The following is a 288358-nucleotide window of genomic DNA, read 5'->3' on the forward strand; positions in this document are numbered from 1 at the left end:
GGGTTGCCTAGAACAGGCATGTCAAGCTGCCAGCTGGCGGGCTGGATGTATCATACTGAAACTGCACCCACCCCATTGCCGGCAATGCGGAAAAAGTCATGATACGTCACGCGACGTCGTGAGTTTGACATGCCTGGCCTAGAAGTTCTCCCTTCCAACTCTGTTATTCTGTTTAATGCTCTGGTTGCTGTCAGTTTGTGTTTTCTTTTAATGTTTGTATATGCTTTGTTTTAATGGTGTATTTGATATGCACAGCTATAGAAACTGAGCAAATAAAATAAAATAAACACTATTGTTCCAAATCTCTGTTATAATACTATCAGAAATTAACTTTTCCTCAATATCTCTGACTACGACCTTCTCTAAAAGAAAGATACCTATCTGGTCTTTCTGACTGACAGTGCTAGAGGAGTAATTTCTTTGACCTTGAGGGAAGCTGACCTTTTCTCCTAACTCATCCTTTGAGGTATGAAACTGAATCTAATTTTAATGTTGCACAACAATGGAAAAGAGATAGTTGTGAGAAGAGAGGCAAAGTCTTTCTAAAGTTTATTTTAAACATGTATTCTACCCATTCAAACATCACAGAGGTTGCCACTGATGAAGGAGTTAGGAAAACCTTTAGTCTGGGCAGCTGTTAAAACTGTCCATTTCCCTCTCCATTTGGCTGAAGGAGTAAATGTAGCACTAGCAAGATTGTGATTCTACACTACAGCTAGCAAATAAACACTTATCACCCTGGTATGTTTGTTGCCACATCTGCTTAAAGGATGGGATTAACTATCTGCTTAATGTCACACATCATTATCCTGTGTTTAAAAGATCCTTCCAGCCAAATTTGAGAAGGGAAACCAATTGCTAAGCATGAGATTTGTGAGAAGGGTGGCTTTCCTGAAATCTAATCGGAACAGAAATACCCCATGCATGGAAGGGACGGTAATAGCTTTTGTTACTGGCATGTAGGCAATATCAAATTCCCCCAAGCCCCTTCAGATTAGAAAAACAGCTTATTTTCAATGATGGTAGAGATAGAGATCAAAAATGACCAGGATCTGAAGGACTGAAGGATACGGAGGGAGGGGGTGTCATTTCCTGTAACTTTTAATACCGTCCATAGTCTTTGTACAGGGAAGTTCATGGCTCTGGTTTCCATTTAATCCTTCTGCATGTTTGGATCACATCCTCCCATATTAAGATTTATTAGGAGACTGAATTCACTTCAATTTGCTATTTCTAAGTAAAAATTTTGTAGAGAAGGTCTGGAGGGGAGGAAGAGGAGGAAGTTTCTGCTGTGAAAAATCTCAAAGGGTGGTACATTCTACCTCCCATTTTCAGTTCATTTGAGTCAGTAGTTATCAGAACTTTGTATACATAAGAATATTCCCCAAATGTATGTTCAGAGAAGGAAACATGATTCAGTGACATGCTCTGGAAATTGAAGATTTCAAACTCAGCCAGTAACATCTCAGAGGTATTTCTCACGGTATCCAAAAGGATCTGATAGCAGATGACAGGACCTATTAATCAGGGAACTATTGCCACTCTGAACAGGCAAATCAAATTTTGTGCCTTAAACGTGGCAAGCAACAGATCAATTGTGACAAACCACTGCCATTTAAGAAAAACTTAGCTAATACAATATAGCGCGTATAATACTCTAAACCAAACATACATTTGAATAGAAAATTATTTTTTGTGGGATAAATTTGAAAAAAAGGGTTTCTTAAAAATTTTTCATTCTATAGCTGAGATCAAAATAGATTCTAACCATTCTACCCTGTAAAAGACTTGCTTTAAGAGCCCTGTCTAAAAATGATATTGGAAAAAGTAAAGGCATTTTTATTTGACCTTTTTAGAACTGTGCTCTATCTATAAATGTCATTAATGTGGGATAGAACAGGAAGAGAAATGGAATATGCGTAACAATATGCGTAACAATTTGATACCTTAAGATCAAACAAATTGAACCAAAAGAAGCGGTAAGCTTTCAGGTTCTGCAGAACTTGGAGATAAAAAAGATACCAAAAAACTGTGGATTAACATTTTAGATATTTTCCCCATCAACAAACATGGTTATGGTTGCTTTTAGCGATCACATAATATTCACTCATTTAATTATCAAAATGATATGAAGATGTGGGGCTTTTTTTTTCTGAAGCTGCACTATTAGTTCACATTTACCTAGCAGAGGGTTGCTACTACTGTGGTTAAAATACGTTTCCTCAGTCAGGAGAAAAGGAGGGAGAGGGGGAGGGAGGGAGGGAGGAGGGGAGAGCGCACATAGGTCCATCTTCTGGCCTAGTGAAATCTCATCAGCTAAATGACTAAGTGCTCACTGGGCTAAACTTAAAAATTCCAATCCGCAGAATGAACCACTAAACCCTGAGAAGTATTGAACAATGAAGATTACAAATGAATCCATTCATTGCTCTGGATTGTTTTCAGATCAAATTTAAAGTGGTCATTGCCTCCCCATTTGTGGTGACTATGGCTTTTCAAAGGTTACATTAAAGTATTCATGTTCCCTTCTTCCCATTTATACTTAGAAATAAATGTTAACCTATGTTCTGGCTGTGGTAAAGAGATGATCGGTTACTGATTAAATTGTTAGTTGGCACTGTACTGAAGCCTAATATAGGCTACTGGGCATCATAAATCATGTATATTGTTAAGACTTTCATTAAAGTTATACAAAATATATTGAGAACTAGGCTTAATTCTGTACATACCATACCTCCTCAGAATAAAGGTTGAAAACTACACATCAAAACAAATTGATTCAGTAGCTCCAAGGACATCTGGATCCAACTCACAACTGACAGAACACAGCCAAAGATAATTGTAAGACCAGTACTTTTTGAGATTGTAAGCTGTGCCCTGATAACTGAACATTCATGTGCTTGTTTGAAAACTACTTAGGATTAAAATTGGATGTCTCTGTGGGTTTCATATTACACAAATATGAAAGAGCATTGTATGATTGCTGTACTAGATGGCCCATTTAGGAAGATGACCCATTAACAAAAAATAAATTCATTAAGCAATTAAAATGGGGGATTTCTGAATCCTTTGGTCCAGAATATGACTTTGCCTTGCTATTTACATAGAATAGATTGACTGCTGAACTTTCAGTCATTCAGGGACTATTAGCTATGTTTGATGATCATAATGGTTGAGCTTGTTTGAGGAGGGACATTACTAGGTGATGGAACTTATGTTTAAGGATTTATGACAGCAGCAAATGTTAACTTTAAATTTTACTAAATAGTGTGTGATAGACTTTTACCACAATAAAACAAAATCAGGCAACAAGATGAGTGTATGAATTGCAAAAGGGGTATGTGCCTGAAATATGCATACCCAACTTGTCACTTGAACTGAAAGCTTCATAGATTTGCATTTACAAAGGACCAACTATAATTAACTTAGATAAGCAACATTCAATAGCCAGTTTGATGTAATGTTTAAGGCATTAGGCTAGAAACCAGGAAACTGTGAGCTCTATTCCCACCATAGGGCACAAAACCAGCTGGATAACCATGGGTCAGTCAGTCTCTCAGCGCCCTAGGAAGCAGGCAGTAGTAAACCACTTCTGAAATCATGCCAAGAAATCTGCAGGGATTTGTCTGGGCAACTGCTAGGTGTCAACACAGACTCAAAGGAACCAAAATAAAAAATCCCACCAAACAAGTATTTTAGAATTTTTAACTTTACGTTCTTATTGCGTCTCTGTTCCAAATACATATTGTGTACCCTTCCCATTTATCTTTGCAATATTTCTGTAAGACAGGTTAAGCTGGGAAATTACTAGTAACTAGTTTAAAGTTTGTTTTGATCGTTGTACTAGTCCTCACTTAACAACACTAATTGGTACTGGAAACTCCATCATTATGACACAATCGTAAGTTGAAAAACCATGTGACAACAGGTTGGCAAAGGTTGGTATATATTTCATGTAGTCCTGGTTGCTGTTGTTAAGTAAGGACCTCATATAATTTGGAACTTCCCGCTAGCTTCCCCATTGACTCTGTGGGAAGCCACAGGATCAGTTCTGGGTTTCTTCAAATTACCAAGATATGAAGTACAGAAAAGAACAAGGTATAAAAGGACAACATGTAGAAAAGAAAGGTTGGAGAATCTGTAATGTTTTGGTATTTAGACATATTAGTAAGAGAATATACAGCGAAGGAGGATAAAATGTGGACAGGATCATGGGGAGGCTGAGCACCACCACCTGTTTGTTGGATCCATGCCCCTCCTGGCTGGTTTATGCGGCCCGGGAGGAGACACGAGGCTGGTTCCAGGCAGTAATAACTGCTTCTTTGAAGGAGGGTGTCTTCCCTGCCGCCTTGAAGGAGGCGGTGGTGAGACCCCTCCTCAAAAAGCCTGCCCTGGACCCAGCTGTTTTAAATAATTATCGTCCAGTCTCCAACCTTCGCTTTTTGGTGAAGGTTGTTGAGAGTGTGGTGGCGCATCAGCTTCCTCTCTTCCTGGAGGAAACTGATTATCTGGACCCGTACCAATCGGGTTTCAGGCGCGGACACAGCACGGAGACGGCATTGGTCGCGCTGGTGAATGATCTCTGGCGGGCTCAAGACAGGGGTTGCTCCTCTGTCCTAGTCCTATTAGATCTCTCAGCGGCTTTTGATACCATCGACCATGGTATCCTACTGCGGCGTCTCAGGGGGTTGGGAGTGAGAGGCACCGTTTTACGGTGGTTCTCCTCCTATCTCCTGGGCCGCTCGCAGTCGGTGTTGATGGGAGGGCAGAGATCCACCCCGAGGCCTCGTTTGTGGAGTTCCTCAGGGGTCGGTTCTCTCGCCCCTCCTGTTCAACATCTATATAAAGCCGCTGGGTGAGATCATTCGCGGTTTCGGGGTGGGGTATCATCAGTACGCTTTTTCTTTCCACCCCGAACCAACCCAGCGATGCCCTCGCCGTGATGTCCCGTTGCCTGGAGGCGGTCCAGGGCTGGATGGGGAGAAACAGGCTTCGTCTCAACCCTGCCAAGACTGAGAACTGTGCATATCGGCATCTCAGGTTAACCAGACCATTCCATCTTTAACGATGGGGGGTGAGGTGTTACCCCCCGTTGATAGGGCTCGCAACTTGGGCGTCCTCCTTGACTCCTGGCTCAATTTTGAAGACCATATAGGAGCCGTGACCAGGGGGGCTTTTGCCCAGGTTCGCCTTGTGCACCAGTTGCGACCCTACCTGGACTGAGATGCCCTACGCACAGTCACTCATGCACTCATGACCTCCCGTTTAAACTACTGCAACGCTCTCTACATGGGGCTGCCCTTGAGGACCACTCGGAGGCTTCAGCTGGTGCAGAATACAGCCGCACGAGTTGTGATGGGGGTTTCCCGATACTCCTATGTAACACCTCTACTCCGCGAGCTGCATTGGCTTCCGGTTGCCCTCCGGGTGAGATTCAAGGTGCTGGTAATGACCTATAAAGCCCTAAATGGCTTGGGTCTGGGATATCTGAGGGAACACCTGCTGCCAGCATCAAGCTCCCTTCGTCCAGTGCGCTCCCACAGGGAGGGTCTTCTCAGGGTGCCGCCGGTAAAAGATTGCTGGCGGGTAACACCCAGGGGGAGGGCCTTCTCAGTGGGTGTGCCTGCCCTCTGGAACCAGCTGCCCGTGGAGCTGAGGACTGCCCCCGACCTGCGTTCATTCCGCCGGGACCTGAAGACCTGGCTCTTCGAGCTCTCTGACCCAGACTGAGAATTTTAATTTTAATTTTAATTGGGGGCTTTTACTTTTTCAGGGCCTGTTGTAATTTTTTAATCGTTTTTAACTTTTGTATTTCTTGTTTTAATTACCCTGTAAACCGCCCTGAGTCCTTCGGGAAAGGGCGGTATACAAATCTAATTAAATAAATAAAATAAAATAAAAAAATAAAACCATGCATACTACTTAGGGAGAAAGAAATTTGAACTTCCATTGCCATAATATTAAAGCTTAGGGTCACCAAATAAAACTGACTGGTAGGCAATTCAAGGCAATATTTTATTTATATCACCTCATCCTGATTTCTATGTATCTATGAAAAATAAAGATACCATCTATATTTTCCCGATAAAAGCTTAATGCTAAGACAAATATTCTCATATTATGAAAATACCTGCCAAGGAAGATGGTAACAGTGATATAGATGCAAAGTACGCTTAATTTTCATCAGCTATTTATTCTGTTTAGATAACCATTCAGAAAGATTTTCCATGCTTCTTAACCACAGGACCTCTTCACTTTAAAATAACAATATTGCCATCTAATGGTCACTAATGTAAGAGCTTTGCCAAACCCTTTGGTAGAAAAGCACTGTCCTTGAATAGTAACAAGGCCTTTAAACAAGTCAAAGAATATGGGGAATGTAGCATTTTCTCATCTGTCACATATAACGGAAGGGGGAAAAATGAGTTTTCTTCATCATGGTCTTGAGATATACCAATGTATAAAAACTACTCACAGTCTTACCTCCTTTACTGATTTTAGTACCTAAAAATGAGTGCACTTTCACCATTCCAGGTGAATAAATGAAACTGCCATGCCACATGGATGAAATACACATTCATTTTAAATCAATTATCTAGCTGCAAATGAGCCATCTTTTTTAGAACAGAAGTCTAGTTTCCAATTTTAATGAAAGAACCACTTTTTTAGAGAGGCACAGATCTTACTCTCTGCTTTCATGTACAGTATCATGGAAGAATGTAAGTTGACGTTCTAGGTAAAAGATACCTGAATTCCATTCATATTGTACTTACAAAAGCAAATATATACAAGATGTTCTTCCTGTTAAATAAAGAACAATCTAGCCCAGTGGTGACCAACTATGGCAACTTTACACATGCTGGCTCAGAAATTCTGGGAGTTGAAAGTCCACAGCTTGCAATGTTGTCATAGTTGCCCACCCTAATCTAGCCCAGTATTATCAGCACTGATGAGTGATGGCATTCAGACCATTTGTCCAGTTTTGTTCTGGAGATGCTGGAGACTTAATATGGAGTTCTTCTGTACACATAACATGACCTTTATTGCCAAGTTGCAGCCATGTCCATGCATTGTTTAGCTACAATTAGCAATTAGCCAGCAACAGGGCGCTTATATCTACGGTCCTTAATAGATTACCAAAGGTGACAAGCACCTTAATCTCATAATCAGAAGTTTGCTGATAACTTGCAAAAATATTTTGAAACAATTTCCAAGCCAGAGTGAGAGAGATACATGACACTGTACATGGAAATCTGGGGAGTGGAGGAAGAAAAGCAAATGAAGAAATACACACTGCAGTATCGCAATGCAAAGTCTACTCTTTCCTTACTTGCTTCATCACTTGCTTTCAAGTATGCAAGTTATGGAACTTGCTTTATGATGACATTATACAAGTTTCTTCGCTTTGACAAAGCCTTGGTTTTTCTGCAGACACCCGAGGCACCGTAGTATAGTTTGCTGAACTTTTTAACTAAACATTAGGAAACAATGTTTGTATAATTAACCTTACGGGGGGGGAAATGATTTTTTAAAAAATCTTGCCCATGTGCCTAGAGGATATTTCATGGGAAGGACATGTGTATTAGAGATGTTAAAATGTATTTTGAGCTAATCAAATATATTAACATATATTGCATTTATGCTATGTGGCATCATATGGTTGGTATCTATGCTTAGAAGGCTAGTAGTACTTAAATAGAAGCCCGGTAGGGAATTCCAGAACCTTAGACAAGGCAAGGCAGTTAAAAAAAAATCCTAGAAGGCAATATAATGGAAAATCACTTCTACTGTGTAATGCTGACAGGAAAATTACACATCATCCATCTTTTTTTTTTAATAACTGGTACCAAGAAATTTAAGTTCCTCAACTGCTACTATTCCATTTTTTAAAAAATGCATATTATATTCAGATATGCATTTAACTTCATTCACATGGATACTTTTAGGCAATGTAACTTCTAGAAATGCTGAAATTTCCAGAATTCCCAATTAGCTTGCCTATAGAAATACACAAGGAATGAACCCTGGGATGTTTAAGAAATTCTTTGTATCCTGCCTTTTAAGACTGTACAAATGAATATTCTCTCCATAAGCGAAGGACACATAACCCAATTGTATTTGTAGAACATGTCATGAAACATTAAACATGAAGCACCGATTTCCCCCCTTATTTTAATTTATCAAATGTTAACATGCTGCCTGTAAACAATCTGCATAAAAATGACTGTTAGAGACCAAGCATTTTAACTGAATGGTGCAGTGATTAGTCTCTTCTCAATGGAAAGCTTTCTTCTTTAATTCCTTCTTTTGTGATAATGCAGATCTTTAGTGCATCTCCTGTATAAACATCTCTTTCTGCAGCAGAAATGAAGACATCCTTTACCAGCTGCAAAGCCTTTTCCAAGGACAAAGGCAATTGTTTCACATCCTGCATGTTCTTGAGGCCAACCTTTTAAAGAGGAAAAAAATTTTTTTTAAATAAGTTTATAGCTTAGTAGAACAAGTCTATTGTGTTGATTACCACAGCAATGATTCAGCATTACATTATAATAATTTCACCTGTTCAGATGCATTAATACAACTATCATCTGAATGTAGCAAATCAACATTCTGCAAAAGCGAAGGTGTCTTATCATTTAAATAAAAGTAGCATTCAGATCAATGAGTTGTATTAAGAGGAATGAAGTTATTTCGTTCTTTGCTTGTATGTGAGCAGTTTTCCAATGTCTACGGCTGAACACAGTTCATTAGATTGTAGCACGGTTTTGTAGGAACACACACACACATTCTACCAAACGACTCTGCAGAAATGATTGCCCTCTCACTTATTCAAAAAGAACCTGACAGGGAATTGAACAGCTGGGGTCCAAATGGAGTCAGAGACGCTGACAAGAACCAATTTTATATAAATAAATATATTTAGAGTAAACAAGGTAGGGTAAACAGGAGCATCGTCAACTAAATCAACACAGCAGGAACATCACGAGGTAAATTACAGAGAGCACACAAGGCACACACAGGAAAAGAGTGGGAAATAAGAAACTCCCCCTTTACACTCACAGTAACCAATCATAGTTCAGATTCCCTCATGCAAGTGGCCAGCTCTCTTCAACCAATAAGCTATAACTGTGTGTTCTTACTCATTGTCCAATCCTTCACTTCTCCAGCTATTAAATTTTAAGTATCTTAACAGAACCCAAAGCTAGTAGGCGAGAGAGAAAGATCAAGTTGTGTAAAACTATTCAATCTAGGCTTATAAGGCTTATTTTTAAGTCACATAAGCAGAGTAGCAATACAATGTCAGCGGTTATGAATTTACCTTCCTTATTCCTACTATTTTTCACAATATATAATCCGAAATGAACAAACCACATTATGGTTTAAGGTGCTGAATAAACCACATTATGGCTTAGAGTAATGGATTCTTTCATCTTCTGAAAAATTATTTTGATAGCTCCCAAATAATTTCAAATATTTTAGAAAGAATTAAGGCCCCAAATATCACCCAAATATGCACAACACTGGAAGAACACCTACCTGATTGTCCAGCAGAGGTTGCAGCATAGCACTAGCTGATCCACCAGCTTTGAAACTATCTCTCTGGTAAGATCCTACTGGATCAAAACTGTAGACTGCACCTTTCCCTAGAAAAGTAAAATATGTGTATAGGAATGTCACATGCTGGAACAAGGAACTTGACAGTTAAGTACAGTGTAACAAAATCAATTCAAAATGATACCCACTAATAGAGAACACAATAAAAAATAATGAACCAAGTTAAACCACCAGTAGGGATGAGGTGGCTCAGTGGGTTAGGACGCTGAGCCTGTCGATCAGAAGGTCGACAGTTTGGCGGGTCGAATCCCAAGTGCCGCGTAACAGAGTGAGCGCCTGTTACTTGTCCCAGCTTCTGCCAACCTAGCAGTTCGAAAGCACATAAAAATGCAAGTAGAAAAATAGGGACCAGTACGGTGGGAAGGTAACAGCGCTCTGTGCATCTTTGGCATCCAGTCATGCCGGCCACATGACCACAGAGACGTCCTCGGACAAGCGCTGGCTCTTCGGCTTTGAAAAGGAGATGAGCACTGGCCCCTAGAGTCAGAAACAACTAGCACGCATGTGCAGGGGAACCTTTACCTTTACCTAAACCACCTAATGCAAACCAAAGATTTGTATTTCCTAAACAGAACTTTAGTTTAAACAGAACTTTATACCTGTTAAACAGATGTAGCAAAACTGAACAGGTATGATCACTAACTTGGAAAAAGACATACATACATACATACATACATACATACATATAAATAAATAAATAGTTAATAAATAAAAACTTAACACTATGCAAAAATATAAAGTCTGTATCATATCTCCCACATGCTTTTTGTCTCACAGAATTTATACTGTTAAATGGAGAAAATGAAACAATAAGTCTGTTTGCTTCTTTTCTTTAATATATATAAATCGAAATACGGTAAATAAATAAATAAATAAATAAATAAATAAACATAGGCAAAACACTTTAGATCACAATGACTGATCTTCCCTGATTTTTTTTTAAATCAGACTCGTAACAATACCTAAGAGCACACCAGGTGTTACAATTTAATGATAAATATTAATTATTTCTACCTATTATTTTAGATCTTGTGCAAACTCTAATTTTCTTGTTTACAATATAATAAATTGGTTACAATGAAGAATCATCATACCTATAGAAAGAAAATTCTGCATCTATCCTTGTGAATGTATAACAATTCAAATGGAAATCTTTGCACCATGTTCAGTGTTCTCTTTTAGGTCTGTTGCAGGGCATGACACTCCACGGACCTCTTCAAATTTGGAAGTTTTTAATCAGGAGAGAAAAGCCAGCTACACTAGGCTATTGCATGCTCATCTTTTGATCTAACCTCGTGTTTTGTTTGTGTGAATTGTATTTATTTGTAGTAGGATGAAATTCTCTTCAAGAAAACTAAAAACTCCTTCTTTTGTGAACTGAACATAAATATCCAAAGAGATTGATTTTCCCCCCTTTTAAATTCCATAGAGTTTAATTCCACCTATGGAATAAGTACAAATGAACATCACAGGCTGTTTAAGCACCAGAGGATTGTATTTTAACCACCCAACTGTGATTCATACCACAACAGAAAACTATTATGGTGAAACCACATGCTTTACTAAAGATTTACACATTTATAAATACGCAATTACTATCCTGGGATTTACATATTTGGAGAGATGAAGCTGTCATGTTATTTTAATGGCTGTTTTTAATCAGGACCATCTTGTTTTATGCTTTTCATTGTTTTAATTTAATATTATATTTTGTAAGCTACTGAAAGCCCACTAGAGTGGGCAACTACAATCAATTTAAATAACTTTTATATTAGTATGTGTACTAAACATATTGCTATGTTCGTATTAAAAATACAGTCCACATCAGAAAGCTTTTACTATTTAAACAGTAACTTCAGAATCATATTATAAGAATTGCTTTATTTTCCCAGTCAAAGCTATTGTCCAATATCTCTGTGCAAGTGATCGCCTTACACTTTTACAGGAATCCAAATGGATCTTACCTTCCTCATCCAATCCACCAATTATGTTGTAAACATAATAAGGGAAGAAGCGTCGCGAGTACAGGATTGTAGAAAGCATGGCTGCAATTGCTCCTGAACTCATGATCTTATTATTGGAATGCTTGTACATCTGGAACATATTTACAACAGAGGTAAGCAAAATGGTCTTGCTGAAATTGTCCCTAACATGAATTTCCAAGCAAGCAGATATCTACTGAAAAAACATATCAAAATAAAACAGGACTCATTTGCTCTAGCCAAGAAAAATAAATCAGAATTTGTTAATGAAAAAATAAATTAGGCTGATAATTTACTTATCATATTACACCATCCAAGACAGAAGATTAATTTTCCTCTTCTGCTACAAAAATACAGTAGCACTGTACTACTTTTGGTACAAATTCAGCTTTTATATAGTTTGCAATAAGCTTTTTAACCGCCACAATCACTCATTATTACAGGTTTCCTATATCTCATTTATACAACTGAGATTACTGGTAAATAGAAAATGAAGTAAATTCATGTTGTGACTTGCATTATCTTTTAACAACACTATACAAGTGAAATATATCTTAGCAACTTCCTTAAAGAGGCATACCGTATTCTCCGGCGTATAAGACGACTGGGCGTATAAGACGACCCCCTACATTTCCTGTTAAATTATAGGGTTTGGGCTATTTTCAGCACCCGGTGTATAAGACGACCCCTGACTTTTGAGAAGATTTTTATGGGTTAAAAAGTAGTCTTATACGCCAGAAAATACAGTATTCATTTATTGCTATATGTCACTTTGAAAGGATATTCCAACAGTTTACAGAATAATAAAACCAGACAGTTTACGAAAATATAAAAGATGAAACTTGTAAAGAAAAGAAACATTTATTTTGAGTATTTTCTGTTTTTTAGAGCTTCCTGTGATGCAAATTATAAGTAAAATAGCACTTAACAGAAAAAGTTGTAAAAATACTTATGTAACAACCTGAGCAAGCCCAAATTAAACACTGAATTTATTATGTGTATAAAGAAGAAAAGGGGATTTAAGCACCAACACATCAAAAATGTAACAATTGAGTACAATTTCAATACTAAGTCATATACAATAACCTACTTTCAATCTTGCTTCAAGGATTTTAGTAAGGGTAAGACAGTCTCCATGAAATCCACTGCAGCCAATAACTGTTGTATCTGTCCTGTACAAACATAGTATTGATAAAATTGTAAGTAATCTTGACACACTACAACAATGTATTCTCCTAGGGTTATTTTACATATCCTTCTTTCAATACTGCAGTAATCTACGCCAAATATGGAAAATAACACTTTCAACAAGCGTCAAAGGAACTGATTTCAGGGAAGTTACAAAAGCCTCATTGTTTATATGCATGTGAAGCACCACCCTCTCCCCAGTCCCTTCCACATCCAACAATTATGAATTATTCAGCACACAGTACAAGAAAACACAGTGATATTTTTGTAAATTCAAGGGGTTTTAGATCTGTTTTTTCTTCAAAGATTTACACTGTTACTTATAATGACTGTCTCAACCGAAAGAAGCAAAACAGGGCAAATTTTCAAAGGGCACACCCTAATCAAAATTAACAGATGCTCAAAATTCCTTATGTAGTTAATCTTCAAGCACAGCCTAATGGATTTGAACTAGCAGTCACCCAAGCCAAACTGGGAAACGATTTAAACCAATGTTTCTCAACCTCAGTAACTTTAAAATGTGAGGACTTCAACTTCCAGAAATCCCCAGCCCATCAGTCAGTTAACCTTCATCTTAAAAGTTGCTGAGCTTAAGAAACACTGGTCTAAATCTATTGGCCTTTTTCTGCTTTAGACTGAGAGACAGCGAGTGATAGTAAAATTCATGGCTGTATGGGAATATTACCCAAGATGCCCCTGATGCTAGACTTAAACTACTGCATTGCTACTCTACAACAGGGCTTTTCAACCTTTTCACCCATTGTACCACTTTTAGGATATGGCAGCATCGGAGTACCACCAGTTGCCTAGCAAGGGGTCAAAAACTTGATGACAAAAAAAAGGGAAAAAAAACAAACAAAAAACCAAAAACAAACAAAAACAAAAAAGTGATGAAGTACAGGTAGTCCTCGACTTACAACAGTTCGCTTAGTGACTGTTCGAAGTTACAATGGCACTGAAAAAAGTGCCCCCCAAGCCACAGCCGAGCAAGACACCTGCCTGCCCGCCTGGTGGCGCTCTTCCTTCTGTCCGAGGTTTTCATTGTCGTGGGCATTTCTGTTGAGGATTGGCAGCGGGGGTGGGGTGGGAGTTTGGTTTTTATTCCCCCCCATCTGCTGAGTGGTTGCAGCTGGTTTTGGTCACTTCACACGACCCTGGGACACTGTGACCATCATAAATGTGAATCAGTTGCCAAGCATCTGAATACAAATCACAAGACCCTGGAGTTGCTGCAACATTCCAGCTGATCGGCGCTTCTTCTGGGCTCAGAAGCACCAGGATTGGTGCTCAGCTCCAGCTGGATCCTGGCGCTTCCGCTGAGCCCCGACAGCCCTGCAGCTCCAGCCGTCTCTCGCTCAGGCTTGGGAAGTGCTGCCACCGGTTCAGCTCATTCCCCTCCCCTGCTACCACTTCTCTATGATGGTCGCGTACCACCTGCCAGGTGCCAATGTACCACAGGTGGTACCCGTACCACTGGTTGAAAAGCCCTGCTCTACAACACTGGCAAATACTGAAGTTATTAAGATACATTTTCCCTCCCCCAAGCTAAATATTTCATTTACTTATAGTGAAGCATTTTACTTTTCCAAATGAAATTAAATCAGAGGAAAACTTATCCTGAGTGAATGAATTTTTAATCATTGTTACACTTTAAAGTTAGCACACATAGCAATAAAAAGCTACATGTGCTCACTTTTCCCCAGGATGGAGGGGGGGAAAAAATTCACCAGAAAAGAATATTTGTAGCTCCGGGTTGAACTGTGGGGTCCTTGGTGCTGAGCTTGGTTGTTTTATTGCAGATGTTTCATTACCAAACTAGGTAACATCATCAGTGCACATTTCACAATCTTTTTGATATGCAATACTGGACGTGCAGGGTGTTGAAACCTGTAGTTCTCAAGCCCTCTGATAAAAGAATACACTATATGGAGCAACTGAAAAATGTATTATCTTAGTAGAAGTATTAAGAATAGGCTAAGTCTTTTGGTAATGCAACTGTTGTTCTATTTAATAGATGAATTTAAAAAAGAAGTATATAACAGAACAGATTGTATTAACACAGTTTTAGTAATTATAACATAAGACTACTCATTCATTCATTCCCTGGTCATCCCATGATTGGGCTACTGAAATGCACTCTACATGGAGCTACCCTTGAAGAGCATCCAGAAGCTACAGCCAGTGCAGAATGGTGCTCACCTTTAACGCCCTTCATGGCATGCATCCAGGCTACTGAGGGCCTGTCTCACCCAACTGGGATTGGCCCGTCACACTTGTGCTAGCAAAGGAGACATGCTGTGGGTCCCATAGCCGGATTATTCTGCCTAGTGAGATCCAAGAGGAGGGCCTTCTCTGCTGTTGCTCCTCTGGAACATCTTGCCTCCCCCCATGTGAGGTTGGCTCCAACCCTCTTATCCTTTCATAAGCGCTTCAGGATTAGCTCTACCAATTGAGTTGGGGTCCCAACAGGGGAACAACACAGCAGAGGTGTTTGCTCTTCATCCCACCTCTCTCCCCTCCACCCCCGCCCTCCCTACATGTCATCAGATTCTAATATTTGGCTTTATATTTTAATGTACTGTATAAATACATTTTTACATTGCCCAGAGTTACCCTGTGATACGATGAGTGGCCAATAAATTTTATAGATAAATAAAAATAAATGCTTTTTTATGAGTATGTTCCAAATATCACTAAGCCTGGATCAAACTTACAGCTTGTAACATTTAGGGCTATCTCGGCTATGAATTGCATAGTCTTCACTCAGTCGGGTATCTGAAGCGACAACAACAAAGTCTTCACCAGCAATTGCCAATATGGTCCTGAAGGGGTAAAAAAAAAGAGAAAGAATTGATTTTTTTGGTAATTATTTAGCCTTTATTCATTTACATTTACTGTGGAACCTTCCATATCAGTATTTTAGTTTTCCTTGTGCCCTTTAGACTTTTTTTAAAAAAAAGGTAAGAGAATTATACTCAGTTGCTCACAGCCATAAAATATAAAAATATGTGGCATCAGTCGGGGTTCAATAGCTATGGGGAGCCGAAACAGCACTTTCCACTGATGATACGATACATAGGGGCACAATATGGGCTGGGAGAAGAGGGTTGTCTCAAGAAGTTTACTTTTTAGAAACATTATGGAAGTTCTCCAACATTCGTTCTATTTAACCTTGCCTTAAAATGTGCATTTCCCATCTCAAACTGGCAGGAAGCCGTTCTTCCAATTTACCTTAAGTATGCATTGATGGAGGCTTCCACACTGAAGCCTCAAGATACCCTCTTTTTAGTTTAGATGCTATTTACTTGGAAGTTTTCCCTAATCTCTTTTTATCCACATTTAAAAATTATAGAAAGCAATAAGATGGCAAGCTTTTAAGGAAAATTGTTTGTTGCCTTTCTTTTGAATTTTACATTTAATATTTACTATATTTAAAGGCTCCCTAAATAAGCTGGATAAAGGGTTTCCCTAAATAAGCTGGGTAAAGAGTCAAACAAGAAGTAGCATATATAAGGAAACTGAAGGTGACATCTGAAGCAAATAAAATCTGCTGTAAATAACACTTCAGGGCCAGGAGTTAGCACGTCCATTGAGTGTTGCTTAGTCAGTTTCCAAAAGGCAAACAGAAAATACTGTACACTCCTGCTTTGTGCATTAATATTCAGAAATTAAATATTAATTTAATATTAAACGGGTTTAGAAAATCCAATCCTGAACCATAGCCCTGGCACAAGATAATCTCAACCAGTTTTTATTTATTTTATTTTATTTTAATTCCATTTATATCCCGCCCTTCTCCAAAGACTCAGGGCGGCTTACAAGCTTAGCAGTAGCCTTCATTCTATGTATATGCCTGCTTATTAGGGCTTTCACACACACCCCAAGCGGCATTATTACAAAGTCAGCTTAATTGCCCCCAACAATCTGGGTCCTCATTTTACCTACCTCGGAAGGATGGAAGGCTGAGTCAACCTTGAGCCTGGTGGGATGCGAACCTGCAATAATTGCAGGCAGCTGGTGTTACTTAAGGAGGCATTAGCCCACTGCTCCACCAAAGCTCAATTGCCACAGTTGCCACTGGTAATTCAACCTTGCTTAAATTTCTGGGTTGCCTTTGGAAGAATCCCTACATTTAAGGCAGCACTAAATCCACACTGTTATGCTCTGCTGCTGCTTCTAACGTCAAAGTACGGCCTTTGTGGCTGTAATGATTTTACTAGGTTTTACCACCCTTTGTATACATTTAGTTCAGGGGTAGGCAACCTCGGCTCTTTTATGACTCACGGACTTCAACTCCCAGAATTCCTGAGCCAGCCAAGCTGGCTCAGGAATTCTGGGAGTTGAAGTCCGTGAGTCATAAAAGAGCCGAGGTTGCCTACCCCTGATTTAGTTAGAAGCCACATCCAGGCCTTTCAGGGGTTTACAGACGAGTTTTAAGTTACGAAAGAAAGAAGAGCTTGAGGAAAAACAGAACAACTGCCCAGTCTCCCACTGCACAGGGGGACGAAAAAGAAACTAAGCTCACTCGGAGCAGCTTGGCTGAAAGGCAGGGATCAGTCTAAAGGGAGACAAGAAACGAAGCGCTTACCCGCCATTGAAAGTATACGGAGAGAAGCGACGCTGCAGCGCAGAGCTCTCTCTCATCTCTCCGGGCAACCCGAACACAGGCTCAGCGTAGGCAGCGGCCGACAGCATCGTTGCTCCAAATCCACCAGGTTCCCCGCTTGCTGCTGTCTCACGGCAAGATGGTGGCAGCGGAAGCGGCTAATGTTGCCGCCCGGCTCCGATGGCCCTCACCCGTCACAGCGCCCCCTCTGACCAGGCGGGATATGAAAAAGCTCAGCGGCACGGGGTTTGGGGGTGGGAGGGGGGGTGGGGAAAGATCCTCCGAGACGCGGAATTTCTAACGCTAGGCAAGTCCCGCGAGAGCTGGGTTCGCACAACGCGCGCGGCGTGGCTAAAGCGCGGTTGGATGCTAGTGTGAACACTTTGGGCAACTGGTAGTCTCCGGAGATCTCGCTGGCTGAAAAGCTGACAGGATTACGGTTTAGGGCAGGGGTAGGCAACCTTGGAGCGCCAAAGAATTGAAGCCTTTGAACTCTGGTGCTGGAGAAGACTCCTGCGAGTCCCTTGGACTGCAAGGTGATCAAACCGGTCAGTCCTAGAGGAGATCAACCCTGACTGCTCTTTAGAAGGCCAGATCCTGAAGCTAAAACTCAAGTACTTTGGCCACCTAATGAGAAGGAAGGACTCACTGGAGAAGAGCCTAATGCTGGGAAAGATCGAGGGCAATAGAAGAAGGGGACGACAGAGAATGAGGTGGCTGGATGGAGTCACTGAAGCAGTAGGCGTGAGCTTAAATGGACTCCAGAAGATGGTAGAGGACAGGAAGGCCTGGAGGAACGTTGTCCATAGGGTCGCGATGGGTCGGACACGACTTCGCAACTAACAACAACAACAAGGCAACCTTGGCTCTTTTATGACTCGTGGACTTCAACTCCCAGAATTTCTGAGCCAGTATAGCTGGCCCAGGAATTCTGGGAGTTGAAGTCCACGAGTTCATAAGAGAGCTAAGGTTGCCTACCCCTGGTTTAGGGGGACGGCGTCAGCCTGGGTAAACTCTGACCATAATTAGAGAAGAGAGTATTTTTGGAAAAGGAAGAGCATTGCAACTGAGAATCGCTTCCAATGTTTCCAGCAGCTGTTGACTTGTGAATTAAAAACGACGCAATATCCCTTCCAGGATGGAGATCAGGGCAAGCAGGGCTAGACTAGAAAACCTCCAAAGTCCCTTCCAACCTTATTGTACTATGTTCTGTGACAGTGTTTCTCAAACTCGGCAAATTTAAGATATGTGTACTTCCAACTCCCAGAATTCCACAGCCATCATTTACTAGTTGGGGAATTCTCCGGGTTGAAGTATACATATTTTCCAGCTGCCAAAGTTGAGAAACACTGTCTCAAAAGTGTTTTTTTAAAGGCAATTGGACTGTTTTTCCTTGAGAAGAACAAAATGTTTCATTTCTTATCCAAGAAACTATCAGTTGTGATGGTGGTGAAGCATGGAGGATAGATTCTGACCGGATAGTGTGTGTATGTGGCGGCCGTGTGTGTGTGTGTGTGTGTCTGTGTCTGTGTCTGTGTTGTTCTTGACCTTTGTTGTACACTAAAGATAGGTGGTGTCTTATCCCTCCCCCTCTATTGAGGGCTGCTCAGTGTTGACATGAATTGCCTCTTTTATACCTCTTTCAAACCAATGATCCAATCCAATCAATCATAAATCCCAAGAAAACAAATCAATGAGGTGGGCAGAGATGAAAAAAGAAAAGAAAAACTCAAACATTCAGGAGGTGCAGGAAACATACCCACGCACAGGCACAAAAGCCTTAAATGCTTGTATACAAATGCCCAAAGCTTGGGGAACAAACAGGGCAAACTAGAAGCAATAGTACAGGTAAAACTCGAAAAATTAGAATATTGTGCAAAAGTTCATTTCAGTAATGCAACTTAAAAGGGGAAACTAATATATGAGATAGACTCATTACATGCAAAGCAAGATAGTTCAAGCCGTGATTTGTCATAATTGTGATGATTATGGCTTACAGCTCATGAAAACCCCAAATCCACAATCTCAGAAAATTAGAATACTGTGAAAAGGTGCAATATTCTAGGCTCAAAGTGTCCCACTCTAATCAGCTTATTAAGCAAAGGGTTCCTGAGCCTTTAAATGGTCTCTCTGTCTGGTTCAGTAGGAATCACAATCATGGGGAAGACTGCTGATCTGACAGTTGTGCAGAAAACCATCATTGACACCCTCCATAAGGAGGGAAAGCCTCAAAAAGTAATTTCAAAAGAAGTTGGATGTTCCCAAAGTGCTGTATCAAAGCACATTAATGGAAAGTTATGTGGAAGGGAAGTGTGTGGAAGAAAAAGGTGCACAAGCAGCAGGGATGACCGCAGCCTGGAGAGGATTGTCAGGAAAAGGCCATTCAAAAGTGTTGGGAACTTTCACAAGGAGTGGACTGAGGCTGGAGTCAGTGCATCAAGAGCCACCACACACAGATGGATCCTGGACATGGGCTTCAAATGTCGTATTCCACTTGTCAAGCCGCTCCTGAACAACAAATATCAGAAGCGTTTTACCTGGGCTAAATAAAAACAGACCTGGTCTGTTGCTCAGTGGTCCAAAGTCCTCTTTTCTGATGAGAGCAACTTTTGCATCTCATTTGGAAACCAAGGACTCAGAGTCTGGAGGAAGACTGGAGAGGCACACACTGCAAGATGCTTGAAGTCCAGTGTGAAGTTTCCACAGTCTATGTTGATTTGGGGAGCCATGTCATCTGCTGGTGTTGGTCCACTGTGCTTCATTAAGTCCAGGGTCAACACAGCCATCTACCAGGAGATTTTGGAGCACTTCATGCTTCCTTCCGCAGTCGAGCTTTATGGGGATGCTGACTTCATTTTCCAGCAGGACTTGGCACCTGCCCACACTGCCAAAAGCACCAAAACCTGGTTCAATGACCGTGGAATTACTGTGCTTGATTGGCCAGCAAACTCGCCTGACCTGAACCCCATAGAGAATCTATGGGGCATTGCCAAGAGAAAGATGAGAGACATGAGACCGAACAATGCAGAAGAGCTGAAGGCTGCTATTAAAGCATCCTGGTCTTCCATAACACCTCAGCAGTGCCACAGGCTGATAGCTTCCATGCCATTCCACATTGAGGCAGTAATTACTGCAAAAGGGGCCCAAACCAAGTACTGAGTACATATGCATGCTTATACTTTTCAGAGGTCCAATATTGTTCTATGTACACTCCTTGTTTTATTGATTGCATGTAATATTCTAATTTTCTAAGATTGTGGATTTGGGGTTTTCATGAGCTGTATGCCATAATCATCACAATTATGACAAGTCACGGCTTGAACTATCTTGCTTTGCATGTAATGAGTATCTCATATATTAGTTTCCTCTTTTAAGTTGCATTACTGAAATAAATCAACTTTTGCATGATATTCTAATTTTTCGAGTTTCACCTGTACATGAGGGAGGGTATGACATATTTGGTATTATAGAAACCTGGTGGGATAAAACCCATGAATGGAATGGACTGATGGATGGATACAAATTGTTCAAAAGAAACCGGTCTACAAAAAGAGTAGGGGGAGTTGCACTATATGTAAGAGAACACTACATGTCTATAGAAACGCACATGATCAAAGATCAAATTTTTCCAGAATGCATATGGGTCAATATAAAAAAGGAAAAAAATGATATTACCATAGGTGTATATTACAGACCATCCAACCAATCAGAAGAAATAGATGAACTCTTTGCCAACCAGTTAACAAATGTATGTAGGAAGCATACCACAATAGTAATGGGAGACTTCAACTATCCAGGTATCAACTGGGAGACAAACTCTGCAGCAAGTGGGAGATCTAACAGATTCCTAACCAACCTAGTCGACAACTTTTCATCCAAAAGGTGGAGGAGGGAACTAGAGGTAAAGTCATACTGGATTAATTCTAATTAATAGAGAAGAAGTGATAGAGGGAGTTGAAGTTGCCAGAACCTTGGGTGAAAGTGGCCATGTCATACTGGAATTTAATATAACACAAACACTAGCAACAGAAAACAATCTAACCGGTGTCTTGAACTTCAAAAGAGCTGATTTTAAAATCCTAAAGTGGAAAACAACCCAAGAAACGTGGGAAAATCTGAAAAATGCGAACATAAAAGCCCAGACCATCACAATACCACTGAAAAAGAAAAACAAGAAATTCAAGAAGAAACCAGCATGGCTGCACAAAGATCTCTCTGACAAACTGAAAGACAAAAAGGACAGATACAAAAAATGGAAAGAGGGGCACATAACTAAGGCCAATTATCAGCAGACAAACAGAACATGCAAAGATGAAGTCAGGAAAGCAAAGGCTCAGAACGAACAAAACTTGAAACAGAAATCATGGATAATAAGGTTTCCTCCAACATATTAACAAAAAGAAAAATGTCAAGGAAACTGTAGGTCCACTAAAGAAAGAAGATGGCAAGGAAATAATAGGCAACCGGGAGAAAGCAGAGCTGCTTAACTCATACTTTTCATCAGTCTTCACACAAAAAGAAACCATAGCCCAACATACCAAAAAAACCCACTGCAAAAGACAAATTAGAAATAAAAAGTAAAATGAGCAAGAAAATGGTAAAAGAACACCTATCCGGTCTTGATGAATATAAATCACCAGAGCCTGACAAATTACATCCCAGAGTTCTGAAGGAGCTGGCAGATGTTATCTCAAAACCACTGCACCACATTTTTCAAAAATCCTGGAGCACAGGGGAAGTACCTGAGGATTGAAAAAGGGGTGATGTGGTTCCCATCTTCAAGAAAGGGAAAAAAACCAGACCTAGGAAACTACAGACTGATCAATTTAACACAGTGGTGGGATTCAAATATGTGAACAACCAGTTCTCCATGTGGATGCCGCTTCTGGAAGTCCATTCTGGGCTTGGGCAACAAAAAATTAGCTACCGGTTCTGCCAAAGTGGTGCAAACCGGCTGAATCCCACCACTGGTTTAACATCAATACCTGGGAAGATCCTAGAAACGATAATCAAAAAACAGATCTGTGAACAACTAGAAGCAAACGAAGTTATAACTGGGAGCCAGCATGGGTTTATTAAAAACAAATCATGCCAAACCAATCTTATTTCATTCTTTGACAAAGTGACTAAACTAATAGACCAGCGAAATACTGTGGATATAGTATACTTAGACTTCAGTAAGGCATTTGATAAATTAGACCACAATCTACTCCTTGGTAAGCTAGAAAAAGGTGGAATAGACAACACCATCACCACCAGATGGATCTGTAGCTGGCTGACAAACCGAACTCAATGAGTAGTCCTCAACGGCACTACATCCACATGGAGAGAAATAAGCAGTGGGGTACTACAAGGTTCCGTCCCAGGCCCAATACTCTTCAATATCTTTATCAATGATTTAGATAAGGGAATTGAAGGGGAACTCATCAAATTTGTAGATGACACCAAACTGGCAGGAGTAGCCAACACCTCAGAAGACCAACTAAGGATCCAAAAAGATCTTGACAAACTTGAACAATAGGTCCTATCCAACAAAATGAGTTTCAATGTGGAGAAAAGCAAAGTTTTACATTTAAGCAGGAAAAATCAAAGATACAAGTACAGACTGGGCAAGACCTAGCTTAAAAACAGTAATTGTGAGAGGGACCTTGCGGACGATCACTTAACCATGAGCCAGCAATATGCAGCAGCAGCCAAAAAAGCTAATACAATCCTGGGTTGTATAAACAGAGGCATAGAATCAAGATCACGCAAGGTATTAGTACCACTTTATAAAACCCTAAGACCACATCTGGAATACTGCAGCCAATTTTGGTCACCATGTCACAAAAAAGATGTTGAGTTTGTAAAAAATTCAAAGAGCAACTAAGATGATCAAAGGCCTGGAGACTAAACCATACGAAGAACGGCTGCAGGACTTGGGTTTGGCTAGTCTAAAGAAAAGAAGAAATAGGGGAGACACGATAGCAGTATTCCAGTATTTGAAGGGCTGCTACAAAGAAGAGGGGGTCACCAAAGCACCAGAGGGAAACAATGGTTGGAAACTGATCAAAGAGAGAAGCAACCTTGAATTAAGGAGAAGCTTCCTGACAGTGAGTACAATTAACCAGTGGAATAGCTTGCCCCCAGAAATCATGGGTGCTCCATCACTGGAGATTTTTAAAAAGAGGCTAGACAGTCACTTATCTGAGATGGTATAGGTTCTCCTGCTTGAGCATGGGACTGGACTAGAAGATTTCCAAGGTCCCTTCCAGCTCTATTTTATTCTATATCCAAAATGTGGACTTTGCCATCTTCAAAAAAGTGACTTTTGTCTTTCAAATGCAGATAAACAGCTGAATCTTGCCCTGATGAATTTGATCTACTATGTTGTCATGCTCTTGTGAAATGGTTTTATTTCACCAATATACAGATCTGCACATATCTCACTGCATTGTATTGCATATATCACTTTGCTCAGTTTTTGTCTGGGTGTTTTATCCCTGGGGTGGACAAGCTTCTGCCTTAGTGTATTCTTGGGCTTAAAAATGTGCATATATGTTGTGCTGGCTGAAAATTCTCCTGAGCTTTTCAGATATTCCTGCAATATATGGAATGACGTTGCTATGTTTGTTGTTCTCTTGTATGTAATGGAGGAGCTCTTGCTGGATCTTTTTCTGGATCTGATGAAGGCTCAATTTGGATAACCACAAGTTTTGAGGGATTCCTTAACATATGTTAATTCTTTTTCTTTTCCCTTTTTACTGGTAGGCAAACTACCAGTAAAAACTACCATCTGGTCAGAACCTATCCTCCATCCCTCTCCACCCCCCATCACAACTGATAAAATTTTTTGAATGAGAAACGAAATGTTTTGTTCTTCCTCAAGGAAAAAATCATCCAGTTGCCTTAAAAAAAAAAGTACTTTTGAGACAATTATGATCTGGACGACTTAATATCTCCACAGACTGTTCTAAGAGATGGCGGCATTCCTTAATGCCTATGGTAAGCCATTGGAATAAAATGGGAGCATTATGAAAAACCAGAAATTATCCCTGGAAAAAAATTCAACTACTGATATATATGCAGACTTCAACTGATTCATTACTTTTTCTAGAAATTCTTGGGATCCGCATTTTGAAATTAGAAGATGGGAATCGCTGATAGAAAATTCATACAATAGGCAGAACCAAGTCCCACCATAGCTTCTCTGAACACTGAAAGCCAGCCTGCCTGAAATATTTTATTTATTTATTAATTGCTTTGATATACCACCCTATTCCCGAAGGACTCAGGGCGGTTTACAGGGCGAGTTAAAACAATACAAATAAGTACACTTTAAAATAGAATTAAATAAGACTAACCCACAATTAAACAAATTAACATTAACATTAACATTAAATTAAAACCCCCTTAGTCCAGGCCAGCAAGATCAAACAACCAAGTTTTAAGGTCCCGGCGAAACGAGCCAAGGTCTGGGGCAGTCCGAAGTAGTAAGTAGTACTGAGTACATTGAGGAGCAATTCTACCTGCCTGTCCCGGGATCTTTTTGCATGTTCTGTGCTCTCCTTCATCGATCCCTTAAACCAGGGGTCTTCAAACTTGGCCCTTTTATGACTTGTGGACTTCAACTCCCAGAATTCCTCAGCCAGCAAAGCAAAGCTGGCTGAGGAATTCTGGGAGTTGAAGTCCACAAGTCATAAAAGGGCCAAGTTTGAAGACCCCTGCCTTAAACTCTACTGCGTTTTAACACTCCGCCCACCTCGTTGCACCTGGGCGCTTAGAAACTCGAGGGATGGGTCTGATGGTTTTTTTTTGCCCCTCCACTTTTACCTTTTAGCTCTTCGTAATTTTTCTTAAAACGATGCCTCCCCTCCACCCACCTACCCCATTGCTTGAATTACTGTATGATTCCCATTAGACCCACGCGCTGGCTGAGGCGCGGCGCGGCGCGGCGCGGCGCTGCAAAGGATTTTCTTCAAGGCAGAACTTTGGAACGCCGCTTCGCACCGTCGCCCTCGCTGCCGCCCTTAAGAAATGTGGCGCCCGCGGTCGTTAACTGCTGGCGAAGGCTATCAGCGCCCGGCTTGATGACGCGGAAGAGGTGCGCCGCCGGATGAGACGAGCGCGGGGGGCACGGCTCAGGTCGGGAGAACTTCTGGAGCGGGTAGGTCGCCGGGCCCGGCAGTGCTGCTTTTCTTTCTCGCGGGTGCCTCGGTCTGCCGGCCTCGGACCCCGGCAGAGAGTCTCTTTTTTGGGGCGGCTTCTCAAGAGCGGAGGAGGTCTGGCCGAAAGCGCTTGCAAACCCTTAGGCACCCCATGCCCGGTCACTTCGGGACGTGGAGTTAGCGTGTCGGTTGAGTGTTTGCTTGGGCCCGCAGGGTTGAGTTGACTTTTGTCAAATGGAACCGCTGGAAGGGGCGCTTTGCTTTCTCTCTTCTCTCCCCGCCTTTTCCTTCTGCCAGGCTGGTTTCGCCAACCTTGAAGAGTCAATGCGATTGGCGTTCCTGTAAGTCCTGTATGTTAACACAGACCGATCCTTGGGCATGTTTGTCTGGAAACATCTCATCCTCTGTCCAGTAGGACTGATTTGCAAAGAAGCTCGTCCCTGAAAAGAATATATATATATATATATATATATATATATATATATATATATATATATATATATATATATATATATATATATATATATATATATATATATATATATATATATATATATATATATATATATAATGTGTCTCTGAAACTCATTCGGTGTAATTTGAATGAACTGACTTTTGCTAACGCGGATATATGGCACCGACTCTTCGTTCTGCAATTTTAAACTTTGCACTTATGCAAAGTCATCCCATGTGTAGGTGGCAATGTGTGTAATTCGGTTTATTAAAAAATTGGTGAAACAGTCCTGGTACCTTTGGGAAACTTCCTGTTAAGTGGAGTTCTGGAATCTTGTTCCAAAATTCTTCCTTAATGGCCCCAATAGCCATAAATCTGTTTTCAATGGATCTATAGTAGTTCAAGTACTTAATGCAAATGGCTCAACCAAAGAAAGAGATCTGGTAATGTCTTTATATTGTTATTCTAAACGTATTAATAGTAAAGGAATTTGAAGTTCAGTGTATCGGACAAATCTGTCTTTGAGAACCCCCATTTGCAATTTTCCCCTACATCAGGGGTGTCAAACTCAATTTTACTGAGGGCCACATGAGCATTGCGGTTACCCTCGGGGGGGGGCGGGTGGGTTTGGCCAGGGTGGGCGCAGCCTACTGTGTGGGCACAGCTGGAGTGTGTATGGCCTACTGGGTGGGCATGGCCAGCTCTACATCATTGGCATCAAGGGTGCCTATGGGGCCTGGGCAGGAATGGGACAGATCTGGGGGTCTCTGGCAGAAGGAGGGTCTCTGGGCCAGGGCCAAGGCAGCAGAGGCCATTCCCTCACTGTTTCCAGGATGGCTTCGGGGGCTACATGAAACCACTTCGCGGGCCGGATCTGGCCCCCGGGCCTTGTGTTTGACATGTCTGCCCTAAGTATACTTCAAAGATGTAGTGGTATTTATAAGCATCAGTTTCTAGCTCAATGCCTTAACCACACCTTAACACACCAAACTGGCTCTCTCTGTATATCATGTAAAAGGTAAAGGTAAAGGTTCCCCCGCACATGCGTGCTAGTCGTTTCCAACTCTAGGGGCCAGTGCTCATCTCCGTTTCAAAGCCGAAGAGCTAGCGCTTGTCCGAGGACGTCTCCGTGGTCATGTGGCCGGCATGACTAGATGCCAAAGGCGCACAGAATGCTGTTACCTTCCCACCGTAGTGGTCCCTATTTTTCTACTTGCATTTTTACGTGCTTTTGAACTGCTAGCTTGGCAGAAGCTGGGACGAGTGCTCACCCTGTTACGCGACACTCGGGATTCGACCCACCAAACTGCCGACCTTCTGATTGACAAGCTCAGCGTCCTAACCCACTGAGCCACCGCGTCCCTTTATAAGTATCATATTCCCTACTTAAGCTTATATTCAAGTCACGATCTGACTGCTGGCTGCTTAACTGTACTGGGGAGGAAAGAAAAATCCTATACCACTTCTGTTGTGATCCCTTATCCGCTTTGGGGATCTACTATATGTTAGACTCGCAACATCACGTGACGTGTTGCGACGTATCGCAACTTTTTTTTCCATTGCCACCGATGGGTTGGGTTTTGGCATGATGCATCCGGCCCGTGGGCTGGCAGTTTGACACCCCTGTATTAGAGGCATTCCTGTTATCTTCCTACGGTATTTTAGAAACCACTGCAGGTAATTGATCAAAATGTAGAGATTCTGTGGAAAATGAAGGGGTTATCACCAGTAAGCTTAGTCATGCTTGGTTTTCTCATGAAACAGAGTAAGAGAATAAATTTATATATTGTTTTAGATGGAAAACTGTAGAGTTAATTGTGGCAGTTTAATATTTGCTTTGATTTTATTTGCGTTGGATAAAAATTTAGAGAAATAGATATTTCTTAATCCCATTTAAACTACAGACATATTAGTTTAAACATTAATGCCAGTACATACATTCTTCCAAAATATTGATAAAATGTTACCATAGTGTAACACGTCTTTTTATAATTTAGTCCTCTGCATGTATAAATTCTATGGTTAATGTTGCTTATAGACACAAAACCATAAACTACAAAACAAGAAATAATTCCCTTTGAATTTAGAATATTTTCTGATGGATCGCTGGTTTTCTCAGAGCTTGGTTGTTTTCTTGCAGAGGTTTCCTTACCCAGATCAGTGCTTGCCTTATCTGTGTCCGTGGGAGTGGTCCTGGAGGGTCTTTGATTGAGCCCTTTACTGTTATCTTGTTTGGCATTTCCTTGATTGGGGTATTGATTACTTCTTGATTGTTGGCCTGATGTTAATCCTGGTGTTAATAGGCTCTTTGGGGTATTGATTGCTGGTGGGCAGATAGTTTGATTTTTTTGTTCCCTTTTTGCCTTGTGATTGGTTAAGACTTAACTTATTGTCATAGTTTCAACTGGCTAATTGACCATCCTAGACCAAGCCAAGTCCAAAAATTCTAGAGAATTCTTAAAAGCCTAGCACTCTTTAACAAATTGGCCATCAATAGACATAAACAACATCTACATGCTGTGCAAGAGACAGTCAACAAGCCAAAAAAGGGAACAAAAAACGCAAAACATCTCCCAACCTGCAATCATCACTCTGATGAGCATAGATTAATACCAAGATCAACATCAGACCAACACTCAAGAAGTAAACAATACCCCAATCAAGGAACTGCCAAACAAGATAACAGCGAAAAGCCCAACCAAAGAATCTCCAAGACCACTCCCACCAGCCGGGCATGCCATTGGAATATACACTGAGAGCAAACTCCAGTTCTTACTAGCACTGATGATATTTGGTTTGGGTACTGAAACCTCTGCCAGAAAACAACCAAGGTCAGAGGTCACCCAAAACCCCTCATTTCAAGCCTGAACTGGAAATATTCTCCTTTATTGGAATTTGCTGTTTGTCACACTTTCTTGTTCACTTTTTACAGGTAGGATATTTCCATTCTGATTACATTTTTTGCAGATAGAAATATTTATGGAAAGAGATTTTTTAACTACTGATTTATTTATGGTTTTTAGCTAGATTATTATTGAAGTTATCCATCCAATTGAATAAGCATTAAATTTGATTTTTCATTTTCACTACTGCACTGTTAAATCATAATTCTTAAAACAATGACTTCTCCTACCGGTAGTAGTGGGAATGATGATTATTGTAAGTTGGCTGTTCTAGTGGGGATGACTAAACAAACTATAGAATCAGTGATTTATTTAGTAGATGCAAATAGAGAATTCTTATGCTACCTTTGTAACAAATTAGAATTGATAACATAGTTCTTGATTTTTTATAACTTGTTCTGGGTGGGAGAAGGTGACAAAGATCCTCTTTTCCATTTGTGCTAAATATGCAGTGAAAGATTTCTTGGATTCTTTGTCACCTTCTGCTAAAAGGAACACCACAAAGAGACTGACTGAACTATTCATGATAAGCTAGAATTCTTCAGAATACTAGCTAAGAGTGACATACAGATGAGTTATTTACTTGAACTATGTACAGTAACCCAAGGCCTGTTTAATCAATTCTTGTTTATTAAAGTGGTGTTAGAATCTTAGACTAAGATGGAGCCACATAGTCCATTGATTAACTCATGATTTGTGCAGGAATTCAAATTTAATCATCTCCAACCATTGGTTAATTAGGCTCATCTTAAAACACATTTGGTGAAGTGAATCAGCAGTTTCTCAGTTGAACTGTTCTTTCTGTTAGGAAAAGATTCTGTAAGTCAAATTATGTCTTCCTGTAACTTAAATCTGTTATTTTATGTGCAACATTCTGGACTGTAAGTCTTAATTTTCTTCTCTGTGATATACTTTCAGGTTTTGAAGAGTGGTATTGCATTGTTTTGTAGTCCTCTCATGCTCCTTCAATCTTACGTTATTGGTCTTAATTCTAGTCTTGAATCATCCTTATTATGCTTCTGTGAACCAATTTTAATCAGTCTAAATCATAGTCCAAGTCTATGCCCCAACCACCGGTGCTGAAGAGGATGAAATTGTCCGGTTCTATGAAGCCCTACAGCACCTTATAAAACTAACACCAAAAATGATGTCCTTATCATCATGGGGGATTGGAATGCTAAAGTAGGAAGCCAAAAGATAACCGGAATAACAGGCAAGTTTGGCCTTGAAGTACAAAATGAAGCAGGGCACAGGCTGGTAGAATTTTGTCAAGAGAATACGATAGTCATAGCAAACACTCTTTTCCAACAACCCAAGAGAAGGCTCTACACATGGACATCACCAGACGGTCAACACAGAAATCAGATTGACTATGTGCTCTGCAGCCAAAGATGGAGAAGCTGTATACAGTCAGTAAAAACAAGACCAGGAGCTGTGTCTCAGACCAGGAGCTTCTCGTTGCGAAGTTTAGGCTTAAACTGAAGAAAGTAGGGAAAAGCACTAGGCCACTCAGGTATGAACTAAATCTTTCACTGTGTCCCTGCACAACAGATACAGTGCCCTTTCTGACCTTAATAAGGACATTAAGGAGACAGGTAAAGGTATCTGTGATAATAACTCAAATAAGCAGGGGATCGTGGTCTAAGATGAAAAACCTGTTTTCTACAGGGAGAAGTGTGAATCTGGTATTACACACCAGTCATGCAAGAACAGAAAGGCATCCAAAAAGAGAATCCACCTTCTGGTTTGTGATTCAATTATAAGGGATGTAAATTTAGGAAAGGACACAGAGGTTTTGAAAGAGGTCAGGTGTCTTCCAGGTGCTACTGCCAGTAGGGACAAGAAGCGTATTTCTAATATAATCAAGAATGCCAGCAAGGACTGTGATGTGGAGGCTATTGTACATCGTGGCACTAATGATCTGTCCCAAAAAGATGTACTGTCTGTGCAGAATGATTTCCAGAGCTTGGGGCAGGAACTTAGCAGAATAGGCTGTAGGCTTACTTTTTCAGAGGTTTTACCAGTGTATAAGGAGCAAAATGGAAAAGGCCAGCATATAGCAGAATTTAATATGTGGCTAAAGGAGTGGTGTAAAGGAGAAGGCTTTGGTTATATTAGTCATGATGTCTGTAGCTGGTCCAATGAAAAAATGTATAAAAGAGATGGTCTGCATCCATCCAAGAAAGGGACTGAGTTACTTGGCAATAAAATCACAGCTTTTTTGGAGGAACATTTAAACTAAGTAATGGGGATAGTGAGTTAATTGATACAGAACATCACTGTCCCCGGCAATCTAAGAAAATAGGGGAAGCCAGGCACCACACAAGTTATGCAGCAAGTAAACACAGGGTCAGTCATAAAGGACTCAAATGTCTATACACCAATGCACAGAGTATGAACAGTAAGCAGGGTGACCTAGAAATTCAGGTAAATGAGGGCAGATATGATATTGTTGCCATTACGGAAACATGGTGGGACGAAACCTACAAATGGAACACACAGCTAGAGGGATTTAAACTATTTAAAAGAAACAGATTAAACAAAAGAGGAGTAGTAGTTGCTCTATATATAAGAAATAACTTTATCTCTACAGAAATAGAGCACAACAATGACAAAAACTGTAAACTTGAAAGCATTTGGGTCAATATAAAAGGGGGAAAAATGACATTGCCATAGGTGTATACTATAGGCCGCCCAACCAAGCAGAGGAAATAGATGAACTTTTTGCTAGTCAGCTAACTAAGGTATGTAAGAAGCACATCACAATAGTAATGGGGGACTTTAATTACCCTGATATCAACTGGGAGACAAACTCTGCACCAAGTGGAAGATCAAACAGATTCCTGTCAAACCTAGCAGACAACTTTCTCTCCCAAAAAGTAGAGAAGGGAACTAGGGGATTAGCCATATTGGATTTAATTCTCACAAACAGAGATGAAATGATAGAAGGTGTTGAAGCCACAGGAACCTTTGGGGGAAGTGATCATGCAATATTGGAATTCAACATTCTGGAGGCACAAGCAATAGAACACAGCCAAACTAGAGTCTTGGACTTTAAAAGAGCTAATTTCAATAAACTTAGAGAGACCATGGGAAGAATTCCATGGATGAGAATCCTAAAGGGGAAAACAACTCAAGAAGCTTGGGAAATTTTGAAAAGTGAGATAATAAAGGCCCAGTCTAGTACAATACCAAGAAAGAAGAAAAATAACAGCTCTCAAAAGAAACCAGCATGGCTGCATAAAGAACTCTCTGATAAATTGAAAGATAAAAAGGACAAGTATAAGAATTGGAAAGAGGGGCACATAACTAAGTCAGAATATCAGCAAATAGCCTGTGCCTGCAAAGATGAAGTGAGGAAAGCTAAGGCTCAAAATGAACTAAGGCTTGCGACCAAAGTCAAAAATAACAAAAAATGCTTCTTTCAACATATAAAAAACAAGAAAAAAGTTAAGGAAATGATTGGTCCATTAGTGGGTGAAAGTGGCAAGAAGGTGACAAGCAATAGAGAGAAAGCAGAACTATTTAATTCGTTTTTTGCATCTGTCTTTACACAAAGGGAAAAAGTCCAACCTACCCAAACCAGTGCCATAAAAAACAGAATAGAAACAATAGATACTTTTGTAACCCTTTCCAGCTTCATGCAAGTCAACAATTCTTGATTGTAGGTCTTCTGAGAGCTCTTTTCTGCAAGACATGGTTCACATCAGACAGTGCTTCTTGAGACCAGTAAACCCAAAACAGCTGTTTTTAAAGGGCAGGACAGCTGTCAGCAACACATTCAATATCATCACACTGATTGGAGTCAAGGTTGGCTTACTCCTGGCTCCAATTAGCTCTTGGAGAAGTCATTAGGCTAGGGGTTCACATACTTTTTCCACGCTGCACTGTGAATGTTTACATGTTATGTTCAATTAAAACATGACAACAGCTAATGTTTGTGTAGTATTATTTTAAGCAGACTGTGTTTTTCTATTGTTGTGACTTACATGCCATTTAAAGCGCATTTTATGGCCAATTCATGCAAAACTCCACGTAATCCCAAAGGGTTCACATACTTTTTCTTGCAACTGTATTCACAATCTTAAAAGACGATGCAGTAAAACTGCTACGCTCAATTTACCAGCAAATTTGGAAAACTCAACAGTGGCCACAGGATTGGAAAAGATCAGTTTACATTCCAATTCCAAAAAAAGGCAGTGCCAAAGAATGTTCAAACTATCGCACCATTGCACTCATTTCACATGCTAGTAAAGTTATGCTTAAAATCTACAAGCTAGACTCCAGCAGTATGTGGATCGAGAACTACCAGAAGTACAGGCAGGATTTCGAAGAGGCAGAGGAACTAGAGACCAAATTGCCAACTTACGCTGGATCATGGAGAAAGCTAGGGAGTTCCAGAAAAACATCTACTTCTGCTTCATTGACTATGCTAAAGCCTTTGATTGTGTGGATCACAACAAACTGTGGCAAGTTCTTAAAGAGATGGGAGTACCAGACCATCTTATTTGTCTCTTGAGAAACCTATATGCAGGTCAAGAAGCAACAGTGAGAACCGGACACAGAACCACCGATTGGAAAAGGAGTCCGGCAAGGCTGTATACTGTTGCCCTGCCTATTTAACTTATATGCAGAGCACATCATGACAAAGGCAGGGCTACATGAATCAAAAGTTGGAATTAAGATTGCTGGGAGAAATATTAACAACCTAAGATATGCAGATGATACCACTCTAATAGCAGAAAGTGAAGAACTAAAGAGCCTCTTGTTGCGGGTGAAGAAGGACAGTGCAAAAGTTGGGTTGAAACTTAACATTAAGAAAACCAAGATCATGGTATCTGGCCCTCTCAATTCCTGGCAAATAGATGGGGAAGAAATGGAGGTAGTGACAGATTTTATTTTCCTGGGCTCCAAGATCACTGCAGATGGGGACTATAGCCAAGAAATTAAAAGACGCTTGCTCCTGGGGAGGAAAGCCATAGCAAATCTAGACAGCACACTAAAAAGCAGAGACATTACCCTGTCAACAAAAGTGCGTATAGTCAAGGCTATGGTCTTCCCAGTTTCAATGTATGGCAGTGAAAGTTGGACCATAAGAAAGGTTGAGCACCAAAGAATTGAGGCCTTTGAACTATGGTGCTGGAGAAGACTCCTGCGAGTCCATTGGACTGCAAGGCAATCAAACCAGTCAGTCCTAGAGGAGATCAACCCTGACTGCTCTTTAGAAGGCCAGATCCTGAAGTTGAAACTCAAATACTTTGGCCACCTAATGAGAAGGAAGGACTCACTGGAGAAGAGCCTAATGCTGGGAAAGATTGAGGACAATAGAAGAAGGGGACGACAGAGAATGAAGTGGCTGGATGGAGTCACTGAAGCTGTAGGCGTGAGCTTAAATGGACTCCAGAAGATGGTAGAGGACAGGAAGGCCTGGAGGAACATTGTCCATGGGGTCGCGATGTGTCGGACACGACTTTGCAGCTAACAACAACAACAAATCATTCTTGTAAGTGCGCTGTCCAGTATGGGTCACATAAATTCAAAGTGAAGTTTGCCTCATGGAGAATAAAGTATGTAGAACACTTACTTCCCTATGGTTACTACGTTTCTATAAATGCACACTCAATATCAGGCCTGTCCAATCTATGGCCCATGGGCTGCATGTGGTGGCTCCACAAGATAATAAACTTTTAACATTATTATGTGATTTACATACATTAATTATATATTTTATATGTGGCCTGTGACAATTCCTATTCACTTAATGCAACCCAGGCAACCAAAAGGGTAGACACCATGTTCAATATTCATTTGCCCCCTTTGCTGCTATATTTATTCTTTCCAGAGTGAATCACTCCTGGGGTAATTCAGCAGTAGCAAAAAATGCATCTTTCAGATGAGCAGTAGTTCAGTGTGTTCTGGGAATGATCACAGCCCAAAGCAGACCTTTTGAGGCTAGAACACCACGTCTTGAAACAATTAACTGCTAAGAATATTTTGTTATTTTGTTTTACTGAGCCAGTGTTTCTTAATTATTTTGTAATTGAAATTCATCCAGTTAATGCAGCCCTCTTTACATTTTTGTTACACATATTTGGGAAGAAATAATTTTAGTTGCATGTATGCATATTTGCCATATCCTTCATTTTTAACGGCCTTAAAAGCAAATTTGGTATTAAATATTAAACATTAAACATTTATTTAGTATTTCAATTATTTTATGGCAATACAAAAAATTCTTTGTACTTTTTGTCAAATACATTCTTCAGCAAACATGTTGGGGTGCTAAGGGTCGAGGAATGACTAGGTTCCCATTCCAATGAAGCCCTGTTTTTAGGTATTCATCATCCTATTTCCTAGTTGCTCTTTTCTCTTGGAACTGCTTGTGCAAAATCACAGTGCCGCTTAACACAGCACACGTGGACTCATTGTCAGGAACTGTACTTGAGACCTTTTTATTATAATCAGTTCTCCAAATGTTAATAGAGGTGAGTAGTATCTCTAGTATGCTTCACTAAACCAGTTTTTAGCCACTATTTCATTTTTGCAAGCCAGTGACTGGTCCTCAAAATGGGGAAGTGAGAGCTGAGGTGATGAACACACTCTGGTTTGGCAGGCAATAAGTTGAGGCAACAATTTGAAACAATGTGCAGGCTGTGGCTGGTGAATTCAGGAAGGTTGTAGCAGACCACTCCATGAAACACAGTTCAAGAATCGCTGCTATCAAGTAGTTGGCACAAAATAAAAACGGTAACAATGTTTTGTTTTACCTTACTTTGGCAGTGTTTACCTCACCTTTTCTAGCTAAATGTATGCAAAGAAAAATGGGTGCATGCTTTCTGTCACAGAAATTTGCTTCAAGAGAAGGTAGATGACAGTCGTGAAATAAAAAATAGGGCAAAACTAATTTAAGTATTTTTAATTTACTCAGTAAGTTTTTCCCACCCCTTTGGAAACAGTTTGGTAATAGTTAATAGAAATTTATTTCATCTTTTTAATTTTTTTTAGGTTTGTTTGGTGTGTTCTCAGTAATTACAATGGAATATAAAAGTACCAAGCTGTGACAAGCTGATTTTGCTGTTGCTTGTTATGGTTCCTTAATTCAGGGCATTACTGAGTTAAATGTTAAATGTTAATTTTTTTATGTGTACACCCCTTTGTTTTCAAAGTTCAGTCCTGGGTAATGTAATTTTTTTTAATTTTGCCCATTTTCTGGGAAACACCCCCACAAACAGGTACTCTCCTTATGTACTTTTTTGCTATAATTTTAAATGTTATATTGCACTAATACATTTATTTAAATGAAAGCTGCAAAGATTTATCTTTGCAGATTTTTAATTGACATTTTGTGATTAACTATTTATGTAACTACTGAATTCCATTCCTGTGGTGCTGGAAACAGCAAACTTGACAACATTAGTTCGTCTGTGAAAAAATAGTTACTCCAGCACAGCAGTAATGTATGTTATGAATTTTACTTGAACACAGTAATCTGAGACTTTTTATCTTTTTCAGGTCTGGAATCTTTATTTTATATACTTGATGTTTTATCAAATATGTCAATACAGACTGCAAACTAGTTTTTGGGATGCTTCAAGGAAAGCTGCTTCCTTTAAGGCAGATGTTGTGAAGCTTGATTTCTGGATTTAGTTTCTGGAAGTAATCCTCATTTGACTGGACACTTGATTGCTACAATGGATCAAAACAACAGTTTGCCACCCTATGCTCAGGGCTTAGCATCCCCACAGGTAAAAAAATATATATAAACTAATGAACTTATTGAAAATCAAAATTTTCAAAACATTTTTTAGAGACATGTAGTGTTGAATGGGGTTGTGGATTCCACCTTTTTTTTAACCTTTGTTTGCTATTTCTTTTCCCTGAATTTTAAAACAGCCTTGTTTATAATTTTTTTGTAGCTCAGTATTTGATTGGTTGTTACTTGCCATGCCAGCCTCTCTGCAGGTTAGGACAAGTTTTTGTTAATTCTCATCTCTATCTTTTCAATTATTTATTTATTATTTATTAAATTTTTATACCGCCCTTTTCCCGAAGGACTCAGGGCGGTGTACAGGGCAATAAATATCAAAATGTAAATACAAAAGTTAAAAAAGAGTTAAAAAGAATTAAATAATTATGCCCAGTATAATACAATACTAAAAGTGTGTTAAAACTAAATCCAACCCCAAACCCATCAGACCAGGCCAGATTGTTCAAATAAATAAGTTTTTAAATCGCGCCGGAAGGAGCGCAGGTCGGGAGCCATCCGGAGCTCAACCGGCAAGCGGTTCCAAAGGTCTGGCGCGCCCACAGAGAACGCCCTCCCCCTGGGGGCCACCAATCGGCATTCTCTGATCGGAGGCACCCTGAGGAGGCCCTCTCTGTGGGAGCGCACTGGACGGAGGGAAGTTGACGCCGGCCGCAGGTGCTGCCGTAGGTAATCCGGACCCATGCCATGTAGGGCTTTGTAAGTCATTACCAACACCTTGAATCTCACCCGGAGGGCAACTGGCAGCCAATGCAGCTCGCGGAGCAGAGGTGTAACATGGGAATATCGGGAGACCCCCAACACAACTCAATGACATCAGTGATGGATATTAAATCAGTAAGAACTGTTTATTGTTGTACAGTTTTCATTATTGAAACTCTTGGCATGAACAGAACAATAATAGCCTAAGATACACATATGGGATATATTTCTTGATTTTTGTCCCTCTATATTAAGGCTTTACAATCTTCTTATTGGAACCAGAACGAAAAGCACTTTCTCCTCCTTTATTCTTTGTATTTTTTTTCTAATGGTTTTATTAAAGATTATTTTGATCCAATAAAATTAATATAAAAATCTAATACAAACGTATATTAAAAAGAAAAAAGTGAGAGACCTCCCCAAAAAACCTAAACAGTAAGAAAAGGAAACTTCCCCCTTAATCACCAGCGTATTATTCAGCATTAACAGCTTATCACTGTCTATTAAAATATAATCAAATATATCTTCTTTCCATACCCTCAAACCCTTTTTTCTATCAGTTCATCTCTAAATCTTCAACCTTCCTTATTCAATCAGCAAAGGTCCGGTAACAAATGCCCCAAATACCTAATAACATAAGTATATAATCCCCCTTTCCATTTAGTCTGAATCCCCTAAAAATCTATATTTTGCTTCATTCTGTGAGTTGAGTGTTCTCCTCTAATTGTGATCCTTAGTTCCCTCTAGTATCCCAAGTTTTAAAGTTTTATGTTTTTTCTAAAAAAAAATATCAAAACCGAAGAATGTTGCCATATCACAGCAGTTGTTCGCCCTTACCAATGACCGCAGAGGCACTGCAACATTCACCCTGGCTATTCCCTCACGCCCCCCGCCCCGAGTCTACCTAGGCCAGGGGTGTCAAACTACCGGCCCACGGGCCGGACGCATCATCCAGAAGCCATGCTCAACCCATTGCCAGCAATGGTAAAACAGTCCCAATATGTCTTGCAACGTCACGTGACGTCGCAAGTTTGACATGTCTGTCCTAGGCACTAGGCCTTTGCGAAGATTGAGATCCTTCGCTTTCTTGGCTGCTCCGGCTTTCGGTGCATTTCCAGAGAATGGAGGCCTAAAGTAATGCAAGATCACGTGAGATCAGTGGTGCGAGATCTCATGTTATTGATCTCACATGATTCTCATGGTGCTTTAGGCCTCTGTTCTCTTGAACAAATAACAGAACAGAAGCTGGGGGAGGCTTCTGTGTTCCTCCGGAGGCCCGATCCAGGTGTTTAGAGGCCTTTTCCGGGCCACTGTTGCCCAGAAAAGAGTGTGGGGGACACTTCTACAGACCTCTGGAGGCCTGATCCGGGCATCAGAGGCCTTTTCTGGGCTGTTGCTACCCGGAAAGGAGGCTGGGGGATGTTTCCACAGGCCTCCAGAGGTCCGTTCTGGGCCTTGGAGGTCTCCCTCTGCTCTTGCCAGAAGCAGAGAAAGAAACAGATGCTGGAGAGGAGACAGATCTTCACAAGGTAAGTGACCTGGCACAGCAGGATTGGGTGGGGGAGCAATTGTGGGGACCCCAGGGGAGAGACCATGAGGTATCTCGTGGTGATGGGGGCTTGGGTGGTCTGAAGCAGATGGCCTGTTCTATCACTAGGCTCCCCATGGCCTTCCCACCTTGAGATACCCTATGTTCACTTAATGAGCCGTGCATTCTCATTAAATTAGTGAATGTGTGTGCAAAAGCTGGGAGTGAATTGCATTCAAGGTACGAGATTCACTCCTACGTATCCTCAAGTTACAAATGGAATGGGCAGGCTCCATTACATTCGTAACTCGAGGACTAGCTGTACTTCTAAATTATGCTACTTAATTTGGCAGCAAAGCCATCCATTTTCCCTAACCCAATGAATTATTGAACAAGAAATCCTGTGCATAAATTCTAAATGAACGGTGTAATATGTTCATGTCCCTTTTTCATTTAACGGGGAAGTTTCTTGGTAGCTTCAATTTTGGAAATACTAATTTAAAGATATTGCAGGATTAGTTAAAGCCTATCTGGTAAAATCAATTTTTTATTGTTTCAATGTTGAAAATTTGATTGTGATACTTACGAATGTGAGTTAATTATCTAGTAGGATCCAGAATTAAAATACGGTGGCAAAAGCAGCTTGGTGAATATTCATCTATGCTGTATTGTATCTTGAACAAAATCAGCTTGAACAAAATTCAGAAGCAAATTGCTGTGCAATTGAACTTGCTGCTAGGATAAATGTGCCTTGGATTGCAGTTGTGTTCTATACACTGTGGTGGGCGCAGAGATTAGAATGCAGTATTTCGGGCTAATTCTGCCAATTCCAAGCAGTTCACTTCTCATCGGCTCAAAGTTGACTCAGCCTTGCATCCTTCCGAGGTCGGTAAAATGAGGACCCAGATTGTTGGGGGCAATATGGTGGTTCTGTAATCCCTGCTTAAAGAGGGCTGTAAAGTGCTACAAAGTGATACATAAGTGCTATGGCTATTGCAGGATATCCGGAATACAACAGCCATTCTTTAAATAACTGTGCATTCCTAATCTTGTTCGTGATAGTTTGTGTATGTTGTAGACTTGATTTTTTTTAAAAAAAACTGTGTTTATTTTGTAGAGTGCAATGACTCCAGGCATCCCTATGTTTAGTCCCATGATGCCCTATGGCACTGGGCTCACACCCCAACCTGCTCAGAGCACCAACAGTTTATCTATCCTGGAAGAACAACAGAGGCAGCAGCAGCAGCAGCAAGCAGCAGCACAACAGTCCACTTCGCAACCAACACAAGCACCGTCTGGTCAGACCCCCCAGCTCTTCCACTCACAGACTCTTACCACTGCTCCGTTACCGGGAACCACCCCTCTCTATCCCTCTCCGATGACTCCGATGACTCCCATAACGCCTGCCACCCCTGCCTCCGAAAGCTCCGGGATTGTACCGCAGCTGCAGTAAGTGCTGATTCTACTCTGCTCACAGATCCTGTACTTTTAACGACCGGTACTTTTTAAGAGGGAATTTTATATTGCTATTTATGTATTTATTTTATTTTTATTTTTTTAGAGCCAGGTGGGCAATCTGCGTTCTGAGTTCATGGCGCCAAATGGCTACGTTTCAATAGCGCATGTTGCCGTGTTGTGAATGCTTGGCCAAAAAAAAAAAAAGAAAGAAAAAAGAAAGAATAGCTTTGAAAACAAGGCTCCTTGCAGGCATTTATTCAGAATGCCAATGCATTAAGTTGGATTTAAAAATCCTTACTTTCATCAATTGTTTAAAAATTTCCCTTGATGTCTCTGAGGTTTTTGTAGTTTAGGTTTTTACGGGTATTGTGGCTTGTAACTAGTGCTTGCATTGTTACTGTCGTAATGAGTTTTTTTGTAGGGTGGCTTTATTTGAACTTTTAAGATTACCTACTATATCTGTAAATTCTCTCTAGGAATATTGTGTCTACAGTAAATCTTGGTTGCAAACTTGACCTAAAAACCATTGCCCTTCGTGCTCGAAATGCCGAATACAATCCCAAGGTAAGATAGAATGGAGAACAACTGATCTTAGATTAATCAGTGATGATTGTTTGCTGTTTTTGCTTCTGACAGCTTATGTGACTTGCTTCAGTTACTGCAAAGGAGACCTCTTTTTAAATGCAGCTAAGAAAAAGATCTTTTTAAATGCAGCCAAGAAAAAGATCTCTGTGGCTGCAGTAACAGCCTTAAAGAACAATTCCACTATGTACTCATGTTGTGTCAAACCATTTTATACTAAAAACTTTGCAAATCTTGTTGTAAAGTATGAAACAACTTATTTCAATGCTTTGGAAAGTATTTTAGACTTACTCTGTTTTGTTTTCAAAAGAGTTTTTGAGCTCCAAAATGCCCCTGGAATGCTCAGAGCTTCCCATTTTATATTGGAATTTCACGAGGGTTCATGCTTGAAATGGTTCATATTTTAAATTTTGTACACCACAAACGTCCGGTCATTTTAAGGCTTGCTATATAAGCATATAATCATTTGTTGTGATATATGGTAGTTTTGATAAAATAAAAGGTAACATTTGACAGAACTAGTAGATCCCATCTCTAGTTGGCCATAAAGAATGGTTTACAAAGCTGGCTGGGCTCATACCTCATGCCAAGCAACCTACATTGTGACTTTGCCTTCTGGTAGTAATTGTGGTGGGATGAAGATCTTGTTAATCCTTTTGTAAAAGAAGGCATAGGAACAAGGGCAAAGCTTTGCAATTAAAAGTTTTACAAAGAAATGAAGTATTACATGAAAACAAGAAGCAATTGTTTTCACTTAAGCATTCATAAAGCAGTCTCTTCTAGAATTAATTTGATGAAAAAGTACTGCCTGTTCTACTTGAATTCAATTTAGACATGACCCTCAAACCAAATTTATTCCAATGTTTTGGCTATCAAAGAAGTTTGAGAAATGTCTTTTCCATAAACAAACAAAGGTAACTAATATAATTATTATATATTACATTACATTGTATTTGTAATTGTAGATGTCTTAATATTTTTTTGAAGTGAAGAATGGAGATTAATGCAACTTCAACTTACTAATGTACGTTTAGATATTTTTTTGTTATTGTTGTTGCTATAAAAGTATTCTTCTTGTTTCAGCGTTTTGCTGCTGTAATTATGAGAATAAGAGAGCCACGTACCACAGCCCTCATATTCAGCTCTGGAAAAATGGTGTGCACGGGAGCTAAAAGGTATGCAAGCCCAAGCCCCAAGCCATTATCTGCAGCCATTTAACTTATTAGCATTTGGCCCAACAGATATGGTCCTTTGACACAGGTTATCTGATAAAAGCCAGCTAATAGGTATATAATTTACAAACTGTGTTTATATCATTCAGAGTTTCCTTGATGAAATAACAGCGCATCTTATACTTTTTCAGTGAAGAGCAGTCCAGACTGGCTGCGAGAAAGTATGCTAGAGTTGTACAGAAGTTGGGCTTTCCTGCAAAATTCTTGGATTTTAAAATTCAAAATATGGTTGGCAGTTGTGATGTAAAATTCCCTATCAGACTTGAAGGATTGGTTCTTACACATCAACAGTTTAGCAGGTAAGCCATAAAGTTATGTTATCTTAAATGTGTATTAAAATACTTTTTTCTTTTGTGTTTCAGTTTTATTTAAACTGTCTCATAGTTGTTTTGGGGTCATTTATGTACTTTCTCCAAATGCAAAAGAGGGGCAGGCATAGGCAATTCTGATATATCTGTGATGTATAGGTAATTTCAAACAATTTTAAATCTGTATAGTTCTTTTAATATTCTGCGCTTGATTCTTCAATACTGAAACAAAAAATCTTTTTTATTTAAACAAAAAATCGATTATCTGTTGACATGTACTGGTGTAATTTAAATCCTTAAGAATAGTAAGATAAGATACATTGCTAACTGAGCAGCTTTTAAAGGGAAATCTGAATCTCACACTAGCCCAGCATCTTTAAAATGTTCTTGGCCTTACAGTATGGAACTGTTCAGTAATTCCTATGTGTAGTCTTGGTATATTTTACCTGAAACTTTTGTGTATATACCCACTTGAGGAATTAGCACTAATAATGAAAAGTACAGATAGGCCCTGGGGGTACATAAGACATGACTCAGTATCATCTCAGCTTAATCAATGTGTGGCAGAATTAAAAATGCACGTCTATTCCTGAGCAAATACTTTACATTTTACTTACATTGAACTTTTCTTTCAGTTATGAACCAGAATTGTTTCCTGGTTTAATCTACAGAATGATCAAACCAAGAATTGTACTGCTCATATTTGTTTCTGGAAAGGTAGTTTTAACTGGTAAGCCATATTTGAAATTACTGCACTGACTGTAGCAAACTGAAAGATACCCCAAAAATATTTCAAATAGCTAATTAACAAATACGGGTATATAAAATATATTGATGCATTGGTTTGTTCCTTTTTTTGTACTTTATTATAACGTACTGTTTGGGTGCAGTTTATACCCAAATATTTTTGTCCTGTAGTGTTAACATGTTGCAGCAATTAATGTGCTAATGTGCCTTTAAAGACCACTCAGAATATACAGTTGCTATACAATGCAGCCATGTCATGTGCTACTGGATGCAGTGAACATACTACTCCTCTGCTGCAGGCCCAGCCTTGGCTGCCTGTACGTTTCCGGGTGCAATTTAGAATGCAAGTTTTGTCTGATGAGGTCCTATATATGGCTTGGTGCTGCAAGACCTGTAGGACTGCCTCTTTCAACAGAATCCAATTGTTGGTAGCTCCCTATTACTTTGGAATGGAGGAGGAAATACTTTTCTCCTGCGGCTTCTGTTTTGTCAAATAGACTTCCATTATCTGGTGTCCTTTGGGAAGCAGGTTAAACACTCTTCCAGAGGGCTTAACTAGTGCCATAGGAATTGTTCATATATATATATATATATATATATATAGCTCCAGTTTTAAATAAACAAAACTAACCAAAGAGAGAAGCAACCTAGAACTAAGGAGAAACTTCCTTACAAAACAATTAGTGGAACAGCCTGCCTCCAGAAGCCGTGAATGCTCCAACACTGGAAGAGACTGGACAGCCATTTGTCTGAAATGGTATAGGGTTTCCTGCCTGAGCAGGGGGTTGGACTAGATGACCTCTAAGGTCCCTTCCAACTTTATTATTATCATTAAATGTTAAGTATTGTTTTATCACCAGATAGTGATGACGAGGACATGGGTTACTGCCAAAGGTTCCTGTCACAAGGACCTCCTATGGCAGGGGTAGGCAACCTCGGCTCTTTTATGACTCATGGACGTCAACTCCCAGAATTCCTGAGGAATTCTGGGAGTTGAAGTCCATGAGTCATAAAAGAGCCGAGGTTGCCTACCCCTGTCCTATGGAGTCCAGATTAAGACTAGTCTACCAACTGAGCAATAGCTTTATGAATTCAATGCACTGGTTTGAATTACGAACAATTGCCACATACACAATTTGTTAGCGCTTTCTTAAGAAAATTAGGAAACTAATGAGATAACAGAATCTCTGTAGCATGTACACATAGTGGTTATATTATATTCCTTTCTTTTTAGGTGCAAAAGTCAGAGGTGAAATTTATGAAGCATTTGAAAATATTTATCCTATTTTAAAAGGATTCAGAAAAACAACGTAACAGTTCCGTGTGCTTATTCATGAAGCTGGAGTACATTTTTAAAGGTATTGATTATGGCACAGTGATAACACACACATCAGGACTTGGAATATCTTCCCAGATAGTGCCTCTTTCCCTGTTTTTCACGGGAAGGGAACATATCACTGTGTGTTTTGTCTGCACTAAGTTACTGTGCATTGCTTTTCCGTGTTCTCACACCAGAAAAACAGTTTATTTATATTTCTGGCTCTTAAAATGGCTAATTTTTAAAACCTGAGAGTCTTATGCTGGCAAGCTGGCTAAACTGTATTATCCAACATTTAAAACCCTGGGGTTACTTACAGTATTCTTTCAATCATGGACTTTATAATCAGAAATGTTAATTTTATGCTTTTAGACCTACTTCCACATTCCCTACATTTCCAGTGTTCAGGACAGAAACTTTGCTAGTGAAGACAAATGGCTGTATATATTTCTCATTTTGTGAAGCAATTCTAAATGTTTAATTACTTGACTAAATAATTTGAATAGTAAAATTTCTGGTCAATCTTTGCTTTTGCTGTTTTAATGTGCTAACTGCATGCATATAGCTAAAATAACTTGATTTTTATAAGATTTTTTTATTAACAATCCAGTATTAAAGTAATGTTATTTGAAATGCTCAAAGTTATTTTTGTGTTGTTTCTTAGTAGTTTGAGGTCTTTATCTCCAAGAGGACTTACAGCTACAGCATAACAGTTTTCCCCTCCAGTATTAAGAGGAAGAATGTGTTAATGATAGAAATAGCTTTTTGTCTCCAATTGGCTCTTTCCACTATCAGAAAAAAAGAACATGAAGCAGACCAAGTGCTGTACCAGAAGGGAACATGAATTCTGTATATCCAAAGCCCTCATGCCAACTTATCCCACCCACACTACTGTATTCCTACTAGGTTGGAGTGGAGAGGGATTTATACATATTTAAGTGCCAAAGAAAAAAAAACATTTTTTCCTCATCCATCCCCTATAAAACAAGTAGGTGAATTTCAGATATAATTTCTCTTCAAATTCCTTCCTTCCTATTTATGGTCAATTCCTGTAGAAGAGGTTGAGCCATTCAATACCAAAATGACAAGACTTTACCTCCATCTTATTGTTTTCATTGTAAATTGATCTATAATTTCAATAAACCATAATGAGCGATGTCAGACCACAGCCAATAAAAAGGATAGGACATACTGTGTTCAGAAATATACATAGCTTATTTTCCATTTTTATTGAAATACATTGTAAATCATCATTGAAACTTAGAACTCAAAATTAAAGCTTCCTATCTATTTGTACTTCAAGACTCATTCCATTGGTTTATTTCCACTGCAATGACAAATAGCCATTACTTATTTTGTGAACTGTCAACTACAAACCAGCCAATTTCTTAATGAAAACAACCTTTTCTAACAGGATGAATGTGAAAATTCTAGATTCTTGAATGAGTGAACGTCTTCTCAGATATGAACGCCATATTCCACCCAACATAGTGAAGAGTATTTTTTAAAAAATGTGCTTCGTTTGCCTTTTTACTAACCTGTATGTTTCAAACATGCTAATCTTTTATTTCAATTTCTCATCAAAGAAACTAAAGAATCGGTGCCTGGATGGGATGATCCCACTATAGAGTTCCATAGTTATATAATGGAATAAACCATACATTCTGTGTTTCTAATTCCATTCCACGCCTGGTTTTGCCCAAACTCTCCTGGTTTGTTAAATTATATTTCAAAGTAATTAGTCCTTTGAACCAGACTGTATTACCATTACTTACATTCTACTTCAGGATATCAATCATTCTAAGGCAGCAACCAAAATGAGCACAATGAAGAATAAGTGACGAGGATCTCTCCCATAAAGCAACCAATGGTAATACAAAAGCAAATTCACCTAAAGCAGACATGTCAAACACAAGGCCCCGGGGCCGGATGCGGCCCGCGAAGTGGTTTCATGTGGCCCATGAAGCCATCCTGGAAACAGTGAGGGAACGGCCCCCACTGCCTTGGCCCTGGCCCACCCTCCTTCTGCCAGAGACCCTCAGATCTGTCCCACTCCTGCCCAGGCCCCCCATAGGCAACCTTGATGAGAACAATGTAGAGCTGGCCACGCCCACCCAGTAGGCCTTAGGCATTCTAGCCACGCCTACCCAGTAGGCCACGCCCACCCTGGCCATACTCACCCAGCCCCCTGAGGGCAACCGCAATGCTGATGCCCTCAATGAAATTGAGTTTGACACCCCTGACCTAAAGCATATTCGGACAGGCTCTTAAGATCCTTTACCAAGGGTGGCAATGGGAATGGTTTCAGGAATGGGTGGAGAAAAATAAACAATGGAAACAATTTATCACTTGATTCTTTAGTGAATCTATCATGTCTATCATGATTTGATTTTTTTTTCTTCATTTCAAAGTTCAAGTAAAATAATCACCTGTTTAGTCTCAGATTGATTTTATATTCTTATTCTATAACTGATGGTGGAAGTTCAAACAATGGCAATCATTATCATCAGTTGAATATAAAATGTGAGAAAAAATTATGATATGGAAGAAAATTATCTCACTGCTTAAGCCTTGCAGACATTAAACAGAATTGGAAATGTCCTGCTTCCAGATGAACTCTTCAACATAGTACTTTCCTAGATCACAATTCACAGCACATGTGTAGACAGCCAGTGTTCCCCAGTCAATACTTTCTCCAAGACTGTCGACGTTTAAGTGAGCTAGAAGTTGCGGCATCACCTTAAACAGACAAAATACTTTAAGTGAGCTTTTAAAACTAAGTTGTCAAATCACTTTAATCCATAACCAGAAAGCTCAGTGTATTACTGTATTATCAATTTTTAAAACATCCAAGAGAAAAGTAGACAGAGAAACTGTGTTAAAAAGAAGCTTCATGGCCTTTAATGTGCAGTTTCGCAAATATCCATACCTGGAATTCAAATATTCTTTTACTACCACACTGACAGTTGGGAATATCTGTGTCTTGAGGAATATTTAGCCCTGAAATCCAGATGGGCCCTTCTCCATTTCTGCAGTATCTGATAACCTGAAATTCAAGAAGAATCAGAATTGAAAATAAAATTATGTACCGTATATACTTGAGTATAAGCCGACTCGAGTATAAGCCGAGACCCCCAATTTCACCCCCAAAAACTGGAAAAAGTTATTGACTCGAGTATAAGCCGATCCGCCGTTCTGCAAGCCTCTGCCGCCAGCAGAGGCTCGATCCGCCATTTTGCAAGCCTGAATACACAGGAATACCCTGTGTAGCCGCGGCTCGTCGGCAGGTCTCCGTTCCTCCTGCCGACCTTTGGGGAGGTTTGGGCGCCTCCCCAAACCTCCCCAAACCTCGGCAGGTCTCCGTTCCTCCTGCCGACCTTTGGGGAGGTTTGGGCGCCTCCCCAAACCTCCCCAAACCTCGGCAGGTCTCCGTTCCTCCGCGCAGACCTGCCGACCTTTGGGGAGGTTTGGGCGCCTCCCCAAACGTCCCCAAACCTCGGCAGGTCTCCGTTCCTGTTTGGGGAGGTTTGGGCGCCTCCCCAAACGTCCCCAAACCTCGGCAGGTCTCCGTTCCTCCGCGCAGACCTGCCGACCTTTGGGGAGGTTTGGGCGCCTCCCCAAACGTCCCCAAACCTCGGCAGGTCTCCGTTCCTGTTTGGGGAGGTTTGGGCGCCTCCCCAAACGTCCCCAAACCTCGGCAGGTCTCCGTTCCTCCGCGCAGACCTGCCGACCTTTGGGGAGGTTTGGGCGCCTCCCCAAACGTCCCCAAACCTCGGCAGGTCTCCGTTCCTGTTTGGGGAGGTTTGGGCGCCTCCCCAAACCTCGGCAGGTCTCCGTTCCTCCGTGCAGACCTGCCGACCTTTGGGGAGGTTTGGGCGCCTCCCCAAACGTCCCCAAACCTCGGCAGGTCTCCGTTCCTGTTTGGGGAGGTTTGGGCGCCTCCCCAAACCTCCCCAAACCTCGGCAGGTCTCCGTTCCTGTTTGGGGAGGTTTGGGCGCCTCCCCAAACCTCCCCAAACCTCGGCAGGTCTCCGTTCCTGTTTGGGGAGGTTTGGGCGCCTCCCCAAACGTCCCCAAACCTCGGCAGGTCTCCGTTCCTCCGCGCAGACCTGCCGACCTTTGGGGAGGTTTGGGCGCCTCCCCAAACGTCCCCAAACCTCGGCAGGTCTCCGTTCCTGTATGGGGAGGTTTGGGCGCCTCCCCAAACGTCCCCAAACCTCGGCAGGTCTCCGTTCCTCCGCGCAGACCTGCCGACCTTTGGGGAAGTTTGGGCACCTCCCCAAACGTCCCCAAACCTCGGCAGGTCTCCGTTCCTGTTTGGGGAGGTTTGGGCGCCTCCCCAAACCTCCCCAAACCTCGGCAGGTCTCCGTTCCTCCGTGCAGACCTGCCGACCTTTGGGGAGGTTTGGGCGCCTCCCCAAACGTCCCCAAACCTCGGCAGGTCTCCGTTCCTGTTTGGGGAGGTTTGGGCGCCTCCCCAAACCTCCCCAAACCTCGGCAGGTCTCCGTTCCTGTTTGGGGAGGTTTGGGCGCCTCCCCAAACCTCCCCAAACCTCGGCAGGTCTCCGTTCCTCCGCGCAGACCTGCCGACCTTTGGGGAGGTTTGGGCGCCTCCCCAAACGTCCCCAAACCTCGGCAGGTCTCCGTTCCTGTTTGGGGAGGTTTGGGCGCCTCCCCAAACGTCCCCAAACCTCGGCAGGTCTCCGTTCCTCCGCGCAGACCTGCCGACCTTTGGGGAGGTTTGGGCGCCTCCCCAAACGTCCCCAAACCTCGGCAGGTCTCCGTTCCTGTTTGGGGAGGTTTGGGCGCCTCCCCAAACCTCCCCAAACCTCGGCAGGTCTCCGTTCCTCCGCGCAGACCTGCCGAGGTTTGGGGAGGTTTGGGGAGGCGCCCAAACCTCCCCAAAGGTCGGCAGGAAGAACGGAGACCTGCCGAGGTTTGGGGAGGTTTGGGGAGGCGCCCAAACCTCCCCAAAGGTCGGCAGGTCTGCGCGGAGGAACGGAGACCTGCCGAGGTTTGGGGAGGTTTGGGGAGGCGCCCAAACCTCCCCAAACAGGAACGGAGACCTGCCGAGGTTTGGGGAGGTTTGGGGAGGCGCCCAAACCTCCCCAAACGTCGGCAGGTCTGCGCGGAGGAACGGAGACCTGCCGAGGTTTGGGGAGGTTTGGGGAGGCGCCCAAACCTCCCCAAACAGGAACGGAGACCTGCCGAGGTTTGGGGAGGTTTGGGGAGGCGCCCAAACCTCCCCAAACGTCGGCAGGTCTGCGCGGAGGAACGGAGACCTGCCGAGGTTTGGGGAGGTTTGGGGAGGCGCCCAAACCTCCCCAAACAGGAACGGAGACCTGCCGAGGTTTGGGGACGTTTGGGGAGGCGCCCAAACCTCCCCAAAGGTCGGCAGGTCTGCGCGGAGGAACGGAGACCTGCCGAGGTTTGGGGAGGTTTGGGGAGGCGCCCAAACCTCCCCAAACAGGAACGGAGACCTGCCGAGGTTTGGGGACGTTTGGGGAGGCGCCCAAACCTCCCCAAAGGTCGGCAGGTCTGCGCGGAGGAACGGAGACCTGCCGAGGTTTGGGGAGGTTTGGGGAGGCGCCCAAAGCTCCCCAAACAGGAACGGAGACCTGCCGAGGTTTGGGGACGTTTGGGGAGGCGCCCAAACCTCCCCAAAGGTCGGCAGGTCTGCGCGGAGGAACGGAGACCTGCCGAGGTTTGGGGAGGTTTGGGGAGGCGCCCAAACCTCCCCAAAGGTCGGCAGGTCTGCGCGGAGGAACGGAGACCTGCCGAGGTTTGGGGAGGTTTGGGGAGGCGCCCAAAGCTCCCCAAACAGGAACAGAGACCTGCCGAGGTTTGGGGACGTTTGGGGAGGCGCCCAAACCTCCCCAAAGGTCGGCAGGTCTGCGCGGAGGAACGGAGACCTGCCGAGGTTTGGGGACATTTGGGGAGGCGCCCAAACCTCCCCAAACAGGAACGGAGACCTGCCGAGGTTTGGGGACGTTTGGGGAGGCGCCCAAACCTCCCCAAAGGTCGGCAGGTCTGCGCGGAGGAACGGAGACCTGCCGAGGTTTGGGGACGTTTGGGGAGGCGCCCAAACCTCCCCAAACGTCGGCAGGTCTGCGCGGAGGAACGGAGACCTGCCGAGGTTTGGGGAGGTTTGGGGAGGCGCCCAAACCTCCCCAAACAGGAACGGAGACCTGCCGAGGTTTGGGGACGTTTGGGGAGGCGCCCAAACCTCCCCAAAGGTCGGCAGGTCTGCGCGGAGGAACGGAGACCTGCCGAGGTTTGGGGAGGTTTGGGGAGGCGCCCAAACCTCCCCAAACAGGAACGGAGACCTGCCGAGGTTTGGGGAGGTTTGGGGAGGTGCCCAAACCTCCCCAAAGGTCGGCAGGAGGAACGGAGACCTGCCGAGGTTTGGGGAGGTTTGGGGAGGCGCCCAAACCTCCCCAAAGGTCAGCAGGAGGAACGGAGACCTGCCGAGGTTTGGGGAGGTTTGGGGAGGCGCCCAAACCTCCCCAAAGGTCGGCAGGAGGAACGGAGACCTGCCGAGGTTTGGGGAGGTTTGGGGAGGCACCCAAACCTCCCCAAACTTCGGCAGGTCTGCGCGGAGGAACGGAGACCTGCCGAGGTTTGGGGAGACGCCCAAACCTCCCCAAACGTCGGCAAGTCTCCGTTCCTCCGCGCCCTGCCTGCCTGCTTCTTTCCGCTGCGGAAAGAAGCAGGCAGGCAAGGCGCGGAGTTTGGGGAGGTGCGCGCGCACCTCCCCAAACCTCCCCAAACTTCGGCAGGTCTCGGACGGCGGTGGCTTGGGAGAGGTGCGGGCGATCCCGGAAGCACCAAAGCCTCGGCCGCGCACAAGTCCTCGGTAAGTTTTTTTTGTTGACTGGAGTATAAGCCGAAGTGGAATTTTTCAGCCCAAAAAGTGGGCTGAAAAATTCGGCTTATACTCAAGTATATACGGTACATTTTATAGTATATATATATATATGGAGTATATATCATATGAACTAAGAGATTCTTCTCTCTCTCAATTGACAAAAGTATCTTTTATTAAATGCCCATTTCTATGTACCATGTACTTACTTAAGGTGCAAGATTGTATGAGGCATGCTTCCACTAAAGTAATTAACATCTTGGTAGTTTTCCCCCAAACCTGCCCTAGTTTCTAAGTCATTGTAAAAGGTTAATAAGTGCATCGCTCCCTTGCATTCTATCCTTCTATGTGCATGGCTTAACATGAATATGGAACCTTTGCTATTTATCTATCTATAAAAGCCATACTTTGAAACCAACGCTTTTGGGTTTCAGATTCCAATTTCAGTAAATGGAAATACAACCAGCCCAAGATTGCATGATTCACATGACTTACTTTCTTGGTTAAGATATAGTTGAAGGATGAAGCATAGTACGCACCCCTTTGTTGACTTTTTGCACTGATTTAGCATGTTGTGAATATGCCCTTGTCTTACTAGTATTTCCATGCAAAACAGTACTAACGGATCAATTCCTAACATCCAATTCTTTTAGTCAGGTTTCTTTTAACTTGTTGCTAGTTTCCAACTACCGTAATCATTTTGGTAGCATGAAGTAGAAAATGAATTCAAAGTGACAAAATTCTGGGCTGGATTATTAATATCCCATTCCCATAGTAATAAACCAGTATAAAACATTAATGGACATGAAAAATACATTTAAAATACCTGTTCTGGTTCCAAAGATACTCTTTCTTTGAATATTTGAAAAATTCTATCTTCCTGAGTTTCATGTTTTGCCATCATCTCCAAGGACATCTCCTCTAATAATTCAGAAGCTTCATCTGGGGGGGGGGGAAACCCATACAATAATTAAATTGTAAGACTGCAATTTGTAAAAAAGGGTTTTGGCTTAGTCTCTCAGGGATGAATCAGTATTCATGAAATTTGATTTTAAAAATATCTATCAATGAAAAATATTGTATCCATCTTAGAAGCCTGCAAAAAAAGGGGGAGAGAATGAGATCTGCATTGTGGAGGGCAAGACCGCAAATTGATGTTACAAGAATTTCCTTTTTTTTGTCTGAATTGGGATAGGAGAATCCATCTTACAGCTTCTGTTACAGGTATATGTACTTTCAATGTCAAAATGAGAGGAAAACGAACCAGATGTTTTTCGCAATTATACTCCAATACAGTTCTGATGCAACATACTTATATGTCTGAGACTAACTGTTACTTTCATTTCATTTCATTTCATTTCTTATATTTGTATACCGCCCTTCTCCCGAAGGACTCAGGGCGGTGAACAGGGCACATATAAAAATACAGAATACAAAAATTAAAAAAAGAATTAAATAAGCAAAGTCTAAGTTAAAAACTTTGGAAAAAAGCTCTGTCATTTGGAAGCTAGGGGGCGGATCTATACATTCTTTAATGCAAGATATACTTGAATTTAAAATAAACGTTAAATTAAGAAACAGCTTGAAATATGGGCATTCATTCATAATTCTTACCTAGATTACCTGTGGTTGTATCCTCATTTTTGTCTAAATCTTCCTGCTCTGTGTCACTGACAGCAGCAGAATCCAACTCCTCATGTTCTCTTACAATTTCATACTCGGGGAAGAGAAATTTATGATCCGGAATTACATCTTCTATAAAACAAGAAGCCAGTATCTTCATTTACTTTCTCCTAGATTTTATGATTACACATTTATCAGAGGGTGGAGAAAAGGCAGGAACTTTCCAGACAATCCCCATTCTCTATTTGCAATGATACTGACTATATACCGTGGCTTTAACTGCACAGTTACAGCCTTAAACAAAAAATTTCAAATGGATTTTTTTCACGTTATCTATTCCACCCTCTCCCAGCTACTTTTTGTGCTTTCGCTTACGGGCTCATTTGTATCTCTGGGAAGTTAATGAGAACAGGGGAGGGGGGGGAAACGACTTGATTCTAGCATCTTTGTCAAGCTGTCCTTGTTGGCAACTAATCTGTTCTCCATAAATGACAGTCCTTTTCACCAAATAGTTTTTTTTCTCAGTTCTCTCTGAGAGTCCTGCCTACTCCTGCTGGGTCTCCTCCCTGACATGTACAGAATTGTCAGTCCACACCATGTTCAACAATATCCTCCTCTTCTACTGAATACTTCTGCTCTTTTATTTGGTTAGAATTAGGAGACGGATGTTTTAATTAAGCATGATGCTTCTTGGTGCTTGTGGTAGTGGTGGGGAAACCCTTTAACTCTGAGACCACTGCATTATCTCACATCCATCAGGGCAAATCTCTCTGACACAAATATGCCTTTGTGGGGTTGTGAAACAAATCTTAAAATTACTAGGCAGCAAATGTGGATTACATTCAGAACCGTACTAAGCCAAATATGGTTTATTTGCCTCCTATATGGTACGTACGACCCTTATATCCTTTAAATTTCTGGGAGTCTACCTCTGTGAAGATCTGACCTGGAAAGTTAACACAACCCAGGTGGCTAGAAAGGCCCAACAGAGGCTTCACTTTCTTAGGGTCTTGCGGAAGAACAGGGTAGAACAACGGCTAATGACCCTCTCTACTATAGAGAGCGTCCTCTCGTATGGTATTGTGGTTTGGTATGCTGGTCTGACAGCCGCAGACAGGAAAGTATTACAGAGGGTGGTGAGCACAGCACAAGACATTGTGGGCTGTTCCCTGACACCACTGGATGACATCGCCAGGGCTCGTTGCCTTGGAAGAGTGAGGAAGATTCTCAAGGATGACTCACACCCTGGACGGTATCTCTTTACTCTCCTACCATCCGGTAGGAGATATAGGAGTATAGCCAGCCGTACCAACAGGCTGAAAAATAGCTTTTATCCGTGGGCTGTTAGGCTTTTAAATGGGACATAATCTCTGTGAACTTATGCAGAATTGACTTGGGAGGCCGGTGTGTGGTGTAGTTGGTTCACATGGTGTGGTAGGATGGAGGGTTTGTTGTCACTGTGTGTTGGGGGGAGAGAGCAGGGGGGAGGCTCAGCTAATCTCAATGTACACATGTTGTACTTTGACAATAAAGGTTTATTATTACGGTATATCTTAAAAATGATGACTTCTGACCTAGAATGATGTATGAGCCAAATCAAGTAACCTAAAAAAGCCCCACAGTACATATATTTAAGTGAACAATGGATTTATGTTTTAAAGAATGAAGATAGGTCCGAAAAACCTCAAAGCAAACTACCATTTTGGCTAAAGCTCCCAAATGAACAACCAGAAGGCATAATTGGGGCAGCAGAAAACAGGGCCCCATAGCATAGCAGGGCCAACTGGAGTTGACAATGCTAAAACTAGCATTTTTGCTTTTTTAAAAAAATAAACATGTTACTATAAACAAAATATTTATAAAACCACTAGTTGAGCCATTAGCTAGAGATGTAGATAACTCTGTTCATTATTTTTCCTCCATAAATCTTTATTTTAAAGAACTTGGTGCTTATTCTAAGAAAGATACCAACAGACGGTATTAAAAAGACATTGCCATATAAAATTATTAATCCACTTTCAATCCTTTACAATCAACATAGAAAATAAACTCTCTTAGAATCAAGAGTGCTAATGCACACAAATCAAAGGACTGTGTATCTTCCAACATACATTCTTGTATTTATTGTATTCTATATTATTATTTTGGTGAGCTCTTAAAATTCAAGGGTATTTCTAGCTACCTACCAGGCTGCAAGCACGATACGTTATGTCCCGCTTTCCAATCTTTGATCTGATGGTCTTTGCTACAATAATGAGCCTTATGACATTTGGAACATGTGCTGGGTCCCAAGCAACCACAGACTCTGCAAAGCATAGCTCCACATTTTAGCTGCAGATTCACAGAAGGTAATTCTTCCAAAGGTGGTTCTTCAGGCGGTGGATTATAAGAGTAAGTATCATTCTTTCTTGGAAGCTGATTCCTAAAAACTTAAATGAGAAAAAAAATATTATCTAACAGAAATGAGTACAGTACGACATACTACTCTTATGTCATTCTAGTTTAGTCTCTGACCACACTGTGCCAAAACAGAACACTGAGGTGCCGTGGGATTAACATTTGTGCATTCGAAGCCCATTTAATTTTTGAAGGCCCTGTAGAAAAAATGTCAAGAGTGTAGTATAATAGAATAGGCAGCATATAAATGAAATGTTTAGAAGGCGAGATCTGTATCATGGCAGGTTGAAACCTGGGGAGAACCATCTGGATAAGGAAAGCTGTGCATTCTTTGAGGAGCTGGCCAAAATTCTTGGTAAGCAAGGAAGCAAGTTGTGGATGCTCTACTGCTTAAGAAAGTCTGGGCAGCTCACAAGACATGTGATCATGTTCCTTTATAAAGGAGTTGCTAGGTGGCATTTCAAAGAACTCCTTTAAAACTTAAGACGTATCAGCTGCTCTTTTTTTTTTGCTCTTTCAGATGTTTAATATATAACCAAGACATAGTTTCACACAATTATTTAAAGCATTTATATATTGGTCTCTGCGGTGTAGTTATATTCCAAGGCAACAGTTTTATGGGTGCTTAACTTTTAATATCACAACCTGTGTCCCATTCCAGACAATTCACTTCTGGGAAGGCAGGCAAAGTGAAAGGGTCTGGGAGAAAAATCAATGATCCAGAGCGTTCAGAAACCCCCTCTACAATGGGCCCATTTCTATAAACCTGAATTAGTAAACATTTATGAATTAACTCCAAAAGAGGTCATGATAATGTACTGTCGCACCTGAGGAGCTGCAGTAGTCTCCTTTAATGTGCTCATATTGATCTACATCAATAGGCTACGCTGGAGTTCAGGAAAAAAAGTCATGTTTTATTAGAAAAAAGGGCCATAAGTGGTAGAAATGCTTTGCACATAAAAGGTCCGCTGTTAATCTCTGAGCACAGAAGGTGCTTCATCAATGGAGATTTTTTTTTTAAAAAAAGGTTGAATCACCTTCTGTTTGAAATGGTACAGGGTCTCCTAGGAACTGTAAGATTGAAGAAGACAGAAGTTACAAGTTAGACTAGAAGACCTCCAAGGTTCCCTCCAACTCTGTTAATTCTGTACAGTCTTTTTGCATTTTGAAACCTCACTAACTTGATTTTATTGCCACCTATTTACAAGCCACTCCCGGACAGCTGTTTTCCTTCTCAGGAGGCAACCTCGCTGCACACTCCCTCGGATGTTAAGTTACACAATAATAATAATAATAATAATAATAATAATAATAATAATAATAATAATAATAATAATAATAATAAAACCTTTATTGTCAAAGTACATGTGTACATTGAGATTAGCTGAGCCTCCCCCCCCTGCTCTCTCCCCCCAACACACAGTGACAACAAACCCTCCATCCTACCACACCATGTGAACCAACTACACCACACACCGGCCTCCCAAGTCAATTCTGCATAAGATTATGTCTCATTTAAAAGCCTAATAGCCCACGGATAAAAGCTATTTTTCAGCCTGTTGGTACGGCTGGCTATATTCCTATATCTCCTACCGGATGGTAGGAGAGTAAAGAGATACCGTCCAGGGTGTGAGTCATCCCTGAGAATCTTCCTCACTCTTCCAAGGCAACGAGCCCTGGCGAGGTCATCCAGTGGTGTCAGGGGACAGCCCACAATGTCTTGTGCTGTGCTCACTACCCTCTGTAATACTTTCCTGTCCGCGGCTGTCAGACCAGCATACCAAACCACAATACCATACGAGAGGACGCTCTCTATAGTAGAGAGGGTCATTAGCCGTTGTTCTACCCTGTTCTTCCGCAAGACCCTAAGAAAGTGAAGCCTCTGTTGGGCCTTTCTAGCCACCTGGGTTGTGTTAACTTTCCAGGTCAGATCTTCACAGAGGTAGACTCCCAGAAATTTAAAGGAGGAAACTGCTTCGGCTGCCCCCTCCGCCTGCGAGTGGGACGCTCGAGCTGTGCAGTCACAATCGGGCAAACGCGGAGAAGGGTTGCGCCCCCCGGCTCTTTCTCGGGTCGCAGCTGCCGCTTCTTGCAGAAGACCATCCCCACCCACGTGCAGCAGCGTCCCCTCACCTCTCAGGCTGCCCGGGGCTGGGCCGGCGGGGCGGTAGCAAGAAGGCTGGCGGCAGCCGAAGAGGAAGAGGGTCCTGTGGAAGGCCTCGGGCCGCTCTTGCACCGGCGCGTAGAGCTGCAAGAGGAACGCACACGGCTGCCCGCACACGCCGCACCGCAGCTCGGAAGGCCCCGGCAAGCCGGCCTCGCCCAGCCAAGCCGGCCTGCCCCCGGCTTTGCAAGGGAACTGGTCACTGCGCAGCCGCCAAGGCGCCGCTTCTTCCACGAAGCCCAGCTCGACCTGCCGCGAGCCCATTTTCTTTTTTTCAGCAATCGGCGACAGCCGCCTCCAGAAGCGGCGGAAGATGTCAGGAGCCGGCGGGAGGAGCGAGCGCCTCTAGCGGGGCGGCGGAGTCTCTGGCCCGTCCGGGTCCCCGCTGCATGCACTTCGCAGTCGGTTCCCGGTTCAGGATGGAGCAGGTGCGGTGGGCAACTGTGGCCATTTTACGATTTGTGGCCTTCGTTAAGTCCCAGGATTCGTGAGTCGGCACGGCTTGGCTCAGGAATTCTGGGACTTTTTCAGTCCACAGGTCGTAAAGTTGCCCTGGTATAAAGCAGCGTTTCCCAACCTTAGGAACTTGAAGATGCGTGGACTTCAACTCCCAGAATTCCCCAGCCAGCATAGCTGGCTGGGGAATTCTGGGAGTTGAAGTCCACGCATCTTCAAGTTCCTAAGGTTGGGAAACGCTGGTATAAAGGAAGGCTCCGCTCTGTCCTGAGAGCAGTTTCCAAATCAAATCTGAAGGACGGCGGCCCGTCCCATAGATCGGGCTTGTGAATTGAGTAATCGGTTCGATACAGGGACTTTTGCTTTCTGATTCTAACTTCCATCCCGGGTAGGTTTTTTGGAGGGGGAAGGAAGACAGTCTTCTCGCTGCGGCAGCACGTGGTCTTCCGTTCCTGCGGAGTGGATTCTGCGATCACTTGAGATTTGGGGACCGTGAGGTTGCCTAGTCCGGTAATGAAAGGTCTGCAAGAAAACAGCCAAACTCAGAGAGAGCACTCGGGACCCCGCAGTTGTTAAGATCATCCTAACACCAACCGTGCGATTGAATCAGTATGAATTCTTTTGCAGTTCTCCTATTTACATCCCATTTTTTTAAAAAAGCATAGAATTTTACAGGAGAGCCGTGTTAGTCAGAAGTAGGCCTCCCCCCCCCCAAAAAAAAACCCCAGGAAGCAACACTTTTTAGTATAGTAAAAGGCGTATAGTAGGCTTTCATGAGCTACACTTCATCAGACAGCTCGCTTAAGTTATAAAAACTATTATCGGAGTCCTTCCAAAAATACAGTTTTCAAATTCCTGAGTGTAGATCAGGGGTCTTCAAACTTGGCCCTTTTATGACTTGTGGACTTCAACTCCCAGAATTCCTCAGCCTGGCTGAGGAATTCTGGGAGTTGAAGTCCACAAGTCATAAAAGGGCCAAGTTTGAAGACCCCTGGTGTAGATGTTGCCTTTATATCTGTAGCTATGGGAAATAAAGGTAGTACAGTAGCAAAAGGTGGCCATTTATTTTTCTTTTGAATGGAAGTAAAATAATGTTTACTTACCTTTCGAATAAAGTGAGGCTAAAAAAATGTTCCAAGATGACAGCAGCTCAGAGGCAGGAGGCTGGCTGGCCTCTTACATTTTGCCTTGTTACCAGTTGGAGAGCAAAGTGTTGATTCTGCAGACTGCCCTGCTCGCTCTTCAGCATTTCAAGCCTGGTTGTATGAAAGCTTCGCTGTAATTCTGTGTCAATTTTAAATTGTTTATAAGGACTGGAGTGAGAACTGGGGAACTGAAACAGCATGGAACTTTTTGGGCTTGCAGTATTTTTTCCACAAAGCACCTGGAATGTGCTACTCCCCCCATATTTAGAATTCTATTATTTTTTTTAATCCCATTTATATTCCGTCCTTCTCCGAAGACTCAGGGCGGCTTACAATTTTAAGCACAAACCAATGTGCTTAGCAATAGCCTTCATTCTATGTATATGCCTGCTTATTAGGGCTTTCAGCCCCCGCCAAGCGGCATTATTACAAAGTCAGCTTATTGCCCCCAACAATCTGGGTCCTCATTTTACCTACCTCGGAAGGATGGAAGGCTGAGTCAACCTTGAGCCTGGTGGGATGCGAACCTGCACTAATTGCAGGCATCTGGTGTTACTTAAGGAGGCATTAGCCTACTGCAAACTTTACTCAGGCTTCTAGTGTAGGGCCCTGAACTTGGTTGTTGTTTTTTGCAGACATTTCATTACCCAACCACGTAACATCATCAGTACTAGAAGAGAATGAGGTTTATTCTTTCTACATATGTGTGTGGTCTGCCCTGTCAGTGTTGGTGGGATTGTTTTTGGTGGTTCCTTGATTAAGCTGTTGTTTACAGTTCGATTCTTTGTGTTGGTAGTTTCTTTCTTGGGATATTGTTTACTGCTTGATTGTTGGTCTAGTATTGATCTTGGGTGTTCATCTCTGCTAATCTGGGTGTTGATTGCTGCTAAGGAGATGTTGTGATCTTTGAACTTTTTGATTGCTTTGAATGGTATGTTACCTCCCGTATAGATTACTGCAATGCTCTCTACATGGGGCTGCCCTTAAAGACCACCCGGAGGCTTCAGCTGGTGCAGAGTGCGGCTGCACGGGTAGTGATGGGAGCACCCCGATACTCCCATATTACACCCCTCCTGTGTGAGCTGCATTGGTTACAGGTTGCCCTCCAGGTGAGATTTAAGGTGCTGGTACTTACCTTTAAAGCCCTACATGGCTTAGGCCCGGGATACTTGCAGGACCATCTGCTGCCGGGTACGCTCCTCAGGGTACCGTCGGCTAGACAATGCCGGCTGGCGACCCCCAGGGGGAGGGCCTTCTCTGTGGGAGCGCCAGCCCTGTGGAACCAGCTCCCCCATGAGCTTCGGATGGCCCAAGATCTCCAGTCCTTTCGCCGCGGCCTCAAAACACTCCTTTTCTACCTGGCTGACCTGGACTGACAGGGATTTTAATTATGTTTTTAATTTTTTAACTCTAATTTTTAATTTTAATTTTAATTTATTGTACAGAGGCATTTAATTTGAATTTTATCTTAACTTCTGTATTTATTGTATGTTATTGTTGTTAGCCGCCCTGAGTCCTTCGGGAGATAGGGCGGCATATAAGTCCCAATAATAAATAAATAAATAAATTTATCTGGGTGTGTCTGTTGATCTGTTGATGAGTGGCAGGCATCCAGGAATTCTCTAGTGTTTTTGGACCTAATTTAGTCTAGGATGCTCATGGTTTCCCAGTTGAAACTATGGTGAAGTCTTATCAATTTCTTGTGCAATTAAGGAGTTTTCATCATGTCTTCTGCCAGTTGGTGTTCATAGATGTGCTCAGCTAATCTATCTTACATAATTGCTGTAATAGCCCTTATATTGTATGTTATAGATGACTCCTGTTTTTATTTTTGAAGCTGTTGAGTCTTTTGGTTTACTTAGACATTTTAGGGGACTTTAGTTGGTTTGTGTACTATGGTGATACCAAGTGGTTGTAATATTCTGTTGGTTGTTTCTGAGATGTTTTTCATGTATGGCAGTGATAATCTTTCATTGGCTCCTTGTTGGTTGTGCTGTAGTGGGCTAAGTGGTCAGGCATGTTTTGATAAGTTGCGTGGGTATTTATTTTGTTGGAAGGCGTTGTAGAGATTATCTGTTTCCTTTTTCTGACGTCCAGGGTTGCTGCAGTGTGTTTATGCTTGTCTGAATAATGTCCTTACGCAGCTTCTCTTGTGGGAGGTTGGATTATTTTCTAGTGGCACACTTGCTTAGTGTGGGTGGTTTTATGATAGCCTAATCTTTCTAATTTGCAGTCATTGCCTTTGCTGATGGCAATGTCCAGGAAGGGTAGTCCATTGTTTTCTTTTTTGTAATTTTTAGTCCTTTGAAGATGTTGCCGATAGCTTCATGTGTCTGCTCTAATTGTTCCTTTTTTATGACAAAGGTGTCATCTAGTTCTGCCATGGATTCTTTCACTAATTCTGGGTCTATGGATATAAAGAGTGCGGTGATGTTGAATAAAAGCATGATCTCATCTTCAAATATCAGGTCTTTGATTTTTTGGAAACACTGTAATGGGGAGTTGATAGAACATTTGCTCCCCTCTGTGAGATATTCTTTATTATAGGTAAAGCTAAAGGTTGCCCCGCACATGCGTGCTAGTCGCTTCCAACTCTAGGGGCCAGTGCACATCTCCGTTTCAAAGCCGAAGAGCCAGCGCTTGTCCAAGGACGTCTCCGTGGTCATGTGGCCGGCATGACTAGACGCCAAAGGCGCACGGAACGCTGTTACCTTCCCACCGTAGTGGTCCTTATTTTTCTACTTGCATTTTTATGTGCTTTCGAACTGCTAGGTTGGCAGAAGCTGGGACGAGTAACAGGCGCTCACTCTGTTACGCGGCACTCGGGATTCGACCCGCCAAACTGCCGACCTTCTGATCGACAAGCTCAGCATCCTAACCCACTGAGCCACTGCATCCCTTACATTCTTTATTATAGCCACTCTCAATATAAGTATTTTAGATTACCCGTGGAGCTGATTTCCTGATCTGCTCTATATAGTGGTACTAAACATACTATATGTTTAATACGTGACCTGTCCAAATTATGTTCTGTAACACTGGAAATCATATCAAATATATGAAGAGGCTGGTTTTGTCAAAAGCACCCAAGATCATGACATTAACATCTAAGTGCATACACGGAGAGATGCACTGTAGCAGCAAGCAATGCACACTCACATTACAACATAGTCTATGATACAACTCTGCCTCCACCTCTGCATAAAAGGATTTAAGAATTACAGGAGGCATGATGGTTATGAGCAGAAATCGAACAGGAAAGGACAGCTGATAGTGATCTGACCTACTATTGTGATGTGTTCCATTTCTGAAACCTAACAGCAAGGAAAGGAAAAAAAATGCCATGCACATTTAAGACTGTGTGCAACAACCGAGAACAGCAAGTAGCACACATTCCTCCTGTGTTAGTTTTTAATATTCCAAGAGTTGCAAATACCACCTTTTTAAAATCAGTTACATCATTAACATTTTGTGGGAATTAATTTCCATGAAACAGATTAATCTCTTCATAAATACAATGACAATAATATTTTTCTTTAAATATTGCTTTCAACTTTATATAACCTTGGCTTACTCTTTTTTTTCACAGCCACAAAATAACATATAAAAACAATCATTTTGTTATCATGACAAACATTTCAAATATTACCTTACTAATCAAATATTAATATCAGTCTGAAAGAAGGAGTCAGATGATATTTGCTGAAGGGAATTTGAATGTACAAAGACTCCTAAGCATTAACGCTGATAAAGTTCCTTAAGTGGTGGTGTAAACAGTTTGACTTCTGGAATTCTTCCCCACCACTGTGTAGCAAAAACATGTCAAGGTGGAAAAGGTATTTTTGTAGTCTTCAGTAACATTTTCCTCACTTGTGCCTCATTTCCAACCGGGCTCCACCGTTAACAGTGGACGTAAGACAAGCCATTCTAGCCTTCTCCAATTAAAGCCTTGCAGCCATTGCCTTCCTTACAGGTATCCTAGATTCTAAAAAACAAGGAATACAGTCTGCCAATAATTCTGAGCACAGAGAAGGAGAGATCGCAAGAAACATTCCAAAGCTTTTATAGAAACAGTGCGCACTGTTAAGTATGCATCTGAGAGAGACAGAAATATTTATTAAACTGAAATAAATTGTCAGAAGTGGTGACATTTTAGGTATCCATAAAAGTCACCGATTTCTATAGTTGATAAATTATGGGGAGTCACAAATAATTGTGAACAAATACACTTTTGTCTAGGTCACAGGGGTAGGCAACCTTGGCTCTTTTATGACTCGTGGACTTCAACTCCCAGAATTCCTGAGCCAGCATGGCTCAGCTTGGAAACCTCTCCCTTTCCCCTCAGCATGGCTGGCTCAGGAATTCTGGGAGTTGAAGTCCACGAGTCATAAAAGAGCCAAGGTTGCCTACCCCTGGTAGGAGAACGTATTTTATTCACTCTTGTCTTTAACTGTTTCTGTTAATAATGGTTGATTTAATAACATCCACTGAAACCACAATAAAGCTCCATTTCATTACAACTACTGAAAACGGTTTATTTTAATTCTGTACTTTGAGAACTGTAAAAATACAAAAATATAATACATTCTGCTTCCTGCTTTGAAAAACATAAGAGGCATACATCAGTTCCCTTACTCTACAGGATCAAATATTAATCCACTGTGAACCGTGTACAATAAGAAGCTAACTTTTACTGAACCAGAAAGTATTAGTTCATTTAAATTAGTACTCTGCCTGCACTGATAGGAAGTAAGATTTCCAAGATTTTATTTGGACTTTCCCCAGCTAAGACAAAAGCTTACAATAAAAAAAAATGCATTCATCGCATGTAAATTCTCTATAGCTGGACAGAGCCCTAAAGGTTTTTCCAGAATTTCTATAATTCTTCATCACTGCTAAGATCATTAGCATTTTTTAACTGTTATCAGTCACTGCCATTATCCAAGTCTATGAACTGTTTACCTGTTTTATCATGGAAGTCAAGTACTATTATAAAAATGGAATCATCTACCCAGACAAATTTTGAATTGTAATGAGTAGCCAATGTAGACAGAGAGGATGTTTAGCTCACACAATTGTCTCTCTCAAGGAGAAGTCTAACTCTGACTGATCTTAAATTTCCATAATGGACAGTCCCAGTTCCTTATTAGCTGGTCTATTAGAATCTAAGTAATCCAGCAGCTAAAGGTGAACATACAGTATATCTAAGGATATTTTACAAATTCATACTTTCCTTAGAGGTTGTACGGTAGGTTGCTTTACAAAAAAGTACTACTAGATCTGGGCTAAATATAGATAACACATCTTTTAACAACAAAGTGCCTCGTGGCACATTCATCATATTTGTAGCATGCCAGGCTACCACCGGAACCCACTAGAGAAAGACTATTCCCTGCTTTCTGCCACCAGTTTGACAAACGGGAGTAGTAGGTTTATTACAATTTTTTTTTAAAAAAACCCAGCACAAATGGAGCAAATAAGCCATTTTATGAAATGTGCAGGTAACATCCATTCCCCTGCCCCAACTTCTCTGTAATTCAGTATCTCCTACTGCATTCCTTTTCAAATTGTACTATAATTTCTAACTTGCAGTGTTGTTTTTATCAACAGCAAAACAAGTTTAAAAATCTAGACATAAAATTGTCTTAAGGTTCCCATCCCCAGATTCTTATATATCAGTTATGCAGATTTATTTATCAGGTCTTTAAATATGACCATCCCAAACTACAGGAACACAAGCAAAATGGTTTTGTTTTGATGGTAAATTCCACCCATCATTGACAGGAAAGAAAAAACAGGAAGAACGAACTAATGTTAGAATGTGAGTAGTATAGTAGGTCTGTGCCTATACACCGGTAAGGATGTTGGACACTGGCAACTGCCAACAAGGTGTTCCACCCTAATTTATGTGAATGACATAACAATTCAGTTAAAACTGGTTTTATTTGCATGGAATAAAATGAACCCTCTATATAAACGGAGTGATGCAATGAAAGGCTCTTCATTTAATTGGGGAGAGGGAAGATTTATAATTTATTCAGATGCATACTTACCAAACATTCCTGCAGTCTTAGTCAGAGACTCTTTATTTACTCTGTAAGTGAATCCATCCGTCCTGGGGGTGGAGGTGAGAAGGGGAAGAGAAAAACATTGAATGAGATTCGGTAATATCCAATCTTTATTGGGGGAAAAAGACTATGAAATGAATTCTCTATTCTGAGCATGTAAACATTAAAATTATTAATCTTCTTGCCACCAGTCCAAAAATTTTCAAACATTAAATGCTGAGGTACAACCTTTAGCACATTGATCAAGCTGGCAAAGCTTTTTACTGTTTGAAACGTGGAGCTTTAGTGTCTTTTTAAAAGAAAAATAATAATAACTATAACTGTTCATCATAATCTGCGGATAGTTAATTATTTAAAGAACAAACAGCACATAAAACATGTAACCTCTGAACTATTTTATGAAGCCATCAGAATCCCTGCCATACTTGTTGGTTCAGGTCAAGTAGTTATGTTGTCATTAGTTTAACTGTGCAAAATAATTAGATCAATGTGTTTTATTTATCTATTAATTTTATTAATTTTATATATTTTCCCTATAAAGTGGTTCTGGGAAGCTTACAAATTATAAACATCATACACTAGCAACTTTGAAGACCAACAGATTTTATTATAAGACTTACGTTAATGCCATATAATAACATTTGTTAGTCTTAAAAAATGAAGGATGAGGTTTTTGTGTTACTGTAGATCAGGGGTCTTCAAACTTGGCCCTTTTATGACTTGTGGACTTCGACTCCCAGAATTCCTCAGCCAGGCATGCTGGCTGAAGAATTCAGGGAGTCGAAGTCTACAAGTCATAAAAGGGCCAAGTTTGAAGACCCCTGCCGTAGATTAATATAACTTTCCTACAATGTTGTGCTCTTTACACTTATTCCAGGTATGTATTTGGCCAGAATACTTTGTAAATACAGCTTAGCCTGTGAAAGGCACTTATTTCTCCACAGGCAACATTTGCTACCTGATTTAAAGGTTTGGAATACCCCATCTGTTGTGTAGGTCATTTTGATACTGCCTGTCAAGGCTCATCTACGATATGGCCCCAAACTCTGTGGGGAATAAATACATCAACTCTTAGACTTTTGTCTTTCATGATATCATTATATATCTGTCAAATAATGGACATTTGTTCTCATACTGTGAGTCTTGCAATACTTATTTAAGCGTTTGCTCTGGCCTTCAAATTAGAACCACTGAAGAGAGTTGTCACATTTACTGACATGGAATTGCCAGATTCTCTAGATAGTACATCTGGTATTCCAGACTGTGGTAACATCAATAGTGGTAGAGTTCGCAAGAATTTTCCAGCAGTTCTCTTAAATATTTCCATTTCAGTCCAATCTATTAGATGTGCAGCCATATTTATAGGTACAGGAACACCTACTTATATGCAGTGCCTACTCAACACCTACATACTCAAGTCATAAGAAGGATATTCTTATGGATGTTGCCATGGATTTGCATTTAGTGTCAAAAAATGGTTGTGTCTTTTTTTCCACAAAACAAACCACGCTACAGGACAATTTGTCAAGAGAAGAAGTGAGCCCCTCCTTACAACAGTTTAAGATGGGGCTAAAAACCTATTTACACAGTCTTTCAATGTTTTATTGTAATTTTTATATTTTTTGTTAAAATTTGAATAATCATGTTCATGAATACTTGACTGTACAGTACACACTCAGAATCAAAAAGAGAACAAATGAATATAAATCTTTACCAAAAAAAAATTGTACAAATTTGCTACCTAATCTCCTTTATGATCAGTATACTGTACTGCAAACTATAATGTCTCCAAAACTGGGTGGAAAGTGAAAACGGGGCAAGGAAAGCTCCCTTCATGGGCAAAAAATGCTCATGATTTTAGCTACATACTAGAGTTCTTTATGTTTTGTATTTAGCACTGGATGCTCTGTGGAATGGTAATAACATCACACTCCTTCTTCTGAAAATTTTCTACTGTTAGGAGATTGATAGTAATTCATCTTCTTCATTGAGTTCCAGATATTCACAACTTGCCTCCAAAATTGTGAATGTTCCAACACTGGAAGTTTATAAGAAGAGATTGGGCAACCATTTGTCTGAAATGGTATAGGGTTTCCTGCTTCAGCAGGGGGTTGGACTAGAAGACCTTCAAGGTCCCTTCCAACTCTGTTATTCTGTTATATATACTCACGTTTTCATTTTGGCCACCATGCCTAGTCGCACAAAAGTAGCCAAAGCATTTTTCTGCATATCCGAAGACAGGATCTCGTAACACTGCGTGCTCCCTAAACAGGAGGAATGGGAGCAATGAAAAATGCAATCCTTCTATTTTAGAGCTAACGTCAGTATAACATTGTAATGTCCAAATCCCACACCTGTCTCCAGAAGCTGGGAAGCCAGGCTTCGGACTCCAAATACAAAGTGCTTCTCAGTAAAGGCTTCATTTGTTTCATTAAAAAGGTATTTGCAGATTATCTAAGAAAAACATTTCAACTGAAGTTACATCGGTGTTACTAAGCACATCACAAAATAGTCACAGTTCTTTTTACAGTAAGGTAGGCATACGGCAAAACTGAAAACATTTCAGCTGAAAAATACTTCTCAATATTTGAAAGAGGTGAAGCTGGTGATTAAGAGCTATTTTTTTTATTTTTTAAAAAATCAGTATTCCCAGTAAAGATATATATTTTTTCTTTCTTTTTTTAATGGAAATTTTCCCGTACTATGTACCTCAATCTGTTTCTGGAAATTTTACGTTACAGAGCACTTTGTAAACAAGAACTGGGTCTGTGTCATGAGTGATATAAAGATAAGTAAAAAGCCGGATAGGAAGAGGCTTGGTAAGAAAATTTCAGCCCTTCCATTCAATATTCATTTCACTGGATCATGAATGTACTATAATCCTATAACATAATAATACTCAATTATATCTAAAATAACAGCTTAGTGAGGTGATGTAATTTTATGTAAAAGGATGGGTGTGTTTCATTTTCCTCTCAACGTATCTGTGCTAACCAATGAGAGCACATTGGTAAATATTAAAGTTGCCTTGCTTAAATTAGAAAGATGATGGTGGAGGGAAGGGGTTATAATTCAATGAATCAACTTGAAATTTAACCTTTAAAGCCCTAAAACAGCTTCAAATATAGCCAGGAGAGGCCACATGGTGGCTCCCTGGTGATATTGGGAGTGAAGCTCCAAAACTAGGCAGCACAGCATGCAATTGTGGAAATTAAAGACCCAACCATCTGAAAAGTAACAAAACCACCTGCTCTCATTTGAAAATGTCGTAAATCAAGGCCGTCAATTGGGGGCCCTTCTTCAGATGCCTTGGGCATCATAAAGGAAAGGAAACCGAAGGCTTTTTTTTCATGGCATTGCCCTCAACTCTTCCCCAGGGAAATTCTCTCCTAACAGGATGAACTATAATTGCTGGGCAAAGAAAGACCTCTTTACTTGCCAGACGTCTAACCCAATACTAGATAATATTTCCACCCAGTAATTTTTTGGTTTGTTTCTTGCTTATCCATAAAACTCTGCAATCTTGCTTTATAGATGGACTTTGAGAATCTTCTTCCTTTCTATGCTCAGAAAGCATGTGTGTATTACAGACAAAAACTATTGGAATTAGGAGACAATATATTTACAATAAGAGTTAAAGATGGAAGCTCAGCACTGGCATGTAATAGTTATTATCATTCCCAACAAAAGGATGACCGCTAGTGAAAAGAATGTTGAAAAACTCATACCTGATAACCTTCTACAAATGGCTTAAACATCACACTCAAGAAAGTAATTATTGTACTTCCTTTCTCTGTGACAAAAATCTGCTGTGGTGTGTCTTGAATGGCCCCACATTTTGTAAGCAAGAAACAACCTTCTTCAAAATCCTAGAGATTAAATAAATCTGTTATTTTTTTTAATGGCTGTAAACCCAAATGTAACATCCACATTTTGTTCTAAAGTCAACCAATATACACAGAAGAGTAAAAAACAAATCTACAGATCATGTTAACATCTCAATATTATAAAAGTCCAGTAATGTGACAGCGAGATGGATGATTAGATAGATAGATAGATAGATACATAGATAGATAGATAGATAGATAGATAGATAGATAGATAGATAGATAGATAGATAATTACTTCAGTAACTGGAGAGGTGAGAAATCTGGAATCTAATCCTGAAAACCACTGGTCACATTTACTATTCTGAAAGTCCAGCTACCTCATTTGTGAAACAATACTCTAAACTAAGGGTTTCCAAACATGACATCTTCAACTCCCAGAATTCCTCAGCCAGCATAGTTGGAGCAGTTGAAATCCATGCATTTTTAAAGATGTCAAGTTTGAGAAAACATTGCTCTAACCCATAATAAAGCCAAGATGATATGGTGGAAATAGAACCCAATTATATCAAAACCTGCTTTTCAGGATAACAGACAATAGATATGACATGCACCCAGACTGGTACAATCTCTTTGCCAGAAGATGACTTCTGTTTTTTTTTAAAAATTCCTGTCTCACCTCTGCTAGGGTGTGAACAATTTCAAAACAGGAAATGGAAATGCAAGTTACATAGGTACTTTCAGTTTGCCACACAGCCCCACTTCTACTGTATACTTAGATCACATACACTTTTTGAATATTTGTTACACATATTGCACATCTACATTCTAACAGCACCTTAAAGACTAACCAAACCATTGTGGGCACGATTTGATATATTTTTATGAGGGAATTGAATTGCAGCATTACAAAATAATCCCCAAAACTCAGCAATGCAATGTGTGTTTCGCATGACATAAAGAATTTATATTTCTTTGTTTGTTTGTTTTACCAGGCTTATAAATCCCAACTGATTCTGAGCAACCTTCATAAACTGTATTAAACGGACAATACAAGTTCTAATAAAACAGCAGGGACATCAAATCATAAAAATAGCAATATATTGAATCAGAGAGGACTCTAATCTAATTTAACAATGCAGAGATTCAATACGAAGACAAAACCTTCCAATCAAAATGAATATGAACTACTGTCCAAAGTGGGCTGACAACAAAAAGAGGAATAGTTTGCAGACAGATAAGACCATGACATTTCTGGCCTCAATGGTGCCTACACCATTCATCCCCTTGAGAGGGGAAGGAGAAAGAGAGAGAATGCCTATGTGCCTGCTAACCAAAGATAGAAGGCTTTCTGTAACTATGAGCAAGATCTGGCTCAGAAAACATGCTGGTAAATAATCAGTTGCAAGTTTAGATATCAAACTACGTATATCTTCCAGCAGATTTCACCACTGGCTAAGTTGAGCTGCTGGGAGTTGTAGTGCAGCCCAAGTTCTCAACTCCTACTTAAATGATAAATAATGTACATCTCTCAGAATCCTCCAAGTATTTATTTTCTAGCCACAATGGTAGCTGCGACTGTTTTACATCCAATTATTTATACTGCAACGTTCAATCAGACTATTGCGTTACAACATTCTTCTTTCCCAGATAACACCGAATGAAGAATTATAAGCTAGAATGCACATGACCTAATTGGAATAACCTGTTTTCTGGGGTAGAAATCAGCTCCAGAAGGAGGGGACTCATATGCCCCACCCTTTCCAATACAACTTCAATACAAACCATCCCAGTGATGCCCTCGACGTATTGTCCCGTTGCCTGGAGGCAGTCCGGGTCTGGATGGGGAGGAACAGGCTTCGGCTCAACCCTGACAAGACTGAGTGGCTGTTCGTGCCGGCATCCCGGGAAATTCAGATTACTCCATCTCTTGCTATGGGGGGGGTGAGGTATTGCCCCCCGTAGATAGGGCGCGCAACTTGGGGGTCCTCCTAGACTCACAGCTCTCTTTAGAAGATCATATAGGAGCTGTGACTAGGGGGGCCTTTGCCCAGGTTCGCCTGGTGTGCCAGTTGCGGCCCTATCTGAACCGGGATGCCTTGCGTACAGTCACTCATGCGCTCGTGACCTCTCGTTTGGACTACTGTAATGCTCTCTACATGGGGCTGCCCTTGAAGACCACTCGGAAGCTCCAACTGGTGCAGAATGCAGCCGCGCGAGTTGTGTTGGTAGTCTCCCGATACTCCCATGTTACACCTTTGCTCTGCGAGCTGCATTGGCTGCCGGTTGCCCTCCAGGTGAGATTCAAGGTGCTGGTAATGACCTACAAAGCCCTACATGGCATGGGTCCGGATTACCTACGGCAGCACCTGCGGCCGGCGTCAACTTCCCTCCGTCCAGTGCGCTCCCACAGAGAGGGCCTCCTCAGGGTGCCTCCGATCAGAGAATGTCGATTGGTGGCCCCCAGGGGGAGGGCGTTCTCTGTGGGCACGCCAGACCTGTGGAACCGCTTGCCGGTTGAGCTCCGGATGGCCCCCGACCTCCGCTCCTTCCGGCGGGATCTAAAAACTTATTTATTTGAGCAATCCGGCCTGGTCTGATGGGTTTGGGGTTGGGTTTTTAATATGGTTTTAACTATTGTATAGATCGGGCATAAATTATTTAATTGTTTTTTAACTTTTGTACTTTGCTTTTTAATATTTATTGCCCTGTACACCGCCCTGAGTCCTTCGGGAGAAGGGCGGTATAAAAATTTAATAAATATAAATATAGTTACTGAGAACTTTTCTTGCAGCTTTGATTGGCTGCAGATTATCAACTCAGCAAAATATTGCTTATCTGAAACAAGTCCATTTTAACCCAAAATACAACCAATGAAAGTACTTTCCTATAACTACCTCGCTGCAATTAAGAATATTCACAATTTGGGTTTGGATGTAGTAGATTAACTTTTCATTTCCTCCATAATTTCATTGATACTCTTTCTGTGTCCATTGCAATCATTATGTAAATAGTCTGGATTTACGGTAATCAGATTATTGGTCAGATTATTTGGTCAGATTATTTATTGGTAATCAGATTATTGGTCAGATTATTTGTTTTGGGGACGGGAGGGAGCTAAAGGAACAAAGTATGTATACTAAACCTTCTGGAAGCTTAATCAACCTACTTTATATGTTTATTTTTCTAAAAATTGTGGAAAAATCATAGCTAAAAAACAGCAGCGTGATCAAGGAATGCTTCGGAATCATGCTTGTTATCAGATCACTTGTTCTCCTCCCACCCAATTCCTAGAATTCTGGGTCTTGCATTTGGGAGTTTTGCTCCCAACTGCTCTGTCAAACAAGCACAGTTTTTCCAGTGCAAAAGAGAGAGTTTGTCAAGAGTTTTCCATATCAAAATTAGAAAAAAAAGAGGGCACAGAACTTGAAATGAACTTGAACATTTTGGAACTGAGCACTCTGTACTGCTTTGAGGATTCTTGAACTGCTTTACTGAGGCAAGATGGAGTGCCTTTTCAACCTGGAGAGGGAGAGTAACTGAATTCACCACAATGTCTGTAGCAAACAGTTGTGACTTGGCTTATGCAAGAGCAAAGTGAAGGACTTTTATGGCCCAGTAACCACACTTGGGAGGAAACATGGGCTGAAGCAACCTCTCCTTTTTAAAAAAAAAAAGCAACTAAACTAGATTAAGTGGCTGTGTACATACTCTTATGCCAGCCTATTCATTATGGATTTCCTCTGGGTCAAAATGGGTATGAATTAAATGTGGCAAAGCCTCAAATCCAAGCAGTGGGAGGAAGAGGTAACACCCCTAGGATAAGAGCAACTGTAGTGGAAATGAATAGGGGCAGTGGAAGCTCCCCAGATGTGGGACAAAAATGAAGAAAAAGAGCACAGACTGTTACATGAGAAACAAGAAAATTACAAAACTAAAAGGCTATAGAGATGGTTGAGGGCATGTAAGAAAGAGCTCATGGGGGACAAGAACATTACTCCACCCATTTAAAGTGATCCTGCAAATTGATGACCTCTTGGTTCTTTTTTGTCTCCACTTTCCAATCTTTTAAATATTTTCCTATTTAAAGCTATTATTGTAAGTGGAGCAATTAGGTTACCTCAGAAACACTCACTCATATCAGCGTAAGCAAAAATAATTTGGGGATGACTGAACAGAGGTTTATTTAATCCAAAGAAAGTTTGACAAACTTTGAATATTGTTTACCAATGGATACTGATTTTTTTTCAGGTGATTAGAATAAAGGAGAAGATATTTGGATGGTGGTCGTGATGTGCAAAATGTTATCTTCTGACTGTTTTGAGTCTGAAATTTCATGAAATGTCCCATCTGTAGAACTGCTGGTTCAACTGAGAAATGAGAAACTCTTAGTGCTCTGGAAATGCTTTGAGCCTGAAATCCAGTTTTTTAAAGTTTGGATCAGCTTTCTTTCAAACTCAAAATACTCAAAATAGGGGGATTTTTTTGTTGTTTGTATTTTGTTTTCATAGAAAAGAATATCAAGAAGTTAAAAAAAAACCCAAACCCCCAATGTAGAAAACTGCCTCTAGTCTTTTGTTTATACTTTTTGTTTTATTTTTTTGTTTTCATAGAAAATATAAAAAAGAAAAGTTAAAAAAAAACCAAACCTCCAATGTAGAAAACTGCCCCTAGCCTTAATCTCAATTAAGTCATGACAAATTCCCTCAAATATTAAGAGCTCAAAACTTAACAGTTTACCTTCAGGGAGATTCCAGGAAAGAAGATAAATTCTTCAGAAAAAACATCATGCCAAAAGGAAAAATGGTTATAGACTTCCTCTGGAAAACAATTTTATTTATGAATAAGACCTTTCTTCAAAGATTTTTTCTATTAAAAGACAACATTTGAAAGATGCCTTTTAATATACACACACATACGCACGCACACACACACAGGCACACACACACACAGACACACACACACACAACACACACAGTGAAACCATAGTTAGATAAATGAAAATGACCACATTATGGACATAATTTGGAAGTGCATTCTGAAGCTTCTCTTGTATGAACCACTGAAACGATTCAGAATTCCAGAGAAACAAGATGATTGTTCCAATGGCAAACAATAGAAATAGCATTTCTAACTGTCTACTATCTCCAGCAAGCAGTTGTTGCAGAATTATACTTTGATGAATAAAATCTGGAATCATGGCTACATTTGCACAGGAATTATTCAAACCGAATCCACAAGGCTTAGAAATACTTCAGCCCACAGCCCCAATTAGTCAGGCCAGGGGAAAGTACATGTGGAAAGTAAAACTCTTTATCGAGGCTACTTTTGTGAAATTCACACTTACCCAAGCTTCAGATTTTACTTATGCTAAACTAACGTCTGTGCGTAATGGATGCTTGCTGAACTAGTTTACTGGACACAATTGATTTGATACCATTTATTCACTTGCAGAATACAGAGAACAAAAAGACGACAGGAAAAAAGATGATTGATTGGTTGTATCTCACTGTATCTCTCTACTGTTGGAATTAATACCACTGATAGATTTATTTCCCCTTCTTCCTGCAAATCTCCCATCTGCTACAGAGGATTCAAGAGTCCCACCAAAGAAGATATAAGGTGAAAAACAAAGTTTGCTCAGAAAAAAAAACACGTTGCCCTGCATGAGCTCAAATCCATTTACAAAGTGTTGGTTAGCTCATATGCCTAAAACCTAGCCCAACCAAGATTTCAGGGTTAAAAATCTTCTTTATAGCTATTCAAAACATACTTATCTGAGTGCACCTGTATTCTCGCCATGCTTTGAGCTCTTGGGCCCAAGGAGAGCACTAAAATTCAACATTTGTCTACTTAGTGACTTAGGTAACTGAACAATGGGGTTTATCTGTGATTTAAATTTTAGCTTTGTAATTACAATAGAGCAGGGCTTTTCAACCAGTGGTACGGGTACCACCTGTGGTACATTGGCACCTGGCAGGTGGTATGTGACCATCCTAGAAAAGTGGTAGCGGGGGAGGGGAATGAGCCGAACCGGTGGCAGCACCACACAAGCCTGAGCAAGAGATGGCTGGAGCTGTAGGGCTGTCAGGGCTCAGTGGAAGCACCAGGATCAGTGCTTCTTCGGGGCTGTCAGGGCTCAGCGGAAGCACCAGGATCAGCGCCAGGCTCCAGCTGTCGCTCGGCACTGAACCTGGTGCTTCTGCCGAGCCCAGAAGAAGCACCGATCAGCTGGAATGTTGCAGCATCTCCAGGGTCTTGTGATTTACATTCAGATGCTTGGCAACTGATTCATATTTATGACGGTCCCAGGGTCATGTGAAGTGACCAAAACCTGCTGCAACCACCCAGCGGGGGGGGGGAATAAAAACCAAACAACCCCACCCCCACCTCCGCTGCCAATCCTCAACCGAAATGCTCACAACAATGAAAACCTCGGACAGAAGGAAGAGCGCCAGGTGGGCAGGGAGGTGTCTTGCTCAGCTGTGGCTTGGGGGGCACTTTTTTCAGTGCCATTGTAACTTCAAACAGTTACTAAGTGAACTGTTGTAAGTGAAGGACTACCTGCACTTCATCACTGTTTTTTTTGGTCATCAAGTTTTTGACACCTTGCTAGGCGACTGGTGGTGCTCGGATGTTGCCATATCCTAAAAGTGGTACAATGGGTGAAAAAGTTGAAAAGCCATGCAATAGAGAAGTGAAATTACCTTTTCTGGAACTGTGTGTGTTTTGCAATGCAATTGCTACAAAAGCTGGTCGCACAAAGACATTAAGCAATTGATTCCTATAGGAGCCACACAGGAGGCTGGAGAAGGCTCGCCGAAACACTGGGTCCTCTGTAGCAACAAATCCCATTTCTTTGTCATTGAGGATCACTTGTCCATTGACCAAGCTTGCAATGTTGGAATGCAGCGCCAAGGCAGATTTTACAGCTTCACTGGCACAAAGATTATCTAATAATAACAATGAACAAATTGCAAAGGAGTATCAGTACCTACAAAAGTATGCTTTTTGTCTCTGTTTTAACATGAAAATAAATTGGAGGGAGAGGTTTCTCACAATTAACATATTTTCACATTTGGAATGGACTGAGAGTTTCTGAGTTTTGGGGGGACGTTCTCAGGGGAAAAAATCATCTTGAAAAAATGTTCAAAAGACTCAGCTTGAAGGAGCTACTCTGTCGTCATTTGCCTTAAAAAATATTACTAAACTTACCAAAGAAAGAAGAAATAAAGGAGAAACATAAGGCTTCTAGTTTTTTCCCCCTAAAGTTTCCAAACTTTAAAAATGAGGACTTATCCAAAATAAATATTTTTTTTGCTGTTGCGGGCACACTGGTGAATAACATTTACAACTCAACTGGTCAATGTGCAAGGATTTTTTTAAAAAAAAAACTTTTTTTAAAAAAATAATCCCAGATTTTATATTAGTTAATACTAGAAGCAGCTAAATCACCTCTTGTGAAATCTACAAAAGTGCAAGGAGGAAAAATCAAAGGCAAATTAACACAAAGCCTCTAACAAACAGGCAAAACTGGAAAGGAGAACCACATTTTTGTACGTGGGAGAAAGATGTCTGAACTGGGAACTTGCTCATAAAATACTGATGATTTCCCCTTACTACCCCAAACAACCAGTAAGTACAACAGTATTCTATTTCCTGCCCTCAGCAGCTAGCAAAAAAATCTATAATATTGTACGGCAAATTAGCGAAAACGAACAAAAAAATCAAAAGGACTGCAGCTAAGCATCAGGAAAAAACGGGGGATTGAGGAACATTTGTCCTCCTCCCCAAGGCAATATTAATCCTGACTTTCAGAACCTTACTGTAATAACAAATTAAAATGGGCTTACGGAGGGGAAGGATTTTGCTTAATTTTCCCGGAACACTTTTTAAAAATGATTTATAATGTGTCTTCTCCTAAGTGATAATGTTTTTATCAGTGCTTTTTTTTTGTAAAAGAAAAAGGTGCCGGAATTCACCCATGTCATACAACCCGCCTTGCCTACCCTACAAGGTTCCATCCAAAAAAGGTGCCGGAACTCCGTTCTGAGCGTTCTATGAGAAAAAAGCCCTGGTTTTTATACATAATTGAAAGTCAAATGAGCTCCTGAACAAGGGTTGGATGAATTCATCAAATCTTATCTCTATTGGGATTTTCGCTAGGACATAATTCAATTTTTTGGTGCGGTGGTTAAGGTGCTAGATTAGAAGCCAGGAGACCTGTGAGTTTCACTTTCTCCTTAGGCACAAAAAACTTTCTTGGTGATTTTAGGCCAGGCCTTTTCTCTCGGCCCAACTCAACTCACAGGGTTGTGGGGAAAATAAGAGGAGGGTACACCGCCTTGAATTCTACCATATAAATGTAGGATTTAAATCTAATATTTTTTAAAAAAAAATGCAAAAAGTTCCTTATTCTCCACGATAATCAGACAATCAGAATAGTCTTAAAGAGTCCTAAAAGAATATTCTTCAGCAGTAATTCTAGTCTTTGACTATCCTAAAATAGAAACAAAGAATAATACAAATTCTACTGCTTTCAGAAAAGGAAAGCATATACAAGGGTGCTTGCATACCAGGCCAGTCTAGGAATCCTCCAAATAGCTGAGTTAAATTTTTCAACCAAAGTGTCTTTTCAACCAGAAGTTCAAAATCTATGCCTGGAAAATTCTGGAGCAGGATAGCAGAAATCAACATCCATGGATTGAGTACCATATTTTCGATTTGTAAGAGCTCTATTTTGTAGGCTACATCCGTGACAAATTTCTGTATTTCTTCAGATGGCTTTTGGGGAATATGCCTAGAAGAAAATGTACAACGAGCAAAGCATTTATAATGGCTATCTTGCAATCCTTTTCAACTTTAATTGAAGAATAGAAAAGTCCTTTGTTTTTTTTGCAAAGAATCTTTCATCCCTTCCAAAACATCTTTTAATAAAGCCTTTTCCAAGTTTCTATTACACACACACATACACACACACACACTTACTTCTTACATTCCAGTTATGCAGTGATTTCAGAACATAACAAAACAGAGCTACCAGATCTGGTTGCAGACATCTGAACAATACTAGAAACCAATGAAGAGACAAGAGCTTCTTTACATTGCCATTCAATGGTTATTGTTGCAGATAATATAAGAGCTCTATGAAAGACAAGATACCAAAGCTCTTTTTTCCTTGCAAACTATTAAAAATACTCAACCATGAAATGCATACCTTGGAACTAAGTTGAATGGATATTTAGTCATTCTCCCAGCTTCCAATGTTCTAAGTGATACAGGCTGCCCAAAATGCACATGTATGCTTCCAAAATCTTCATTCAGAATTTTTCTGGCTTTCAAGAGTCCCTACGGAATGAAAATGAAGTAAAAATAAATGTAACATAAATACTTACAATTCTGAAGATGGATTGGTTTTACATATTTCACAAATGTGACTCTGGACAACATACAATAAAAACAAAACAAAAAATGCATCTTAAAATAGCCATAAAAAAGCGGGAAACAGGAAAGAACCACGGAAGAGAGTTTAAAAATCCACGTGTAATAAAGCTGCTTTGCAGGCCCCTATCCCTAAGGGATCCCCCAGGCCTGCTGGAAAAAAAAGCACATTGTAAAAGACGTGTAAAATCTGTAACATAATTATGTATATAATACCTACAGATGTAATACAATTATCCTCTCATTTCTGCAGTATAGGTCAGGGGTAGGCAACCTCGGCTCTTTTATGACTCATGGACTTCAACTCCCAGAATTCCTGAGCCAGCCTGGCTCAGGAATTCTGGGAGTTGAAGTCCATGAGTCATAAAAGAGCCGAGGTTGCCTACCCCTGGTATAGGTAGTCCTTGACTTACAACCATTCCCATTTACTGACCATTCAAGGTTACAATGGCACTGAAAAAAATTGACTTATGACCGTTTTTCACATTCACGACCGTTGCAAGATCCCTATGGTCACACGATCAAAAATTGGGAAGTTGGCCATTGGCATGCATTTAGGAAAGTTATATGATCATATGATCCCTATTGACCTTCCTAGCCAGCTTCCTACAAGCAAAGTCAATGGGGGAAGCCAGATTTCCTTAATGACCACATGATTCATTTACTTGTGATTTGCTTAACAACTGTGGTTAAAAAAAAAGGTCATAACATGAGGCACAACTCACTTGACAACTTAGTAACAAATTTTGGGCTCAATTGTGGTCGTAAGTCAGGGACAACCTGTGCTACTTCTGAAGTTGGTATAGCTTTATGATTCTTACCTCTTTCATCCTGACAAAAAGTCTATAAAGTATAATGCCATTATTGTTTTTATTATTTTACAGAAGTAAAGCTAAAGTGACCCGTGAAGAGTGATACCCTAAAGAGAAGAACCAACTACAATTTAGCACAGCAGGAATTAAGAGGGATGGCAATGCATTCTCTTTGTTTCCTCTTTCTTTTCTTCTCAAGCGTAACTGTAAGGAGTTGGGAAGCTTCTGCCTTCATTTTAGATTAACCAGTTTTGTGTACTGTTCGGTCTCCTAATTATGCCTAGTTGAAATAAGCGAATATTATGAACTATGGTTTAAAATTGGCTGCAATTAATTTAAATTTTCAATTTGTCTTCCCTTGTCAAAGAAAAGGGAAAGTGGGGGGTAACACCTAAACTCACTCCAGCTTATTTTATTTTCATAATGCTGATTTACACTTTAGTATGATCATCACCCTAGACCACATGGCAAGACAATGTCCAACATTTACCCCACACGTATATTAACTTGAATCCTTACCGATGTAGACTCTTTTGGTTTAGGGACTCCCAAAAGTTCATATGCATAAAGCAATTCTTCCAACACCCTCTCATAACTTATACTGATGGGGACAAGATATATATCAAAAATCTCCCTTTTAAGAAAAGGATCCATCACAATATTGAGAAGACCTGCAAGTACAAAGGAGACTTTTTAAAAAAACAAAAAATTTAAAAGCACAAAAGCATTTTAAAAAGAAAACTAAATTAATACCAAATCTTCAGGTAGGAATTCAAGCCTAGATCTTAGGGCTGTGCAAAAGATCCTGCGTATGAATCATTTCAGTAACAGAACAGGAAATTCCTATCAGTCCACATCCAGAGAAGTCTTCTTTTTTTAACATGATCCAAAATGTACGTGTTTGATCCAGAGACAGAATTGGAATATACCCATGTTAGACAAGATATTCCAGAACAAATAAAACAGCAAGTGCTACGCTGTTTTAATAAGAGGAAAAAAAGAAGTGAGATGAGAAATGGAGTATCTGGAGCAGGGGTAAATTAATTCCCAACTAAAGGGAAATAAGGCAAAAGAAACTTGGGAAGATTGAGGCAGGCAGTTGGCAGTTGCAATATACGGTGGGATGACAGCAAATGGCTATGGGAAGATGGAGGGGAGGTGAGCATGTGCAGAAGAGAGGGGCAGGTGAGGTGCACAGACTTAGCTTTACTCAACCTGATGTCCCTACCAGATACGTCTTTACGCAAGCCAGGGAGCAATATGCTCTGAGTTTCAGCTTGACTAGAAACAGACCAGACTGGAATAGTTTGGATAAACATCCAAGCCACAGTGTGTTTATTCCATGCAGAGAATTTAACACATCTTTCATTTCAGACATGTGTGTCAGTCCATAGCAGTTGTTCACAGTAAGGTTAGATTCTCCCAAAGCTTATGAGCCAGAGTTATTAAAAGGAAAAATAGTCTGAGGTTTCGTAAATTTGAAACTTAAATGTTCTTCAGCGTCTCATTATTACTATATTCATTATGGGAAGAGTTCACTGCTCACAATGCTGATTGCCTCCTGAAGCAGGGAGAAATTGCAACTCACTTCCCCAATATGGGAAGAATGTGCACACATTGAGGCCCTGTAATCTTGTGGAATCTTCCAGCTCTAAGAAGTCCAATAGAAGCTCCTATAAGGTTTTGAATATAACTTTAAGTGTTCACAGCTACATTGCACAAAGAATACATGATCTGCACCTACAGCAACTATAGCATTTTGACCAACGTACCAAACTTTGGAGACAATGTCTTTGCAGTACGGCTTCTAGTACCTTCAAGGTAAAACTCAACAGGAGCATGTCCATTCTTTAGTAAACGAGAGAGAGAGAGAGAGAGAGAGAGAGAGAGAGAGAGAGAGAGAGAGAGAGAGAGGGGGGGGGAAGAGAGGGGGAGAGAGAGAGGGAGGGAGGGAGAAAGAGAAGTCAACAATTAGTAAAACAAGTGAGATATATACATTTTTCAAATAAGTAACCCATAAAGTTGAGAAATAATCTGAAACAGCAATAACCATAAAATTTAATTAAGCTCTGATTTTCAAAATCTAAAATTAAAAAGAATCCCTTTTCCCACAGAACAGAAATGTATTTACATGTTGCATATATCTACCATTAGCAAAAAACAACACAAAATTACTGACAATTTTAAAGTTATTCACCTTTAAAATACGCTTGACATATTCAGCAAACACTGCCCAGTACAGCTTGTTTCCACCAAACGTGCGTCGCATAAAAAAGGCACCTGATTTTCGTAGTAGTTCACCAACTATTTTCATTCCAAGGAAATCTAGCAAAAACAGAGAGTACAGTTGAATTAATTTAATCATTGTCAGCTTTGCAAGATAGTCCAGTGAGTCCAGAAGTGCTAGCTCTAATTTTATTGTAAAATTACACTAACAGAATCTTGCAGGTCTGAAAGGACATCTCTTCCACCTCACTTTTATAATCCAAGAAATGAGGGAAGGTCCTTTCTGAGACTTTTTTTTTGGTACACCTCCATTCCTTTTGCAGACTCAGTTGTTGCTTTTAGTTTAATCTGGGTCTCCTCCTCCTGTCTCCCAAGCTCATTCCCATGTACCATTACCTCCAGTTTTCCTAAAGTAGAATTTAGCTCTAAGCAGAATGAAAAATAGCTCACAATTTTGAGAAAAATGCAAGTGTGGATCTTTCAAAGAGAAATATATACAAATTATACTAAGAAGCCATATCTGCATTGCTACTGTACAACTTCTAGGTAATCAAAGAAAGTCCATGTGAGACTCACTTGCTAGATCTTAATACTGTTTCCTAGATACTTTGCATGGCTTAATTAGACATAGACATAAGACATAGCATGGCTAATAAAAATCCCCTTTTTATATCCATTATAGTTTCCCCCTTTTTTCTTACTTATCTCACTATTCAACTGACTTTTGCAAAAGACATTTAACATATCTTGACTTTGATCATGGGTAATGGTTGTTAACATAATTAACATCTCTGCCTTGAGAAGCTGGCTATCAATTAAATTCTGCTTAGTTAATATCTTCTGCTTCTTCAATTGATTATCTTTAAAATAAAGTCTGAACTGCCATTAAATATTTCTAAATCAAAATTAGCTTCAATTCAGATTTACATTTAAAAGCTAAAATGTATGCATATAGAAGATGCTAAACATTTTAACACATTACAATTTATATACCTTTACAAACTACTCAAAGTTATTGAAGAGCTCCAGTGTCTATATCTATTTGTGGCATTATGTGATCATTTGCATCTCATGTTTACTAATGTTACAAGCTCATGTATATTAGAAGCTGTTTTGAAGTTTGAAGTAATTTCTGAATATGGATTACTTTCAGCCATAAATTTCAATTATGAAATCCATTATAATTACCTCAAAACAAGTTACTCCATTTTCTATGATGAGAACAGGGGGAGGGCTGTGAATTCAGCCATTTTGAATTTTTTTCAGCAACATTTTTTTTTCCTCAGAAGTATAATGATTTACCATAAACACACAAACATAGCAAAGAAAGAAGAAATATTTCAATCCAGTTTTTTAACAGTCAGGTCAAGCCAGCTTTGAACTAACATTAAATTCTGGGAACTAAAAGCAAATTCTAAGAAAATTAAAATGTTTACCTATTCCTGCTGCAATGACGGGCATAGCCAAGTCATAGCTATATAACACATAGGACAGTAAGAGAAAATCCATGTAGCTTCGATGGCTGGGCAACAGGACAACGGGATGTTCTTGGATTGCCTGTTGTAACTAACAGAAAACATCAAAGAATAAGAGAGATTTTGAATTACTTTTTGTTTAAAAAGGAAAAGAAAAAGAAAAAGAGAGATTTTGAATTACTTTTTGTTTAAAAAGGAAGTTTTACTAAAATTCATATTACAACTATGCGTTTTTCCCCCCCTGCAAGCTAAAATGCTAATTTTGCATTGAGGTCCATAGGCTGCATCTACTGTTACTTGCAACCCTCTACCATAATGATGGCAACAGGTTACATTTCCTATGGCTTGCCTGCGACCTTCCCCTTAACGCAGACATGTCAAACAGAAGTCCCGGGGGCCAGATCCGGCCCGCGAAGTGGTTTCACGCAGCCCGCGAAGCCACCCTGGAAAGAGTGAGGGAACGGCCCCCACTGCCTTGGCCCTGGCCCAGAGACCCTCCTTCTGTCAGAGACCCTCAGATCTGTCCCACTCCTGCCCAGGCCCCCATAGGCACCCTTGATGAGAACGATGTAGAGCTGGCCATGCCCACCCAGTAGGCCATACGCACTCTAGCCACGCCCACCCAGTAGGCCACACCCACCCGGCCCCTTGAGGGCAACCGCAATGCTGATGTGGCCCTCAATGAAATTGAGTTTGACACTCCCGCCTTAACGTATTATTTATTCCGGAAGACTAGAATTCAGAAGGCATATTTATGTTATTTATTTATAAAATTTATTGACCACCCATCCTACCACAGGGCAACTCTGGGTGTCATACAACCAATCACTTTATAGAAAATAAATATGCAAAACCATGTCTGCAAAAAACGGGATTTAGCCCTGTACTTTGACAGGAAAACAGCTATGGGGTGTTTATAACTCACAACTCTTTTCTCCCATACTTCACTGACAACAATTCCTTTGATTATATTTGTAAACCATGTAAAGCATGTAAACCAGTATTTTCTGTTAAGTAATTCCCAATAATTTTTATCTGGAAAAAATGGTGGCTGAAATTCAGTTGCATTGTCCAAAGTTCAAATTAGTTCATTGAGTCTTCAGTTGAAGTACATAACAGTTGCTTAGTATCAGTCTGTCATCTATAGATCACTAAAACTCTTTTATCTGTAACCTTTAACTGGGCAAAATGGTGCAACAAAGGGCAACCCTTTTTCATTTGAGGCACCCCAAATGAGCTAACCTACAACATGCTGGAACCTGTTACTCCTATGGGAATGACATTTTGGAAAGTTCTTGCCGTTTCCATGTTGCTGCCATGCTGCTAGGGTCACATGACCTTCCCTTACAATGTTTTCTGACACTTTCCCACAAGTTATGGGGAAGCCTCAGAAGCTTCCAAGGAGAAACTCAGTGGGGATCATGTGATCACGGACTTGCAACTTCCTTCCTGGGAAACTTACAGAAAGTAAGTCAATGGAGAACCTTGCAGAGAAGATTGTAAACTGTTTGGATAAGTCTTGCACACCCAGGCAAGCTCCTCCAGTCCTCAAATGTAGGTAGTCCTCACCACCACAAGTGAAACCCAAAATTTCTGTTGTTAAGTGAAACATTTGTTAAGTGCATTATGCCCCCATTTTATGACCTTTCTTGCTACAGTTAAGTGAATCTTACAGTTGCTAAGTGAATCACTGCAGTCATTACGTTAGTAACATGGTTGTTAAGTGAATCTGACTTCCCTGTTGACTTTGCTTGTCAGAAGGTAGCAAAAGGTGTTCACAAGACTCCAGGAAATTGCAAGCATATGACTCAGTTACCAAACTTCTGAATTTTGATGATGTGACCATGGGGATGTTGCAATGGTCGCAAGTGTGAAAAATGATCATAAGTCACTTTTTTCAGTGGGGTTGTAATTTCGAATAGTCACTAAACAAACGGTTGTAAGTCAAGGACTACCTGTATATCTGAAAGAATGATCTTACAGGTCACAAATTGTTTAGCATAACCATAAAAAACAGCCAAACCCTTTCCCAAATTGTTTTCTAAATTGTAATAATATTCCATGAAAAGATTGATAGAAACTGGACGCTCAGAGCCCAATGCTTTTAGATCAGGGGTCTTCAAACTTGGCCCTTTTATGACTTGTGGACTTTAACTCCCAGAATTCCTCAGCCAGGCACGCTGGCTGAGGAATTCTGGGAGCTGAAGTCCATAAGTCATGAAAGGGCCAAGTTTGAAGACCCCTGTTTTAGATTATAAACTAAAAGTTCTGGGTATGTCTTGAATAAAGTGCATCTATATGTCTACACCCCTTCATGGATTACTGCCTTGTCATGGCAAAGGGGCTTGCATAACTGAATGAAGCTATGAGCTATGCTGTGCAGGGCCACCCAAGACGGACAGGTCATAGCAGAGAGTTCTGACAAAACGTGATCCACTGGAGAAGGAAATAGCAGCCCACTCCAGTATCTTTACCATGAAAACCCCATGGACAGTACCAAAAGGAAAAAAGATATGACGCTGGAAAATTAGCCCCTCAGGTTGGAAGGCATCCAATATGCAACTGGGGAAGAGCAGAGGGCTAGTACTAGTAGCGCCAGAAAGAATGAAGTGACTGGGTCAAAGCCAAAAGGACACTCAGCTGTGGATATAGCTGGTGATGAAAGGAAAGTCCGATGCTGTAAAGATTTTTTTCTCCATAGGAACCTGGAATGTAAGACCCATGAATCAAGGAAAGCTGGACGTGGTCAAACAAGAGATGACAAGACTGAACATCGACATCTTAGGTATCAGTGAACTAAAATGGACAGGAATGGGTGAATTTATATTCAGATGACCGGGAAAGAATCCCTCAGAAGAAATGGAGTAGCCTTCATAGTCAATAAAAGAGTAGAAAAAGCAATACTGGGATACAATCGCCAAAATGACAGAATGATCTCAGTTCGAATCCAAGGCTAACCATTCAATATCACAGTAGTCCAAGTCTATGCCCCAACCACCGGTGCTGAAGAGGATGAAATTGACCGGTTCTATGAAGCCCTACAGCACCTTATAGAACTAACACCAAAAAATGATGTCCTTATTATCATGGGGGATTGGAATGCTAAAGAAGGAAGCCAAAAGATAACCAGAATAACGGGCAAATTTGGCCTTGGAGTACAAAATGAAGCAGGGCACAGGCTGATAGAATTTTGTCAAGAGAATACAATGGTCATAGCAAACACTCTTTATCAACAACCCAAGAGATGGCTCTGCACATGGACATCAGCAGATGGTCAACACAGAAATCAGATTGACTATGTGCTCTGCAGCCAAAGATGGAGAAGCTCTATACAGTTAGTAAAAACAAGACCAGGAGCTGACTGTGTCTCAGACCATGAGCTTCTCGTTGCAAAATTTAGGCTTAAACTGAAGAAAGTAGGGAAAAGCACTAGGCCATTCAGGTATGAACTAAATCATATCCCTAACAAATATTCAGTAGAGGTGACAAATAGATTTAAGGAATTAGATCTGATAGACAGAGTGCCTGAAGAACTATGGACAGAGGTTCGCAACATTGTACAAGAAGTAGCAACTAAAACCATCCCAAAGAAAAAGAAATGCAAGAAAGCAAAATGGCTGTCTGAGGAAGCTTTGCAAATAGCTGAGGAAAGGAAGGAAGCGAAAGGCAAGGGAGAAAAAGAAAGATACGCCCAATTAAATGCAGAATTCCAGAGAATAGCTAGAAGAGGTAAGAATGCCTTCTTAAATGAACAGTGCAAAGAAATAGAAGAAAACAATAGAATAGGGAGGACCAGAGATCTTTTCAAGAAAATTGGAGAGATGAAGGGAATGTTTCATGCAAAAATGGGCATGATAAAGGACCAAAATGGCAGGGACCTAACAGAGGCAGAAGGGATTAAGAAGAGGTGGCAAAATTACATAGAAGAACTATACAAGAATGAGCTTAACGTCCCTGATAACCACAATGAGGTGGTTACTGACCTTGAGCCAGACACCCTAGAATGTGAAGTGAAGTGAGCCTTAGGAAAGCTGAGCAACAACAAAGCTAGTGGAGGTGACAGTATTCCAGCTGAGCTATTCAAAATCTTAAAAAAGATGATGCAGTAAAAGTGCTATGCTCAATTTACCAGCAAATTTGGAAAACTGAACAGTGGCCACAGGATTGGAAAAGATCAGTTTACATTCCAATTCCAAAGAAAGGCAGTGCCAAAGAATGTTCAAACTATCGCACCATTGCACTAATTCACATGCTAGTAAGGTTATGCTTAAAATCCTACAAGCTAGACTCCAGCAGTATGTGGATCGAGAACTACCAGAGGTACAAGCAGGATTTTGAAGAGGCAGAGAAACTAGAAATCTATATGCGGGTCAAGAAGCAACAGTGAGAACTGGACACGGAACCACCGATTGATTAAAAATTGGGAAAGGAGTCCAGCAAGGCTGTATACTGCCTGTTTAACTTATATGCAGAGCACATCATGACAAAGGCAGGGCTAGATGAATCAAAAGTTGGAATTAAGATTGCCGGGAGAAATATCAACAAGTTAAGATATGCAGATGATACCACTGTAATGGCAGAAAGTGAAGAGGAACTAAAGAGCCTCTTGTTGCGAGTGAAGGAGAGTGAAAAAATTGGGTTGAAACTAAACATTAAGAAAACCAAGATCATGGAATCCGGCCCTCTCAATTCCTGGCAAATAAATGGGGAAGAAATGGAGGTAGTGACAGATTTTATTTTCCTGGGCTCCAAGATCACCGCAGATGGGGACTGTAGCCAAGAAATTAAAAGACACTTGCTCCTGGGGAGGAAAGCCATGGCAAATCAAGACAGCACACTAAAAAGCAGAGATATCACCCTGCCAACAAAAGTGCGTATAGTCAAGGCTATGGTCTTCCCAGTTGCAATGTATGGCTGTGAAAGTTGAACCATAAGAAAGGCTGAGCACCAAAGAATTGAAGCCTTTGAACTGTGGTGCTGGAGAAGACTCCTGCGAGTCCCTTGGACTGCAAGGCGATCAAACCGGTCAGTCCTAGAGGAGATCAACCCTGACTGCTCTTTAGAAGGTCAGATCCTGAAGTTGAAACTTAAATACTTTGGCCAACTAATGAGAAGGAAGGGCGGCCATATCACACAATCAATGGCCAGGGCACTGAGTCAACGTTTATAAACAAACTCACCACCCCATAGCATTTACCCTGATGACGCTGGCAATCAACCAGCGAAAGCTAGGTTGTTTAAGGTTTGTAAATAGTTGTTTTTATTGTTTTTACTATTTTACTATATATATATTTTGGTAGATTTTCACGGGTACAGGTATGTAGGTCTTGGCGTATTCGGGTCTTTTCCCATGTAAGATTGAGACTGTCTTGGCGACGTTTTGACAAGGTCCCACTCGTCATCTTCAGGCTGGTGTCTTCGGCTTTGTGCTTGTGCGAGCAAAGCGTGATCGGAGCTGCCATCTCTCTATAAATATTGGTGGGGGTGGGGGTTTGTGAGGTGGTCTCTTTGTTGCTGTAAGCGGGTTGGTTGGCTGTGTTGTTACATCTTGATTGGTTGATGGAGTTGTTGTTTGCAGATTAGTCGGCTGTTTTGTAACATCCTGTGTGGCTGAGGTGTTGGCTGTGTGCCCATGAGTCTTTTGTGTTGTAACGACTTGGATAATGGGCTGTGTGATTACATCCTGAGCTCTAGTGTAGTGATATTCTGAGTTCTATGCTGCAACATTCTGGGTGGTTGGCTGTGTTGTGACATCCCGAGCTTTAGCATTGTAACCTCCTGAGTTCTGTGATGTAATGTCCTGAGAAGAAGGCTGTGATATAATATCACGGGCTTTGGTTTGGCTCCGAGTTTGCAGTCTGGCTTTGTGTTCATGGCGTGTGTCAATTTGTTTTGTGTGGGGGTCAGGGGGGGGTGCGGCAGCTGAAGATACCATCGTGGTTTGGCTTCTGGATGGTGGTTGTATTTCGTCTATGGGATGGGTTTGGGTTTGGTTCTGGTGAGGATGATTGGTGGTGGCGTCCTGTGTTGTTGTGGGTCCGGTGTCGGTTTTCGTGGCTGGGACTCGTTTGTTGACTAGGGCTAGTTTCCAGATGTCTGGTAGGCGGGAGGTATCATCACGTTTGTTCATGTTGTGGGGGTGTTTCTCTATTTCGATGGCTTCCATAATTATTCTCTTGTTGCAGTGTTCAGTTTTGGAGCTTAATTTCGTTCCTTCAAAGTCAATTTCATGTCCTGATGCTTTAAGGTGCTGGAAAAGGGAGGAAGTTTTTTCTCCTTTTCTGACTGCGATCTTGTGTTCTGCGATGCGTGCGTTTATTCTCCTACCAGTTTGTCCAATGTATGTGGCTGGGCAGATTTTGCATAGTATTTCATAGACTCCTTGGTTTTCAAGCTGGATCTTGTCTTTGGGGTTTCTTAAGATGTTGGCTATTTTTTGGTCAGTGCCAAAGGCTGTCTTGATATTGTGTTTGTGGAGAATTTTGCTGATTTTATCTGTGGTGCCTTTAATGTAGGTGAGGAGGGCGATGCCATTGTCCTGTTCTGTGTCTTGGTTCTTGGGGAGTGTCTCCCTTTGGATTAGGTTGGTAATTGTGTTTCTTTGGAATCCGTTGGAAATTAATACATTTGTGAGAGTGTGTAATTCGGTTTTCAGGTGGTCTTTGTCGGCTAGGTGTTTGGTTCTGGAGATGAGGGTCTTGGATACGGAGTTGATATAATATATATAACATAATCATTCTCCCAGCAGACAAAGGTAATGCCACTGTAGTGATGAACACATCTGACTACCAAGCCAAACTAGCCAACCTACTCCAAGACCCCGCTTACAAACCTCTAAACACAGTCCCCACCATCTACCTGGAAAAAATCACCAAATCCAAAATAAAAGCCTCTCCCATCAGTGAAGAGATCCAACAAAGAATCATCCCCAGAGAGAAATCATCCAGATGCCCCAAGCTCTATGGCCTCCCCAAGATACACAAAGAAGGAACACCACTCAGACCCATAGTCAGCTCCATAGGTTCACCTCTACAGAATTTTGCCAAATTCCTTGCCAAACAACTTCAGCCCTACACAAAATCCATCACCCCACATGTACAAAACTCACTCCACTTCATAGAAACAATAAAGGAACAAAACCTGCAATCCAGCGACCTACTTGTGAGCTTTGATGTCATATCCCTCTTCACCCAAGTGCCTATTAAAGAAGCCTTGACAGCTATCCAAAACAAATACAAGCCCCCCCCAAGCACATCCTAGATCTGACCAACCACTGCCTAACCAACACATACTTCAGCCACAATGGACAAAGATACAAACAGATAGAAGGAGCACCTATGGGATCACCTCTCTCACCCATAATCGCAAACCTATACATGGAACACTTTGAAACCAATGCCTTAGACCAGACATGTCAAACACAAGGCCCGGGGGCCGGATCCGGCCCGCGAAGTGGTTTCATGCGGCCCGCAAAGCCATCCTGGAAACAGTGAGGGAACGGCCCCCACTGCCTTGGCCCTGGCCCAGAGACCCTCAGATCTGTCCCACTCCTGCCCAGGCCCCCATAGGCACCCTTGATGCGAACGATGTAGAGCTGGCCATGTCCACCCAGTAGGCCATACGCACTCTAGCCATGCCCACCCAGTAGGCCACGCCCACCCAGTAGGCCATACGCACTCTGGCCACGCCCACCCAGTAGGCCACGCCCACCCAGTAGGCCATATGCACTCTAGCCACGCCTACCCAGTAGGCCACGCCCACCCTGACCATACCCACCCGGCCCCCTGAGGGCAACCGCAATGCTGATGTGGCCCTCAATGAAATTGAGTTTGACACCCCTGCCTTAGACAAATCTGAACACAAACCCAAACTCTGGCTTAGATATGTAGACAACACTTTCGTAATTTGGCCACACCGGAAAGAAAAACTGGACAACTTCCTCACACATCTCAACAGCCTACACCCCAAAATACAATTTACTATGGAAATAGAAGCTAACAACCAACTCCCCTTTCTAGACGTCCTAATCTACAAAAAACTCAATGGTTCCCTAGGACATACGATCTACCAGAAAAAACACCAACTGCTACTTAAACGCACAATCCCATCACCACCCGTCACAGATCAACTCCATAGCCACCTTGTCTCACCTAAAGTCCTAAATATCCCATCAAAGTCCTCATCCTTCAAAGCTAAATCTATTTAACTTTCTAAATCAAAGTTAGCTAGGCCTCATCTTGTAGCTGGGCAATAGTAAGAAAGAACTAATCAACACAGGATCTCAATCTTTCTGGATCACGTTTAAGGAAAAGAAAGATGTTGGCATTTTGGAATTTTACTGATAGCCAATCAAGTCAAACAAACCATTAATAGGTTCCTACTTTTCATGCTTTTACATCTGTCAGGAGTGAGATACACATTTTAAGCAATAACAGACCCTTGGAATTATTTTGCAGTTTACTCCAATCCCATATTAAGAACTGCATATAATTTTTGTAAAAATTAATATTATTGCAGATGGACATCTGCATTCACATTTGTTTCACTTCCTTGTTCTGCACCCTGGTATGACAATCCACAACAATTAACAACTTTCAGTGAAGACTAATGGGACAACAAATGCACAACACAAGGAATTTGGAAAGTTTACTGCAACTAGCAATTCTTGCATTAATTCACCCTGATTGCATTTGCAAAAAATGCTATTTTATCAGGAAGTTATGTATAGATACTTACTTTTTGCATACCATCTTCATTTACATACACGCTCTTGAAAAGGCATTTAAAGATTTTGCTCAGAGTGAAAGCAAAAAAACGAATAGCTCCCATATGCATGCCGTGTCCCATCTCATCCAGAATTTCTGCTGCCTCTTCTTGTATAATATCAAGGGATTGACCAGTCTCTCTTGATAGCTAGGCACAGAAATCAAGAGCCTTAATTAATAAAAACATCCCTCAGACATTCTAAATTTCTGGACTTGCTGAATCAGAACAAAACCTAGAAACCTAGAATTCTGCCCCATGGAGGCCCACCAAATGTGTTCAAACCTATAAAAAGGACATCAGAGTTAACAGTGCTTTCTGCTTGTTTTCCCCAACAACTAGCCCTGAAGGACAAATAGATACATAATTGCTATAAAAGGCAGCCATTAATAAGCTTAACTTCCATTACAGATGGTCCTTGACTTACAACAGTTAATTTAGTGACCATTTGAAGTTACAACGGCACTGGGAAAAAGTGACTTATGACCATTTTTCACACTTAGCACTGTTGTAGCATCCCCAGGATCACATGATTTACATTCGAATGCTTGACAACTGATTCACATTTATGACGGTTGCAGTGTCCAGGGGTCATGGGACCACCTTTTTCAAGCTTCTGACAAGCAAAGCCAACGGGGTAACTAAATTCATTTAGCAACCGTGTTACTAATTTAACAACTGCAGTGATTCACTTAACAAAGGTGGCAAGAAAAGTTGTAAAATGGGACAAAATTCACTTAACAAATTTCTCACTTAGCAACGTATGTTCTGGGCTCAATTGTGTTCATAAGCCAAGGACTACCTATAATTGATTAAACAGTAAGGCCTTTTTAATGCATTTATTTGTGAATGCATAATTTGCTTTTAGCCAATTGAAAATGGAGTATAAAAGCTACAGTTTAGGCAAAAACAACTGTAAAATTCAATCATATGTGAGAAATATAGTACATAATTATAGCAAATTCCTGGCAATAGGATCTGAAGAGCACTCATGTACAAAAGGTACTCTCTTTTTATTAACAGCTGTATGGATGGATGTATCCCACCTAAGAGAAGAATTGGGACAACCCTCATCAGATTTATTCATTTTTTAATCCCATTTATATCCCGCCCTTCTCCGAAGACTCAGGGCGGCTTACAATCTAAGAAGCACAAATCAATGTGCTTAGCAGTAGCCTTCATTCTATGTATATGCCTGCTTATTAGGGCTTTCGGGGGCCCCCCAAGCGGCATTATTACAAAGTCAGTTTACCAAAATATTAGAACTATATGTCCTTGAGCGATATATATTTACTCTGTAAACTGCCCTGAGTCCTTCGGGAAAGGGCAGTATACAAATCCAATTAAATAAATAAATCTCCAAACAACTTTTAACCAAATCAATAAATTACAATCAGCACAAGTCAAGCAAATCTTCCTGATTTGGAAATATGTCTTTAGGGAGCTTCAAAACTATAATGAAAACGCACAACTATTTCACGGAAGATTTCTATCACAAAACTTGAAGAGAAAAAAAACCTAAGGAGCCAGGATAAGACTTCATAATTAGCATATTGGTGGGTAACAAAGTTACTGGTCAAATCATTATAAACAGCAGCAGACAAATAAACAACTAAAAGGGGAGCAGATAAAAGGTTGACACACCTGCCTGATGACATACTGAACCTGTTCAGACTGTAGAACAATAGTTTTAATGGCACTTGGCTTGCAGGGAGAAAGATCTTTATAAACAACAGGGGTATAACATTTCATTGCATATCTGAGGTCACTGGACTGCCGTCGTTCTTCCAAAATATCTTCAAATTCATACTTTTTCTTTGATGTGAGATTTTTCTGCTGGGAATAATACAAATGGAGAATTAGACACTGGCCACGTTAGCGCACTATTTTAAGTAAAACACTCTTAACCTATTACATTTTTATACATAAAAACACATTGTTCAAGATTTTGCACTCACTCCCACCTGCATGAGTGGGCAGCCAAATAAAGCAGAGACAAGTAAGCATTTTCCTTTCCTTTCCTTTCCTTTCCTTTCCTTTCCTTTCCTTTCCTTTCCTTTCCTTTCCTTTCCTTTCCTTTCCTTTCCTTTCCTTTCCTTTCCCTTCCCTTCCCTTCCCTTCCCTTCCCTTCGAGTTTGTGTTGACTCTTGGTGACAGCCTGGACAAGTCCTGTAGTTTTCTTAGCATTGTTTTTTGGAAATGCCTTCCTCCTAGGATTGAGAGAGGGTAACTGGCCACAAGTTATACAGCAGGAATTTGTGCCTAAGGAGGGACTAAAACACAGAGTGTCTTGGTTTCTAACCTGCTACCTCAAATCATTACACCAAACTGGGCCTTATGCTCTAATACAGAGTTGTGATTTATTGTATCTCCCCAGAAACCAGGATCTGAAAACCAATCTATAAACCTGAGTTTACAGAATTACCCTACATTCAAGAAGACAAGCAAGCAGAACACAAGTTTTAAGCCGTTTAGGCACATCAAATAAGCCTCTAGCAACCACAACAAATTTATTCCCAGGTAGGTAGGGCAGCTTTAATGACTCTGTCCAGCTTTTAGATACATAGTGATAAATATTATGTAATATTTTTGTAATATCTGGTATCAATTTGTACGATGCAATCAGCCCACGCAAATAAGCCGCAAGGGATTATTACTGGCATCTGCATGTTCTAGAAAACATAGCCTACTAATACTGACAGGTCTTCCTTCCTTCATCTGAAGCTACAACATTAAACCTGGCTAGTTCTGTAACAATATAATCCTGCTCGCATCCTACTCACACGTTTGAAGAACTCCAACTTTAAAAGTTCTTAGGAAGCTAAAATCCTAATGGGAGCCTCCTAGCAGAAGTGGAAAACTTTATACAAGCTTCAGGTTCTGGCATTCTGCTCTGAAGAATACTATCACACTCAGGGGTCATGTGGGGGGAAGGAGGCACAGGATCTGACACCAATTATGCTCGGAACCAAGTATAGGTAATCCCCAAGTTATGAGCGTTCACTTAGCGCCCATTTGAAGTTACGCGATAAGCGCCCCCTAGTGTTTACAAGCAAGTCCCGAAATTACAAATGTTGCAGCACCATGGCAGTTGTTCGCCCTTAAGACTGACTGCAGAGGCTCTACAACATTCATCCTATTTCTCCCCCCTCCCCACTCCCCACAACTGCTTTCCCCTCCCATCCTGCTGCACTGGACTCACTTCCCTTACAAAGATCTGTCTCCTCTCTGCCATGGTCTTTAGCAGAGAATGGGTGCCTGAACTCTCACGAGATCACGGATCCCAGAAACTTTCATTCTCAGCGCAAAAAGTGTTTGTGGTGCTTCCTCTGCGTGCAAATGGGGCGCTTGGAAACACTGTGAATCGCTCCATTGCCAAGCATCGTATAAGTGCTCAAATACTTTTTGCACAGACAGAGACCTGATGGAGACTGGAAGCCTCGTTTATGTGCAAATGGGGCGATGAAACATTTTTCGCCTGGATGGAGACCTGACAAGAGGCTGGAAGCTTCATCTGTGTGCAAATGGGACGCTTGGAAATGGAGCGAATCGCTCCATTTTTCAAGCTCCCCATTTGCATGCAGACAAAGTTTCCAGTCTCCATCAGTGTTTGAGCGCCTATGGGATGCTTGGAAACTGGAGCGAACCGCTCCATTTTTCAAGCTCCCCATTTGCACATAGACAAAGCTTCCAGTCTCCGTCAGCTCTCCATTTGGGTGAAAAGTGTTTGAGCGCCTATGGGATGCTTGGAAATGGAGCGATTTACTGTTTCCAAGTGCCCCATTTGCACGCAAAGCACTGCAAACACTTTTCACGCTGAGAATGAAAGTTTCTGGGATCCATGATCTCGCGAGAGTTAGGCACCCATTCTCTGCAAAAGGGGATGGGTGGCTGAACTTGTGCGATATTAAGGCACCCAGGAGCTTCCATCGACTCTCCTCTCCCTCAAAGGCAAAGAAACCACAGCAGAAAGGAGGCCGATCTTTGCACGGTGAGTCTGGCGCGGCAGGAAGGGAGGGGGAAGCATGAGGTATCTTGGAGGGTCAAGGAGGCCTTGAGGGCCTGTTCCATCACTAGGCCTCCCATGACCTTTCCCACCTGAGATACATCATGTGCACTTAACAAACCACGCATTTGATTAGCGAATGTGAAGCCGAAAGCAGGGAGTGATTGCATTGAAGGTATGAAATTCACTCCTACGAATCGTCAACTTACGAATGGAATGGGCAGGCTCCATTACATTCATAACTCGAGGACTACCTGTACTTCTGGAATTATAACCATATCTTTACTTACTGACAGTAGGTATTATTGAACATAATGGCACTTATAATGTATGTATGTATGTGCATAGAAGTGTACATAGAAGATTGCATTAAAAGAGTCTAAACTCTAGGCAAAATCCCTAACGTTAACAAAGTTCCTTAAAAGGGGTAAAATATGAACAAAGGCGATAAAAGTGTGAAAATGAGAACTCGGAAATGATCACGCAAGTCTATTGTAATTTAATATATCTGTATCTGTATAGCAATATCGTATATGGCAAAGAAAAACAAACAGAGAAAACAGCAATATACATTACTAAGAGAAGAATTTGGAAAATTAGAATTAGAATTGCAAAAGAATCCGCAAAAACAGACTTTAAAAAGAGATATGGATATGATAAAACATAAACTAAACTTGGTAGACTCAGAAAAAATGACAGAAGAGATAAAAAGAGCGAAGCAATTTTTTTTTGAAAACGCCAACAAACCGGGAAGATGGTTAGCTTATAAACTTAAAAAACAGAAAGAAAAAAAATGATATACAATTTGCTGGATGGGAAAGGTTATTTACAATATAAAAATGAAGAAATAAAAAAGATAGTTAAAGAATTTTATAAAGACTTATATGATAAGGAGATTCCAAGAGATAAAATTGTAAAATACTTAGAAAATAGTAACCTCCCAAAGATCTCAGAGACATTTAAAAATATGTTAGACGAAGGAGTTACAATGATGGAAATAACAGAGGCTATAAAGAGACAAAAAAAATGGTAAAGCTCCTGGCCCAGATGGACCTCCGGCAGAACTATACAAAAGTTTGCAAGAAGATACTAAGTGATCCGTTGAAAGATGTTTGTAATGGACTTTTAATAGAAGCTAAAATGCCGGCGACGTGAATTGAAGCAAATATTTCTTTAATACCAAAAGACGATTCAGATCTGACCCAGATCAAGAATTACAGACCGATTTCATTACTTAATGTGGATTATAAAATTTTTACTTCAATAATGGCGGAGAGATTGAGGAAATATTTGGTTGAATTTATACACCCAGACCAAAACGGCTTACCAAAGAGACAAATTAAAAACAACAACATAATAATAATAAGTTGGAAGGGACCATGGAGGTCATCTAGTCCAACCCCCTGCTCAGGCAGGAAACCCTATACCATTTCAGGCAAATGGCTGTCCAGTCTCTTCTTAAAAACTTCCAGTGTTGGAGCATTCATCACTTCTGGAGGCAGGTTGTTCCACTGGTTAATTGTTCTAACTGTCAAGAAGTTTCTCCTTAGTTCTAGGTTGCTTCTCTCCTTGACTAGTTTCCATCCATTGCTTCTTGTCCTGCTTTCAGGTGCTATGGAGAATAGCTTGACTCCCTCTTCTTTGTGGCAGCCCCTGAGATATTGGAACACTGCTATCATGTCACCCCTCACTCTTCTATTCGTTAAACTACACATAATCAATTCCAGCAACCGTTACCTATATGTTTTAGCCTCCAGTCCCCCAAACATCTTTGTTGCTCTTCTCTGTACCCTTTCTAGAGTCTCGACATCTTGTTTACATCGTGGTGACCAAAACTGGATGCAGTATTCCAGGTGTGGCCTTACCAAAGCATTGTAAAGTGGTATTAGTACTTCACTTGATCTTGATTCTATCCCTCTGTTAATGCAGCCTAGCACTGTGTTGGCTTTTTTGGCAGCTGCAGCACACTGCTGGCTCATATTGAAGTGATTGTCCACTAGGACTCCAAGATCCCTCTCACAGTTACTACTATGGAGCAAGGTACCACCTATACTATACTATAGAAAATATATTACGAGAACATGTAGCATTTAATCCCAAATTATTTTTATTAGGTATATTACCAGAAAAGACTGATAAACAAAATACATACTTGGTTCTACATATCATAACTGTAGCAAGAATAAGCTATGCACAATGCTGGAAAAATGAACAAGTACCATCAGAAGAAGAGCTAATAAAGAAGATATTGGAATGCGCAGAGATGGACAGATTAACTATGAGACTAAAAGACAAAGAAGAAACAGAATATTATGAAAGCTGGAATTTATTTTATAAATGGTTGGAAAAAAGAACCAAAGAGTGAAATTTGTATATGTATTAATGAATCATGAACTCAGTTCGCACGTTGTTTGGAAAATTAACATATGTGTGTAAAGAATAAAAATAAAAAATATGAAAAAATATATAAGAGTCTAAACTCTAGGCAAAATCCCTAATGTTAACAAAGTTCCTTAAAAGGGGTAAAATATGAACAAAGGCGATAAAAGTGTGAAAATGAGAACTCGGAAATGATTACGCAAGTCTATTGTAATTTAATATATCTGTATCTTTCAAACAATCAAACAATTTATCTTCCTAAGTCAGTTAACAAAGAAATGGGACACACCCTCAGATTTACAATATCATCCGACAAGACACATGGAAGAATTAGATTTAAGATTAGTTTTTGAGCAGTAAAAAGACTAGTGAGAAGATGTTGATATTTACGTAAACTTGAAGGTTTGGGTGCTATTCTCCTATTATTTTGCTTTTAAAAGCATAAAAAAGTCAAAGAATCATCTTACTCCACTGCCTTTACAAGCAGTCCTCAATGTATGACCAAATTTACAATGTACTCCAAAAATGGGACTTACAACCTGGTTTTGAAGTTACAACATCACACACCCACCCAGTCATTTGACTACATTTTGAGTCCTTGGCAACCAGCTCACATTTACAGCAGCAATCTGTGGTCACATGACTATGATTTAGAACATTTTTGCTCGCAATCAGCATTTTTCTGGTTACTGGCAAAACCCAACCGCAGAGTTTGCTTTACAGCGGCCATAAAAAAGCTCATAAAATCAGGTCAGGTCGCAGGGTGAGCCACTTTGCAACTATCACAACTTAAGACCACAATTGTGGGCTCAATTACACTTATAACTTGAGGACTACCTATACTTCTAACAGATTTTATCATTTTTTCAATAAAAATAATTCCAAACCAGGACTGAATATAACAAACTGATGTACCAGATTGTTTCTTAGCATCACAGAGTTTAATGGCACACCAATTTAACTGACCATTGGAAAGAATGGGTGTCTATTAAATAATTTCAACATTCAAATATCTGTGGTTCACATAACACATATCATTTGTGCTATTATGTAATTAGCCCTTTTAGTCCTTTTTTCAGACCTTTTTCCTGCATCTTGGTAACAGAATACACAGCAAGACATGGAAAGTATCTTTGTTCAAACCTTGATATTCCCAGTGCTGCCCAAAATTTGAAGAGCCATTCTTAATCAGAATAGGCAGCAAGATGATGCAATACTGTGACTCCATATAAAAGGAAGTTTGATAACATCCTTAGATATATTTTCCCACAAATGAGATGCATATATGGTTAAAAATTTGCTCTGCCCAGAGAAAATTTAGTTTTGTATTAATGAATATCCAAAGAGGTGCATGGTTCTGTTTCCTTCAGTAGCATGATTAAAATCTTCCTGTTGTGTGAAAAGAGTGGTGTTTTACAAGAAATCAGGAGGATGTAATATGCTACAGTATAATACAGCATTCACTTCTTCAGAGGAAAAGGAAAAGGAAAAGGAAAGGAGGCATATTAATAATATGTGAAAATTTAATTTAATTTAATTTAATAATTTAATTTGTATGCCGCCCTTCTCCCGAAGGACTCAGGGCGGTGAACAGGGCAATACATAATAAAAAACAGAATACAAAAATTAAAAAGCAATTAAACCATTATGCCCATAATAATTAATACATATTAAAATTAGAACTATTTATAAAAACCCAACCCCATCCCGTCAGACCAGGCCAGCTTGTTCGAAAAAGAAGGTTTTGAGATCGCGCCGGAAGGAACGAAGGTCGGGGGCCATCCGGAGCTCAACCGGTAGGCGGTTCCAAAGGTCTGGCGCACCCACAGAGAACGCTCTCCCCCTGGGGGCCACCAATTGGCATTCTTTGATCGGCGGCACCCTGAGGAGGCCCTATCTGTGGGAGCGCACTGGACGGAGGGACGTTGACGCCAGCCGCAGGTGTTGCTGTAGGTAATCCGGACCCATGCCATGAAGGGCTTTGTAAGTCATCACTAACACCTTGAACCTCACCCGGAGAGCAACCGGTAGCCAATGCAGCTCGCGGAGCAAAGGTGTAACATGGGAGTATCGGGAAACCCCCAAGACAACTCGCGCGGCTGCATTCTGCACCAGTTGAAGTCTCCGGGTGGACCTCAAGGGCAGCCCCATGTAGAGAGCATTACAGTAGTCTAGACGAGAAGTCACGAGCGCATGAGTGACTGTACGCAAGGCATCCCGGTCTAGATAGGGCCGCAACTGGCGCACCAGGCGAACCTGGGCAAAGGCCCCCCTAGTCACAGCTCCAATATGCTCTTCCAAAGAGAGCTGTGAATCTAGAAGGACCCCCAAGTTGCGAACCCTATCTACGGGGGGTAACAGCTCACCCCCTATGGCCAAAGATGGAATAATCGGAATTTCCCGAGATGCCGGCACGAACAGCCACTCAGTCTTGTCAGGGTTGAGTCGAAGCCTGTTCCTCCCCATCCAGACCCGGACCGCCTCCAGGCAGTGGGACATCACGTCGAGGGCATCACTGGGGTGGTTTGGGGTCGAAATAAAAAGCTGGGTATCATCAGCATATTGATGATACCCAACTCCAAAACCATGAATGATCTCACCCAGCAGCTTCATATAGATGTTGAACAGGAGAGGCGAGAGAACCGATCCCTGAGGAACTCCACAAATGAGAGGTCTCAAGGTCGATCTCTGCCCCCCTGCCAACACCGACTGCGAGCGTCCCAGAAGGTAAGAGGAGAACCACTGGAGAACTGTGCCTCCCACTCCTAACCCCCTGAGACGTCGCAGCAGGATACCATGGTCGATGGTATCAAAAGCCGCTGAGAGGTCTAAAAGGACTAGGACAGAGGAGCAGCCTCTGTCCCGAGCCCGCCAGAGATCATTCACCAGCACGACCAATGCCGTCTCCGTGCTGTACCCGGGCCTGAAACCCGATTGGTACGGGTCTAGATAATCAGCTTCATCCAAGAACAAAGGGAGCTGCTGCACCACCACGCTCTCAACAACCTTCGCCAGAAAGCGAAGGTTGGAGACCGGACGACAGTTGTTTAAAACTGCTGGGTCCAAGGCAGGCTTCTTGAGGAGGGGTCTTACCACCGCCTCCTTCAAGGCGGCGGGAAAACTACCCTGACTCAAAGAGGCAGTAATCACTGCCTGGAGCCAGCCTCGTGTCCCATCCCGGGCCGCGTAAGTCAGCCAGGAGGGGCACGGGTCCAACAAACACGTGGTGGAGCTCAGCTTCCCCATGATCTTGTCCACCTCTTCAGGACTCACAGGATCGAACTCTTCCCAGATTAAATCGACAAGGCCGCCCGTATCCTCATCGTCAGATTCTGCCCAGTCGGAGTCCAAACCGGTCCGGATCCGATCGATTTTGTCCAACAGAAATCAACTACACTCCTCGGCTCGACCCTGCAAGGGTTCCTTCCTCACCTCCTGATTAAGGAGAGAGCGAGTTACCCTAAACAGGGCGGCCGGACGATTATCTGCGGACGCGATGAGGGTGGCAAAGTGGTTAGACCTAGCCACCCTCAACGTCGCGAGATAAGTTCTCGTAAACGACCTTAGTCGTAACCGGTCGGATTCAGATCGGCTGGATCTCCAGCAGCTCTCTAGGCCCTGTCTCCGACGCTTCATCTCGCGGAGCTCCATGGAGAACCATGGGGCCCGTTGGGATCTGCGTCGGGTCAAGGGCCGCATGGGTACAACTTGGTTGAGTGCCTCTGTGGCTGCCCTTTCCCAGGCTTCCACTAGGGCATCGACCGAGCTGTGAGCAAAGAAGGCAGGTGGGGGCCCAAGCGCCATTTGGAACCGCTCAGGGTCCGTAAGGCGCCTAGGCCGGAACCATCTTATTGGCTCAGCAACCTCACGACAGGGAGTGGCAAAACGGAAGACCAACCGCAGGAGATGATGATCAGTCCATGACACGGGTGTATTAATTGGGGAAACCCCCCCCCCAAGATCATCTAACCACTGTCCGGATAGAAAAACCAGATCGAGCGTGTGACCCCCCCCGTGAGTTGGGCCCAGAATAACCTGCATCAGGTCTATGGCCATCATGGAAGCCATGAACTCCCGAGCTAACTCAGATGATCCCCCCAGGGATGGTAGGTTGAAGTCACCCAAAACTATAAGTTTGGGTGACTTATAGTCACCCTGAGAGGATATGAGAAGCTCAGACAGGGCTGCTGCCACGTGTCTAGGCAAAACATACACCGGCAGCAAGCCCAACTGAGCTCTAGGGCCACATCTCAGGAGGAGGGACTCACACCCGACTATCTGGACTGTGGTGGCCTCCCGCGGACATAAGGTCTCCCTCACAACAACTGAAGGATTGCACAAGTCAGTTTAGAAAAAGCAATCAGCTAAAGCACAATCATATTCCCATTAGTGTTGAGAAGAGCAATTTTCCAGTTTGCAGCAGTATGACACTTACAGTATTTATTTTATTTAATCCCATTTATATCCCGCCCTTCTCCGAAGACTCAGGGCGGCTTACAATCTAAGAAGCACAAATCAATCTGCTTAGCAATAGCCTTCATTCTATGTATATGCCTGCTTATTAGGGCTTAATGTTGAAGTCCTGGAGCGAGAGGATCTAGAAGAACGTGCCATGGATCTGGTCTCCTGCAGTTCAGCAATACAGAGTTCTGCCTTATCCTTTGCATCTTGCACTAGGAGATCTCTTTGGTGGTTTAGTGCATAAGTCTTGGTTAGTTCTGCTGAGGAGTCATCTATATTAGAGTCCTTTAAGAAGGCTGTGTATTTTGCAGACAGCCACTGGTAACGTTCATAGGTTGCAGATAGGCGATCTATAGTCTCTTAATTCAGCAGGATTGTCATTAAAGCACAGCAAAACTGACATGCAGTGTGCAGCTCTGTCCCATAGGTCTGACAGATTACTGGAGAATTCATCTCTAATTGTCTCATAGTTTTCTCTGAGTTTCTGTGTTGGTCTTATTGTGCGCTTGGGTTTTACAGCAGAATCAGCAAAATCAGCTCCCTGTACATCTTTGTGGTCAGAAGCATGATGCATCTGCGTTGATTCAGCAATAAAAGAGTGTTCAGAGCCTCGTCTAGACATCTTTTCAAGTTTTGCCAAAAATGGTTACTGTCTCTTTAAGGCAAATTGCAGCTTAGACAGGGTTTGTAACACAGTCCAATATACAGAAACAATTTTCAGCATGCACAGGAGATGTTCAGTAAGACCATGTGCTTTCACAAGATGGCGGATTGCACTGAGCTTGCTTGCAGTTATGACACACACAAATGAATTGCAGGCTGTAGGAATTCTACTGTTTTTTGACTATTCTGACTCTGACTGTTGTTTAATGATTTATCCCCTTGCTGAGACCCCTGTGCCTGGCCTGTATAAGCAGATACTATCACTGTTAACAGCCTTTGCCAGATAGCAGAACTCATGAAATTACCTTTTAATCATCCAGTAGGACCTTATTTGCATGTAGAGATTACAGCAGACAAGGTGTGGTAGATGAAGAAATGGACGGTATTTCAAGGTCAAAAGATAGTAATGATCCTAGCATGTAGAGAGGAGCATGTAGAGACCACCACATGTGAGATGGTGGCAGGAAGTGATAGAATGTTCAGGGTAAGAAGAAGGAGGAAGTACATTACAAATGGGAGGGGTTGGCTGAACAAATTAACATAAATGTTGTAGTTTCCCAAACAACCACATGGTGGCAGCACAATATGCACTGCATAATACTCTATGGCTGATGTAACAGCACAACTAGAACTCAGTTTCTAGCTCAATGCCTTAACCACACCTTAACACACCAAACTGGTTCTCTCTATATATCATGTAAAAGGTAAAGGTAAAGGTTCCCCCGCACATATGTGCTAGTCGTTTCCAACTCTAGGGGCCGGTGCTCATCTCCGTTTCAAAGCCGAAGGGCTAGCACTTGTCCAAGGACGTCTCCGTGGTCATGTGGCTAGCATGACTAGATGCCAAAGACATCTTCCCACCATAGTGGTCCCTATTTTTCTACTTGCATTTTTACGTGCTTTCGAACTGCTAGGTTGGCAGAAGCTGGGACGAGTAACAGGCGCTCACTCTGTTACGCAGCACTCGGGATTCGACCACACCTTAACACACCAAACTGGCTCTCTCTATATATCATGTACAGATTATTAAAGATACTCTTGATAAACTTATTATATAATCTTTAAAAAATATCTCTAAAGATCCTGAAGCAATGGTCAGAACGTCTTTTTGGTTGCTAGAGATTCTTCCAAGACCACGTGGATATATCAGTTTTGTGATGTGGATATATCAGTCTTGTGATGTCATTCCTTACTCCTATTGTAATTAATTTTGAAATGTGGTTATTAAATGTTATTTAAAGTATTTCTGAATCATAAGGATCAGTATTTACAAATACTAATCCCTTCTACATTTTGTTAAAGTTTTACAAAATTTTTTTACAAAACATATCCCCAAAACCCACCCGCCCCAACCTCCCCTCCCCCCACTTCCCAGAGCTGAATACAGGGTCATAAATATAATAATCATATTCTAACTAAAATTATCCATTATAAAATTAACCAAATTCATAATGTGCTTTAACTCCCCTTTAACATTGATACATTCAAATTATTAAAAACATAATAATAACAAACAAAAATATAATTAATACTAATACTAAAGTTAATAAAAATCTAAAATCTACTCATAAGCTAAATGGAACTTTTTAGTCCCATATTTATTCTGAATATAATCTATCCATCTCCTCCAAACTGAAATATATCTTTCTTGCGAATGATCCTTCAAATAAGCAGAAATCTTAGACATTTCTGCAAGATTCGATACCTTAAGTACCCATTCTTCTATAGTAGGCAAACTATCCTTCTTCCAATATTGTCCCACCAGTAACCGTGCTGCTGTTATCAAGTTCAACATCAAATTGATTTCTTTCTCCCACATTTTGATAGTCAGCAATCTATTACCTTTTGATAAGATAAGCATTTTGATAAATCTCATATTATTCTAACGAGATCACACATACTGAAATGCTGAATAGACAATAGACTATTACAAAACAATATCTCTGCCCTAATGATTTGTTTTTGGTGGCAATATAAAGAAGTATAAAGGTTTATTAATGTATTTTATTAGATTTATTTCTCAACTTTTCTTCAATAGTTGAAAGCAGCATACTAATAGCTCTGTGAACTGGTTGGTCTAAGAAATAGTGATTGACCCAAAGTCACCCAATGATATTTCATGGCCAAGGGTAGATTTTAGCCTGATCTTCCTGTCTAACATCTTAACTACCACAGTAAACATTGCATCCTAAGATATTATTTCCTATATGCCTTTAAAAAAACAGAACATTCAGCATATTATGTATTTTGAACCTTTAGGATCACAGAAGTCTGGATGACCATTTTTAGCAATCACAATAATATCTGGGATTAAAGCATTCAACAAATGAACTGTATCTAAACTGTTCAAATTTATGTGTGGTATAAGATTATACATTGCTCAGGAATCAGAATGCATACATACCATTTTCACGCTGACAATTTTCATATTTTATATGGTAAAAATCATAACTTTTTAAAGCCCCTATTATATTTTCAAGGCAAAGGTTGTCTTTTAATGTGATAATTCCGATAAAGGGTGCTCCGTTACCCCAGAACAAGAACTTGGGTATAAAAAAATCCAAACCAGCAGGTTTGGTTCTTGAATTCCTGCATGTGAGAAGCAACTAATCACACGGACTACGGGTGCATGCCAGCCTTCTCCGACCTGATGCTTGTCCGCAGTGGGAAGCAGAACTCGCACTATCCCCAGCCAGAAAGCAAAAAGCGTGGTTCGACACAGCTACAACAGAAGGTATCAGAACATGCTTTAAATACTGCCAGGGAACAATGGTCGCCGGGGAAGGAGGCCGCTACTACTGTAAACGGCTGAGCGTACTGTACCCACTTCTTCTAGCCCCCAAAGGAAGCGGCTGTCCCGTTACTACACGCGCAATGATGCCCATGAAGGAATGGGGAAAAAAGCCAGGCCCGCCCAGCCTCTGCCTTCTCCCAGTTCCCCCCACGCCTCAGCCTGCGCGAAGCAATCCCGCCCCGGCTACTGCCGCTCCCACCACCACCACCCCCGCTCCAAAGCGGGAGGCAGCTACTTACCGAGTACACAGGGGAGGCCCGCCGAGCTGTGGCCGCGGCCGTTGCGGCCATCGCCAGGCGACTTTCTTCTGCCAGGGTGCCCAGCTGCACTCACTCCTGGCTGGCTGTCTCCCTCCGCCGGTTACCGGTAGCACCCATCAAAACGCCCCTACTTGCCGACGCCCTCGCCGCCCTGCTCGGCGAGCCCAGCCGAAGGAGGGAATCTTGTCACTCGGGGAAGAAGGGCGGAAGTACTCGGTGGGCGCCGCCATCTTGACCGCGACGGTATTCGCGCGGGGCCAAACCTCCTCTGGGGCGGGTGATCGCCTTTGGGGAAGGGCAGGTAAAGACGCGCCATGGTGGGGCTCGCGGGCAGGCAGAGCCCGTCGCCCAAAGAGGACCAGAGGGAGGACTCCGCTTTTGCAGAACGGCTGCTGGACACCGTCCTCAGTTCCCTGTATGACTTCGGTGGGTGAGGAGCCGTGCGATCTTGAATCTTGACTTTTCCCCGAGAAGACCATGGGTTTCGGTGTTGCTTGCCCCTACTTTTGTCGTGGGACCCCTGCTCCCCTTCTTTCCCATTCCGGATTCTTAGCCATCTTCTGCTCCCCATACTGTACTAACAATATTTCTGCGGGTCAAAGGGCTGGTACAAATGAAATGGATGCTGGAAACCAGGTAGAAGTGAAGGCTTCGCGTGTTATAGTTGTATTGATGGTTTTAGTTCTTTAAGCCAAGGCGAAGCGATCCGAAATGCCCTCTTTCCGGCCATTGAAACCAACCAGTCTTGATTAAACCCATAGATCCTAGTGAGCTTTTAAGCAACAAGATATTTTATGGGATCTATCTTTTACATATTCAGGACAGAAACCCTGAATACTTACCAATACTTCCAATATTGGTTCCAGGACTTACCCCAAGATCCTAATTTCGGCTTCTTGGCAGTGCCATATCTGCAAATTATTTTTGAAGAAGCCAAACATACCATTACTGTTTTCATGTTTGGTGTGTTGCTGTGCTCAGTGATCTGTGGATAATAAGGGGATACAGTAGGTAAATTGTTTTGCATGTTTAACTCTGTATAGATACCTTTAAGTTCTTATGGAAAGTTCTTTGCTCTTCATTGTTCCAATGTTGCATCTAGGCTCTAACCTATTTTTAAACAAATGAAAATGTTCAACTGTAGAGTAAGTCTGTTATGGTATTTAGCTAAAATTTAAATACAATAACATAAATATGAAATTATACATATTTAAATATGTATAAATAAAAAGTCTCATTGAGCTCAATTTTTATTTTATTTATTAAATTTATTTGCCTCCCATCTCACTATTCAAAGCAACTCTGGGTGGCTTATAATGTAATTTTAAAACAATTTTAAGTATAAGAGCAATTAAACTTACAAGAATTAAATACAGATTCCCAATACATCACTTCCTAGTGAGTACAGAAAAATGCTTCAGCTTTTATGGCAACAGTATGGATTTGCTTTCCATTGCCTTCTTTCAGGATGCTTTTTAGTTTAGCCTAGAAATTTCCTGATATTCTCTCATAAAAATAACCAGGTCCAAGTTCACTTAGCCTAAAAAAGTTCAGCCAAGGACAACAAGATGGCATCTGCTATGATTCATGTATTTATGAGTTCATACTGGAACAAATATGTGAAATGTAAACTTCAGTATACATGGCACCCATGATACTACTTGTGAAAACATTCTGCATAAAAGTAGAATCTATCACCTGCGCTATCCAGATCAATCTGCCAAATTGTTCCCTGTAGATAACTTAAACGTTATCTTACCAAAATCAAGAATTTTCTTACAGTGTATAAGAGCTTATAAGAAGTATATTTAAAAATAAAACAAAATGATTTAGCATGATTTGTGGAAAAAAATGTGTTGGAAAAGATACAAAAAGTAGTCAAAAAAACAAATAGATCATAGAACAAATCAGTCCCGAATTCTTATTTGAGGTGCAAATGATAAGGCTCAAACTATAATTCTTTTGGCGCATTATGTGGAGACTCGGTTCCCTTCAGAAGTCTATAATCCTGGGAAAAGTGAAAAGAAAGAAAGAAAAAAGAGGCAGACAGGCAACAAGGTAATGGACTTGATTACAACACCAAAGAATGCACCATTATAAGATCTAACAAGCTAGATCAGTGGTGGTGAACCTATGGCACGCATGCCAGAGGCGGCACCCAGAGCCCTCTCTGTGGGCACGCGTGCCACCACTACCAGCAGCTTGCACAGGTCCACTAGGCAGCCCCACCCAGCAGAAAGGAGGCGAAACGGCCGACTAGCAAGCCCACGTAGAGGTGGCAGAGCACACTCAAGGCCAGCAAGCAAAGGCCACCCCGAGCGGGGAAGGCTGGATCCCCATTGTTGCCATGGCCCCCCAGTCCCAGCTAGCATTGCGTGCCTCTCCCTCATCTATGCTGGGCTTCCTGCCCACCACCCCACCTGCCAGAGACCCCCTGGACCTCCCCCAATGCTCCCCAGCCCCCACAGGTGGTCCCCCCATGAGCAACATCGAGGTGGCCGTGCCCACCCCAGCCACGCCCACCCAGTGGGCCACACAACCATGCCCCCTCACCCCAGGGCACCACAATGCTTATGCGGCCCTGGGGCTTTGTGATAAATAAGTGGATTTTGGGGTGTGGTTTGGGCACTCGGTCTTTAAAAGGTTCACCATCACTGAGCTAGATTGAGGACAGAACATTGTAGGAAAAATCTTACCTACATGGTTGATAACACTTGAAGCTATACTGGTAGCACTTAATACTGTGATTTGTGAATATGAACATTGGATTCTGAAGCTGCCCAGTTCTGAGCATAAGATAAAGTGTGTACATTGCTACCCATTTAAGTGGGAGATGTTTTGTATGATTTTTGTTTGTTAAAAGTAAAGCATCCAGTATAATTTAAATTTCCAAAAAATAGGATATTTAGATCCTTCTGGGTTGAATGGAACAAAGAGATGAACACATTTGCTTTTAAATTATAGGTGAATCACCACCCGAGAAATGCAAAAAGAAAAGGAACAAGAAAAGACACACTCAACAGATAACAGCAACAATGGTCACCCATACTGTACCACTTGTCAATCCTGAACTTGGTACATCTTCTTTGGGGAAGAGAAAAAATGTGTCCAACTTCTTTGACAATCTAAAAGATGAACTGGCAAGTGTTGATCAGAAAAAATGTATCTCGGGTTCCAGTTCCCCTAATCCACTCCCATTCAAAAGTGCCCAAGAAGAAAAGGCAACACAGGTTGAAGTTGTGACATTCCACAGTCGACACAGAAAGAAGATAGCTAAACTTGAAATTCCTGGAAGTGGTGACTTAAAGGTAAGGCATTCATATTTAATTCCCTCATGTTTGGACACAGAACATTCAGTTCATAAAAGGGATTTCTCAAAAATAATTGCAAATTACCTTGAAAACATTACCGGTCTGCCTGGCTACATTATTACCATATGACCAAAAAGAAAGAAAAGACTTTTCATTTTGTGAATTAACTCTGGTCATTTAGGAATAATTTAGTTGGCTAAATAAATTAATATTTACAAGCCTCTTTTCCTGAAAAGGGACGCGGTGGCTCAGTGGGCTAGGACGCTGAGCTTGTCGATCAGAAGATCGACAGTTTGGCGGGTCGAATCCCGAGTGCCGCGTAGCAGAGTGAGCGCCTGTTACTCGTCCCAGCTTCTGCCAACCTAGCAGTTCGAAAGCAAGTAAAAATGCAAGTAGAAAAATAGGGACCACTACGGTGGGAAGGTAACAGCGTTCCGTGCGCCTTTGGTGTCTTGTTATGCCGGCCACATGACCACGGGGACATCCTCGGACAAACGCTGGCTCTTCGGCTTTGAAACGAAGATGAGCACCGGCCCCTAGAGTTGGAAACAACTAGCACGCATGTGCAGGGGAACCTTTACCTTTTTACCTTTCCTGAATAAGAATTCTTCATAACAAAATGTTTTTAAATATATTCAGTATTAAACTTATACCACGTTTAATTGCAAGGTGAGATGGGAATAAGCATTTTGCCACAATACACACAGACTCTTTGCTCTTCTCTTTGCAAGATGAGTAGCGATATCAGGATAGGTAAAGGTAAAGGTTTCCCCCGTCCAATTGTGCCCAACTTTAGGGGGCAGTATTCATCTCCATATCTTAGCTTGAAAGAGCCAGTGTTGTCCGAAGACATTTCCATGAGGTACCTGGAACATTGTTATCTTATTACCTAAGTGATACCTATTTATCTACTCACATTTGCATGCTTTCAAACTGCTAGGTAGGAGCAAGTAAAGGTAGCTCACCCTGTTGTGCGGCACTTGGGTCTTCATCCCCGGCTGTCTCTGTTCAGCTTCTTTAACCATTGAACCATTGCACTCCCCGACATAAAAATACTTCTGATTAATTCATAGCTTCTCATTTTATTTGAGCTTGAGATGCTGTACAAGGGAAATAAGAAGTCCATATATCAATTTAACTTTGAATTGACCTACCCAGATTGATCTATGGAAATCTACATGACCACCCAGACAGTAACAAACCAGACCACTCAGCGGAGCTTACTGGACATGCAGAAAACAGCAGTTGTGGAAAACTGAAATAAAATTTAATTGGAATTCTGTAATAGTCTTCTTTTGTATTTTGTGATCACTATCCTGGCTTTTGTAGTCCAATGTCCAGTCTAATCTGTTAACAACATTTTTTGTTTTAACAATCTTGCAAACGTGTTCAGATGATGGGAATTATAATTGGCTCAGGTTAATGTGGTTCTACTTCATTTCTTACTGTTTCTAGCCTATTCTTTCCCAGTATCTGTTTTAAATCTAGAACTACCACATGGGATTCACCTGTTACAAAACTGGTTTGGGACTGACTCACAAACAGGTAGTTCAGTAGAATTTCATGGTTGCTGTTGTTGCCAAATACCAGTATTTCAAAAGAATTAAGCAAAGAGCCAAATGATTTAATTACCAAATTTTAATATCAACTTCTAAGGTTTACACAGGTTTTTTAAATTATATTTATTAAGAATTTTACATTGAATCAAACTGAATAAAAGACTAATCAAAAAAAAAAAATAAAAGAAAATAAGTGCAAAATATGAAGAAAGAAAACCCAAATTTTCGAAATATAATGTATGAATGACATCTGACCTTTTTGACAGATAACTACAATTTTATTATCGAGTTTTATACTCAAGTGTTAAAGCTTTGGAGCACTAATTCACATTATGTAAATATTCCAAGAATATAAATTCTATTCTATAAAAAGAATAGAACTTAGAGGGAATAATAATTAAAATCCTATAGACAAATATATTTCTCCATTGCAATGGCTGTTAAAGATTTGTTTAATCCATGTCAATTTACTGACTATAGAATCACATGTTAAATAATTTATATAACATGTTGACAATCATTAGAGGCTTACACACAGGTAGTTTTTTCTCATAGAACGCTCCGGCACCTTTTTTGGATGGAACCTTGTAGGGTAGGCAAGGCGGGTTGTATGACGTGTGTGAGTTCCGGCACCTTTTTCTTTTACAAAAAAAAAGCACTGCTTACACAAGATAAAAAAAATAGTCCTATCTTAAGACCATAGAGGTAAGTAGGTGTTGAGTATGACCTACTACCTATCCTGAGGAAAAACTGATAAAGGTAATTAGTCTTGTTTAAAAATAAATAAATAAATACATTTCTATAGCCAACAAGAAACGCTGATTAGGAACGCTTAAACGCACCCTGTATGAACGCACCCTGAGGCCAGCAATACATTCACTTCAACAATACAATAAGAGCGACAAAACAATACAATAAGAGCGACAAAAAAGTAAAAAGAAAAAAATCAGTCCTCCTACCTCAGCAGTATATTGCACCCCAGTAATACACTTGCACAATGCACATATTTGAAGTTACAGTGGTACTCAAAGAAGTGACTTACAACTGTTCCTCGCACTTATGATCGTCACAGCTTCCCTAGGATCATGTGATCAAAATTTGGGGCAGTGGCAACCAACATGTATTTAACGATGGTTGCAGCATCCCAGGGGGGTGTCACGTGATCACCCTTTGCAATCTTCCCAGCTGACCTCTGACCAGCAAAATCAATGGGGGGAAGCCAGACTCACTTAACGACCACATGATTCACTTAACAACTGCAGTGATTCCCTTAACAACCACAGCAAAAAAAAAAATGGGGCGTGGCTCACTTAATCACTGCCTTGCTTAGCAACCAAAATTCTGACCTCAATTGTCCTAACTCGAGGATCACCTGCAGTTTTTTTAAATTGAAAAAAATGTTTTGAAAAAAACAAAAACCTCGGCTGAATGCATTTTCGTTGTTCCAATAGTTCACCCTGCAAAAAGTCCGCAGTTCAGTCAAAATGTTCCCATCACGGAAAAGCCATTTTTCGCATATTTTTCTCTTTGGTTGCGTATCTCCTGTGTACTGAAGAGGAAATTGATCTTGAGGTATATTTTCTTTTTCTTTGTTCTACCAGCAGAAACAGCCTGCTATATCGGAAGCTTTCCTGCAGTTTTCTCTTAAGAAAGGTTTATAGCATGATACTGCCATGTTTGAATTGGCAAAGTTAAGATTAATTATTCACTCGGAAGACTAAACCTCTGGTTCCGGTGTCCAACCCAGATTGGATCCTGCAAGACTAGTTATGGTTAAAGAATTGAATTGCATAATAACTTGTGGTTAAAAGAAATTGTAAACAAAAAATGTTTTCTCACAGTATCCCTGAGGAAGGGAAATGAGCACATGCTAATGAATATTTTAATGTTAATGCTGATAAAGTGATATTTGTGCTAATACCGGATTTCTGGATGTAATTAGGGCCAGTATCTGTGTTCTCATCCTGTTTTTACATCATAATTGCTAAACAAGTTGCCTGTTTCTGATCAGATTTGGTACAGGCTAGGTCTGTACCAACTATTAGTACACTTGAGATTTCTTTTAGTTTGGGGCACAGCTAATTGAATAGCTATCACCTGAACTGAGCATTGCACAAAGACTTTGATAAGAGTAAGGCTGTCTCCTGCAACATTCAGTGATCTAGTTAGTTCATTTTTTCACCATGCTCTACAACTCTCAGTTAAAATAAGATTTTGCTGAAAGTGGGTGCCTTCAAATCAGTCTTGATTCCTGGAGAATGGCTGGACAAGTCCCTGATTTTTTTTCAGAAGTGGTTAGATATTGTCTCCTTCCTGGGGCTGAGAGAGAAAATGACTGGCTTTGTGCTTAAGGTGGAACTAGAATTCAAATTTCCCATTTCTAGCCTAGTGCTTAATTGTTACACCAAACTGATTTAAGTAATGAGAATAAAACGGAATCTATATCAGGATTGTTAATCTCTCCATTTTTTTCTTTAGGCCCACACTTTTAAATTCTATTTACATGATGTGTAAGTTTTCACAGGGAAAATCAAGGCTTTTGCATACATAATTGCATATTAGTTTCTTCATTTTTCAACAGACAAGCTAATATTTTTAGTTTTCCAGGTGGCAGGTGTTACAAGGCATAGTTCTACAAATTTAACAGCATGTAATTTTCCAGTTCATTATAATCAAATTTATCGCCGTGTTTCCACAAAAATAAGACCTATCCCAAAAATAAGCCCTAGCGTGATTTTTATGCATGCGCCTAATATAAGCCCTACCCCCCAAAATAAGCCCTAAGTAAGAGCCCGCCCACTCCGTCCCACCGTCTGGTTGCTTGCTGAATCAACAGAGCAGGAAAGCAGGCATCGCACCCGTGCCACTGCCACGCACCCACTTACCTCACGGTCCCTGCAGCCAGACCACTCCCTGCTCAGCGACCTCCCTGCTGCCTGCCCGCCTCTTCCCTTTCACTCCCCTCTTGAGACAGACTGTCATGCTACAGAGAAAGCATTGTGGAGGCTCAGTCCCCTTACCTGGTCCCCCTCCTCTGTTTTGGAGCCAGGAGAGAGTGACGGCGAAAGGCCCTGCCACTGCTGTGCAACAGCCACATCCGCTGCTGGAGAGGCTTCCTTCGGTCCTGACCGCCCACGCTTTGCCCCACAGATCTCCTGCCCAGCAGCAGCCTCCTCCTTCTCCTCCACCAACTCTCCCGTGGCTTGCATTTCTCCCCACCAGCCCTCTGTCACCGCCAGCAGGGAAAACGGAGGGGGGGCAGCTTTTGCTGTGGAGCTGACCAAAGTTTTTACACCAGATAAATGTGGGTCTCCAGAGATAGAGCCTAAAAAGCAACTTAAGGACACATAAAGGCACTGGCTTCCCTGAACACTAAAAGTATAGCGGGGGGCGGGGGGGGCGAAGTAAGCCACCTGAGGGAGAGGCAGAGGTGGAAAACTGCTGTAGGGTGGTCGGTTTCAACCACCACCACCCAGGAACAAAACTTCTCCAGCAGCTCTGAGGAGCCTTGGTTGCCAGGGTTGCACCCACTTGCACGAAGCTGCCTTCATCCAAACCAGGAAAGGGAGAAAGGCAGCTTATGGTATTCCTTCGCCTCCCCGGGTGTCCTTAAGTCTTCCTTCCTTTCTCCCTCCCTCCCTCCTTCGCCGCCTCCCTCTGCCTGCCACACTCTTTCCTTTTGCAAACAGACGAATCTTCCAATTTCCCTCTGGGCAAAAAGTGTTTGGCCGCCTATGGGGCACTTGGAAACGGAGCCATTCGCTCCATTTCCAAGCGCCCCATAGGTGCCCAAACAGTTTTCACCTGAACAAAGAACTGGCAGAGACTGTAAGTTTCATCTGCTTGCAATAGGAAAGAGTTGGCAGGCGGAGTGAGGCGGCAGGGAAGGCTTGCACCACCCAATCCTTCGGCTTCCCCCGCCTGTCCACGCCGCTCTCCTCCTCGCCTGAAGGCATGTTCCTCCGGCACTATCCTCACCTCCCAAGTGTCTGCCCTGGGAAGTCCTGTAAGCCATTGCGGCCGAGGGCAAGCAGATGGTGTGATGGAGTAGGCAGGCGGCCACAAAATAAGACAACCCCTAAAAATAAGCCCTAATGGATCTTTTGGTCCAAAAATATATATATATAAGGTCTGGTCTTATTTTTGGCAAACACAGTACATGCTTTACAACCTTCTTGTTTAAATTCTTAAGTTCTGTAAGCTTAAATTCTTACTCTTCATGTGTTGTACACTTGGGTTACAACTTTTTATCAGGAAAATTTAGCATACAAGAGGTACCAAACAAAGTGTTAAAAATAATATTTGTGGATACCCTATTTAAAATTTTAAGATCCATAGTAAGTCTATTGTGCATGTTCAAAAGTCTCATTAAATTCGTTGAGATTTATTGTCAGAGATAAGTCTATAATAGTAGCCTTGATGAGTTTGTTTAAATAATGTAGTTTTCTATCTTAAGAGAAACCATCTTATCTGAAACCATCATATTCAAAAATCTTGCTCTAACAACATTATAGCTTAAGCCATCGATAGAAAATTATTTGAAAAATCTTAATAGCAAAACATACTATTTTATATTTTAAATTGTATCTAGGCAAAAATGACTGCTGAAGAACCATGTATGGATACCCAAGAATTTAATTTGGAAAAAGTAAGTTGATGTATATTTAAAGGTATGCATGCAACACAAAGCCTGATGGAGAGAAATAGAATTGTCCCTTGATCATAAGATCATTAACCAGGTCCTAAACCTGCCAGGTTTTTCCCCCCATAAACCAGACTTTCTGCAACTATTTAGGAAAGTCTGCAATATTTTAAGACTGAAATCAGAGCCATATGCTCAGGGACTTCTTGTTAAATCCTTGACATTAGAGAGTTACCCAATGGCAAATCTATCACAGGCTTCTGCTTTCTTAACATTCCCCAAATGAAGAAAGATAGGGACACCTATCTGTATCTGAAATGGATGAACTGTCATGTAAAAAAAATCTGGATGGAAACCAGAAATTCTGCATAGAATACTCCAGAAAAAAGGAATTCTAATCCCTGCTGGACCTCCATGGGGCCTATCTTCACATCCAGTATCTATCCAACACGCAGAAAGTTCCTGAGGATGCCCACTAGTAGAACGACCTTTCATTCAACCTGTCATCCCTTCCCAGAGTGTTCAGGTGATGATTACCATGATTTTATAAGGAAAACTCAATTTGGGGTTTGTTTGTGGGTTTTTTTGGGGGGTGTGTGTGAGGTAGATGCGTATGAAATCCAAATTCAAGCAGTTGATACAACTTACATCATCTGTGTCATTGTCTAATTGTAATAGTCTATGAGAATGTCCTTGCCAGAAGCAGGAGGAGAAAGAATAGCAGGCTGGGTCAAATAAGAGGCAGTTCAGTCCGCAGAAGGAATGGAGGCATGGCAGAAGAGACTCTCTCTTATTTTCTTCAACTGTAAAGGTCGGGACAGGAGAGGATATACTTTCCAGATTTACATGATTCTGTTACTGTAAGCTTACAATAAAGATACAGGCAGATCCAAGCATCAACCATTTCTTCAACGGGAATGGTGCTGAACAAAGGGACTTACGACTCATTTTTATAGTCCAACGAACTAGGGAAGGGTCCCTTCTGAGGGGGGGATTGCTGCACCCCCATCCCTTTTGCAGACTAAGTGGCCTCATATCTGACCTAGCCTGCTATTCCTCCTCCTCCTGTTTCTCTCAAGGACATTCTCACAGACTATTACAACTAGACAATGAACACATGGTAAAAGTTATATCGACTGCTTGAATTTGGATTTCACACACATCCTCCTTGCATCCCCCTAAGATGCTGCTTATCTGACTGTTGCCTAGTCTTTGGTTCCTCTTCCTATCTCTCGAGGACATTCTCACAGACCATTACAGAGCCTTTACCTTTTGATGTAGGCAGAGATCCCCAACCTTGGCCACTTTATGACTTGTGGACTTCAACTCCCAGGATTCCTCAGCCAGCCATGCTGGCTGAGGAATCCTGGGAGTTGAAGTCCACAAGTCATAAAGTGGCCAAGGTTGGGGCCCCCTGATCTAAGTGACTTAAATAATGCAAATGATATAAAAAGAGCTATCATGCAGAATACACACTATCTCCATATTGTATCAGTTTGTCGATTGTTCGGGACTGAAGTCCGAAATAACGTGTTGCAGTTAACATATGAATCTGATGACTGTTGACTAACAAAAATCTGTCAAGTTTCAATTGCCTGTGAAAATAGGTACAGAACACTTCTTCTGCTTATGCAACATGATAGCATGATGTGTTATGCAATTCCTCAGATGCATTTCCTTATGAAACTTCAGCTTGAATGCTTATGTTTCTCGGAAAGCAAAATTAAAAAAAAAGATTAATTTTAATTAATTAATTAATTTTGCAATACTTTAGGCCCGGTTGGAAGTACACCGGCTTGGAATTACAGGATTTACAAAGAAAGAACAGAGAGTTTTGGAGCAAGAACGTGCTATCATGTTGGGGGCAAAGGTGAGTCAAGAGGTGGTTTACAAAAGAGGAGATTTCATCCTTAAATCTTTCCCTCTGCCAAAGCCTTTGGCTGTTTGTTTGTTTGTTTTTTTCAAATGGAGGAAAAGTGGCAGGGTCAACATGTGGGAGAGCTTTGAAATTTCAGAAGTAAATTGTGAATGAGCAATGTAGTATTCTTCATACAGAATTTCTGTATTGAATTCCTTTTACAATTTCAAAACTGGTACTAGTGAATATACTTGAGTATAAGCTAACTCTTGACTTTTTAATCGAAGTATGAAAAATGTACCACCCATAGGTAAACCAACACACATTTTTTATGGTATTTTAGTTAAAAATCCAAGGGTTGGCTTATTTATGGATGGACTTGTGTGTGTGTGTGTGTGTGTGTGTGTGTGTGTGTGTGTGTGTGTGTGAAATGTTTTTTAAGTATTTAGAATACTTAGTATATATATATATATATATATATGTATGTATGTATGTATGTATGTATGTATGTATGTATGTATGTATGTATATTATTCAAATTGCTAATAAAGAATTTTAGGGAGGCTAAAAAGGGTATGACTGACTGATGAGAACATAAGAAGTTCGAAATGATCATTTCAGCCTCCCTAAAATTCTTTATTAGCAATTTGAATAATTTACACAAATAATGAGCTGTCATAAGTTGTGACTGTATCCTGTGGATAGCCTTGAGTTAGGCCAAACAGGAAAGAAAGAGTTAATTAGCAAGGTGTATTCAAAAGACTTGACAAATATTTCACACACACACACACACACAGAGATAATCATTTCCGACTCTAGGGGCCGGTGCTCATCTCCGTTTCAAAGCTGAAGAGCCAGCGCTTGTCCGAGTACGTCTCCGTGGTCATGTGGCCGGCATGACTAGATGCCAAAGGCGCGCGAAACGCTGTTACCTTCCCACCGTAGTGGTCCCTATTTTTCTTGAATGAATTATGGTACTTTAAAATACTTTTTAGAAGATTTGCCACTTATACTTGAGGATAAGCCAATCCACAGATTTCATACCTGAATTTTGGGGGTGTATTGCACTTGAAATTTTTGGGTTATCCACTAATAAATATGGTAACTCTTAATATGTAAATGGGAGTTGTTGCATAATAGTTTAAAAATGTTGCCTTTGTATTGAACATATTTAGAAATCTTATGTAATACAGCTTCTTGCTTTTTGAATTTGTACTGCCAGCAATGCTTTGACATCAAGAGTTAAGAAATAGGGAAAGGTGGTCTTTGCTTTTCTGTCAAACATTGTCTTCATAAATGTTGTCTCAAAGCTACTGAAAGAAATGAGAACAGTGATTATGAATCACTAATCAATTCATAAATAGTCATACTCCCAAAGAACATAGCTACATCATTGAAAAGGTTTATTTTAACCACACTTCTATTGAAAGAATCAAATTAAATTATGTGAGCATTTAAAGAACCATCATTATACATGAGTGTATATTATCACTGTGAACTTTTCTCTCTCTTTTTGGTGTATTTTTCACGAATTTCTGAAATGAGTTATTAAACTCTTATTGCAGCCTTCAAAAAAGGAATATGTGAACTACAAAATTCTTCAAGAGCAAATCAAAGAAAAACAAGCAGCAAAGAAGAAAGAAAATATGACGGTATGTACGTAATATTTCATATAAAAATAAAATGTAAAATCAAGTAGGAAAGCTTTAGTATAATGGTTTCCAGTAAGACCTGGGCCATGGATTTAGGCACAAGAAATTAGAACAACAGATTAAAGTCAGTCTTTATTGCATGTGGGAATCCGTATTTGATTTATGTAAAATGTGGTATATGAGCAATTACAATATTCCTGTTCCTATTCCTATTTTCTTTAACAGGAAAATAAATCTGATTCTCTCAAGAGGAGAAAAAAGAGAGGGCATGAAGAGAGGTGAGCCAAGATTTCAATCTCATATAAACAAGGTGTAATAAATTGGATTTATTTTTGTATTTGTTTCGGTTGTACTTACTAAGGCTTTTTCACATCTAGTGCTAAACAGTATTGTAGTTTTGGCATTGAATGACTGAGCCTTTAGCCTCTTTTTTTCTCTGTGTGAAGTGTAAGCAGGAATCATTATGTTTGTCATTGAATAGGACTCGGCAAATAAAAAACAGTTCGGTTTTAGAAGCAACAGGAATCTCTCTATATAAACATGCATATATACACAAATACATGTTTTCTTTTTAAAAAACAGAAAATCCAAGAAGACAACAAAACAGAACATACTACCAACAGGACGGTTGGGAAAATTTAAAAATGGAACTTTGATTCTTCAAAGTTGTGACATAAGAAAGATCAAATCTTCCAAGTTGAATAAATGAAATTATATTGAACACAGAATAGGATGAACAAACTGTAACAAAATAACTTTTTTTAAAAAAATGTAATTGTTCCTTTTTAAAAAAAATAAAGTCATTTAAAGATTTCGTTTGTGAACTGAATTTAATAGTGTATTGTTGATTAGTGTGCAATAAGGAAAAATCCATCTGAAAACTAAATTTTGCAAATGTTACTTGAATTGTATAATTGTTTACCACTGAACTGGTTGGACTGGTTACCAACATATATGCTGAAGAGTTCATCAGAATGTTTTACTTTGAAAATAATATGTACCAAAAATACTATGATTAATTGCTCTGAATTCATTATATTTTCTGCTGTCATTTCTATGAATGTTCCATGGGAAATAACAGCTCCAGTATTACTCTTAGGATGACTCTTTAGGCTTAATTTGGATTCTTTTATGATGCAATAATCCATTTTTAAAACTTTGCCTACAGCTTTAATCTTTAGGAAAAAAATAATGTTTAGTATTTTATTGAAGATCAAATAGTCCTCTCCACAGTGAAAAGGTCTTATTTGCATCTTCAAATGCTGCCCACATTGCTGTTTCATTTATAACATTATAATATTTCATGCTAGGCTAGGACAATCAGTTTGGTGCAGTGATAAAGGTTTTGGAGATTGTGAGTTCTAGTCCTGCCTTAGGCATCAAAGCTGGTTGTGTCACTTTAAGCCAGTCACTCCCTCTCTTTGCCAAACCCACCTCACAAGGATGTTGTTGTCAGGAACATAGGAGGCAGGAGTATTAGGTATGTTCACTGCCTTGAGTTATATATTTTAAAAGGTAGGACAAAAATACTGTATAATAACATTTCTCTTTAATGAGCTCTAGGTAGAATTGTGTTGATGTCTGTGCTCCCCAGAATAGTAGATGGCCAGAACAAAATCTAAACTTGATTTAATTTTTATAGGCTTATTGTCCAGTTACGTATTTAATAATTTTTCCTTGCTGACGTTAAAAATAAAATTTTATAATGGTATATGGAGTTCTCAATGGGAGGATTATTGCCAAGTCTTTTGAGTCCCAAGGTCTTTAAGAACATCAGTTCTAGAATTGTGATGCCCAGGCTGCAAATTAACTCAGAAAAAGAGTTGCTTTCCTGCTTTGAACCATCTCAAAGAAAAAAGGTGAACAACATTTCACAGAAGAGAAGTTATACATATACATATACATATACAAATCTGCAAATCTGTTAAAGTGCATAATACTTAAGGGAATAAATACTTTTAACAGGACACCATTGACTCAGATGTGCATCCTCTTAAATAGTTATTTACTGGTGCAAAATAGAAATGTTACTCATTTTGAATATGACATGTTGCCTTAGTGCTTCAGTGCTCTCTGGCTATGATAAAAGTTCAACATCTAGACAAAAAACAGATTATATCAACCTTTTTTGCACCTGTTTTATAAGGTAGTAGAGAATAAGGAACTTAAGAAACATTTTTGTTATTTCTGTATGCCAAACCTTTCTGCAGTTGGGGTTCAAAAGTAGCCTCAAGTCTGTCATCTTTGAAAGCTCTTTACAGAGGATCACCCATATTATAAATCAACTGGGTTTAGTCCAGTTTAGTTTAGATTAGATTAGATTAGATACAAATCATACAGATGATATTAAAAAAGAACAAGAGACACAATTATGTGTAGAAAATTATCAACCCACTGTGACAACTTCACAAATATTGGACAATGCAAATCGTGAAAATAACTAACTTCGGAATAAAAATCTAGCACCAGCTTTTATTATGATGATGGTCTGAATATAACCTCTTAATGCAATTGAGTGCCAAGTACATTCACAATTTTTAAGAGGTCAAGTTTAGGATTTTTTTCTTCATAGATACTAACAAGGTTGAGAATTCTTCATGAAAAAAAGATATGATAAACGTCTCAGAGAAGTTTTTATTCTACTAGGAAGTGCCCCAAGCTAATTTACAACTTTTAACAGAACAAATTTGGGTCTTTTTTCATGGATATTAACAAGGTTGACAATTTCTTGGAAGAAAAGAGACTTAACAGACATTCCTGAGAAAAATAGACTTTATTTTATGAAGATAAATAAGCTGGAAGGAGTGACTTAAAGTTAATGATTTAATTAGGATGGATTTTTATATGTGTTGAAAGAAAGCTCTAAAGGTAGTTTTGTATTTATAAGAGTTTGTAAATGTATGTTTTCTGTCCTTCTATGTAACATTGAATAATTCCCAAAGTCTGTAAGATATTATTGATCAAATTTGAAAATAATAGAAGAAAAAGATTTTAGTCCATGAGGATAAATTTGAGGGACATTTAAATCCAATGAGCTAATTGGAATCAATTGGATTTTTATTGGTGTGATATATATATATATATATATATATATATATATATATATATATATATATATATATATATAAATTGAATGAAAGCTTTAATATAGTTTGTGTTTAAAATGAAGTTCTTTTTCTCCCTTTATATGTAGTATTTGAGTAATTTTTAATGTTTGTAAAATATCATTAAAAATAAACTTTAAAGTATGTATGTTAAAAGGAAGTTTAAAAAGTAAAGAAAAGTTTACAGTTTTAAAAGCTAGAAAAAGTGTTTTCCCCCTCTAGGGTTAAAAAAATCTGAAATAATATAGGGAATTCTTTTAATATAAATTTGACAGTTTATAAAGACTAATGAGTAAACGGAAACATACTATTCCCCGCAGCAAGGAGAAGCAGAGATGTTTAAATCGATTCTTTTATTCAAAGAAGAGAATATATTTAATTTTGTTTCTATTTTTAAATTGCTTTCAGATTTTATACTTGCAATGGGGAAAAAATAAAACTATTTTGTTTTTGCTGACTAGTTAGATTTGTTGCTATAGAAATGGCTAGTATATGCTGTTGTGTAAAAGTAATAAGTTCAGATTGTTATGTTATCTTTTACTGTGCTAGAGTTGGAAGTCGGTGCTTTTTTTTCCCTTTTTACTCCATATTTTCTCTTTTTTTCCGCCCCCCCCCCCGTTTTCTATTACTTTTTTTAAAAAAAAACTAATAAAAATGTATTTTGAAAAAGTAACCAGGTTAACTTGTCTGCCAAGGAGTAAAATATGTTGATTTTCCATGGAAAAGATAGTGTAATCTAGATCTCACATTGGACCTGAAGGTATAGAATTCCTCCATCATTTATGTAACTCTCAAGAAATATTTCATCGATTCAGACTTGTAATTTGGGAAAACTATTCAGTGTTGTTCTTCTAAATATGATATTATATATAGTTTTTGTATCTCTATTCCAGGAATTTGGGCAGGAAATGACTTGACCACGTTTTGGTTTTTTCTCCAGATCAAGATCACAATCACTTCATACTTAAACCAGGGGCTTTTCAGCGTGGAAATACTTTTTTGGGTGGAATCATATCAGGAGCTTTACAGGCAATTGGTTTGGGCTGCAAAAACAAGGCCATATGGCTGCTAAGAAATTTGAATTTTCTGTGTCTCTTTGTGGCCATCTAGTGGTTGTTTGTCACAGCTCCAGATCTGGTCGCCCTAACATCCCCCCTTCCTTTGTGACATTCTTTTGGGACTTAATAGTGAAATGAAACAAAAATCCAGCTTAGTGGTTTTCAAGATTTCATAGGAATTGTGCTTGAGTTGTTCCTCAGAAGCTTCTCAGGGGACCTATTCTCTCAAAGCTGACTTGTTCTCTCTCGGGTGTTTCTTCTAGGGCAGGAAATCTGTTCACACTGTAAAATTATATGGGACATGTCTCAGTAGCAGAGCATGCTTTAAATGTGAAAGATCGCATGTTTTATTCTTTATCCCTCCATTGAGAAGGACCATAGGTGTAGCCATTGCTGGTCAAGTAAATAATGCGCTCAGTGGAGAAATATATGATCTAAGACAGTGGTGGAGAACCTATGCCATGGGTGCCAGAGGTGGCACTCAGAGCCCTCTCTGTGGGCACCCGCGCCATGCCACGGAGGTGGCAACTGTCCCTTTTCAACCACCTGCTAATTTGCCGAGGTCCCACGTGGCTGGATGCATCCCGGCACGGCTGGTTTCCCTCCCCCCCATCCTGTCCCTCCTGGCCTCGCATGCTCTCCTTTTCCCAGCACAACCCACTGCATCGTCTCCTCAGCTGTCGGCCAACCATCCATCTCGGAGGTGGCTTCTTTCAACTGCTGGCAACGGACTGCGGAGTCCCAGAGTGCACCTGTCAAGGGGCCAGCAGGCTGTGGCTACTGACGGACACCGTTGGCCCCCATGCACTTGCTGGCTTCTGTGTGCGAGGGCAGATGGTGTTAGGCAGCAGCTGCCCCAGCCCTTGCCTTGCCCCATGGCAATGGGACCCACACCCTGCCTCGCCTCACCCCACAGGATGAGTCTCCTGCCTACCACCCCACCTGCCAGAGACCTCTTGGAGCTCCCCCAACCCTGCTCACCCCCGACAGGTGTCCCTCCCCACGAGCAACATTGAAGTGACCACATCCACCTTGGCCACACCCACCCAATCTTCCATGACCACCACAGCCACACCCACCCAGTGGACCACGCCCACCTGGCACCCAGCGATAAATAAGTGGGTTTTGGGTTGCAGTTTGGGCACTCGGTCTCTAAAAGGTCTGATCTAAGAGCTTCTGCTTCCTTCATGTTGGCTGAGGAATTCTGGGAAGTGAAGTCCATGCATCTAAAAGTTGCGGAGATAGAGAAATGTTAGTCTAGATGCTTTGAGAAGAGTACACAATTGCAATTCTATCTAAGCAAATAAATAAATAAATAAAATTAATAATAATAATAATAATAATAATAATAATAATAATAATAATAATAATAATAATAATAATAATAATAATGTGAGACAATGTCTTTGGATTTGTTGGCAGTGTAGTAAATTTATTTTAACTGTAAAACAGTGTAAACTTATACTTCATGTTTTCAAAAAGGTAGTACATAAACATTTGAGACAATAAGACAAAAACATTTTGCTTCAAATTCAAAAAATACAAACTTTTGCTACAGGTAAAAAAATTAGAAAAAAATTGATTATTTTTTTTCTGAACTCCTTTCTTGGTCTGGTGACATAGAAGATGTACATTCCACCAGATCTAAGGATATAAACAAAACATGTTGTGATTAGGGGTGACAACTAGTGCAAACAATGTTTTTCTTACTTAACCAGACTTTAACATAACATGTGACTTTCTTCTTTTTTTTTGTTTTGCCAACATTTAAGTTAACATCTTCCATGCTTTTATAACTTGAGAAAAAACAGCATTTCTACCTCATGCATTAATTCTAGAACATTGTCATCATACCATGTTTCTGGGCTGTGCTTCCGTTCACTATTTTTTACAACATTATATTTTTATTGACAGTATTTATGTAACACAGGGTTAGGAACACTTGTGAAACTCCAAGAGGAATCCTGCTTTTTTAATATTGAAATGAAAAAGACATCCTTTAGCTCGACCATCTTCCAACAAAAACTTTTATAAGGAAAAAGCCAACCCTATGGCTTTCTGCCATGATCAAAACCCCGGTTACCCTTGAAAACCAGCTATTGATGCTACTTTCTAAGTACTTTCTATCAAACCAGTGAATCTCTGGTGTATAAAGGGAAAAAAAATGAACCATACTGTAAGGTGGAATCTTCCCACCTGGTCACTTCCCATCATACTTCCCTGAGACAGATTAGGTGAGTGCAGCGATCCAAGCAAGAGTTTGACAGGTCAGGAGCAAATGCTTGGCATCCCATGAATGAGCTTTTCAAAACATTGGGGGTCAGCTAAATAAAACAATTGGCTGGGTGCACACAATGCATCGACTCAAAACCAAACAAGCCATGGTTTGACTTAGTGGAACGTGGAAACCCAATTGGGGATCGACTTTTTCTTCCTGTGTGAAAGGGAAATGGATGATAAATCCTGAAATTAGGGCATTTTAGGAGATACTGTTCAATGAATCAGATTTTTCAAATGGACTGTTTTTAGACAATTATACCAGTATCTGATCCTAGTACCACTTGTTCTAGTGCTACATTCCTAAGGCTGATCATGACTGACTTATGTGTACTTGATTGGCCCTCTCTGTTATTACATGATGAGTACATGAGAACCGAACTATATGAGGGTAAAAAAAAACATTTTGTAATGCAAGTGTAGAGAGTTCATATAGTCCACTGTAATTAAATCCTGGTTGCAAGCATAATTCCTTCTTTACCCACCGAAACCATTTTTGCCCACCAATGAATTTTGTGGAAAAATTTATTCTTATCTGCTTATTCCAGCTCTTGCACTTTTTTCACACCAAATGGTTTATGGTTAAGGTTATCAACTGATGGTTGGCCTCTACAAATTTATGTATGCTGTAATCACAGAGATATCATAGCAATCTGTTATATCTGTGGTGAGCAAACCATTTTGTATAGCAGATTTTAACACTTGGGGTGGTCAAAAGAGGAACAAGAGAGTATGAATAAATGAAATACATAATTAAATTCGTTCAGATTTTGGAATGAAAGCACAAGTAATTTGTCTAAGTGTTCTCAAGAATTTTGAAGAAGCCCTGATATGATCATTTCACCCTAAATTTCTATATCACTTCACTGTTCTCTTTGATTTTCAATATTGTCAATAAAAATAGGTAATTGCTTAAAACAACACCAATAATGAGCCACATTTTCTGTTGTTTTTTTTCAAATTGATTCACTCTCTTAAATGGGAAAAACACATGAAGTTATTTTAATACTATGTTCTCTTTCTTTTTTCATATAATAATGCCACCACTTTCTATTCAGGGCTTTGGAAAGTTAAGAGAAAGCCATAATAAAACTTCTTTAAGCTTTCTCCTACTAGCTATCATCAGCTTCATGATCAAACTTGCAAAAATCCTAAATCAGATTTTTGTTTACTTCTGCTCCACCTTGAACATTAACAGCAAAACTAAAAGTGCAGGAGTTGCAAGAGTGCAAATAATTTATATGTCATTTATTACACATATGAATTTTGTAATTTTGGGATTATGGAAGGTGAGGGGAGGATACAACTCTTTCCTTCTTCATCATGACTGAAATCAAAATGACAGCCCTGGAGCTTCTGTTTTTGTACACTCATCAGTATTACTGAAGTGTGCTCAAAAATATTAGAAGCCTTTTCAGGATGGTTATGTCTAAGGAAGAGGAAAGAACTAACCAACCAACCAACAAACCACTCTCCACATCTTCATTGGTTTCAAGGCTATTCAAGCTTTCTCTATTTACACAATAAATTATGGGGCGTCATAATGATAGGATCTTCTACTTCATGAGGCAGCCCATTTTTTGTGGTTCTTGACCCACTCTCTCCTGAAGAGGATCTGCAATGGAGTTTTGTGTGTAAAGGCCTCAGCATGGAGCATGGCTTCAACGTGTTATATTACAAGTGGAATGGAGAATTACCAGGCATCCATGACACAAAGAGGACCACTAGACCGAGACATGCATGGTCCAGGCCTGCTATAGGTAAAAACAGCTCTGTTTGTGTACAACTGAATCAGTCTGATTGCAACAGTAACCATAATGCAGTGTCTTGAATTGCAGTGCATGACTCCATCTCTCTAAATAGTGGCCATATTAAAAGCAGATGGGAAAAATTAGAACAGTGCATTTCCTCATGCTCTACACATCTAAGTAGCTTGAAAACCAAGTACTTCTTTTCTTTTTTGCTGAAGACATTTTAAAAAATCTACAACACTACAATGGAACTTGACCACTGATCAATAACAGACTACTTAACTACATTAAAATGCATTATTTACACTAAGATGATAGATATGTATACATTAATACATTACATGTGTAATATGAAATATTAATGTCTCCTCTTAAACTCTGTTATTAGCTTAATAGCTACAACCCTACACAAAATTAGGCACACTTACTGAAATCTATGGTCCTAAGTATACCTATTTGATGGATCATGGCCTTTCTATTTTTTATTTTGCAGTGGGTATTGGCATTTTCTTTATTCTGTTTTCACCTGGCCAGCTCAACTTTCATGCAGAACAGAATAAGCCATGCAACCCCACTGTTTTTTTACCCTAAGAATGGTGTTTTTTTTTACTCCCAACATCAGACTAAATGAAAGAGTCAAGACAAAATTACATTAACATAATTTCAGGGTTTTCTGTTTTAATCTTTGAATTGAAAAACCACTGAGCAACTGCATAGTTCTCTGACATGTTATGTCATAATTATTTTCCAAATTAGTTGCAAAAATATTACAGGAAACAAATTTGTCATGGAACAGAACGAGCTAAAGAAAGAATGACAAATGATCATTCTCTATCCTTAACAGTGGTATGTTATGAGTTAAGGATGTCAATTCATCTTTCTCCCTCTTAATGAAAAAGAGAATCTAAAGCTGTGGTTGTAGGATTTAAGGCTTTTTTAAAAGCACTAAAAAGTGGCTTTGGTCTTCAAGCCCCTTCTTATTTACCACCGAATCCTCTGTAATGTTTGTGTAATCCTAACAAATACACAGAATTTCTTCTTGCTATGTTTGATCACAATCTATAGGGGAACAGCAGGCATGTAGGGGAACTCAACAGAACAGAAAGATTAACTCTTTTCTCTGAGATTATCAAGGAAGTAATTCTCATACCACTCTACTGCCCAGTCCTATTGTTTCTCTAAAGGCATATTGACATGTCTTTTGGCCTAAACTAGGGGTAGGGAACCTTGGCTCTTTTATGACTTGTGGACCTCAACTCCCAGAATTCCTGAGTGGGCATGGCTGGTTTAGGAATTCTGGGTATTGAAGTCCACAAGTCATGAAAGAGCCAAGGTTCCCTACCTCTGGCTTAAACCATCTACAGAAAGAGTTTTTTTGGTGATTCAGCTTACAATGCTAAAGTTGCATTGAATTCCACACACCTCCCCAAAGGTTTACATTAATGAAATTGTGGAAGAGGTACTTGTCTCTTTAATATTAATGTAAGAATACTAAGTATGCATTTAACAGTGTAAGAAGAGAGATAGATCATGAGGGAGCTTTAAAACATGACAAAATAGCATGGCCAACTGTAGCATGGCCAACTGGACCACATACATACTATGCATTGTATTTTGGTTGATGGGCGGATATCATACCTGAACCAAATATATAAAAGAACAAGACTGTCCAAACTTCTTGTAACAACATTTTTCATTTCTGCACGATTTTGAACCTCACACTTGCAAAATATAGCCTCGGGACATTCAACCAAGAGCCTCAGTATGCCATTTTATCTGCTGTGGCAAAGTCTCACTCATATATTTCCTCAATAGCCATCCAACTGCTTGGATTCTACAAAGTCAAAAGAAAAAAAGAGGAAAAAGCAGCATGGTTCTATGGTAGTGGTAGCTGTGGGAGATAGTATCTGGGTATGTTTTCCTGGTCAGATCCAGAGAAAGAAAGTACAGACTCATTTAAGTAAACATCAAACAACTTATACTGAGTCCAAGCCTGCCCAGTCTGCTATAATACGGTAATTCCTCCCTACACACACACACACACACATCCCTGGATAAATTTGAAGGTAGCAATCTTGCTGAATTTATTTATTTATTCATTTTCAGATGACTTTCCAGGGAGGAGACTTGTAAAATATCCTTGTAAGAGATCTGGAATCATAATTAACATTTTGCATGAATGCTTGCTCTTCCTGGCATTATTAGATTAAGAAAGTAATCCCTAAACCAAATGAATAATCAAAGCAACACAAAGATGTTTTGTTCATAAGGTCTCTGAATGGTCTGTTTCCTGCCAAACAGATTGGCTCCAAACTAATTCAGGGAATTTCAGCTTTGTTCATAGATATGTTTAACTTTGTTACTAATATTTACTGGAATACATGGAAAATATATAAAGCAGAACTTTATCTTCATTAAAGAAATATCCCAAAGATATCAAGCTTTATTTATTTTGCCAGAATAACTTAGTCCATCTTTGTAAGCTATATTCCTTAGACTGTTTCATTAGTGACAAATATTCTATAGAAGTAAAACAGATTTATTTTTACTTGGCTCCATCTAGATCAGGGCTTTTCAACCTTTTCACAGATTGTACCACTTTCAGGACATGACAATATTTGAGTACCACCAGTGCTTAGCAAGGTGTCAAAAACTTGATGACTAAAAAAAAGGGGGGGGGGGATTTTGGGTTTTACTGATTAGATTCATTTGTTGTTACAGAAATGACTAATTTATAATATTATGGAAAAGTAAAAAGTTGAGGTTCAATGTTAATGCTTCCTTCTACTGCAACAGATGAAGTTTGTTCTTTTTCCCTTCTGCCCCTCACTTTTTCCTCCCCACTGTGTCCTACTATTTGCTTTTGAATTTTATTCTATAATGTAATAAAATATTACAAACTGTAGGAAAAAAGGAAAAAAATACCAGTTTTAATTTCTTCAGTGGCTGTTCCTTTGCTGAATCACTTTCCCTTTGCACTGACAAATGTATGATGAATTTATCCATATTTATTAATATGCACCACTACGATCTAGCTCAGGGGCCTTCAAACTTGGCATTTTTAAGACTTGTGGACTTCAGTTCCTAGAATTCCTCAGCCATCATGGCTGGTTGAGGAATTCTGGGAGTTGAAGTCCACAGGTCTTAAAGTTGCTAAGTTTGTAGACCCCTGAGCTAGCTGGTCGGCCCTTCTTCCTCTCTCCCTTCTGAGCTCTCCTTCCACAGTGTAGGAAGAATGCACCCCCCCACCCCCCTCCCAATCCCTTCCCTGTACCCTTAAAGACACAGGAATCAAGTGCAAAGCAAGAAAGTCTCACAAAATAAAGAAACACATAAACTCCAGGCTTTTTTTTTCTCTTTAAGCTACCTCAGGTGTGTCATGTGTCACAATGTTGCAACTCGAGTCTTGAAAGGCTCCAGCAATTGCGAAAAGGTTTAGCCTTAAATTAAGCCTGTTTACCTTGAAATAAAACTTTCTAAAAGCCATAGACAGACTCAAGATAAGGGGGTAAAACTAATTACATTTGTGTAAAGGGATTAAACCTATGGACTTTGGACTGATTGCTAGCCTAAAATACAGACTAAAATATTCCAGTAACCAAAGCACACAAACTGAGCCTCTGAATTACAAAACGCTGTAAAAACTGTACAAAAATCCTTATGGTAACCCAATCAAGCTACCAGCTGATCCAGAACTAAATAAACCCATCTCCTTTCCGACATGCTGGCTTTTCATTTCATCAGCGCTGATTGCGTTCTCCTGGCTAGAGAAAACAAACCAGGGGACCTTTTCTTACAGCAATAGCTGCTTCTTCGTTCCTGTCCCTGTTTTCTCCCTGCCTGCTGAGCTCTCCTTCTCTTTGCCTGTTGCCTTTTTTTCCCTTTCCCACCCAAACCACCTCCATTTATAGCCTCTCCTCTCCTCCCCCTCCCTTTTTCTTCAGTTCACCTCCAGCTCTGCCCTGCTTCTGGAAGCGCCAATCAGCTGGAGCCCTGCCAGCTGCTGGGGCTTCTGCAGAGCCCAGACAGTCCTGCAGCTGCAGCTGCCTCTGTCTCAGTGTAGCAAACTTTTCTAGGACTGTCGCGTACCACCTGCCACATGGTAAAGTACCACAGGTGGTATGCATACCACCGGTTGAAAAGCCCTGATCTAGATCTCTTACCCTATTACAAATTGCTTTGATTTTATTATTTTACATTTAATATATTCAATTTAATGTGACCCCCCACTCCAGAAGACTGATCTGATCACCATCAATAAGATTGCGGTAAGTGTGTGTGAGAGTGTGCGCGCGTGCACGCATGTGTGCTGGCATGTACACAAATATAAACCAGGAATAGCTTAACCATGGAACCCATGGTTCATTCAACAAGCTAAAGATGTCTGGACTCACAGCATGTTTGGCTTAGTGCAATGAATGATTTGGGGTTCATAGAAGCAGAATGGGTTCCTTGCCTAAAGAAAAGTACTTCAAATATTACTGTTCTTCCTACCAAGCCTAAGTTTATACAAGGCATATTTACAGTGAGCAAGGTCCATAATATGTGAAGTTGTTGAGGTAGGCCTGAAGCTGACTCTACTAAATATTAATAATTTTAAAACCCTAGACAAAGATAGGACACATTTTAAGCAAGAAAAAAATAATTTGTTACTTTAAATGTCTCATCAATCAATCAATATTTAACAATTAAACCACTCAGAGAATCATTTCTGTACTTTACAAGAAAGTACTTCCAGCCCATGTGTGACTGATTAATTTGAATATTATTTCCTGCAATAGAAAGCATTTTCTCTAAAAGTTTTCCAATTAAAAGAGGGGGGGAAATCATTTCAATTTCATTTGCTCTTCCCCGTATAAAAATTAACTTTGTCTAGTGCTTCTTGATTTATTGGAAAGAAGCTGGAAAAAATAGTAAAGATATTGCATAATTGTCCTAATATCCTCCCTCTTTTTATACAATATTTTTCCAAGTATTCATCACTGTCACAGCAATTCCACAGGATACAGACAGAAGGAATATTTGAATTCCAACTGCCAGCTTTTATATTATGGAAGAATTTTGATTCACATAAAAAGCATTTGTGTCATTATAGCAGCTGTATTGCAACTTAGCCTTCAAAACCTATTGCTGATGTACCAATGGCGATCATAAAGTCACAAGTAGTTCACATAACAACCTCCACCTCAAAATGAAGAAACACCGACATAACTTCAACACAGTGACTTAATTAAAAATAACAGGAGCCACGTATGAATTTTGGTGATCTGCCTAATTTCTTTGATTCTGAAAAGCTGATCTAGATGTGCTGTGAAACACTTCCAACTGTGTCACAGAAACACATTGAATGTTTTACGGTGAGGTCTGCCCCATAATTAAAATTTCAACCAAGACAGAACATTTGATTTGGGCTTTAAAAAGTTATAGGATCTAAATCAGTTAAGTAGAATCCTGTTAATGCTGTAATTTGGGCTGTAACATTCAGGTGCAGATAAAAAATGGTTCTCTACAGAGAATGTATTCCTTATATACAATTTCTGAAACATCATCTCAGGAAAAAGGTTCTATCTAGACCAACTTTTTAATTGACCTGCTGGCTTTCTGCGTATGAGGAATATATTATGTCGGGAAGCATTCTTTAGAATTGTTTTGCCCACCCACTGTTTGAAATAGTACAAATTCAGCAATCTGAAAGCTTTTTCCTATTTGATTCATCGTTTGACAAATTAGGGTGTGCACTTGTATCTTCACAATGAGAAACAGATCTGAATAGCATTATTTGAAGGATAATTATTAATAAGCTTAATTTCCAAAATGAGAAACCAAACCAATTAATAACTTTGCTTTAACTTGATGATGAACAGGGAACTCTGGTTTAATATAAACCAGAAATTGCATACTCCTCAGCCTGTGTTAATTTTTCACTTCTGCTAGGAAAGGTATTTGAAACCAGCTCAGAGAGAGAAGATTTTATATTTCCTTCTCAGGCTGCTGGCTTGCTAAAATCCATTACAAAGACTCATTTGGCTGGGATAAGGAAAAGCTAAATGATTTTACTGCACACTTTAACAAATATTTAAACACACTTTTCACTTTTAACTTACAACTGTTGAATACAGAGCTAAAGCAAATGTACTTAAATTTTCTATTTGATTAAGTGCTGTTCATTTCCAAACATTAAGTATATTCCTAATAACTGCTTTGAACGTGGATCTTGGGAGAAATAATTAAAGTTGGCAAGTTTTGAATGAAACATTTGATTAATTGGAAAAGGCTAAGATACCTGTTAGGGATATATTAACAACTTCTAACTTTTTTTTCCAGAAAGAAAAGAGATTAGCTACCCTTGATCACATCTTAACCTTGCAAGTGTAAGATTTACATCCACAAAGACTAGTAAAAGTATATAGGAGTACAAGATGAAGTTTCTTTTGCCAGATGAATTCAAATGGAATGACAAGGCAAAGAAGGAAAACATGAGTACAGAATTCATCAAACATTAATGATGTGTTATCTTTGAATAGATATGGATTCTGAGCTTCTTTTGCTTCATATTCCCATATATGAATGGATCTTTGGTTTCTTTTAAACATCTGCTCTGTCTGAAAATTATGTGATTACAATGTGGCATTCAAAGTCAATGCAAAGTCAGCACACACAAATACAGCAGCACAGTATGAGCTTTGTGTTGAAGGCAGAGTTACAAGAACAGATATTCAAAGAGATACAATGATCTGGATTAAACATTTGGAGGTTTTCAGTACTGTATATACGGTATTGCATTAGATGTTTAATCCTTACCTCACAGTAGAAGGAATGATAATTATGCTACTGAACCCAATCCATTCTATTTTTATTCTGTCATGCCCAAATGTTTAGAATCAAAATGATCTAGATGTCACTTAGTCCAAACATTTGCACAAGGGCAGCAAAATCTACCATACTGAAACTCCATCAAGCAATTAGGCCATAAAGGATATAGCTATAATCCTCTACGTCAATATATCATACCCACAGATCAGGATCAAGCAATATGTGCCCAGAACAAATGTGATCCAGAGAAGATTAAAAATGATTAACTCCCACTGTAATCAACAGCATTTATATACTGTCAAGTTTTCTCTTTTTTTGGTGTACAAAAACAGAATTGATGTGTAAAAAGAAAATGAAACATTAGAGTTCACTTATGTGATTACCTTTAGAGGGCAGATCATAAGCTTTCACACAAGGATAAAGCCAAAATGCACAGGCAGTTCGGTGGTATAAGTACTCTTGAAATAATATAAAAGTTTAAAAGGCATGTAGAACTAAGAAGGAAATCACCAAGTTATTTAAACAGGGGTATCCACAGAGTAGGCTAAAATAAAGTCAAGAGGGCATCTGGAATGGCGGATTTGAAACCCACTCCTTTTTATGTGTATAATGCATGTAAAAAAAGTGGGTCACACAGGCCATCTTAGCTTATTTTGACCCCCCTGCAAACACCCCTAAACCTAATCATCATTATTTTGATTTCAGCTATGAGTGTGTTATTCTAAAATTGATTATTTAGAAAGATTATAAAATCTAGCTGAGATATAAGTAGCAGGAATTCAGTTGCTTGGCAGCTTTGGTGGTCTTACAGTCTGAGGTACCTCCAGACCTGTGTGTAGAGTCACCTGCAAGAGGGGGGAAAAAGCAAAAATTTAGAACTAAAAATATATGCACAAAGTAGGGAATCATTAGCTCTGGCAGGTTTTGCAGGAACCCATTGAAATGGAATGTTTTTTCTAGGACTTTAGAACATAAAATATAGAAGTAACTTTCCCAGCATCCATTAAATTGTGATACAGGGTGCACACAGGGTGGTGAATGGCAGGGATAGCACAAGGCACAGAGGGACTGGAAAAGGATATGCAGGTGGGAAAACCTACCCTAGCTATTTGTGTTCTTCCCTGACAGCTTTCCCACTGACCTTCCTTGGGATAGCCAATAGGGAAAGTTACAAATGGTGGTCACAGTATTGCAGGGTACTGCAATCGGTCATAAGTGTGAATCAGTTGCCCAGATTGTAATCATGTAATCATGGACAACCAGAAAACTGAGGACAGTCATAACCACTATTCATATAGCTCCATCGTAACTTCAATTATCACTGAGGTCGTAAGTTGATGGCTATCTGTATATATTTGTTGTTTTCTGTCTAAAGTGCAATTTCCATAGAAGAGAATAGATGTAGGTCAGGGTTGAACTCTGAAGTCCTTGTTGTTCCCTGTACTTGAACAGACTAGCCAAAGTTTTAACTGGAAAACTAGTTGCCTAGAGTAAACTAAATCCAGGAACTTTAGGAAATTTCTGGAAGTTTGGCATTTAGACAAATCAGCAAATTAATAGACACTTAAAGATAAATATTTATACATCATTGAAAAGAGACAATTAAAAAAATTAAGCTAAGAAGAAACAAAAAGACCAGAACGCATCATCTTCAGCCATCAACATTCAGATAAGCAGAGATTAACACCACAAAAACAATCCAGCAGAAAACAATATCTTAATCAAGGAATTACCCACAGAGAAAACTACAACCCCAGCAACATTGGCAGGTCAAGCTACTACCGGTATATATAAATAGGGAACAATCCCCACAGTCACTAGCATTGATGATGTTCCTTACCCTGTTTCCCCAAAAGTAAGGCCTACCCCGAAAATAATCCCTAGCTTGATTTTTGGGGTGGGCCTAATATAACCCCTAACCCCAAAATAAGCCCTAGTTTGGGGGCGAGGCACACCTAAAAATCAAGCTAGCGTAAGGATGGGGGTGTGGAGCTACCCCATGTGCCCCTCAACCACATAATCTTGCAGCCAGGCCTCTCCTTGCTGGCCCACTTCTTCTGTGGTGTCTTCTGCAGCCAGGCCTGCATTTCTCAGTCACAGGCCTTTCCGGAAGGCCACTGCAGCCAAGAACCAAGCTATGGAGCCATAGCTCAGCTCTCGGCTGCATAGGCCTTCCAGAAAGGCCTGACTGCAAAATACAGGCTGGAATGCATCTGCAGAATGAAGCTGCACCTTCAGTCAGAAGGATTGGGTGGGCTGGGTGAGGCTGTCGGTGCCAGAGTTGAGTATAAAAAACACCCCCTGAAAATAAGATCTGCTGCCTCTTTTGGAGGCAAGAAAAAAAATAAGACCTGGTCTTATTTTTGGGGAAACATGGGTAGTTGGATAATGTCTGCAATCAAGTTCAGAAAGCAACAAGGACTCCACATAGTGCAATTTATTCAATTATTACTTTGAACTGACTTAATCCAAAAGAAGGAAATTTTACCTGAACATTTCGGTTGAGACTTAATGCAGGCATGAAAACACCCTCCACGTTCTCAAACGCTGGAGGGCCCTGCTGCTGCCCATTTATATAAAACGTTAAGGAGTGCTTATTGAGGTCCAGAAGAACACCTACAGTTGCACCTTTTGAAACACCTCCTTCTGTCCTAAAAAACAGAGACAATAGTGACGTTAACGACATCAGACTCTGCACATTTTTAATTTCCTTAATGCAGGAATCTCTTAGGAAAGCGCAAGAAGCTAAGTAACTCCTCACTGGGACTCTGCTGGGCTTCAGATTAGATTCCAAAAATGTAGTTTAGACTCTATGTGCATAGGAAAGGATTTGCCTATGTGTGTAGAACCTGTGTGCACCTGTTTAAAGCAGCTATGCCTTTTCTCAGGATATGTGGCAGCTGCAGGATCCTCAGAAAAGCTGAAGCTGTTTTAAAAAGTTGCCAATAAATACTATTGAAGGGATATATATATATATATATATATATATATATATATATATATATATATATATATGTAAAGGTAAGGTAAAGTTTCCCCCGCACATGCGTGCTAGTCGTTTCCGACTCTAGGGGCCGGTGCTCATCTCCGTTTCAAAGCCAAAGAGCCAGCGCTTGTCCGAGGACATCTCCGTGGTCATGTGGCCGGCATGACTAGACGCCAAAGGCGCACGGAACACTGTTACCTTCCCACCGTAGTGGTCCCTATTTTTCTACTTGCATTTTTACGTGCTTTCGAACTGCTAGGTTGGCAGAAGCTAGGTTGGCAGAAGCTGGGACGAGTAACAGGCGCTCACTCTGTTACACGGCACTCGGGATATATATATATCCTGAAGCTAAAACTCAAATACTTTGGCCACCTAATGAGGAGGAAGGACTCACTGGAGAAGAGCCTAATGCTGGGAAAGATTGAGGGCAATAGAAGAAGGGGACGACAGAGAATGAGGTGGCTGGATGGAGTCACTGAAGCAGTAGGTGTGAGCTTAAATGGACTCCAGAAGATGGTAGAGGACAGGAAAGCCTGGAGGAACATTGTCCATAGGGTCGCAATGGGTCGGACACGACTTCGCAACTAACAACAACAATATATATATATATATGTATGTATGTATGTATGTATGTGTATATATATATATATATATATATATATATATATATATATATATATATATATATATATATATATATATATATATGATAACTTTATGATGATAACTTTATTGTCACTTTGAATGTACACCAATCGGCATACATCAAAATGAATTTTCGTTGCATACAGCTCTCAAAGGGTCACCACCTCCGATATATACTCCTTGTTCGGGGCCCGCTCAAATTTCACATTGTCCATTTTAGTCTCTAGGGAGTGAACGATGGCAAACAGGACAGATGGAAATGGGGCTCCATGTGGATTAGCCCTCAAGTTAGCTTGTATTCTGACAACCTCGCCTTCTTTCCTTTTTCTGATCCTGACTCTTCCACCCTTTCCTTAAAGAGGCCTTGCTTCTTTTCGCCCCTGGAGCACGCTGCTGCCGCTGCCACCAACTCCTCCAAAAGCCTCCCTCTCTTCCTCTGGGCCTGCCGACAGCCTCATCCAGTTCCTTCGCCCCATAAGCTCCAGGTCCTCTCCTCCTCTGCCTCATCTGGAAACAGCCCTGATTTGCAGTAGAATCCATCACTGGGCCAGCAGTCAGATCTTGCTGCTGGTAGAACAAATTCAAACAGCGCCAACGACTTTTAACGGTCTCACCAACAGTTCCAAAACAACTAGAAACTCACCAGGCCAGCAAAGATTGTCGGTCGTATGTCGTATGTTACCTTAGTTCCACCATGTTGCTCAAACACATTAAAATCTTCCTGATCATGTGGCCTATAGCCCTTACTATCCCTCCCAAAACTATTCACCTTCAAGAGCCAATACAGCCGCAGCCATTCCAGGCGCCGCCATCTTAGAACTATATATATATATATTTATATATATAAAATGTTTGTTAAGCATTCAGAATACACTTGCTTAGTCCCAGACACGGGACAAATCTTATTTCCTGTTTCAGCCTAGCCCAAGGCCATCTACAGGCAGTAGCCACAGCAGTGGCAGCACATATTTGTGTAGATTTTTGGCTTTGTAAATGATTACAAAGTATCACTACTAATATCAATATTACTAACATCAACCTTAAACATAATAAAATCCTTTCACTATGTTTGCAACCTAGCCCTCGTTCTAAATTATTTCTGAAAATCTGAAATAGTTACAACATGCCCAGCCTTGCCCAGAGATCTGTTTCAGAGTGGCTCTCCTGTATTTTCAGTATTAAGCATCAGCAGCCTGGCTCTGTTTTGCTTCAAGGGGAGCCCAACAAACCATGTGTATCTCAGAACATTTCCCAGGGGCCAATAAATCTGCAAATATTTAGTTACCTGGCTCTAGGAAAAAAATAATTGGGATAAGGGAATGGAAACAATGGCTTCTAAAAGACACAGGGATGACTACAGAACTATAAACAAGAGGATGAGGAGAAGGGGAAAAAGTCATCCCCCGCTTCCTACTAATCCTCTCTTTTGCTTTGGCAGAAAATTATGTTGAAAGATTACTTTTAACATAAAGAATCACAATTTAGGAAACAGTTTAGTTGTGCAAGTTTAGTGAAAACATCCAACTGTGTATAGTGATAGAAAAATAATAGAAAATTAGCTAACAGCTTTTACTCATTGTCTGAAAAAGTTGGCCAGGAGTTTGCAATCCAGATAGGGCAGCTGTAGTTGGATGAAATGCAAATTTATAAGGATTTTTTAAAAATGCACGCTACATTGTTTTTTATCCAGTTAAAACATATACAGGTAGTCCTCGACTTGCAACAGTTTGCTTAGTGACCAAAGTTATAACAGCACTGAAAAAAGTGACTTACAACCATTTTTCACATTTACGACTGTTGTGGTATTCCCATGGTCACATGATCAAAATTCAGGGGCTTGGCAACTGACTCATATTTATGACAGTTGCTGTGTCCTGGAGTTATGTGATCGCCCTTTGTAGCCTTCTGACAAACAAAGTCAATGGGAAAACCAGATTCACTTGACAATGGTGTTAATAAATTTAGTGAAGTGATTCACTTAACAAATGTGGCAGGAAAGGTCGTAAAATGGGGCAATATCCATTTAACATGTCTCACTTAGCAACAGAAATCTTGAGCTCAATTGTGGTCGTTCATCAACGACTACCTGTATTCCCTAAAATGGTTTACAAATGAAACATTTGGAATCCAGTAGGTTGAAGGTATAAAGGATTTGCAGTATTGAGGAGAAATACTAAGTTACAATTTACATGATTGCTGTAAGGTTTCCAATTAGATAAGAGAACACATTCATTTTTTATCAACAGACATGCTTATTTCTTAATTCCTTATTTCCTCCATTTAGATAAATGACCATTAAGCCCTTCCTAATATAATGATGAACAGTTCACTGTTACTTCGCCGACTTATATTTTAAAAAAACTCTGAATAAATAAAATTCCACGGAGTAGTTAATATAGATTCATGGCCACATCTAGATTCAGGTCTACACAGAGATGCCATAGAAGTGACTATGGTCAGCGGTGGCTCAGTGGGTTAGGACGCTGAGCTTGTTGATCAGAAGATCGGCAGTTTGGCAGGTCGAATCCCGAGTGCTGCGTAACAGAGTGAGCGCCTGTTACTCGTCCCAGCTTCTGCCAACCTAGCAGTTCGAAAGCACGTAAAAATGCAAGTAGAAAAATAGGGACCACTCCGGTGGGAAGGTAACAGCGTTCCGTGCGCCTTTGGTGTCTAGTCATGCCGGCCACATGACCACGGAGAGGTCCTTGACTGATTTATCAAACTCCATTTAAATGTCTTTTTGCTATTTTGCCTCTTCAGTTTTTTGCATTATAAGTGAGGGGAGCAGGCCCAGGTTAAAACCAAGAATCTGCTAAATGCCACATCAGATTTGGTCCATAAGCATAACGCTGACAAATGTCAAAACAGTTATGTAATGGTAACATAGATTTATGAGCTACATTGTCAGGGATTGGGATATATGTTAAATGTTTCTGAAATGATGGGGCGGCAGAACATTCACTGCACAGCTCTTGAAGAACAAGAAGGAAACCTGGTTTAAGCCAGAAAGCAGATTCTTGAATGCTTACCGATTAGTATGCGAGTTGCAATGCATGAACCAACTGCGATTGTTGTCAACATACATAGCCCAGGCTTTGTCATCCTTCCCCAGCATCATGTCCTTGACCACATTGATTCTAGCAACCCCAAAGGCTGGATCCGGATGGTTATCGTAACGGTCCACATGGAGCTCCCAATAGTGGACTCCCTTTGAGAAAGCTGCAGTGCCCAGAACCACACGATCATCATAGCTACTGCAGGTAGCAGTCTGGTTGTCATTTGAAAGGACTATGTCTCTGTGGGCTGAACAGGGATCAAATGTAAACCAGGCCACTATTAAAAGAAAAAGAAGAGGACATATAGATTAGAACAATGTAACAACTAACTGGATCATGATGAGCTGTAGTAATAAATGAAGATCAATTATGATTCAGGATACAGTTCTTTGAAATCTAGGAACCAATATAGACAGCTCACCTTAATCAACTTTTTAAAGTGTTGAGATTGTTACCATATAGCCACTACCATAATATGAAAATAAAATATGATAACATGCATATTTGGGGGTTCAAAAATTTAGGAATTAGGAAATAGTGATATCATTTACAGATTATGATCAGCTGCATGATCTTATTAAAAACATGATCTCAAAATTCTATATGCTCTCTATAATATCTAAGAATTAAAAGTTCCATTTGTCACCATTCTTCTGCAGATTTCCCTTTGTGACTTCAATTTGCATCACTAAACTAAATTTTCCCAAAGGGAGAGGAGACGAGAGGAATGTTTTATGATTCATAAAGGTTAAGTATCATTAATCAATATTAATTTTAAGTTTTATTATATGGAATTGAAGCTTAAATTCACATTCATATGGAAGATAATTTCCTTGTAGTGAGTTGAAAGGTAATTAAATTCTGCAATTCCTCATTGGAATAAAATGGAGGTAGGAACTTCAGATACACTGAAGCTCAGTCAGAATCATTATTATCAGCCATATTAATTAACTTTAAAAACATTTGCAGTTCTTCTAGAATGTCTGCCTGCCTGCCTGCCTGTCTGCCTGCCTGTCTTTCTATCATCATCATCTATCTACCTACACAGAATCCATTAGAAAACCTGGCAAATTCTGAAATGTTTTCAAGACTTGACAGATTCTGCCATGGAAAGTGCCAAAAACACTTGTGCATATGATATATATTATCCCAAATGTAATCAAGCTTGTTCAGATAGAACTGAATTCTATCTGAAACTGGGATTCTTTTCAAAGTTATGAGAAAAGGAATTGCTTTTGATCTGAAATACTTTGGAAACCAACAAAATCTGAAAAATCCAGTGTATTCTCATTATATAGGACAGGGCTTTTCAACCAGTGGTACAGGTACTACCTGTGGCACATTGGCACCTGTCAGGTGGTACACGACCATCCTAGAAAAGTGATAGCGGGGGAGGGGAATGAGCTGAACTGGTGGCAGCACCACACAAGCCTGAGCAAGAGACGGCTGGAGCTGCAGGGCTGTCAGGGCTCAGTGGAAGTGCCAGGATCAGCGCCAGGCAGTGGTTTTGATTTATTAAAGGGGATATTGTATTATTAAGTAGATGATTCAATATTGTGGGAAATACTGTAGATAACTTTTAGGAAATAGAACAAGATTACATTCAAATAGATAAAATGTGTATTTTGAATATTATATTTTGTTATGAATTGAGACAAGGGAAATCTTGGTTACCCAAAGCATGAAAATTATCAATATCAAAGATTAAATTGGAATATTGATGAGAAACTAAAAATTGGTTAAAATTAATAACAGGATATGGATTGTTTATGAAGATTGAATGTAATTAAGATATGTATCAGCTAAAAATTTATTGATAAATGTAACAATGATGTTTTTCAACCAGTGGTACAGGTACTACCTGTGGCACATTGGCACCTGTCAGGTGGTACACGACCATCCTAGAAAAGTGATAGCGGGGGAGGGGAATGAGCTGAACTGGTGGCAGCACCACACAAGCCTGAGCAAGAGACGGCTGGAGCTGCAGGGCTGTCAGGGCTCAGTGGAAGTGCCAGGATCAGCGCCAGGTTCCAGCTGGAGCTCAGCACTGATCCCAGCATGTCATATTATTAATCAGAGGGTTAAAGGGCGATGTTGAGATAAGGGGAATTTTGGTCATTAGATTTAAAATACTTGGAAATTAGTTGAAAATAAGGATTTTATCTGTTTAATATTTAAAAATTAGACCTAAAAGGGAAAAGAAAATTAACTATTATGAATATGTTTGATTTATTGATTAACCCAGGTAATATATATAATGGTTTTGATTTATTAAAGGGGATATTGTATTATTAAGTAGATGATTTAATATTGTGGGAAATACTGTAGATAACTTTTAGGAAATAGAACAAGATTACATTCAAATAGATAAAATATGTATTTTGAATATTATATTTTGTTATGAATTGAGACAAGGGAAATCTTGGTTACCCAAAGCATGAAAATTATCAATATCAAAGATTAAATTGGAATAATGATGAGAAACTAAAAATTGGTTAAAATTAATAACAGGATATGGATTGTTTATGAAGATTGAATGTAATTAAGATATGTATCAGCTAAAAATTTATTGATAAATGTAACAATGATGTTTTTATTGAGCTGATGTAACTAGAATTGTGCTAGCTTGAATACAAGACAGTAAATGTTAAGGGAAAAAGAGAAGAAATATTTGATGTTGTAACCTAAGATTTGCACTAAAGATTTTGTTATTAAACTATTGATTAACCCAGTTACCACGTTGCTTTTAAAATACTTAAATGTAAAATTGGAAAATTAATAAAATATTTTTAAAAAATGATTCAGATACTAGCCTGATCTAGAAACTCAAAGCTACTTTTACAGGAAGTACAGATTCAAAGACTAATTCTTAAAGTTCAACTGATTCCAAATATAAAGAAATTTCAGGAAGGGAAAGTATTTTTTTAAGAGACTCACCATCAGAAGTTTGTAAAACAACAGTCTTGCTATAAGGGCCTACCCCAGATGAATTAAAGGCTTTCACTCTTGCATTGTAGGTACTATTGAAATGAAGACCATCAATTGTACACAAGGTTTCCTTGCCCACATACACTTCCTAAAGAACAATAAGAAATACAGATGTCCATCAAAAAGACCTTCAATTGCTTTTGAACAATGATCACTGCGAGACACAGCAACATGAACACGTTATGAAGAATGATACTAAAAAGTTATGCATAATTAGAAAAGCCTTGAAGGGTATGATTTCATTTTTTAAAAAAAGGAATTATTTTCTAAAAAGAGAGATTCATTGTTGTCTGGCTAGATCCAGTAAGGGTTGTCAAAGTATAGGCATGTAAGGGGGAAATGAAAAGGCTCCAGACTGGAGCAGCATGCACAAAAACCATAACAGTTGCATTGGCCAAGACTTGCAGAGGGATCCTTTAATTTAGGATCCTCCATCCCTCCCTTCTGATCTTGTCTGGAATTCTTCTGCAACAGGAAGAAGCATTGGATTCCCATTTCTAATACTAAACATGCCCATCATAGGCAAGCACACCAGAGTTTGCCCAAGAAAGCCAAATATAAATAAAAGAGGAACAAAATCTCACTCGAAACTGGCCACCATCTCCATCATCAAGCTCCAAGATGTATCCCTCCACTGGGTTGTGGCTAAAAGGGGGCATCCGCCAGGCAAGTGTCACACTGTTGTTTCGAGTACAGCATTTCTCCAGTTGCAGGAGTGGGACTGGGGGTACTGAAAAAGGAACTAAGCGCAATTAGTGCAACTCTGCCCTTACCTTTTGGGCTGGGCATATAGTGAGCCACACAACATTCATGTAACAAAAAATCATACTTGCAACCTGAGTTCTGAAATGGCCATCCTGACACCTGCAATCTCATCATGACTACCTCATGTTCCTCTTAAACTAATACGGAAATTGCTGAGCAATCAAACACTGAGAAAGCCACCATCACGCCATGTTGCAAACTTCATCTTGACATATGATGACTCAGCTAGCTCAGTGTTTCTTGACAACTTTAAGTTGTGTGGATTTCAATTCGCTGAGGACAGCCACACATCTAAAAATTGTCAAGGTTGAGAAACACTGAGCTAGACAATAGTTACTGTATGGTTTATGTTCAGTGCTGTTCTTTAAGTAGTCCACCTGTCAGTGGATTTAATGGGCCTGTGAATGGGAGTTGTATTTTTTGAGAAGCTGCTCTGCAATGCAGCTCAATGCAACTCGCCTAGTCAGGATGCAGATGTAATGTGACTGGCACTATGCACCATTTCAGAGCTTGGTACAGCAGTTAGTCAGAAGAGGCTTCTGACTAGTCAGAAGACGCTTCCTATATTCTCCGCCCATGTCTTCTATGGGTGAGGGTCTTTATTTGGTCATTTGAAAAATCCATGGAGCAACTGCTGTGAGGGAAAGCCTCTTCCTGAAAAAGTCCCATTGTTTGGTTGCATTTTTAAGGCTTCTTGAAAATTGCAAAAAGTGAAACGAACTGCTAAAAACTAAAATCTTTCTATGAACTCATATTAAAATTCTTCTTGCTGTGCACTAAATTTTAATGAATTTTCCTTTTTCCTGTATCAGGGTCCCTGTGCTAGCTATTAAATTTTAAAAAGGAAAAGGAAAAAAAGAGCAGTAAGTAATACATTTAACATCATTTTTGGTAAATCATTTTTTACATTGCAAGCACATTAATTTCCCAGGGTTCTGACTGTTGTAAAATGAATTGCTGTTCCATATGATCTGTATCAAATAGTAATGTTAAAATAGGAGTAATGATGCTTCTTAGATAATAAGAGTTGTTCTTTAGCACACATGCAAATGGCTTTGCTTCAATTTTGTCCTGACATATAATTTTGTTTAAAGCTGAATCTACTATATGTTATTAGCACACTTTACTTCCTACTTTTCCCATTCACCTACATTTTCTCAGTGCCAAAGTAATTTTAGTCTGTCTCTTTATCATATACCTCTTCCTTTGATAATGTTCTTGGAATCTTCTACAAAGCTCTGCACAGCTCTGCAATTAACCTGATGTATATTTTAATTGCACAGTTGTCCATAGCTGTACAGAGCAGAAAGCATATATTGAAAACATTAAGCATATTTTTTTCAGATTACTGACATTTTAAGAGCCAGGGCTGGGAAGGCTGGGAATTGAGGAAATGTGCTGGTTTCCTACTGTTTTCCCAGCTGCAACTAGACCCACAAAAGTAAAAATGGGCAGAAAAACTGCCAATCCACTTCTGATGGTTAAAGTTATTCTCACTTTGATCCAACGGGAGCTTATCAACTGTCCATTCAGAAAACTACTATATAAGTGAAGTACAAAAGACAGAAAAACAACACAGTTCAGAAAATGGACTCTGATAAGTAGCAAGTCTGATAAGTCTACATCCATCAAATCCAAACTGTTTGGCAAGGGAATTTGTTACCCCAAACACCTAGTATCATTGGTTTGTCTACCCCTATCATGCTGCCTAAGAACATGAGTAAACATGATGGTCTTCATGTGTAACTAGCTTGTATTTACTGCTGTATTTATATGCTTTTCTACAAAGCAAAGCTTTAGAGTTTGAGAAAATTATAACTTAGTTAGCATTTTTTATTTTTTAAAAGTATATTAGTTCCCAACTGAAGCTTTCTACCTGCAAATAGAAAGTATCAACTATTAACTAAGATATCCAGCATTGATTAAGATTGTTACTTGTACTTCTTGGAATCATGGAAATAGAAATGGAAATTATTCAACATCTAAAAAGTGACTTTCATCTGGAGAATTGAGCCCTAGCTCTTGGTCTAGAATGACTCTCCCTTTCACAACTATTCTTTGCAATCCCATACAAAAGGAAAGGAAAATCAGCCTACAAAAGCTCACCCCTACATTTCATCTGAATGAAGTCCAGCTGATGGATGGACTGCAGCAATGGTTCGCTATCCAATGTCAGATCAAATTCAGCCGATACTTTTGGTTCCAGGGCTCCTTTGACCCACTGCTCCTGAGATACTTGAACACGTTTGATTAAAGCATCTGAAATCTGAAAAAAAACACCACTTTTTGCAGACTAGACAAAGCTATTGAAGAATCAGTTCATCAACTGGAAGGCACACGATCCCAGTCACTCAAAGAATGGGCCCCCTGAGGCAGGTGAGTCAATGTTTGGAGATTTAGGTCTGAAGACATTTAAATCAAGTCTCAAATATTTTCATCTAGCTTTTGAAGGTGGGATGCATGATGAACACTAATAGGTCAATAAACTAATCAGTTTCAAATGAGGCTTACAAGAATCCACCTTTCTCCATGTTTCCACCTTTCTCACTGAATTGGATAGAATAAGCTACATAAAAATATATATGAGGCTGGTATGACAGCATTTATCACTGCCAAATTAGAATCCTTCATAAGAGATTGGTCATTTATCCCTAAGACAAATGATAACTTACCTGTAAGAAACCAGAAGGATCGTTTTCTTTGATTACTTCTAGACAATATTCCATAAGTCCTGTTGACTGTCGCAGTTTTAGAGTGCAGTGGTTTATCTGGTCCCATACAACCTAGGGAGGGAAAATGCCCGTTGATCTCTCCAGCGTTCACTGAATTGAAGAAATATTTTTGGAAACACTACGGTACCAGAAGGGAGAAGAATTTGATGGAATAATATTTGCTTAGACAAACATATTGATATCATCTTTTTCGATAGCTCCAACTATAAGCTCTGCATAGGTCCTGATATTAGGGAGGTCAAATGGCATAATAAGGCAAGTTCAATTTGCAGGGAAAGATTTTAAAAAGCTTCAGGATCCATTTATATTTATGGCTGAATTATCTGAATCACAGAGGTGTGTGACTTGTGGCTTCACAGATTAGATATGGCAAATTAGGGCCTAGGACTACAAAGGATTTTTTGTAAGCTCTTTTCTCATAAGATTCAGTATTGATGCTGGAAGCTTTAGAGCTATGCATTCAAGAACATGGATTTTAAAAATGATCAGGCTCCTTTATCCAGCAGATATGAATAAAGTTTTCATCACCTTTAGCTTGTGCTCCCGCTCTTTGGTAACTTTTGTGAGCAGTTTGGCCTTCTGGCGAGTCAAAGCATCAACTAAAGCATCACACTGAGCAACCAGACAAGCTTCATAGTCCAAGCCATTTTCCTAAAAAAAGAAGTAGGACACCATTTACCTTTATAATCATATTCTGAGAACACCAAAACTACTGTGGGTAACTAACAGTTATTTTTCTGCTCTTTTCTAAACACTTTGGAATCATACAGGTTTTTCTTAATAACTAGCTAGTGCCCTGAAAACATATAGTTAATGCTATAAAATGTCCACAAGTATATTACTAAGGATGATTCTGACAGAAGATAAAAATATCCTTTCCTAACTTGGCACCATTAAATGTTTGTATAAACTCTTGCGTGTTATTAATCAGAATCCTTCCTTCCTTCCTTCCTTCCTTCCTTCCTTCCTTCCTTCCTTCCTTCCTTCCTTCCTTCCTTCCTTCCTCACATTTGAGCAGCCCATCTTCCTCATTTTCCTGTGCAAATCCTGTTCCTGATATGCTAACATTGAGAAACTCAGTTATGGGAATCACATCCATGATAATTCACAGATCCTGTTCATTTCAATGGAATCCATATAGGATATTGTGGATTTTTGGTACATGGGTTCCGGACTAGTAAGGTAGTGTAGGCTTTGAGTGGAAAACACCATAAAGATACAGGTTTCACAATCGTGTTCAATTAGATACATATCAACATATTCTCACGCCATGCTATCATTCATACATATTCATACATATTCATTCATACGGATTACCTACGGGAGCACCTACTGCCGGCGTCAACTTCCCTCCATCCTCTACGCTCCCACAGAGAGGGCCTCCTCAGGGTACCACCGGTCAGAGAATGTCGACTGGTGACCCCCAGGGGGAGAGCATTCTCGGTGGGCGCGCCAGTCCTTTGGAACCGCTTACCGGCTGAACTACGGATGGCCCCTGACCTTCGCTCCTTCCGGCGTGATCTAAAAACTTATCTATTCGAACAAGCCGGCCTGGTCTGATGGGTTTGGGGTTTTAACATTGTTTTTAACTAACTTACTACATTGGACACAATCATTTAATTTTAAATCTTGTATCCTGTATTCTTATTTTTATTGCCCTGTACACCGCCCTGAGTCCTTCGGGAGAAGGGCGGTATATAAATCAAATAAATAAATAATAAAAAATAAAAAAAATATTCATTTCTCTCTCTCTAAGATAGAAGCTGACATAGGTACACTTGACACCCATGTCTTGCATATCTGTACCTTCTCCCTGAAAGTAAGGAGGAAGCAAATTGCCAAATAGAAGAGAAATAATGACGATTTTCCTTCCCAGCAAATTAATCTGAAGACCACTGTGGGAAACCAATGGGTTGAGGAATGGAGTTGAAGGTAAATTTCCCATTATGATCTGTGATTCCAAGTGTTGGGTTGGGTTGTACTAAACTATGGCTTTTATTGACTTGGTTTAGCTAATTAACCACTGCAATTACACAAAAAATGCCCAGTAGACTTGCTGTTGTACAGTTTTATTATGGCCATTCAAAACAATGTATAACAAAGCTCAAATTCTGTATTCATTACCTGTATCTGCTGTAAAATATTTTTCAGTTGCACCAAAAATTCTTTTGCTTCCTTTGCTTTGTCTGAAATGCCATTCAAAGCCTGGGACAGTTGTGCCTGGAAGAAATAAAAAATTAAATTATCCACCACAATTCATACCTGCTTGCCTGCCTTTCTATTTCAAGCCCTGGCAATTGTACATAAAAAGATTGAGATTTTACTTAAGAGGTGGGTGGGGGATGAAGATTGGGTGTTCAACTAGGATCATGGAGACCCAGATTCAAGTCCACCTTCAACCATGGAAGCTCAGTGGATTACTTCAGCTACTTGTTCTCTCTGCCCAATACATTTCATCGGCTTCTTGTGGGATAAAATGACAGAAAGTAAAACTATGCATGTCCCCTTAAGCTTCTGGAGAAAAGGTAGGAAATCAAATAAATTAATAAAAAGCAGAATCACCGTTATGTTTTTCTTGGCATGCTACTTTACAAAACCTATAGGCCATTCCACTTTGCTGACTCTGTATGGTATACATGGGCCCAATACATAATGGGAATAAAATAGAATTTTTTATTGGCCAAGGAATTCGTATCTAGTACATAAGCTCTCTCTCTGTCTCTCTCTGTCTCTTTCTCTCTCTCTCTCTCTCCCTCTCTCTCTGTATGTGTACAAAATGTATAAATACATTTTACAAGCAACAACCAGAAAATATTTTTCCCAGTATAACCAGTGAGTCAATCTCTGTATTCCATGATCCTGAATCTTGTACTATTACATGAAGATGTTTGAAACTCCTTACTTGTTCAGTGTTCTGCCCTTCTATTACCCATTGTAGCTTTCCTACATTTTTAGCAAATATCATCATGTTAGTCGCATGAAAAATTATTCCAAACCAATACTACCTATAATACTACACCAAACTTTTGAGTGCAGATTGAGGCCAGTTGGAGTCCTTAAAATAATACCTGCATCATCAGCATATAGCAGAAGAGAGACATTCATAGTTGCTAATTCAGGGGGATGAACATTTAAATGAGATTTATTGTACACAACAACTACATTAGAAAATGAATTTTCGAGTTACATCTTACTCTAATTCTAGAATTATCATACAATTTCTGAATAATAGCAACTGCTGATCAGTATGAGAATCCCCATTTTTCCCATACAGGGGGGCTCAAAATTAAGCCAAATGCTCATTTAAAGACCATATAATGAAAAATACATCTTCAATGTATTTTCCAAATGACATAAAACTAGAATATAATTTAATGTGGAATGGACAGATCTGAAGCCCACCTGTTCATGGCCTAGGATTGTTTTCATTCACTAGCCATTCTTGTAATTTCCATTCTAAATGCCAAATATAAATCTTACTGAAAATGCTAAGGAAACTAATAAGCCAATAGCTGACAGGATCACCCCTTTCCCCTTTTCTGAAAATTGGGACACTTAATTCCACTTCCCAATACTAGAGTATGTATTGCTAGATTGGTTTATATATGTGAGGCTAAGTCAGGAACCCGCCAATCAACATTACATTGCAACATTTCAGCTAAGATATAATCATAGCCAGAAGCCTCACCTAACATTAGAATGTTAATAAGCTTCCTTACATCAAACTCTGAGACTAGCAGCCAATCAGGGAAGGTTTTATTATATTGCTGTAAATGCATAGGTTCTTCTTCCTGAGACTCATAGATAAGTTTGAAGGAAACTTCCCAAACAACCATTGGGGACTAGCCTGCTGAATGAAATGAATTATTATTAGCCACCCAGATACAATTTGCCAAACTAAAGACGGGATTTTATCTGTAAAGAACAAAGGTTGCAATGGTTTCATTCAAGCTTCTCTCTTTTGACTGATTTGTATTTTTTTTTAAATTTTAATAATTTAGAAATGAATATTAGTGCAGAGACTTTGATATACAATTTATGCTAAATTTCTTCTGATAAGCACACACTTCTGTCAAAGTATCCCTTGTATCAAGACATTGTTTACCTTGCTTTGTTACCTTGCTTCATCTGCAGAGTTTCTGGAGGCTCTGACTGAGTACATTGGAGTAACTAGGACCTATTCTGGCATTTAGCATGATTGTCTGATTCTCCTTTATCTCAGGGGTATTTAGAAGTTTTAGGGTTGGAAGGGAGTATCCTAATTTTCACCTCATAGCATCTTTATCTGGGCCTCTACAGATAGATGGGGCTGGGAGAGAAATGTCATATCTGGCTAAGGAACAGCAAAAAAAAAGCATCATTCTCTTCCCTACCAATTCTCTCAAATAATTGCAAAGCACAACAGATTTTATATATTGCCTTTGGATGGTGTTGGAATACTGTAAGGAGGAAAATTTTACTTTCATGCCAGTGCAGCTAATGATGCTTTCAGTTGTCTCCATGGGTTAGGAAGAGATTAAGGCAATGCTGGGGGAACAAGGCAGAATGCTGGTGAGTTTGGGGGCATGATTATCCCATGGTTAAATTAAGGGTTGTCAAGACCAGACAAACACGTACACACTATGCTCTTTTAAATAGGCAGGCTGTCTCTTACCATAGAAGCATCCACGAATCTTGGCAAACAACCAAAGTAAATATTTAGCTATACTTTTGAAAATTATCACCAATATTCCCTGCAGCCTACAAACTTTTTCACAATATACCGAAAGATTTCCTTTGGAACTAAGTGGGGATATTGTAAATGTCACTGAGGTTCCCCACACCTGCATTCAAGCAATGACTGTAGCAGGGCTAGATTATTTTTCAGAGAATTTTCTTATCCACTTATGCCTAAGCCTATCAATAAAGCAACCTATGCAACAGTAGGTCTTCTATTGATTCCTTGAATAAGCACCAATTCTACTATTCCTTCTCAGATAAGGGTTCATTTGTTATCCTGGGGCAAACAGCTGCAACAGAGTATTATTGATTTCTCTCTGATCTTGTTGCTGACTGCAATTGACAGGTTTTGGGACTATTGAGGCCGGCTTTCCAAACTATTTCAGAAAAGCCAAATAATGACACTGTCATTTCTACAGTAACTACTTTACAAGATAAGACCTACAACCAGCTCTCAGAAGCCACCTAGAGGTCTCTTCAAAGAGAAGCATGAGCAAATGGCCGTCCCTATCTATGGGCTGCGGTTACTAATTAAAATAATAAAAAGCTGTTGGGATACTAACCAATTTGGCCTGCTACATTATTATGTATATCAAATTTTAACTCCATCTTCATTATTTGCCGTTCTTGAACCTATGTATCCATCTAGGAAGTATATAGTATTCAAAGAGGTAGATATCTTTTGACAGAACAAAGAGCTTGCCAAGCTTTTTGTTAAGCACAATACATTGTTAAATGTGCAAGTCACAGTAAACAGCATGACTGAAGTTGATTGTATTAACGGTTGCCTTTGTACTGTATGTACTATAGGCCCCCTGCTATTCTGCTGTTGTCACGATTGGGGGTACTAGGTGTTACAGAAAGAGAAGCTGCCTTTTTGTTTTTCTGTGGGAATGGAGGGTATACATACCTCAATTATTTCAGTTCTAGTAATTTCATTGTTTTTAAAATACAGCAAAAATAAAATTTTAAGGATGCAAACAGAAGATAGATCTCTGCCTACAGCTACTGTTTGGGACTTAACGGTAGTACTCTAATTCTCAAGGGTTTAGTTATATCAAGTCACATTTCAGGAAAACAGATCCTTTGCCATGGTCACCCAAGAGAAATGGCTTCAGCGTCACCAGATTCAATGTACCGTGTTGGTCAACATTTAGCAATTTAAAAAAACAGTTGGGTTACTTTTGAGCTCTTCAGCAGTTCAAATACAGAACTATAATTGTTTATGTAGGTCATCTCAGAAGATAGGGTCTTCATGGGATGCAACACTTATCCAGCCAACATTTTATACCTAGCATCCCCACTTTGTATAGAGACATTTCTTTGTGGCTCTAAGTTGTCTCTTAAAAAGCAAAGTAAATCAGGGAAATTGGGCAGTTACCAACCTCTGGTCTTTTAAATCAATTAAAGAAAGCATACTGGTTTGCATTATTGTAATTGTAATATATCAACATGGAGATAGATGCTCAAATTAATGTTCCAGTCCAAACTATCTAAAAGGCAGCAGTTGAAGTAGGCTGCTCAAAGATCTTGTCTAAGAGATAGGGGCAAAATCACCTAGCTTCTGAGAAAACCCAGGTGCATTATTTTATTACTTTGAATAAATTTCAGTCAACAATTTTAATTACTTCCTGCATCCTCAATTTGCATCTCCTTTTAATCTTTGTACTGCTTTCATTAAACTTTCTGAGGGCTAAACTTTACTTGGCTCAACTAAGAATATCTGTTTGCATCCTGCTATGAAACATCTCCCCTCTTGTTTATCATCACATCTTCTGATTGGGCTTTCTGCAAATTAAGCATTCACTGTGTGAGGAAGAAGCTTTCTTTTTTATCTGCTATGAGTCTAGAGTACTGCTAAGCATTTTCAACAGGAATTATATTATTATAATATATGTAGATAGTAAGGATGAGAAAAAAATACTTCATCCATCCTCCTGTATTTGATATTGTTAAGATATTTAATTTAATAGCTGGAAGAGTAAAGTGTATAATGGGCCAGAACATACAGTTGTAGTTGATTGGTCGGAGAGAGCTGTCTCCTGCATGAGGCAATCTACGTTATGATTGGTTGCTGTGGATGTAAATGGGGAGTTCCCTTTTTCCCCACCATTTTTTTCAGTGTGCTCTGTTTGCTCTGTGATTTACCTCATGATGCAGTGATGTGCCAGACTATTTGTTTTCTGTAAATATACATATAAAATATATTTATTTATATAGGACTACAAGTTCATGTCAGCATCTCTGACTTCATTTGGACACCAGCTGTACAATTCCCTGACAGATATGCTGACTGGATAATTCTGGGAGTCCAAGTGCACATGTCTGAAAGTTGCCAGTTCCAGATAAACTGCTGTAGAGTATCTTTTCTGAACCTGGAGCCTCCCCTGATATTTGATTATTGAAATCTAGGAAAAAGGAGGGCCATCAATCTGAAGAGCACCTACTGTTGTTATAAAACAGGCTGTTTTATAGTCCGATAGATTATATATGGAAAATCCGAAGCAAGAGCACCACTACCACATTACGCAAAGCTGCTTCCTGCTTTGAAGTAAAGTTTTATTGTGGGGGAAAAAAAACCCCAATCATTGGGTTATTAAATAAATGGAAACTTTCATTTCTATTAGAACATCATCACAAGGCTAATCAAATGGGTAACACTTTGTTGTATAGCTCCATTGGAACTCAATGACTGTCATTCTGTCTGTCTGGTATTGACATTCCTTCAGCAACCACCTGTATTGCTGAACAGGCATCTGCTTTTATATTCAGGTTGTAAGTACAGAATTCTGAGTCTGCTTGCCTTTTCAGAAAAGGATGGAAACATCTGGTTCTTGAACATTTATCTTCTGTAGTTTTTATGACCAGTCAGAGATCTCTTGCAAAAAGCACATGAACATCAAAATGGAAGCCATCCTTGCCATTGTCTAAAGACATTGATCTGGCAGAACAGCCAATAATCTCCTAATCCCAAACCATACATTTTCAGTCTACATTTTCATACCAAAATGTACTGAATTGCACAACAATTTAGACCAAGGTCCCCATGGAAAAGGTCTATGATACAATAATTTAATAAAGTGGAATAGTCAAATAATTTTCTTTACCTAGACGACAGACGTCTTGATTATTTCTACATAGCTGTATTACATCATCAGTAGATGACACATTTGCTAATTCAGTGGCTTTAAATTATTCATAATGTAATTTAAGTTCAAGAAGTACTTTACATATTTATGGGCAGAAAGAGAATCCATTTGGAAAAGAATTGCTGCTAGCATATACTTACAGTAGATAAATATTTGCTATTACCTCCTACCAAAGGCCCATGTATCCATAAGTGTTGATGAAAAGTGCCACCCAAATCAACACATGGCACTTTCCAGTTAAGGCCCAGACACTACAGTCAACTTGGAGAGGCTGTCAATGATGGAGAACAGCACCATGCATTTAAATTGCTCCAGGCTTTTCACACATGACTTTAATATGCAGATTATTTGAAACATAGCATTTGGTGAGGGTGCCTTTGCCTCCTTGATAACATAGTAACCCTATTCCAAGTATATTGTACACGGATAATTAATACTTGCAGAAACACAAGATAATCACTATTATCACAAAATTAGTTAATTTATGTCTATTTTTCTCACAGGCAAAAAAAGGACAAATCTACATTTTATACTGATTTTGGATGAGTTCATACAGTGTGGTAAATTAAAATAAAATTAGATTTGATTGTTAGTGGTGGAAATCCAACCGTATTAAGCTGCAGTATATTTGCTTGGGCAAAGCACTGTAAAATTCAGTTTAACTATTCTATTATTGTTTATAATTGATGTAACTTTATTAAACTTCAGTTGCAGACAATTGCAAACAGTTTGCAATTCAGAATAGCATCGTAAAAATCAACAGATTAAAACAGTACAATAGGACCTTCTAGAATAACTAGGTTTTCTCAAGCTTCCAAAATACTACAAGGGAAGGACTCTTCTTTCCTTCAGAGGAAAATTATTTCATAAGATGGGAGCTCCAAAAGAGAAAATCTGTTCCCTTTTAACCTTCATGTTCTCTCTCTTTGGATGTCCCTCTACAGGGGATTCCGAGGAGGCACACTCTGTTCACAACTCTTAGATACAGAGATTCTTCTTGGAACACCTGTCCCCAGAGATACTCATAACTCAAGTCATGTAAAGCTTTTTAGATAATTACATGCACCTCCAATTGCAATGGGAAACAGCAACCAAGGAAGCTCAATAGCAGCATATTATAATGTGACAGCTCTGTTATCATACATGCAGTCAGATTTTGTACTACCTGAAGTCTTTAAGTGATGTTTAAGGGCAACCCAATGAGGAAGGAGTCACAAGTTAATCAAGGGGTGTTAAAGTTGTGACTTACTATCTCCAGTGCATCCCCCTCTGGAAGAGGTTACAGTTGGGCAAAAATGTTCCTGTACATGACCTCAACTTGCTCCATAAAAAAGAATTGTGAGTCCAGGAGGACCTGAAAGTTGTTAGCCTGCTCTTTTCAAAAAAGCACAATCCTATCTAGATTTCAGGACGCGGTGGCTCAGTGGGTTAGGATGCTGAGCTTGTCGATCAGAAGGTCGGCAGTTTGGCAGGTCGAATCCCGAGTGCCGCGTAACAGAGTGAGCGCCTGTTACTCGTCCCAGCTTCTGCCAACCTAGCAGTTCAAAAGCATGTAAAAATGCGCTGGCTCTTCAGTTTTGAAACAGAGATGAGTGCCGGCCCCTAGAGTTGGAAACGACTAGCACACATGTGCAGGGGAACCTTTACCTTTATCTAGATTTCAAAATAATAATAGTAATAGTAATAGTAATAGTAATAGTAATAATAATAATAATAATAATAATAATAATAATAATAATAATAATAATAATAAGAAGAAGAAGAAGAAGAAGAAGAAGAAGAAGAAGAAGAAGTAGTTGTTGGAAGGGACCTTGGAGGTCATGAAGTCCAACCCCCTGCTAAGGCAGGAAACCCTATACCATTTCAGACAAATGGCTGTCCAGTCTCTTCTTAAAAACTTCCAGTGTTGGAGCATTCACCACTTCTGGAGGCAGGTTGTTCCACTGGTTAGTTGTTCTAACTGTCAGGAAGTTTCTCCTTAGTTCTAGGTTGCTTCTCTCCTTGACTAATTTCCATCCATTGCTTCTTGTCCTGCTTTCAGGTGCTTTGGAAAATAGCTTGGCTCCCTCTTCTTTGTGGCGATCCCTGAGATATTGGATCACTGCTATCATGTCACCCCTCACCCTTCTCTTCATTAAACTACACATACCCAATTCCAGCAACCGTTCCCTATATGTTTTAGCCTCCAGCCCCCTAATCATCTTTGTTGCTCTTCTCTGTACTCTTTCTAGAGTCTCAACATCTTTTTTACATTGTGGTAACCAAAACTGGATGCAGTATTCCAGGTGTGGCCTTACCAAGGCATTGTAAAGTGGTATTAGTACTTCACATGATCTTGATTCTATTCCTCTGTTAATGCAGCCTAGCACTGTGTTGGCTTTTTTTGGCAGCTGCAGCACACTGCTGGCTCATATTTAAGTGATTGTCCACTAGGACTCCGAGATCCCTCTCACAGTTACTACTATCGAGCAAGATACCACCTATACTGTACCTGTGCATTTGATTTTTCCTGCCTAAATGCAGAACCTTACTTTTTTCACAATTGAATTTCATTTTGTCAGATAGTGCCCAGTGTTCAAGTCTGTCCAGATCCTCCTGTATCTTAAGCCTATCTTCTGGAGTATTGGCTATTCCTGCCAGCTTGGTGTCATCTGCAAATTTGATGAGTTAGTAGAATTCTGAACTCTTTTAGTTTCTGAATTAGCAGCCATTCTGTCTGACTAAAGTTGACTCTGAACCCTTTTCTTCCCATTCAGATCCTGGTAGACTGGATTAGGACTTCCACTGCATTTGCTATATGGTTGGTGCTGCACACTGATGATACATCAGCCCAATAAATGGCTTTACACAGTGATTTGTGTAAAGATTAAATTAAATGCAGGAGACAAACAAGCCCCGAGGCACCTCACATGGGAGCATCCAATAGTTGTCTGCTCCTTCCTCAGGATCACCAACTGGAAACCTCTGTTCAGGAAGGAGTAGACTCCAATGCCAAAAGCCTCCTTCCAATTCTCGACCCTTATAAGCATCCCAAGAAGGATAGTGTGACAAACAATATTGAAAGATAGAGAGCAGTGGGAATGGTCTTGAAAGACAGGGGGAAGAGCTGCTACAAGATAAGAGTCAGATAATAGGGGCTTGCAAATAATGTGAAGAAAGGGCTCAGACAAGCCCCTCCCTAGTTGATGAAAAGATACAGTGAAGGAGGGGAAAGAACATTCAGACTTGTACCAATAGATTCTGTTACTACAGATGTTACAGTGAGAATGGTTCTGACCTATATAGCATCCGTTTTTTAGTCTGATCTACCTTGCTGGGTTGGGTGGGAAGTCAGCCCCCCCCCGAGAAGGAAATATTAAAAGGGCAGAATATATTTCCTTAAAGGATTTTAAAAGCAGAAACCAACCCTGCCCCCAAGTCTCTCTGTCTTAAGCAGAAACCAAGTCTGCAGAAATGCAGGTAATCTTGTCAGAAGGACTGGAGTTAGGAGGCTGAGATTAGGAAGAAAGATCTCTAGAGTCAACACTAAAAGTCTAAGAGTCATCAGCCACAACCCCAGGGAAGCAGGATATAACCCTTGCACCATAATAGGATTAACTCACCACCATTAAGAATACCAGAAAGGCACACCGAGACTCAGGTCAGAAAATGTGACACAGGAAATAAGGTAAAAGGTAAAGGTTCCCCCGCACATGCGTGCTAGTCGTTTCCAACTCTAGGGGCCGGTGCTCATCTCCGTTTCAAAGCCGAAGAGCCAGCGCTTGTCCAAGGACTTCTCTGTGGTCATGTGGCTGGCATGACTAGTCACCAAAGGCACACGGAACACTGTTACCTTCCCATTGTAGTGGTCCCTATTTTTCTACTTGCATTTTTATGTGCTTTCGAACCGCTAGGTTGGCAGAAGCTGGGACAACTAACAGACAAAGCCTCAAACAGGAAATCACTCCAAACAAAAGGCTCCAGAGGGTATAAAAAGCCACTCCCTACATGTGTTCACTCTCTTTTCTTCCAGACCCATCTTTCTGTCTGGCTCTCCTCTTCAATAAACTGCAGCCTTCTTTCTAAAGCAGTCATCATATTTTTTTATTCCCTGCTTGGATGCATCATTATGAAGACTTTTCCTTCAACAGTTGTGATGGAATGTCTAATAGATGCTAGGAATACAGAGGAAAGAGCAGGACCATCACAGGAAAAAAAAATCCTTGATCAGGGGAGAATCATGAGAAAAAGAGTCAGAGTAACTCGACAATTATGATCTGGAGAACTGCTTTGGCAGGTTTTCAAAATTCTGTTACTAGCAATTCCATTCATTCGAGCTGAGTTTCTGAGTTGCCAGCCTTGAAGGAATTAACGCAAGCAGACAAGCACCTCTTTCAAAATCATCTCACTTCTACTTCCCATAAGGAGGTATTGATTATTGCTTATCTCTTTGTCACCTCCCAAAGTATTAAGGATAACATAGGTAGGGCAAAGATCTAGTCAAGAGGAAACAGACCTGACATTACAGAAGATCCTGTCCACTTTCTCAAAATCCACAAGCTCAAAAAACACCCAGATAAAACTGCAAGCTTTGAATGTACCAGGTGAATTCAGTCCTTACATTTAATTATATCATTAAAAGGAAGGGATAATTTGAAATGCTGCTTCCATTGAAGCACTTTGTGATAAATTGCTTTTAACAACCATTACTTCAAATGCAATTTAAACTATATATTTTTTCAAATGCTACTTACTCTATAAACCTTTAAATATTTGATCAACAGATCACCCTATTTAAAACATTAATACTGTGTCTTAGCTTTGTATGTATATACTAATCCACTTCCAATTCCAATTTGCCATCATAATATTCCAGGGCAGTAACTATTTATAGGGATAAATAATATAATTAATGACTAGGCATTTGATCTCCAACCAAATGAAATTTAAGGAAGGAAGGAAGGAAGGAAGGAAGGAAGGAAGGAAGGAAGGAAGGAAGGAAGGAAGGAAGGAAGGAGGGAGGGAGGGACCTTTCTCATCTCTTACAATATAGGAAGCCAGAATGGCCAATGATCAAATCTAATAGATGTCTTCCACAGACACCAGTCACCCATTCCTATAACATGATAATAATAATGTTGTACTTTGAAGCATTAAGAGTATTCCATGTTCATTTCCTCAGTAATCTTTACAATAACCCTGTAAATAGGTCAAGGTTATTATCTTTGCATTATGGAAGGAGAGGGCAAGTTAGACTGGTAAATAGTAGGCTATTTATAGTTGGTGAGTCCATGACAGATGGGAGTTGAAGCAAGGGTTTTCTGATTTATAGGATGAGCATTTCATCCCAAAACCTTTTCATCCCATATTAATCATTGTGGTATGTTAAAATGAAATGATTTATTTATTTTTCATTAGTTAAGGAACAAAAATAAATACTTTCCACCGTTAATTCCTGGGATCATACTACAGAGCGTACTGATGAAATTCTACTTCAGTAATGCTTTGCTCACATTATTCTGCATAAAAAACACTATTGTATCACAAAATGAATATATTTTTATTAGAATAAATTATGCAAGCCCAGAGCTGTACCCCACGTCTGTAGCTTCATAAAAAAACATTTGTCTTGCAATGCATGACCTCCTCATGAGGCTGGAAAAGGCATCTGAAATTCTAGTGAGCTGCCAACAGCCATAAAAACAGTGCTGGGTTAATTAGATGCCTGACTTGTTTTGCTATAAAGCTGCATTTTGTTTTCCACTCACTGTTGGGACTGTTGGTGGAGATAACATATATTTGTCTTTGAATTCTTCCAAACCACCAGATTTTCCATCTCTCCCCCTCTTTCAATACCATTAGAAATAAACCTGAGATTGACCAGGGCGGTACTGATTGATTTGCATATTTATTCAAGTAATCAAATTGCTATTAACACAGTAATGCTTTATGTTTGCAAGCCTGGAGCTTGCAGGGAACTGTCAGCCAATCAATGCGTGCCCTTTAGGGCCAATAGTTGTGCCCAAAGAACAGCCAGCCAATCAGTGCTCACTTGCTATCCTTTTCAGCTTGACAATAACTGAGTAATTTGGCTTACTCCTCTTAGGTTTCCCTGGCTTTGTGCCTAAAAAGAAATGGTCTCTTGTCCTCTTCCCAAACGGAAAACAAAATATATTACTAGCTTTCCCCCAGCTTATGAATTATGTGCATGTATTGGCGAATGTTATGTCCCTTCTTTTGCAATAAAATCTCAAAGGCAATTGGAGGAGATTCTGTGCGACGGGAAGGGGAGAGTGACAAACAAATGCATGGCTTTGCAACTTCAAAGCCTTCCCACTGGTATGGCTTCAACTCTCCACTGACTCACAAAACCCAAATGTTGGCATCTTGGCAATTCTGACTGGGGCTCCTTTTTCTAACGTTTACAGCAGTGCTCTTGGAGCTGGCCGATTAAACTGAACAAAAGGTTCCCAGCCATCCCCCAATGATACACTTCCATTCTGAAGCAGCATTCCCAAAGACTTTGAGATGGCGTTATCCTTGAGATGGCCTGACACCATGCTCCAGGCACAGGGGTAGGTCACAATGTCTCAGGGTCATTTCTCCTACAGCAAAGTCCTGACTATGTGATGGAAGGTGCATCCGCAAGAGCAGAGGGGGAGACTGTTGGCAATACAGATCTTTCCCATAAAGAGGCCCAGAATAAGAGACTGTACAATCCTGAACTGGAGGGGGAAGAGAGGAAGAGGATCAGGATAGCCACACTCCAAAATCTCTCAGGGTGTATCTAGTAGGTAAGAAGGATATAGCTTTAATTTGGCAAGTTTCTATCCATTAGGTGTAAGCAAATAATCGATTGAACTCAACTGGATCTTGCTGCCTCATCTCTGGGCTTGGGCCTGACAGGACATGATGTCATGTGATGCACTAGGGCTGTGATGGTGAACCTATGATATGTGTCAAAGATCACAGGCCACAATGGTTTGGGTAGCATGCCAGCAATCACCCATACCTAACAACCCTCCATGAAAGCACACCTTGTTCCCAGGTGATTTTTCGAGGTGTGGAGGTTGTGCAAGTATGTGAGATTCCCTCATGCAGCCTATGAACCCTCACACAAGATCACACTCTATTCTCATGCAGTGTTTGGAGAATCCAGTGCTCTTGCGTGACTTCCAGAGAGTTTGGAGACTGCACGAAAGCACATTCTAGCCTTACACGGCCTGCAGAGCCTCCCAAAACCGCACAAGAATGGGATGTGCAGTTTTTGGAGGCTGTAGACAAGCACCACAGAAAAGCATTCTCAAGAGCTACTTCAAGAAAGTCCGTGTGTGACCCAGATCAGCCTTGGGGAGGCCACAGGAGCCTGTAAACAGAAAGAGAACACCACCTGACGATACATGGCAGATCCTGGGGAGCTCCGGGCCACAAGGTCAATCACGCTGTTCCCCAAGGTTCACACACCTTCGGGAACCGCACAAGGCACCTTTTTTGAATAGCAGTGGTGGGGCTAGAGCTGAAGAAGGGTCAGGCCTCTACTTCAGGACTAGCCTCAATTGCCAAATGCCACTATTCAGGATGACTTAAAACAAAACAAAAATTTCGGGGGGGGGGGCAGAGCTAGAGAATTGATTTTATTTTGTTTGGGAGTGGGTGACACACCAGCAAAATCAAATTTTTGACACGCCAAGTCCAAAAAAGGTTTATCCTCACTGCAGTAGGGGGCTCATTTTGCCTTATTAAGGCGAGCCATACCTCCACCAGAAAGCCCTCTCAGAAAAACCTTTTCTGAATTTGGAAAAAAATACAAATTTCTTTTTAGCTCTCTGTGGGAAAGATAGAAAATTATTGCTAGTGTAATAGAGTGGAAGGAGAACAGGTTGCATATAGGCACACATTGAACAAGGAAACAGCTGTTGGGTTGTCTTGAGATACTGAAGAGAGAGGGGGTCCTCACTCACCACTCCAGCTCTGTTGAGAAGTCAGACTGTTTTCAATTGCATTGCAGATTTTAAAAAAGGTCCTTAAGCAAAGTTAGCACATATATAGAAAGACCATGCTAAGAACCTTTTTTTCAGACATGTTACTTTATCAATAAAAGGAGGCTCCTGCATAGTGTGTGTGTATCCGTGTGGGTATGCAGAGTCAGAGCAATCCTACTTCTAAATAAAGGAGCTGATACAATCCCCTGAGGGATTGTATAAAGTATATATTGTATAAAGTATATGTTATTTAGCAATAACAGACATTTCATTGAAGTACAAAGTGGATAATCAATAATCTTCCTTCCCAGCAAGGACAAATGGGCTTAATTGGTTTTCAAGTCAATCTCAAGATCTGCTTAAGAGTAAGGACAACGTAATTGCCCTTAATAAATAACATATGAACATTATTCTAAAGCTCCATCTATGAATAACATCTATGAATAACATACTTTTAATTCATTGTCATAGCCTAAAATCATTTGCTGCAAATGGCTCCTGAATTTTAGTATCAAATAAAAAATAAAAGAAAAACAAAAAGAAACATGACTGTAGGCAAATTGATCGTTTCAAATTGCCTTACTCAATTTATGGTTATTTGTGATTTCAGATAAGAAATCCACTTTCTATTCAAAAACACATCTTGGATGTGGGGCTGATTAGAAGTAGTCCTCAACATACAGCCATTCATTTAGCGACCATTTGAAGTTACAACGGCACTGCATTTATGAACAGTGTTCACACTTATAACGGTTGCAGCATTCCCACGGTCTTGGGAACTTGGCAGCTGCCATGTGTTTATTACAGTTGCATTAGCCCGGGATTATGTGATCACCATTTGTAATCTTCCCGGCTGGCTTCTGACAAGCAAAGTCAATGGGACAACCCAGATTCGCTTAACGACCGTATGGTTCACTTAACAACTGCAGTGATTCGCTTAACAATTGTGGCAACAGAGGTCATGAAATGGGCCAAAATTTGCTTAACTGTCTTGCTTAGCAAAAGAAATTTGCGGCTCAGTTGTGGTTATAAGTCAAAGCCTACCTGAACAAGGAGCATATGGCTCTTTCTCCAAAGGTTTAACCATCTGTTTCATTGTAAAGGATTCTGACCTCTATGCGAAAATGAGTTATTTAAAAAACGCTGTTCTGGCATACAATTATGGGAGCCCACTTACACGACGTGTCAGAGTTTTGAGAAAAAGCCCATTCCTTGGTCTTTCTATCATCAGAGAGGTGTATTTGGAAGGAACCTGAGAACGCACCTTTTCCATTGTTGCTCCAAACTTTGAAGCTACCTGACAGATTGCTTTCCTCTTTTTTGTTTTCTGTGAGCAGGCAAACATATTTTTACTCAGATGGGAAATGGTCTGCTACAGTCAGTTTTCATTGGCTGCTGTTTCATCCTTTTTACTGATGTTTAATTTGGTTTTTGTTTATCACTTTAGCTTTATTTCTGTAAGCTGCTTTGTACAGCATTTTTGGATGCAAAATCACAAATGTTTTAATTGATTGGTTGTTTTAAACAAAATGTTTAAAAATTTCTTGGGGGGCGGTGTTTGGCTGTAAACTTCTTTCTCACAAGGCTTTGCCCAGAATGTGTCTTCTCAAAAACCTTAAGAATCACTGATAGTCACAGTGGCCTGAATCTTTGGCTCAGAAGGGAGACCTTGAACTATTCTTATGCTAGAAATTGGTGGCTCTGAAACTGCTATGTAAACTTTGCTGGGGAGAAAAGCCAAACCATCCACTTTTGTGACAGATGGCACAGGAGATGAATGAGGGCTGTTGAGGCAAGTGGAAAGATATATGCTCTTTACATGGGGCTGCCCTTGAAGAGCACCCAGAGGCTCCAACTGGTGCAGAATGCGGCCGCGCAGGTGCTTATGGGAGTATCTCAGTACTCCCATGTTACACCACTCCTGCACAAGCTGCACTGGCTTCCGGTTGTCCTCCGGGTGCGATTCAAGGTGCTGGTTATAACCTTTAAAGCCCTACATGGCTTAGGCCCGGGGTACTTGCGAGACCACTTGCTGCCATTGTCAATCTCCTATCGCCCGGTTCACTCCCACAGAGTCAGCCTCCTCAGGGTGCCGTTGGCCAGGCAATGCCGGCTGGCGACCTCCAGGGGGAGAGCCTTCTCTGTGGGCACGCCGACCCTCTGGAATGAATTGCCCCCAGAGCTGCAGACGACCCCTGACCTTCGGTCCTTCCGCCATGACCTGAAGACGTGGTTGTTCCAACAAGCGGGCCTGGACTGACTACGGTTTTAATTAGCTTTTTACTGGTTTTTAAATTTTATTTATTTATTTATTTAATTCAATTTATATACCGCCCTTTTCCCGAAGGACTCAGGGCAGTTTACAGGGCAAAATTAAAACAATACAATATAAAAATTAAAATAAAACTAAATCAATAGCCCCAAAATTTAAAATTAGAATTTAAAAACCTTAAAACCCCTCAGTCCAGGCCAGCTAACTCAAAAAGCCAGGTTTTTAGGTCCCAGCAAAACGAACGAAGGTCAGGGGCGATCCAGAGTTCCACTGGCAATTGATTCCATAGGGCAGGTGCGCCCACAGAGAACGCCCTCCCCCTGGGGATTGCCCACTGGCATTCCCTGACTGGCAGGACCCTGAGGAGGCCCTCCCTGTGGGAGCGCACAGGACGATGGGAAGTTGATGCTGGCAGCAGGTGCTCCCTGAGATAATCCGGACCCATGCCATTTAGGGCTTTATAGGTTATCACCAGCACCTTGAATCTCACACGGAGGGCAACTGGAAGCCAATGCAGCTCGCAGAGAAGAGGTGTTACACGGGAGTATCGGGAGACTCCCATCACAACTTGTGCGGCTGCATTCTGCACCAGCTGAAGCCTCCGTGTGGTCCTCAAGGGCAGCCCCATGTAGAGAGCATTGCAGTAGTCTATATAATTGTCATATAATTATTGTATTTATTGTTTAATTCTTTTGTAAATTTTATATTTTATGTTTTTAATTTTTATTGTTGTGCGCCGCCCTGAATCCTTAGGGAGAAGGGTGGCATATAAATTTAAATAAATAAATAAATAAATAAATAAATAAATAAATAAATAAATAAATAAATAAATATTGTTAGTCTCATTTTGCCAATGATACTAATCTTCAGAACTCATTAACTCACTGCTTTAAAAAGTGAATAAGATCTGTTGCTAAGAGAAGCACGAGAGAGATTGCAAAGAACTGTGTATACATTTAATCATTAAAAAACAGGTGTTTAAAAATGCCCATTTAAAGTCAGACAATTTATCCCTTACGTATGAATATCTTCACAAAGAGAGTTGTTTAAAATTCTCTGCTTTCTGTTCAGATCATGTAAATCATTCTTGTCTTAATAAAAAAGTAGCATTTTTCTAATATGAAAGTTATCAGTGCTAAACTCAGCCTGGCAGCTGCACATAATGCAAGAGTGACCCTGATTTCAATCTTCCATGAATGATATCGGATATGAACTCTGCACTTCCTCAGAGAAATTCTTTGCAGCGCTGATGACATTTATATTTTCTTCCTCTGCACAGCATTCTGACTCTTATTTGCAATAAAGATGGCCAGGAAAGTTTTAGGGGGAAACTATTCATCCTTGGGAAGTAGCCCAGAGTCACTCTAGACCAGGGGTCTTCAAAGTTGGCCCTTTTACGACTCATGGACTTCAACTCCCAGAATTCCTCAGCCAGGCATGCTGGCTGAGGAATTCTGGGAGTTGAAATCCGCGAATCGTAAAAAGGTCAACTTTGAAGACCCCTGCTCTAGACAGTGAGATGTAGGGCACGTGGATTTAATAAATAAACAATTAATAAATTACCATTAGAAGAGGGGCACCCCGTCCTCATTGAGCAGATGCTGGGGTAACACGGAGAAGCCTTCCTTGGTACGCGGAGCAGGGCAGGTGGCTGGTGGGCAAGGCTTACCTTGTGTTGTTTCCACATGGCTCCCAGGGCCTTCACGTCATGCTTGGAGTGTTTTCCTTCTTCCAGACATTGGTAACAGACGGGGGTCCGGCAGGTCACACAGTACATGCTGTAGTTCTCCAGCTCATGATCCGCGCAAGTTGGGGACTTGCGGGCAGCGGCCGGGCCTTTGCTTCCTCCGCCGCACGCCCCGCCCGCGCCGCTAGGGGCGCTCTGCTGCTGGCTGGGGGGAGGAACCAAGCGGTGCTTGGCGAAGGGCCCGCGGGACGGGTGACATTTGACCTGGCAAGCCGAGCAGTAGAGCACCTCGCACTGTTCGCACAACACCGCGGCCGCCTCCGGAGGGCTGCGGTCGCACAGTTGGCACTTGGCCGTAGCCGAGGCGGCGGCCCGGCTCTGCTGGTAGCGCTGCACGATGGCCTCCAGGAGGCGGTTGCGCTGGAAGCCGCGCAGGCCGCGAGGATCCAGGGAAGCGCTGCGATGGCATTGCGGGCAGGTGAGCGAGGAGCTGGTTCCGCTCCCGCGGGGCCCCGCCACGGCCGCCGCGGCCGACATTCCCGGCGGCGGCGGTACCAAGGGCAAAACTCGCACCCCGTTAGGAGATTTCAGGCTCGGGGTGTAGGAGCCGTAGCCGCTGTCCGTCTCGCTGTGCAAGCTCACCTTGTCGGCGTGGTCTCCGCCACCGCCGCCAGCGCTCCCACTGCTGCCGCCAGCGCCGCACTCGTAGTCCAGAGAGGCCGGCCCGCTTGTAGCTCCAGCGCCTGGCACTGCCGCTGCCGCAGGGCCCCGAGGGTGCAGCATGGCGGGCAGATGCTGCTCGGACTCCGGCGTTTGTACAGCGATGGTGCGGGCGCAGGGCAGGCAGACATTGTGCGAACAGGGCAAGATGATGGGCTCCCGGAAGAGCGAACCGCAGACGGGGCATTTCAGCTCTTCTTCCATAGTAGCTGCGGCTGCTTTGTGTCCAGACAGCTGAGTAGGGCGGATGGAAGCGATCAACACGAAGGCGGCAAGCTACGGTCAGGCTTCTCGCTCTTCTTCCCGCCACCTTTTCCACCCATATTCCACCGCGCAGCCCTTCTCTGCTTTCAATGGCGCATATGTCGTTGAAGCAGGGGTGGCGGGCCCGGGAACCTCTGTGGTCCGCTGCAGGGCCAGCGCGTGCCCATGGAGGAGCTCAGGCATTTGCTTGGGGCGGCACGATGGGTGGGGGGGCGGCACAGCAGGTGAAAGCGTGTTGCGGGCGAGAGTGGTAAAAAAAAAAAACAACCTCAGCGCTTACTGATTAGGGCGTCCATTAGGTGGCAGCAAAAAAAAGTAAGTAGAAAGCTGCATTTCTTTGCTGTCATCTAACGGTTGCCCAGATTTTTGCCGCCCCGATCTGGTTGCCATCGATTGCTCCCCCCCCCCCCCACGCCCTCCTCTTCCGCCTTTCCTCAAGAATGCTTCCAGCTACAGTTGCAAATGCTGCTGTTTCTCCCCAGGATATCTTATGTGATGCAAGGCCTAGGCACCCGAATAGGTTTGCTCCCCATTGTTTGTGGGGCCCATCTGAGAGGTTTGCCTTGGGCCCCAGAGAGCTCTACTTACGCCCCTGTCTTCTCTTCTCCCCGGAAAGATGTCGGAAAGGAATCCGATTTCAGCACTCAGAGGCGTTGGACAGCTCCTCGTGGGAAAAAGAGAGAGAGACGAGTTCAGCACCGCGGACAGCGTTTTCGGCGCGCGGTTGAAGAGGAAGGAGGCGGACGGACAGCTCCTTTAGGTTGAGTTCAACAGCGCCAATGGCCGGATCTTGCCTGCTTGGCGTTGCAGCTGCCGCGCTCCAAGCAAGAAAGAAGGGCGGGAGGGACGTTTTTTTTTCCTAGTCTCCGCAGCTGCTGCCGCAGCGGGATTGACCTTGCCTGATGGCGGCAGCCAAAGACATGGAAGACGAGTCGGCTATTGTTTATTGCAAAGGAATTTCTTTGCCCTTGGTGGACAGCGTTCGTGCAATAATCCACTTTACTTGAATTTCTATTGCACAGAGTTTTTTTTTTTAAAAAAAAGAGCGGGGGGGGGGGAGAATATCGTAAAGGGGGCGGGAGTAGGATTTTTTTTTCCAGCAAATAGATGAGCACTTGCTGTGTGACTGTGAAGGGGGAGCAAGTTTTATTTAAAGGGAGATGTCTTTATACCTTAGGTTTATGGCTTAAACCCCCCCCCCATTATTTATTGTCCAGATTGAGGATGGGGAAGGGCAGGGGGGATTTTTTTTAAAATTTGTATTAGTTTTATTATGCCCAGAGGAAAGAGTCTGCTCTAAACAAATAAACTGAAAAGGCTAGAATGTGACCCCAACATAATTATTGTTTTGGTTTTTCAGCTCTCCTGTTACACTGAAGCACCAATTCAGATCACAAAATCAAGCACTTTAACTAAAAGAATAAAAGGGAAATGTGGCTTTTTCATTATTATAGGTGGCACATAGGCTGAATGGTGATTGGATGATGGCACTTCATACACACACAATCATACATAATGTAGGAAACAGAAATGAAGCGCATCACTGGCAACCAAATCCAGCTTTGTTTCAAGAATAAATCAGAGCTGACAGCTGAATGTGTGTGAGTTGAAAATAATTATTACCAGAAATCTCTCACAGTGGTAAACCCCATCTGTTTTTCCTTTCCTCTACATATGTTTTGGAAAATAAGCTGTTCGGGCTTTCTTTTAATGCAGATTTTAAAAAGCCCTGTTTTAACTTTAGAAAGAATATAGAGGTATTGCAACCCAAATGTTAATGGCATGGAAAATAAATTAGATATGCTTCCTTAAACTCCTATCAGTAAAAGATAGTGTAGGCTTTCTTGTTTTAATTGTGTATGCATTTAAAGCAAAAGAGGAAGCAAAAGAGGAAGAAACAGTATAAAATCAGAACGAACTCTATACTGCTGTAGTAAATATAAAATATTGCTTTTATATTGCATTTGTTCTTCTGCCCTCCAGATATCATCAAGCAATATTCTATGTATGAAGCAACACTTATTTAATTGAATACTAATACATTTCATACCTGCTTCAAGACCAAAGACCTGAATGTTAAGACTTAAAGTAATCACTTTTTTTCATCCCAGAAAAGAATTGATTTCAACCCGGAATCTTAACAATTTATAGATAAATTACATTGTATGGACTTTTCAGAATGTCTTCATTTCCCTCTTTTTCTGGTATACCACTATAAGCATGGGAATGAAAAAGAAATGGGGCATTCTCCAACTCCTAAAATTTTTATGAATGTATCCAAAATTAATTATGCACATACTACAGTTTCCATCCTCACTATATTAATTCTGCATCACTTCAGTGCTGCATGGGTAATATTCAGAAGAGAATTCAGAAATCTCTACAACCGTACAGGGGTTTGACTCAATATCTGTGGGTTTCCTAATCAGGATATTCCTCCAAGTATGGCATTAATCATTGCTTTATTCTTAAAAAAAACAATTTCTCTACAATCAACAAGAATTTCAACATAGAAAAAATAGTGAAACATGATTCCTGCTAATATCTTAAGAAAAATTGGCCTATCACCCCTTTAAACACAATTATGTGCCATTTGCATTCATGGAGAAGGGCAAAGAGAGCTTCATGACATACTTTGGGACAAAAAAGCGGGAGCATTTTTTCATCATGCTTATTTTTGTGTTTACTTAATCAAATTTGTCTGATGTTGCAATCACAAGACTCTTGGTGGCTCAAAATACAATAAAAGTATAACAAGCTTAAGACACAATAAAGTATAAAAAGCTTAAAATAGATAAAACCCAAATAAAACATATGGAATCAAGTCCCCCAAACCCTTGAGAATAACTAAATTTTGGCTTTTTTTTCTCTCAGAAGATTAGTCAAGAAAGTTTCATCTCCAAACAAAAAAAAAACTAAAACCAAAAAAACCCCTGGTACTTCTAGGCCTGTCCCCAACCTCAAAATGGTGAACAAATAGATGATGATGATGATGATGATGATGATGATGATGATGATGATAATAATGATGATGATGATGATGATGATGATGGATGGTACCTTGGAGGTCATCTAGTCCAACCCCCTGCTCAGGCAGGAAACCCTATACCATGTCAGACAAATGTCTGTCTAGTCTCTTCTTAAAAACTTCCAGGGCTGGAGCATTCACTGCTTCTGGAGACAGGTTGTTCCACTTTTCTTGGCATGAGGTTGGACTGATTCTAAAGGAGATAAGAGCTCCTGAAGATAATCTGGCACCAAGTCATATTTCTCTACATGTTGTGTTCTTAACATAGCGTCTGTAAGGTAATATTGTTTACCTGAGATAAAAAACAAGAAAACCTTTCATAAAAAAATGACATTCCAAATAATAAAATATATTTTCCCATTTTTGTCTTATCCTGCAATGAATCCAGGGATACTTCAAAGTATGTATTCATATTTTAATGACACTAGAAACAGCTTGTGACATAATGGCTAGTTGTTGGAAAAATGTTCTCATGATGTCAGAATTTTTAATCTACATTTTATATCTATGTACTTTACTGAGGCACTTTCCAGATGTCCAAAAGGTCAGTGTTATACATTTAAGCCATTGTAAATGACAGTTAAGGGTAAAGCAACTTAACAAAATGCAGTCTCCTGAATATTTTAAGTTGCTTGTTTAATGCTCAAGGATACCTGTGTTTGATGAAATCCAGACACAAACTGTCACTTAGCAAAATGAGTTGCAGTGGGGATATTGTGAGAGAGTAGAAATGAAATTCTCCCCTAATTTACACCAGACTATAAAGCAGGACACTGTGAGTTCGACTCCTTGCCTTAGCCTTGGAAGCCAGCTGGGTGACCTTGAGCTAGTCACTCTCCTCAGCCCAACTCACCTCACAGGGTTGCGGTTGTGGGGGAAATATAAACAATAAAGGTTGGGAATGAATAGATAGATAGATAGATAGATAGATAGATAGATAGATAGATAGATAGATAGATAGATATGGATGGATAGATAGAAAGATAGATATGGATGGATGGATAGATAGATAGATAGATAGATAGATATGGATGGATAGATAGATAGATAGATATGGATGGATAGATAGATAGATAGATAGATAGATAGATAGATAGATAGATATGGATGGATAGATAGATAGATAGATAGATAGATAGATAGATAGATAGATATGGATGGATAGATAGATAGATATGGATGGATAGATAGATAGATAGATAGATAGATAGATAGATAGATAGATAGATATGGATGGATAGATAGATAGATATGGATGGATAGATAGATAGATAGATAGATAGATAGATAGATAGATAGATATGGATGGATAGATAGATAGATAGATAGATAGATAGATAGATAGATAGATAGATAGATAGATAGATATGGATGGATAGATAGATAGATATGGATGGATAGATAGATAGATAGATAGATAGATAGATAGATAGATAGATAGATAGATAGATAGAATTCCACGTAGAAGTGAAGGGTTACTGTCTTGTGTTGAACCAGAACAGACATTAGCAATGCCAGAGAAGGGCTTCTGGCCTAAAACAAAGCTGCTTGAAGTTGGCCAGCAGAACTTTTACAATCACAGCAAAAAAACCTAGAAGTCACTTTTCTTAAGCAATACTATACTAGAACCTGATGACAGAATGGAGACTGTAATTCCTTCCTTCCTTCTACCTACTACACGAACATAGCAAAAAGTGTGCATGGAACTCAATCAACCAGATAAGAGAAGCAATTTTCCTGGGCAACCAGTGATGGGGAAAATGGCGCTCCATGCTCTGGAACCATTTCTAATTGTCCATGTCACTGTTTAATTAAAGTTTTAAGGTGTGCTTAAATATAAGGTGATGCTCATTAAGCAGACCAATTAGTCAACTGAAACTTTAATCTCTACGTTTTACAGATAAGGAAAAGTTGGATGGAAAATTCTAAATCCAAAGAATTCCAGCCTGAGAAAAGAATAAATGAAAGGAATGAGTTCCAGCTTGGAAGAAGCAGGCTGAAGTTTTGGGGGTTGTTTGTTTTTTTCCTCCTGGGCTTCAAGTCTAGAAAGCAGCAAGGACTGAAAGAGTTGGCTTCTTAAGCTGGAACACAGGCTCTCTGCTCCTAAACCCTTAAAGAACTGGAACTTCTATGGTAAAATAGACAAAGAAAGAACCTTGGCAGCTTGAAGATATGTGGAGTTCAACTCCCAGAATTCCCCAGCCAGCCATACTGGTTGAGGAATTCTGGGAGTTGAAGTCCACACATCTTCAAACTGCCAAGGTTGAGAAACACTATTTTAAACAGAGGTTTCATGGGTGTTTTTCTTCTCAGAGTTACTCGGCTGTATAGTTTTACCTCTCCCTTTGTCTTGTCTTTTGTTTTTGTTTGTGTGCAGATTTGACAAAGCAGACCACAACCTGCTGCTTAGTAAGCTAGAAAAAGGTGGGATAGGCAACAACACTGTAAAGTAGTGGGTCCGACGCAAGGAAGAGACGCCAGCTGGAGTACAGGTTCAGCTCTTTATTGGGTAGTTCTGTACTGCTGGGCAAGGGTTACCTGGCCTCCTTATATACCTGGCCAGGTAGGCGGCTAGCCAATGGGGTTGGCCCTAGGTTTCCTGCTGGAACTAGGTTTCCCTGCCAACCGTCCAGGCCAACCCCCCTAGTGGCCACTGCTATGCAGGTGACCTGCACCTGGATACATAACAAACACCATCAGATGCATCTGTAGCTGGCTGACAAACTGTACTCAGCAAGTAGTCCTCAATGGTACTACATCCACATGGAGAGAAGTAAGCAGTAGGGTACCACAAGGCTCCATCTTAGGCCCAATACTCTTCAATATCTTCATTGATGACTTAAATGAGGGAATTGAAGGGGAACTCATCAAATTTGCAGATGACACCAAAGTGGCAGGAATAGCCAACACCCCAGAAGACAAGCTCAGGATCCAAAAAGACCTTGACAAACTTGAACAATGGGCCCTATCCAACAAAATGAGTTTTAATGTGAGAAAAACAAAGTTTTACATTTAGGCAGGAAAAATCAAATGTTTAAGTACAGATTAGGTGAGACCTGGCTCAAAAACAGCAACTGTGAGAGGGACCTTGGAGTCCCAGTGGATGACTATGAGCCAGCAGTGTGCAGCAGCAGCCAAAAAAGCTAATACAATCCTGGGTTGTATAAACGGAGGCATAGAATCAAGATCACGCGAAGCATTAGTACCGTTTTATAAAACCCTAGTAAGACTACACCTGGAATACTGCAGCCAGTTTTGGTCGCCATGTCCCAAAAAAGATGTTGAGAGTCTGGAAAAAATTCAGAGAAGAGCAACTAAGATGATCAAAGGCCTGGAGACTAAAACATACGAAGAACGGCTGCAGGACTTGGGTTTGGCTAGCTAGTCTAAAGGAAAGAAGAAATAGGGAAGACATGATAGCAGTATTCCAGTATTTAAGAGGCTGCTACAAAGAAGAGGTCATCAAATTATTCTCCAAAGGACCAGAGGACAGGACAAAAAACAATGGTTCAAAATTGATCAAAGAGAGAAGCAACCTGGAATTAAGGAGAAACTTCCTGACAGTGGGGACAATTTTATTTTAATTTTTTATAATCCCATTTATATCCCGCCCTTCTCCGAAGACTCAGGGCGGCTTACAATTTAAGCACAAACCAATGTGCTTAGCAATAGCCTTCATTCTATGTATATGCCTGCTTATTAGGGCTTTCGGGGGCCCCCAAGCGGCATTATTACAAAGTCAGCTTATTGCCCCCAACAATTAACCAGTGTAACAGCTTGCCTTTAGAAATTGTGGGTGCTTCATCACTGGAGATTATTAAGAAGAGACTACACATGATATAGGTTCTGGTCAAGCAGGGGGATGGATTAGAAGACCTCCAAGGTCCCTTCCAGCTCTATCCCATCCCATCCCGTCCCGTCCCGTCCCGTTCCGTTCCGTTCTATTCTATATGATTGCATACTGCTTTTCTATCTAGATCTAAAGCTCCTATAACTTGATATAATTATCATATTCCCTAATTATTTATTTTCTCTCTATTATTCATTTTTTTCTATGTTAGATGACTGTTTATTTATTTATTTATTTATTTATTTATTTATTTATTTATTTATTTATTTTAATCCCATTTATATCCCGCCCTTCTCCGAAGACTCAGGGCGGCTTACAATTTAAGCACAAACCAATGTGCTTAGCAATAGCCTTCATTCTATGTACATGCCTGCTTATTAGGGCTTTCGCCCCCCCCCCCAAAGCGGCATTATTACAAAGTCAGCTTAATTGCCCCCAACAATCTGGGTCCTCATTTTACCTACCTCAGAAGGATGGAAGGCTGAGTCAACCTTGAGCCTGGTGGGATGCGAACCTGCACTAATTGCAGGCAGCTGGTGTTACTTAAGGAGGCATTAGCCCACTGCTCCACCAAGGCTCTTGGTTAGTTGATTTTATTCCAAAACTGTTTAGAACTGGTATCCATAATCAAAAGGGAAAAATTGAAGTCATTCATTTGAAACTTTAATCCTGGGGAAAGAGGATCTTTGATTCTTCCCCAAACAGATTTAGGGTGAGGGGCTTTCCCCATTCAATAATAGATGGTGGGTAACTTAACTACCTATCCCAGATGTTCTCTAAATGGGACACATTCCAGAATTCAAACAGAGTAAGTGAGAGTGTAGAGTTCCAGTATAGGATCTGGCAGGCTTATATTATACATTTTAGATGCTCAGTTAAAATGTCTATGATTTCTTTGTATAACACCTGTTATTTTTATATCTGTTATATTTTCACATAGATATAACATAGATTTAACATTTAAATCTATGCTATATTTTATATCTAGAAATGTGTTAAGTGATTTCTCAGGAAAAAATGTTCTGTTTAACAATGGGTTTTTCCAATAGCACAATCCACTATTTTCACCTAATAGTTTATCATGCTTTTGAATGCCCTGATTTGCAAATGAGGATTTTTAAAAAGTTTAGTTTCTTAGCTTTCTCCTCTTCTTCTGTTTCTAGATCATATGGCATACAGGTAGTCCTCAATTTACAGCCATTTGTTCAGAGACCATTCAAAGTTATGACAGAACTGGGGGAAAAAAGAGACATAGGACTGGTTCTCACACTTACAACCACCATCACAACATCCCCATGGTCATGTGATCATGAGTCAGCTTGGCAACCAAAATGTATTTACGACAGTTGCAGTTTCCAAGGGCCGCATGAACACCATTTGCAATCTTCCCAGCTGGCTTCCAATAAGCAGAGTCAATGGAAGATGCCAGATTCACTTAATAACTGGGTGATTTGCTTAACGACTGTAGCAAAAAAGGTTGTAAAATTGGATGTGGTCATGAGATGAGCTCACTTTAATGTGCATCACTTAGTGAGGGAAGTGCCAGTCCTAACTGTGATCATAAATCAAGGATTACCTGTACCTTATAAAATGTGAAGAGTGTAAGTGACATGGAATTTTTCCAAACTAAGGAACACAATATTGAGAAGAACCGTGTTTATTTCAATGATCATTGGGTGTCTGTTGTATAAGAAAGAGAGACACGAACAATGGAAAAGCAAAGAGAAATGGAGGGTTACAAGGCAGGAAATCCTGGGGATCTGATTGGTTGGCCAGTTTGAGGCGGGCCCTTGTCACCATGGAAAACAATACTTTTAGCTCAGGGTTGAACTGTGGGGTCCTTGGTGCTTTCTGAGCTTGATGGCTTTCTTGCAGATGTTTCATTACCAAACTAGGCAACATCATCAATGCACTCGTGATGTTACCTAGTTTGTTAATGAAGCATCTGCAAGAAAACCATCAAGCTCTGAGGGCACCAAGGGCCCCACATTTGTCAGCCTATCTGGGGTGAGTCTTATTCAAGGCTTTTTTTGTCATAGAACGCTCAGAACGGAGTTCCGGCACCTTTTTTGGATGGAACCTTGTAGGGTAGGCAAGGCGGGTTGTATGACGTGTGTGAGTTCCGGCACCTTTTTCTTTTACAAAAAAAGCACTGGTCTTATTGTTAGGCAAGCAGGCTTTTCATGAGGGCCGCAGAGCTGGGGGAAATCCATTGTGAAACAGATGGAATGTTGAGGTCATTAACTGACAGAGGATGGAAGGTTGGGATTTTTCTATGTTGCAATTGCCTTATAAGGCTATCTTTGGGCTGTACTGAGAGTTGGTCAAGCAGCCTCTATTCTTTGCTTCAGATGGGATTTTAAGGAGAGGGGGCTTTGTCTGAAGCAAGGAGAGTCAGTTTTGGTCTGATGGGATTAGCTAAAGAGAGGAACTGGGTTTAACCCTGGTCATAATGAAAACAGCGGGGAAGGAGAGGTGCGGTCTCCATTTTGTGTGTTGGGTTTATTCCCCCCCCCATATCACTGTACATAATTTGTAAAATAATTAAAAAGAATGCTTTAGTCTACAGCTCTTCTTTGGAAAAACCTTTTTTTTCTATCTGAGAAATTCTTGCTTAGAGACTTTTTTTTCCCCCTGGTGATCAAAGCATTGATTCAGGGAGCGGAACAATTGGCCCTTTGGACCAAAGGCCAAACACATCACAGATTAAATATACACAAAGAAAGAGCACAGAGAACAAAGCTACTTTCTAAGTGTGTGTGTGTGTGTGTGTGTGTGTGTGTGTGTTTTAAAAAAGATCTTTAACTTTTTAAACCCCAACTGATTTCTTCTCATTTTTCATTCTTTTTTCTCTTACAAGAATTTAGGGAGGGTTTTTCCCCCTCCGTTATTGCAGTCTTTGACAAAATCTGAAATACCAATTAAATCGTTGCTAGTTACATTTAGTGCAAATTCATTTGGGAGCGCTCATGGTTGCATTTTTAAGGCAATTCATATAACAAATAGGATTTAGCAGATTTCTGCTTGATCAGCAATGATTTTATCATTTATAATGAAATCATTATCACAGTTCATTAGCCATCAAGGAAAGCATTGGACTGAAACAAAAGGAGAAAAATTAGCTTTGATGTGCCAGAATAAGGTTTCATCAAATGCCAATATTTTGTCAAAACTATATTGGAATGAGAGGTCCATAAAAGAGCCAAGATTGCCTACCCGTGCTCTAGAATGACTTAAAAAATATTGTTTTAAAAAAGAAATAAAATTCCAAACATAATAAAGGATAATTAAAATTCATAATATTAAAACAATAAAAGCAGCTGCCAAAAGTAAATCTAAGCAGGATATGTCTGAAATTAACATATTCATTTATTCAAATGACAGAGTATAAAAATGTATTAAGCTTGTACCAAGAAAACAATAAATTTGATGCAAGACAACAGTATCATCAGCACAGCTCAGGTTGCTGATGTTCCTTCCTCCAGTTTTAAAACCATGCTCACCTTCCTTCAATCTATCTTCCTGTAATATATATTCCACATATATATATTCCACATATTTATTTATATGAATAAATAAGGACATGTGTGTGAGAGAGTGAGTTAGCAGCCTTGTCGCACTACTTTGCCAACCTGGAGCCAGTCTAGTTCATTATATTCTGTATGTACCGTGGCTTCCTGATCTGTATATAAGCTTTTCATGAGGACAATGAGATGTTCTGGATTACTATTTTCCTGAGCACTTTCCAGAACTTGATGTGATCAGCACAATAAAAGGCTTTTCTATAATCAGTGACATGTATACTAACTTTTTCAGTGTTCTTCTGCATTCTCAATTATCCAACATGCATTAGTAATAAGAAGAGATATTACCAAAACAGAATCTGTCATTTTTATTCTTTCATTCAATCTTGCTGTATTTCCTTCATTGCTCTTGTTTACTTTCTTTGTCATTTTTGATGCCACTTTTTATTTTTGCTTGTCTTAACATGATGCACTGGTTAAGATACCCTGTAATGTACATACAGTGTGAACTCATTTGTCCCATCTGTGACAGTAACAGCATCCAAGAGATTGTTATCTGTATGGCAGATGTTGTTGGGAAATATCAAAATGTGCATTACATATGAGGAAATGTTTTAATCTTTTGATGTTATATAACTGGCATTCCCCATCTTTGGTCAACTACCTTCATTCATAATTGGGAATTACGGGAGTTTATTTATTTATTTATTAAATGTAAATGCTGCCCATCTCATGGTTTGAGGCAAGTTGATACTAATGTATCCTAACCAGGTTGGGAAAGCCATTTATAGAAGTTCCTTTGTGACATATGTTGATACCTAAGCATTTGTGACTTTGCAAATAGGGTGTTCAAAATCAGCCATTCATATGGCAGCACAATTATGATTTTCTCATTAAAACGAACAGCAGATTCACAAGGTCACTACTGGAGATGTGTCCATTATATAATCTATCACAAACATCCATGTCAGTCGACTGATTGCATACATCATTACAAGGATTAACTATTCACTTTTTTTTCTTAAATAGGTACCACCAGAACATCTCCCTTATTTTATTTTTTTATTCAGTTCTTGAGTGACATCAGCTGTCTTTACATGGGGTGAAACATGAAATCTGAACAGGATCGGCTCAGATTAAATAGCTGCTCAGGGACAAATGTGGATTCAGTTTTTCTATTGCCTCATCATGTTGCTAATTTTCTCCACAATTCAACAATGACGCCAACTTTGCTACACAATCTAGTGCCTCAGAACAAATGATATAAATTATTTTTTATTTTTTTTTATTTTAATTCCATTTATATCCTGCCCTTCTCCGAAGACTCAGGGCGGCTTACAAGCTTAGCAGTATTATTATACAGTTTGGATTTAAAGTAATGTTTAAAGTAATGTTATGTATTGTTCCATGCCAAATATTCTACATTCCTATAATATTGCATTTCAGGAACATTGCTTATTCTAACCAAAAATGTTTCCAGATGAGACTTTTCTTGTACTATTACCGTGCCTCATGGAATTTGAGACACCCAGATGACAGCATGGTCTATTTGTAATCAGCTCATGTTTTCCTAATACATTTCCATTTTTGCCTTAATTCCAAAATATTGTTCAAGAAGGGAAGAACATACGTGCTGAGGCAGAACATGTTTTGGGAGGATATTACTTCTTTACCTCTTGTGATGTATTCTGTAAAGAAAATTCATCTTTCTGTTCCAAGTCTTCTTCAAATCTACTATTGGGAGCTATCCCGCTTATACACCAGTAATTAATTCTGAATAACCGTGTGTAAATTTTGGCTACAAGACTTTCGTATTTTTGCTGAAATTCACCAGATTATTTTCAAATTATTTTTTTTTAAAAAACAACACAATTTCATTGTGCTAGAATAAAAAATCCTAAACTGCAGACAAATAGTCTCTTTTATTAAAAATCGGAAGAGATTAAAAAAAAACTAGCAAAAAAACCTGTCATTATTTATCTTCCCTTGAAAACACTGAATAAGTGAAGTCCCTGCAATGCAAGGAAAGGAGGCACTAAGGAGATAATTTGCCACTTGAGAAGTTAATTAGAAAAGCAAGAGTGTTTGAAATGTAGTAGAAAGAAAAGCAAATGTACATGTACTGTAGCTGATTTGTAGAACTAATCAGAAAGAAAAAGTTTAAAATTGCCTATCGAAAATAGAGGTAGGAGTGATGCAATGAGGAGTTTTCTAGTATAAGACAAAACATACAGCTTCACTGTTTTCACAGAAATAAGACTGCAATCCACTTGTCCTGCTTTTCTTTTTAAAACTAGTGTTTTTAAACACAGGATGCTAAATAGGGGAATAAAATAGTCAAAATGGCAGCTGAAACTCATTTGAAACCCTTTTTAAATGTATGTTGTGTACAGATGTCCCTCATGCTTTTTTATTTAGTGTATGGCATATCATACATGGATTAAAAATAATAACAACAACAACAAAAGAACAAAGTTGGAAGAGACCTTGGAGGTCATCTAGCCCAACCCCCTGCTGAGGCAGGAAACCCTATACCATTTCAGACAAATGGCTGGCCAGTCTCTTCTTAAAAACTTCCAGTGTTGGAGCATTCACCACTTCTGGAGGCAGGTTGTTCCACTGATTAATTGTTCTAACTGTCAGGAAGTTTCTCCTTAGTTCTAGGTTGCTTCTCTCCTTGATTAGTTTCCATCTGTTGCTTCTTGTCCTGCCTTCAGGCGCTTTGGAGAATAGCTTGATCAAGGAGAGGAGCAACCTAGAACTAAGGAGAAGTTTCCTGACAGTCAGAACAATTAACCAGTGGAACGACCTGTCTCCACAAGTTGTGGGTGCTCCAACACTGGAAGTTTTAAAGAAGAGATTGGACAGCCATTTGTCTGAAATGGTTCCCTGCCTGAGCAGGGGGTTGGACTAGAAGACCTCAAAGGTCCCTTCCAACTCTATTATTGTTATTGTTATTTATGCAGTGAGTCCAGGCAGACACACCATGTGAGGTGTGAATCCTATTCAAAATTGTCCATTGTTGGTGTGGTAGTTCAAAGCCTGGCACCTTTTTTGGTGGGGTCATTTATATGCCTTCCTACGTCTGGATGTTCAGCAACCCATTTGGCTTTTCATTGGGAATCAATGTTAAAGTTGTTGGGCAGATGTTGTGGGGGCTTCCTGGATTTTTACTAACATTTATACTAATGTGGTGTGAATCCCATCTGCTTCGGATGATCAGAAAGAGGGCTGTCAGGGGTTTGAAGTTTCATGCATTTGAGAACAAAGCGTGAGGTTGAAGGACACATCCCGAGCCTCCAGCTAGAAGCTTCTCTCAAGGATTGTTGAGTAGAAGGCTTCTGCTTCATAAACAAAGTCTCCTTTGAGTCTAGATTGATTCCTTAATGATAGTACATGATGTTGTTGTGATGATGTCCATATAGCTTCCTTGGCAATAATATGGAAGGGCTTACCAGATCCTACAGAAGCTGGTCCAATCCTGCTTAATTTTTGCAAAATCAGCCAAGTTTTATCCAGGGCTTCATCGTTCTAGCACTCCCTAACAAACCAATAGAGAGCATCAAAAGCTACTGAAGGACTAAGGCTGAAATCCTATGCAACTTTATTTGGAACAATCTCCCTCAGAACATAAGTAAAGGTAAAGGTAAAGGTTCCCCCGCACATGCATGCTAGTCGTTTCCAACTCTAGGGGCCGGTGCTCATCTCCGTTTCAAAGCCGAGGACGTTTGTCCAAGGACGTCTCCGTGGTCATGTGGCCGAGATTGACTAGACGCCAAAGGTGCACGGCATGCTCTTACCTTCCCACCGTAGTGGCCCCTATTTTTCTACTTGCATTTTTTTTACGTGCTTTCGAACTGCTAGGTTGGCAGAAGCTGGGTCGAGTAACAGGCGCTCACTCTGTTACGCGGCACTCGGGATTCGACCCGCCAAACTGCCGACCTTCTGATCGACAAGCTCAGCGTCCTAACCCACTGCATCCCTTCTTCAGAACATAAGGAGGCTTCATTTAAAGAGAGGAAAGGCGTTTCTTCCTTATAACTCCACCTATTGTTCTCACTGGCCTTCCCTCCACCTTCCCCCCCTCCCCTTCTCTAAATGGCATGTGGATGGCTGATGATGCTTATAAAGGTTGGCTATGCTCTCTCTTATTGCTCTTGCAACTGGCACAGCTGATTGTTATCCCCTCACACTCTTTCCATCTCTCTGTGCAGCTCATATTCTTCTCTTTTTCTCTCTCCCTGCCAGCCTGTTCATTTTCTCTCTCCATCTGTGGCAGGGATCTGTTCTTACCAGAGACAGAAGAAAGGTGGGGGTTGGGAAAGAAACAACGAAAGCCATTTCAAGCTTGCAGATGGACATCTGCTCCTTATGATAAATCCTGATCCTTGTGAATCTGAGAGGTGTGGAACAAGGGCGGCAAACTCCTCCAGGGCCTGACCCAGCCAAAGGGAGCATTTTCAACCCAACCCAACCCCGCCCCCCCCCAACCCCAGCTTTGAAAGAACAAGGGTGGTTTGAGAAACAACCCACATGTGCTGTAGATGAGGAAGAAAAACTTGGCAGATTTAGACTGGGGAGCCTGAGTGATTCAAAAGCTGGGAACTGATTTTTTTTTTTAACCGTGATTCTGGCTGTTTTATTTGGAAAAGAAAAATGGGTTTTTAAATGTATGGACATACATCTTTAGGTGGTTCCGTGTTGATTTTATTGGCCTAGTGATTACTGCTGTGCGACTGATGGGTGAAGATATGAACTTTGGACATCAAGAAATAGATGGCTTGGGAAGAGCATTTCGCTTGCGTACATTAATTCAGCAATTGTCCTGAGGAATTAAGCCCAAGAGACCATCTAGCAGGCAGGTTTACTGGATAAAATTTCAAGGAGGTTTTCTTGAGTTCTAAAAATAGTAATAAGGTCACTTTTTGATCTGTGGCAAATGGCTGAAATTAAAGCAAATAAGAAAAAAAACCCGACAAGCAGGTAAAGAAAATGAGTTAATGTGATCTTACTTGAGTGATAGTATACAACAACCATCCTTAAAAGAGATTTAGTTACAGCGGCGCCAATGAACCACAGTGAAACAGTATATTTGAGCACATACCAGGAAAAGTGGGGGAGCCAAAGAGAACCCCAGGGAACAAATGCCCAGTGTTTGGAATTCGCACTCACAAATGCACCATCTGCACCAAACAAAGCTTGAAACAGAGGCATGATTATTCAAGGAGACTGATTTATTTGGAAGGTAACCATTATTAATAGACCCCATTCTAGTGGTACGTTTCTTGGTTTCATCGTACAGAGGTAGTCCTATTTATTCACTGAAGAACAGAAAAAAAGCTGAACAATTGGGCTCACGTAGCCCAGAATTAGTTCTAACCATGGTCACCAGATGCTTTTGGGAATCTATAAGTACAGATAGTCTTTGATTTACAACCATTCATTTAGTGACTATTCAAAGGTACGACACTGGAAAAACTGACTTATGACCAGTTTTCACACTTACAACCATTGCAGAATCCCCATGGTCACATGATCAAAATTCGGATGCTTGGCAACTGGCATGTACTTATGATGGTTGCAGTGTCCCGGGTGTGTGTGTCATGTGATCACTTTTTGCAACTTTCTAATAAGCAAAGTCAACGGGGAAGCCAGACTTACCTAACAGCCGTGTTACTAACTTAACAACTGCAGTGATTCACTTAACAACTGTGACAAGAAAGGTCATAAAATGGGGCAAAACTCACTTAACAACTGTCTTGCTTAGCAACAGAAGTTTTGGGCTCAATTGTGGTCGTAAGTCAAGGACTACCTGTATAGAAACAGTGGCATTTCCCCCCTCATATTGCTCAGCAAGTGCTCCTCTCATACTGTAAAACAGTATTTCTCAACCTTGGCAGCTTGAAGACGTTTGGACTTCAGCTCCATAAATTCCTGAGAACTCTCGGAATTGAAGGCCACACATTTTCAAGTCGCCAAGGCTGAGAAACGCTGCTGTAGATGACACCTGATCCTCTATTAATATCTTCCTCTGCCCTAATTTTCTTATAGTCATCTCCATTCTGATGCTTCCTGGAAACGGTCCCTGCAGCATTCAGATTTCCTAGTTTTTATCTTGTTGCCTGGAATAGCTGAGAGCTGTTACAATGCATCTTGAAGTTGATTGAAAAAAAAACTGTAACAAAATGGCTCAGTGGTTAAAGCCGCTGAGCTTGTCTGCTGGAAAGCTGACCGCCTGAGTTTAAGAGCTGAGCGCCATGTGATGGGAAGAGCTCCTGCTACTTGCCCCAGCTCTGCCCACCTAGCTAGCAGTTCGAAAGGACACAAATGCAAATAGATTAATAGGTACCACTTCGGTGGGAAGGTAACAGTGTTCCGTTCATCTTTGGCCTATAGCCATGCTAGCCACATGATTATGGAAAATGTCTTCAGACAATGTTGGTTCCTTTGGCTTAAGAAATGGAGATGAATGTTGCACCCGAGAGTCAGACACAGCTGGGCAGGGGAAACCTTTACCTTTACTATATAACAAAACTAAAGGAGAATTTCACTTCTAGGAAAATTCCATATCCCTGTCTATTATGAAACAGCTCTGGGCACCATAAACCACAACTTGAAATTCTAAGTCTTGTCAAGTATACATTTGTGCATGCTAATTAGACTTTTTGAGAACTATCCTCACTGAAATGATTGACATTTCAGAATAAAAAAGAACTCTTGAAAGATAATTCAGACATACTTCCAGATCTAAAATGAACATTATTTTTGATATTCAAGAATTCCCCATAGTGCCTGAGTCTCACTGGTTGTGGTGTTGAAGACTTCCCCAAACAAGGATATTTTGTTCTTGCTCTTTCTTGCCTTTCCCTATGCTGGTTGAAGAGGTGGCAGTTGTCACCTCTTTGGAGAAACCAGCATGCTCATCAGTAGGGGCAGAAACCTATGTTAGTCTAGCGTTTATACAACATACTGTGCTATAGAATGAATTCATACATCATGCTACACTAAACTTTGTCCAGCTAGCTTATGTTTCATCCTATTGTGGGAATTTATTGATCAATTGATTTCAATTTATATGGTTACCCATCTCAACTTCATGTCAGTCGGTGTGGATCCAGCCAATGTAGCTTATTCAAAATTCATACATCGAAAAACTTTCTTACAGTAATGCAGCATATGAACTCAGTGCATTGCTTATGTTTTTCTTTTTTCTTTTTACAAAAAAAAAACCCCAAATGAGTTTATTGCATCTCATTACTCTGCTGTACATACACTGAAAAAGATTAGAAAGAACAACTCTGGACTCTGGGGCCAGAGTAAATTCTGACTTTTTTCAGGCTTCTGTATCAACCTACAGTAAAAGATGCTACTGTATTAAAGAATCCAATTCTTAAAACACTTACCAAGCATTTCTTCCAAATAATTTTTGAAGTGAGCACAGCCCCAATGACAATAAACCATGAAAGAGCAGCTCCCAAATAACTGTAGAAATAGCATAGCACAGCCTTGTCCAGTTTGGTGTCCTGAAGTATCAGAACTATATCAGAACCATATCATAATTCTGGTCATTGTCTTATTAACATGAGCCCCATCCCAGAAGGTTTATTTATTTATTTATTTTATTTATTTATTTATATTTATATACCGCCCTTTCCCGAAGGACTCAGGGCGGTTTACAGGGCATTTAAAAGAAAATCAATACAAACGTTAAAACAAATTTAAAAAGATTAAATAAAACCCTGAGAAAAATTAAAAAAAATAGTTAAAATTAAAATTAAAAAAATTCTCAGCCTGGGCCAGAGAGTTCGAAGAGCCAGGTCTTCAGGTCCAGGTGGAATGAACGGAGGTCAGGGGCAGTCCTAAGCTCTGCGGGCAGCTGGTTCCAAAGGGCAGGCGCACCCACTGAGAAGGCCCTACCCCTGGGTGTCGTCCGCCGGCAATCTCTTACCGGTGGCACCCTGAGAAGGCCCTCCCTGTGGGAGCGCACTGGACGAAGGGAGCTTGATGCTGGCAGCAGGTGTTCCCTCAAATATCCCGGACCCTCGCCATTTAGGGCTTTATAGGTTGTGGCAGATGGATTATAATTGAACTAGGGCCACATCTGCACTGCAAAAACCCAGATGGCTGCTACATGGAAGCAAAGCGATACAAAACACTTTACAGTAAGTCCTTGCAGCCATCTCAAGGCAAAATACGGTAATGCTAATTATGTGATGACTTTACAGTTCCAATTGTATTAATTCTTCCATCAAGCCATGCAATGGTTCAGATTCAAAGAGAAAAATGTGTTTTTGGAGCACAGGGAGCTACTGACAACTCCTTCAAGTAGCTGAGTTTTTCTTGGGGTTTCTGTGCCTCCAGTTGCAATGTGACCCTAGGAAAAGCTGGAATTGCCTGGAGAGCTAAGTGTGCCCCAGTGTACACCCTAAGCATCTACACCTCCTTATCACTTGCTGTCGGTCATGGGCTTTCAAATCTTGGAACTCCTGATCAAGAGGCTAAGCTCTACAAGATAGAAAACTGGTGGCATTTGAGTGCAACCTCTTGCCTTTAGTTACAAAATGCCCTGCGAAATTCTTAGAACCCAGAACAAAGTCTGAACAATCCTCACTTGAGTCACCTTCAGCAGCCGTTAGAAAAGCAACTCACTGATTTCTATCGGAAGGTATCCCATCAGTGTTCCCTTCCTTCAAAAGAATGGTCAGACTTTATCACTAATTATCATACGGGGAAAGTGTTTCTCCTCGACAATGAAAACTGATCACAGTAGCGATGAAATAGGTTAGGACATCAGTGGGCTCTGGAGCTGTTAAAATGGTTTTGCTGAGATCGCCCAAGGAGAATTGCACTTACACTGAAGGGCTTTTAGTGACTGCTTTTACAGAAATACCGGCTAGATGCTGCATCAGAAAGAAACATTTACTTTAGTGCTTGCTTCTTCTACCATTAAAAAAATCCCAAGACTGCTGCCAAAGTGGATGGCAGAATTTTCCTTCAATATAGCTAAGCTCCGCTGAAATAGATCTGATATGCAGTCCAACCTTATTCCTGTGGGTTCAGCAGTTCCATTGTCTTCATCTGCATGTGTGCATAAGTTTGTCATTGTAATGCTCTGGGCACAAAAACTGGAGTAAAAGATGAGGTCATTTTTTTGGAGGGAAGCCCAGAAAAAAGAAACACAAATCAACTGGGTTTCCTGTTTCCTCTGCTTACGATTTCCAAAATTCGTCTGCAAAGACAAATGCAAATGTGGTGGGGTTGTTTTTTTTTTTTACCATCTCAATAATCAGTATTTTGTGTTTTCTGGATGAAAGGAAATGACAAGTGTTCTATATGAATTTTAGGATTAAGCGCATTACCACCGAGGTCTGGCCTTGTCTATAAAAGCGAAGTGTGCCCCAATACTCACCCTAAGCAACTGCACCTCCACATTGGTTAGTGAATTAAACAATAATTACCCTACGTCAGAGGCTTTCAAATTCTGGAACTCCTGATCGAGAGGCAAAGCTCTAGAGATAGAAAATTTGCTGCATTTGGGTGAGATTTGCTGCATTTGCCTTTTGTCTCTGATGTTACCCCAACAAATTCTAGGGTTCCATGAAACACAGTCTGATAAAACCCACCTTGAGTTGCCTTCATCTTACACCTTCAGTTTATGATTTCTAAAGTTCCTCTGCAAGGACAAATATGTTTTTTATCATCTGAGATCATTGATGTTTTGTGTTCGCCAAATGAATGGAAATGAATGGAAATATCACAAATGCCACATATGATTTTAGGATCAAGCCCATGACAGTACAGACCAGGGATAGCCCTGACTATAGATCTTCCTGAAGAGAAAGGCCTGTTAGGTTCTTTTGGCCAATGAGACAAGTACCGTTTTAAATCTTCCAGCTTTTATCTCTTTTGTTATGTGCTTTCAATAATTAGATTGTAGCCAAGAGCTGCTACTAAGTCAGCCTATAGTGCTGACTGGAAAATGTGCTTGCTGTGGCTTCAAGACCTGTCATATCAACCAGGGTGAAGAATGCCTCCAGCTGTCAGTCTGAAAAATCCACTAGTTCAAGAGTGTCTGCAGGGCGTCTACGACAATTTGCCATAGCCAATTCGCCACAGCCAACTCGCCATGGACAACTCGGCGGAGCCCATTCACTGCAGAACAACTCACTATGGCCAACTCACTGTGGGACAAAAGTTACACTAATATCAAAGAAATGTTGGAAGAGAATAATTAAAGAAAGGATGCAAAAGGAGGGAACAAGTAAAATGTGAATGGCAAAAAATACTTTTTTATTTTAAATAATTAAATAGAATTGTTAAATTGTCCCACAGCAAGTTGTCCCCAGAGAGTTGGTCATGGCAAGTTGTCCCACAGCGAGTTGACCATGGTGAGTTGGCTGTGGCAAGTTGTCCCATTCTGGTCTGCAGGATATGGTTAAAAAAAAAAAAGTGAAGATGGTAGCCTTGAAAGTGCGGTTGAAACTTTGCCTGGTTGCATGTGCATCAGCCTTTTTTAACCACATCATCCAGCCACCTCTGAAGTAATTGCCTTCATCCATCCACATAAACTAACATCTTGCAGATATGCTGGAAAGCCAGCATTCATAATTCCCAACTGGCATCATGTCCACATTTCTGGAAGTTGTATAGAGTTGCCAGATATTTAAACAGGCAAAGGAGGGGAAGGACAAATTGGAAAGCAAGACAAATGGAAATAGAAGTCACGCTCACTGTTTAACTTTCTTAGCAACCACAACAAAAATGACAACAAAAAAATGTACTCAAGCCTACATGTAATGTGAAATTATTTCTTCCAGCTTCAGCCTGTTTTTTTTCCAAATACAATAACTTTTCCAACAAATATTTATTTTCAGCAACATATGCTTGTGAGAATATAGAATTAACAACGTGCTTTTCAAACGGTCATATGATCTACAGATTATGCAGACTGTACTGTAAATTCGAAAGGGCTGGATCGGAGCCAGTTCCTGGAATTAGGAAATAATTAAATAATGTAAGTCCGGGCTGTCAAGCCTATTGATAGAGGAGAGAAAGAAAGAAAGAAAGAAAGAAAGAAAGAAAGAAAGAAAGAAAGAAAGAAAGAAAGAAAGAAAGAAGGAAGGAAGGAAGGAAGGAAGGAAGGAAGGAAGGAAGGAAAGAAAGAAAGAAAGAAAGAAAGAAAGAAAGAAAGAAAGAAAGAAAGAAGGAAGGAAGGAAGGAAGGAAGGAAGGAAGGAAGGAAGGAAGGAAAGAAAGAAGGAAGGAAGGAAGGAAGGAAGGAAGGAAGGAAGGAAGGAAAGAAAGAAAGAAAGAAAGAAAGAAAGAAAGGAGACAATTTACAAGGGCACAATACATAAAAGTTTCAGTGACTACTGTTGTGAAAACAGTAAAGCAACAACAAGCCCAAGGCCCTCGAAAAGCTGAACAATATTTGATTTTAAGGCTGTGTCTGACAGAGAGAGAACATGAGGACAAAAAGGAGGAGATGTCTTCCTTTTGGCAGACTGCTGATACCCAGCCTAGGCTGATATCAAATTGAAAAGGCTGATTCAGAACTTACAGGAAGAAGAAACAAACATAATCTCTCAGTTCCACGTTTCCAAAGCAGCACTACAGGAGGTGCTGCAAACACTCTTAAAGAACTAAACAACTTGACACAAACCTGACTTAGCTTCTTCCTTAGTGTTTTGTTTAGACACAGTGCCATTCTGTGCAATTTTCAGCTTTTGTCTTTCCTTTAAAAATCCCAAATCAGCACACACACGATAGATAGCAAGCCCTGTAACGGAATATTGTTGAGCACAGTAAAACATTAATAAGACACGACACTGAAATCAGCTTTTAAAATTCCTTGTGGTAAAAGCCTCGTGGTGGGCAGCTGTAGCTCGACACATCTGGACACCAGGTAAGGAAAGTCTACTATAAGGAGAGAAGGAATGGCTACAGATGGAGAGTTAGAAAAAAGAAAGGAAAATATGGATTGCTAAAATCCCCTTGGGTTTTTTCCTGTCCATTCTGACAAACTCATTTGAAATTAGGGCATTTATACTTCACTTGTTTCTGACTTTCAGCTCCAGTTAACAAAGTACAAGCTGCTCCAGTTGGCGCTGAAGATCTTCTACACTGTGCAAGAGTGAGTGGAATAAAAATAATTAGTAGTACAAAAATGGGATCTAAATTTGCATCAGGATTTGACAGGCCCCGACTTACAACCATTTTACAACAGGAAGGGATTTGTCTTGTAAAGTAGTTGACAGCTTACAACCATTTGTTTAGTGACTATTCAAAGTTACAATGGCACTGAAAAAAGTGACTTATGAGCTATTTTTTTTGTACTTATGACTGTTGCAGCATCCCCATGGTCATGTGATCAAAATTTGGATGCTTGGTAACTGGCAAGTATTTGTGACAGTTACAATGTCCAGGGGTCACGTGATCACGTTTTACAACCTTCTGATGAGCAAAGTCAATGGTGAAGCCAGATTCACTTAACAACCAAGTTACTAATATAACAACTGCAGTGATTCACTTAACAATTCTGTGAAGAAAGGTCGTAAAGTGGGGCAAAGCTCGCTTAACAACTATCTTGCTTAGCAATGTAAATTTTGGCCTCCATTGTGGTGATAAGTCTAGGGCTACTTGTGTGGTCAAAGCATTCTGTGATCCTTGGATACAGGGACGATAATTTCAAAATGGAGTTCCCTGTGGGACGCAAGTTATGAGGGCATCTAACCTGGCTGTCTCCGAATGCCTACTTTCATGTGTTCCAGACACATCAGAGACCAAGTGTGGATAAGTTCAATCCAATTCAACAATCCCTTTTTTTACGATCTAACGGTAAAGAATGCAAGTTACATGCTGGGAAATGAGAAAAACACAATTAATTCATTCTGATTGCAGAGAGAGAGGTCTGCTTCTCTTCATCTGGTGAAACCAAAAAAGGGGTCAAAATCAGTGTATCAAGAAAAGCATTAGAAACAGCACCTTTGCTATTAATAAGTCACCTAAGGAATGAAATCTGATATATTTAGGTCACATAATAATAATAATGGGACGCGGTGGCTCAGTGGGTTAGGACGCTGAGCTTGTCGATCAGAAGATCGGCAGTTTGGCAGGTCGAATCCCGAGTGCCGCGTAACAGAGTGAGCGCCTGTTACTCGTCCCAGCTTCTGCCAACCTAGCAGTTCGAAAGCATGTAAAAATGCAAGTAAAAAAATAGGGACCACTACGGTGGGAAGGTAACAGCGTTCCGTGCGCCTTTGGCGTCTAGTCATGCCGGCCACATGACCACGGAGACGTCCTCGGACAAGCGCTGGCTCTTCGGCTTTGAAATGGAGATGAGCACCGGCCCCTAGAGTCGGAAACGACTAGCACGCATGTGCGGGGGAACCTTTACCTTTTACCTAATAATAATAATAGAAGGCAATTTTCCATTGCCTGTTGCCATCCAAATGGGTTGGCTACAACTCCTATTTCCACTACTACGCATCAGGCTGGGGGAAGTTGATTTAAATCAGAGCTCTGCAAGGCATAACAACACCCGTGGGCTTTTCTAAGCTGTTTCTTAAAGCTCTGTGGAAATCAATATGTTGCAGTAATTGCTGATTTCCCCCCCCCCGCACTCAATGGAGAAAGCTGACGCAACTCTTGCCTGTAAAGGGTTCACCTCATCACACTTACCGTTACCAAAATGTCAGACAAGGAGAAAGCGTTGCCTGACAAGATACATAGCCCACTGCGGGAGAGCATTATCTTCTTTAACTTAAGGCCGAACAGGGTGATTTTTCAACATTTCTGTGTTTTGGAGCTGTTCTTGGGTAGCTTGAATTTAATGAACAGTTAATAGGATTAGACATGGAAGTGAGCAGGTTGCAGCAATAAAATCTTCTGAGACCCACTGATATACCTCTGCAATATCTCCAGGGCATCTTAATTCTAGATGGCCTTGGAAAACACTCCTTAAACTGTAACAGCTAAAGGCAAATTAAAGCTTCACTGTGGACTGGGGATGAGAAGAAAGTAATCTCATGTAATGAAGCTTCGTGTTTTAAAATACAGGCAGTTCTCGACTTGCGACCACAATTGAGCCCAAAATGTCTGTTCGTTAAGTGAGTTTTGCCCCATTTTACAATAGGTGATCACATGACCCCAGGACACAGCAACAGTCATAAATAGGAACCAGTTGCCAAGCATCTGAATTTTGATCACACGATCATGGGGATGCTGTTAACTGTGAGAAATGTGATAAGTCACATTTTTCAGAGTAGGGCTTTCTCTTGAGAGAACCCTCATCCTGTGGTACAGAGGAGGCCAATTTAATCTGAGAAAGAAAGTCAAGTTCTACTCGTTGTGTGTTGCTGATTCTATCCAAAAGAAATGCACTACAGAGGGTTTTTTTTAACTGTTTCCGCAGTTAATATAAAACGGATTTCATATTTTTGCTGTTTTCACAACTGGGGGTGGGATGGCCGTGGGGGTAACGACATGTCTTTCCTTAACTTGTTCCATATCAAAACTACAAGGGTGGCAAGTGCATATAAGAAGGATATATAATGCATTGATAGAAATAGATTCAGAAATGGAACTTGTTAAAGACTGTATGATAAAATGGGCCCAGAATATTCAGGAGCCAATAACGATGGATACTTGGGAAAAAACTTGGGTCAGAAATGTAAAATTTACTCAGGCACAAAATTTAAGAGAGAACTTTTATAAAATGTTTTATAGATGGCATTTAGATCCCAAAAAATTAGCATGTATGTATCCAAATTATCAACCTAAATGTTGGAGGTGCGGTTGTGACGATGTAACATACTATCATATATGGTGGACTTGCAAAAAAGTTAAAGCTTTTTGCATTAAAATTTGGTGGAATATGCAGAAGATATTTAAGAAAAAGATAAGGTTTTCTCCGCAGTTATTTCTGTTGGGTATTATTACAGATTGTACTGTTATAGAAATTAAATTGATGTTGAATTTAATAACGGCAGCAAGACTTTTGGTATCGCAATATTGGAAGAAGGAGGATCTGCCTACTATAGAAGAGTGGACTCGAAAAGTTTCAAACCTAGCAGAAATGGCAAAAATTTCAGCATATCTGAAAGATCACTCGCAACAAAGATACATTTCGGAATGGAGAAGATGGATTGATTACATTCAGAATAAATATGGGACTAAAAAGTTTCATTTAGCATATGAATGAGTATTAGAATTTAACAAGATGCATTATTATTTAGCTATGTCTAATGGGAGTTAAAGTGCGTTAGGATTTAAAGTGTATTCATAGATAGTTAGCATATTCTAGTTTAAGTTTGTTAGAGGCAATACCCTGTATTCAGCTCTGGGAAGTTGGGGGGGAGGGAAGGGTGGGCTCTATGGGGAGGTGGGGGGAAGCTGGGGGGAAGGGGAGGGAAGGGGGCTTTTATGGGGAGGTGGGGTCAATTTATGTTTAAAATGTACTGTAAAACTTTTCAATTAAAAAAAAACTACAAGGGTGGCCACTCACTAGCCTTGTTGCTGAGGCAGATTGGAGCTTGGCTGTCCTCTTGGCTTCATTTAGGATGGTGTACCTTTCTGCTGACTTAAGGAATGCATTTAAACGTGGCTGTCTGGCTGTGCTCCGTAACAACCTACATAGAACCAGAGAAAATAAATGTTGGAAGGGACAACTCCTTTTGTAATGCAGAAACCCGTGTCCTAGAGCATTGTGGACAGTTGGCCAACTTCTGTTTGAATACATCCAGTGAAGGAAAATCAACCTCCTGCTGAGGAACAGCTTTTGCTGTTAGGAAATTCTTCCTAATGATATCCAACCAATATCTGTTCCGTTGTTATTTTAAACCATTATTTTCTTGGCTTGTCTTCTGCACACAAGTCTGTCCTGATTTTTTTTTTTACATGCCAGCTCTTCAAATACTTGAGACATCTATTACAATTACCACCACCCCCGTCTTTTGTTTCTTCTCCAAGCTAAATATATACAGTACCTCCAATTGTTCATCATAAGCCTCTCCCCCCCTTCCATGATCTTGTCCAGTTGGTTGTTCTCTTCTACACATGCTCCAATTTGGATACAATATTGTAAATGTGGTCCCCCACCAATGTAGAGTAGAAAGGAAAAATAACTTAGCCCAGCCTAGCATATTGTATTGGCTTTTTTCCAACTGCATGTCACTGTTGGCTCCTGTTCAGCTTATGTCCCACTAAGAATGCAGGCCCCTTTTGCCTGCGTGACTGCCCAGGTGTTCAGGCCTTCCATTTTTCCTACTCAAATAAAGGACTTTTATTGTTGAAATTCAGCTTGCTGGTACAGGTAGTCCTAATAAGAGCCTTGGTGGAGCAGTGGGCTAATGCCTCCTTAAGTAACACCAGCTGCCTGCAATTAGTGCAGGTTCGCATCTCACCAGGCTCAAGGTTGACTCAGCCTTCCATCCTTCCGAGGTAGGTAAAATGAGGACCCAGATTGTTGGGGGCAATTAAGCTGACTTTGTAATAATGCCGCTTGGGGTGTGTGTGAAAGCCCTAATAAGCAGGCATATACATAGAATGAAGGCTACTGCTAAGTTTGTAAAGCCGCCCTGAGTCTTTGGAGAAGGGCGGGATATAAATGTAATAAAAATAAAATAAAATAAATATAATTTAGTGACTGTTCGAAGTTGCAAACTTACGACCTTTATAGTATCCCTATGATCACATGATTTTTCACACTTACGACCTTTATAATATCCCTATGATTACATGATCAAAATTCAGAGACTTGGCAACTGACTCGTATTTCTGATGGTTGGGGCGTCACGGGGTCACGTGATCACCTTTCACAACCTTCTGACAAGCAAAATCAATGGGGAAGGCAGATTCACTTAATAAGCGTGTTACTAACAGCAGGAGTGATTCACTTAACGACTGTGGCAAGAAAAGTGGTAAAATGGGGAAAAATTCACTTAACAATTGTGTCACAGAGCAACAGAATTTTTGGGCTTAATTGTGGTCATAAGTCAAGGTTTAGCTGCCTAGGCAGCCAACATGAGGGGATTTATTACGATTAGGGAAAGATCAATGGTCAACGGTGTTTCAAGAAAGAAATCAGCCACGGGGGGGGGGAGGGGAATAAGAGAACAGTACATGAAAGCACTCTATTTGGAACTCTGTGCAATCTTCCTCTATTAGTTTCACATTGATTGTTTCCAGATTTTCCCCCCCTCGCTCCCCAGTTTGGCATTCCAGCTGCATGGCAATCATATCTTGATTCACAAGAAAATAACCCAATCTGCATTGCTCTTGCAGAGCCTGCAATGAATTAGAAGAAATGCCGGCGCCAAGTCAGGCCCATGCTGTGCTGCATGGAAGACAATCCGTCCCAACTACACTGTTCTTTCAACTGTCAAGAGCCAACAAGAAGCGTCCTTTCTCATTTCTTCTTGTAATCAAGGAATAATTATGCATGAAACAGACAGGCTACATCTACAATGGTGGTGCTTTGCAAAACTTACCTAAATGGTTCCAGTGGAAAAAACTACCCCAAAATGTGAACAAAGGGCTGGGTTTAAAAAATTAACGTGTTTTGAGTCCTCCCACTTTGTAAAAAAACAAACAAAAAAATCCCATCTCTCAATAGCATTAACTGAGCACCTCTCTCTCTCTGTTGTGCTGGCATGACATGGGGGTAGTAAATATGTTACATGTATATAAGGTTGTCAAAGTAATGATTTAATAGCTAAACAGCTTATGTAATGATGTAATGTTAACATAAGATGCATGATGCAATGATAGGAATGACTCAGCAGGGTCTGGGTCTCTTTAAGAGCAAGCAGGGTATGTATCCCTTTAAGAGCCTGAGTATAAAAGGGAAGGCTTTTGCTGGAGTCTCTCTCTCTCTCTCTCTCTCTCATCCATTTCCTGCTGTAACTGCTGTATATTGGATTCTGCTGTGTTACGTGTGTGTATATTGTTCCTGGTGTATGATATTGTAGATAGTGTAATGTAAACCACCATTTAATACAAACCACTGTTTAATGTGTTTACTCCTGGGTTATCTCAGCGCAATAAGACTGCGCATGCTCTGACAAAGGTAAACTGTATTTAGCTAAGGAAGTGCTCAACTTATGACCACAATTGGCACTGGAAAATTCATTAAGTGGTGTGGTCATTAAGCAAAACATCACATGACCACACCTTATTTAAAAATTTTTTTTTACCACAATCATTATGTGAAACTGACGTGACCATATGACTCATGACCTCCAGCTAGCTTTGACTTTGCTTTATCAGAAACTACGGTAACTCTAAATGGCAATCAAGCGATCCTGGGATGCAGCAAACATCACAAATCCCTGCCTGTTGTCAAGTATCCACATTGCAATAAGGTGACCGCAGGAATGCTGTTATGGTAATATATATAAGGACTGGTTACAAGTTACATTTTTTTAGTGCCATCGTAATTTTAAGAGTTGCTAAATGGATGGTCGTAAGTTGAAGAACACACGTCCAGATAGACCTCTACTTATGACCAAGTTGCGACCCGAACTTCCATTTCTAAGCAAAGGGGTTGATTAGAATGAATCATGTCTGATTTTACGATGGTTGCCCTGATTGTTGAGCACATCACGGCAGTCGTTAAGTGAATCATGCAGTCATTAAGTGAATTCAGCTTCCTGCATTGATTTTGATTGTTGGAAGTTGGCTGGGAAAGTAGCAAATTGCGATCATGTGAGCAGGGATGCAGCAACTGCCATACATCCATGCCGATTGCCAAGTGCTCAGATTCTGATCACACAACTAGGGGGAATGCTGCAATGGTTGCAAGTGTGAGGACCAGTCATATATCACTTTTTAAAAATTGCCTTTGTAACTCTGAATGGTCACTAAAGAAATTGAGGACTAGCTGAATGTCCTGCAGCTCCATTTTTTGGAGGGTGAGTGGGGTGGTGGTGGTTTGTGGTAGTGATGGAGAATGGAGAACTATTTCTGCAAGCAGAAACTCCTGGCAGGTTATTTACTTATTTATGTTGTTGTTCTTAGCTGCGAAGTCGTGTCCGACCCATCGCGACCCTATGGACAACGTTCCTCCAGGCCTTCCTGTCCTCTACCATCTTCTGGAGTCCATTTAAGCTCACGCCTACTGCTTCAGTGACTCCATCCAGCCACAGCATCCAGCTACCTCATTTACTTATTTATACCTGATAACCAATCCTAAATTCATTATCATTTCTTTCACATTCCTTCACCTCTTTTCTTTTTTTTTTTAGATCAGCGTCTTTCTAGACTTCTAGATGTTTATTAGCCTCCCTTCAGAGGTCCAGCTGTGCTGAAATAAAAATAAAACAACCCTCACTCATTACCGATGTTTATGCTTTTTTCAGACTAGAAAATAGGTTTCCTGGATTTGTATCTGTTTCCTATTATAAGATACCCAAGTTCATTACGTGTCATCAAAATGCTGTTTCCTCTGCTTCCTTTGATGGACGCTGATACTGCTTCCTTTCAATGACTTCACCCATCATCACTTATTGTAGAGTAGCCTTCTGAATTAAATCAGACTTGGTTTCTGCTAGAGTAAAACTAGCCAGGCAACTTTCACTTATTAAAAATGGGTGTCTTGCCCGTAAGTGGGAATATTGTTATCAATAAGCAAAAGTAATCTGTAATTAAATCCAAGAAGTTTAAAAGCAAAGAAGCAGATGAAAGCAATTTTAGGTCATTTGTAAACAACATTTTCCACAACTTGAGAGAAAGTGTTGCAGTCTGATCTCCCTTTGTTTTCGTTTTAAGCATTTATTTAAAGACATTGTCATTTCTGCAAATTCAGATACCCAATACTCTGTTGCATTTGAGTATGCTAGGACCTGCTCTTCAAAAACAGTATTTACTATTTTTGATTTAGTAAAAATATGTATTGACTCTCAGGCTTGCATCTCCAAGCACTGAACGAAGCTTTTGTGGCTCTTAAAATACCATAAAACCTATAAATCTGTAAGGACTGTAACATCTATGAACAGGACCATATGCAGTGAAACAATATCTTAATTAAATCACAATTAAATTTCAAGCAATCCACTCCCCCCCCCCCTTCGTCTACTTTTGTTTCTACTTTATTACTTTATTTCTGGTCTTGCTCAAAACCATGAGTTAAATTCTCCATGATGAAATACTTGGGAGATTTAAAAACTTGCTCAGCTGTGTCCTTTTCAGTACAGATAATCCTTGAGTTATGAGCACAGTTGCGCCCAATAGTTCTGTTGTTAAGTGAGACATTTGTTAAGTGAGTTTTGCCCCATTTTATGACCTTTCTCGCCACAGTTGTTAAGTGAATCACTGCAGTTGTTAAGTTAGTAACACGTTTGTTGAGTGAATCCCGGCTTCCCCATTGACGTTGCTTGTCAGAAGGTCATAAAAAAGTGATCGCATAACTCTGGGACACTGCAACCGTCATAAATATGAGTCAGTTGCCAAGCGTCTGAATTTTGATCATGTAACCTTAGGGATGCCGCAATGTTCCTAAATATGAAAAATGTTCATGCGTCACTTTTTTTCCAGTGCCATTGTAACTTCAAATGGTCACTAAAGAAATTGTCGTAAATTGAGGACTACCTGTGTTGCTTTCCCCTTACTCAGTTTTTTGAGCTCAGTTTTTTTTAGCTTTAAAGAATATAATAAATGATTTATTTCAGCTTTCTTAAAGCATCTCATGCAGCTTTCTTTTCTATTCCTATTGGTTGAACCACAACTTGTGGTCACAAAACCTCATTGCTTTCCCCAAATGCCCCACTTCAATTTCTCCCTTTTAATGCAAGAACCTTGCTGCATGAGGGTGCTTCTTCTACCTGTTCTCCACTATCACTAAGCCCCACCTTACCTCTGACACAGAGGGCTAGTGAATGTGTCAAGTCATAATTGCTGATCCTTGTTTTGCTGACTAAACTACAAATGTCTGGGACCACATGATTCACAAGCAAATCACATCATGGCTTAGTGCAGGGGTCCTCAAATTTGGCCCTTTTATGACTTGTGGACTTCAACTCCTAGAATTCCTCAGCCAGGCACGCTGGCTGAGGCATTCTGGGAGTTGAAGTCCACAAGTCATAAAAGGACCAAGTTTGAAGATCCCTGGCTTAGTGCAAGATGTGAACCCAGTCTATATTTATAACCCTCAGGGCTAGTAAACATTGTCATGGATAGTCTTATACTCTATGGATTTGTTCAATTTCCTATTAAAAGATGTCCAAGGTGGCAGGGGTTACTAGGACGTAAACTTAACGCTGTATTGAAATCTGTCCTGCAAATGCTTAAAAAGTTCTTTCCTGCATCAGGTAATCCTGTTTTTGTACTTCAGAGAACTTGAAAATTTGTACTGATTTTTTAAATGCTTTTCGGAACTTATTTTGGAGATGATGGATGATGATTCTGCTGGTGTTGTTGGCTTTTTATTATTTATTTTTATTTGTTAAATTTATTTGCCACCTATCTCACCATATGGCTACTCTTCTAGGTGCCTTACAACAATAAAAAGGAAGAAACAAACAGAGCAAAAACAAAACAGAATACATTTTGTAATGCATATAATGCCCCACGCTGTGGCTGCCCACATTTTCCGGTTTTGAAAACCAAACACCGGGAGGAATTTCTTCAGGATGTCTCCCTTGGTGTTAACAGAGGGTGTCATGGTAGGCTGCAGGCTTTTGGAAAGACTGTATAATAAAAGACAAGGATTTGTATGCACCACGTATACACATACAGACTCCCACATCTTTATTAAATAAATGGAAGAGCACCACTCCCCACTCATCACAATTTCAATCAAATTCTTCTCTCCTTTGAAAAAAAATTCAAAACCAATTTCTCTTCTCATCCCATTGAGGAATGGCCTGCATGCCTCTATATGTATTAGCAAATGCTGGGAATTAAGTTGAAGAAGTATTATCTTCTTTGTGTCTAGAATATCCCATCATTTAACCACACTGGAGGGGCCTTGGATTCTGGAACTACATATGAGGGAGAACATCATGTCCTGCTGTGTCACACCCTTGACCAAATTAAAATGTTGCTCCTATATTTTCTCCTGGGATAAGCTATCCCATTGCTTATTTAATTGTTAATTGTCTTCCTCTTTTTTTTAATCCAACTTTCTTCACATGACAATACCTTTTTTGAAGTGCAGTGACTTGAAGAGTTCTATGTTTTTACCAAACATTTTTATCCATCGATCCATCGATCCATCGATCCATCGCCACCAAAATATTCTTTTTGACTGTATGGACAAATGGCTATTATCTTGACTTGTCTTTATGTCAGGGGTGTCAAACTGCCAGCCCGTGGGCCGGTTGCATCATGCAGAGGCCATGCTCACCTCAGCTCCGGCAATGCGAAAAAAGTCGCGATATGTCATGACAGCGAGTTTGAAACCCGTGCTTTATATGTAATATCTCTTTGCTAACCAAATGCAAATTTATGTATTTCATTTGCATCCTAAAAGCTCTAACCTGCTAAAAATTTAATAAGATGAAAGCCTCCATAACAAAAAAAGAAAATAATTTAAACATACATCAAAATACAAATTAAAAGGTAAAATTGGGAACTACAAAAGTTGTGCACTTACGAATCTCATTTCCAATCAAAGCATCCCCTTGTCTTAATACTGGTAGCTTTTCTAAAGCCCCCACTTTAGCAACATGCTTTGAATAAATAGTGCTATCTGACACATTTATGAAATTATTTGCTTATAGGGAGTTAAATAATTCCTCCATTCACGCTTACTTCAAGGAAAGACCTAATAATAGGCCTTAACTCCAGTTAGTGTAAATAAGGTGATAGCTTCAAAAGTATAAATGCTATTTTAAAGCTGTCTGTGTCTCTTGAATGGAAGCTTCTAGGCATCACCTGTTAAGCAAGGTGGCGTCTGAGTTAATACTGGTTTCAGAGATCACTAGGGAATCACATGCAGCCTGTAGGCTAGAATAGAAAATTAAAAAAAACATACTGGATGAAGTGAGAGGCAAAACACTTCTGTAGCATTGTTATGAAAAGATCAAGATGCATCCACATATAGTCTACCTGAGGGAATCTTTATTTATTCAGAAATAAGTACCAGTGCAGTCACTGGGACTTATGGTCAGGATCGGTATATGCAAGCCACATATAAAATGTACCCTTTTTGCCCATCATATTTAATCCACATAAATGATCGTCTTGAATAAATCAGGATTGGGCAACTGGATTGCAATACCTGTCATTCTTTACCCCTGGCATTATGTGTATGTATGTGTATGTATAATGTGTGTGTGTGTATTGGAAGTCAGCATCCACACCCCTCCCCCAGAGAAGGAAATATTTTTGGGGGATATTAAAAGGAGGAAAAAAAACCTTAAAAGGCTTTTCTGCCCAAAACTGAGCAGGCCAGTTCTGTAGAAATGCAGATTTGATAATCCTATTCAGAAAAACTGGGGCCACCTATTCATAAGCAAAATGCCTTCAGCCCCAGCCCCAGCGAAACAGGACATGACCTTTAGGACACAACAGAATTAACCCACCACCATTAGAATACCAAAAGGACACACACACCTCAAAGTACATGCCACACGAACAGGAAGAACCTAAAATACAAAGCCCAAAGAAGGTATAAAAGCCCACCTATCCCAGCTCCATTTTGTCAGCCACCCCAGAAACATGCAGTGTCACTGAAGTTTCTGGCAACTAAATAAACTGAACCTTCTTTCCTAAGCAGTCTCCATTTTGTTTATTCCCAGCTTGGACTGGACCCTGATGAAGATCTCTCTCTCTCTCTCTCTCTCTCTCTCTCTCTCTCTCTCTCTGTGTGTGTGTGTGTGTGTGTGTACATATACATATGTAGGTCTTGGTGTATTCGGGTCTTTTCCCATGTAAGATTGAGAGTGTCTTGGCAACGTTTTGACGAGGTCCCACTCGTCAACTTCAGGCTGGTGTCTTTGGCTTTGTGCTTGTGCGAGCAAAGCGTGATCGGAGCTGCCATCTCTCTATAAATATTGGTAAGGTTGTGTGTGATGTTGGCTTTGTTTCTGTAAGCGGGTTGGTTGGCTGTGTTGTTACATCCTGATTGGATGGAGTTATTGTTTGCAGCTGAGTCGGTTGTTTTGTAACATCCTGTGTGGCTGAGGTGTTGGCTGTGTGCCTATTATTCTTTTGTGTTGTAACGATCTGGATAATGGATAACAACCTGGATAACAACACAAAAGACTAATGGCTGGATACTGGAGTGGGTTGCCATTTCCTTCTCCAGTGGATCCCGTTTTGTCAGAACTCTCCGCTATGACCTGTCCGTCTTGGGTGGCCCTGCACGGCATAGCTCATAGCTTCAATGAATTACGCAAGCTCCTTCGCCACGACAAGGCAGTAATCCATGAAGGGGATGTTTGTGGTACTTTCATGATTATTCATGGACATCTGGAGAAGAGGAAAACATTTGAGTTGCCTAATGCACACATTCCCAGCTGAGGTTGAACAAGGCGATGCTTTGCCTGGTTTCAGCTCTTCTCCTATAAACAAGTGTCCTGTGTTTCCCCAAGGAGCAATAATTCACTAAATCACTGTATGTGGCATCTTTCTAAAACATCATTACCACGAATATCTTTAATCTATTGTATTTGTGTCCATCTTTCAGTTAGTTTAAATGCCTGGCAACTTTCCCAACAAGCCTTGCAGTTTGCTTGGCAAGATTTCAGAAGTGCTTTGCTCTTGCCTGCTTCCTAAGGCTGGGACTGAGTGACTAGCCCAAAGCCACCAAGCTGGCTTTGTAGTTGTTTAACCCCTAGCCCAGGGGTAGGCAACCTCGGCTCTTTTATGACTCATGGACTTCAACTCCCAGAATTCCTGAGCCAGCCAAGCTGGCTCAGGAATTCTGGGAGTTGAAGTCCATGAGTCATAAAAGAGCCGAGGTTGCCTACCCCTGCCCTAGCCCAATCTGGCTCTCTCTTACAATTATTGCAGTGGTTCCTCATTTCTCCAAGTTGGAAAAATGGAGAAGAATTTTGGAAAAGAATCCAGCTCCAGATCTTCTCCTCATAGACCTGATGGTTTTAAAAATAGATAACTAGGTTACATCCAAAAACCAGGTGATGGATAGATTGTCAGGAGAAAATCTAGCTACCCGGTCACTAAAGAGTCGACACCAAATGGAAGGCATGCACAGCTTACAACTTAGCTGACAACTTAAGTGACCGTTCAAACTTACAACGGCACTGGAAAAAGTGACTTATGACCATTTTTCAGTTACAACCTTTGCAGCGTCCCCATGAGCCCTGTGATTAAAATTCAGATGCTTGACAACCCGTTTGTACTTACGACGGTTGCAGAGTCCCGGGGTCACGTGATCACTTTTTGCAACCTGCTGACAAGTAAAGAGCCTTGGTGGAGCAGTGGGCTAATGCCTCCTTAAGTAACACCAGCTGCCTGCAATTAGTGCAGGTTCGCGTCCCACCAGGCTCAAGGTTGACTCAGCCTTCCATCCTTCCGAGGTAGGTAAAATGAGGACCCAGATTGTTGGGGGCAATAAGATGACTTTGTAATAATGCCGCTTGGGGGTGTGTGTGAAAGCCCTAATAAACAGGCATATAACATAGAATGAAGGCTACTGCTAAGCTTGTAAGCCGCCCTGAGTCTTCGGAGAAGGGCGGGATATGAATGGAATTAAAATTAAATAAATAAATAAATAAATAAATAAATAAATAAATAAATAAATAAATAAATAAAGTCAATGGGGAAGCCAGATTCACTTAACGGCCAGGTTACTTGCTTATCGACTGCAGTGATTCGCTTAACAACTCCGGCAAGAAACGTGGTAACATGGGGGCAAAAGTCACTTAACAAATTCTCACTTCACAACATAAACGCTGGGCTCGGTTGTGGCCGTCAAGCCGAAGGACTGCTTACTACCTGTAGTCTGTTTCAGTTCTTTGAACTCCGGGCTGACCTCGCCGACTTTGCTCCGAGGAAGTCACCGGAGGACAGCCGTGCGGTACCACTCGACGCTTTCTGTTTCGGCCGCTCCTCTTCGGGAGCCCGTTTTTCCGATCGCTCGCTGGCTTTTCGTTTCCTTTCAGGGGCCGCTCCTGAAAGCCAAGGCCCGAAGAGGGCGGGGCGGGGCGGGCTGAGGCGAGGCCGGCCAAAGGGGGCGGGCCCGAAGCCGGACAGAAAGAGGCTTTTCTCAATGCAGGCTGGAGGTGCGGCGGCGGCGCGACGTTGTTTTGTCGCCGCGGATTAACCGCCTTCGGCTGCCTCGGAGGCGACGTCCCTCCGAGCGCCATGAGCGCGTCGGGGCTGCCTTGGAGCATCGACAGCGGCGGCTCGGGGCTGCCTCCGCTGCCCAAGAGCCTGAGCGGCTTACTGAATTCTTCTTCCAGCGGAGGCGCCCCCGGCGGAGCCGGAGGGCGCTGGAGAGACCTGGAGCGGCTCTACGCGCAGAAGTCTCGCATTCAGGACGAACTGAGCCGGAGAGGTAGCCGCGGCGGCGGCGTCGGCGGCGTCGGAGGGGGGCGAGGATCTCCTCGCCCGCCGAAGCCCCCGAACCTCGACGCCGCCTTGGCCCTGCTCCGTAAAGAGATGGTGAGTAGTAGGCGGCGGCGGCGGCGGCTGCTGCCAAGACCGCCCGGGAGCTGCTGGGCGTACCGCCGCGAAGAAGCGGCGCATTCCTGGACCAGGAAAACTCTGTCCTTGGAACATTTTTTTTGGGAGGGGGATCTTTATTTGCCCCCCCCTCCTCTCTCCCCTCGTGTACTTTCACGAAATGCCGTGCACCGAAACTCCCTCGGTCGAGCCAGGGCTTAATTGAACCCCCGTGGGCAAGGCCAGCCTTGGCTTTAGCAAAGTGAGAGAAGCCAGGCGAGAAAATCGGAGCAAATTCAGCCTCGTTTCTTCGGACGGCTCCCTCGAAGGCTGCCCTGGATATCCGCGGCTGGCACCTCGGGCCGATTTCTGCTCCCGGAGAATGTGTCGCCGGCACGAAACGCGTGGCTGAATAAACCAGGCGGTTGCAACTTATCTCCCAACTTAAAAAAATAATAACAATCGCAACGCCTCGTGTTTATCTTAACACGATTAGAAGCTTTTTTCCCCCGCCCGCCTACCCCCCCAGCCTCGGGGGGGGGGGGTCTCTGGTATTTTTGGCTTGCAGGATTTTTTTTTTTAATTTCTAAGCCAGAGGGGTGGGTTGCTTGGAAACTTTTGTGGCAGTTTTAAGGCGCAGATTCTTTGAATGCGTGATGCTTCGTGAACGTTTAAGTTAGGCTAGGAAAACCAGAAAACCCTCTCTCTGCTGCAGTGCATATTGGGCAGAGTAGTGGTTGAAAGAGAAGAGCTTTCAGCTGGGACCTTGCAAGCTCCAGTCCTGTTTCTTCAAGTTTACATTGGCATAGAACTGGGGAATCTCTCTCTCTCTCTCTCTCTCTCTCTCTCTCTCTCTCTGTATATATATATATATATACATATGTATGTATGTATGTATAGGTAAAGGTTCCCCCGCACATGCGTGCTAGTCGTTTCCAACTCTAGGGGCCGGTGCTCATCTCCGTTTCAAAGCCGAAGAGCCAGCGCTTGTCCGAGGATGTCTCCATGGTCATGTGGCCGGCATGACTAGACGCCAAAGGCGCACGGAACGCTGTTACCTTCCCACCGTAGTGGTTCCTATTTTTCTACTTGCATTTTTACGTGCTTTCGAACTGCTAGGTTGGCAGAAGCTGGGACGAGTAACAGGCGCTCACTCTGTTACACGGCACTCGGAATTCAACCCGCCAAACTGCCGACCCCTTCTGATCGATAAGCTCAGCATCCTAACCCACTGAGCCACCGCGTCCCTTATATATATATATATATATATTCCCGTGTAAGATTGAGGGTGTCTTGGCGACGTTTCGACGAGGTCCCACTCATCATCTTCAGCACGAAGCCGAAGACACAAGCCTGAAGATGATGAGTGGGACCTCGTCGAAACGTCGCCAAGACACCCTCAATCTTACACGGGAAAAGACCCAAATACGCCAAGACCTACACACACACAAATATTACAAGGCAGGCTGCTTCGGAATTTACTCAGAACATAGATGAAGGGCTTTAATTCTTGTAACACATTACAGGATATAAATACTAGAGGGGTTTGGACAATAGCCAGCCCCATTTTCTATTGAAATAATTTAATAAAATGAGATGGTGCCCTGGTTGTAGAAGTTCTTCCTCAGGAGAGTTAGATTATTTTCCACTTTGCTGCTTTCTAAAACTCTTATTTAAGATCTTTTTAAAAATCCTGCCATCATCATCATCAACATCATTATTATTATTAAACTCAAGGTGGCAAATACATCTACTATCCCTTTCTCCTCCTATTTTCCCCAAAACAACCCTGTGAGTAACTTTGGCTGAGAGAGAATGATGGTCCAAAGTCACCCAGCTGGTTTTTATGGCTAAGACTGGAGTAGAACTCACAGTTTCTTGGTTTCTAGCCTGGTGCCTTAATCACTAAACCAAACTGGCTCTTTTAAATCAAATTTGTTGAGCTTTTTTGCATTAATCTTGGATGCCATAGGCTTTGCTTTTACTTCCTTTCCCCCCCATCTCTAAGATGGAAATGATTATAAACAGCTTCAGAGCAGTCAATTAATTCCTGGCTGGGGAAATTCTGGGAGTTGAAGTCCACCTATTTTAAAGTTGCTATAGCTAACAAATGTTCCTTTAGAGCAGACATGTCAAACACAAGGCCCGGGGGCCGGATCTGGCCCGCGAAGTGGTTTCATGTGGCCCACGAAGCCATCCTGGAAACAGTGAGGGAACGGCCCCCACTGCCTTGGCCCTGGCCCAGAGACCCTCCTTCTGCCAGAGACCCTCAGATCTGTCCCACTCCTGCCCAGACCCCATAGGCACCCTTGATGCAAACGATGTAGAGCTGGCCACGCCCACCCAGTAGGCCATATGCACTCTAGCCACGCCCACCGTGGCCACACCCACCCGGCCCCCTGAGGGCAACCGCAATGCTGATGCGGCCCTCAATGAAATTGAGTTTGACACCCCAGCTTTAGAGGAAAGAAACAGAAAGGGTCTAAACTTTTGAAAAGTGTAAGCAAAAGTTGCTTAAACAAAATTAACAATTATGGCCACACTTGGAAAATTTCTTCGCTGTACAGGAGTTTAATTGGTCTGTGAAGTTTTAAAACACACACTAAATTAACATAAGATTATTTTAACAAATCACCCTTCAGATATAGAAGAGTCTTGGCAAGAGAATAGAAGCTGCTGTTGGAAAAAGCCAAGCCAAAGTCTCCTTTAGTCTGTGGAACTGGTTGTACTATTCTTTGGCCTGTGGTGTAGTTACTTAGGTAGTTATTATCATCTCTTAACAACAAACCAGGGATAGTGACTGTAATGTTCTGCCTGGAGTTCAAAGAAAGTAAAAACCTAATGCAAAAATCTCAGCAGGATGGAAAATCTTAGGTTTCTGATGTCATCTAAAAGATGTTTTGACAAGACATCCTTTCATTTTGACTCCATTTTTTTCCCTCCCATTCTCCAACACTCACTCTTTTTTTCTAAATAGGAAACAGTAAACTAAATAGGAAATTTGAAAGCTCTTTCTTTTTCCTCTTAAAACAAAGGAATGTAATTTTATCTATCAGTTCCTCTAGAGAAATTCTGTTCCAGTTGGAATTCTTTTTTTCATCCTGTCTTCTTCCTTAACGATGTTCTTATTGTGCATAAACAATCTTTCTTTACTCTCTTCAGATTTCGAATTAGAATTATTTTATTGTGGTTTGGAAAATGGAATGTGACTTCATGGACATCTTTGGTTCTATCTTTTGAAGTGTGGCGCATTGGCTTTTGCTTTAGGCAGGAATGGTCCCTGGGCTGAATGCCGATTCCTGACAGCTGTAAATTTACATTGGTTTTCAAACAAGCAGTCAGTTTACAGATTAAAATATAGGGAGTATGCCATATTTCAGAGCAAATAGGAGATGGAAGACAGGACTAATTGACTTAACTCTGAATCACAACCCTGGTTTTCCATTTGGCTGAAACTGTATCTCAATAACAATGAATTGTTTTATTGTCATGGCAAAAAAAACCTTCAACATTCTAGTCTAAAACATTTTCTGTGTTTAAAATGTGTGGTTTTGACCAAAGGGGAGTTCCAAAGTAAACAAGTTTTCCACTTACAGTGAAGTGAAATAGGATTTAATTATTAGGTTAACTTAAAGCCTTTGTGTTGGATCTGACATGAAATTCCTGAAGGCAACAGTGATTTATTCCTGCCTGGCACACCTCTGATTAAGCAGTCTTTTTTTCTTAGTCATTACAACTCCCTCCCATAGACTGATACATGTCTCTACATAAATATGCACCATTCATTATCATTTTAAATCTAGCTAGCTCAAAATGTGAGCTAAGCATTTTCTCTTTGTAATATTTGTGGCGTGGTGCTGTCAGCCTAGAAATAAAAGCTTCTGGAAATATTATCTGAATTCATTATGATGTAGTGGAATGAAAGAAGTGGCCGAGCTAATACATATTTCTCTCTAGCAAAATCTACCCTCATAGCAAGTCTGTCAAAACTTACCAGTCACGGTTAGTGTACTGATGACTTCTTCAATTTCAGCATAATAGGAGAAACATGCCTTAGATCTCATCTCAGTTTAACTGAGTTTAACTCAGTTTATTTAAATAAAATAAAATAAATATACTACTCCATGCATCAGATAAAATGAATTACAGTTCCCACATGTTTAGGCCTTTCAATACAAAAATCAGAATAATCAAACTGGACTCCTTCTGATTTCAAGAAATGCAGTTTTCTCTTGGTGTACGTTGGGATACCACTCAGCATTCCCCACCTACTAAGCAGATGGGAGCACTAGATAGAAGATCTAGATTTACCTCTAAACCTAGCAAGGGAAATTCCAGTACCAATTGTGAACGTGAATCAAGGATTTAATATTTGCACTTACATCAATGGTAATAAGAGCCTTGGTGGAGCAGTGGGCTAATGCCTCCTTAAATAACACCAACTGCCTGCAATTAGTGCAGGTTCGCATCCCACCAGGCTCAAGGTTGACTCAGCCTTCCATCCTTCCGAGGTAGGTAAAATGAGGTCCCAGATTGTTGGGGGCAATTAAGCTGATTTTGTAATAATGCCGCTTGGGGTGTGTGTGAAAGCCCTAATAAGCAGGCATATACATAGAATGAAGGCTACTGCTAAGCTTGTAAGCCGCCCTGAGTCTTCGGAGAAGGGTGGGATATAAATGGAATTTAAATAAATAAATAAATAAATAAATAAATAAATAAATAAATAAATAAATAAATAAATAAATAAGACAGTACTGTGCTTATGGTTTTGCCATCTAGATTTTAACCATACAGAGAATGATAACTGTCAGATGTACATGTTGGATTCAAAACAGGCAGCTGAGATCACATTGCTAATATCCAATGAATAATGGAAAAGGAAAGTTTCAAAAATATGTCTGTTTTTATCTAGGATTTTTTCTTTCTGTAGGTTCCATTCTAACTGTGCTTCCTGATCATTTTTAATAGGCAGCTGAGGTGGCTGAATTTACCATGTTGTTAAGAGTATCCACAAGTGCACTTCTGCACTTGGCAAATTGCCTATTCAAGATGATCAGGTAACACAGTTAAGACAGAATACAGGTAGTCCTCAGGGTATGATGCAACTGGGACTGGAATTTCTGTCACTAAGTGATGCAATCGTAAAGTGTGATGACACATGACCACACTGCTCAACAGCAATCTCAGAAATCCCTGTTGCCATTGTTAAGTGAGGATTGTAGATCATTAAGCAAGCATCTCAAGTGATACAAACATGGGAAGAGATACCGAAACTGCTCCAAGCAAGCAGGCTGTTGGGCAAAGCTATGAGTTGGTAGGCAAGAGCCACAGGTGAGTGCCACAGAGTGCGGGCAAGTGGGTGCTGTGAGTGGACACTGCAGAGCACAAGATGCCCATGCCACCCAGGGTTCCTTGGAAGAAAAAGCAGTGGGAATGGGAGCCACTTGCAACCTCTTGCCAGCTTCCCCATTGACCCTGCCTGTGGGGAGCTGGCAGGGAAGGCCACAAAGGATCAAATGACTGTAGAACAGTGCGACTGTTATAATTACGAGTCAGTTGTCAAGTGCCCTAATAGTGATTGTAGGAACACTGTGATGGCCACAACTACTAGGACCGATTGTAAGTCCCCCTCATTTAGCATTGTCATAAAGACTATGATAAATCTGGAAGAATATTGAAGTGCAAAGACATCTTGACTTCAAAAGTATGTTTTGTCAGGGCTATAGCCGTAACATACAGTTATGAAAGTGGGATCAACAGAAAGCTTGAATAAAGATAAGTTGAGGACTATGTATTGTGCTTCTGGGGAAGATGGCTGATGACACTGGACTGCAAGAAGAAAAAAAAATCACTGGATCCTAGATGAATTAAAGTTAGACTACATATCAAAAGCATTAATAATGAGGCTAAAGCTGACATACTTTGCACACTTAATGTAAATGCAAGAGTAATTGGAGATGAGTTGCTTGGAAAAATCAGAGCCTTTGAAGAGGCCGACAGCAAATAAGTTGGCTAGATACTATCACTGATGACATAAGCAGCACCACACAAAAGTTTGAAGATCTGAACTTATACAATGACTGAATAACAAAAGGCAACTGGTTATCAGGCAAATGTTTTGGACTACAAATACCTTAGTCACTAGTCAGGTACTCTGGAAATTGTAGTCCAAAACAACCGGAATAAATAAACTGCCTATCTCTCATCTAAGAGATACTGTCTTTAACAGGCAGAAATTGAAACCAAAAACTTACTTGTGTTTTCCATTCCTTCCTTTCAATGCAGTCACTGAAGCTATTTGTTGATATGCAAATTACCCCCCAAACAAGCAGTCATTTTTAACAAGGATGGGAAAAGAATGGGACTGAGGTGTGGGGTGTAGAAAAGGCTAACTTTTTCTCACAGCATTTTCCTTATTTTAGCGGAGAGTTGGGAAAGTTTATGATATTATTGCTACTAGTTTAAATAGTGGGCATATCATGCAGCATGCGAATTGACTTTCCTCAGAATCCTTTATTCTGATTTCCTGGAGTTTGGCTGTGTGATTTATATATAATGATGAGATTGTATCTTAGGGATAAGAAACTAATTAGATGGAAGTACTATTGTATCTGTATTTATATCTTCTGGATAGTTTTCTTGCCATATATATCTTGTATTCATTTCAAAAACTTGTTTACCGGTATACATTTTCTCTCTGCTTTGTCTAATGTATATCTATCTGTCTGTATTATAGTAGGTTTTACTACATGGCCTGGATACTTCAAGACACATCTTCAAGTTAATTTTAACATTACCTTGTAATTATTTATTTTGATTAACAAATGATGTCATATCTTGGTCCACCTAAAAGCAGGAAAACAGTGGTAATATTACCTGGAAGCTGTGTAGCACTGCTTTATTTGTTTGGGTTTTTTTCTGCAAGCAAACTAATCTTGGAATTTGCAGCATATAAATTTAAATGCAGCAAAGATCTATTCTGTTTTCTTTCTCTTTGCATTAGAAGTTTGCAGAGATGAGCAGTTGCCTAAAAGGCAGGAGAGAATGGGATACATTGAACATTCTCCCTTATCTTTCCTCTCATTACAGTTCATTTCATAAGCTGCTTTTTAGAATATCATTAGTTAAAAGTGTCTTGGTGGGATACAGGTTGAAACATACAGTTAAGAATAATATACCGTATATACTTGAGTATAAGCCGAATTTTTCAGCCCACTTTTTGGGCTGAAAAAATCCACTTCGGCTTATACTCCAGTCAACAAAAAAAAAAGAACTTACCGAGGACTTGCGCGCGGCCGAGCTACTTTGCCTGATGCTGCTGGGGTCGCCCGGGTGCCTCTGCTCGCCCTCAGCAGCACCTGGCCCGGAATCACATGCGAAACAAGCCCGGCAGAGGAGCCGGAGCGGCGAGCAGAGGCGCCCGGCCCAGATCCTGCAAGGCCCGGCCGAGACACGCCCCCAGCAGCGGAGCTGCTCCGGCTCCTCTGCCGGGCTTGTTTTGCATGTGAGCTACTTTGCCTGATGCTGAGAAGACCCGCTTGGGCACTCGGGTTGCTGTCAGTCTCCGCAGGCCCTTCTCGTTTCCAGGAACGTCAAGCGCGCTTGGCTCTCCACCCCCACGGCAGGGCAGGGCAGGGCAGAGACTTGCTCGCCCTTCTGACGGCCCTGAAGAGAAACGAAGGGCTTGCAAACTCCCCGCGAGAAGCTGGGCGAAGCGCGCGGCTGGGCGAGTGTGTGCCTGCGCGCGTATTTACGAAAGAAACGCTCCAAGAGTTCTTCTTTCTCCGCCCCCTTGGGGGGAACTCTAGCGACTGCTGTAGCCGCGCTTCTCTTCTCGGCTCCGAAAATAGGGATTTTTACTCTCTCTCTCTCTCTCTCTCCCCTCCCCACCCCGCATTCTCCTGCCTCTTCGATTGCGACAATAAAAGGGCGAAGGGTGCGCTGGTTTCTTCCTCCTTCCTCCCCCCCTCCCCTCCCCTCCCCGATTGTCAGGTGAGGCAGCTGGAGGTCTGGCCGGGAGATTGTAGCCGTTTTGAAACGCCGCGTCTTGAAACGCCCGATCAGCTGATTTTCGGGTGGAAGAGCCGCGGCTTGAATCTGTTTGCATCTGCCTGAATTAGACCAAAACGGCCTGAATTTGACCAGAGTTGCTTTGTAATGGCTGGAGGAACTGCAGAGGAGGTCTTGCCGGGAGATTGTGGCCGTTTTGAAACGCCCGATCAGCTGATTTTCAGGTGGAAGAGCCGCGGCTTGAATCTGTTTGCATCTGCCTGAATTAGACCGAAACGGCCTGAATTTGACCAGAGTTGCTTTGTAATGGCTGGAGGAACTGCAGAGGAGGTCTTGCCGGGAGATTGTGGCCGTTTTGAAACGCCGCGGCTTGAAACGCCCGATCAGCTGATTTTCGGGGCGGAAAGAGCCACGGCTTGAATCTGCTTGTATTTGTTTGAACTTAACCAGAAACGGCTCGTAATGGCTGGAGGAACTGCGGAGGGAGTGAATGCTCCAGCCTGGAATATTTGGAAAGGCTGGGGGAACCAGATGAACTGCAGCTTAAGCGACTGTTGCCGGAGGAGCCATGGCTTGAAACGCCCCAGTTTTGGGGCAGCGTTTGCTTGTTCCCTCCCTCCCTCCCTCCCTCCCCTTTCCCTCCTCTCTAAATCCTTCCTTCCTTCCTTCCTTCCTTCCTCCCTCCCTCCCTCCCTCCCCTTTCCCTCCTCTTTAAATCCTTCCTTCCTTCCTTCCTTCCTTCCTTCCTTCCTTCCTTCCTTCCTTCCTTCCTTCCTTCCTTCCTTCCTTCCCCAGCCCTAATCCGGAAAGTGGAAGGAAAGAAGAGTAAAGGCTGGGCGGAGGAGGAGGGGAAGTTTAAAAAGGGGGCGGCGTTCCCTTTAAAAAGCCGCCCGCCACGCCGCGCTCCCTCGCAGCACTCGCGGCGGCTGGCTTCTTGGCTCCCGGTCTCCCCCAGGCTTCCCGGCTGTGATTGGCGAGCGAGCCTCCGGAGCTCCGGCGGCCGTGACAGCAGAAGCGGAGCAAGCAAAAGCGAAGGGGGAAGGAAGTTCACCAGCAGCACCTCGAGCCCGCTCCGAGCGCTGGCGGACGCGGAGCCGAAAGAGAAGCAGCATCTCTGCGCGCCCGGGCTGCTGGGGTGAAGTTGCAGCCGCCGCACCAACCAGCCGAGGAGAAGCAAGAGAAGGAAGTCACCGCCGCTGCCCAGGCTGGGTTTCCTTGAAGGCTGCTGTTTGCACCCGGGAAGGAAAGTGCAGGAAAAAGGGCAAAGTGGCGAGCTAGCCCGGCATTCAACGTTTCTTCGCCGCTGCCATCCCCGAGAAGGCGAAGGGCTCCTATTTACAGCCACCCATCCGAGAGAAAAGCGGCTGTCGGTGCTTCGTCGGCCTTGATCCGGGACGCAGCCTGACCTCCCCTCGTCCCGGGAGACTCTCGCTTCCCCCCACCCCCCACCCCCCACCCTCCCTACATTCCGAGCCTTCCAGATCTTCGCCTGCCTACTCGCGAGCAGGCATGTTTTCCAGCCAATCCGGGCCTGGGAGCAGGGCGCCGGCGGCACGTCCACTTTCCCCGCACTCTCCGTTCAGACGGCGCCCTTTGAGCCTGGAGTGATGCGGAAGTCGGAAAAGGGCGCCGGGCGAAAGCAGCGAAGCGGGATCGCCGCGTGCCCCCCACTCCTCCTCCTCCTCCTCCTCTTCTTCTTCTTCCTCCTCCTGGTCGGCTTGACACCCCCATTTCGGCTGCTTCGCAAACTGCTTCCTCCACCCCACCCCACCCCACCTCACCCCTCCCCGCAAAAGATGCCGGGGTCGACAGCGTTTTTTCTACCCGGAACAAGCAAACACGCAGGCAACCCTGCACTATTCAGCTCAGTGAAGTCACGCTTGAAACGGCTTGAAACGCCCGATCAGCTGATTTTCGGGGCGGAAAGCGTGCGGTGTTGTTGTGTTTTTTTTCCTCCCCCCGAAAGTGAACGGCAGCTTTCCGTACTAGTGTATTGGCATGTCAAGACACCAGCACAAAGACCAAGGTACAAGCAGCTCTCCTTCAGTCATTATTGAAACATTTGATCAGCCCAACTTCTTCTTCTTCTTCTTATTATTATTAAATCTGTTTTTTAACCAAGCGTGACTTCACTGAGCTGAATAGTGCAGGGTTGCCTTGACATGCCAATACACTAGTACGGAAAGCTGCCGTTCACTTTTGGGGGGAGGAAAAAAAACACAACAACACCGCACGCTTTCCGCCCCGAAAATCAGCTGATCGGGCGTTTCAAGCCGTTTCAAGCGTGACTTCACTGAGCTGAATAGTGCAGGGTTGCCTGCGTGTTTGCTTGTTCCGGGTAGAAAAAACGCTGTCGACCCCGGCATCTTTTGCGGGGAGGGGTGAGGTGGGGTGGGGTGGGGTGGAGGAAGCAGTTTGCGAAGCAGCCGAAATGGGGGTGTCAAGCCGACCAGGAGGAGGAAGAAGAAGAAGAAGAGGAGGAGGAGGAGTGGGGGGCACGCGGCGATCCCGCTTTGCTGCTTTCGCCCGGCGCCCTTTTCCGACGTCCGCATCACTCCAGGCTCAAAGGGCGCCGTCTGAACGGAGAGTGCGGGGAAAGTGGACGTGCCGCCGGCGCCCTGCTCCCAGGCCCGGATTGGCTGGAAAACATGCCTGCTCGCGAGTAGGCAGGCGAAGATCTGGAAGGCTCGGGATGTAGGGAGGGTGGGGGGTGGGGGGTGGGGGGAAGCGAGAGTCTCCCGGGACGAGGGGAGGTCAGGCTGCGTCCCGGATCAAGGCCGACGAAGCACCGACAGCCGCTTTTCTCTCGGATGGGTGGCTGTAAATAGGAGCCCTTCGCCTTCTCGGGGATGGCAGCGGCGAAGAAACGTTGAATGCCGGGCTAGCTCGCCACTTTGCCCTTTTTCCTGCACTTTCCTTCCCGGGTGCAAACAGCAGCCTTCAAGGAAACCCAGCCTGGGCAGCGGCGGCGACTTCCTTCTCTTGCTTCTCCTCGGCTGGTTGGTGCGGCGGCTGCAACTTCACCCCAGCAGCCCGGGCGCGCAGAGATGCTGCTTCTCTTTCGGCTCCGCGTCCGCCAGCGCTCGGAGCGGGCTCGAGGTGCTGCTGGTGAACTTCCTTCCCCCTTCGCTTTTGCTTGCTCCGCTTCTGCTGATGTCACGGCCGACGGAGCTCGGGAGGCTCGCTCGCCAATCACAGCCGGGAAGCCTGGGGGAGACCGGGAGCCAAGAAGCCAGCCGCCGCGAGTGCTGCGAGGGAGCGCGGCGTGGCGGGCGGCTTTTTAAAGGGAACGCCGCCCCCTTTTTAAACTTCCCCTCCTCCGCCGCCCAGCCTTTACTCTTCTTTCCTTCCACTTTCCAGATTAGGGCTGGGGAAGGAAGGAAGGAAGGAAGGAAGGAAGGAAGGAAGGAAGGAAGGAAGGAAGGATGGATTTAGAGAGGAGGGAAAGGGGAGGGAGGGAGGGAGGGAGGGAGGGAGGAAGGAAGGAAGGAAGGATTTAGAGAGGAGGGAAAGGGGAGGGAGGGAGGGAGGGAGGGAACAAGCAAACGCTGCCCCAAAACTGGGGCGTTTCAAGCCATGGCTCCTCCGGCAACAGTCGCTTAAGCTGCAGTTCATCTGGTTCCCCCAGCCTTTCCAAATATTCCAGGCTGGAGCATTCACTCCCTCCGCAGTTCCTCCAGCCATTACGAGCCGTTTCTGGTTAAGTTCAAACAAATACAAGCAGATTCAAGCCGTGGCTCTTTCCGCCCCGAAAATCAGCTGATCGGGCGTTTCAAGCCGCGGCGTTTCAAAACGGCCACAATCTCCCGGCAAGACCTCCTCTGCAGTTCCTCCAGCCATTACAAAGCAACTCTGGTCAAATTCAGGCCGTTTCGGTCTAATTCAGGCAGATGCAGATTCAAGCCGCGGCTCTTCCACCCGAAAATCAGCTGATCGGGCGTTTCAAGACGCGGCGTTTCAAAACGGCTACAATCTCCCGGCCAGACCTCCAGCTGCCTCACCTGACAATCGGGGAGGGGAGGGGAGGGGGGGAGGAAGGAGGAAGAAACCAGCGCACCCTTCGCCCTTTTATTGTCGCAATCGAAGAGGCAGGAGAATGCGGGGTGGGGAGGGGAGAGAGAGAGAGAGAGAGAGTAAAAATCCCTATTTTCGGAGCCGAGAAGAGAAGCGCGGCTACAGCAGTCGCTAGAGTTCCCCCCAAGGGGGCGGAGAAAGAAGAACTCTTGGAGCGTTTCTTTCGTAAATACGCGCGCAGGCACACACTCGCCCAGCCGCGCGCTTCGCCCAGCTTCTCGCGGGGAGTTTGCAAGCCCTTCGTTTCTCTTCAGGGCCGTCAGAAGGGCGAGCAAGTCTCTGCCCTGCCCTGCCCTGCCGTGGGGGTGGAGAGCCAAGCGCGCTTGACGTTCCTGGAAACGAGAAGGGCCTGCGGAGACTGACAGCAACCCGAGTGCCCAAGCGGGTCTTCTCAGCATCAGGCAAAGTAGCTCACATGCAAAACAAGCCCGGCAGAGGAGCCGGAGCAGCTCCGCTGCTGGGGGCGTGTCTCGGCCGGGCCTTGCAGGATCTGGGCCGGGCGCCTCTGCTCGCCGCTCCGGCTCCTCTGCCGGGCTTGTTTCGCGTGCGAGCTACTTTGCCGGCCGCTGCTGAGGGAAGATCTCTGGAGAGGAGCATAAGGTGAGCTGCTGCATTTCCCAGCCTCGGCTTATACTCGAGTCACCAACTTTTTCCATTTTTGGGGGGTAAAATTAGGGGTCTCGGCTTATATTCGAGTCGGCTTATATTCAAGTATATACGGTACATCAGCTAAGCTGGGGCAGCTCTGGAATCCACTGTGATCTTATGTACTTAACAGAATAACAGAGTTGGAAGGGACCTTGCAGGTCTTCTAGTCCAACCCCCTGCTCAAAGAAAAGAAATATTAATACTATACTTCAAATAAGATCTACTTTTCCCTTTCACATGCATAGTTCTTTATTGAGGTAACTGCAGAAAGTAAGGAGTAATGTAACATGTTGTGTATAAACACTATAAAATGCCATAGACTTCAGTTATATCCTGCACTTTTTAAATTATTAAATGACCATATGGAAGTGGTCAAAAGATCCAGGCCATGTCCTTCCTACATTTTTTTTTTAAAAGGCAGCTAGTCCTAATCTGGCCTGGGAAATCACTGAAAGGTGGGAAATAGTGTAGTTAACTGAACATAAACCAGCATTGTAGAAAGCTACTTTATCAATCTTAGTGCTCTTTAAGGGTCAAGCTAAACTGGATTGGATTTGCTAGTTGTGCTGATTTTATGAAAAACGGATTTTACCTGTCATTGTCACTTCCATTTGTTTTTCCTCCACTTCTTATTTTTTTATTTATGTTTTAATTTTTTTTAATCCTGCCTTTATTATTTTTAAAAATAACTCAAGGCAGTAGGCATATCTAATAGTCCTTCCTTCTGTTTTCTCCACAACAGCCACCCTGTGAGGTGAGCTGGGCTGAGAATGACTGGCCCAAAGTCACCAAGCTGGCTTTCATGGGTAAGACAGAACTAGAACTCACAGTCTCTAGCCTAGCCTTAAATCACTAGACCAAATTGGCTCCCTTTAGATTTTTCCCCAAACATCTCTTGCTCTCTGCACAGAGTTCAATGTGAATCTTCGTCTTTAAAAGTAAAACTCACCCCTTTCAACTTATCTCATCTAACTGGAATATTCTTCTATTTAAATTTGTCAGAAAAATAATCTTTTCACTTACCGGTATATACTATTTTTTCTGGAATTTTCTTAAGTTCTATTTCATTTGTATTATCAATCTGCAATATAGTATTAAAATATTGCTGTAAAACATGACCTCTGGTCTTATTCCTGGATGTCCCTTGGAACAATTCATAATTTTGCAAAACTTGTATTAATCTTACAAACCTTATCAGTCTCTGTGTCAATGTTATCTTCCCCCCCCCATCCAGGAAATTGGACAGATTTAACACTTTTTTCTGATATCTTCTCCCTGGCCTTCTGGAATTGCTCTAAATCTTAAATATCTTAAAATCTTAAATCTTATTTTTCTCTCAGTTCTTTCCAATAATGCCAAATCCTTTTCCATCTCTATTTATAACTCATGCCTTATTTTCCAAAACTTCCATTTTATTAGTAATGTAATTCTCCAGCCATTTCCCCAAAGATTCTTCAATCTTCTTAAGTTCTTCTTTTTACATATTTTTTTTTATTCCTGCAAATCCTTCTTCTATTTTTAAAGCATCCAAACTATTGGCAACCAATCATCTTCTTTCCAATTTCTTCAAAACATTTTCTGCAATAAATCTGGTGAAATGTCCTTAGTTGTAAATTGTTCTAGTGAGCCATCCCCCTCTTTCTCCTAAATTAACAGCTTTTCTTGTGGCTGCCTTTTTGAGAAAGTAAGTCAATTTTGTAAAAAAATAAAGTGCAGGTTTCTCCTCCTCCACCCCGTTTTTTCTCTTTACTACTTTAATCTCAGTTAGCTCCCTATAGTTACAGTCACAATTTAGCTCATTATTCTTATCTTGTTTGGTAAAATCTACCAGTTACCTACTTACACAGAACTTTTACACCAGAGACAAATTCCTTATGTGTCTAATCACACTTGGCCAAAAAAGTATTGTATTGTATTGTATTGTATTGTATTGTATTGTATTGTATTCCATTCCATTCCATTCCATTCCATTCCATTCTATTCTATTCTGTTCTATTCTACTGTCCTTAATAATAAACAATCATCATTCTCACAAATGTCTAGTCCAGGGGTCGGCAACCTCGGCTCTTTTATGACTCGTGGACTTTAACTCCCAGAATTCCTGAGCCAGCATAGCTGGCTCAGGAATTCTGGGAGTTGAAGTCCACGAGTCATAAAAGAGCCGAGGTTGCCAACCCCTGGTCTAGTCTATTACGCTAATTAATTTTGCTGTTTTGAAGGCCCTTTTATCGGATTTTTTTTTCTTTAAAATACTGCCCTCTTTATCCATTTAAAACTTTCTTGGATCAAAATGTTAAGCTTTTTACGTTTAAATTAAAATCCTTCAAAGTAGCATTTTTTTCTCTCTGCTTAATCTCAGAAAGAAGGCGCCTGCTTTGATTTTCACTGTTGTTTGGAGTATCTGTCTTTAGTTGTAAATGAGTTAAATCCAAAGGTATTTAAGAAAGGCTTTTGCCAGTCAAATGTCTGGCAAATGTCCAAATATTGTAGTTCAGTCTTCCTGTATAATTGACAGGCATACTGGTTTTATTATTATTATTTTTTGAGGAGGATAAAATCATTGTGATAGGAAAAATATGCATGGGCCAACATCTTATAGATAAAATCAAGCATAATATTAACGTGTGTTTTCTTTCTTATTAGGTTGGCCTCCGGCAGCTGGATATGTCATTACTGTGTCAACTCTACTCTCTTTATGAGTCAATTCAGGAATATAAAGGTGCCTGCCAAGCAGTATCAAGCGCAGACTGTGCATATGCACTGGAAAATGGCTTTTTTGATGAGGAAGAGGAATTTTTTTAGAATGAATATTTCTTAGAAAAGCCTTTTTTTTTGGAGTGCAATGGAGTTGGCAGTTAAGAGATGAGCTGTGTTTAATTGGAACTCAAAGTACATTCTTCTTTCTGCTCAAGAATTGCTCCATTTATTTCCGGCGTGCTGTTTAACCCAAGTTACACATTATGTAAATCCTGCTCTAGGAAAGTAATGTACAATGAATGTTGAAGCCTCCCGAAGCATGCTTGACAGGTCATGTCAGTGTAATTTGTGCATGGGGTGTTTCTAGATGGCAGATGTTGACAGCTATCTTTGTATAAGCAAAAGCGTGGCATTGTACACCTCATCTCAAATATTCTGACATGTAAGATGTAGTTATATAGTTTATTTGTAATCACTGAATAGATGTATCCATAAACACCTTTTTAAAGCCTCTGATCTGTGGGATTGGAGTACTACTTGTTTTATGCCATAAAGGATGAATTCTGTAACATCTCAATAGTTTAAACTTCTTCCAAAGTTTTTACTTGGGTTGATGATCCAGTTCCCTTTCTTTCTTGCTAATGTCAGAATGACTTATTTAAACCAATGTAATAAAATTCTGTAACACTTCCTATATTTTTACTCAAATACAATAAGAACAAAACAGAGCAGCTCATTGTACACCTTGCAGCTCCATTAGCTTCCATAACTGTAATTTAGTTGCTCATTGTCCAGTTAATAATTTAAGTTTAACATACATGGATTAACAACATCGTTAATTGTTTGTTTGGAAGACAAATGGTCAATTTGTCCCTTACGGTCCAAAAAGACCTTAATGTGTATGTTATTATATACAGTTTTGTGTTTTTTTTATACTATAACAAATGAACGTTTGAACTGGAACTGTAATTTGTTAAGCTTTTTCATGGACATGTAATTTAGCACTTGGAGGTAGCCAAGGAAAGTTGCATGGCTGCCTTGGTGGACTAAAGTAAATTCAGAAACCCACAGCCTACCTCACATGAAGAAGTTTATAGGAACCCAAGCAGAAGATGGAAACCTCTGAACTGATCTTGTGCATAATGGTCAGAACCTGATTGGTTTCAGCTTCCTGAAATACTTTGGTAATTGATATACGGAGAAGGAAAGTGTTTTGCCATGCAGGAATATGATATACCATGTAAGCAATTGATTTGTTTTCATGTGGAAGCCTGTTTTAAGATTTGGAAACGTATTTTCAACTTCAAAGGAGAAAACTGAGAAGACAAATAATAAATCTTCAAGCTTGTTAACTTTGGATGTGTCCAAAGGGAACAACAAAATGCGTAAAAAGGACAATCACATTCATAAACTTATAAAAGCAGCTTCTATAATCTTTTGCGTTGCTGTCTTGTACACTACGCTCATCCCTGCTATGTGATCCTGCCAGGTCTGTCACCAAATATTTCTGTTCTGCACATTAAAAGAGATCTGCTTTCAAAACCCAACTGAGTACAAAAAAATCGCCATATTGAGGAAAATGGTTGGTATATAAATATATAAATAAAAAGTAATAGCCTAGCAAGCAGCTCTACCCATTCAGCTCTTTGGAACAGGGTATTTTTACTAGCCTTATTTTTTGTCCTGATTGACTCCGTCAATAAAATTGGGGAAATTGATGACACCCCTGTTGCTGAAATCATTTATTTATTTATTTAGCATATGATGGCTGAAATCAATAGTACACTAGTTCTCTAGATTACTTATGGGTTGGCTTCCACTAAAATCAGTGGGATAAAACATATCCATTTAGGCTGAACCCAACCAATGTAATAAGGATTCAAAAAAACATCGGTTATCCTCCAAATATTGATGAACTGTGATCCTCATCCTGCTCGGTATTCAGACGTTTGGACAAGTATACTGGCAAGTATAGATCTGCACCTTGTGACAGGCTGTGTCTACCCTGGCAAATATGTTCTCTACTTGTGGCCTTGATTTATAACATGTAAAGGCTTCCAGACTTCAGAGACTCTTCATTTAGGTCCCTTTGTTACCAATGAAATATTTCTTGGCCCAGAAGACGGGAGTTATAAAATAAAGACGTTTCCAAACCAATGCTTTGAGAGAGATATTGGTTTAAGAGAATAGTTCATTGACAGAATTCTTGTAACCCTGTCCCCTTTTATCCAGTAACTTGTTAAAAAAACTGAAACTTGCACATGCGGGGAAAAAAAACACTTGATTTTGGCAGATGCCAAGAGTCTGATATAAAGCTGTTTTTAAGGAGCAGTTATGCCAGTTACGCTGATTTAAAAAGGTTAATGATGTCTTCATTTGTTAGAATGGCTCTTCCCAGCCTAAGCACACTCTGGATCCATATTCTAGAAAGTTTAGTCAGCGTAGACAAAGGCCACTTTGCCTGGGAATTCTGGGAGCTTGTTTCAGAAAATAATTGGTGAAACCAAGGTGGGAAGATAAGTGTCAACAATACAAAATGCATCATGTTGATTTAGGGGTAACTCGACCATCGCATAAAAGATGTGGCTTAAGAATGGCAATGCAGCAGTTCTACAGTAACTGCTTGAACAACTAAACCAAGTTGCCAACTTGCAACTATTATAGAATGTCTACTGAGGGATGTAAACTATAGAGCAGGGCTTTTCAACTTTTCACAGATTGTACCACTTTCAGGACATGACAATATTTGAGTACCACCAGCGCTTAGCAAGATGTCAAAAACTTGATGACTAAAAAAAAAGGGGGGGGGATTTTGGGCTTTACTGGTTAGATTCATTTGTTGTTCTAGAAATGGCTAGTTTATAATATGGAAAAGTAAAAAGTTGAGGTTCACTGTTAATGCTTCCATCTACTGCAAAAGAGGAAGTCAGAAATCAATGCCCTTTCTTTTTTCCTTTCTCCCCCTCACTTTTCCCTTTTTCTCTAACCCATTGCTCACAAAAGCCCCTCCTCTCTTCTCATCCTTTGTTCGCAAAAGCCCCTCGCTTGCTCTCTCCCTCACACTTTGCTCACAAAAGCCTCTCTCTGTTCGCAAAAGCCCCTTGCTTGCTCTCACACACTCTGCTCGCAAAAGCCTGTCTCACACACTTTGCTTACAAAAGCTTCTCACTTTGCTTGCAAATGCCCCTCACTCTCTTGCTCACTCACTTTGCCAGCAAAAGCCTCTCGCTCATTCACTCACACGTTGCTCGCAAAAGCTTCTCACTCACTCACTCACACGTTGCTCACAAAAGCCTTTCACTTTCTCGCTCTCTCTCTTACTTTACTCACAAAAGCCCCTCACTCACTCACTTTGCTTGCAAAAACCTCTTGCTCGGTCTCACTCACACTTTGCTCACAAATGCCCCTCGCTTGCTCTCTCACTCACTTTTCTAGCAAAAGCCTCTCGCTCTCTCACTCACTCACTCACACTTTGCTTGCAAAAGCCTCTCTCTGTCAGTAACACTACTGGCAAAAGCCTCCTCTCTGCCCTCCTCCTCCTCTTCCAGGTGTGCTGGAAGCTTCAATCAGCATGCAGCTGCATGTGCAGGTCCCGGGGCTTCTGCTGAGCCCTGTAGCTCCAACTGATCTCCTCCAGGCCTGTGTGGTGCCACTTTAGCTCATTTTCCCACTACAATTGGTTGGGGGTCACGTACCACCTGCCAGGTGCTAAAGTACCACGGATGGTATGCATACCACCGGTTGAAAAGCCCTGCTGTAGGGGGTATGTTAAAAATCACTGATATGGATTCTAATAGCGTTCAGTCTCAAAAGTTGAACCTTGTTTATTGTCTGATTTTGTCAGGTCACAAAAATGATCACATGACCTCAGGACCATAAAAAATGCATGCCAGTTGCCGAGCATCTGAAATCTGATCATGTAACCATGCGGTCCTGCAACGGTTATGTGAAAAATGTCTTTAAGTCACTTTTTTCAGTGCCACTGTAACTTTGAATAGTCACAAAATGAGTGGCTGTAAGTGAAAGATTGCCTGTATTAGTTATACTCCAATAGGCTCTTTAAAATCTGAAGTGTCATTGCAAGAAATGGTAACTCCAGGACCTAACGTGCATAAGGATTTTAAGATTAAAGGTAAAGGTAAAGTAAAGGTAAAGGTTCCCCCGCACATGCGTGCTAGTCGTTTCCAACTCTAGGGGCTGGTGCTCATCTTCGTTTCAAAGCCGAAGAGCCAGCGCTTGTCCGAGGACGTCTCCATGGTCATGTGGCTGGCATGACTAGACGCCAAAGGCGCACGGAACACTGTTACCTTCCCACCGTAGTGGTCCCTATTTTTCTACTTGCATTTCTACATGCTTTCGAACTGCTAGGTTGGCAGAAGCTGGGACGAGTAACAGGTGCTCACTCTGTTACGCGGCACTCGGGATTCGACCCGCCAAACTGCTGACCTTATCGACAAGCTCAGCATCCTAACCCACTGAGCCACCGCATCCCTATTTTAAGATTACAGACCGCAATAGTCTTACAGGGGAAAAAATACAATTGCTGAACGTATTTCTTTTGTTGTATGTTTCTTTAACAATATTATTGTAGGAAATTAAAATGACAGGAAATCCGTATCCTATTGTTTGAACTTTGTGGAAAGTTCACTGTACATCTGAAAGAAATCTTGAAAAGTAGTATTAGCCCTTCCTGTGTCCATTTCTCTGACACAAAAGCAGCTACAACTTCCTGGCTATATGAAATCCAAAAAGGAAATGAACTGTAGCTTAACCTTGGTATTCAGACAGCTGATTTAAAATAACCAACTACAGACCAATCCCTAGTCCAGGGGTAGGCAACCTCGGCTCTTTTATGACTCATGGACTTCAACTCCCAGAATTCCTGAACCAGCCAAGCTGGCTCAGGAATTCTGGGAGTTGAAGTCCATGAGTCATAAAAGAGCCGAGGTTGCCTACCCCTGCCCTAGTCTAATGGGCTACGTGCACTATTTCAAATTTATATGTTATATGATTACTTATTTCCTGCTCTCCCAACTTTTCAAGAAATGACAGTGCATAGTGCACATATGTGAAACAATGGGTATGCTAATTCAACTTTCACAAAAAACAAAGATAAAATTTAGATAAAATTTAGATAAGAGCCTTGGTGGAGCAGTGGGCTAATGCCTCCTTAAGTAACACCAGCTGCCTGCAATTAGTGCAGGTTCGAGTCCCACCAGGCTCAAGGTTGACTCAGCCTTCCATCCTTCCCAGGTAGGTAAAATAAGGACCCAGATTGTTGGGGGCAATTAAGCTGACTTTGTAATAATGCCGCTTGGGGGGGGCGAAAGCCCTAATAAGCAGGCATATACATAGAATGAAGGCTACTGCTAAGCTTGTAAGCCGCCCTGAGTCTTCGGAGAAGGGCAGGATATAAATGGAATTAAAAAAACCCCTCTCTATATTCCTACTTGAATGGAAGGGCTTGCTTAGGGAAGGGCTGTTTTGTAGGTTCTCCTTCCCAGTTATGTGTTATGACCAGTAGGATAATAAGGCCTGAATCCCTTTTGTCTGCTTTGGAACTGACAACAGGAAGAATATGGCTGCCTAAATCAAGTGTGGTACTGATGTTTGTGATGAGCTGATCTATTCTGGCCTGTCTTGCAGAAGGAGGAATTTGGGGGAAGTGCTGTTTTCAATCTGAGTACCTTATTTCTCTCATTCGGCGGTGTCTGAGCATTGCTGCCACAATTTCTAATTGGTTAAGATCAATTAGCTGTTTGTGAATGTTGAAATACGTGTTTTTCTTTCTGAATAAAAAAATGCAATGAGTATTCTGTAAGCAATTTTCAATCCACTGGACTCAAAACGAGCAGGTATTGTAAAATAGGTTATTTACAGAGGATACACAGATTTCAATGGTTGAACATAGCAAATATTTAACAAGGTCCAGCCTCTATGGTGCTGTAGTTAAAATGGTAATCTAGGACCAAAAGGACACAAGTTTTTTTGATGGTGAATCTTTTGGCAAAAGCATCTAGAACAGGGGTGTCAAACTGCCGACCCACGGGCTGGAAGTGTGCAGAAGCCACGCCCACCCCATTGCTGGCAATGGCAAAACAGTCCCGATACGTTGCGTGACATCACGTGACCGTGAGTTTGACATGTCTGATCTAGAATCATCTGTTTAATTTTGCCTTTTACATTACTGCACTATACTCTCATCAGGCCAATAAAATACTGTCAAGTACTCTGTCATGTCCTAAAGTGCTGTTGGAAGCAAATTCTTATTGTTCCTTCCTGTTTGGCCAGGAAAGCTAAATAACAGGAAAGCTAAATATCCTACCTACTGTATACAATGGGAGAAAATACATTTAAACCAATTGGGCACTACAGTAGAGCCAGCAAATCCACACAACACAATCCCAACACAACCAAATTCTCTTTGGGGGATTTCCAAAGTTGGGAGAGCCCTATTCCCAGCAAGTGATGGCCTTGAGTAGGGAGGAAGAGAGAGAATCCCCATTCTAATCCATCCTGTGTGTTAATCTTCCAAAACTGATTAATAAAGTAAAGTGTTACCTATCCAATTTTCTATGCATGAATTCAGCAAATATACATATTAAAACCTTTAACCAAATAAGATTTTAGGCCACACTACATATTTATTTACTCGGCAGAATCTTGGACCAGCTAGTGACTTATTTGCTGCCAAACAGAGAAAGAGAGTAGTTTTTCCTCTAAATGACCTATCAGCTTATCTATAAAATGTAAATTCTGCTGCTAGGAACACATTCCTATGAAGCTACTCAAAAGTTCAAATTGCTCAACATGTTGTCTGGGATTATTTCTACGGACATGTAGCATTTTTTTCCAATTCAGAAAAAAACGAGAAAAGAACAGAATCTCAGGAAAGCCAAAGAAATGGCTTCCTACTGCGAAATATCCCTCAGATACATATTATATACGGTATGTATCTTATGTTAGTATTTTGAAATTTAGTCCAGATTTGTTTGGGATGAGCCATATTTAATTTTCGTTTTCGTCCTCCCTACCATATTTGAATAGTATAAGGGAATACAAATATGATTTAAATCTACATGCGTGATTTTTTTTGCATTTTCTAATATAAAAAACAGTACAGAGAAAGATATCATTCTATTGTCATAACTTTTCTGATAAACTCAGTTTGTACCATCTCTTCCTCCCCCACCCTCAACAATTCCTTAATCTGAAATCTTGTACATTTTCCTTAGGGTAACTCCGTTAAAAAAGACAGTTTGGTGTAATGGTTAAGGCATCAGGCTAGATAGTGGAAGAACTGTGAATTCTACTTCCATCTCGGTTATGAAACCAGCCGAGTAACCTTGAGCCAATCACTCTCTCTCAGTTCCAGGATGGAGGCAATAGCAAACCACTTCTGAAATCCTGACATGAAAACTGCAGGGACTTATTTAGGCACTCACCAGCAGTAACAATTACTCAAAGGTACCAAACTACTACAACAAAAAAACACCCCAACAACTATTAAACACAATTGGGTTGGTTGGTTTTTTTTTGAATAATACAGGTTTGTATTGTTACATCAATAGCAATATAGGAAACTATAGGAAACAGCTGTAGGCCATCCCAAAGAGGAGGCATATTTGGGGCCCGTTGGCCTGTGGATAATAGCAGTAGCAATAGCACTTATATACCTCACCACAGTACTTTACAACACTCTCTGAGCAGTTTACAAATGTCAGCATATTGTACCCCAACATACTGGGTCTTCATTTTACCCAACTTGGAAGGATTAAATGCTGAGTCAACCTTGGGCCAGTCAGGATCAAACTTCTGGCTGTGGGCAGAGTTAGCCTGCAATACTGCATTTTAACCACTGTGCCACCACGGCACCACGGATAAAGCACCGAGATGGACATCTCACTTTTTTCATTATGTATCAGCAGGTAGAAAATGCAGAAGCTTTGCCTCTTTATCTCTGACTGTTCTAACTTTGGCTTAGAGTCAGGATTTTGCCTCTTTATTCCTCCATTCCTGCAGACTGCTAAGAAAGTAACAGGAAGAAGTACAGACCCCTTATGTTAAACTCAGGGCAATGAGATCCTGAATAGACAGGGTGAAAAAGGCTGAGGCAGAAAATGTTATAGCATGTTATTCCTGCACAGGTTATATATTTTGATCCTTTAATCAATAGAATTCACTGACTTGGTAAGGCCAAAAGCCAATTCTCAAAATAGCTCCTATCTTCTATTAGTTATTCAGGAAAAATGAAAGTTCAATATTGTATTTATCTGATATCTAGATTTGACCTGATTTTCTGAAACTTAAAAAAAACTGTTTTAACAATTAACTTTTAAAATATAATTAGAGGTAGTCCTCAACTTACAATAGTTCATTTGATGACCATTCAAAGTAACGGCCCTGAAAAAAGTGACTTGGGACAGTTTTGCGCACTCACCACCATTTTAGTATCTCCACAGTCACGTGATCAAAATTCAGATACTTGGCAACTGACTCATACTTATGACAGCTGCTATGTCCCAGGGTCATATGAGCACCTTTTGTGACTTTCTGACAAGCAAAGTCAATGGAGACGCCAGATTCACTTAATAACCGTGTTACTAACTTAACAACAGTACTTCACTTAACAACTGTGGCAAGAAAAGTCATAAAATGAGAGAAAACTGACTTCATTTAGCCACAGAAATTTTGGGCTCCATTGTGGTCATAAGTTGAAGACTACCTGTAATCTTAACACTCCTTCTTTGTCATTACTCAAACCAATTCCAGGGCAGGATGTATGAGGCTTCGTTTCTCGCTGTTCTTCCTTCCTTTCTCCTTCCCATCCCTTTTCATAGGCAAGTAAAATGGCTGCTTCTGGATGGGGCATAGACCAAGGGATTGTGAGAGTGGCTGGGAACTGTCATAGACGTTTGAAAATGAAGATTACATGACTATAACAGGAGCCCAGCAGTGTAGCAGGAGCCAATAAAACTGAAACAGCCACAAGTTCTCTATATTTCATTCCCTTGGGAGTCATGGGTCCTGGATTTGGGACACATTTTGTAAGTTAGCCCACTTGAGGTATCTTGATTCAAAAACTGTTGCCCTGTGATGCACCATTTTCATCCAGAAAATGTCATGACAATGAGAGCTTTGGTAGCATATGGATAAACTTTGTTCCTATAACTATTTCCAATAAAGTCTTATCACTTTCTTCCCAAGAAGAATAGTAATGCTTAAACTTTAACTGTTAAAGAGAGAGAATAATCTACCAGTTAGTTTTGTACATCCAAAACCTGCTTAGCTTTAAAATAATTTAAAGCAGACAATATTAGCTCTTATTATCTTGTACTAGCCTAAATTGATTCCAGCTTGGAAATGGAATTAAATATTCATATAAATTAGAAATTTTTTTCCTCAGTGACAGTCACACAATTTATTTCCACTGGAATCATTTCAAGAAAGATAACTTAAAAATATTTTTCAAATCACTTTAAATGCAGATTCAGTTCATGTTCAGATAACTTCTGAAGCTCAGAATAAAATAATATAGATTGGGGAGTGATTGCAGTTCTGTACTACTTTTTCTGAGTAAACATCGTAGGATGACATCGCTAAGCTTACTTTTAATGAAGCCATAACAACATCAAGCAGTGTTTGTTCAATCCTTTGCATACGTCTATAACTTGATTGCCTTGAAGCTTACTCCTAAATACGTGGGTATAATATTATTTATTAAAAAAAGAGTGGATTGCCTTTAGACATAAAAAACCCTTTATTTATAAATATCTCTACAAAATATATTTGTTCCTTGGAAGATGTATAAATATCAACTTAAAAGTATGAGAACTCCACAAATAATATATTTCCAGTGTTTCCAGTAGCATAATTGCCACAAATGTCAAAGTGAAGCCACTTTACTATGATTTTATGCGTGGCTGTCAGAACACATCTTTGAGTCAAGCTGTTTGTTTTTTCCTTGTTTTGTGATTTTGCCTTTTTTAGTATGATCATTTTCTTCTTTGTACTTTATAATAAAACCATCACCTTTTTTTCTTTTAACTACAAAGTAATGCAGGAGGAAAAAACAACATAGTTATATAATCTGAAATTATAAAAGAGCAATATTCTTACTTTAATACACCATCACATTAAAAATAGCAAAATTGTTATAAAAATTAAATATCAGTGCATCATTCTTAAATTACTATGGGTCAATTGATTGGTTTGGCATAGAAAGTTTCATTGACATTCAGCATTTCTTTACCACTTTGTTTAGAATTATCAAATACTGACCAGTGAGGAGGTGAATGATTTCAAAGGCAATATTTTCCACATCTTGAAATTTTTTCACTGTTATCCTAAGGAAACAAGATGGTCTCAGAAATCCCATCCTATTTTCTGGAACAAGTAAATGATGCTATTTTCGAAAAGTAATCCATTCAAAATGATCATCAGACACAGTTTGCGGCTAGTATTCAAAATAACTGCAAAACAAAAGAAAAACAGAATGTGGTAGGGTTCCCAATAGATTTCCATAATGATAAGAAACAAATTAGTATGGACAAATGCTATTTCTGGTTAATGAGATGACCTTGTTTTGGCTCAGAAGCTAAACAGGGATGGGCTTACTCAGTGTTTACTTTTCCTTGCTGAGCACAATTGCTCATTAGTATCCTTTGAACCTTAGGAAAATCAGTAATTCAGTAATATTCAATTCTGGTATTCTTTTCAGATATAGTAATTTATAATTTAATATCAATAGTGATGCTTACGCCCAAATCAGTATAATATTGGCACATGTTAAATAGTTATTACATTTTATTTTAAAAACTAGACATTTGGAAAGGGATCTTCTTATGCATCTGATAAAGACAAATAAGGGGGGGGGGAATTCAAAATTACTGCACCAGAAGTGATGCTGTTTGGATTATTTAAAAACTCAAGACACTATAGAACACTTAAGAACATATCTGAAATTTACTGATATTTCATTGGCAGAGAACTAGAAAAATAAACAAATTCCAGGACAGAAAAAGATACTGTATATGAATAATGTCATTCTTATTTATTTTTCCAATACAAAATTAACAACAAAATCTAGATACAGAGACTACTTAAACATTTGTTATGTATTTAAACCATTGTTTCAATTACGGTTTTTAACTGGAATCAAAGATTATGTTTGCAGTTTTTTGCTGACTTACACATACTGTTTCAATTTTTATGTATTTAGGGTTTTAATAAATGAAGTGCCTCTTTTAAGAATTTCAGTACTGCTGTATGTCTATCTGTTTCAAGTAGTGAAAACTCTGCTGGAAAATCTACCCCGAACCAACATTATTGTAATAGTGAAGTTAAATTAGAAAACTACCTCTAATTGCTTGAAAGTTTGAGGTCAATACAAACACTTTAATGAGCTTGAGACACAGATGAGTGTAGTCATGCTCCCAAATAACTGCTGGAATCAGTAGAAGTTTTCCATAGCTGGATAACAGCAATGCTTTCAGAAGAAATATGAAATTTGCTTTGGTTTTCAGAACAGATGATCTTACTAACCACAGAGCACTGAAGATGCCAGTCAAAAAGGCAGTTTGTTCTGAATGGGAGATGGGTATAAGTAGAAAAAAAATCATTTTAGAGAAAGACCTGATATCATAAAAAGTTCCTTAAGTAGCTATATAATAGTTTACTACATCTTACACACATGCGTTTTTAAATTTTATTTTGGACGGCATGCATTGGGTTTAGATTAGGCATAGGTAAAAGTAAAGGTTCTCCCGCACATGCATGCTAGTTATTTCCAACTCTAGGGGCCGTTTCAAAGCCAAAGAGCCAGCGCTTGTCCGAGGACGTCTCCGTGGTCATGTGGCCGGCATGACTAGACACCAAAGGCGCATGGAACACTGTTACCTTCCCACCATAGTGGTCCCTATTTTTCTACTTGCATTTTTACGTGCTTTCAAACTGCTAGGTTGGCAGAAGAGATTAGGCATAGGAGTTTGTAATCTAGGCAGCGTAGTTTCAAGCCATTTAACATGTGAACTGTCTAACCCTAGGTAGTAGAGCTTCACTGGCCAATTTTGGATTGACAGAAGCTAGCTGAAAAGTCAAGGCTGCCTTATTCAGGCTGTAAAAATCTGACAGCCCCTAGATGACAATATGTAATAGCTTACATATATCTCTTGCTTGCCAGCTCATATTTTGTGTAAATATTTTTGGCTTGCTAACAATATATATTCGTAGATTTTCACAGGTACAGGTATGTATGTCTTGGCATATTCCGGTCTTTTCCCATGTAAGATTGAGAGTGTCTTGGCGACGTTTCGACGAGGTCCCACTCGTCATCTTCAGGCTGATGTCTTCGGCTTCATGCTTGTGTGAGCAAAGCGTGATCGGAGCTGCCGTCTTTCTATAAATATTGGTGGGGTTGTGTGTGATGCTGGCTTTGTTGCTGTAAGCGGGTTGGTTGGCTGTGTTGTTACATCTTGATTGGATGATGGAGTTATTGTTTGCAGCTGAGTCGGTTGTTTTGTAACATCCTGGGTGTCTGAGGTGTTGGCTATGTGCCTATTATTCTTTTGTGTTGTAACGACTTGAGTGACGGGTTGAGTGGTGACATCCTTAAAGCAACAGGACATGAAATTGACTTTGAAGGAACGAAATTAATCTCCAAAACTACAATAAGAGAATAATTACGGAAGCCATCGAAATAGAGAAACAACCCCACAACATGAACAAACGTGACGATACCTCCTGCCTACCAGACATCTGGAAACTAGCCTTAGTCAACAAACGAGTCCCAGCCACAAAAACTGACACCGGACCCACAACAACACAGGACGCCACCACCAATCATCCTCACCAGACTCAAACCCAAACCCACCCCATAGACGAAATGCAACCACCATCCAGAAGCCAAACCATGGCGGCATCTCCAACTGCTGCACCCCCTCCCGACCCCCATACAAAGCAAACTGACACACGCCATGAACGCAAACTCGGAGCCAAACCAGAGCCCAGGATTTAACACCACAGCCCTCTGCCCAGGACATTACATCACAGAACTCAGGAGGTTACAACACGAAGACTCGGGATGTCACAACACAGCCAACCACCCAGGATGTTGCAGCCCAGAACTCAAGATATCACCACACTAGGTGGCTGAGGTGTTGGCTGTGTGCCTATTAATCTTTTGTGTTGTAACGACTTGAGTGATGGGCTGTTTGGTGACAGGATGTTACAAAACAACCGACTCAGCTGCAAACAATAACTCCATATTCCAATCAGGATGTAACAACACAGCCAACCAACCCGCTTACAGCAACAAAGCCAGCACCACACACAACCCACCAATATTTATAGAGAGACGGCAGCTCCGATCACGGTTTGCTTGCACAAACACAAAGCCGAAGATACCAGCCTGAAGATGACGAGTGGGACCTCGTCGGGACAATGTTCCTCCAGGCCTTCCTGTCCTCTACCATCTTCTGGAGTCCATTTAGGCTCACGCCTACTGCTTCAGTGACTCCATCCAGCCACCTCATTCTCTGTCATCCCCTTCTTCTCTTGCCCTCAACCTTTCCCAGCATTAGGCTCTTTTCCAGTGAGTCATTCCTTCTCATTAGGTGGCCAAAGTATTTGAGTTTCAGCTTCAGGATCTGACCTTCTAAAATGCAGTCAGGGTTGATCTTTCCTAAGACTGACTGGTTTGATCACCTTGCAGTCCAAGGGACTTGCAGGAGTCTTCTCCAGCACCATAGTTCAAAGGCTTCAATTCTTTGGCGCTCAGCCTTTCTTATGGTCCAACTTTCACTGCCATACATTGCAAATGGGAAGACCATAGCCTTGACTATATGCACTTTTGTTGGCAGGGTGATGTCTCTGCTTTTTAGTGTGCTGTCTAGATTTGCCATGGCTTTCCTCCCCAGGAGCGTCTTTTAATTTCTTGGCTGCAGTCCCCGTCTGAGGTGATCTATAATATACTATACTATATACATCTACACTATATCTATATATATATATCTATCTAAATAAATAAATAATCAATAGTTAATCATATATGTAAATAGAATTCTGAATACCATGAGAATTATATATCAGCATCTTTTTACGAATTGAAATAATTGTTTTTTACGCAAATACAATATCCAGTTTTGTAGAATCTGAGATAAGTGTTTTTTGAAAAGCCATGGGATTTAGCACTGAACAGAGATTTGCACTTGGGTCTCCTAGGCCCTTTGTAGACACTATCTCCTGGAAACTATTTACATTCATAAACACTGTGCAACGTATTTTTACATATGCTAACTCATGGTATGCTGCAATCTTTTGACTACAGGTATCTTCCAGCCAAATTTAATGAAAGCAAGAGACATTCTGGCTACGTGAATATATATAACAACACATTTAAGAATTTTAGTGCACTTGAAGCAACTGTCAGTGTTTAAACGCTGCTGTTTAAAGGGATAGAAACAATAAAAGGATAGAAGCAATATCTCCTTCACTGGTAACTATATTTGCTCACAGCAAATATTTGATCTTACCCAAAGATGCTATTCCAAACATTCGATAGAAATCCCATTCTTTGGCATATCTAATTAAATCATCAGGATCAGTACTTTGACTCGAATCCTGTAACTGCAGCCACCTGAGATAAGCTTCGCAAAGTAAACAGAATATGCAAAGCTTTCCATGAATCTGCAGTGGGAAAGAATATTAATGTCAAATGCAAATACCATCCAATCAAAATACTGTATTGACCACAAAACTATAAGCATGGTAGGCTTATCACATTTTACTACTACAATTAAGAAAGCCTGTATAGGTCATTTGATCTCCTCCACTGAAGAACAGCTAACCAAGCTTTGCGACATGCTTTGAAGTCTTGAATGACTTCATACATTAAAAGTGAATCTGATACAGAATTCAGCTCAGACTGGGATCTAGTCCTAGACTAAAACTTAATTCATGGATTTGTACCAGATCCAAAATTTGGTTTTCTACATATAAAACCTATGTTTCAATTTTACACAATACCTAAATCAGTCAGATTCTTAGTGATATGGGTTGTATTTATTACAGCTTATGATTCTACAAGGTGTAGTGAATACTGTGTTGACAATGAATTCAGTTATTTATAGCTAGGTAGTCCTCGACTTACAACAGTTCGTTTAGTGACTGTTCAAAGTTACAATGGCGCTGAAAAAAGTGACTTATGACTGTTTTTCACGCTTACGACCTTTGCAGCGTCCCCCCCATGGTCACATGATCACAATTCAGATGCTTGGCAAGTGGTTCATATTTATGATGGCTGCAGTCTCCTGGAGTCATTTGATCAGTTTTTGCGATCTTCTGACGAGCAAAGTGAACGGGAAATCCAGATTCACTTAACAACCATGTTACTAACTTAGCAAATGCAACGATTCGCTTAACAACTATGGCAAGAAAGGTCGTAAAATGGGGCAAAGTCACTTAACAAATGTTTCACTTAGCAAGATAAATTTGGGGCTCAATTGCAGTCGTAAATCGAGGACTACCTGTAATGATACCCTGGAAAACTATAACAAAACACAGCTTTACACCCTGCCCAGTATAGTGAGGCAAATTCAGTAGGCTCAGTACTCAAGCAAAGCCTACTTTGCCCTCTGAGCTCTGACATTTCTTACCATGCTTCTCTTTTGACATATTTCCACTACAAGCTCCTCAACTAGGCTTACTATGATAGACATGGCCAGATCAGTATCTAGAACCCAAGAGACTACAATTTGAAGATGGACATAAATATGATATTGTTAAAATATCATATTGTGAAACATAAGTACATATTAGCTATCAAACCCAATATGGACACAAGCACTAAGCTGACTTCCAAATGACTATGGTATAATTATAGATCAGGTAGCCCAGGCAGATAGTAAAGAATGAAAAGAGTAGAAGCAACAATATGAGATGTCAGAAGAGTGGCTGATAGTTGTAGGTCAAAGGATCATTCAAGGCAGGAATCAGGAAGTTCCAATCAAAACAGTTTGCCTACTAAACAACAGCATTAAACTGCAATGTATAGATGGACTTCCAAAAAAGACAGATGCTATGAATTCTCTCTGTATATTATATAATTATGTTTTATAGTGGCTATAGTTGTACAGTTCATCTCCAAAGTGTGCTTTATTTTGACCAGTTCCTCGATCAGGGCAGAACTACAAACTTTTAACTTTTACAAGTTAAATCCAATATTGCAATTTTTAGAATAGAAAGCCAGTTAACGTTAATATTGCCAGGTCCAAAACAAATTAGCTTTTTCATTAGCTTGGAGCAAGATTGACAGATCCTATGGCAAACTAAGACAAGAAGTAGACACAACAGAAACTTACATTTATTTTTGTATTGAATAAGATATGTCTGTAAGCTTGTGCTTTGCATAAGATAGCATTAATTAAGATGATGACGGGATCATATTCTATATATTTGTCCACTGGCTTCTGGCAGGATTTCTAAAGGTAACAAAGCAAAAGCAAAGTAATATTTCCAGTAATATTATAGAGAAGAAACACTTATTAAAAGCTCTTAAGACTTTTTAAATTTCTGTTATGAATCAAGGGTTATCAGGGATATTATCTTCAGTTTTATATTGTAGTTTTCACAAAGTAACATTTCTGTCACAACAGCAAAAGAAAGTAATATTTTCATTTTACCCAGTATTAAGTTTAGCAAGATTAAAGGGAAATAATTTGAAGAAATAATCAAAACAATTTAAAAAGAAATAAGTAAGTCACACTTTAGCACAATATAAACATATTTAAATAACACGTTGTGATTAGGGAAAAAATATAAAAGAAAAAAATTGAAAAAGGCAAGGCTATTTCAATGCTTTTTCTTACAGGCACATATGTTCTCTTTTGCTGTTTTAAAAATTATTTTATTATTTTTAACCATTATGTTAAATCTCAGTTTTTGAATTCCAACTCCAACCCTAATGCAACAGTAGTAGTAATAATACTTTTAAAAGATAAATAACATAGATGTATGTATTCTATTCTCCCTCAACGTTTTATTTTTTTATTTTTCCTGTTGTTTTTTGTTTAATTAATGAAAATCAAAATTATATTTAAAAAATTAGCCCAGGTACAGATTTAAATACTTCAGGCACACAAAAAATGCAAAGTATACATTGAACTACAAGAAATAAAGGAATGGTTTGTAGAGGTTTCTGAAGCTAAGATTGAAAATATGCATTCATTTGTGAAGAACTTTTAACTGTTACTGGTTCCATTATACACTATCAAAATACATACGCATTTGAAACCTAGACAAAGAGAGGTTTATGCTTTGTTTTCAAGATAATGTATGATGATAATAAAAACATGACCTGGTCTTTCAACACAGGAAGTACAAATGCACTCCAGACATACACCAGTCATAGATCATGGGAGGGTTGCATGTTGCAGCAGTGGAAGAGAACTTTAAAATGGGAGATTAGGAAATGCAGAGCAAACCTGATTTTGTCATAATATGTCTATTGCACAATTACATATTGTTGAACTGTTCCTGATATTTATCTTAAAAATAATACAGAGCTGAAAAAGATAAGGATTTAAAAAGGACAAATCACCTTTTGGTAGTTGAGGGCTGTATTTTAATATTTGGGGGAACTTTAAGGCATGCATAGATCAGGGTGAGTACGCAAGATGGACATAGCTAGGCTGCAAAGGTAACATGTTTTATAGCTTTAGAATAGTTGTTTGTTACATTTGCTGGAACTATATCATGGTATAGTTAATTGATTTTTTTCCCCCAATACAGTATTTGGCAACCTCCAGAATAAAAATCCAGACAGCCATGTCTAATCCATAGAATATTTGATCAAGGATGGTATCTCACATTCCGATTGGCACCATTATTACATAAATAAACATTTCAACTGTTATTTTTATGCAAGTAAACATTAACTGCTATGTTTGATTGCATTTTTGCTATAAAACCTCTTTAATAAAATAAAATATAGTGGAGGTTATGACCAATAAGCTCCATTGTAGTTTTTAATATCAGAAAAACCTGTTTTATTAGATTTGAATAATCTGCTACAGAAGGTTGACACTGGAAAGATACAACTGCAGTTAAAACATCTTATACTGTATTCACTCGTCCTACTGCAGACCTACGGAATCCAGCTCTTCTATTAGTTATACTAGCTGTCAATTGCCATTACTGTAAAATTACAACATTTGGGGGGAGCTTTCTGTTTCATGAGGGGAGTGCATCTAACTTAAATGATATTTTCCTTTCTCCCCAAAAACCTATTTCAAAAAATAAAGGAGGCTGAAGGATACTGGCTGTGCTGCATTGAACTGTAGCCAAAGAGCGAAGATAGCAGAAACGGAAAAGAACCTTGTGAGCCAGGGAAATTCCATTACTTACTGTTGCTCAATTACGGGCCTTTCATTCCCTTGAATTTCAATCCCATGTGACATAGTCCACGACAGACCTCTTCACTCTTTTGGAGCCTCTGGGCACATTTGGATTTCTGAGAACATGTCACACTCTCTCCTCATGAGACCTAATTTTCAGTCACCTAATTGTCCTCTTTTTTTATCTATTCTATTTTCTCTTTAACAGTTTGATGCCCAAAAATGAAAATAATACTTGAGCTAAATCAAACCAATCCTGAATACTGTATTGTTTCTGAGATTTGAAAACCACTCTTCTATCAATGCACCAAAAGTTTTATTTGCCTGTTTAAGCATGTTGACTGCTGACTCACATTCTAGTTGTAATCAATTCCAGATAATTGTCATATATACTGTTATGAGTTCACATATACAGCAATGCTTAAGTTTGAAAATCATTTTGAATTTTCAATGTTTCTGCCTCAGTATGATCTCAAACCTGATCTGTTCTGCAGTTACAACTCCTAAAACTAGACAAACAGAACCCAACTGAACAACTGTCAAAAACATACTGGTTCATTTATTTATTGAGATAAATGTCCCAAAACTTCATATTTCTATGTGCCAAAACTATATGAACTTTGGCTTGCAGAACTAGCGTGCCCCTTTGGGGCAGCAATAACTGCAACAAAATATTTCCAATAACTGATTAATCTTGCACATCAGCATAGGAGAGCTTTAGCCCATCTCTCTTTACAGAACAGCTGCAAGAGATATTGGTGGGCTTCCTCACATGAACTTCCCCTTCAGGTACTTCCACATTTCTTTAGGATTAAGGATTAAGGTTTAATGTATGACTCTGACTCGGCCATATGAAAATATGAAGTTTCTTCTGCTTTAACCATTTTTTGGTTATACAGCTTGTATGTTTTGGGTCACTGTGTTGCTGCAAGACCCAACATATCCACAAGAGTATATTGAGTATCCCCTACACATTTCCAGAAATACAAACACTACTCTTACTTTAGGTAGAGGAATTGTCTGAGCAAATGTCTTGCAAGTTTAGAGTTGGATCTCTATAAGCCAGGGTTTTCCAAACTGTGAGATGTACCTCCTTTGGAGCAGTACAGAGCCCAGGAGAGGTACAGTATGAAGAACCTTTTAGTTACATTGTTAAAATAATTTCAGCTTTCCCACAGTTTCACTGTGTTATTGTCATTGTGCATTTGTGTTCATTTTGGTATTGGATTTTCAGGAGATGTGTATATATTAAGATTACAGCAAAGGGAGGTGTGACGCTAAAAAAATTAGGAACCCTTGTTTAAAAGCTTTCAGATATCTTGAGGCTGTAAAGGACTTCATGTCGAAGAGCAATAAACCTATGAATAAAATGTAAATACACCAAGTCTAAAGGTAAAACTTCAGATTCGGAGGGAATGTCGACACACTTCCCGTCAAGGATTAGGCTAGGAATTTGAAGATCTTCTTGGATCGGGACTGATATTGAACAACTACATATCAGTGCAAGGTGGATCTATCAATTCGAAATTCCTGCTTCTTCACATAACTCACGCAGATAGAGATCCGCAGCACACCACGCTGATAATCCTTGTAGAGCTCAGTCGCTTTTGTACTGCATTCAACACAGCGGTAACAAGCAGACTCCTCCATCTTCTCCCGAGAAAAACTCTTGCGAAGGGTGTTTTGCTTCGTTCGCTTCCGGATTCCGCTCGCCAAGCCGAAAGCCTTGCGGAGCATCTCGGCATTCGTAGTTTTGCGCTCGATACGCAGCCCAGCGGAATTCTGGGCACAGAACTACAATTCCCAGAAAGTAACTCGCTCGCCCACTAGTTGCCGGGACTCTGAGGGAGGGAAACGCAAAAAAAAAAAAGAGGTAGAATAATCTGCGCAGGCGTGGTAGGAAGATGGCACCTGCTTGTGGTAGTCGGGGTTGCTGGCCGAGCGTGGCGGCGCTGAAGCTCTTTTGGACGCTGCTGGCGGTTTTCCAGCCGGTGCTGGTTCTGGCCGAGCAGTATCCCTCCTTACCTCTGCGCCACCAGCAAGGGAGTAGTTGCTGCCCGGGCTTTTGGGAGGCTGATTGGGATGGGGAGCAATACGCGGCAATTGCCGGAGACGGCGGTGAGTAACGAGGTAGAAAGAAGGAACCGGAGAGACCGGGCAGTTTCTGGTGGGAAGAGTCGTAGGGTGACCTGGGCCGGTTTCGACTGCAAGAATGGCGAGTGGAGTGCATCGTTTCGGCCGAAGGTTCAGCAGTCAGGGAATGAGTCCCATCGGTGTTTTTTTTTTCCAAACGTAATTTAAAGGTTTGTGCATTTCAGCTCCCAGAAATTTTGGTGCTGGCTGGGGAATTCTGGGAGTTGAAGTCTAAAACTCTTAAAAGTTGCCAAGATTGAAAAATTGTGGGCTGCCTGATATCTGGAGAAGGGCTGGAATCCCAACAGGAGCTCTTGGAGACATCTGAACAGGTTCTTCCAGGCTACATATTTTTTCCCTAGGGCAGGGGTAGGCAACCTTGGCTCTTTTATGACTCGTGGACTTCAACTCCCAGAATTCCTGAGCCAGCAGCTGGCTCAGGAATTCTGGAAGTTGAAATCCATGAGTCATAAAAGAGCCAAGGTTGCCTACCTCTGTCCTAGGGGCTGAAATGCCATCTTGTCTGGTGAGGGAGTTCCACCCTTATAAGGATGAGGTGCTAAGCACACTGATTTGTGCTTTAAATTGTAAGCCGCCCTGAGTCTTCGGAGAAGGGCGGGATATAAATGGGATTTAAAAAAAAAAAAGGTGACCCTGTTGCAGGACATTTGAAGATGAGTGGGGCTGCACCCATGACAACAGCTTTAGGCAAGCCAGTTAATGGATTTTGCTATCTTGGTCCGTTGGGTGGGATGAGTTTTGGTTAGTAGGCTTGATGAAGACAAGATGGTTAGTTAAATTTGGCTTGACATTAGCCCTTCCTTGGATTTGAGAGAGTAAAGAGAGAAAAGATTGGCTGTTGAGTCTTAAGAAGTCCGAAATATCTTTTTGAAGGAAGTGGTGGTGGTAGCTTCTTCAAAAGAGATGATTAGGCTGCTATGATGAAATCTTGCCTGAATCAGGAAGATAAAAACAATTGTAGGCTGGCTGCTAACACCACCTTTTGTAGTGCGATACTTGAACTGATCTTGATCATTTCAAGACTGATTTTATTTACCCTGGCTTTAGGCCTGGTTTGGCAGATATCACATTAAATGCCCTCTCCAAGTTTGGTTAGTTGTTTGGGATCCCTCATTATATTTACATATTGGTGATGACACCCCTCCAAGGGACTCGCATGAGTCTTCTCCAGCACCATAGTTCAAAGGCCTCAATTCTTTGGTGCTCAGCCTTTCTTATGGTCCAACTTTCACAGCCATATATTGCAACTGGGAAGACCATACTCTTGACTATACGCACTTCATCATCATCATCATCATCATCATCATCATCATTATTGTTAGTTTATTTACCAGACTCCTAAGATTCTTCCCTAGGCCTTTCGCTAGCTACTCTAGACCAGTGAGGTATGAGAAATTGTGAAGCAGTTGAGAAAGAAATGGGAGGAACTCTATACATAACAGTCAACAAATGGGAACATATCTTGTTAGTAGCATATTTCTTAAATGGCAGTTCAGTCCAGATTGCAACAGGCTCAGGAGAAGAGCTGCAAAATATTTAAAGACTGCACCTCAGTGAATTAATTAATAGGAATGGACTGGAGTTTGAAGTTTATATGATTCTACTTGACTTTGCCCTTCAATATGGAGCTAGACTGGTGCTAGTGGCATGTTATTCCTCCATGAATGATAACAGAAGAACCAGAGATAAGTTTTTTTTAAAATGTACACCATTCTGAGTGAATGTAATCAGAAGAAGAAGGTATTTTGTTAGGTGTGATGATGGATGAGGGAGAACAGAAAAAAATGATCAGGCCATTCAGTGATCATAGAATAAATTAAAATAATGAGTGAGAATCACTTAGAAAATCTGTTCTGGATACTGTATGAGATTTAAGTATATGTTTATTCATAAATATACATAGCAAAAGACTGGATGTAAAGTTAAAGCATATTTGATTATGATAGCGATAATTTATGAGGGACACTGGTGGGATCTGAATGTGGGACAGAACATTTTTTATAGCATCAAGAATGAATCTTTGGAAGAAAAGAAAAATAATGGGGAAAAAAACAAGTGGAACAATTGCAGGAAAAGAAAACGGGGCCTTTATGAAAAAGTATTACTAGATTACTCTTCCCAAAAGAATGGAATGGACTTAAAGAAAAAGAATGCGGAAGTTGGAGCAGCAAACAAAATTATGGGGAGCTGCAGAAGTGTTTGGAATTTTAATGTAATTGGATATATGGGAAAAAAAATAATTGGAAGTATAAAGTCGAGAAGGCTATGAAGGGGAAACATGTAAGATTTTAAAAGGTAAAGGTTTCCCCTGCTCAGTCATGTCAGACTAGGGGATGGGGCTCATCTCTGTTTTCTAGCTGAAGGAGCCAGCGTTGTCTGAAGATGCTTCCATGGTCATGTAGCTAGCATGACTATATATACTGAGGCGCATGGAATGCTGTTACCTCTCACCTTCCCACCAAATTGGTATATATTTATATGCATTTGCATGCTTTTGAACTGCAAGATTGGCAGAGCTGGGACAAGAATGGGAGCTCACCCTATTGTATGATGTTTGAGTATCAAACTGCCAACCTTCTGGTGGACAGCCCAGCATCTTAACCACTAGGCCATGCTGCCCCCTCATATAAGATTGCTGCAAAAATGAGGATGAGAAAAATAGTTTGAATAATGTATATGAAAGAGTTGCAAAGAATGTAATTATGATTAAAAGAAACTGAGAAAATCCGTATCATGATGGAGATAAAGTATTTTGAAGTATAGTAAGAAGACTATGGAATGAATAAAATTTTAAAAAATAAATTAAACATAAAAGTGACAAACGATTTAAATAAAAGTGAACTGAGTGATTATCGAAATGAATATTTTAAAGATCTGTGTGAGGATGGTAGTAAGTTAGTTCTTTCATGAAGCCAGTCTATTGTGATAAACTTGCAATTAAGACGTTATTCAGTATTGGAACAATTGGTATAGAAATGTTCTTTCCATATCTAAACAGCACTACTCTCTTTATTTAACTTGCCCTTAATATTGTAAGTTGAATGTACTAATTAACAGTTATAACATTTCCATTTTAGATTCATCAATTTTGCACTTTCATGATTCAGATTGGGAACTACAGGGGTCTTCAACTTGTGAACCTCTGCTTTCTTGCACTACAGAAAAACTTTTGGTAAGTTTGTTCATTGTGTTCAGGATAAAGAATCCTGAAAACAATCTCCAATATAACTTCATTGGAATTGTTCCATAACTTTTGGTTGGAGTTGTTAATTTAATGCATAAAACTTTTTTTCAGAGCCAAGCAAAAATACTTGCCAAAGGGAAAAAAATTCCATTTGCTACAGATGATGACTATACAAATGAAGAATTAGGTAAGAGGCAATATGAATTTCTAAATTAGTTTCATTTGTAAGTGAACTGAACAATAAGGAACAATGAACACACCCCATAGATAACCATGTCTAAAGGTGTGATTTAATATGAGCTCAAGCTAGTAGTGAAATCCTCCTATCCATTTCTGGATATGTTCATGGGACAAAAGTTCAGTATGAAATATTAACTTATTTTCTCTGGTTAAAACAACAGTTTTAAAGACTAGAAGCACGATCTTGTGTCCTGCTGAATTTAATCACATTTATTAAACAATGTTGTATCGAAATGGATGCCAAGGGCCAGTAGTATGAGCACTCCATGAAATAAGGCTATTTTGGGCCTATATTGTTCCATACAAATCTCATAAGCCTTTTCTTCCCTCATCATAGTGATGTTCTCATAACTTATATGAGGCCATACTCCAAATAGTTTTCTAATCTCTTCTCTGTAAAATAAGTTCTCCAATTTTATTCTGCTTTGTGTTAAAGGGTGTGATTTTGACCTCTATATGTAATGACCTGAATTGTAGATTCAGATGGAAATAAAATAGCCCAATGGTTTAACTCAGAGGGAGGAAGGCAGTGCATAATTTTCAACACTCTGTAATTTTGGGGCCCATTCAGACACAGCTATCTCAGAAGGCAGCAGAATATCTGATGTGTATCTTGATCTCAGAGCTAAGTTCCAACCTTTTGTAGCAAAGGCAATGCTGGCAAAGCAGTATTATTGGAATAGTATGCCACCTCTCTGAAAGCCAATCTGCCACATTCTACCGAAATTTTAAAGGAGCAGAAAAAATAATATAAGGTTCTGCCCAAAAAGGAAAAAAAAACCTACCTTTTCTGGAATATTATAACAAATGGTTCCTGTAATGGCATTACAAAATTGCATTGTATCTTCTGTCATACCTAGATATATCACTTCCAAGCCCTTTATTGTGATCTGCACTTTAACACCTATGTGATGGATGTATTTTTATTCTCAGTACCGCAGTGACCCTTTGCCCCCCCAGGGACATGCAAGGAAGTAAAACAATCTCATTAACCAGCTTAATGTGGTAAAGCCTCTGAGAGTGACTCTATCCCCCCCCCATTAATGAATGAATCCAATTCATTTGGTGGGCCCTGCATTGTCCTTTCTTTTCATACATACACTAAGATCCCAGAGGGCTGGGAGGAGCTATAATTATTCTCTTATATAAAAAGAGTGGTAAAAATGACCCAGCTAATTATAGCCCTATTAGTTTACTGAGCATCATTAGAAAACTATATGCCAGGTATCTATACACCAAACTTAAAACCTGGGTAATAGATGAGGGAATAATCAACCCTGAGCAAGCAGGGTTTCAACTGGGATGATCTGCTGTAGACCATTGTCTAGTGCAGGGGTAGGCAACCTCGGCTCTTTTATGACTCATGGACTTCAACTCCCAGAATTCCTGAGTCAGCATAGCTGACTCAGGAATTCTGGGAGTTGAAGTCCATGAGTCATAAAAGAGCCGAGGTTGCCTACCCCTGGTCTAGTGCTTCAACATCTGGCAGACACATATACAGTGTTGATTCTGACTTGAATCTATATGCAGCCATCATTGACTTCAGGACAGCATTTGATAATATCTCAAGGATTAGACTCTGGGACATTTTGAGCAGATCCTTCATAGAGCATAGTCTCTTACTCCTAATTTATAAGATCTGAGATAAAACTGGCCTTAGAGAAAGATATAACTGAGAAGGGGGCTTTTCTGATTTTATTCAGCTTGTCAGTAAGGATGTAAACCTTTTAGAAAGTTGATATCCCTGGGCTTAAATTAGCTGATAAACATTTCCCAATTCTACTCTATGCTGAAGATGCAGTTCTCTCAATGTCATCTGTAGGCATGAAGCAGACATTAAGAACCTTGGCATCTTACTGTAATGAGGAACAATTAGTTAACTATGAAAAAATCTATGATTTTAGGTTTTTTCCCAACAAAGGAGAGAGGCATAAGTGGAAAATCAATTCTCATGAATTCGAGCAAGTCGGATGTTTTAAATATCAGGCTCTAGGAAATTAATAAGTAAATTATGCCAGTTCTACAGAACAAAATAGTGCAGCTGCAAAAACAAATTTTTATAGGCAATAGGAGGTAATTTGGATTTTAGTATCAATCAAACTATTTATGGCTAAAATAGTTGCCAAAGTATTATATAGGATACAACTTGGCATATCTATAAATCTAAGGGCTTGTGAAAGCAGTCAAATTTCCTTACAAGTTTTTCAGTACCCCAACATGTACCCCTAATGCAGTGATTAAGACTTGAAACCAAGATGCCAAGGATTAAGGCTCAGGCCTGGACCAGGATTCTAGTCTCAGGGTTCAGAACCATGTTTGACCATACAAGCCTGTTGCTTCTGGTGTTGTCAGATAGCTACCAATCTCATTGACACCATACCTGTGTGGAAGAAGTTTGCAGTTTTGGCCTCCCCTGAATATTTAGGCCAATTAACCCTTGAAGTTGCCAAATCAATAATAAAAGTAAGAATTAGGTACAGTGATTGCAAACTAATATCACCAGTGCACCTGAATTCTATTCCCAAATGCTAGGTAGCCACATCACTCTTCTTCAGGTTATCTATATGATCTTACCCTAAGCCAGTGATGGCGAACCTTTTAGAGACTGAGTGCCCAAACTGCAACCCAAAACCCACTTACGTATCGTCAGGTACCGGCTGGGCGTGGCCCATTGGGGTGTGCGTGGCTGCGGTGATAACGGCAGACTGGGTGGAACTAAAAAGTTCAATCAATTCCAACTTTGCGAGATCTTTTTTTTTCCTGCGAGAAGTTGAAATTTATTGATTGAGTGAACCTTTTTTTTTTTTTTTTGCACACGGCGACGGAGGCCTAAAGCGAAAAGGTTTTATAAAACCCAGCTGAAGGCCTAGGACTGGGGCGATGGTGCGCGTGCCCACAGAGAGGGTTCTGCATGCCACCTGTGGCACGCGTGCCATAGTTCGCCATCACAGCCCTAAGCAGATACAGATGGGCCCTTTTCAAAGCCTACCTTGATCCCCTTCCTTCAGCATTGTTGCAGGAATATTTCATGGAACTCCTTATATTGTATACAGAGACTTTGTTCTTATGGATCCAGGGACATAGAAGCTCTTGCCCCTATCCTCGTACAGTGTCCTTTTTATAATGGCCCAAAATATGCTTTGATCTCCCTAATTATTTATAAAATTGAGGGTCATACTGATAAAAGTTATAGGTTTTTTACTTTTTAAGGGATGCTAATACTACACTCACTCAAACTGTGAGAGGGATCTCACAGTCTTAGTAGACAATCACTTCAATATGAGCCAGCAGTGTGCTGCAGCTGCCAAAAAAGCCAACACAGTGCTAGGCTGCATTAACAGAGGATAGAATCAAGATCAAGTGAAGTACTAATACCACTTTACAATGCCTTGGTAAGGCCACACCTGGAATACTGCATTCAGTTTTGGTCACCACGATGTAAAAAAGATGTCGAGACTCTAGAAAGGGTACAGAGAAGAGCAACAAAGATGATTAGGGGGCTGGAGGCTAAAACATATAGGGAACGGTTGCTGGAATTGGGTATGTGTCGTTTAATGAAGAGAAGGGTGAGGGGTGACATGATAGCAGTGTTCCAATATCTCAGGGGCTACCACAAAGAAGAGGGAGCCAAGCTATTCTCCAAAGCACCTGAAGGCAGGACAAGAAGCAACGGATGGAAACTAGTCAAGGAGAGAAGCAACCTAGAACTAAGGAGAAACTTCCTGACAGTTAGAACAATTAACCAGTGGAACAACCTGCCTCCAGAAGTGGTGAATGCTCCAACACTGGAAGTTTTTAAGAAGAGACTGGCCAGCCATTTGCCTGAAATGGTGTAAGGTTTCCTGCCTGAGCAGGGGGTTGGACTAGATGACCTCCAAGGTCCCTTCCAACTTTATTATTATTATTATTATTATTATTATTATTATTATTATTATTATTATTATTATTATTATTATTATTATTATTATTACATACCAGGTTTTCTTATTGTTTTCTTTTCTCCTTGATAACAAATTGCTGTTTCTCTTTTCCTACTGTAAAGGCAGAAAACCATAATAAAGTGATTTGATTTGATTTGATTTGGTTCATATAAACATTATCTCTCTGTATCCCCTTCATGTTGTTTGAGAGGGTGCCCACCCTTTTGAAACAGATTTATGGAGATTGCAAAGAGGAATAGAATAAAAGAAGAGTGAAAATTACTTTTTTCTCTTTCTCCATTTAATGACCAAGAACCTCTTTTATAGGAAGATGAGGCAGATCATTATCCCATGTGGTTCATTAATTGGTAGCAAACCTTACACAAGCAACACATTGATATTTTACTTACACGATAGCATTTAGATAACTATTGCTTTGATTAGTATATTTATTGACTCTTCTGCAGCAGTGTTTGATCATGAAATTGGGTCACCTCAGGATCTGGTTTTGAGGATTTACAGTTCAGTTCCTTGTGGGATTTTCAACAATCCTTATATATGACAAGTGTATACTTTGCAGAAGCTTGATTTAATAAACTAAACTATTATTTTGACAGCTATCGCTTACGTATTGATTGGCAATGGCTTTTATGAGGAAGCAATACAACATTTTTCAACGATGCTTCAGGTAACTTTTCTTTTTCATGTTTTTATTAATCTTTAGTAAAAGAGAAGAGTTTCCCCAAACACACCTTCCTTGGGGAAAAGTGACAGGGGGTAATATAAACTTAATATGCAAAACAGGCTTTTAGGATTGAATTAGCATTTAAAATTGTAATACATTCTCATATTTGGGCAAAAGACATTATGTGCTAGAATTGCTTGTATTCAGGAGGAGAAAGCGTGGCTCAAAGAAAATTATAGGAAATATTTTTTATGGGTGAAATCCAGTGACATTTATACCTAATCCTCTGTAGTGGAGTTTGAAGATTTATTTGGAGTTACAAGGCATTTCAAATTTAGGAGGGAATGAACAAAGTCTTTTTGTTTAGGTCTCATGGAAAATGTCATATATGAATGTACAGTTGCTTCTGACATTAGGAGTACACAACCATTTAGAGTATCAAGGGTGGCATGCAGTGGTAAATGATGGCTTGTTATATACACATCCATGCATATAATGTCACTGCTGGAGTGAAAATCACAATCCTCATCAGCTGTGACACAGCTTTGATCAGCTGATTGCACAATATTTGAGATTACAGGCAGTCTTTGCTTAATGCCCACAACTGAGACAACAACTCTGTTGCTAAGCAGTGTTATTAAATGAGACATCATGTGATCATGATGGACCTACAACCTCATTTCCACTTCACTGGTTAAGCAGATCACCCATGACTGTTAAGTGAGACACCATGTATGACTTGCAGTTTTACTGCTGGCTTCTCCATTGACTTTGCTGGAAGCTGGCTGTGAAGCTCGCAAATGGCAGTCAAGTGATCCTGGGGCATTGTGACAGTTATAAAGTGCCTAAATCTTGATCACATGATTGTGGGGATACTGTGACACTTGTAACTATGAAGACCTATTGCAAAGTTACTTTTTCAACACTGTTGTAACTGAATGGTCACTAAACAGGACAGTCATTAAGTGAGAATTACCTATAATCTTGTCCAGTAACCAGAGTTTTCTAGAAGAAATACAAGGTCATTTAAATCACTAAAAGCTATATCTGCAATAATTTATTACTGTCTTATATGTTGTTATGTTAATAGCACAGGAAAGTTATGAAAATAAGTTGTTGTGAAAGCAAAGCTAATTGTAACACTATGAGCAAAAGCTGCAAGTAGTTCTGGACCCATGTGCATCAACCTGTAAGTGCAGATTTCATGGGGCTTTTTCCCCTAGATTGTGTTAAACTTCTTAATTATAGAATTTAGTGCTAAAATATATGCCTAACAGTCGTCTAAAGTCTATTTTACTTTGCGGAGCATAGGAACAGCCAGAGCTCATCAGTGCAATTTATGGGCAAGGGATAGCATATGGAAAGAAAAGGCAACATGTAAGTATTTAATATATTTAAGGCAGCTGACAACAATTGCAGTACATTTTCTTGGAAGTGTGTAAACTTTTGTGAATTCAAAATGTTTGAAAGCTCGAAATGGATCATTCTGTGCTTATTAGAAATATTCTGATATTTCCAACTGTTCTGGGAGTGTTCCAAACGCTAAGCTCTTGTTTTGCTCAGCAACACTGCAAGTCTGGCCACAATGGATATTTCAGACTTGGAACTCGTTGTTTCAGGCTCAACTTAGTTCAGAGTCAAGGGTTTTATGAAGCATTGCATGAAATGACTTAACGTACATGCAGCAGCAGATCCAGAAGAGGGACAGTTCTGCTGAAATCCTTGGGAAAAAGCCTCTTTTTTGTTTTGCTTGTAAATGGCCTGGGCCGATATCTAAATTTTGAAGATCAAGATTTAGAACAACCTCATTGCACTTTGCAAGATTGCATTCCCCTGAGGCAAGATCGGCCCTGACTTTGTTGGCTTTCCAGGAGAGCCTGGAGAAATGGCATTGTCATCTGGCCTTGGGGAATCCAGCGATCTTGTTGGGGAATCTGGTAAGTGCTTGTACTGTTAGAAAAATGAATGGTGTTCTCCTGCAGATTATATTTTTATGGTTTTAATATTTTGTTTTCAATTATTTTTTTGGTTAAGCTTGTATTTTTTTGTCTGGATTTTGATAACTTTGTAAGCTGCCCAGAATCACAGCAGTTGTAAATTTAATAAATAAATCCTGAATCAGTATAATTTCAAATTTATGTGGTAAGTACTCTCTTTGTTGATCAATATTGAATTAACATCAAGGCTTTAAATAAAGTAGGATGAATTAGAAAAAAAAGGGAGACTGTAAAATTGTTCAAAAATATTTGCATTTGTGATTTTTTAGGAGTCCAAAAGAAAATGCAGCATGCTTTCAGGTTACAGCTCTGTAACTCTGTGTGAAAAGATGGTCTTTTGACCTGGTGAAGAGGGGCGTCCTCTGCTGCGTTGAATTTGAAACTGGCATGGCATTGCTGTAGAAACAGCCATATTTTTATGCACTCTTTTTCTTTTAGCAAAACCAAAATCATTATTCACCTCAGCTTCTGATTTCAAAGTATATAGGACATTCTGTTAGAAATGGCCCAGTGAGCCCAGAAGTTCCAATTTCGTAATCAAAGACTTAGTTGGAAGCAACACTACTTTCATCTCCAAACTGTTGTTGAGAATGAACATAAAGAACAATTTTAATAGATCATTGAGCTAATATTTGTTGTATAGAAAGCTCCTTTCATTAACTTACATATGAAAGCAGTTAGTTTGATGCTTTTGGGGTTGTTCATTCTAAACCTTCTGAACCTAAGTTCACTTTAATTAAAATAAATATATCAAAGCTTATATTCATTATTTTCCAGGATATTAAAAATGCCGAGCTTGCTTTGTTTGAACTAAACAGAGTAATTAATCTGGCACCAGATCATCCTGAAGTGTTTGAACAACGTGCAGAGGTACTTTTCCCTTTTTAAAATAATCTGATATCTATATTTTTTCTCATTTTTAATTTATTGAAAGTTCTTTATTGTTGAAATTATCTTAAAGGCAATGTAACTTCTGTGTGCATTTTATACGATCTATATAATTCAAAGGATAATAGTAATAAGCTTTGTTATACAGTACTGTATACAACTATCAATCTATTAAGAATAGTTACAGTTATTTGGGTGAAAAATAGGCAGAGTCTGAGGACAGAGAAGGTAGAAATCAGCTAAAATTAGTTTTCTCCCACTATTAACCTTAAATACATTAAACCAGACATATCAAACTCATGACATCACATGACATCGCACTACGTATTGGAACTTTTTTCCCATTGCCGGCAATGGGGTGGGTGCGGTTTCCTGGTGACACGTCTAGCCCACGGGCCAGCAGTTTGACACCCCTGCATTAAACAGTGTACTATAATTACTTTGCAGCTGAGTATACTGAGGTGTATAGTCTACCTTGGTATTTATTAGATATTTAAAACTACTGTAGTCTTGTATCTCTCAGCTTTTTACAGAAATAACAGACAATATCACAGTATCAACTAAAATAGTGAAACCTTAAAAAAACATTTAGGAAAGTATGTTAATAGGTCAGTGCTGGTTGAAAACCATTCTTTACCTCCATTCCGATTCTTTAATTAACCCAGATTGAACTTGCCTCAAACTGATTATGACCAAAAAAAATGGTTCAATTGTTACTTTGGGACTTTGAGCTTAGATGTATTACAAATCTGATAATAAATACAAAATAAACAGGGACTTCTAAACTGCTGGAACACAAGAGTAACCTGTTGGTCTCTTTTTGTTAAAATATGAAACAGGAATCATGGTGCTATCCTGTAAAGAAGTAAACTCTTGCTTTTAGCTTTGTCATTAGGAATCACTGTTTGCTCAGTATTTTAAAATGACAACATAAAATTTTATTAACAAACAGATATGTCCTTGAAAACTTGGCTCTTTGAGCTGTTTGGCCCAGACTGAGGGGTTTTAATTTAATTTAATTTAATTGGGTTTTAGTTTTAATTTCAGGGACTGGAATTTAATTAATAGTTTTAACTGATTTTAATTTTTGTATGCTATGTTTTTTAATTTTCCCTGTAAACCGCCCTGAGTCCTACGGGAATAGGGCGGTATATAAATTTAAATAATAAATAATAAATAAATAATAAGTAGCACAGAGGAGCTATTCTGGGGCTGGAGGAACCAGGCAGAAAGTTCCTCCTGCTTGGCTTAGTCCAGGGGTCTCCAAACTTGTCCCTTTTATGACTTGTGGACTTCAACTCCCAGAATTCCTTAGCCAGGCATGCTGGCCGAGGAATTCTGGGAATTGAAGTCCACAAGTCATAAAAGGGACAAGTTTGAAAACCCTGGCTTAGTCTATGAAGAATCCAGCATGAGAGTAGAAAGTGCATTCAATAAGCAGTACTGTTGCTGAGGGGAAAAAAAAGACTGAAAGACTAATTGTTTAGGAGTAGAAGTTCTGCATTTATATAACAGTGACAATTTGATTGGGCAGAGGGGGTAGTGGTTAGGGGTGGTGGTGATGTATTTGGAATCTAGCAGGCAAGAGTGACCAGCCCATTATCTTTATTTATTTTTTAAAAGTTATTTTTATCCTGCCTTGATTATTTTAATTATGTATTTTTATAAATAAGGTGGTGAATATACACAGTACTCCTTCCTCCATCTATTTTCCCCCGAACAGCAACTCTGTTTGGAAGGTTGGGTTGAGAGAAAGTGACTGGCTCTAAGTTACCCAGCGTCTTCTACTTTCTAGCTTAGTGCCGCAACCACTAGACCAAACTGGCACTCTCATTAAAAGATCTCCCTTGATTAAATAGGAACACTTTCATCTGTCCTGTTCTTTGATGATACCAAAATTGTAAACTGGAAAACCAATTTAATTAAACAAACCAGCCTTCAAAGAGCATGTAACTATAATTTCTTTTTATGTGTCTGTGTTTATGAAATTGTGTTTGACAAATGCAGCATGTTTTACAATTTTGGTATACCTGGGTTTGCAGTATTTTGAACAGAAAGAAATACATCATTTCAAAATAGCCCCAAATCACTGTCTAACACAGACATGTCCAACTTGCGACATCACGTGACGTCGTGCGACGTATCAGAACTTTTTCCCATTGCCGGCAATGGGATGGGCGCGGTTTCTCCATGACACTCCGGCCCGCGGGCCGGCAGTTTGACACCCCTGGTCTAACACTAAGTATCCTTCTTTTTAGATGGGGAAATAAATAAATAGCCTTGTTTTAGAAAGGGAAATAATAATTTCTGTCTCTCACTGCAGAGTTAAAGGATTATTTGAATATTACTTGTGTTCTTTGACTGGATGGAAAGATGGAACTAAAGGAAGAAGTTAGCACTGTTGAGAAGTTAGCATTTCAGAAAGGTTGTTCAGGTCCAAGTTTTATTCCCCGTGAACTAGTTCAGTGTTGGTTCTGACAAAGTGACTTGTGTCTATCAGGGCTCATACAACCTTCAGTAGACTTTCACATCTGCTATTCCATCGTTCTTCTGCTGCCATTTTACCAGCGAAGATTAGTAAGATTTTGCTTGTGTCCTCATCACTGTCTGGAGAGCTTTGGCATGATACACTTTTTCTGGCCTGTGCAACAATCTCAGCTATAAAGTTGTCTCTCATGGTGTTTGCTGGTGCTGGTTGGCTGCTGGTCTTAGATGATACTACTGCTGCCACTTGCTCACCCACCTAGGCCACTGGAGAGTTGTCATAATTGATGCTATCCAGTGCCTAATCTTTTGAGCTGGAGGGAGAAAAATCTTCCATTTGGCCATTAAGTGAGGTGAATGATAATCATGATGATCCTTTGCTTTGTTTTGGTGTCTCTGTCTCTTGTCGGTTTAGTTTTGTTCAGATATTTGGCCTATCTCCATCTCCAAGTGAGGGATTTTCCAATATCGCATGGCCTCTTGGCTAAGGCCTATTTTTGACAAACTGATCAATGAAAAGGTGATTGCCAAAGCTGTTTCATTTGATCACCTGCTATTTTGTAATGCTGGCTTTTTTATTTTTTTCCCTTGCCTTTTGGGGGTGTTTGCTCTCATCCTTAACATGGAACCTAGAGATTTTACTAGTTTTTCCTGGTAAGATGAAAGATTGACTGAGGAGCTTCCTCCATAGGTCAGAAGGAAGTCTACCTGCCTTCTAACTAGAAAAGGTGCCATTAGCTATTGCTGTAGGCTCCATTTTTCAATATCCAGAAAGATGCTTCATGATTAAACCCAAGTACCAATCCTTGCTAAAATATTATTTTGGATTTATAGATACTGTCATCTTTGGGTCGAATTAGTGAAGCACTGACTGATATCACTAAAGCTATTCAGCTGAAACGCTCAGCGCAGCTTTATCGACACAGAGGTATTCTTTACTTCATATCTGAGGTAAGACTTCAGTCCCTCATAGTGACTTCACTATGAGCATTAAGTATCCAGTCATGTGAAAAAACTTTACTTTAGGCTCAGAGTGTTTTTGGAATGTATCCTTAGGGATTCTCTTGAATGCGGAGGCCTCCCCCCTGGAGTCCGCAACTGCAGCAGCTATTTTTATTTACTTGACTTTCCCTCCCCCAGATGCCTCTGTTTGAATTTTCATTCTTCTCCTGATATAAAGTTATTGCTACAGCCAAACATTTAACAATATTATGATAATCATAACATTAGGAAATGTTGTTCAAAAAGTAAGACAGCTCTTCCTGCCTTCCATGACGCACCTCTTCCAGTAAGATTAGCTCCTGGAGGCTTAATGTGAGTCTGCTTGTAAAAATGGGTTATGAAGGTTGGGAGAATCAACCCAGTCCTTGAGGGAAACTGTATAGAACAAATGCTTAATGCTGTGACATCTTTTTTAAAAAATATTATTCTAGTTACTTATTTAAGGCATTTATATACTGCCTCTATAAAAATATTCAAATCTGCTTACATTTTTGTACTCAAAGAGAACATAAATATATCAGTTTTGGTGTTCAAAAAAACTTGATGAATTAGGTCTCAGTATTTTAAACATTTAAGGAATAACTGGTACCTTTAGGTGTTGGAATGAAGTCATTCCCACAAAATGTCTTTGTTTTTAGTGTAAATGCTATAAATGCAGATAGCTTCAACCCCCCCCCCCCGATCCTATTTATTGGATTAAGTTGGACAATCTGTTTTCATGCACATTTTTTTCACAACAGTTCCTGCTACATTCCAGTGGTTTTTATTAGGAAAAAAGCCTTACAGAATTCAGCAGGTCTTACATTAAGAAAATCTAATTTAATTTTGCCTAGTTGGTGTGTGATTGGTAGTTGTGCTTGTTTTATGAATTAATATTGTGTAAGTCATAATATAAGTATTACATGATATATTTTGGATTGGCTCTAGAATTTTTCTCTATCTGATGAAAGCCATTTTTTCTGCAATAGGACTATGCAACAGCCAATGAGGATTTTCAAAACTCTCTTGAGTTGAACAAAAACCAACCTGTTGTTATGCTTTACAAAGGTTTATCCTTCTTTCATAGGGGGCTTCTAAAGGTATGGAATTCCTATCCTATGTTTTCACAAATGCAAAAAGTTGCAATTATACTACTCAGGTGGGTTTCATTGGGGATGGTTGGGGTAGAAAAATAAACAGACAGACCTGTTTTTATATGTAGTCATACCAATGCTTAATTTAGTCCATTGTTGTTGTTTTTTCCAAAAATCAGTGGCTGAATAACATTACTAAGGCATAATTTGGTTTATTTGGCTTTGCCTTAGTAATACATAAGGACCAGATTACAATAACTTTTTCAACATCATGATTAACACAAACTATGACTTAGTCCATATCAGCCCAATTCTTGTTTCTTCAAAGTATTTTCCTAATGTTTCTTGAGTTCATATATCCTGGAAATCCTAGGGCTGAACCTGGAACTTCATGTTTCCCAGTGCATATTCTCATCTTGAACTCTGTCTCTTGTCTACTGTTTAATACTGAATTATTATCTGTATTCATCTTTGCAAATTTATCTGAGGATAAAGAATGCTTGTTATCATTTATAGGAATATTTTAATGTCACTTATTTTTGTCATTTGTCACTTAACGTGGTCTAGACCAGGGGTAGGCAACCTCGGCTCTTTTATGACTCATGGACTTCAACTCCCAGAATTCCTGAGTCAGCATAGCTGACTCAAGAATTCTGGGAATTGAAGTCCATGTGTCATAAAAGAGCCGAGGTTGCCTACCCCTGGTCTAGACCAGTGATGGTGAACCTTTGAGAGACTGAGTGCCCAAACTGCAACCCCAAACCCACTTATGTATCGTTGGGTGCTGGGTGGGCATGGCCCATTGGGTGGGCGTGGCCCATTGGGTGGGCATGGCCCATTGGGTGGGCATAGCTGCCGTGGTAACGGCAGACTGGGTGGCACTAAAAAGTTCCATCAATCAATCCCAACTTTGTGAGATCTTTTTTCCCCAGCATTTTTTGCACATGGCGGCAGAGGCTTAAAGCGAAAAGGTTTTACAAAACCCAGCTGAAGGGCTAGGACTGGGGTGACGATGCACATGCCCACAGAGGCGGCTTGCATGCCACCTGTGGCACGCGTGCCAGAGGTTCGCCACCACGGGTAGACTTTTATTTTGATTTCTGTTTTCTGTTAACCGATTATTGTAATGTCCTCAGTATCCACTGAAACCTCTGTCACTGAACAAGCTGATTAAAGGCAGGCTGCCTTATTTTTCTTCACTGTAGTTAATGAGCTTGAAAATGCTTTCATTAGTCCTGGCTATCCTGCTTTATATTTAACTATATTACTTGCAGCATGGTTGCAAATTAAGATGGAAGACATTTCAAATTTCAATAATTATTTCAATTTGTGCCCGAGATTTATTATACCATTTTTTTTTTAAAAAAGGCCCAAGTTGTCATCCCTATTTTTGTGCCTGAGATACACCGTTAAAGTATTTCTGACAGACAAATTTAGAAGTCTGTATCTTTTTATCAATTAGCTGTTGTCTAATTTTAGTTCTTTGTTAAGTTTGCCATGTGGTTGCTAGACGCTAGTCTTGTAATGTGCCTTATAGTGCTTGCATGATATAGCTTCACACAGGTTCTAAAAAAACAAATATTTTGAAATGTTTTGCTTTATATTAAAACTAATTTGTATGTAGTCTATAACAGGAATCATAATCTTCCTAATAATTCCTGTCAGTAAGTCATTGTCCAGATCTTTCATCCAATATGTATATACTCATTCTAAAAGGTGAATAGAAGTAATGGAAGTAGTTCAGTTTTGTGCTTTTCACAGGAAGCTATTGACATATTTAAAGAAGTCCTGAAGCAGAAATCAGATTTCATAGATGCCTATAAAAGTCTGGGCCAGGCTTATCGGTAAGCAGCTTCAAAATTCTCTTAACTTTAATGTTTTTCTATCAAATATGCATAGTGCAAAACCCCCCACAAACAAACAAACAGACCAATAAAACATTCACAAATTGGATTTATGGAAAGGGACATTTTTGAGCAAGGGCGCAAAGCTTGCTAGATGTCTCAAATATTATAGTAGCTTTTCTGTCAAACATTTTGTCATAAACCTATAACTTACCTTTAATAATCATAATATGGATTACTTTAAGTCCTATTTTAATAAATCTCATTTTAAAGATTTACTGGATAAGAGTACTAATTTGCTGTTGCTTTTTTATCTAATTGCTCAATAAAATCATTAGAGAACTCGGTAACTTTGAAGCCGCAGCGGAGAATTTTCAGAAGGCATTGATGCTTAATCAAAATCATGTCCAGACAATACAACTGAAGGGCAATACGTTTTATCATCATGGAAGTTTGGACGAAGCCTTGAAAAACTTTAAGGTAAACACTGGCAAAATTGGAGTATGTTAGGAAAGTTCTGTCATGTTTGTTTATAACATCTCTGGAGAAGCTGCAAAAGGTTATAAAAAAACAACATTGAGGTTATCCTGTATTCGACTCATAATCAATCTGGCTGCAGCTACTGGTGCATCTCCAAAGGCATCTTCATAGAGAATGCATCACGGTAGTCTAGCCAAGTAGTGATCAAGTGTGAGTTACTGCTATCAAGGCATCTTAGTCTACTTGGAGCTAAAAGTGATGTACAAGGCGGAACTGGGCAAGGGCTTTTCTAGCCGTGGCTTCATTCTGCCAGGTAAGAAAGAGCTGTGGTTCCAAAAGAACCCCAAGTCAGAAATAACCTCTTTCAAAGGGAGAGCAACCCTACCAGGACCAATGCCACCAGATTGCCCAGATGTTTATTGACAGATAACAAATCTTTCTGGGTAGGATCTCAGTTTGTTTTATTTCATCCAAGACCCTGATAGACTCCAGGCACCGATTTGGCATTACTACACCCTATGTAGCTCGGCCTGGACTGGGGAAACATAACCCAATTCCTAAATGCCACTCCAACAACTCCAACCTGCCCTGCCCCAGAGTGTGGAGCCTTAACAGAGAAGGTGTGCCTCCGTATCCATATTCTCTTTCCCTTTGTATGGGTAGTCTATGCATGAAGGGGAGAAATGATGGGACCTCCATCATTTCTCCCCTTCATCCATAGACCATGCATGTTCTGCCTGGAGGAGATACTCCTTAAGGTACCCTGGAGCCAAGCGACCTACAATTACGTATAAAAAACTTAATGAACAGAAATAGCTGTTGAAATAGTTTCTTGGAGGAAAAAAAAACTTTTAAAAAAATCTGAGAAATTGAACTTGATGGATTTGAACTGTTACTCGTGTCTTAGATTTATGTTCCCTTTTCATTGTTCTAGAGGTGTCTTCAAATAGAACCATATAATGAAGCATGTCAGTACATGAAAGGACTCAGTCATGTTGCAATGGGCCAATTTTATGAAGGAATCAAAGCTCAGACTAAAGTTATGCTAAATGATCCCTTACCTGGTCAAACAGCCAGTACAGAATATCTAAAAGTGAAATACCTTAGGGGTAAGTTGCTGATAACAATATAATTAATGTTTTCACACAATTCTCTGTATACTTAAATACTGGATTTTGTGGACACTTTTTGAAAAGAAAATATATTCCTTGTTTGCCTCAGCAATCTAGTTACAGTTTTATGTTTGTATTTTATTTTACTTGAAATATCAGTGGTTTAATTACTTTGTCAACTGAACAGATTTCTGGTCAGTGACTGTAATAAAGGACTAAACTAGCTGAGAAATGAAATCATCTTCTGGCCAGTTTTTAAATATTTTCTCCATTTATTGGATGTTTTACTTAGAAATTTGTATTACTGCAATTATTCAACTTTTTTATTTCAAAGACTGAGTGACTGACAAAACCTCCAAAGCAGATAAAACAATTTAAGACAATTGAAATTATTAACATAGATGAAAAGAAGCTAAAACATGTTTAAAAGCTTGACTATAGAAGTACATTTTGAGTGGAGAACCACCACTAGTAACTATGTGATCTTCACAAATTATGCAAGGGATTAGTCGCTTGCCAACTGTGTAAAACTGTCTGCCACTTTGAAAAATAACAGTTCTATTGTTTGGGGAAAATGTCCAGATATGGCATAAATAAAACGAGTATGAACTATATTGCTTTACTTTAATTTTCTTTTGAGGGGTAGGGGGATACATCAACTGAATTTCATATGGAGGTATTTTGGAGAATTTATTAGCTAAAATGTATCTTATTTTCTCCACAGAATATTCTCGCTATCTCCATGCACATCTTGATATTCCAGTTACAGAATACAACATAGATGCAGATCTTCCTGGAAAGTTTAAAGATCATTGGGTCAAGAATCTTCCTTTTTTGATAGAAGACTATGAAGAACAGCCTGGCCTACAACCAAATATAAAGTGAGTGACTAATGTGCTATTTTCTTACCAGGCTACGCTGAAAATGTTTAAATGTTTAATTTAGAGCAACTGGTGTATGTCTTTATGCATGCTTTAAAAAAAAACTTGTAGAATTCCATGGTTTTCTGTTTCATGTAAAATCTAGGAAGAATTTGAAATGTTCTTTTTTTTCCAGTCTTGCTCAATTTAATACAATTTTACAAAAGCAATAGTAGCTGCGATTCCTTGTTTCCAAAATAAGTTGTGTCAATAACTTTAGAGATTCAGAACATAAAACTATGAAAATTTGATTTTGCAGTCATTTATTGAACAAACAACAGAAAATGGCATTTCCTTCAGTGGAAAAAATGAGTACACTCTTAGTCTTAATGCTGGAATTTCCCCCTTTGGCAAAAACAACTCCAATTGGCGTTTCTTATAACTATCTACAGCAGTGTTTCTGGGAGTTGAAGTCCAGACATCTTCAAGCTGCCAAGGTTGTGAAACAATGGTCTGCAGTCTCTGGGATTGACTGGGAGGAATCTTGTAAGCTACGTGATATTTGAGGGGTTTCTTTCCTAGACCGCCTCTTTCAAATCACCTCGCAGCATCTTTGATTTAGGTGGAGTTAGTTTTGGCCATTTCAGAACTCACAGTTTCTTTTTTTTCTCCCCTAGACATTCCTTGGCGAATTTGCTGGAATGTTTAGGACACCTGTCATGTTGCAAGGTCCACTTTGTGTTGAGCTTCAGTCTTCTGACAGATGGTCTCAGATTATCCTCAAGCACCTTTTGCTGCAATAAAGGATTCATAGTGGATTCTATGATGGGGAGGCCCTGAAAGAGCAAAGCAGCTCCAAACTGTAACGTTTCCACTACCATGCTGTACAGTTAGTAGTTTTTCCGGTGAAATCCTCTCTCTTGTTTTCACCAAACGTGTTTTTTGTACTGTGGCTAAATAAATCTACCTTTGCCTTTCTGTCCAGAGTACATTATTCCAGAAGTCCTAGTCTTTGCATAACTGAGCAGGGCAGCTTCCAGTCTTGTCTTGGTCTTCTTTCTGGGCAGCAAAGATTTCTTCTTGGCAGACCTCCAATGTAGAACTAATTTGTACAGCTTCTTTCTAATGGTAGACTTAGGTATCTTGACATCAGTAGTGAGGAGGTTTATCCATAGGATTACACAATCAAATTCTACTTAGAGACTTATTTCAGCATCTTTCCTTCTGCTCACAGGCTGAACTTGCTGGGATGACCTGACAGATTGGTGGTTATTTGAAAACCATTTTTACTTGCAGATGAAAGTTTTTGGATAGTGGAATGATTGATGTCCAGTTGTTTGGCAGTCTTTCTGTTCCCTTCCCAGACTTCTAGGCATCTACAATCTTCTTTCTGAAGACCTCAGTCTATTTGATCAAAGTATGGTGATACCACACAGTGCAAATCAAGCTAATTGTCTGAAATTTAAATGAGACAGGCTCCCCACAGATTGTTTCTAATGATTTTCTAATGATTTTCTAGTTCACTTGATTCTAAATTTAGGTATTTTGAGGTGATAAACGTAAGGGTGTACTTACTTTCTCCACATGCAGAATTTGCATTTATATTTATTTAAATTAGTCTACACAATGTAAATGGTGCATGATACTTGTTTTATCCATGTATTAGTATTGTTGAAATGAAGATCAAATATCCCAATGTTGTAATATATTGAAAAATCCAAACATTTCAATGGGGTATACTTTCTTTTTCACATGATTATATGTGGGTGTATATCTATATATATGTCTGTATACATACACACCCACAGACACACACACATCTTGGTCTATAACCTGCTGATGAAACCGTCATAGAAAACAAGCTGACGTTCTATCGTTCAGAACTTGTGAAATTGTTTTTCAAGCAGCTTCTTATCTATTGGCAGCAACATGGCATTTGAAATTTGAGGGCTTTGCATGCTTGTTGGAAGCACGTGTGGCTGTTGAAACTCCTTTAGTGTGCAGGACGAAGCAGGATCCTGTTGGTAAAGAAACAACCCCAGATAACGGTACTGAACTGTATAGCTAGACAATTATTAATACACAGGCAGTCCCCACTTAATGACAGTAATTGGAACTGGAATTTCCATTACTAAATGACGATATGGTCCTAAAGCACAATGTCAAATGACCGCATTGCTTGGCAGCAGCAGTTCTAGCACTTCCAGTTGCTGTTGTTAAGCAAATCTGCTGATGTCATTAAGTGCAACATCATGTGGTTGCCATTTGCTACCTCCTGCTGGTTTTCCAATTGACTTTGCTTGCCAAAAGCCAGCAGTGAAGGTTGCAAATGGCAGCCAAGTGACTGTGGGACGCCGCAAGGTCATAATGGCGAGCCAATCACTGAACGCCCAGATCATGATTTCATGGCCGTGGGGTCTCTGCAACCATCATAAGTATGAAGACCAGTTGCAAATACCGCTTGTACAGCACTGTCGTAAGTTCAAATGATTGCGGAAAGAATGGCTTGGTGACAGTGGCCTTGCACCTTGTTTCTAATGTGGTTAATTCCTAATATTTACTATCTGTTTATGACTTCATAGAAACCCTCTTGATATTTAATATAAACTCTGTTATAATTTTAGAGATGTGCAGCTTCACAAATTTGAAAACTATAAGTCCTCAGTGCAAGAAATGATATGTGTAGCTAATCATTTGGGTTCATTAATGCAATATGAGACTGTTGGATTTCTTCCAAACAAGAGAATGCATAGAGGTAAGCTAGGAAAATATAATCTGACTATCATTTCTCTCGCTATGATCACAGTTGTCTATTTTAAAAACTATAAACATACTTTCTTCCAACTTGTAGTGCAGTTCATTCAGAGATTATGCAAAAATATTCAAGTATTTACAAACTGTCATTTCTGTGTATCAAATCCATTTAGACAGCTATGTCCAGTGATATCCAACACCAGCTATCATTTGTTTCATTGTTTCGCTTAAATTACAATCTGAGCTGAACGTTAAATTCACTGAACACAGCAGGCCTGAGTTTCATGAAATGGTGCAATTCAGTATATGAAGAGAATAAATGTGAGTGGGCTGAACTCATGCCTACTTTGTTTGTCCTTCAGCAATGGGGCTAGCGGTGCTAGAAGTAATGCAAGCTGTACAGCGAACTTGGGTAAACTCAAAGGTGCGGATGAATGGAAAAACCAAGCTGATGCAATGGAGAGATATGTTCGACATTGCTGTGAAATGGAGACGGTAATAAAGGAGAACATTGATTAGGGATGTGCAAACTATTTGGAAAGGCGCTGTGGTGAAATGGAGCGGCGGTTACAAGGGAAGCATCTTCAGTGTAATGCACAGACATTCCTGGAAGACCAGAAATGGGCCTCACCAAACTTTTGAGAGATGTAGCGATGTTTTACAAAGTGCCCTTCCAAACAGTTTCTACAGTCTTAAAATATATTAAATTCATACTCATGGATTTTGCTGATTGTCACCATCAGGAATTCTAGCTAAGTAGTCCTGAATTTTGTAAAAAGTAAAGAGGCAGTAGACTGAGAAAATTACCTTATCTGATCTCTGCGTGGTTTCTATTTCATTAGTTCTGGTTGGTGCACCTCAAAAAGAAATGGAAAAGATTCGGAAAAGAGACAAATTAAAGGACGATGAGATTTTCAGTCTTCTTGGGGGAAGGTTGGAGAGTTTAGAGTTCTTTAGCTTAGAGAAGGGCCCTTTTAGAGGGTTATCAAATTATTCTAGAACTAGAAGCAGCAGGGTTCCGAAAACCAGTCTCAAGGAAATGGAGCTAGAGAAGTAATACCCTCATAATCGTGGGCTTCCTAGAAGTCACTAGTTACCACTGTGGAACACTGAATTTGTACTAAAATAAACTCCCGTTGGCTCCAACAAGGTTATTCATATAGGATAATACTGTTTTAGCAGTATAACAAGTTTATGCTTATGAATGCACTCAATTGAACCAACTGATTTCTCCCTTACCTGGTGCTTTTCTATGCTGAGCATGTTGGCATTTTCAGGATTTATTTAGTTCCCAGTTCTAGTTGCACCCACAGCTTGATTTCACACACACCCCTTTTGTTAGTGATGGGAAGAAGTCAAGCTAAAACCTCATTAGAAAAAACCTAAAGAAACCATTGGAGGGCAATGGAGAGGAGCTAGATGAGACATTTGGGTTTCATTCATGATTTATAGTTAGGTTGTGTTATGTCCCCAGTCATGATCAGCTGTTGATTAGCTCTATAATATTAGGCTTGAACTATTTTCCTCTCTAATTTAATCTCATACTGCCCATTCTAGAAGCTAGCTCAATATTGTAGTTGGAAAGAAGCAATAAGTGTCAAATTGGATTTGAATTGAAATAACTAATTAATCTTTAATGGGATTAATACTGTGTGTCTTTGCAGGATAGCTGATCCAGACCAGCCAGTGCTATGGTTAGACCAAATACCAGCTCAAAGCCTTAGTAGAGGTTTTAATAATCACATCAATCTTATCAGGTACGATGTTTCACTAAAATCTTGTTTGCTTCAGAAGTTGTGACAGAATCATGTATTCTATGTTATGAACTTAATTCACAATATAAACATTAGGATTTTTAAACTGGCCTGACATGTTTTTGTTTTACTATATTTTATTATTTAATATATTGTAAAACAAAATATACTCCCTCCCTTTCTCCAGAGGATCAAGAGGTACAATAACTACTGTACGTTACTCTGGAGTCAAATAAATAATCCTCATATATTTCGAAAGTGCTTTCTACTCCCAAATGAGGTTGTAATTTTTCCTATATCGAAACCTGGAGTAGCTCCTAAAATAGTAATAGTATCTCTATAGAATAATGCACCAACAGGTCCTCGCCATGCTAAGAATAATTTCATCATTGTATGTCCCCACCTCTCCTCCAAAACGAAACAGGAGTCCATGCTGGAGAATCCCCGAAGAAGTGCAGGCAGGAAAGCACAGGCTACACTATGGTCAATTACAAGTGTTTGGACTGAGGTTTATATACATAGGCTGGCAAACCTTTCCTAGAATGGGAAGTATTTGCTTTCACTAGCTTTGCTTATTTGGGGGAATAGTTTGAAGGAGAACAGGAAATTTTTGCATCTTGTAAGTATAATCCATCTAGTACAAAAAAAAACTATCTCACATCCCATGACTATGTAGAACTATTGCTTATGGGTGATCTAAACTAATTTCATTTATCAGGTATAATAAAATGCTTCTGTCTTGATAGTCTACAAGTTTAATCTGGTTTTATGATGTTTCAGAAAGATACCTTTTCAGTTGCCTGCACTGAGTGGCTATGAAGTTTAGCCATTCTGATGCTGAATACCTTTCATCTTTGATTCTGAGTGGAGCGGTGCTACCTTTCAGTGGAGGGGGGGGGGGGGAAAGGAGATTACTTGTGGTTTGGCCATGAGTTATAGAGTATATGGACAGAAGGATTTTGCTCCCTGAATGTTTGCTGTTTTTACTGCTGTGATTATATTGTTCAGTATTTTAATTTATAAAACTTTCCAGAGTCACCTGGAATGGAGTAGCATCATTTTGAAAATAAATAAATCATCTCCTCCTCCTCCTCCTCCTCCTCCTCCTCCTCCTCATTATTATTATTATTATTATTATTATTATTATTATTATTATTATTATTATTATTTATTATTATTATTATTATTATTATTATTATTATTATTATTATTAACTTGTAATAAATAAACAGTATACCTGTGTTTTGAAAAATCCAGCTTCCAGTGAATTTTCTAGATTCTGGCATTTTTTGGGAATTCTTTATGTTCTTGTGTAATGCCATATAACCATACAGCATGGCAACCAATGGAGAAACATTTGAAGTGAAAGGCTCAGTGAACTGTAGATTCATTTTAGATTACCCTGTTCACTGAGTTTGAAGTGGTCTCATATATTAAGAGTTGAGTACATGAGTTTTTTTTGGGGGGGCAGGAGTAATCTTTCAATTATCTGTAGAGCATCTTGGTTGAACTTCAAATTGTGATCTGTCAATCAAGGGGGTTAGGGTTAGGGTTTATTAGGATTGGTTCTTTCAAGATAACTTGAAAACTTCAGAAATTAAATAGCTTAATGTTGTTCACACTGTTTAGAATTCAAATGCTACATTATTAAAATATATTACCTAGGAGTAAAGCTCATTGCAAAAGAGACTTCTCTTATAAATTAAATGCTGTTAATGATTATGTATAACTTGCGTTTATATTGTAAATGTAATATACATGAAGAATAAATTTACATTCTTTCATTTTATGAATTTGATAATTTATAATATACCGTAATTGTCATAATTTTCTCCTCTTACCATATTACTGTACACCCTTGATTCATATGTGGTGATGATTAAGAATACACTAAAAGTGAGTTTTGTAATATGCAATGTAGTTTATTGTTCATATACTCTAGATTTTATAGCAAGTACCATAGGTATTGGGGGGAAAAACCTCGACAGCACAGTTTATAATGACAGTGTTATATCTAAAAATTGTGCATATCCTTTAATTATTCATGTATGAATATTATCTCTTTAATCTCTCTTTTAATATCCATTTTTTAAAATATTTGTATCTACAGGGGCCAGGTTATTAACATGAGATACACAGACTATTTTGACAAGATACTTCATTTTATCAAAGACAGGATCCTTGTTTATCATAGGTACACATTATTTTTTTCTTGTAATTTTATAGTAATTCTTGTTATTTATAGAACATTTCAAGATGAGATGCCCTATATGTGTATATATGAATACATGTATTCTGTCTGTATGTTTACAATCTGAATAAAGTGAGATAAATATGAAAAAAAGCAAACTGTTAGAGAGCAAAGACTTAGTTGTAAGAGCACATATGCAAATATAAGGACTCAGTGAATTTTAGACAATGGGGTAAAAAGAGAGAGATAAAAGAACAGGACAGAAAATGAAAAAAATTATTCTGAGATTGGCCAAAAAGAAAAGACCACCTAAATAACGTATATGGAAAAATATGGAGAAAAATTAAGGAATGCAAGAACTGTGTATTAAAAGTGTAAAAAACTGTTTTAGTAATAAAAATCAGATAATCTGAGAACTATTTTATGACGTATCCTGTTTCCATGCTTAATGAATAGAATCTAATGATGAAATATTTAACCGAAATTGTGCTAAAATCTAAATAATCTAAATCCGATTATTCCATCTCTGGCCATGGGGGGGGGTGAGCTATTACCCCCCGTAGATAGGGCGCGCAACTTGGGGGTCCTTCTAGATTCACAGCTCTCTTTAGAAGAGCATATTGGAGCTGTGACTAGGGGGGCCTTTGCCCAGGTTCGCCTGGTGCGCCAGTTGCGACCCTATCTAGACCGGGATGCCTTGCGTACAGTCACTCATGCGCTCGTGACTTCTCGTCTAGACTACTGTAATGCTCTCCACATGGGGCTGCCCTTGAAGTCCACTCGGAGACCCCAACTGGTGCAGAATGCAGCCGCGCGAGTTGTGCTGGGAGCTTCCCGATACTCCCATGCTACACCTTTGCTCCGCGAGCTGCATTGGCTGCCGGTTGCTCTCCGGGTGAGGTTCAAGGCGTTAGTGATGACTTACAAAGCCCTACATGGCATGGGTCCGGAATACCTATGGCAACACCTGCGGCCGGCGTCAACTTCCCTCCGTCCAGTGCGCTCCCACAGAGAGGGCCTCCTCAGGGTGCCTCCGATCAAGGAATGTCGATTGGTGGCCCCCAGGGGGAGGGCGTTCTCTGTGGGCGCGCCAGACCTTTGGAACCGCTTGCCGGTTGAGCTCCGAACGGCCCCCGACCTTCGCTCCTTTCGGCGTGATCTCAAAACTTTTCTTTTTGAACAAGCTGGCCTGGTCTGATGGGTTGGGGCTGGGTTTTATAATCGGTTTTAACTTTTAATATGTATTAATTTATTACGGGCATTGTAGTTTAATTACTTTTTAATTTTTGTATCCTGGTTTTTATTATGTATTGCCCTGTTCACCGCCCTGAGTCCTTCGGGAGAAGGGCGGTATACAAATTAAATTATTATTATTATTATTATTATTATTATTATTATTATTATTATTATTATTATTATTATTATTTTAGTGCTAATAACCATAAAGAACTATTGGAAGTTCGTGAAGCATTGGAGCAGGTACATAAGGTAGAAGATCTTCTTCCAATTATGAAGGTATTTTTTCTCTTTAACCTGTTTTTATTAATATTAGACATTAGGTCAAACATTATAGTGTAGAAATTAAAAATTAAAACTTACCCATAATGTTATAATTAAATTGTCATATTATCTCATATTGGCTGTGTTTTGAATTTGGTTTTGTATTATAACAGCTGAGGAAAAGAAGATGCATGAATCTCATCTTCCTACAAAGTACTGTAATATAAAAGGCCAGATTCTGAGGCAAGATTTTGTACATCATGTTATGGAGAGTTGGGTTGCCAAATATATCTAGGATTATATTGAAAATAAAATTAGAAGCAGATAGATATTATTGTCAAGCCATCCTTTTCCTCCAGAATTCATTTAAATTAGATGACAATATTCTTAGCATTATGACTTAATATTTATAACCTGTTTTTAACTTGTATATCATTAACGTTACCTCTTTTGACTGGTATTTTTGGCTTTATATCAGTGTTTCTCAACCTCAGCAACTTCAGATGTAATATACAGTAGTTATCACATTTTTTATTTACTATAAAGTGCAACTTTCAGATGTGTGGGCTTCCAGTTCCACACATCTGAAAGTTCTGCTTTATAGTAATAAGAAATGTGACAACTACTGTATATTACAAATAATTGTTTAACTGATCCATCGTGATTTTTTTATAAAAAAAAATCAGACATTTTCTTGGAAGAAAGAAATCACTTCTAAAACTTACGTTACGTGGGAACGTTCAGATAGAAGAACTGCAAATAAATTTGATGAATAAATAAATATATGCGTCTGTACCCGTTTGAACTGACAACATAATACATACATAGGATCGAAGGGCCAGAAAGTGGGGTTGAAATCCAAACTGAGTGGGATTGTTTATTTTCTTTTCTCTTTACTTCTTCTTAGGTAGCAATTTCTCTTGCTAGAAGTCACTTGCAGGGTGTCTTTAAATGAGGTTTACAGCCATTAATTATATCTTGTCTCGGATGATTCTAGTCCTAATGCAGGAAAGTCTCTGCTCTTTTAAATAGCTCTGGAAGTGAAAATCTTCTAGCACTGAGAGGATGCATCAGCTAGAGAAATAAATCCTGTCCTTTTGGGATTGTTGTAATTTACATTGTGTAATATCAAAACATTTCAGCCTGTTTTGAACATTTCTTTTGGCATTTTTAAAGCAGCTTAATAGTAAAACAAGAGATGGTTTTACCATCCACACCAAAGTCCCAAGCCTCAAAAATCCAGGAAAGGAATATGATGGATTTACTATTACTTTAACAGGAGACAGGTAATTTATGTCTTCCTTTTATGTTATGACAGATCTTTATTATAATTAGCATGTCAACCAATTGAAGCCTGGGTTTCAGAGACTAGAGGGGTTACAAAGATCCTAAAATAACTTAATCATTTGCCTGTGAAGCTGGATTTTCTGAACATTAGTTTACAATCAGATAAATTGCCTTTTAGCATTTTATCCAAGTCTGACATTGTCAGGAGGCCACTGTCCATTCAACTTCTCGTTTATGCATGAGAATTGTGTGAACTAGATATTATGTACAGTTCTTTTTAATGTTCCTATTCAACGAATGGATCTGAACCTATAAAACACATTTTTTATTATCTACTATGTGTTCATTGGTATATAGCAGGGTAGATTGCTGATAGAAAATGGTTATAAGTTAGCACTTAAATAAGACACCAGCTGTAAGCTGAGGGCATATACCAGTCTAGTATGTGATGGCCTAGAGGGGTAGGCAACCTCGGCTCTTTTATGACTCATGGAATTCTGGGAGTTGAAGACCATGAGTCATAAAAGAGCCGAGGTTGCCTAATCTAGGTGAAGTGTTAATATGTATTGCTAGTCCATGTATGATATGCCATATGCTCAATAAATAAATAAAACACTAAATCCTTCTTCAAAGATTTGTTCACAATCCTATACAAAATATGTGATTAATGCATTTCCACTTTTTCATTTCTTTTCTTTTCTGACACAACCAGAAAGAAGAATAAGTTAGAATTTAGTTTTGTTCTAATAAATTTCTGGTTTGTAACCTATTAACTCTTTGAGAGAGACGGGCGGTTTAGAAATATGATAAATAAATAAATAATTCTATTTAAAATGAATGCTAGATTTATTTCTTTACTCTTCACTCGCTAATTTTCTTACTTTCCTTTTTTTCTCTTAAGTGTATTGCTTTTACATTTTTAAAATAAAAAAATTAAATAGATGATGCAGACTTTGCTTTTGCAAAGTAAATTACTTTATAGTCATTTATACAATAATATACCACAGTAAATTTATAGAGTAAATTACAGAAGCTGTTTTTTAACACGTTTCTAAAATCTGCAACTGTTCTTTGATTTTATTAAAGAAGAACATAAAACTTGAGCTTTGTATAAAAGCTCATGAACATGATAATAAATCATAGGGTAGCCTGACAGGCAAAAGCTCTGATATTCTGTTTTCCCTTCTGGAGTACACCCACCGCAAATCATGGCTATGTCAATCCATAAAACTTTACTACTATCCTTTTTTTTGGTCTCTATGTTGCAAGGTTTGGGGTATTTTTGGTATTTTAAAGGTATTTTTGGACAGTAAAAAGAATTCTACAAAAGTCATATATTGTTGTTTTAGTAATTTTGACATTGCTATGCGTATTTAAACATGTTTGAAGTCATTTCTTTTCTTAAAGCACTCTTTCTCACATACCTTGCAGGATTGGGAACCTTTTGTTTTCAGTTGAGACACAGACAACAGAAGCAAGAACACAACTTTATCATACAGAAATAGATGCTCTTTATAAAGATTTAACTATGAAAGGAAAAACACATCTTTTGTCTGCAGAACCTAGAGTAATGTCTTTTTAATTATTTTTTTTTGAAAACTAGTATACAAGAAATGTTCAAGTAGATTTGATAGACAATTTTTGAGGGCTTGGGGCTTCAGTTTCCCATTGTTTCAGACACTATAGGGAAACCATTTTATCATGTAAAAACAGTCACAGGAAGGAGAGAAAGCCAATTTTTCTGTTACCCCCTCCCCCAGAATTCCAGTATAAGAATGAAAGTAAAAGGCTTCTAGGAACCAAGCCAAGTTTCCTATTATCCCCATCTGAAAATTAGGCCAAAAGTGTCTTTTGAGGGAAAATTTTGTGGTTGATTTTAAGAGATTGGAATAGAGTACTAGGCAAGATGAGCAGAAATTTCCAACCTCCAATCTCCCTTCCTTAAACATCTTTAAAAATGGACCCTAAATAGATCATAGATTGTCAGCCAGATTGTGATTTGTGGTTCTAAGCCTATTCTCATCCTCACCTTTAATTTTGGGGGGGGGGGAAATATTGTATTTCCAATATTAGCAAGATGGGCGGAATATAAATTTAATAAAATAATTAAATTTTATTTTGTTTTATTTAGGAGACAGATGTCATATGCAATCTAATATTGTCTGTTTTATACTACTTCTGTAACTTAATGCCTCTTTCCAGAGGTTCCAGGTTAGTAACTATCTTCTTGTACAACATTTAAAGCAAGTTTATCTTATTAATGACATAAGTAATTATGGTGTTATATTATTCCGTTTGCCCACTCAAGTTTTAAATATGTGCAAATGTTGGTATTTTACTTATTTCATTTCAATTCTCATTCTGTACCCTAGGTTATAAAAATAAATTATATAAAAGAAATAGATTTCTAATATTTGAAGATTATTGATGTAGGCTGCAGTCTTATAATTGGATATATGTTTACTTGTACATAACTTTAAGAGCCTGGTGAGTGGTAAACATGATAATTCAAAGAAAACCGTAATGTAAAAGAAACCGCCACCCCAACTCCTTAAATAATTTCCTTGTTTTTGTGCACTGTTCATTAAGACTTGAATTAATGATGGTTAATCTGTCAAATTCTGACAATTTGCAATTAATGGAGTTTGTAAGAGAGTCTGTCAGCTAGAAAATTAATTGTAGAAGAAATGGCTGAGTATTACGGAGAGAAAGCAGCTTGTTTTTAGTCAATTGTTTCTTGTTACCTTTCTTATTTGTAAGAAGTTGTAGAATAAATATGTGATGCTGGAAAACCTGCTATTTTTTCTGCATTCCAGCTGGCTGGGCTTCCATGCTATAACTAAGAACATTGTTGTTGCTGTTGTTGTTTTAGTATAGTGGGTTATTCAATCATCATGGGAGCACTGATGGCAAGTGGACAGGAAGTGTCAGGAAAAATTCCTAAAGGAAAGGTATGCTCTGAATAAGTTATGTTAAATTTAGATAAGAATGACTCTTGGCCATATATCTATTGTTTCTGTATCTTACTCCTGTGTCCAAAATGCTCCTTAACATATCCTGAATCCTACCTGAGGATACCTTTAATATTGCAAAGGTTGCCTCTTTGGTACTGTATTAGGAATAGTCCTAAGGAAAATAGAAGGTGGTGTAACAAAATCATTAAATGAAACCATAGTTTAATACCTGTGGGGTAGTAAATGGAATTTACTTCCAAGGAAGCATGTTTCTCCTTGGGGCTCGATCCTGATCTATTTATATTTGCAACTTTTCACTATCACACCCTGCATATATGAAGTACTTCTATATCACTCAGCTTTCGGTAGAAGTAACAGAATGTGTAAACTTGTTCTACCTCCTTAATTTTTTCTTTAAAAGAGCATTGAAAATTATCAAAAGGTAATGCAGTTGCATATTTTTTTGTTATATGGGATATTGTCTACAGTGTAGTGTTTCTAATATATAGGACTGACTTATATGATAAATAATCTTTCCAATGGGCCTTTTAACAGAAGTTATATAAGTAGACCAACTTAAAATGTAAATGCATTTAAGCACATTTCAATTCTATTTATAAAAGTGAATTTTAAATTTAAATTTAAAATATATTTTCTTCTGAACTGTGTTGTGCAGCTTTAGATTTTCAATGTTGCATTGCAATTGCTAAAATGGCAAACTCTGTGAGATAAACAGGTAAAAAATGTCCAGTGCTACTCCACCGGTCTTCCAAATCAAATGACTGTGCCTTTTGGATAACTGAATGTGTGGGTAGGTTCTGGCATAACTGGAAATTATTTTAAAATATTTCTATCTTTAAACTCATTTTTAATGTTTTCCAGCTGGTGGACTTTGAAGCCATGATTGCATCTAGTTCAGAAGCCTTTAGTAAAGTAGCAAAAGGCTGGCTGAATTTGAAAAGGTAAAAATACTAATATTGATTTATAGTATATATGAGTGATTAGAATTATCAATCAACATTTTGTTTCACCTGGATCAGACCATACAAGGGTCCTGCTTAACTTTCTTCATGTATATGCATGTCATGATAAACATAATAATTGTTAAAATAATCACATTTCATAACAGTACTTCTTAATATGATTAAGGTAGTTCAGTGCTGAATATAAATCAAACTATGGACTGACTTAAGTTGAATTGGGATATACAGCAGAATTATGATTTTTGAGATTAGAACCATTTTGGCTAGAATTCACTGTTACTTTATTAATTCTAATAACTAAAACTTAACTAGTCCCTTAAACAGAACAGGCATTGAAGTCTAGGCTGATATCTAAATATTAAACAAGTATTTTTAAAATGTAATACAATGTAAAATTAATTTTATTTCATGAACTGAGTTTCTATTAATCTTGGCAATTTTGTATTTTCAGCATTTCACCTTCCTACAAAAGTCTTCCACTAGTATCAGAATCATTTCCGACTTTACGAACTATGATGGAAGTATTAAGTGCAGATTCATCACATTGCCTTAAAAGGCTTTAGTTGCTATGTAACATCTCAATAAAAAAACACTTTACTTCCTCTTTTGTATGGTTTTTATTTTTCTGATATGAGCATGAAATGATCTGATACTATTTTTATGGAAACCAAAGATTTATATCTTTATAAATGCGGTAGAAAATAGAAGTCTTTTCAGTAATTGGAACTATTGGAGAGAAGATGATGATTTTATTTATTCTATATATAACTCTGGATGTACTTAAAAAGAAATTCTGTGGAATTAGGTGTTCTTAAGCCCATTTAAATCAATATGAACCAAATTGTATAAGATCATGTTCTGTTTCATTAGGGCTTCTGAATATTGAGGGATGTAAGATACAAATAATTGAAAAAAGAATCTTTGAAATAATTGCAGATACTTGCTTTCAGAAAATGTTGATTGATTATAAGTATTGCTACTCTGAGTCAATCCATTACAGGAAATGTACCCTTCTAAAAATATAATATCCGCTCTTTTGATTTTGCATCAAGATGATAAAAGATAGCTATGAAAATATGTGAACTATATACAGGTATTCCTTCTTTAGCAGTAGTTGAGACTGGCAATTCTGTGACTAAGCAAAGAGGTCGCTAAGTGGGAAATCACCTGACCATGGCTGCGCTTTCCAGCTCCAAAATGACAAGTCTAATCAGTTTCACACCTTCAGCTTTTGTTTTTCTCCTAACCACTCCCTGGCTCTTTGGAATGCTTGCCTTGGCACTGGGCTAATTAACAAGAAATTAATGTTTCTATTTACATTCATTGGAGAGGAAGGAATTACAAGAGAAGCAGGCACACAGTGGGGAATGCACATCAAAAGCAATGTACTGACACTGGCAGCCACCAGTGCTATGTAAACAGGCAAGTGTATTTCCCATTGTGTGCATGCTTTTTCTCCTGTAATCCTTTTCTCTCCAATCTCTGTTCTGTGAGGGGGAGGGGTAAACAGGTGGACCCAGAGAAATTACCTACTCCCCTCACAGAGCAGAGAGATTGGAAAAGAGACCCATAATTCAAAGCAATGACAGGATATTTTTTTTCCTGTAAGGTGATGACAGTTAATCAGAACTGGAGTCTATAATAGAGTTATTGCTATAAATCCCTGATAATGATTGCATCCCTGATTGCTTCTCAAGATTGTGCTGCTGATTTTTGATAACAAGACTTTTTCATTTTGCATTTGGAGAAAGGTGAGGGTTATACTCACAGAAAGATCAGGGGAAAATCTCATTGTAATTTACAGAACTGTTATTAATTTGATTTCCAGGGCCATTCATTTCATCTAAGCAGCTCCTGGGGGGGGATAAAAAAATCCACTTTTAAAAAGCTAAAAACCAATATAGAAACATATAAAAACTATCCTTAGGTTTTTTTAAAAAATCAAAGGAAAATCACCCCAGCAGCAGAATCCATTCCTTATCAGCTCATTATAGCTATTGTAAGAGTTCACCACCATTGCTGGATACCCAGGCAAATTTGAAATCTGGGGCAATGATGTTCCACAGGATAGATGCCAAGGCAAGAAAAGCTCTCTTCCTCGGTCCTCCCAGACGACCCTTTAATACAGGGGTCTTCAAACTTGGCCCTTTTATGACTTGTGGACTTCAACTCCCAGAATTCTTGAGCCAGCGCCGCTAGCTGAGGAATTCTGGGAGTTGAAGTCCACAAGTCATAAAAGGGCCAAGCTCGAAGATCCCTGCTTTAATAGAAGGGACTTATCGCTGCTGAGCTCAGATGTCAAACCCAAGAGACTCCTTGCTCCACTACATCGCCAAGCAACATTTCCTCAACGTTTCCTATTCCTGAGCCTTGGTGGAGCAGTGGGCTAATGCCTCCTTAAGTAACACCAGCTGCCTGCAATTAGTGCAGGTTCGCATCCCACCAGGCTCAAGGTTGACTCAGCCTTCCATCCTTCCGAGGTAGGTAAAATGAGGACCCAGATTGTTGGGGGCAATAAGCTGACTTTGTAATAATGCCGCTTGTGGTGTGTGTGTGAAAGCCCTAATAAGCAGGCATATACATAGAAGGAAGGCTACTGCTAAGCTTGTAAGCCGCCCTGAGTCTTTGGAGAAGGGCGGGATATAAATGGAATTAAAATAAATAAAATAAAATAAATTCCGAGAGAATAGATTTTGCCCTCTTTATTCTTAAGGCAACAGCCCGTTGGTGAACCAGTCCATCTGGAAACAAAGTACTGGCTGGGAGTTCACCGTGATTCAGGTTTGAGTAAGCGCGTTTAGAAGGCTTCTCATCCGGATTAAATGGTTTTTCAAATGAGCATGCCGCCGCCACGACGACAACAACTAGCTTTATGAAATGCACCTGGAAAGGTTTGCCCCGTCCCGCTGAAACCATTAATGCAAATCTGGCGGCACCAAAGAAAGAAAAAGGCCCGGAGGCCCTTCCAGAGCGACGCCTCGAACTTCGCCGTCCGCTCCAACCTGGGAAGAAGCGCTGGGCCGGCGGGCCGAGAGGAGGAGCGAGGCGCCAGAGGGAAGCCGCGGAGGCGGGGCTCAACGCAGCAGCAGGAGGAGCCGAAAGGTTGGCGGAGGCGAAGAGCGGAGGCAAACGGCCGAGCCGAGGGCGCGGCGGAAGACGCGGTCGCCTCTGCGCCTTTCGCCGTGCCGAGTCCCCGAGCGCCGGGGGGGCCGCGTGGGAAGCCAGGCGCCGGTCGGCGATGGCGTCCATGGCGGCGGCGATAGCGGCCTCTCGTACGGCCGTCCTGAATGGGAACCGGCCGCTGGACGAGCGGGAGCGGAAGCGCTTCAGCTACTTCTCTTCGCTGAACCCCATGGCTCGCAAAATCATGGCGGAGAAGGAGCGCATCCGCGAACGCTACGGGCCGGACTGGGAGCGGCTGCCGCCCCGCCAGCAAGACGAGATTATTGACAAAAGCCTAGTGCAGCCCCACGTCCAGGCCCGCTACGCGGCTCACCGAGGGGCGGCCCGCCACAGCCCGCCCCCGGTCTGCTACCCGAATCTGCGCCTCAATACCGGCCAGAAGGTAGTGCACTTCGGGGACGAGGTAAGCTCTCGTGCGCCGGTCGGTGGCTCTCTCTGCCATGCACGGTGGCTCTCTCTGCCATGCACGGTGGGTGAGCAGGCTGTTTACTTGCATTTCCTTTCAGTGCCCGGTTGGGACGGTCCTATTTGGAAGCTGTCGGGAGGCACCTGTGCGTTGAGGTGGGAGAGGTGGCATCAAACAAAAACAGATAAGGCGCAGGGAAAGGGACTTTGAGGACCCGAGATAGTATTTTAAAAAGGACTTAAAAGTGTCTGGCAGGGAGGCATGTGTAGAGAGGGCCGTTTTCCTTTTTAGGCATTATCTGGCTTCTATGGTAAAGTTCATTGGGCCGAAGTCGGTATGTCAGTTAATCGGAATAGAACTGGATGGGACCTTGGTGGTCTTCTAGTAGTAGACAATATGCATGGTTCCTGCTGGATTGGAGAGTTCCAGGCTTCCTCTGACCAGATCCAAACAAGTGCAGATGTCTATATATATTTTTAAATCATGGTCACCGATCAGAATTGCAAACAAAAACACATTAAAAATAAGATAAATTTTTACAATAGGTGGTAGGTTCATCTGTGTGAATAATCAAAGATTGCCTAATTTTACAAGCAGTGTAGCAAAATTCAGCTACATTCAAAGAGACTGAATGGTAATGGTCTGATAACAATTGTAAGTAAATTGGTCAGAATTTCCTGGGGGGTTTTACCAGGTAAGGAGATATAAGATGGGTCCTTGAGTCCTTATAAAGAGTGCAGTGCAGCAGGATATGATCTACAGTTTCAGCAGCCCCTTGTCCATAGGGTTACAGTCTCAGATCATAGGTGGGGAGGGTTTTCTTCCAAACTCAAATGCATATGTTGACATCAGTCACACTATGTTCGGTGGGATTTATTCAGATGGAAGAGCACACCACAAGTGTTACGCTATTGAAAAGTTCCAAAGTCTGTAGAATACAATTGTTTATTTTCTGCCTCTGCAAGAATTAAAGTTCCTTTAGATTTCCAAGAATTATTAAATACAGAAGAAACAGCCTCTTCAGTTTTTAACTGTTTACTCCCATTCCTATTCATTTTGGTTTTAGTGATGAATCTTAGTATTTATCACAACCTTTCATTTTATTGTGCATCCCAGTGATAGTTGTCAACTGCTAGTGTAAAATACTTTATTTTACTGTGAAAACAGGAATGTGTGAAATCATAACAAAAACATTGGCAACAGGCAGGATGCTCAGCGTAATTTATATTGGCTGCACTGTCTTTCCAAACTAGGTTTCTGTGTAGAGCTGCCACTTCTTCTGGAAAAAAAAGGCTAGTTTGTATGTCTGGATAAAAGCTTAATTTAGGGATAATGAACTGGGGCAGATATTCAACATCCTTAGAGTTTGCTTGCTTCTTATTTTAATGGAGTAGAAGAAAAAGAAAATGTTGACTGCCAGTCTCCTGGCTCGCAAAAGGTGGGACTGTCTAATAAATTCCATTCACACTAATTCCAGTTCAGGCAGTTAAGTTGTATCTCTCTGCATCTGGCTAGATTACATTCCAGGCATAGATACAACAGAAATCCCTGCTTGGTGCTATTGCTATGGCTGTCAAAGTGGCTTTTTTTAATCTTTAATGTGGGCGCATACTTGCATGCCTTATTTGATATCATTACAATGTATGAATCAGATTTGCTGTGTTGTGATTTGCACATTGTTTAACCCTGGAAAAAATAAAATATTGGAAAGCCAGAAATGTAGTTTTTCTCAGCCTGATTAAGGAAAGGTGGCATATGGTTCATGCCCTGCACTCCTATAGTGTGGAAATTAAAAGATTCGGTAAGCTTTCACTGGGTGAAAGCCACTCTCTCTTAGCCAAGTTTATCTTAAAGGTTTGTTATTGCCAAAATAAAATTAAAGAAGAATCTCTTGGAAATTGCCTTGAACTCTACAAAAAAGATAGGATAGATATAAGAGTCATATAGGGATATAATTATGTTTAGATAACAAATATAAACTAAGAGCAAGTATAAGTGGTGGCTGCTAAGTAAAAAAAAAATACAGTTGTGTTATTTTCTGCTAACAGGCTTCATGTTTTTTTTTATTTAAAAAGTTTTACAATACATTTTGACTTTAATCCCCCCTCCCCCACCCCTATCCAACCCTCCCTATTCATGTTTTGATTATCTTTTGACACAGTTGCTTTTCTTTGTTTCTATATGTGTGCATTTATAAATCTATAAGTTTGAAAAAAGAGGTAGACAATATAATGCCTCTGCGCACTAGTGTGTGCCTTTTGGCTCACATTTTTGACATTCAGCAGGCTCATTTCTCCATCTAACTTTTAAAGGAGACATGACTCTCAAGTATTATTCTTAAGAATGCTTCTAGGTTCCAGATAGGCTGCATAAATAATGTTAGAAAATAAAAATGGTTGGTAGCTACAATCAAGTGTTTGCCCAACTTCTAAAAAAGACAGATGTATAAGCTAGTAAGAGGTATTCTGAACATAAAGGATAGCAGTAATGAAAAAGGGCAGTTTTACCAGGTCATTTTCTGGTAAATGGGTGTTTTGCAACTAGTTTTATATCTAGCCTTCCAACTACTTTCTAAAAACAGTAAATTCTACCCAGAAGACCAGCCAAGACATACTCTGAAAATTCTAAATCTGGCCACTGATCCAAATAGTTGCGGAATTTATACATTGCAGAGTTTGGTAAGCATCAAAATGCCCCAGGGATCCTCAATGTTTTTGCAATAATAGGCCAGTGGGTTTGACCAGAATAACTATATTTCGAGACATTAGGTACTTCAGATCTTAATTCAAGATAACCTGGGGGAGGGGGCTACTTTGCATTTCAAAACCTTCTCTTCCAATTTGGTAATACTGGCTAGGATTTCTGAGAATTCTGGACCATAAACATCTGGAAGACACTAGATTTGGAGAAGGTTCTTGCAATGAATTCTGTGCTTCCTCAAATGCCCATTTAAAGGAGTATAGTAATAGTTAAGAGCCCTATGGATATTTTTGTTACACTGGTCAAGATCTACTTATAATCTTTCAAGAATAGAAAACCAAGAAGCATTGTACAATTAAAAGTAATTGGAAAGAACACTAAAGAACGAAAGGCAAGGCTTAACTTAGCCTGCAAATTCATTGACAGGAATAAACATCATAAAAAGGGCCTGCAAACAGCTAACTTGTTAACAGTAGGCGGTAGGAAGTTACAGCTAAAATTAGTACTGAGGAATTGTTTACGTTTGACTACAGGAAACTGACTAACTTTTTTGTGCTTCTCTCTACAAAAAAATATGAATATTTCAGGTCTGAGTATTTTTAAATCACCTTCTAAAAATGTAAGTCAGGTTTTCCACTGTCCCTACTGAACTAGGAAAACCAAGGATGTAGAAAATAAATTGCAGTGTTCTGAAATGGAAGTTTTTAAAATTATTCCCTGTTTTTTTATATTTGATACTTGTGCCAAAGACTTTGGAAAAAGTAAGAACTGCCTCTTAATAAATGATCTCAATATGCTCACCTAAAATACATGGGCCTAGCTATTGAGATGTAATAAGAGCATTGTCATTGTTTATTTTGATCATTTAGGATAGCCCTGTGGTATCCAGAGGAGCATCTTAGGGCCCATAAGATATATCAGTACTAGACTATTGGATAATATCAGGATGGGAGTATATGTTTTCTGCATATTGCACAATACTGGTGTTCAGTATTCATAATTCTAAAAGGCAACCATAGTTTAATCTTGGTTTCTCCATTCATGTAAAAAACTACCGTAATCTGTGACCATAGTTAGGACTGCAACCTGGCCATTAAGTGAAGTGGTTACAACTATACTTATGATCTTACTTCAGCTTTGCTTTGCTCCACAGACCTGTAAAGGTTGTAAATACAAGCATTGATCATAGGTTTACTTCTTTATTACCATCATAACTGCATATAGTCACTAAATGGGGTGGTCACTAAATGAGAACTACCTGTAAATAATATGAAATTAAAAAAGATGGCCAGAGGGGGCACAGGAAGAGCAGGGGGGAGGCGAGGGCCAGCTAATTAGTCCAGTAGCCACCTACAGTGATGGGTTCCCAGACCAGCTGGTAGAGCAGACATGTCAAACACAAGGCCCGGGGCCCAGATCCGGCCCGCAAAGTGGTTTCATGTGGCCCGCAAAGCCATCCTGGAAACTGAGGGAACGGCCGCCACTGCCTTGGCCCTGGCCCAGAGACCCTCCTTCTGCCAGAGACACTCAGATCTGTCCCACTCTTGCCCAAGCCCCCATAGGCACCCTTGATGTGAACGATGTAGAGCTGGCCACGCCCACCCAGTAGGCCATACGCACTCTAGCCACGCCCACCCAGTAGGCCACGCCCACCCTGGCCATACCCACCCGGCCCCCTGAGGGCAACCACAGTGCTGATGCGGCCCTCAAGGAAATTGAGTTTGACACCCCTGTGGTAGAGTCAGGTCTTCAGGCCCTTCTGGAAGGATAGGGTGGGGGCAAAACTCATTCCTGGGTGGTAAGATATTCCAGGAAATTCCAGAGACCCGGCACTAAAGCAAAGAAGGCTCTTCTTCTCTTCTCCTGAGTAAATAAATTCTTTGATGTTTTTAAATTTGTGTTTAGTTGGACTAAGTAAAAGAAATTATGAAAAAGTAGAGTTGAAATGAATTTTTTTTGGAAACATTGAGCCTAGAGGAAACTTGATTATGTGATAGCTTTAACTTATGCAAGATCCTTTAGCTTCTGAAAGGTCCACTAACCAGGGCTGAGATGTTTCCTATGGTTAAGATCTATAATAGTTTCAGAACTTCTCATTTAGGTTTGGAAGTAGGAGTTTTAATTGAAGTGGATCAATGAAAGTGCAGTCAGGGAATCATAACTACGGTACATTTGCCTGCCTAATGTCACTATTTAGTTATCTGTATGTGCAGTTCGGGAAAGTATAGGAACTCAGCACAGGTGGTGATTTTCTAGAATGTTACGTAGACAATTATTTTGTCAAACAATTTGATTAATCTGAGAAAACAGAGAGGTGCTAGACTCCATTGGCATTTCTTTTGTTTCCTGGGGGGGGGGGGCAAGACATTTGCAGAGGACAACTGTTGTGCTCCTTTAGATTTTTCATGCCTTGGAGAATCCTATTCAGTTAGAGTTTGGATTTTGTAGAAAATAAAGAAAACGACCTTAACAAAAATACACAGGACCTGTTACTTATGCAAAAGGGACTAATAATAAGATAACATTTGGAAGCAGCTCAGACAGACACCTTCCTAATTTGCTGGAGTATAAGGAGGAGGAGAAGGCACAGCACAACCAGACATGTAAAATTCTGTTATTAACAGCCAAATTCAGTAGAAGTTGTTTTGCGTTTCCAATGGAGTTGATCTCCTGGTCTGCTCTATCTAGCGGAGCTGAGAGATTTGTGCAAGGAGGGTTCGTCAGTCCAGCAAACTCAGTGCTTTAAAGATTGCCTTTCAAGGCATGAAGCGGAAGCTGCAGGAACATACAGTAGCTTAGAGGTGGGAAAAGGCTCTGTGAGTCTATTGAGCATGTATCTCTTTCTCTTCCTCGCCATTTTTCATATTTTACTAGTATTATTAAAATGCCACATAGAAAACTTTAAGTGCTGCTACTGAAAGGCTTTCTTAGTGATCACACAAGACTCTTTTGTGCTTTGGCTGACAGAGAAATTATTATTATCCTGTGGTGGATGGTCTGCACTTGGTATATGTCATTTGCTATCAATAAAGATACTAGTGTCTCCTCTCCTGTCTTTCTGTTCGAATGCCTTTATTGTAACACGCTGCCTGGCTGACTTGTAGCTAGATGCAGACTTTTTGTGCTTGATGCTTTACTACTGATGCTGCTGAAATCAGCATGTGACTGTCCTTTGGCTTAAGGGATGGCCTTTTTGTCATGGATGTGCAAGAGCTGGAAGAAATGTTCCTGTTCCTGCCCAAACGAAAACCTAATTCCTGCTTTAGGGGAACACTCCATATGTTTTTGTGTCATGTTGTTTCCCATTTACTATTTTCTGGTAAATAGAAGCAGCAAGACCACTTATGCATGACAGCCAGACACATCAGAATCAAGGGATCTTTCGTAAGGTTATCATGCGTGTTCCAAGCATAACAGATTGGGGACTTTGACATTCCTCAGTGGCTTGGCCAGTGCCGGAGCAATTCATTTTTTTATGTCCGAGCATAGTGTAAGATAAGGGCTTGAGTAGGGCTTTATGATTAAACTCGCCAAGCCAGTAAAGAATATATTTTGATAGATCTCTTCAACTTCTCTTTTTCAACTTTAGAAACTGTAATGAGGGAACTTTAATATGGGTATCACAAATAAATACAAATCAGCATACATAGTACACAGATAACAGGTAGAATATAGATCAGATCTGTACAGGGAGCAAAAAGAAGTAAAGTTTTTTGGGGAAAGAACATTACTGAGTGCAAAGTTGTTGCTGTTGCTATCTGAGATTTGTAGAGATTTCTAGAATAATTAGAGAAAACTGGCATAGCCATTATCAGTCAAGATTGTCCCCTGAAATTGTTGCTCTTTCTCAAACTCAACATTTTTAGCTATTAGTTTACTTAATTAAATTAATTCCTCTCCAAAGCAATCAAATGCAAAACATTCAGGAGAAAGAAAAGAAAAGAAAAGAAAAAAAAGAAAAGAAAAGAAAAGAAAGAAAGAAGAAAGAAAGAAAGAAAGGAAAAGAAAGAAAGAAAGAGAAAGAAAGAAAGAAAGAAAGAAAGAAAGAAAGAAAGAAAGAAAGAAAGAAAGAAAGAAAGAAAGAAAGAAAGAGAAAGACCAAATCAAGGCATTGACAGTACTTCACCATTGGAGAAGAGGATGAAACCAAAATATAAACCACAGTTTTGAATCAGGCTGTTTTTGAGAAAAGGATTCCAACGCAATCAAACATTTGTTTAAAAAAGTCAGGAACTGAAACTAGAATAAGAAAACTTTTACTTTGATAAAAGAAGATATATCGTGTATGTCTGAAAAAATAATAACTTAAGGTAAATATTAGACATTTCTCAGCTAATCATGCTTGTAGCTTAGGTACTAAAAATACCTCTTGTATAAAATGATTGAGAAGGATCTCATGGATGTTAAACATTTTGGGCAGATGCTGAGGATCTTGGCAGATGAAGCAGTCTCTGCATCAGTGGTATTAGCAAAAAAAAAAACTGGGAACAGTAACTTGATGGATTATCTAGTAATGAGACTTAATGATCTCTTCTTTAAATTACATTTGTCTGAAAAGGACAAAGTTCAAAATCCCAGGCTTGCAAAGTTGAATTAACTAAGTGCAAATGTAATTAAGTTTTTTTAATGAATATACTACAGAAAAAATTATTCAGGAAGCTCACAAGTTGAAGCAAATAAATTAAGGAGGAGACAGTGGTTTATCAAGGGATTACTCAGATTATTTTACAAAAGCAGTGCATTTAAGCCTCTTTATCAAAAGAAGTGTTGATAAAGATGGGTATTTGATGCAAATTAAGATTTTTGTTTAAACTTATTTAAACTAAATAAAATAGGGATAATTTATATTATCCAGGATATGAATAACACTTGAAGAAGGTCACCCTGATGCTAAAACATGGAACAATTTAGAGATTAAGCCAACCAGATGGCTACAAAATGAAAATCACAGATGAAAGAGGATTCCAACAGAAACAGGACCAAAAGAGGAAACAATAATAAAATGAATGTGTTAGACTGAATAATTAACGATCTAGTACAGTATTAATTGGAAAGTTAAGAATGGGGAAATTGAGAGCTAAAATCCAGGTAGATTCTGCTTTGAAAAGGTTAAACAATTGGTGAGCAAGCGAGAGGGGAGAATTTTGTCAGTTGAGGTTAGATTTTGAATGGATCATTTGAATCTGTAAATGGGGAATGATAGACTTTAGATGTTGTCATGTAAGCAAAAAGTCCCACACTTCTGAGGTTCTGTGGATACTTTGTCATCAATCACATTTTTTTTTGCTATGGATTTATTTTCTAAGACAAATATTCAGTCATATTGACAAAATGGAGTTTAGTCCTCTCACTGACTTACTTTCTGGGAGCATTTGTTTCTTCCTTCATCTCCTTGTATTTATGCTGACTTTACTTGGTGAAGAATTCCAGAGTGTGCATCATCTTATCATGGCATTTTGGCTGGTCTCAATAAACCTTCACTTGACTTCAGTTTTAAGGTATCCTGGATGATTCTGTTGTTTTGCCCTGAGGAAAGTACATACTTATTGGTCTGTTTTTGCTTTTATTTCAGGATATCACCTGGCAAGATGAGCACTCTGCTCCTTTTTCTTGGGAAACCAAGGTAACTTTGTGAAATTCTTAAATTTGCAATAATTGTAAGGTTTGTTTATTTTCAGAATGCAGTAATAAATTTCTGCTTTGGGGCCCAGAGGTAATTATGTATGATCTTGTAGAATATAGGTTTCAGCAGCAGAAAAAATTGTGATTTCTCAAGATAAATTTCAAACAATAATAATGATAAAAATAATACATTTTACCCATTTATCATCTGAGGAACAAATAGAAGTACAAGTACCCCTTGTTTCATGCTCACAGTGTGAAGTATATTTGTAGAGACACAATGTAACTGGACCAAAACTACTAGTCTATTTTTTAGTTAAGCTGGTTTACTTGTTGCAGACATGGGAAGCTAATGACTTTCCAGATGTTGCTGAATAATGCCCCACATCTTTCACCATTAGTCATGCTGGCTGAGACTGCTGGGAGTTGTGATTCAGCAGCACACTTAGCCAGGCAGGTCAGTGATCTGATTTGGAATAATTTTCTGTGTTTTTGAGGGCCTGCACTCTGAATATTGGCTCTCAGTTTTGGGTTTGCAGGCATTTACTTGTTTATGGTCACCAAACATTTGCATCTAATAGGCTGGTATTAGAATTTCTGTTCTGTTTGTTCTGTTCTGACCTCTGCAAAAATTCTTTAAAAAAGATGTCAAACCATGCTTAAAGAAGTAATCCAAAGCGGCAGTGAAACATTTTACATTGCCTTCTTTATTTTTCTAGGTGAAATTGTATTTGCAAGACTGTTCCATGTAACACAGGGCCCTCTTAGAATTCACCGATGGAGCCCCAGATATTACTTTCATCTGTTTTAGTCTCCCCCTCTATCTTTGAAAAATAGTATTGTACAGCATATGCATGAGTTCTATGACTAGCGCTGTTCCATTTTCTTTCTTCTGCTTGACCTGCATTAATTTTGCTTGGGGAAAAGGGCACAACACATTTCAAATTCTAGAACTAAATTGTATATTGCAAGCAGTCACATGCTTTCTGCTGAAGATTAGTTTCCTAGAATATTCTAAGTAATAATTTACGTTAAAGAATAGAAAAGAGGTAAGGAAGAGGCCACGTGTCAGTCTTTGCCCTTCATGTCTATTGTAACATTTAGCCTTATTTGAGTACTTCAGAATCATATATAAAGTTCTGAAATGTGGGGGTTGGGAGATAAAGAGTCATAATTACTTTTTAGCTTCATTTGTCTTCTCTTGTATTTCTGTAATACTATATCGTATTACTAAATCAACGTCTTCAGAATAGGTCTGCCCAAAAATGCAGCAGTGTCTGTCTGTAACCCCCCCTGCATCATTCTGTGTATGCCTCCCCCACTTAAAGAGTTTGCATTTTGAGAGGCAACACCTGAAAGTAGTTTTGATTCATCTTTAGCTGAACATGGATAGAAATATCCTTGCAATCACAGCATTCAAATGAATTAATTTCAGACTTTGTTACTCAGTGCTGTGTAAGATGTTGAATAGTTTACCCACTCCTACTTTTGGCTTTTTTGAGAAATTTGTGAAGAGGGTTTTCAGCCTCTGTGGAGAGCCATAAGTCTGGAGAGCCATAAGCTTTAGAGGCTCAAGTAAGTGGTGGGTGGCTCTTGTCCTAGCAAAGGAGGACAAGACCAGTGTGTTCTCCCTTCAGTGGGCAGCAAGAGTACAGTATGCCCAAATCTTTTTGCCTGGAGGACAAGACAAGCTTGTTCTTTGGAGCCCATCAATCAGATCATGATATTGGAAAGAATGAAGGCTATGGTAATTTTTCAGAGGTCTCCCTCTGAACTCTGGGTCATGACTTGCCGAGTCTTGTAGCAGCCATATGGATGACCTTCCAGTTTATGATTTGGCAATTTGCCAATAACTATCCCTTCTGTGGTTGGGAGCAATATGAAGACAAGTTACACTGTTTATTTCTTTCTAAAGAGGAGCCTGAAATAAGAGCATTGTTTATACTAGTTTCAGCATGATGGTTGTGTGATTCGATGTACTA

General features: G+C 40.2%; 10 protein-coding genes and 1 long non-coding RNA gene across 30 annotated transcripts in view; 5 read left to right on the top strand and 6 right to left on the bottom strand.

Moving 5' to 3' along the window:
• Positions 1–8165: 8165 nt before the first annotated feature.
• On the bottom strand, positions 8166–17596 carry PSMB1 (proteasome 20S subunit beta 1). Its single transcript, XM_083352286.1, has 6 exons — positions 17374–17596; positions 15500–15607; positions 12688–12769; positions 11580–11709; positions 9538–9644; positions 8166–8449 (listed from the first exon to the last, which is right to left on the bottom strand). Exons 1-6 carry the CDS (start codon positions 17478–17480, stop codon positions 8264–8266), a joined length of 720 nt encoding a protein of 239 aa, XP_083208412.1. The 5' UTR covers positions 17481–17596; the 3' UTR covers positions 8166–8263.
• Positions 17597–25486: 7890 nt separating this feature from the next.
• Positions 25487–45563, top strand: TBP (TATA-box binding protein). 5 transcript variants are annotated; one of them, XM_083349232.1, is made up of 9 exons: positions 25487–25537; positions 36408–36640; positions 40008–40339; positions 40825–40912; positions 42014–42105; positions 42294–42461; positions 43106–43200; positions 44452–44575; positions 45442–45563. In XM_083349232.1, the coding sequence occupies exons 2-8, from the start codon at positions 36587–36589 to the stop codon at positions 44529–44531; spliced, it is 909 nt and encodes a 302-aa protein (XP_083205358.1). In that variant the 5' UTR covers positions 25487–25537; positions 36408–36586; the 3' UTR covers positions 44532–44575; positions 45442–45563. The 5 variants fall into 5 exon arrangements, with proteins under 5 accessions (XP_083205358.1, XP_083205354.1, XP_083205356.1 ...); XM_083349228.1 differs by having other exon boundaries at positions 44452–45563; XM_083349230.1 differs by lacking the exon at positions 25487–25537 and adding an exon at positions 27369–27669 and having other exon boundaries at positions 44452–45563.
• A 182-nt stretch (positions 45564–45745) lies between these two features.
• PDCD2 (programmed cell death 2) lies at positions 45746–57954 on the bottom strand. The gene is made up of 6 exons (XM_083349227.1): positions 57554–57954; positions 55210–55452; positions 53015–53155; positions 52227–52342; positions 47465–47581; positions 45746–47274 (listed from the first exon to the last, which is right to left on the bottom strand). The coding sequence occupies exons 1-6, from the start codon at positions 57846–57848 to the stop codon at positions 47116–47118; spliced, it is 1071 nt and encodes a 356-aa protein (XP_083205353.1). The 5' UTR covers positions 57849–57954; the 3' UTR covers positions 45746–47115.
• A 4618-nt stretch (positions 57955–62572) lies between these two features.
• Positions 62573–106615, bottom strand: GNPAT (glyceronephosphate O-acyltransferase). Of its 6 annotated transcripts, none has more exons than XM_083348817.1 (16): positions 106340–106605; positions 93442–93633; positions 91771–91947; positions 82996–83125; positions 81531–81658; positions 81106–81181; positions 79853–80004; positions 78298–78428; positions 77657–77880; positions 75788–76033; positions 73821–73900; positions 68982–69122; positions 67608–67707; positions 67424–67517; positions 65239–65300; positions 62573–63170 (listed from the first exon to the last, which is right to left on the bottom strand). In XM_083348817.1, the coding sequence occupies exons 1-16, from the start codon at positions 106388–106390 to the stop codon at positions 63127–63129; spliced, it is 2028 nt and encodes a 675-aa protein (XP_083204943.1). In that variant the 5' UTR covers positions 106391–106605; the 3' UTR covers positions 62573–63126. The 6 variants fall into 6 exon arrangements, with proteins under 6 accessions (XP_083204943.1, XP_083204944.1, XP_083204945.1 ...); XM_083348818.1 differs by having other exon boundaries at positions 93442–93630; positions 106340–106604; XM_083348819.1 differs by lacking the exon at positions 106340–106605 and adding an exon at positions 105711–105749.
• Positions 106574–120194, top strand: FSAF1 (40S small subunit processome assembly factor 1). Its single transcript, XM_083348823.1, has 7 exons — positions 106574–106786; positions 109325–109668; positions 115822–115878; positions 117647–117742; positions 119296–119382; positions 119608–119660; positions 119965–120194. Exons 1-7 carry the CDS (start codon positions 106675–106677, stop codon positions 120089–120091), a joined length of 876 nt encoding a protein of 291 aa, XP_083204949.1. The 5' UTR covers positions 106574–106674; the 3' UTR covers positions 120092–120194.
• A 14970-nt stretch (positions 120195–135164) lies between these two features.
• TRIM67 (tripartite motif containing 67) lies at positions 135165–168269 on the bottom strand (the record flags this gene model as incomplete). Its single annotated transcript, XM_083359216.1, has 10 exons — positions 135165–135230; positions 136874–137036; positions 141046–141349; positions 144010–144148; positions 144645–144790; positions 146932–147091; positions 147498–147608; positions 148086–148208; positions 149682–149777; positions 167328–168269. 10 exons carry the CDS (start codon positions 168267–168269, stop codon positions 135165–135167), a joined length of 2250 nt encoding a protein of 749 aa, XP_083215342.1.
• Positions 168270–189124: 20855 nt separating this feature from the next.
• ARV1 (ARV1 homolog, fatty acid homeostasis modulator) lies at positions 189125–240820 on the bottom strand. Of its 8 annotated transcripts, XR_014492340.1 has the most exons (8): positions 240671–240820; positions 237086–237205; positions 235259–235412; positions 232087–232311; positions 231009–231199; positions 200868–200973; positions 190393–190509; positions 189125–189719 (listed from the first exon to the last, which is right to left on the bottom strand). XR_014492340.1 is itself a non-coding variant. In XM_083361314.1 (5 exons), the coding sequence occupies exons 1-5, from the start codon at positions 240767–240769 to the stop codon at positions 231093–231095; spliced, it is 705 nt and encodes a 234-aa protein (XP_083217440.1). In that variant the 5' UTR covers positions 240770–240820; the 3' UTR covers positions 230475–231092. The 8 variants fall into 8 exon arrangements, 1 of the variants encoding a protein (XP_083217440.1); XR_014492339.1 differs by lacking the exon at positions 200868–200973; XR_014492341.1 differs by lacking the exons at positions 189125–189719; positions 190393–190509; positions 200868–200973 and adding an exon at positions 202845–203141.
• FAM89A (family with sequence similarity 89 member A) lies at positions 204915–222561 on the top strand. The gene is made up of 2 exons (XM_083361349.1): positions 204915–205298; positions 220674–222561. Exons 1-2 carry the CDS (start codon positions 204999–205001, stop codon positions 220830–220832), a joined length of 459 nt encoding a protein of 152 aa, XP_083217475.1. The 5' UTR covers positions 204915–204998; the 3' UTR covers positions 220833–222561.
• A 202-nt stretch (positions 240821–241022) lies between the features above and the next one.
• Positions 241023–275069, top strand: TTC13 (tetratricopeptide repeat domain 13). 4 transcript variants are annotated; one of them, XM_083361220.1, is made up of 24 exons: positions 241166–241249; positions 243278–243568; positions 244351–244445; positions 244569–244644; positions 249235–249305; positions 250614–250679; positions 252077–252169; positions 255506–255622; positions 256642–256752; positions 258508–258590; positions 258929–259070; positions 260005–260179; positions 260907–261063; positions 263667–263797; positions 264159–264291; positions 265461–265553; positions 267661–267744; positions 269172–269256; positions 270418–270527; positions 271960–272095; positions 272660–272739; positions 273401–273479; positions 274365–274444; positions 274917–275069. In XM_083361220.1, exons 5-24 carry the CDS (start codon positions 249297–249299, stop codon positions 275026–275028), a joined length of 2076 nt encoding a protein of 691 aa, XP_083217346.1. In that variant the 5' UTR covers positions 241166–241249; positions 243278–243568; positions 244351–244445; positions 244569–244644; positions 249235–249296; the 3' UTR covers positions 275029–275069. The 4 variants fall into 4 exon arrangements, 3 of the variants coding, with proteins under 3 accessions (XP_083217344.1, XP_083217345.1, XP_083217346.1); XR_014492323.1 differs by lacking the exon at positions 243278–243568 and having other exon boundaries at positions 241023–241237; positions 273406–273479; XM_083361218.1 differs by lacking the exon at positions 243278–243568 and having other exon boundaries at positions 241023–241237.
• Positions 256849–277482, bottom strand: LOC310639598. The gene is made up of 3 exons (XR_014492351.1): positions 277349–277482; positions 264604–264653; positions 256849–257229 (listed from the first exon to the last, which is right to left on the bottom strand). It is a non-coding gene; the product is annotated as an uncharacterized lncRNA (long non-coding RNA).
• A 121-nt stretch (positions 277483–277603) lies between these two features.
• LOC310632513 (uncharacterized protein C1orf198) overlaps positions 277604–288358 on the top strand; it is a 20823-nt gene continuing 10068 nt past the window's right edge. The window contains exons 1-2 of the mRNA XM_083349743.1: positions 277604–278051; positions 286327–286377. Coding sequence (XP_083205869.1) covers positions 277704–278051; positions 286327–286377 — 399 coding nt within the window. The 5' untranslated portion in view covers positions 277604–277703. The remainder of the gene's footprint in view (positions 278052–286326; positions 286378–288358) is intronic.

The sequence above is a fragment of the Vipera ursinii genome (genome assembly GCF_947247035.1).
Source record: "Vipera ursinii genome assembly, chromosome: 1".
NCBI lineage: Eukaryota > Metazoa > Chordata > Lepidosauria > Squamata > Viperidae > Vipera > Vipera ursinii.

Bases quoted from the DNA above. Each gene is read 5' to 3' on its own strand.
- FAM89A (XM_083361349.1), top strand. From the start codon at position 204,999: ATGAGCGCGTCGGGGCTGCCTTGGAGCATCGACAGCGGCGGCTCGGGG. The intron at 205,299-220,673 runs GTGAGTAGTAGG...CTTTCTTATTAG, and splicing joins CCCTGCTCCGTAAAGAGATG to GTTGGCCTCCGGCAGCTGGA.
- TBP (XM_083349228.1), top strand. From the start codon at position 36,587: ATGGATCAAAACAACAGTTTGCCACCCTATGCTCAGGGCTTAGCATCC. The intron at 40,340-40,824 runs GTAAGTGCTGAT...AATTCTCTCTAG, and splicing joins GGGATTGTACCGCAGCTGCA to GAATATTGTGTCTACAGTAA. The intron at 42,106-42,293 runs GTATGCAAGCCC...ATACTTTTTCAG, and splicing joins GTGTGCACGGGAGCTAAAAG to TGAAGAGCAGTCCAGACTGG.
- FSAF1 (XM_083348823.1), top strand. From the start codon at position 106,675: ATGGTGGGGCTCGCGGGCAGGCAGAGCCCGTCGCCCAAAGAGGACCAG. The intron at 109,669-115,821 runs GTAAGGCATTCA...AATTGTATCTAG, and splicing joins CTGGAAGTGGTGACTTAAAG to GCAAAAATGACTGCTGAAGA. The intron at 119,383-119,607 runs GTATGTACGTAA...TTTCTTTAACAG, and splicing joins AGAAGAAAGAAAATATGACG to GAAAATAAATCTGATTCTCT.
- TTC13 (XM_083361218.1), top strand. From the start codon at position 241,024: ATGGCACCTGCTTGTGGTAGTCGGGGTTGCTGGCCGAGCGTGGCGGCG. The intron at 267,745-269,171 runs GTACACATTATT...TTATTATTTTAG, and splicing joins AGGATCCTTGTTTATCATAG to TGCTAATAACCATAAAGAAC. The intron at 274,445-274,916 runs GTAAAAATACTA...TTGTATTTTCAG, and splicing joins GGCTGGCTGAATTTGAAAAG to CATTTCACCTTCCTACAAAA.
- GNPAT (XM_083348817.1), bottom strand. From the start codon at position 106,390: ATGGCCGCAACGGCCGCGGCCACAGCTCGGCGGGCCTCCCCTGTGTAC. The intron at 91,948-93,441 runs GTGTGTCAACCT...TTCTGTGCCTAG, and splicing joins TTCAGTATGTCATCAGGCAG to CTATCAAGAGAGACTGGTCA. The intron at 73,901-75,787 runs GTAATTTCACTT...ATTGTTTTCCAG, and splicing joins CACACACAGTTCCAGAAAAG to AGGAAGTCTATAACCATTTT.
- PDCD2 (XM_083349227.1), bottom strand. From the start codon at position 57,848: ATGGGCTCGCGGCAGGTCGAGCTGGGCTTCGTGGAAGAAGCGGCGCCT. The intron at 53,156-55,209 runs GTAGGTAGCTAG...CTTGTTTTATAG, and splicing joins CGTATCGTGCTTGCAGCCTG to AAGATGTAATTCCGGATCAT. The intron at 52,343-53,014 runs GTAAGAATTATG...CCCCCCCCCCAG, and splicing joins TACAACCACAGGTAATCTAG to ATGAAGCTTCTGAATTATTA.
- PSMB1 (XM_083352286.1), bottom strand. From the start codon at position 17,480: ATGCTGTCGGCCGCTGCCTACGCTGAGCCTGTGTTCGGGTTGCCCGGA. The intron at 12,770-15,499 runs GTAAGTTTGATC...ATGTTTGTACAG, and splicing joins AGCCCTAAATGTTACAAGCT to GACAGATACAACAGTTATTG. The intron at 11,710-12,687 runs GTAGGTTATTGT...AATATGTTCCAG, and splicing joins TCCTTGAAGCAAGATTGAAA to ATGTACAAGCATTCCAATAA.
- ARV1 (XM_083361314.1), bottom strand. From the start codon at position 240,769: ATGGAGGAGTCTGCTTGTTACCGCTGTGTTGAATGCAGTACAAAAGCG. The intron at 237,206-240,670 runs GTGAGTTATGTG...TGTTACCTTTAG, and splicing joins TGCTGCGGATCTCTATCTGC to AAATCCTGCCAGAAGCCAGT. The intron at 232,312-235,258 runs GTAAGATCAAAT...TCTCCCATTCAG, and splicing joins GTTTGGAATAGCATCTTTGG to AACAAACTGCCTTTTTGACT.